The 288358-nt window shown below is 35.9% G+C and overlaps 6 protein-coding genes and 1 long non-coding RNA gene across 8 annotated transcripts; 2 read left to right on the top strand and 5 right to left on the bottom strand.

The window, feature by feature from the left end:
* The first annotated feature begins 10334 nt into the window (after positions 1-10334).
* On the top strand, positions 10335-11072 carry LOC144352356 (uncharacterized). The gene is made up of 2 exons (XR_013420585.1): positions 10335-10424; positions 10911-11072. It is a non-coding gene; the product is annotated as an uncharacterized LOC144352356 (long non-coding RNA).
* A 49573-nt stretch (positions 11073-60645) lies between these two features.
* Positions 60646-79194, bottom strand: LOC102801443 (sushi domain-containing protein 2-like). Its single transcript, XM_085499519.1, has 21 exons — positions 79017-79194; positions 78008-78132; positions 76686-76776; positions 76544-76548; positions 76019-76225; positions 75671-75787; positions 75096-75252; positions 74353-74616; positions 73450-73753; positions 71708-71850; positions 70716-70860; positions 69547-69812; positions 68565-68708; positions 67809-67970; positions 66362-66507; positions 65836-65962; positions 65139-65399; positions 64808-64999; positions 62641-62811; positions 61846-61975; positions 60646-60836 (listed from the first exon to the last, which is right to left on the bottom strand). The coding sequence occupies exons 1-21, from the start codon at positions 79102-79104 to the stop codon at positions 60695-60697; spliced, it is 3387 nt and encodes a 1128-aa protein (XP_085355645.1). The 5' UTR covers positions 79105-79194; the 3' UTR covers positions 60646-60694.
* A 2599-nt stretch (positions 79195-81793) lies between these two features.
* LOC100369768 (uncharacterized) lies at positions 81794-90416 on the bottom strand. Of its 2 annotated transcripts, none has more exons than XM_002734941.4 (9): positions 89919-90416; positions 87727-87882; positions 87348-87470; positions 85335-85468; positions 84980-85148; positions 84312-84461; positions 83986-84115; positions 83518-83688; positions 81794-82332 (listed from the first exon to the last, which is right to left on the bottom strand). In XM_002734941.4, exons 1-9 carry the CDS (start codon positions 90379-90381, stop codon positions 82155-82157), a joined length of 1674 nt encoding a protein of 557 aa, XP_002734987.3. In that variant the 5' UTR covers positions 90382-90416; the 3' UTR covers positions 81794-82154. The 2 variants fall into 2 exon arrangements, with proteins under 2 accessions (XP_002734987.3, XP_085355646.1); XM_085499520.1 differs by having other exon boundaries at positions 83986-84118.
* Positions 90417-94781: 4365 nt separating this feature from the next.
* Positions 94782-144456, bottom strand: LOC100369469 (dynein beta chain, ciliary-like). The gene is made up of 47 exons (XM_085499116.1): positions 144316-144456; positions 143897-144008; positions 143178-143297; positions 142068-142361; positions 141218-141388; positions 139370-139498; positions 138566-138726; positions 138202-138328; positions 137580-137788; positions 137061-137151; positions 135762-135925; positions 134809-134980; positions 133766-133993; positions 133145-133387; positions 132753-132958; positions 132294-132460; positions 131502-131652; positions 130695-130851; positions 129731-129835; positions 128991-129165; positions 128360-128426; positions 128043-128210; positions 127348-127462; positions 126719-127064; positions 125909-126060; positions 125263-125356; positions 124913-125107; positions 124231-124384; positions 121606-121751; positions 118237-118332; positions 113574-113830; positions 112054-112380; positions 111560-111713; positions 110085-110265; positions 109490-109599; positions 109143-109388; positions 108563-108894; positions 107878-108058; positions 106920-107132; positions 106224-106483; positions 103454-103707; positions 102645-102933; positions 100837-101038; positions 100077-100270; positions 98864-99003; positions 97768-97982; positions 94782-97247 (listed from the first exon to the last, which is right to left on the bottom strand). Exons 1-47 carry the CDS (start codon positions 144399-144401, stop codon positions 95872-95874), a joined length of 9732 nt encoding a protein of 3243 aa, XP_085355242.1. The 5' UTR covers positions 144402-144456; the 3' UTR covers positions 94782-95871.
* A 302-nt stretch (positions 144457-144758) lies between these two features.
* Positions 144759-189459, bottom strand: LOC102805713 (uncharacterized). The gene is made up of 47 exons (XM_085498704.1): positions 189340-189459; positions 188655-188758; positions 187266-187506; positions 186669-186791; positions 185871-185996; positions 185122-185343; positions 184530-184678; positions 184206-184317; positions 182664-182785; positions 181912-182118; positions 181414-181648; positions 180282-180569; positions 179374-179556; positions 178513-178719; positions 177429-177664; positions 176225-176303; positions 175822-175965; positions 175349-175531; positions 174659-174754; positions 174188-174372; positions 171060-171204; positions 170491-170631; positions 169738-169860; positions 168752-168964; positions 168024-168173; positions 166692-166753; positions 165846-166065; positions 165255-165408; positions 164364-164524; positions 162804-162977; positions 159404-159613; positions 157864-157999; positions 157308-157451; positions 156319-156470; positions 155468-155667; positions 154531-154750; positions 153742-153856; positions 152713-152934; positions 151669-151970; positions 150072-150215; positions 149464-149593; positions 148344-148673; positions 147883-147984; positions 147114-147242; positions 146205-146360; positions 145565-145765; positions 144759-145048 (listed from the first exon to the last, which is right to left on the bottom strand). Exons 2-47 carry the CDS (start codon positions 188756-188758, stop codon positions 144759-144761), a joined length of 7968 nt encoding a protein of 2655 aa, XP_085354830.1. The 5' UTR covers positions 189340-189459.
* Positions 189195-202441, top strand: LOC144347792 (uncharacterized). The gene is made up of 4 exons (XM_085498705.1): positions 189195-189248; positions 193132-193192; positions 193298-194875; positions 201798-202441. Exons 1-4 carry the CDS (start codon positions 189195-189197, stop codon positions 202247-202249), a joined length of 2145 nt encoding a protein of 714 aa, XP_085354831.1. The 3' UTR covers positions 202250-202441.
* A 12880-nt stretch (positions 202442-215321) lies between these two features.
* On the bottom strand, positions 215322-231221 carry LOC102805832 (death-associated protein kinase 1-like). Its single transcript, XM_085498706.1, has 10 exons — positions 231063-231221; positions 228657-228791; positions 226408-226515; positions 225954-226100; positions 224991-225084; positions 224822-224868; positions 219205-219331; positions 218945-219108; positions 217594-217782; positions 215322-216602 (listed from the first exon to the last, which is right to left on the bottom strand). The coding sequence occupies exons 1-10, from the start codon at positions 231219-231221 to the stop codon at positions 215322-215324; spliced, it is 2451 nt and encodes an 816-aa protein (XP_085354832.1).
* Positions 231222-288358: the final 57137 nt, after the last annotated feature.

The raw sequence follows: 288358 nt of genomic DNA on the forward strand, positions 1-288358 counted from the left end.
TAATTTTTTCCCCATATACATTGATTTCAAATCGACATATTGCATAACTTGACGGCTGAACACGTGTATTTTAAATGAATCCAATACCATATCTTACTATGTAAACTATTTATTCATGTTTTCATTTAAAGTCAAAACCAAACTGGTGGCGATATATACTATTTCAACTTCACGAATGGTGAGAGTATGTGGGACCATCCGTGTGACGAATATTACAGAAAGATGGTTGTGGAAGAGAGAATGAAACATACACCGAGTAGCCAGACAACCCCAAAACAAGACAAGACGAAAAAGAAACTGCAAATAAAAGTTAAAGGTCCCCAAAAAAATGAAATTGATAAAAAAGCAATAATTAAAGTGAGTGTTCGTGCGTACTTCACTACCAGATGGAAGAAATGACCACCTGCTATTTTAATGTTGTCTCGGTACATTGATAAAATAACAACGCCTACCTTGAATCTCTATAACATTTATTGTATATATCTGATCTTCATTCAAACCACGCCGATTTACGTTCTATAACACACAAACTAGCTAGTGATACCTAGTCACATCTTTCAGTTACAGTGGAGATTGAAGTGTCTGTGCTTAGATTCTGTGGCCCTTCTTAAGCATCCCTTCATGCCAGTATGTAACGAATGAATACGTTGTACCATATCATTTCTGTGTGACTTTGGGTATGACTAATATTTTGTTTTGCCTTTGAAAATTATACAATGGACATAAATCAAATGAATCAAATTGTCTAACTGGTGGCGATTTTTTTTCTTCAGTTTTTAGGAATGTACTTCCGTACGCAATATGTCAGAAAAGACACTTCAAATACGAGTATATCATGATATCATGACACACATATGCACGTACATGCAGTTTGTCATCCAATTAACAATCTAAGCTGGTATCATTATGGTTTTTAAGTTGGGTTGAAATAACCTTTTTAAAATATATCAAATGTGACGTAAATCCTTGTGTAAAAATATGGAAGCGAATAAAAGTAAAATGCCTTTATTCAAAATTTTATAATAGTTTGTTTCTTTTTTCTGTAGGATTTTGTCGTAGGACCACCTAAAGGTGGCAGGTCTCGTGGTAAATTATTTAGAAAAGCAATGAGATTGAAACCATTGGTAACAACTGGTGGCCAACGGGTACAAAGCGTGGTACGTGGTTGTTAACATGAATTGCGCAATATCTATAACAGTCTGATGCTAAAGCATATATTATTTAAATCAGTCCTCCCTTTCTTCCATCCAGTCATACAGTCGTATCATTGTAAACAGCATAACTTTATTACCCTTACAGAATGAAGGTGGTAGGTAATACAAGTTGTGCTACTGGATTTGAGTTCACTGTCACAGGTAGAAGCTTTCTAAAAACTAGTGGCAACAACAAACAAACAAAAATGTCGCAGTTAGAAGGTAAAGAGGTCAGTGTTATCAATTTTTATGGTAGGGCCACGGGGATACTTTAACAAATGGTCTAAATACATACTATAAAAACATATATACAATAAGTTATGCATACATTGCAATTCATATATTTGTCATTACTAATTACACACATTTTAGTTTCATGGTCTCTAAAAATATATTTGTTTTGCAAAAATGAGTTTGAATATGAATAATTAGCTCAATATCATGGCTATCATGGCTATGGATTGTTGACATTTCAGCAATGCTGGATGGATGTTCGACCTGAAACATCGAATCCTTTCGAAAAAAAAAATGGCTGTAACTGTTATAATTTAACACAACGAACTACGTATTATGATATTTTATTCTTTGCCGTCCAAACATGCATACGCTTCATTATTAAACATTTTAAAATATCCGATTATGAAATAATTATAACATATTTAATGATGCAAAAAACTCATTGCAGCTTTAGCGTTCGAATCAAACACGTAACGTCATAGACGCTTCCATTCATATAACTCGCCGGGCAATTCCCTTTCCTAGCGGTAAAAACACCAACAATATCTGACCACACACATCAACATTTGTTGGTGAAACGCCACAAACTGCTAACACCTGAGCGAAGTGATGTGATTACTCGACGTAGCCATTACACTGAACGCAAACCAGATGTCGCGGGCGTTCATGTTGTATCTTGCAAAATAATTTATCGGCCGTGCACCCCTCCAGAAATAAAACCATTAGACTTGCATCTCCGTTTCCGCTGAGCTTACAATTGTAAAAACTTATCAATAGATTTGCAATGGGTCTCTAACCTACGTTTCATAATGGAAAGGGGTTCGTTTTGACATTGTCAGGACTAAAAGATGTCGTATTTTGCTATTTTGATATATTGTGTGATATGTGTCAATGATAGGTATATTTTACCGTGATTTGGAACTAGTGTATATGTGTGGGTGTTATGTTCAGTTGACCATGATACGTAGCAATACGCGTATTCTTGACGAGTTTGTGTTATTAGAGCGCTCTAGTTTAGATTGTTTATGTTATCAATATGTTATTGATAGCTGACAATGATCCTTATGTAAATGCAAAACAAGGTAAAATAGTTATAATTTATAAGAAAGTAATTTTATCACGGAATAACGTGGTTACTATGGTGTTACTCGGTTCTTCAAGTTGATCGTCCTACTGACTGCCAGGCGAAGAATTATAAACAAGCAAAAGCAGTTGTGGTATTGACAAATAACTCGTCCTACTGTCATTATCTCTGTGCCATGGAAAGGTAAAAAATAGCTTCTCGCTTTAAAACAGTCCGAATCTACAAACATCGCGAACGCATTCAACAAGTTCGAAAATCGAACATCAGCAATGTTTTGTAGGCCATTTTAAAATTATAGTACCACCGTGATACACCGACCAACCAATGAACTAAGAGCATAAGATCTCGTAGTGCCAGAGATATATATGTGTATGTTCTATGGAGTGCGATTTAGTCCTGCAATTTGAATACGAAATCTAGAACGCGCACTGCACGGAATGCTCCATTGCACACATAAAACCAATTATCCACATGCAAATTATTATATAACACACCAACAGTGAAAAACAAACAAACAAACACGGTTTTACTTTACCCCTAATAATAGACGTATAATCCGACAAAGACGTTGGGAGAATTGGAAATTTACACATAGCAACATGAAAAAACATCTATAGTGTATTTCTTGTGCGAGCATGTCACAATGAACGGTACGTTCGGGTATTCAGTAGAGAATACAAAGAGTCGCTCACGCTCGATTATTATTTTCACCCAGAGACGTCCATTATCCGCTAATGAACACCCGAACATATCGTTTATAACCTCAAATTTATTACCTACTCCTTGAGTAGTGCGTCACAAATTATATGTCACTTTTACCTTTACGCATCGTAATGTAATTTAATAAAAATCACACAGGTACTCGCATCGAGTAGTGAGCATGGTGATCATACTACAGAGAATCCTGGTGAGTATATATCTCTTATTTACAAATGTATGAAAACCAACATGTACGTGGCTGCATCCTATTAAGCACCCAAGAATACAATTGACACATTATATATTCTGTTCTGTTAATATGAATTTGAGTGTCAAATATGTGTAAGATTAAACATCGGTGATTGGGAGTCAAAAGCTTATAATAACATTATATAGTATTATAGTAATATAGTGTATCACTCAAATAACATAAATGTTCGTTACTATTTATATTCAATCTTATATTTTAAAGAGTTGGCGCATGCTATGCAAAGTGACCAAGTCAAACGTGTATTGGAGATGGGCTATGATGAAAAACTTATTCGGCGAGCGGTTAATAATATATTGGAAAAACATACCTCTCCATTCACCTATACGGACGACTTAGTGTGTGCAGTATCGGATATTGAACGTGGAAAAGCTACTGTGTCAGATGAGATATCTCCAACCGGAGACCAGTCAGGTGAATACCTTCTATGGCATGCATACATAGATATATTTAACATATTGTTCAACTAGATTCATAGTGATAGGCTCTTGGAGATGTTCATTTCATTTAATTACCACCTGTCTACAATAAACCTAAAACCCGTGCATTTTGGTAGCTTTTTACAGCATGGACGTGTTATCCACACGTTCCTTACTTCAATCTTTGTTTTACAGATAAGAAGTGCATGGACGATTTACTGGCAGAATTGGAAGGTCTAAAAGATCAACGAAAATGCAAGATCTGCAACGAACGGGATGTATGTATGTTATTTCAACCATGTGGACATTTAGTAACATGTGAAGAGTGTTCACCTAAGCTGAAGAAATGTCCAATGTGTAGAAAACGTATTGAGACAACTATCAAAGCATATCTGATGTAAGAAATATACGACCACATGTGAAGATGTAACTGAGAATATGAAAAGTACTACACTCGTTAACAGTCCGTTGTATACGTCAACAATTCACTACCGTCCCATTGACAATAATAAGTTTATTGTCATTAAGCCTGGATTGCAATGATATAGACCAGTTATTTCATTGAGATTACTATAAAGATTTGTATTTTCTGGGGTGTTTATTTAATGGATTATTTTATTCAAGGTTGTTGGTTATATCTACATGGATATCATATTATGAAAGTAGACGTGAATCGTAGCCAATATTGTTCAGTAGTAGATATCCCATGTCACATATACGTGGTTTCGCCCTAACAGTTGCCTGCGTCTTGAATTGTTGTAACTGTTGTTACAGTTGTGGCACCATTGACACTGTTGGTATAGGTGCTTGTGTAGACTTCACAACACGTTCGTTCGGCTCCGACATCATAATCATTGAGCAGTGCATCGCCGTATGTATCCGTTTCCCCTAATAATATAACACAAATCGGCAAATATAAATGTATATATATTGCCATATTGTGACCATTCTCATTATTATTGATATATATTTCATTTCAATGCCATTGAATTTACGTCAATGACTACCGTGATGTAAATGTCACATGATTATAAACATTTCAGATAGAATTAGAATTATATTTGCATACTGTCAATTCATTACATTTCGCCGTCTTGTACTCACCACTGCTTTGAATAATCAGCGCAGAAACAAACATAAAGCAAATAACAGTTCGAAACATCATCGTCATTATTCAGCCACGCTTATCGATAGAACTTTCTTAACAGCCAAGACCAAAGTAGTAGATGGACGTTATTTTCACCTATATAACTGACTTAGTATCAGTAGTAATCTAATTTCGTTAATCGCTATCATATGAATCTAGTGAGTATTGTCACATCAGCTGTTCTACAGCAAAAACAGTCAAAGCGTGATAAGCATCGGACTAGCTAAGATAAATGTATTTAATACATATTGGTGATTCTACCAACGGTGAATTAGCGTCCACAGATAAAAACATATATGTCAACCTGTACAGTGCGTGAATTCACATAAGACATAATTTTGCGATGAGAATCTAGAAAGTACGTGAGAGGATTAACTTATTATAACCTCCGTTTATACAACCAGCAATGGTTTAAAAGAATATTATATATTATGCGCCACCATCGTGGAATGAGCTACGAAGTGATATAAAACCATTTAAATAAAAAATAACTTTTATAAATGTGTTTTTGGAATTCTTTAGTTTTTTTGTTATTAGCATTTGTTATTTTTCAGTTGTAGTATAAATTATAAAGATGTTTGAGTGCACATGTGTTCTATTTAACCAGATGTCCGATTTCACATTTTTTTATATTGAAATCTAATCTCTACCGTCAAATAACCTCCGACCCAGAATGCACTTTATTGACGTTGCAGGGGGTTAATAACCTATACTCGTTATCAATATTTAGAGATTAATATACAAACATTTTGTAGCATATTATTTACGAGTGATCTTAATATTTCGATGAGGCGCAAGTGAAAATTAATAGAGAACATTTTCAGTATTGAACATATACAATCTATATCAGTGTTTCCGAGACTTTATTGTGCACAACTTGAAACGTTCCTCACGATTTACAACATGCACATGGGACCTACTCTCAACACATATTCAATCGCAGCAGTTTATCAACAAATATTCAATATTTTTCAGATGTGTATTACTATGTCATGTTTGTTCACGATTTACATGTCGATGAAACATTTATTAAAGTTCAGAAGTGTGACAAATAATTTCTGACGTGTTTCGTTTTCACTTACAGTTGTGTCATAGTTATTGTACGTAAGCTGTAAGATAAAGGTGCCCTACAATTTTGTTCATGTGTTTTGTTGTGGCCCGCCCAAACAGCCGCCTTGCTGCGATCTATTGAACGTAAGCCTCAAAGACCCGTTGGATTCATAGTTTGGTATTATGATTGTAATAAAGGACTGTACGTCATCAATTATTGCGTGGTAAAAGAGCTCTTATGGGAATGTTCGTTTACATAATGGCTTCGAATGCGTCTCGTCTGTTATTGCGTACATCCCTGTACTTGCCGTGTCATCACGTAATAATGTACTGTGCGTCGGCTTTCATTACCTAAATGAAACTAGGATAACTTGATCATCACTGTATATGTTAAAATGAAAGAATGTTCGAATATGTCAGTAAAAATGTGAGGTGAAATGACATTTTAAGATTCGGTTTATTTGAATTATACTGCCACAGATATATAAATAATACCAGAAAAAATCCCCACACGTACGAATAGTTGTTTACTGTACACATATTGACCTTGAACTGTTGACATGTTTTCTCTAAAGATGAAATGTTAATAGCCGTGTTGTCATATCAGCATTTTCACAAATGTGAATTACATTACAACAGCCTAGATTCAGTAAGCTAAACGAGTTCAAGGAACGTTTCAAGTTATACATTATAAAGTCTCGGAAACACTGATGTACATTGCATTTCTTCAATACGGAAACTGTTCTCTATTTATTTTCATTTGCACCTCATCGAAATATTAAGATCACTCGTAAATAATATGCTACAAAATGTTTGTATATTAATCTCTAAATATTGATAACGAGTATAGGTTATTAACCCCCTGCAACGTCAATAAAGTGCATTCTGGGTCGGAGGCTATTTGACAGTCAAGATTAGATTTCAATATCAACAATCTTGAAATCGGACATCTGGTTAAATAGAACACATGTGCACTCAAACATCTTTATAATTTATACTACAACTGAAAAATAACAAATGCTAATAACAAAAAAAAACTAAAGAATTACAAAAACACATTTTTAAAAGTTATTTTTTATTTAAATGGTTTTATATCACTTCGTAGCTCATTCCATGATAGTGGCGCATAATATATAATATTCTTTTAAACCATTGCTGGTTGTATAAACGGAGGTTATAATAAGTTAATCCTCTCACGTACTTTCTAGGTTCTCATCGCAAAATTATGTCTTATGTGAATTCACGCACTGTACAGGTTGGCATATATGTTTTTATCTGTGGACGCTAATTCACCGTTGGTAGAATCACCAATATGTATTAAATACATTTATCTTAGCTAGTCCCATGCTTATCACGCTTTGACTGTTTTTGCTGTAGAACAGCTGATGTGACAATACTCACTAGATTCATAGGATAGCGATTAACGAAATTAGATTACTACTGATACTAAGTCAGTTATATAGGTGAAAATAACGTCCATCTACTACTTTGGTCTTGGCTGTTAAGAAAGTTCTATCGATAAGCGTGGCTGAATAATGACGATGATGTTTCGAACTGTTATTTGTCTTATGTTCGTTTCTGCGCTGATTATTCAAAGCAGTGGTGAGTACCAGAAGTGCAATGTATTGATAGTATGCTAATATAATTATAATTACCTAACATGTTTGTACTAATGTGACATATTCATCAATGTCAAATAATCTTTTTAAACATATTATAACATTTAATTTCTTGCATACTTTGATGAATTTGCACAACTATATGTTTATGCGCGGTGGTGAGATTGTGTTAACAAAACCAAGAATATTCTTTTAATTGAAGTGTTTTGCATACTGAACTCTGTATGGCGACGATAATATTTGACGTAAATGCAATTGTGTTGAAATAAAATATATAGTAATAATGAAAATTGATACAGGTTAAATGCATTATTCTATATTATCAGGAGAAGCGGATACATACGGCGATGCACTGCTCAATGATTATGATGTCGGAGCCGAACGAACGTGTTGTGAAGTCTACACAAGCACAAATACCAATAGCGTCAATGGTTACACAACTGTAACAACAGTTACAACAATTCAAGACGCAGGCAACTGCTAGGCCGAAAGCACATATTTGTGACATTGGATGTCTACTTCAGTGCGATATTGGCTACGATTCACGTCTACTTTCATAATATGATATCCATGTAGATATGACTAGCAACATTGAATAAAATAATCTATTAAATAAACACCCCAGTTAATACAAAAATTTGTAACGAATTTTTATAGTAATATCAATGAAGTAACTGGTATATATCTATGCAGTCCAGGTTTAATGACATCAACATTATCATTATCAAGGGGACGGTAGTGAATTGTTGACGTATACAACGGGCTGTTAACGAGTGTAGTGCTTTACATATTCTCAGTTACATCTTCACAAGTGGTCGTATATTTCTTACATCAGACATGCTTTGATAGTTGTCTCAATACGTTTTCTACACATTGGACATTTCTTCAGCTTAGGTGAACACTCTTCACATGTTACTAAATGTCCACATGGTTGAAATAACATACATACATACATCCCGTTCGATGCAGATCTTACAGTTTCGTTGATCTTTTAGACCTTCCAATTCTGCCAGTAAATCGTCCACGCACTTCTTATCTGTAAAACAAAGATTGCTGTAAAAAGCTACCAAAATGCACGGGTTTTAGGTTTATTGTAGACAACACATCAAGTCAGGTGGTAATTAAAAGAAATGAACATCTCCAAGAGCCTATCACTATGAATCTAGTTAAACAATATGTTAAATATATCTATGTATGCATGCCATAGAAGGTATTCGCCTGACTGGTCTCCGGTTGGAGATATCTCATCTGACACAGTAGCTTTTCCACGTTCAATATCCAATACTACATACACAGTCATCCATATAGGTGAATGGAGAGTTATGTTTTTTCAATATATTATTAACCGCTCGCCGAATAAGTTTTTCGTCATATCCCATCTCCAATACACGTTTGACTTGGTTACTTTGCATAGCAGGCGCCATGAATATTAAATTGAATATACATGGTAACGAACATTTATGTTATTTGAGTGATTCACTATATTACTATGTGTTTAATCTTACATATATCTAAGATTTGACATGACAGTGATGTTAGTTTTCTTCCCTCAGTTAATATTAATTTAACCACAGACGCTGTGATCTTCAAAATAACATATAAGAGGCTACTCACCAGCAGGATTCATTGTAGTATGATCACCATGTTGATTGTCCGATGCATCTACTAGTAGTATCTGAGTGAGTGTTATTACATCACATTACGATGCGTAAAAGTAAAAGTGACATATAGTTTATGATGCACTACTCGAGGAGAAAGTAATGAATTATTGGTTATAAATGACAAGCGAGGGTATTCGTTAACGGATATAAGACGTCTCTGGGTGAAAATTCGACAGGAGATAATATTCGAGCGTGGTGAGACCTTACTTCCTCTACCAAATATTGAACCTTCCGTTCATTATGACATGCGCGTACAAGAAATACACTTAGTCTACCAAATTGATATTTATCACACGGTGCTACGTGTAAATTCCCAATTCTCCCAGCGTCTTATTTTGATTATACTTCTATTATTAGGGGTGAGGACAAAAAGAATATGAATCCAACGGGTTTTGGAGGCTTACTTTCAATAAATCGCAGCGAGGCGGCTGCTCTGCGCGGGCCACAAAAAAAACTATATCTTACAATATCTAGAACACAACTGTAATTGAAAATGTAACACATCAGAAAATATTTGTCATATTTCTATGACATTATTAATATTTTTTTTCATCGATATGTAAATCGCGAACAAACATGACTTAGTAATATACATCTGAAAAATATTGAATATTTGTTGATTGTTCACAAAAAAATGCATAAACTGCTGAGATTAAATATGTGTTGGGGGTAGGTCCCATGTGCGTGTTGTAAATAGTATCGTTACAATCATGGAAAAGCCCAATCTGATTAAGATATGATGTAGTGCAGGGCTTGAATTGTTTTGGCTATACACTTATTTTAATTTTATTTTTTATTCCTTTTGTTAATAATGCCTTTTTATTTTATTACTTTACTTTGATTTTGATTTTGTCATTTTGTCATCTGACCCGATGTCTATGTAACGAGATTTCAACGAGACCCACTATCTTCGATTTTAGCCAACGAATCACAGACCTCCTTCTATAGCGCACATGATGACGTCACCGGGCAGAGTTAGTGGCAAACACACTCAAATAAAATGCGGATTATACCGACGTTAGCGACCGAGATAAACATGGTTTTTCGGTAAGTTTATCATTGTCAAATGCAACAAAAGTATTTTTTTATGTTTATATTGTGGCTCGAATGGTCGTTATTTTGCGTAGTTATACTGGAAGTGACGATTTTGTTTCCACCGGTTCGACCGAACACCGTTGTCTTTTTCAGTCGCTTGCTCTGGAGACGGGTGATGTTTTGTTGACGATCGGGCCAAAATCGTCTACGGTATTGGAGCCGTAGCTGTAAATATTCATCAAAATGTTTTGTACATTATACAATAATTCTTTATTAAAGTAATTAAGCTGATATGGACTGGAATAAACTATTTTTTTATTTGGAACATATCGCAATTGATCAGGAAATATTTTTTGCTCCAATTTTCTGCGTCGATGCCGTGGGGGGGGGGGGGGGGGGGTGACCGTTATACAATTTAAAATCAGTTTGCTTTGTTTACTATAGCTGTTCACAGTGTTCTAATCATTACGATTTACTTATTTTTTGCTTCCATTCTAGATAATTATGCTCACAATTATAAACGAACCTTGGCTGGCGAAGATGTATCAGGAGTGTACACATTTGTTGGAAGTGACAAAAATATTCAATGTAATGACAACAATTGTGAAATACTGAGGAATTTCTTTTTTTAATAAAAATAAACTAGCAATTTTCTATTAATGGGTTATTCTAGTGGACAAAATATAATGTACAGAAAGATTGCCCGTAAAGTATCGCTACACTGAAAAGTAAACAACCGACAGCCTGTATAGAAGGGGGCTGTGATTGGCTGTTACTTACGCGAGATTTGAACGGGACATAAAATCAAAAAATCAAAATCAAAGTGAAATAATAAAATAAAAAGGCATTAATAACAAAAGTAATAAAATTAAAATAAGTTTATAGTACACTACATCAGATTTTAATCAGATTGGGAAAAGCCCTGGTACTACGTTAGTTAGTGTTTACAAAGACGGTAAAGATGTTGTTGCTTAAACAAAATTGTCGATCACGCAGTATACAACTCTGTCATTTGTGGGTGGGGGGGACTTATTATTGAATTCATACTCTGACAATTATTCGAACAGGTCGATCTCCCCGTTTCTTTAAGCCCATCTGAAATAACCAAACACGACACAATGTTATATCGTCCGGTGCCTTTTTCGGATTCCTACAAATCATGACAAAATATTAATCTTTCACATCTTTTTGTGCGGAAAAATCCCTTGCATACGAACATCTCAATGCACGGAGAAAATAAAACTCTTGCTCGGGGTATTTGAAACCTAAATTATCGTCTTACTATAAAGCCGTCACTGATTCGCTTCTGAGTGAACGTGCACGCCAGCTGGTTGTGAACAAATCAATAACTATGACGATAATTGAAAACGATAATATAGCAGCTGTTGCCCTCTCCTGTACTCAGATGCCCCTGCGAGACCTGGGTAGAACATGTTATCACTCGACCAATGAGAGAGCAACATTTCAATAACAGGCAGTGCACGGTATTAGAATAGTAAATAGTGTCCAAGATAGTCTACGCAGATTTTAATTGCGAATTTCCAATGATGTTTAACTACAGTACTTTCCAAAATGCATAACGTTGATTCCAAAGTGATTCTACATTGACCACGTGGAACGTTGTACCGCATTGATTTCAGACACGTAAACTGTTATAAATGCACTGATAGAATTGGAATGATATAATGAAGGTGACGAGGTTACTAACTGACGCAAAGCAGAGAATGATGCGACCGTATAATCTGTATTGTATTTGTTTGACACGCATGGAGTGCCACAGCTTGCATGTTAATGAATACACAGTTAAGCTTTTCGATGGTCGGAAACATTCACTCGATACATGTCTTTACATTGTAAAGTACGTATTACACTTCAGACAGCATCGATGGGGTAAGTTATAATTTAAGACTAATATCGATAGGGATTGGGAAACAGCTACCGATGTCTAGTTATATCTTCAACGTGATGATAAAAACGTAATCCTCTATAATTTCAAAACCTCCGTTCTTGCACGTTGAACCAATGCACCATTTTTTTACGATCGCGTGTAGATATATGTTGCATATAGGGTGTTTGAAATGTTGATTCTAGGGGCAAGCCCGAGTTGCTCACCGTACATATCCATAGAAACCCGCACATTCATATATCATTCCTCGGGAAATGCTCACTGATTTGGTTTATGACACGTACTGCCAAGTTTACCGTGAATAATATTGCATTATAATTATAATGTATATTCTTTTCATAAACGCATGGCTTTATAGAAAGGTAAGACAAGGAAGGATTGGGCTACCAATAATTCTGATTGTTTATTTTGCAGGTTGGATTTTTTCAAATGTCAAGTATAAGCCATGATTAATTAAAGCAATGGGTACTTCATTACATCGTATATTACTTACCATTGCGATTATCTGCAGCGCTGCATTTTACAAATGTTATGATCATACTAGTATCACCGAAAATCGTGACCAAGCTCTTCAACAAGTAACAAAGTTTTTGGAACCTGGGAATAGAACACAAATGAATCAAAGAACAATGCAACAATTACGGAATGATGTGCTTATTGAGCACAGGGAACTTAAGGCCAAACTGGGACAGTTGGGAATCACAGATGACATGGTGAATAAGGCTCTAGCTCACAACACGTCAACGGAAAGGCTTGCCCGAATAATAGAAGACGTTCTCATCACAGATAGAACATTAACACTCGGCGTGGTTGGAGGATCTGTGTCAGCTGGGGGTGGGTTGTTGAACCACAGAGATGTGTACATATATGAAGTTGCATCTTACTTACAGAGAATACTCAAGACAAATGTAGTAGTTAAAAACGGAGCGGTGGGTGGACTAAATGGAAGACAGTGTGTTCTGTGTTTTGATGCATTCATTGATGGCAGTGATATTGATATCTTGTTCTGGGAGTTTGCTCTTAATGATCATAAATTTCTTCCAATTGGACAAGAAGAATTGACAAGAATAGGATTAGTGCTTCCCCATAAACCACAAATTATTTATATTAACTTTGTTTCTGGAGCAATGGTGAGGGAGAATGACTGTCGTGAAGCTGAGCAGGAAGAACGCCTTCGATTGGTTACATATTATAACATTCCAAATATAAATCAACAGGACGCAGTATGTACTTTAATCAGAACTAATAAAGCCACAGATCTGTTTGCTGCAGGTGAAGGCCATCCAAGTGCAAAAGCGCATTCAATGATGTCACTGTTTATTATTATACTGATGGAGAAAACCATACTTGAAATAACAAATAATCGAGTGAATTCCACACGACCCAGTAAAAACACTCCAGGAAACGACGTTCTTTTACCACCATTGTTGGAAGACTCAGAGTTTGAACATTCACAGTGTTGGTCTTCATTAGAGTCCCGATACAGTCATTACCATGGCGACAACTATAGTCTTCGTGTGATGGACGATACTACTTGTTTCTACAACAAGGTTAGTTTACGTGGTTATGATCGCCACGACGTGAAAGGCGAATGGAATTGCACAGGGAAGAACGCTTCAATAACATTCATTTTTAATATCCAACCGTTCCACAATAAGACGTTTTCAGTAGCAGTATTTTTGCGAAAACCGTCACAACATTACACTAAGATCATATCACAGTTAGACAAACGTCAACCAATGGTTATTGATAACGCTACTAACCGGGCACCAGATGGCGGAATGTTGACTATCGCAAAGAATGTAAAGCATGGTACCCACTACCTCACTCTTACAAACTCCGTTTATAATCAGTCATTCAAAATTAATGCCGTTGTCGCGTATATAACGAGGAGTAACAAAAACTATGAAACAGTGAGAGTAGTATAATGATGTATTTGGCGGCAATCATATAATTAGGTTGCTGGGAAATTTTATCACAGAGTATGTAGAGATAAAGCAAATCATTACACTACTTTATCTTTCTCAACATGTCTTATGGATAAATTTGGTTATGCGCACAGTCAGCCGATTGTGTCACAACAACCACAACGATGCGAGCGACCAATAATGCAATAATGGTGCGTTAATTGGGGTGCGTGGTCGTACCATCTTTCCAATCATTGGCTTATTTATTTGAGCATTCCTTTGTATGCATGGATTTAAATATTACCATCGCGTGTATTTTTCTTTAACCTTACCATTATGTACATGTATGTTAAAGCGTGGATGAGAAATTTGTGAATATATACGACAACACCAGGAGTCATACAAAGACACAATTTACTTTTCAAATTCAAGGTAATCTTGTAATTGTGTTTGCTATATATATATATATATATATATATATATATATATATATATATATATATATATATATATATATATATATATATGACATATCGATCTTAGCAATGCAATCTCATAAAAAATGGCCTGTAGAAGATCAGTCGATAAAGACAACATCAACTAACGCGTTTCATCATTTACTCTAAATTTGTTTTCTAAAAGATGCGTTCGGCTAATAACATGTCAAATTATTTGACAGTAGCCGGTGTCCGTAAAATGCATGTAACCGCCGATTGGCACCGTATTTTATTAAATAATACTGTGATAAATTATTTAAGTCTGTGTGTGAAGGTTCATTGCTAATGACACCAAGAATACTATCCGCAACTTAGGAGTAGATGAAGAGTTGTCTTCCTGATGTGGAAATTATTCGCGAAAGCCCAGCCGAGGTGAATATTTGTCGCATCAGGGATAGAAATTTGCATATATCCCTTACAGCTTACAGTTAATAAACATTTTTTTTATATCGAATACAGGAGTTTACTTGTCAAAATCGTGCGGTTATTTGAATGTCAGCTGTCTCGGTGGCGCGGTGTCCAACAACCCCAGGCACAACAGTTGCGGGAAACAGTAATGTATTTTTATCCTATTTTCAACGTGTTTATTGACAACAATATTTTCGATGTCATATAGTCATCTGCTGACCCGGCTGCGTGTTTAAAATTGTCCTTTATTCGTGTTGTTTTACCAGTGATTAGAGCAGACGCGATCTTGTCAGCTGCTCGCGCCGCATAAGTATGCGAGACATGTTCGTACTTAGACTTTCGTATTAGACTTTATCTAAATTCGCTACAAATTTGGCAGCCACCACGGTGTTTGCAGGGAACTGGAGGTATAGTGTGATTTATTCTATTCCACGTTGCCACCTTTCCTTCAATCAGCTCGGCGTACTGGATCGTGAGAGATGAAAGGTATGATTGTTTGTGAAATTTCTCGTTTCTCTCAGTGAATATTTTGTAGTAGTGATATTGAACAGAACTTTAAGATGGTTGATGGGAAAACAATTAGCTCCATTGCTATTAAGAACATCGTCGTATAATGATGACCACAGCTCGTATGCTAATCACTATATTAGTAAGTGATTATAGGATCATTTTGCCTCTAAATTGCTAGTTTAAAGCGGTTGGCAGTGACGTGGTTTAATTTATATATTTTGCAAGCATGTTTGGCTTCAACCTTAATTATCGGGGTCTGATCGTAACTAAGATATAGTAAGAACACTAAAAGCGAAATAAATTTTATTGAATATTTCCACATTCATTTTAGCACGTTAACCCAAAACGAAATATACCAATTACTAAGGATTGTAACTAGTAGTAATACTATAACTAAAGCGTCTTCCGCAAACCTTTCTATTTCAACGCTACTTGGCAAATAAAATAACGTTGATTTGAAGACAGCGAAGTCTTGAAAATTAGTAGTCCAATTCGAATGAACATTGTGAACCAACTTCGTACCACGCCCTCTACGATTCTGTACACGTTCACTGTTCTAACTTGGTTATATTTTGGAGTCCCGTATATGTGGTGTCGAGTGTTCAAATAAATGACGTGCAATTTAAGTGAAGTCTTACTTCTATATTGTGTTCATTATTAGAAGTATTATATTTACGAATATGCGTGCCCTTCGAAAACACTAAGAGTGTTAATTATTCGGGTTTTACTACATTTGAACAGTCCGTCCTCGTTCAAGTGCTCGTGAACAGATACAGCAATGGATACGCCTTTACATCGTGAAGCATTCATTTCACGGATTCTCTGCAGCACTTTAATTTATAATTGTTGCATGCAAATGATCAGTAGAAGTATGGCCAAGCCAATTAACAAGATTCACTAATTGAACCTTTGAAATAGAAAACAATCCATTCAGAACAAGATGCTTCAATGGCATAAATGAGGACTATTGACAATTTGCAACCAAGCGGGGGCAGTTGGAAATCACAGATCACATGATGACTAAGGCTTAATAGCGCACAACACGCCAACAGAAAGGCTTGCACGCATCGTAAAGGACGTTTTCATCACAGAAATAACATTAACACTCGGCGAGTTTGGAGGATTTGTGTCAGCTGCGGTGGATTGCTGAATCATAGAGAGAATGCTCAAGACAAATGTAGTTATGTGTACTACATGATCCGTTTATTGGTGGGGTAATATTCATTTTTTCCGGGAGCTCTCAATGCCGTAAATATATTCCAATTTGACAAGAATAATTATTTATTATTCATATTATATTATTTGGAAATAGGAATGGGCGAAGTTTGTCTCGGAGCTAAACTGGGAAAGCGTCTTCACTTAGTCAAATAATAGAATGTTCCTAATTTAAATCAAAACAAGACGCAGTATTCGATTCAGTTAAAAAGTAACAAAAATAACAAAGCCACAAACTTGCTGGATGAAGGTGTGGTCAGTCGATCATACAATGATTAATTATTTATTAGTATTCTAGTGGAGAAAACAATAAATACCAATACGAGACAAATACTCGAGTGAATTCAAAAAGGTCCAATAAAACACTACAGAAAACGATGTTGTTTTACCTACACTGTTTGAACACACCCATTGTAGATCTATATTTGAGTTCAGATACAGTCATTACCATAGTAACTAAAGTCTTAGCGTGATGCAGGGTACAGTTCAATAAGGTCACGATCGCCACGACTGGAAAGGTAAATTGAGATGAACGCGTCAATAATATTCACCTCTAATATCAAAATATTCAACATGTTTAGTAAAAAAAAAATCACAACCACATAATATTCAGTTTAAATCACAGTTAGACAAACGAAACCCAGTTGTTGATGAATCCCAACAAAAAGGTTCCCAATAGCGGAATGTTCATTGCCGCAAAAATGGGGCATATGGAAAACGTTACTATACATTCACCAACTCCAATTAAAACTAAACGTTCACTACTAATGATGTTGTTGCGTATATCACATGGAATATAAGTCTATCATATTTAACATATTATTAGTTTGGTTAGTGTTCAATTTTGTTTCATTTGGTAGTAGTATGTTTGTATAAACTGAGAATACGTCATTCCTGTGGATAGCGCCCTCTAGCGACGACGCGACGAAATGAAGTATACAGGTAAAAGCAAAAACGTTCAAGTATGTGAGTGTTTGTGTAAATATTTGTAATCAGCGTTGAATGGCGACTTCAAATCAAAACGATAGCAACGCTTTAAATGGTACGTGTGTCTTCCAGGTGCATCACAGCAGCACTTCCTCGCTGGAATTTATAAGAAAGATGTATTTGATAATTGTAAAATGTAAATGTGTTGTTTCCTTATTATTCTTGGGGTTTATATAATAATAATGAACTATGGCGGCTAGAAAGACACTAATAGCAATGTTTCTTGAGACTGTATTTGTACATAAAGTTTATTTACATTATTAACCGTTTCTTGTAATATTCCATAGGTCGAGGGATTCTATGTAAAAAAAAACAAGAAGCAACAATCATTTTAACATTTAGTTTGTTAGATTCGTCGAAATGATTGGATTTATGATCTTCTTTTGCAGATAAATATAGTGATCACTTCACAAAAAATATGTAAAATAATTTAATAAATAATAAATTTAAAAAATGACAAAACATACATGTGATGTTATGCCCTGTACGTCAATAAACAAAGCAACATACACTTTTACTTTTATATTCAGACATATTCATGCGTGTTGGGCAATTCCATCAACGGTAGTTTCCCACAATTGAAATGTGCATTTCTCATGTAATTCGGGCCAATAATGCCTTTATTTATTTTTTCATTTTGGTAGTTTACTATAATTTTTACAATATATTAAAATTAGACAATTGAAATATTAATATTGCAGCATGAGTAAATATAGGCAGCTAGCAAATCGTATTACGAGAGTGTACGATCAGCCACCTTGAATACCGGATTGAAAGGGGTCAGGGCAGAGAGGGCAGCAACAGCGGGAAGTTATTAATTTAGAGTAGAACTCATTGAAATGAGTGACAATACTCAATGATGCTAACGTGCGCAATGACCGCTGTCGGGGTGAACATTTGTATAATGTATTATAGCTTGATCTTGCGGTTATCTAAACAATGATAACGTCTCTTAACACGCTGGGTATATCACACTATTTAGCTGTTACCGTGACGATCCGCTAGCATCGACAGTCTGATCGGAACCTTCTTTTTTATTTTTCCGTCATAGGTTTATTATTGTGGCGTTCTGCTTAGCAACTGTTAATTTTATTTAGAAATCATTTAACCAGATAGTGATGTATTCCCACGACGATGTCATTATTCGTTTAATCTGTTTTTTTCAGTCTCGGAAAATAGAACACAAGATCTGCGAGACCGTTATTAATCTTTTACATAGAAGGCCTTATAGGCTTTCCATCACTTTAATATTGTTACCCCTGTGACAAAATGCAGAAAACTACACATACTGTTTGTCTGCTTATCATATACAGGGGATATCCAATGACTGAACCATGATATCAAATTTATCAAACGCGTGTAGAAATTGTGACACATGTTATTAAATTCTATATCATGGATCACAAATGTTATTTATCTCAAATATTCCAGCTGTTTGCGGCGAAGACAAACATCATATTTCTCATTTGTGTACGCGCGTCTTGGTGCGTCCCATTCATTTGCACACAGAAACGTCATTCATTTATTTCTTGAACTGCATTAACAGTTTACCGACAAGTTCAGATACAAGTTCAGAAATATGGCAACCATTTTCAATATATGGCGTTAGAAACACAGGTGAACAATTAAAAAAAAATCTGAGATATTGACAACAGGTGAATTTACAGAAGTACAATTTTATTCATTTAAAACACCATATCTTTAACAGAGAAACTGGTACGAGTGACAAAGTTTGTAATTATCATCCCCTAATTGTTCCATATTTACATATTGCATGGAGGCACTGTGACATATTCATGTTTAGGTTTGTCCAGTTTACCTGTACACTACTTACACATGATGGATATATTTTGTATATAAAACCAACACTAAACTTAGTAAAAACAGGTAATATAAAATAAATGGTTGCGTATTAATTACTATTTTTACTATTAAGGTTAATCCCGGATTCATTTATCATATCCCAATCTTTTTATGCACCGCATACAAAAGGATTTGTACTTGCCACACATGTGTATACATAATCTAGTAATGCAAATCAATGGTATTTTGGATGAACTCTAGAAACTCAATTATATGACTACACGCCGTGAAGTTAAAAAGGGATTTGTGGTGGCTCACGATGGTAAGTAGATAAATATATGCGCTCGATACCACTACTCTGTATTAAACAATTAATAACTATACTGCCGACACAAAAACCAGCTGCTGATACATGACACACTCGACAAATGTACTTTTTATAATTATGTCATTCGGGTCAAATATGTATTTTTAACAGAATAACAAATCATGAAATGCAACCATTATGTAAGAATTGTCATTTCTTGTTTCCTTTGTCCTTAAAATTTTTGGTAGTTTATTATCAAATAAGACACGGTTTGTCAGTTACAATATGTGGTGAAATATAAAGTAAATATAGACAGTTAGCAGAACGTGTTACGACCGGGTTAAAGGGAGTCAGAGCAGTGAGAGAAATACGTTTTATTACGCTGGGTACGTTATTGATAGAGGATACAAATCATCTAATTTTTATACTTAATTAACAGTGACAATAATTTACAATAGCGGTGTAAACAGCATAATTTGTAGCGAATTATTAATCTTGTTATTATACATTATTTCCTCCCACAGAAACATCATAGAATTATAGACTCCTTTGTGTGGAGTCCGGTCATACCCTAGGGGCTGCCATGTTTGCTTTTATATTATTGGAGGCTATCACATCACGCCCGTAATCGCTCCATAGTTGGAATTCGCATATTCTAAAATGGTAGAATGAAAATACCCAATGCAATACCGCAAAAATTAAGGCACGCTGTAAGTTTTGACCTTACGGTGACAGATGTATAATAACAGATGTAATATAGATACGGTTCTTCCCCGCTCTGACATTGTTTCCCTGGAAACCAAAAGTGTACATATTGTCGACAGTGGTGCACGTGTGAAATGATTCGTAATTATTTGTTTGATTTAAAAATACGCATTCAGTATGTTTTGATTATTGTAAGTAACAACGCCGCAAAAATAGGAAATAGTGAGTTGACAGTCGAGTCACAGCTCAATAAAGCGGCCGTACGCGTTGTATTAACATCATAGTCTGTTGCAGTAGCACCATTAGAACTGGCTGATCCTCCCTATTTGAAGGTACATTACGAGATTTCCATAGATGATATACTGATAAGTGAAACATGATATCAGATTTTTTAAACGATAGTAGTACTTTTTAGAGCCTTTTGGCGAGGAACATATGGCAATTAAGACAAGGGTCACAAGTGTTGATACCTTATTGTTGCATGAATGCATGTCCAGCTGATTCGTCAGCAGAAACTAACACAAGAACCGTCATTTGTGTGCACGTGTTGTAAACTAGCGCGTCATAACACTTGCGTACAGGAACGCCATTCATTTTTGAAACCATCAATGTAATTACGGTTATAGAGACATATTGAAAATAAATTTACTACTTGTTGTGCTAGTTCTATGAGTGATCTTCACGCTTCTATAATTCAAATCGCCAACGACAAGCAGTTCTGGCAATTCAGTGTAAAAACGAAGCGCCGACAACCCACAACGAGAAAGCATTCATTTTTGATCTATCATAACGACTGCGCGAATGCAGAAGCTGAAGATACATATAGAAAAGTTAATATTCGAAAATGTTGATTGCCTGGTCTGGCTATGATGTATAATATTTTAAAATATCAACCTTTTGTCTGTTGAATGGTGTTACGTAATAATTTAGTAGTGAGATTACATTGGCATGGTATACTAAACTGTATTATATTCATGGTGCGCTGTCTTTAATATACATTTACCACGTTACCTAGTATATGCGAACATTGGTGTATCATAAATATGTAATATTGCAGAGGTAGCCCACTGCACTTGATGGTGGTACACCACGTAAGCAACACCTGCGTTGTACAGTGTCATCAACTAATAATTTGCAACGTTGCGGGAGGTATAGACATCTCAAGCCCATGTTACCACTTTCTAACACAATATCAACTTTTACAGTGGTCTCAGATGGTGATAGCGTATATTGGTCGGAGCGGTATACCTGACCTAAATCTGAGTAGGCGATAACACCGAGCCTTTGAAAATTACACCTGTGTATTTAAAAAAATCATATACCATATCCATGTTTTTTTTAGAACAGAGAATGAGTTTCAACGAAATCTCGTCTTCAACTTCCCTTGAACAACATTCACTATAGTAAAGCAACACTAACACTTACTTTGTAAATCGCCTTCATTACTTAATCTATATGTTACCAGACGTTTTGTCGTTATTCACTGTCACATCGCCTTCATTAGAATGTCGCAGATGCCTCTTTCCATTTCCCGGCAATGCAACAATAAAATAACCCACTTTGTTGTTTTGCATATCACAAAGAGTACTAACAAGAACTACGAATCTATCAAAGTGTTATAATCCTTATTATTTGCGAGAACACAATGCTAAGCAAATTTAATGTTGTTGCGCTCACAGAAACTTAGCAGATTCCTACACCTCAATATTCCAAATTCCGCTATAATTGATCATATTTATTCAAATTCTTGTGATTTTTTGTCTACTGTGAAACAATCTTAACAGATATTACTGACCAATTTCCAGTTTTTGCTTTTATTGAAAACATGAATAACATTTTTCTCAAAAAAACACCCCCTTACTGCAGAGACTTCTCTAGGTATAACATTGATATGACTCAGTCTCTCAGCACTCTGGAAAGCTATGGAAGACACTCAATGAGATGGCTGGAGGAGTCTATTGTTTCTATAATTTTCCCGAATCAGCTAAAAATGGCCAAAATTACTCATATTTACACCCCAGATTGAACTGATTGCCAAAGTACGTTAACTTCTCCCCATATTTTCCCTAATTCTCATATATAATTCCCTAATTTTACCGCACATATCTTATGTACTTGAAGTCTGGGGTAGTACGTATCAAACAACATTGGACCAAATCTACAAGCTACAAGCTACACGTATCATGCTTTTCAAAGATAATTTCACACATAGTAAACCATTATTTAACTCACTAGGAATGTTAATTATATATGAACTATATTCAAATACAAACTATGCATATTTATCCATGATATGCATAACCACAGACTCCCTCGGATAACAGAAAACACTGCACCCGGTTTTCATCGCAATCCAGCATTAAACTTCCCCCTAAGAATACTAACCTTGGCCAATTTTCAATAGACTTCCAGGGCGCCAAAATTCTGGAACAATTTCCTTATTAGAACAATATGCCCCTTTTTGTCGCCCTTATATTTCATTTATTTAAGATTACTTACAAGTCAAACCCTGAGAAGCAGGCTCGACTAGCTTCTATTAGCTATTTCTGCTTTCACAGTCCCTCTATCCCCGATCTGGAAACGGCTATTGTCTAAGGTGTGAATTACCCGCTGTGCTCGGACTGCGGTAGGTATGGCTTTCCGCAAAGCATAGTCCCTTGATATCAGAGCATTCGATTGAAACGAACAATTCATTGTTCCCTTCATGTTCTAATTTTTACAACCGAAAAAACATGTATTTTGATACTTTATATAGATTTAGAAGCTCAACACAAGTCTTTCGCCGGCAAGTCTTTCTATAGTGGCATATTGACAATATTATTCGTGAATATCGCACTTAAATTTGAGGGACTCAGTCAGGGATCGCAACTTGGAATACTTCTAACAACCTTGACCGGTTGGGCCCATCATGTCTCTAATAATAACATCCTGTAGTATCAATTCTTTAGCACTGCCAGAAATTGAGTAGGCAGACTTTTTTTTCGCCCCGATGAGAATTTATTTACGAGCGCCATTTTGTTTTTGATTTACTAACTTACTCGTCGCGAGTTGGCCCATTTTATAGTATGAAAACTACGTTCAACCATAATATTTTTTTTCAATGTGAATAGATTTGTACATTAACCTTTTGGTGATGTTGTTAGTTTTTTCTCAGAAGTTCGTATTTTGACAAATCACGGTAATAAGTTCTGTTCTGTTTGAAGTTTGTGATCACAGTGCTAAAGTTAGTGTACGCTCAGCTTCGTGGCTCATTGTCCAAGGTGTGAATGGTTTATTTACCCGCAACCAGCCCTGGGACAATAGACTGCGAAGCGGTTCCAGACCGGGGATAGAGGGACTGTGCTGCTTCCCAGCCATATTATATGTATATATTTACTTAGACTTTTATTTATTTATTTATTTATTTATTTATTTATTTATTTATTTATTTATTTATTTATTTATTTATTTATTTATTTATTTATTTATTTATTTATTTATTTATTTATTTATTTATTTATTTATTTATTTATTTATTTATTTATTTATTTGTTTACTTATTTACACATGCACATTTATTAATTAATTTATTTATTTACTGAAACTATTTCATTTTGTATAATCTGGGAAATAAATAAAACAAAACAAATCATTTGGTAGCGATGACTTTCAAACCTTCGCTAGTTTCGTATTCTACAATGCGATATGATTCTTGTTTTTGTAGACAAGGACTCCCAAAATGCAAGAAACATAATACACGGTAATAATACAATTATGAATTATGTCCACAATTCTGCGTATTATGTTTGGTCCAATAATAAAACATGATACAAAGTACACTTTCAGAGTTTTTTTTTTTTATTTTCGATTTGGTTCGGTGCAAATGTCCTTTATGTCAGATTTACTCGTGATGCAACGCACAACGCATGATCAAAATGTTTCTAAGTGACACGCGTTTCTATATACTAAGAATATATCATTCATATAATTCGTACCCTCAAGGTGACTGAGCGTTTTTGTGACATCAAAATGACGCACACGGGTGAAAGAGCGCGCAATTTATAGGAAAGTTGCATTGCGAGATCATAATATGTTAATGTATTGATTCCCTATTATTTCTGGAGTTAGAAAACAATAATGGACTATGGTGGATAGATAACAACTAATAACAATGTTGTATGAGACTATTGAAAAAACATGAAAATAAAAACGATATTCTAGTCGAGCACTACGTACCGATTGTGATTTATGCACACTATTTATCCGTTATTCATTGAGTTACAGTTGATTAATATAAGCATCAACCACATCGCATTCATTCATTCATGTGTGTTTGCTGGATGACCCGCCCTGATGCTACCGTCTCTCGGCGTCCACAGGAAATGATCGCTCGCCAGCTCGTATTTAACATGCACCCACATTATGATAAAAAAGCATTGTAATGCCAGCAACCGTTTCTTCCGATTTTCGATAAGTCTAGGAAATCTTTTTTTAAAAAAAACTTTTAATTTGTAGTCAGTTTCGTCAAACAGATTGTATTTATGATCTTCTTGCTCAGATAAGAATTATCATCACTTTCATAAAACATCACTTACCAATTTTAAAACAAAAATGATGTAAAATAATTTAATAATTAATGTAGATAAAAGTTACATGTAATGTCATGCTTTATGAATCAATAAACAAAGCAACATACACTTTAAATTTTATATTCAGACATATTCATGCATGTTGGGTAATTCCATCAACGGTTGTTTTCCACACCCGAAATGTGCATTTCTCATATAATTCGTGTCAATAATGCCTTTTCAACCTAAAATAAATATTATATATGCAGTGTGAAAATTGTGTTTACTTATTTTAGTGGTTTACTGTTATTTTTACAGTATATAAATATGAGACAATTGCAATATGTAGTACAACATGAGTAAATATTGACAGCTAGCAAATCGTATTACGAGAGATTACGGTCATCCACCCTGAATACCGGATTGAAAAGGGTCAGGGCAGACAGGGCAGCAGCAGTGGGAATTTATTAATGTAGAGTACGAATCATACAGTGCCAAAAATCTATAATATAAACACACACAATATCTGACACTAATACAGCAGTCTCTACACTATACGCATGTCTTATAAACACAAACTGATATGTTCCGATATACAGTTGGTTATCACCTATGTAATATAGTCTGCTCTCGCTGTTATCTATATAATGATGGATTATGTAATAGCACTGAGTGGAGCACGTTATTTGTCTGGTGCTACCGATATAATACGCATAGCAACGACTGTCTGAACGGTGACTTCTTTTATTTTTCAGTCAAAGGTTTATTCATTCAAAGAAATTATTCGACCAGTTACCGCTGTGATAACAGGGTGTTATAGCAGATTCGTGTTTGACCATAGTGTCATGAATTTGTTTTCGCGTATCTGTTAACCGACTTAATTAGTTGATTATTAGCGAATTGCTGTGTTATGTCTGTCATCGTGTAGGCCTATTTGAAGTTTTGGACGGAACTTGGCTCAGTGATTTGGAACTAATTACCAGATAGCCGCCGCTTTTTAGACTACTCATTTTGACAGTTTATATCCGTAGTTATTAATGTAGTGAACGATTAATCAAAAGATATGACGTATTCAGTGCTTAGTGTGATTGGCTTTATGATTGAAGGTTACGCCCTAGAGTCTTTTTACTGCTTTGTAATTGGTTAGAGTTTTGAAAATGAATAAAGAGAGTTTGAGTTGGTCTTGGCGAATACTCCACGACAGACGCAGCCTTGGGCAGTCGAGTCAGTCCGAGAGAGTCTTGGGGCGAGCCTTGACGCAGTCCAGTCTTGGGCTAGTCTTGGTTCAGCCTTGCGAGAGTCTTGGGGACTTTTCCCCAGGGCGCTGTGTCTTATAGAGTGCTCCGAAAGATCGACTAAGACGAGAGCTGAAACGTATTTCATTGTGTGTGTCTTATTTGACTGTAAAGTTAAAGTGACTTTCCCGATCCCGTACCTCAAGGGGACGAGATATAGAGACGAGACGAGTCCCCCCCCCCTGACACGTATAGAGACCCCGGAGAGAAAGAGAGATTTACCCCTGATACGTGGTGTGAGAACCCTGGGCATTGCGTCTTACGCATATTGACGTCCTGTGAAGAGAAGTGAAATGACGAAGATGTGTCTTTCTTGTGAACCGAACTAACTGGCTCGATGGCAGAGACGAAACCGCGCTTGACGACTAACACCGTTACCAGTATGGCACCGATGTACAACGAAGAAGATGAAGACCTCTGAACCCCTTATGAAGGATGAGTACCGGATAGGACAGTATAATTAAGAATTGAGCGACATTAAAGACAAGAAGATGATGATAAAGAACGACCCCGGACTAACGCGACAAGAGAAGAGACGCTTATAGACTTTGATTAGAACTTTAGCTATCTGTGTATTGCTTAGAGAACTGCTCGCTGGACACTGTAACTGACACTGTGTAACTCAAGGACGTTGAACTCTTTTCACAACCCTAACCCTATTGCTCAGTAATGTAATGTATTGCTTGCTTTTCCTATCGTTTTTACCGTTTCTTTTAGTGATGTTGAATTGTATGTATGTAAGCGCCCAGATCTTTGTTTTGAACTGATATTTAGTGACGTTCGAGGTCCTTTATAACGATTTAAGCGCGCCTCAGTGGACAAGTATTTGCAACACAGTGTTGTGAGTTTTAATGAGTTTATGAGTACGGATTATGATGGGGAAAGTAATGCCCCAATGAGTTTTTAAGAGTTTTGAGATTTGTCGAGTACAGAAATACCGACGTTTTAAGAGTTGTTTTTGTTTACGTGTTGTTTCCGGAATACTTCTGACGCTTTTTGAGTTGATAGCACCTTTGTAACGTTTTTTAATATCTTTTTGAGGTGAGAGTTTGGTGCGCTTATATACGTATTGTTTGATATCGCAGCTTTTGTTCATGATTGACAGGTTTATATGTGACTTAGTAGTTTCTATCGTTTTAGCCTTTCCCGTCTTTAGTGCCAGAGCAGTAATGTGTTATGAAAGCGACATTGTCTTTGCATTCTGTTTCCACGCCGTATGACTTTGTTTAGATTAACGACTTTTGAGTTCAGTTGAAGTTTATAAGCGTATATGAAAGGAGTTTGATTAATAGCTTTTTTTTCATTGTTTATTAGTTACCGCTTTGCAATGCTTTAATCGAGAGACGCATCCCTGGTAATCACGTGATCACGCTGTCGACTGCAGCGATTGGCTGATCGCATGGTTACACCGCCACGCCTTAGTTTTTTGACCTTTTGATATAGAGTTTGTAACCTTAGTAACGGAGACAGTGCAACGAAGGGTTACGACAGCGAACCGTTTGAGAAAAGTGAGTCGATTGGTAGCTTTTCCCTTGTTTTTGATTTATAACCGTTGATATTTGTGACTTTATAACCATTGTATTTAGACTTTATAATCATTGTACTTAATTATTGTGTTTTACTCTTTTTGATTTATACCTTTTCTTAGTATTGTATTTAACCCTATGACGATGAGTGGCTGACGGTATCTTTGATTTATGAACGTGTTATGCCGAGAGGCATATCTCAGTTTGGGTGAAGGGATGTGTCATGAATTTGTTTTCCCGTATCTGTTAACCGACTTAATTAGTTGATTATTAGCGAATTGCTGTGTTATGTCTGTCATCGTGTAGGCCTATTTGAAGTTTTGGACGGAACTTGGCTCAGTGATTTGGAACTAATTACCAGATAGCCGCCGCTTTTTAGACTACTCATTTTGACAGTTTATATCCGTAGTTATTAATGTAGTGAACGATTAATCAAAAGATATGACGTATTCAGTGCTTAGTGTGATTGGCTTTATGATTGAAGGTTACGCCCTAGAGTCTTTTTACTGCTTTGTAATTGGTTAGAGTTTTGAAAATGAATAAAGAGAGTTTGAGTTGGTCTTGGCGAATACTCCACGACAGACGCAGCCTTGGGCAGTCGAGTCAGTCCGAGAGAGTCTTGGGGCGAGCCTTGACGCAGTCCAGTCTTGGGCTAGTCTTGGTTCAGCCTTGCGAGAGTCTTGGGGACTTTTCCCCAGGGCGCTGTGTCTTATAGAGTGCTCCGAAAGATCGACTAAGACGAGAGCTGAAACGTATTTCATTGTGTGTGTCTTATTTGACTGTAAAGTTAAAGTGACTTTCCCGATCCCGTACCTCAAGGGGACGAGATATAGAGACGAGACGAGTTCCCCCCTGACAAGTGTGGAGAACCCCAGAGAGAGAAGAGATTTCCCCCCTGATAATAGCACAGACTCATGCAATTGGCTTAGATTAATTTGTCTACTATTGGCGCAGCACTAATATATGTACAATCGGCAATCGAGTCACAGGTCGATGAAGCGGCGGTATGCGTTGCATTGGCATCATATGATCTGTAGTACCCTTAAAACTGGTTGGTTTCTCTATGTTTGAAGGTATATTAAAGGATTTTCAAAATACTTATCATATATACGGGATACCCAATGTGTGAACCATGATATCAGATTTATCAAACGAATGTAGGAATTATTGCACATGTTTATTAACTCTTATATCATACAGATGTCGACATGTTATTTATCTCATATATTCTAGCTGTTTGCCGGCAAAAAAACATAGATCAGAATTGTTGACATATTGGCACAATTTTTACAACATTTTTCACTAGTTTTACAAGTGTTCTGCATGCCTCTTAACAGCAAATCGGAAACCGGTTTTTGCAATTCAATGAAAACCGGATCTCATGCGTTGCCAGGGTAGAGTTAGGAGAATTTAAAACGAACGTTTTTGAATGCATGAAACTATCGGTATATAGCGAAAGCATTAAAGGGGAGCAGAGGTGTGTTTTTTTTCACTCTGTACATGAAATTTGAGATTTATGGATGAATTCTGTCAATAAAAACAATGTGTATGTGCTGCGAAATACCCCCAAATATCTGGTATAAAACGGGCTGTGAAGCAGACGACAAACTTCCGCTTTGCCTGGCGTCATTTCGCTTCTAGAGGGCCAGTCAATGATGTCATCAGTGAACACTGATAATTGAACCCATTCATTCTAGTACGTCAATCCCCTAGAAATGCTACTATGAAAGGCCTTGTTAACTGGCAACTCAAAAGTTGTAACATGGCGAGGTGTTGTGTTATGAATGCCATAACGATTCATAGTAAGTTTCTCGAAATCCCAAATTAAAAATCATGTTGTTAGTTGCGAGAAATCGGCAGAACTAACCTGAAAGAGAAGACACGTACGGCGTTCTGGCTATAGTAAACAGTGAGTGAATTAATATAAATATGCTTACATCACTTGAACTACAGTACCGCACTGTATTTTACCGACTGGAAAACGACCGCATTGTTATTGTTTTTTGTCACTGGCACAGGAGTGGTCAAAATGTTTGGGGTCACAACGAGTGTTTACTATTATAAATTCTGAACGGCTCTTCAAATCTATACCACTCTGTATCGTTCTTGAACGCAACTTTATATGTGTCCAATATTAGAGCCAGTACAATATTGTAACAAATTCCATATCTCAGCGATATAGCTATTGTATACACATACCTTTTTTATTATGGTTTGCACAAACGTTGAATAGCCGTCAAAAATTCAAATATATTTAGTTTTTATCTAACTATAATTATATGCACGCAATTTGACCCTTTGGCCTAGATTTGATTGCCATGGAATATTTAATTTTAAACAATATTCTGACTTTACTTACTGCCCCCAAAATGTTTCAACACAATTGCGGTATGACTGTCCGATTTACAAAGTACATCGGGTAATATATTAATAACCATTCTCACCAACCGCTAGCTTAAGGGAGAGTAGGAAATCAAACGGCCGCAGGTTGCCCGCCTTTTATGCATAGATTTCATGACGACGTCTAACCGCGGTCGGGAACGAAATTCTCGCACAGCAATTCACACTTGTTGTCAAGACTATGAATGAACAGAAAGGACTGGGAAATTAAAAAGATCATATTGCCACAAAGTTAAATAAATTTGGCTGCACAAAAGCTTGTAAACTAGTTTATAATAGTTTGCAAAAGACTGAGTGATCAACGACATCATTTTGGGACGCAATTGCGTAACTTACTGCGCGGCGATGCTGACATCCAGTGTGTGTTGACCGAAGTTTGACCCCCCCCCCCCCCGCAAGTCACGCACTGAACAGGTGCGTTACCTTAGCAGTCGTTTTCTTTCACGCTCCGCGTGTCGATCTTGTAAAATTGTTATTAGTTCTGACGGTGCTGTACGCAAACTTGTATATTTTAAGGTCGTTTACTTAGTGCGCTGCTTTTCTAATTACGCAAATTTCAAGTTGTTTACAATATTGTACTGGTTCTAAAAATTTCAACATTGTAATACCCGGTATATCGCTTTCATAATAATTACGCAAAGTCAGTTATTTAATATTGGACACAGGCGAAGTTTCGTCCGCGAACGATACAATGTGAAGAGTAGTTCATAATTTAAAAATAGTATCCGTTGTATCCCCAAACTGTATCACTCAAAACCACTATTTCGATCACTCCTGTGCCAGTGACCAGTGTTTGGGCGAGAGAAAAATTACGATAACGAGAGAATAATTACGATAAAAATGCAGTCGTTGGGCGAAATGAGTACTGTAGTTCAAGTGATATTAGCGTATTTCTAATTCAGTTTTTAACTCGTACAATATTTATTTACTCACTGTTTACTATAGCCAGAACGCTGTACGTGTCTTCACTTTCAGGTTAGTTCTTCTGCCGATTTCCCGCAACCAACAACGTGATTTTTTTTTTATTTGGGATTTCGAGAAACTTAACATGAATCGTTATGGCATTCATAACAACACCTCGCCATGTTACAACTTTGAAATTGTCAGTTAACAAGGCAAAACTGTCAGTTAACAAGGCAAAACTGTCAGTCAACAAGGCAAAACTGTCAGTTAACAAGGCAAAACTGTCAGTTAACAAGGCAAAACAAGGTTAAACTCAGCAACATAGTAGCATTTCTGTGGGATTGACGTACTATAATGAATTATCAGTGTTCACTGATGACATCATTTGACTGGCCCTCTAGAGGCGAAATAACGCCAGGCAAAGCGAAAGTTTGTCGTCTGCTTCACAGCCCGTTTTATACCCAATATTTAAGGCATTTCGCAGCACATACAAGTTATTTTTATTGACAGAATTCATTCATAGATCTCAAATTTCATGTACAGAGTGTCACAAGCCACACCTCTGCTCCCCTTTAAGATTAATCATATTATCACAAAAGTGTCCAGTCACCAAACGAGCTATGTTTTGGCATTTAGTTGGCCACACAGTGACGTCATAATCTCAAATTGTATGAATATCTGCCGCTCAGGTGCTTAATATGAGAAATAGTACATGGCTATAGATCAATGAGGCTATATGATGCATATGACTGTATACGAAGAGAACTTAGTTGACCATGGCGAAAGTTATTGTTATACTTTTGCTATACATTATACGAGTAGCTGTCTGATATTTTAGGATCCGCGAAACCTACGCGCGCGCAAGCAAACAAACTCAGCAACCTGCTCTCGGACTTAAATTATAACAACACATTTCCGGTTGAATAACAAATTTTCTCTGACCAAAAGGAAGGTGTCATAAAACCTTATAATATCCCAATATACCATCTTTTTATTCCTATCCTTGTCTATGTGCACCGCAAACAAAATTAATTTTACATGGCACTCATGGTTATGTATTGTACAGTAATACGAACCAATAGCACATTAGAAAATCAATTATATGACTACACGCCGTGAAGTTAGAAAGGGATTTGTGGTGGCTCACGATGGTAAGTAGATTTATATATGCGCTCGATACCACTTCACAGTATTCATGCTGTTAATAATTAATAACTATACTGCCGACACACAAAAACAGCTGCTGATACATGGCAGTCATGTACGGAATATATTAAAACAACTTCAGCATTAATATAATTAGAATAATGTTTATTGCTAAGGGTCGTTGCAACCGTTGAATTATAAAATTATTGCTTTCTTTGTCAAATTTATTGTGAAAGAAACAATAGTTAATGACAAATTTGAGGGCAAATCAACAACGACGTTAAGAAAAGCCACTCTGACTCTATTCAACCAATCAGATCTTAGGTATTCATAGTGCAGGTCTATACATTAGATTCTAGATGTAGTCATCACCATAGCAACCACACTCTACATGCTATTTCGAACAGTGTATGTATTTTATTAGCGAGGTTATGATCGTCAAGATATCAAAGCCGAATTGAGCCGTAAGAGGCGAAAACGACAATAAAACTGAAATTCATTATTCAGCCATTCAAACATACGTTTTCGTGCGACTATATATCATTCAACAATTTGTTGTCAATGATAGATAATCGCAAGCCAGTGGTTATTGGACATATTACCAAAATATCCGTAGATGGCGGTTTAATAACATATGCTCTGACAGAAAAGCATAGGTAAATAGTTTAGTTTTTAATAATGCTCTTCCAGAACAAAATCTCTCAATATAAACAAGTGCTTGTTTGATGATTAGATACAAGATGACTGGTCAAGGAATGATCATAATCAAGCACCAGTCTCTGGATTCATATCTCTGACATGTTCATGTTCAAACTATATTACTTTAACCAAACCTATATATCTTAAATTTGATAACTAACAGGGACTGTGCCATGCATGACTTTCATTTCACCACATATTGACATTGACACAACTTATCTTATACTGTGAAAATCAGAGTAAACAACCATAAAATAAAATGACAACGGAATACATAAAATAATTTCAATTGAAAGGACATTATTGACCTAAATGATATATGCGGTGAGTATGCTTTGTATGTGAACAACTACAATTGATGGTTTTATCTATGTAACATGATAATGTTCGAATATTAAATTATTTTATTATCTTACATAATTATTGTTTTAAAATGATGGCAATTTTATCATTTGATGAAACTGTCTACAAATGTTAAGTGAGATTCCATCTTATATATAAATACACATACAGGGTGCAGCAACCCACCCCCAGCTGACACAGATCCTCCAACCACATCGAGTGTTAATGTTCTTTCTGTAATGTTTCCCAACTGCTTCCGCTTGACTGCAAATATACCAGTGGTGGTAATTGTAGTCCATTAAATCTAAGATCCCGCTGAAATTCCCGAATATCATTTTCCTACTTTCTACAAAACCATTACTCACTCAAATAAATTATGTGGTCTATTATTTCAGATTACGCAATTGAAAATATTTCACTTGAGAATTTCTTATTTTTGAAAGGTTGAATAATGAATTTGTAATTACAAACAGCGAGCAATGCGAGATGATACTCGCGATATGTGTAATGTGTGTTACCTCCATTATAAAACACACATACACGATACATACCAAAGATGCATATACAAGACTGTATGTTGTTCTGTTCGTGTTTGGCTCGTCTTAGTCATTTCCGACTTTTCCCCCACAAATTGAAGTTCAGGCAAGGTAACCAAATTGGACGGAGCTGATCAGAAACGTTAACAATTTTGAAAAACAGAATCTACTTAAATTTTGACAAACAATTATTTACACAACAAATTTAATCATGTAAAACCATGTACATTTACTAAAAAAAAACTAGTACGAACTTAGAATACATAGTTGTTGCTCCCCCTCCGAGTTCCTAATTATCAACTCCAAATCGTTCCATATTTGAAGTTGCATTTTCTCATATGACACTATGCAAATAGAATACCACAAAAGTATTCCACGCTATAACTTTTGGTGATACGGTGACATATATATCACTGTTTTTTTTTCTTGGTCCTGTATATATCTGTATATTACAGATGCTGGTTATAATTTTCAGATTTATAGCAAAGAAAAAAAAAGCAATACTAAACTTTGTAAAAACACTGAAAAGCGATAAATGAATGCGGATTATTTGGTATTTGTATATTAAGGTTTATCTCGGATTAAAAAAAATTATCATATCTCAATATACCATCTTATCATTTTTGCACTGCATACAAGATGATTTGTACATGCCAGACATTTGTATGCAAAGTCTAGTAATACAAATCAATAGTATTTTACATGAACTCTAGAAACTCATTTCCAAGACCAGGTACCGTGAAGTTAGAAGGGGATTTTCGTTGATACACGGCAGTAAGTAGATATATATATGCACTCGATAGCACTTCATCGTATTATATATATATTATATATAACTATACTGCCGACAAAACACGGCTGCTGATACATGACAGCCATGTAGAAATGTTATTTAAATAACTTCTGTATTAATGAAATGAATAATGGTTGTCAGGATATATTTGGTTGCTAGGGGTTGTTCTCATTTAACAGGTGCTACCGTTGGAATATGTTCAATCAATTAGACATGACATCAACGCGAGCAGTATACCGAAAAGGTAAGTCCCAGTAACAGAGGAATGTAGAATATTATTATGTGATCACAAGTAGTTATTGAGACTTTATTAACATCTTTCAGTATCATTGTTAAGTCCAGAGTGAGCTAAGCTCTGCTTTTCCCGAGCATGCTGTATCATATTGGATTTTATATGATTGGGAACATCAAATATGTGTATATGTTGTCATGATATGATATGATATTACATCTTATATGGTCGGACTCACTGACCCCCAAACAACGTTTCGTTACATTTCTGTGAACAAAATGTCAACCCGACCAGCAATATTGAAATACAACGGCTATGCTGAGACATAAATATTACCACAAGGCCAAGCAAATATAGGTCAAATTGTTATTACAAATTCGTTTTTAGGAAGGAAAATTGTTCTTTTTTATCTAAAATTATACAAAGTATTTGTTTTTATGTAAAGTTACACATTTGTGTGCCCTACAACCAACTATTACGTTTTCATTCAATTTGTACTCAGCCGGGTATTTCTAAATATTGTCCAATCAGGTCAGATATTTCGAGTCACGGACTAATAAGCCGTGCGATGTTAGTCAGACATATTATTTGCGCATCACTGAATTTAGTACACCTTCTTATGAATTGCGCCCTCTAGTGATGAAGCTCTTCTATGAGATAAATGGACGAAGTAACTGAATTAATGTTAGCTTTTTGAGAAATGTTTGTGTACTAAAAGTGTCGAATATTTACACTAAGTCAGTTCGTAATTTAATATTGTATTAACCTACATTGACGTCACACAGTCTTCCCGTCACTAGATTGCCATTTACGAAATAGTTCGAAGGTAAAAATCAAACATTTACCTGTATTGACGTGATAGACAGATATTTGGTGGTATATTGATGATCCATTATTACACAACTGACCACAAGCTTGATAGCAAACTGTACGGTTCATTCAAATAACTTGTATATTTTGAATACTCCTTCTTCATGTGTTTTTCTTGTTTTCGTTACAGGTTTTACCAAATGAAAACATTCTGTAATCGTTCTAAAATCATGAATATTACATTTCGGCAAATATCGCTAATAATAATCATTATCTGCAGCACTGCACTTTATATATATTACCTACAAATTAGCAACGACAACGATTTTTTTTTTAATTTTAATGTCGACCAAAATTTAAAAACAGCATCAACGGTCGATGGAAGAGGGAATCAAATTCTGTCACAACGATTTACACAGTTACGGGATAAAATTCTTAAATATCACGGAAATCTTGAAGATAAACGGAGGCAGTTGGGAATCACAGATGACATGGTGAATAAAGCTCTTGTGCACAACACGTCAACGGAAAGGCTTGCCCGGATAATAGAAGACGTTCTCATCACAGGAAGAACATTAACACTCGGCGTGGTCGGAGGATCCGTGTCAGCTGGGGGTGGTTTGCTGCACCATAACGACATCTTTATTTATGGAGTCGCATCTTATTTACAGAAAATGCTGGGAACACAAGTCATTGTTAAAAATGGAGCAGTAGGAGGGCTACATGGCAGGCAATGTGTACTGTGTTTTAACACGTTCATTGATGCCAAAGATATAGATTTATTGTTTTGGGAGTTTGCTCTTAACGATCATAAATTTCTTCCAATTGGACAAGAAGAATTAACAAGAATAGGATTATCACTTCCAAACAAACCACAAATAATGTATGTTAATTTTATTTACGGGAAAATGACGCGAAGTAACGACTGCTACGAGAGTGACCAGCAGCAACGTCGTCCCTTGATTAAATACTATAACATTCCAAATATAAATCAACAGGACGCTGTGTGTGAGTTAGTTAAAAACAGCAAAGCTGGAGATTTAATTGTTGAAGCTGATGGACATCCAAGTAAGAAGTCACATGAAATGATTGCTCTGTTTATTAATATCATTGTGGAGCACACAGTGCTTACTGTGGTCAATTCTGAAAGAAACTGGTCGACGTATCGACAAGAAATTCAGACACTGAATAAAGTGGACGATGTTTTACCAGCATTATATGAAGATTCTGAACTTGAGCATTCACAATGCTGGTCTTCATTGGAATCTAAATACAGTCATCACCATAGCAACCATATACTTAATATGACTGCAAATACTGGGTGTTATTTCAATATATTTAGCCTACGAGGTAATGAACGAGAGGATTTAAAGGGGGAATGGAAATGTACTGGGCGTCATGCATCAGTATCTTTTGCATTCAGTATTCAGCGTTTTAAAAATGCAACATTTTCTCTGGCAGTGTTTCTGCGGGGAGTATTCCATCCCCATAATAAAATCATGGCGACGTTAGATAATCGAGAACCAGTGATAATAGGTTATCGAACCAGACGGTCTCCAGATGGCGATGTAGTTACCGTCGCAAAGAATGTCTCACATGGGAAGCATGTTCTTGAATTCACTAATTCTTTCTACAACCAAATGTACACTATCAGCGCAATTGTGGCGTACAAAACTAAGCGAAATACAAACTATGAAGATGTCAACGTTAAAGTTGAATAAAACTCAAGAATCAAATTTATTATGTGTGAGAAGGACCATCTGAACCGCCGACGTTTCAGTATAGTCATGCGTCACTGTGGCTATTTATACCCATAGTAATTAGGAATACTGCATCACTCATTATTTGTGTCACATAATAACATAGTTTTATTCGGTTGTCGTAAATAGAACACTACATATAAGCAGAAATGTGTGACATAAGAAACTATATTCTCTGTTTCTATTGTTTGAAACTATTGTTTCAGAATTTTCCAGAATATATATATCCCAATATTTTAAAATATTGCTCGGCTGCACGGCGTGAAACCATCATTTATAAAGTACCTTATCAGGTACTTGATTTCAATTATTTGGTAGATAGACAGAATTACAAAAAATTGAACGTCAAAACCCCACGAGAAGCATTCTACTACAAAATAAAATAAAATAGACATCTATCAAATGACCCTCAGGGGAAAAATCTGTCTCTCGGGGTTCTCCACACGTGTCAGGGGGTGGGGTATCGTCTAGTCTCTATATCTCGTCTGCTTGAGGTACCGGACCGGGAAAGTCACTTAAGCTTTACAGTAAAATAAGACACAAACAACGAAATACGTTTCAATAGCTAGTCATTAGCCACATCGAGAACGCCTCAAGGCAAACTGCCTCGTCCGAGACACTGCCCAAGACTGACTAAGACTCTCGCCTCGTGGGCTCTCTCCCCAGACTGACCAAGACTCTCTCGCCTCGCGGAGTTCTCTCCCTCTCTCTCTCTGTGACCAAGGACTTAGACTGTTTATTACGTATCAAAAACTTAACCAATTACACATTCAACTTGCACATAGCCAATCAAACTAAGTACTGAACACGTCATATCTTTTGATTAATTCCTCAGCTCCTGAGAGCGAGGTTATTTGTAGATATGTTGGCGATCGCCGCTGTGTCTGCGGAAGTACTATGGGAGATTGCATGATGGGAGTGAAAAGTCTTTTGATCAGTAAGATAATTTTAGAAAAGTGAAAACTAGAGTGACTGTGAAATAAAGGTTGGGTTTAAATATAAAATATCATGGAATCTGGATGAAATAATGAAAGGAAATTGAACGGGTATGAAAGGGCAGTAAATGTGGCAAGAATGCAAGGTCAGAATCCGGGGGTCAAAATACGTCACAATACATCCATCATCCATCGGCTGTCAACAACTATGGATGCGGTCAAAGTCTTGATTTGCAGTTTGCGTGAATGGCCGGGGAAAAAATTCATGCCAATTCTGTGCTTCAGTAACAGTAATTGCTGCTTTTTTGTGCAATGGAAATTAATACAAGAAATGCTGTCAAAGGACATTTCCTTCTGGTAAACAAAACAACCCTGGGATGTTTATCTTGAGAAATTGAGAAGACGAAAATCTCTTGGGACAGTCGTTGTTGTGAAACAATGGACATACTTCTCCAGGGTATCAAGGGTAGTTTTGATTATTAGAAGAGGGAAACTGCTGCTTTATGGAAGAGCAAATTTCAATGTCATTGGCCACAGTAATTCTAAATCGATGTTGGTTTTAATTGGTGTTACCTGGTGTAGAAGTAATAATATTACGATGTTTTCGAGTTTAATAGTAAATTATTAATATTAAGACATTAATAGTAAATGGTAGACTCCCTTTTGAATAACACCAACCAGGGTACTCACTAAAACGAAGGACCGCGAAGGACCGAAGGACTTAAACGGGCGTAATGACTATAAACCGCTGATAAAAATAACGTTGATATACGCTGCATTTTGTCGGAGATTAATATGAGCGATAAATATAATCGTGATTACGTGGCAAATATGAGCGAAAGACCGTGATTACGTGGCGAATATGAGCGAAGGGCCGCGATTATATTATAAATAAGAGCGAAGGACCATGACTACGTGGCAAATATGAGCGAAAGACCTCGATTATATTATGAATATGAGCGAAGGACCACGATTATATTATAAATAAGAGCGAAGGACCATGATTACGTGGCAAATATGAGCGAAGGACCGTGATTACGTGGCGAATATGAGCGAAGGACCATGATTACGTGGCGAATATGAGCGAAGGACCGCGATTATATTATAAATAAGAGCGAAGGACCATGACTACGTGGCAAATATGAGCGAAAGACCTCGATTATATTATAAATATGAGCGAAGGACCACGATTATATTATAAATAAGGGCGAAGGACCATGATTACGTGGCAAATATGAGCGAAGGACCGTGATTACGTGGCGAATATGAGCGAAGGACCGCGATTACGTGATTAATATGAGCGAAGGACCACGATTATATTATAAATAAGAGCGAAGGACCATGATTACGTGGCAAATATGAGCGAAGGACCGTGATTACGTGGCGAATATGAGCGAAGGACCGCGATTACGTGATTAATATGAGCGAAGGACCACGATTATATTATAAATAAGAGCGAAGGACCATGATTACGTGGCAAATATGAGCGAAGGACCGTGATTACGTGGCGAATATGAGCGAAGGACCGTGATTACGTGGCGAATATGAGCGAAGGACCGCGATTATATTATAAATAAGAGCGAAGGACCATGACTACGTGGCAAATATGAGCGAAAGACCTCGATTATATTATAAATATGAGCGAAGGACCACGATTATATTATAAATAAGAGCGAAGGACCATGATTACGTGGCAAATATGAGCGAAGGACCGTGATTACGTGGCGAATATGAGCGAAGGACCACGATTATATTATAAATAAGAGCGAAGGACCATGATTACGTGACAAATATGAGCGAAGGACCGCATTTTGTGATTAATATGAGCGAAGGACCACGATTATATTATAAATAAGAGCGAAGGACCATGATTACGTGGCAAATATGAGCGAAGGACCATAATTACGTGACATATATAAGCGAAGGACCTCGATTATATTATAAATATGAGTGAAGGACCATAATTACGTGGCAAATATGAGCGAAGGACCTCGATTATATTATAAATATGAGTGAAGGACCATAAATACGTGGCAAATATGAGCGAAGGACCTCGATTATATTATAAATATGAGCGAAGGACCATAATTACGTGGCAAATATGAGCGAAGGACCACGATAATTTATATTATAAATAAGAGCGAAGGACCATGATTACGTGGCAAATATGAGCGAAGGACCATAATTACGTGACAAATATGAGCGAAGGACCTCGATTATATTATAAATATGAGCGAAGGACCACGATTATATTATAAATAAGAGCGAAGGACCATGATTACGTGGCAAATATGAGCGAAGGACCGTGATTACGTGGCAAATATGAGCGAAGGACCTCGATTATATTATAAATATGAGCGAAGGACCACGATTATATTATAAATAAGAGCGAAGGACCATGATTACGTGGCAAATATGAGCGAAGGACCACGATTATATTATAAATAAGAGCGAAGGAGCATAAATACGTGGCAAATATGAGCGAAGGACCTCGAGTACTTGATTTCGTGATAAATATAGACGAAGGACCGCGGACTGGGAAGTAATTTATCCATTGGTATGTAATAGACTGGGTATATAATTAAACTATATAGAGTACGCCCATTATTACCGGGTACATAATAGGGAGTACAAGCATGGACGTACAAGTCAATTATTTTAGCAATTATTTCAAGCTATTTTATAACGCAGAAAAAGTACCTGTGCTTTCCATTATAATGTAGCCTGGACTCCAGTCATTCAGATTGCCCTTCTCAGTGCATTAAAAGAATGATCTGCTGAATCGCACCGTTAATACGTAGACCGCACGAAATTCTATCTCATCACTGAATGGCTGACTCCATGATTCTACATGCCCAGAACAATTACTAGTCTATTATATAATCTAGTTTAATTATAATGTCAATGTCATGAGAAAACCAAATAAAATGACCTGAATTCATTTCCTCATGACACATTATGGTATTTCATTAGTAATCCGGAATTAAACTACTCTTTGTATTTGTTCACAATTTGTATTGGAAATAATTAATGTTATTTGTGCAATTATTAAATTATTGATAATTTATATTTGATATTCTTACAAGCAGGGTATAACTCGTCAAAATAATGACACCGACTGTGGCGTGTATCTCTTAAAGGTGTGTATTTAATTTTCACCAAGTTATGATGTCGCTTGTTTTTGTTATTATTTGCAATGACACATGTTTCTAACCATGCAGGATAGTGGGCTCGCATCACATAAGCGAGATAGATGGATTCCATCTGAACCTTTTGTTCACTAAGCAGTTTATAAATTGGATTTCAGTCTGCTATTCCTTCATGCTAAACACACATCGCTTCAATGCGTAATTACACCCGGTCCTCATGAAAGTTCATTAAGCCTGGCATATTCGTCGACTTATCATAGAGTAAACGGATTTTGAATGGATTATTACTAATAATTGTTAGACTATGAATATTCTTAATGAGGACGATAATTTATTACCATATTATGGCACACGGGAAGAGAACACGAAAAGGTCACATACATGAACTAATTAATAATTGTTATTTATGTTTCAGTATCTCAAGAGCTGCATTTCACAGGAAACTTCGCTTTAGGGTAAGTTGTCAACAATGAGTTTAATAATCAATGCAATCATGTTAAATAAATATGCAAATACTTACATAGAGATACCAAGTTAGGCAGCATACAAATGTGATTTTGAATATATATATATATATATATATATATATATATATATATATATATATATATATATATATATATATATATATCAAGTACAATGTACGCACGTGAATTATAGTGGTGGTACATAAGGGCATCCCATTCTAGATTATGATATGAGAGCTACTCGTATAATATCAGTATGTCAAAAATGACGATATTAACACATAAATTACTAGTTTTGACCTATTGCATTCATAGCGCATTACTTATTCATTGTACACAAAATGATATCAAATTCTGTTTGCATTGCTTATTAGAGTGACTCTAAATACCTGCGCTCTGAAATAATGAGTGATATGAAAAAATGGTGAGTTGAATATATTATTAATAATGTGTGTGGGTTTGTCTAATCATCAATTTGGTTAGATCGGTTGTTCAGTGAAATTAGCGTACTCTGAGTAGTTTGATCCTAGATATATTTTGCTTGGTAATGTCTTGATATTTTGGTCCAAATTATTATTTCCCACTCAAATCATAAGCCACAAGATGTCAGTTTCTCTCAGCTTATCCATTTTTTGCATATGTTGTTCTTGGTCTGTGACGTGTAAATTGCCATATAGTTCCTGAAACACGTTCATAATATGATGTTCAATAGCTAATTCATTTATAAGTGTGCGTTTAGTTTTGCTGTTATTTTAATACGTCTTTCCGTTTAGAGTAATTTTGTTATGCCCTTGGCTATATCTTTGCATTCGAATGAATAAATAATGACAACCAAATTCCCCAAATTTATACTTGCTATGTGCACTAATAATGATTCGTTTTTCTAAAATTTCTCGGTCATTATGTCACTGATCTAAGAGCATATGTTATTTTATCTGGAATGCTGCTTGCTTCATAGTATGTTTATAATATGTATATATACAACAAAATGTGCATTTATGTTTTCCCGGAAAAATAATATGAGTATCTTCTTTGCAGGGAAAAGTTACTGGTTGGCGAGAAATGCGAGGTAGAATGCATTTCAGGTATTAAATACTTTCACTGAACTTCGAGCTTTAGAATTTCCAATTTCAATTCGATTGACGAATCCAATTCGTAGTATTTGATAACTCCATTGTTTCTAAATGTTGGCGTAGTAAATTACTTAACTCGAATATTTTACAACCTGTACTTTATAACTAGAAAAAATAACATAAAATGCAGAAATCATAGATCTCGTATAACTATTTGTATCTACGTATTTCTTATTCAGACAGGCAGACTGATGAAATCATAACTAATGTGTCTAAAGAACAGGTAAACATATAACATTTTGCGTTTCTATTGTCAAAACGGCGCTGTGACTGTGGGAAAGAAATTGTGAAATGGAAGTCACTTGTTTATATATACTATTATTCACAACATTTTAAAATCCATCATTATCTATTATAACAGTATGTTCACATATAACTATTAATTCACGTTATTTTCCAGTTTGATGCTTTAATACCCCCATAGACGAATTACTGGAATGTACGGGGGAGGCGAATTGTAATAGACATTTAGCTAGGCATATCAAGTATCTAAAAGAATACAATCAGAATTATAATCGCAGGACAAACAAAATCACAGTAATGTATGGAGTGAAGTATATCTCAAATAAAGTAATTATTTGTTTCTTATTTAATATAAACAGCATTTTGCATGAAGCATGAAGTACAATGGCTAGATAGTAACAAAACTAAATAATATCGCAAAATTGTATTGATTTCATGCGAATTGACACTGTTGTTGTTATTTAATGCGCAGAAATATACCTTAGTGTTGATTTGTGAAATTTTGTTAATTTCAGGCCCATGACCAGCTTCTAAGGGAGAAGTTTACCAAAACCGAGTACGCTGAAGGGTGTGTTTATAATTCAACACTATGTGTCGTTCATTAAAATTTTCATTAGGCACAAAGAGTAGATACGATATCACATTGTTACGCATTGTTTTTTTTTCTTAATACAGTTTATATATGTATGAATTTTCACGATATTAAAACCAGGGAAAGATTAGTGTCGTTACCAGTATCGTTAACACTTGGTATTCATGTTGCTTTTGTCTACCATCCATTTTAACTGCCAAAGGTCAAGGAGGCACTATATATATGTATAAGGCCTAAATTGCAGTTTTGAATGTTGATATGAATATTGATATAATTATTCCTCTTATGTTTGTTTTGCAGAATGTTTGAATGCAGCACACAAGTGTTGTGCACCAGTAAACGAGTACCTGTAATGGAAACCTACAGGCACAGTATTTTGTAAGTATTTTGTATTTTTGTGACAATAACTTTTAGTTTCGCTTTAGTTTTTAGTTTCAGCTTATCAAATAAATATGTCAGTTCTTCTATGTATACAATGACTGGTAATCAGATAATTGTTTTACTTGCCATGTTGCCATGTAATTTTCAATATTGAAAACTCTATTATTTGGCCGATTATGATCCTTAAAATCACAAATTGATCTACCTTGTCATCGCTTTAAATAACGTGATACTGTTGCGTTTTCAGTTTTGCTGGAAGGTTCCTGATGGATGTGCTGTATAAGGAAGCAGTATCTGTACTAATTTCAACTCTTCGAAATGGTACAATACAAGAAGCTGACGAAGAGTGTACTCTAACTGAGCGTGTCTTATAATGATGTGTTATAATCGCCACGAGCAAGTATAGGTTTTGGTCAAATCTTGTAAATGGACTGTATTATTAGAAACACAAACATTCAGTGTCAGTTGGTTTTATATATGTGGTTTTCAAGAAAACCAAGTGCATTTATTATTATTGTTAAGCGTTTAGTTTTATGTACTAGTAAAAAACATGATTAATGTAATAATTGTTGTAATAATTTCACTTTTTTAGCTCAGCTGTCGACTTTGTCGAGCGGAGCTCATATGATTGATTGTCCGTCATCGTCCACCGTCTGTGTCAACATTTTACATTTTACATTTTCAACTTCTTTTTGAAACAGACAATTTTCATTGCTTTGATACTTGGTGTACCTTGGGAAGACTTCTCTTAGATTTGTTCATTTCGTGTTGATAACTTTAATGCTCTAATTTTGAAGAACATTTTTCTCATTTTTATGTAAACGTGATATTTTTTAATCCTTGTTAAAAACAGCAAGTTCCATTGCTTTGATACTATACATATTGCTCATTTTCTAGTGATATCTTCTGTTCTTTAAATGAAATGTGCATTGCTAACAGCAGAGCTATCTCAGCCTACAGGCTGCTTGTGTTTATACGTGATATTGAATGGTATACATTAAAGTGATTATTGTTATTGAGGTGTATCGAGTGAATCTATGTTCTTTTATTCAACAACACATATGACAGAGAGTCGACGATAGCATTAGCACTGGAGCAATAAAAGGACACGTAAAAATGTTGTTATTTGTGCCTCCTCATATTGATATCAGGGCGTGGTAGTACTAGCATGGAGGTATATGTACTTCGCTCATATTTGTAACGTAATTATGGTCCTTCGCTAATATTTGCCACGTAAGCATGGTCCTTCGCTCTTATTTATAATATAATCGTGTTCCTTCGCTCATATTTGCCACGTATTTATGGTCCTTCGCTCATATTTATAATATAATCGAGGTCTTTCGCTCATATTTGTCACGTAATTATGGTCCTTTTCTCATATTTGACACGTAATCATGGTCCTTCGCTCTTATTTATAATATAATCGTGGTCCTTCGCTCATATTAATCACGTAATCGCGGTCCTTCGCTCATATTCGCCACGTAATCACGGTCCTTCGCTCATATTTGCCACGTAATCACGGTCCTTCGCTCATATTTGCCACGTAATCATGGTCTATCGCTCTTATTTATAATATAATCGTGGTCCTTCGCTCATATTTATAATATAATCGAGGTCCTTCGCTCATATTTGTCACGTAATTATGGTCCTTCGCTCTTATTTATAATATAATCGTGGTCCTTCGCTCATATTTGCCACGTAATCATGGTCCTTCGCTCTTATTTATAATATAATCGTGGTCCTTCGCTCATATTTGCCACGTAATCATGGTCCTTCGCTCTTATTTATAATATAATCGTGGTCCTTCGCTCATATTTATAATATAATCGAGGTCTTTCGCTCATATTTGCCACGTAGTCATGGTCCTTCGCTCTTATTTATAATATAATCGCGGTCTTTCGCTCATATTTGCCACGTAATCACGGTTTTTTGCTCATATTTGCCACGTAATCACGATTATATTTATCGCTCATATTAATCTCCGACAAAATGCAACGTATATCAACGTTATTTTTATCAGCGGTTTATAGTCATTACGCCCGTTTAAGTCCTTCGGTCCTTCGCGGTCCTTCGTTTTAGTGAGTACCCACAACGAGTCTAACCTGGTTGACAACAATGAAATTCTAACAGCAAGGCAATTAGGACAAATTAATAAAAATATACAAACATCATTTATATCAACTTGGAAAAGTGAATTACAAAGCGACAATCAATCAAAACAAAATGAAATATAAATAAATTAAGAACATACAGAGAATTAAAAAAAAAAAATTTGCTTTTGAAACCTACCTTGTTACCCTGCAAAATATTGAGATGCGCGAAAATTTAAATAATTCCGCCTCAGTGACCATAACTTGAAAACTGAGACTGGCAGACACAACGGAATACCCTTGCTAATAGATTATGCAACCTTTGTGATCAGAATCAAGTAGAAGATGAGTATCACCTAATGATGTCATGCAAAAGTTATACCCCCGATAGAAATGTCTTATTTGAAATGGCAAAAACCAAAATTTGTCACCAAAGACACAATTCATAGCCTTGCTAAACAACAGTGGTCTAACACTTCCTGTAGCAAGGTACCTAAAGAAGTGTTTTGAAATAAGACAGCAACCCCAGTGACAATTTTCTTTCCCAGTTAAGTTTTGCATTTTTTCTATCTTTTTATTGTATAATAATTTAGTCTTAATATTCTCTTTCTGTTACAGTAATGTATTAGCTTAGTTTTTTGTATGTTTTTATTTTATTTTATTTTTTTTTTTTTATTTTTTTAACCTTTTATTCTTTCTTAAACATTTGTAGCTATTGCCAATCTCTTCGGGGAATGTGTAAGTGTTAATAAAATTAATATTATTTAATTAATGACCCCGCACATTAGTGATTGGCCTTGGATAGTTGAAGATATTTCTAAATGGGCTACTCGATAGAAGTATTCGCCGTGCTCAAGACTTTTTATTCGGGTTTATACAACACTTACATGTTACTGTCAGGAAGGTTTAATGTCTTGTTTCTGTTTTCACAATGTGAAAGAGGGGTTTATTGTCAAAATGTACTAGTATATGGGTGGTTGTATGCATATTGAACTATACAACATTTGAATTATGTCACCAAACTGTACGTTTTGACGACTCGTATGCAATTGTAAGATTATATTTCTGATATACTCGAAGTGAATCTCAGCACTGTGCTTTTTATAAATGTTATGGTTCGGTTAATAATTTCCTGGAAACTGTACAGAAAATCACAGACTTTCATTATTTTTTGTTCATAGTTTTTCTAAATTTCAGTTTTTATTGTTCATAATTATTTACAGCAATAACACTTTTTTTCTGTTGTGAAACCATTTCCAGTTATTATGATTGTGTACATGACAGCTTTCCCCCACACAATAAGACATGTATGGATATGTGCGAGTATGTTTGTTGGGTTAATATGCCACTTCTTTATATCCCACAATGTCCGGTAATTCTAACTAACTACTATTTCGCCAAATTTGCGTAGCCTTGCTTCTACTCTCATATTGTCCTTAATAGTGGAGGTTAATTCAGATATATTGTAAATTGCACAGAGGTAACATTACAATACATTTCCCTTTACATTTCCCTGTATTACATAACAGTCTTTGAGCTGAGGCAGTTATGGTTCTACAACCATCACCAGTTCTCTTGTCGTTCACTATATTACTAACTGCGAATACCCAACTGTCAGAAATAGCGGTCCGGATGGCAACGGTTATATCGTAGTTAGTTCCAAATCACTGAGTCAAGTTCCGTCCATGACCTCGCATGAGCCTAAATGATGACAGATATAACACAGCCATTCACTAGTAATCAGCTCAATAAGTCGGACAACAGATACGCGAAAACTAATTCATGACATGACCTTCAGAGTGACAGTAAGTCGTTATGAATTTCGTAAAATTGCCTATGAATTTGACTTAGAGTTCAGAGATCTGTGGGCTTCTAAGTAAATCATCTCTGTTCACTGCGCTGTGAGTAAAATCGTAGGTAAAAAACATGACAAGCGTCATAGTGGCGTCGAGGCTTCGCGTGGGATTTGACAAACACGAAAGCCTTCGGGCGATGTTTCCACGCTTAGCACATTAGATGATTGTCAATTGTGATGATATAAAAGAATCTGTACGCTATATTCCCCTTTGAAAAACTGGCATTTCGAAACTCAGCTATATAAACAGTTCAAGTTCAAAATAAAATTATACAATTTGTGCGACAGAGCCCTTTTCACGCTATACGCGAGATCTTCCAGTGAACTGAAAATCTACTATTGGATCCGTGAAAAACACCACACGATAATCAGTGGATATATTTACCATGCTGGTGTCAGCTTGTCTTTTTTTTATCACCAAATAGCATATCATTCCCGGAGTGGCAGGTACTGACAACATTGATTACCACGTTTTTCAACACATTGCAAGATTTTAATACAAGGTTGAGAGTGGGATGCAGTGAGGTCTAACGTTAAAACTCCATTGCCTATAGTAAAATACATTTCAAAAATGTGCTACAATTCTACAGATGACCACATCAGATGAGACATTCATATCTCAAAACAGATATTTATGTAACATATGCAGCGAAGGAGAATACATTCTATAAGACAACACGCATTGAAACAAAGCCAGTTCGATGGTCACTCATCCCACCCGATTACTAATATATGACAGGATTATATGTAAATATCTGAAATAGTTAGAAAAGAAAAAAAAATATAATATAACATAATATAGGAATAGATGTATAAAATGTCAAAACTGGAATACATTCCATGTTGGTAATTTGCGATGTAAATAACCCCTATAATACTTCAGAACATTTTTTCGTTTTTATTATCTTTATTAAATGGACACGTAACTCATGGAAGGTGGGTCAAGTGAGACAACAGTGGCATTCGTTCTCAATGAAACCCAAAATGAACAACTTCTTTCGATTATAGCAAGGAGAGAGAGTGAATGAACTTTTATTATAGCATTACTGAATGAATGTTCACATTCAAAAATCCGAATATTTCGATTGTTATGATGTCATCATTAAATAATAAGTATGCATTCACTCCAGACTGAGAACTTCTACGCAATTCCCAACACGTTCGACCGTAGTCACAGTTGTAGTTGTAGTTGACTCTCCGTTAGTAGTGGTGGTAGTGGTAGTCGTGGTTGTTGTAACTGAAGTCTCGCATTCACAGTTTGTAGGGTTGTCAGGTTCTCCTGCAATGAACAATGCTAATTCGTTGGTTTGAGTTGAAAATATTCAAATAGTATTCGAATCCACGATGGAAAAATAAATTCTCACATTCAAGTTTCTACCATTATGTTAGAAAAAGTAAATCCCGATTGGGGAAATAGAGTATTCGTAATTTCGAAACTACAACGTTTTTTTGAATAATCCACATCTCAGTACATCTTCTTTTTCTTTTTATAGAAATTACAACACAATGAATCATTCAGATAACATTGGATACGCAAAAAAGGTACTAGTATTTAAAGCCATACCTTGAAGTGAATCAATCATAACATAGTCAGATTGTAATTGCTGTATTTCCGGTGTTTGATCAGACTGACACTTCATCGCTTTGTCGTGGTCAGCTACACTAAATGTATAGTCCAACTTTGACGTTGTGTCGTAGGTGCCATCACGATTGTCGATATATGTGTTCTTACCGTTGCCCACCACAATATTGTCAAGATACCACACAAGGACCGCCTGTGGGCGCCCTTTGTATGCCTTACAGATCATTGTGGTGACATCCCCTGGTACAACTGTTAAGTTTTCACCAGTAGAGTACCCCATTATGTCTACGCCATCTACCAGTTCTATTCAAAAAACAAATGAAATAATATGAATGTAATAAATAGTCACCAGGCCCATGGAAAAATTGACATTATTAATTAATTAGCGCGGACCATATATTTCCTCTATCTTTATATCAAACTTAATTGACGGAGTCTTTTTTGTGTGTATTCGAGTTTAGATGTTTAGGATTCGAGTTTAAATGTGGCTTTGCACTCTAAAAATCGCTAACTTCCGGAATGAAATGAAAACCACAACATATTGTCGTTCATTTAAGCCAACCCAAAATTCGATACAGCTTGTTCAGCAATTGCCAACTTATAAGCTATGTTTTTTATTTCAACACTTATGTATGTTTGTGTGGAATATTACTTCATTTACATTGTATTTTATCAGATTTCGTTTCACTTTATCTGCCTTATATAATTCAAGGTGAATTATTATGAGCAATATTACCCATTCACTGACTTTCAAGAAACCATCGTCCGCCTGCACGGCGTTGTTCCGTTCGGACATTCCTCCCTCCACAACGTGCGGTAATTCTATTCATAACCGTGTATGTCACGTGGTTGCGCTATAGAAAGTTTACCGACCAATAGAAAGCTTTGTTACAATGACTTCCAAAAAGCGTTTGGGGCTTTGTATTTCTGATGTCTTCATCTTCGGCTTCATTTCTGCCGATATTTGTTGCAGTGATACCATGAGCTTTGAGGTATAGCACTCACTCTTCTATAATGCTCAACAGTGGTGACAACACTATTACCGCGTTCGATGGTCGCAAGGACGGTAAAACATAATAACATAGTGATTTATAATTTCCAGTGCGATAAAAAACGAACACATCAGACTTGGAACTAAGTAGCTTGGATAGCTTCGGTCTGAATATCTGTGAGTTACATGATGTATGGATATCGTCGTTGTATTGCCTCGACATCCCAGCTTCCACTGTGTGAGCGATATTTATTCTCGGGGCGGATTTCACCGCCTGGCAGCCATCATGGTGAAAACAAAGGCAAAAATTCTCAGAAAACGGTACTTTGGGATGGTTATTGACACCCTCTGAACCGTGTAACAAGAATACTTCTGCATATGCAACATAATTTAAATTTGGTTGTTTAGGATTACTTCTAGGTTGCGTTTGTGCTGTTTTCTCGATTTTAGCTATTTTCAACGGCTTTTCGACCAGCGTTTCACATCAGCTCGAGCAGAACCCATAGAAATACATGGTAGAACTTGGCCAAGCGCGTTGATGAAAGAAGCAATACTATTGGCTGTTGGTAAACTGATTCTAACGGTGAGGGCATTGTCACATACACATATTCCTAATGAAATAAGGTGATAGTGGAGTACTTCGCCGGAACATTCACCTTGAAAATTCAAGATGCCAAGAAACATGTAATAGCTAAGTGTATCAAAGGTATCCTCAAATAAGCCAACAGTGATCTTCAGAATGACTAACACAATATGGTTTTACGCCAGGTTTCATCTAGCGTCAAGAGTTAACTCAACTGTGAACTTACTGTATACTTTTAGTTGGGTGGTGGCGCTACCTTCATCTTTTACCACGTAGTAATCAACGTCGCACGTGAATGTACCGGTGTCTTCTACTTCTAGCCTCGTGATACTCAGATCTCCCTGTGAGCCACTGATGCTCGCTCGTCCAGAAAACTGACCGTAGGATGTTTCTGAACCAGTGCCCTCTTTCACCAATATCGTTTCGGTTTCCGATCCCCACTCTGGTGTGAAATCCCACGTGATGACGTACTGAATACCGCCATCAGGTGGTGCTGTGTACTGACATTTCAATATAACTGACCCTCCGTCCAGCCCCTCGTGCAAGGATTTCGTTGTCACGCTTAATCCATATGTAATGGGGGAAACTGTAAGTAAACATAGTTATTGTTTAATTACAACTAAGTCAATAATTATATTCCTATTATGATACTGTGTGGAAATGATATATCATATTTATGTACTAACCGGCAATCCAGGATTTGGTATCTGTTTTGGTTTATTACACATAATGAATATCGTAATTCATATTTCGCGACGGAAATAATTTATTATAATACGCTTTTGAAACTGTCCGAATTTTAGTATAGTACGGCTTGTGTCGCGCTACTTAAAAAAATCAATTTTGTTACTAAGCATGCTACTATAATAACCTATATATCTTCTGATAGCTTTGATATAGGCGAATACGTTAGTACATATGCCTATCCAAAGTTTGAGAAAGGTGTTACCCAACGTCCTGTTTAATTCACAAGACTGAATGTGTTAAAAACGATGTTTCAATTGTTTAAATAGTCGAAAAAACAGAAATTTAAAGAAAGTCTGAATCGCAAATCAATCCTAACTTGTTATATCAATGCTACTGTTATAAACTCCAATTATCGAATATGTCATTGAAAACCTATTCACTACCAGTAGGCAATTCACAATAGTTCGGGTGGACACAATGTGGAATTTGAAATGTGATTATGGTAGTAACACGCGTCAGATATGGGATGCATCATTACACATAACAATACTTTGTATTGTGGGTGCGACCATATACCACCTGCTAACACGAAAATATGTAAACTTACCATAAAGTATCAACACGATGATACACAAGGCATGTCTACCGGACCACCAACAGTTATGGAACACAGTTAACATTATGCCGAGATAAAAAAAGACAAGAAAAAAACATTACAGATATATGTGCGCTGGTAACTAACTTAATTAAATACTCGCATGCTACGATTGATATACGACGAATTGAGATACACATCGATGATATTGCTGTCAGATAAGATAGCATAATATCAACATATGCTACATCACACAAGAACAGTTTAATATTTACACGTTTAGCGATTATAAAAATAATGATCTATGTGTATTCTATCGCATGTAAATGACGTTCCCTGGTCGGGATATGACGTATTGAGTTTACACCAGCATTGCGTATATTTTACGTTGAAACAGGGCATGTGGTTGGAAATATACCGCTTGATAAATATAAATACACTACACACTTTTTCTGGGTACAAGTTCCTGAAATGTAGAAATATCGGTGTGATATTGTTATAGTTGAATCTTAAATTTCATTACCCGTCTCCCAATGTTTATCTAGAAAGTTATGACGCACTTAGTCATGTGACGCATTGTTTTAGCAATGTGTTTATTTTTAGAGCCCCGCATCTATTTGTATTGCCTGAGTGTCGATTTAGTAATCGCCGCATACTGTAATATGAATATTAGTAAAAACTAAATTTTTGGTTCGTGCATGTGTAGATTATTCGCACACTTTCTAGTTTCGGGCATTTCTGAACTTTGAACTTGGCTAAGTGTCAAGATGTTACATTTAGGAAACATCACGGGACAGAGGATTGCTGCGATGACGTGGCGTAGCTGTTTTAGTTTAATTCATACTTATTGATCAATACCTCCCAAGTAAAGGAGTTCATCCCATCCGACTACAGTAATAGTTAAAGGGCGGTGGTCGTCGCTAAGCGCGTATTCGTATTTCGTGAGTCCCATATTGAACATGATGCGGCGCGACGACCACGGCCCTTTAACGACTCCAATTGACATGTAGATCTTTTTCATAACATTAAAAACACTGTTTTGATAAATAATAATAATAACTTAATAACAGCACCCGGTACTGAGTTTATTTAATATTTACGGAGCGGCTTCCAACGAGATTAGGTTGCAGATGTCTTTATCTGCACTGTGTGTGCTTTTAAATGTGTATTTGCTTAACGTGCTAACCAATTTTCGACATCGAATACGTCTATACGGCAATCGTTTTTGGAGGTAATATTAGATTTATCAAAACATTGCACGTTAAATAAATTTTAAAATGTGTGGCCACTAGTGGGATATCCAATATTTTCTCTTGTTTCCAAATGTCTTAGCGCGGTCCATTCATGTTCATGCAAAATTTATCGTTTTTTTTTTTATTTTTTATTTATTTTTTTGTATATACCCCATGGCAACATGGTTCTAAATTCAAAATAAAAAGACGACCGTCACTTGGCTCTGTGAAGAATCGTGGAGCATGTGGAGGACATGGTCGCACCACTACCAATTTGAGGATTTGACAACAGGTCTCTTGATTCAAAAACAATACTGTTATTGTTTGTCGTTGAATGTGAGTTCTAAGCATTATTTTGCTGATGTACATATTAAAACAGACTACCGCATCACATCAGGATAGTTCGTAAGGCCATTACAGTAATCAAGGACAGATCAAACATATTCCAGTGGACTTTGGACAGCTCTATTGCTTATCATATTCGTCACTTTGACTGGGAATTATAGACTCCGAAAAAAATGGTTTAGTACTTGAAAATGAAAAGAAATGGAACCGCAAACACTAGTAAGATACTCATGTGATAGATTAATAACAAAAACAAAATTAAACCGTTACAGGCAAATTTATGTTCATGGATGGAGACAGTTTTGAAAACAATACTAAATAAAATACAATGTAAACCATCTTTATTTTCTCTAATACATTCTATAATCAAAGGCACTGTATGTATGTTCACAAATTATTACACGATTTAATCTGGTGAGCTGAAACCTGACGGGATAAAACACGTGGAATTTGGAGTGGTATAAATTGCTTTGTATTTTGGAATCTTCTCAAATATATTCAATAGGAAGAACTTAAAAAACGTGTTATTTCAATCTACAGCTTCATGTATAGAGGACAGAAATATTTAATGCTGTACTTAACAACCGGTCTTTAGAACGCCTTTAATATAACACTTTCACCTGAGTTCCCCCCCACACCCTCGTATTTATTAGAAAGGTCAGTATTTTTTTCAGTAGGAACGTCACACTCAGTCGTACGTAAAATAATCCGACGCGTATACATGCGTTCAATCAATGTAAGTTGAGAACTTCTACGCAATTCCCAACACGTTCGACCGTAGTCACTGTTGTAGTTGTAGTTGACTCTCCGTTAGTAGTGGTGGTAGTGGTAGTCGTGGTTGTCGTAACTGAAGTCTCGCATTCACAGTTTGCAGGGTTGTCAGGTTCTCCTGTAATGAACAATGTTAATTCGTTGGTTTGGGTTGAAAAATATTGAAAATATTCAGAGTCGATTGGGGACATAGATTACTCGTATTTTCAAAACTATAGCGTCTGGTATTCTATTTAAATAATCAACATTCAGTATATATTCTTTTTTTCTTTTATAGACTATGCAAAGTATTCAAATAACATTGGATACGCAAAATTGTTTTAAAGCCATACCTTGTAGTAGATCAGTCATTACATAGTCAGATTGTAATTGCTGTATTTCCGGTGTTTGATCAGACTGACACTTCATCGCTTTGTCGTGGTCAGCTACACTAAATGTATAGTCTAGCTCTGACGTTGTGTCGTACGTGCCATCACCATTGTCGATATATGTGTTATTACCGTTGCCCACCACAACATTGTCAAGATACCACACAAGAACCGCCTCTGGGTAACCTCTATAAGCATTACAGGTCATTGTGGTGACATCCCCAGGTACAACTGATACATATTCACCAGTGGAGTATCCCATTATATCTACGCCATCTACCAGTTCTATTTAAAAAAACAAATGAAAAAACATGACATATGGTGACCAGGCCCATGAAAAAAATGACATCATTAATTAGATATATGCTTTGAGCGGAGTCCATATATTTTCTCTATCTTTGTCAAACCTCATTGGCTTTGTGTGTATATCACCGTAGGATTTTAGTTTTTGCGTCTAAAAATCGCCAACTTCCCGAAAGAATTGAAAACCACAATAGACTGTCGTTCATGTAAGCCAACCCAAAATTCGATAATGCTCGTTCAGCAGTTGCCAGCTTATAATCGATGTTGTTCTTATTGCAACACTTCTTGATGTACGTTTACGTGTAATATTACTTCGTTCTATGTATGTTTCATCCGATGACGATCATTACCACTTCTCCCATTCAAAATGTATTTACTTTGTGATTACGACAATAAAAATAATGGTACTAACTGAACATAATTTTATTTGTTTTAATCAACTATTATTAATTAATTAATTGTAGATTATCTTTCAGTTAAATTATAGCATGTAAACACATTCGTTTATAGTGTAGTGCACTTACTATAGACATCGAGATGAGTAATAGCAACCCCCTGGTCTCCAGAAACATAGAAATCGACATCGCATTCATAATTGCCAGTGTCTGATATAACCAGGTTGTCAATCTGCAGACTAGCATAATCTCCAGCCGTTGACACCCTACCAGCGTATTCACCAAAGGATTGTTCCTCGCCACCATTGTTTATAAAGATCGTGATTTTATCGGAACCTTCTGTGATGTAACTCCACGTATAGATATACTGGTCTGCAAACTCAGCCGGTTCATCATAGCTACAGTTAAGTACCACGCTCCCGTCGACTAGACCTTCATGTAGAGGATATGTCTCCACTTCTAACGCCTCAGAGTTTGGTATCTGAAGAACTGTAAGCCCAAATATATGATGGGTGTTGTTAACAATTGTGAATAGAAGTCATCAAGCAGTAAATTATTTTTAGGATTTGATTTGATGTCTTATGGAATGGTATTTAGTAACATACATTTTATTAGGAACCACATATTAGTAGGTTTCGACATTAGGAGTAAATAAATCATTTTGTGCGTATCGTTATATGTATGGGAATGTGACGTTTTTGGAACTACTTTATTGCATGCGTCAGAATACATACTTTTGTAATGGTGTTATATGTCACCTGATCACCCAAGTGTATTGATATGTAAAAAGTAGTGCGGTTGGGGTAACTGAAAATGGCGGAATAAACAAGAAGTTAAACTTGAAAGCTCTCTGGTTTCTTTGATGTTTTGTGGGTTTCTGAGTCAACACATCACAGTGAAATTATATTAAAATATTTAATGTTTGTGGTATTTATATAATAATGTCGAGGGAATTGTGACAGCAGACTTATTATCATTTTGTCTGAAATGTACATTGACTTGAAATTAAAGATGTGTGTAGCCATATCGTGTGTTCATAGAAAAAAAAATCAATTTTTGTATCGAATATTAGTTAGTATATACCATTTGCATGTTATGTGTTTCAAACGTCATAGTGGCCAAATTGAAACCCCATTAACATATATTGTATTAAGCTGTAAAATGTGTCGCAAAGGGTTTACTCGTCAGAAGAGTTATTACTCTTAAAATGTATATAAACTTACCGCAAAATGAAATTACCAGCGTCGATAAAAACGTAAAATATCTACCAGACTGCCAACCCCTATACGAAACAGACAACATATTTGGGACAGGACGTTTGCATTCAATCTGCTTCAACCAATGTTACCTTGATATATGTTTGGTTTTTCAACCGATATCAGATGTTTTTCATAATTCAATCTGTCTAGTTTATCATATTTGTTGATAAGATACAGTAACATCTGTTATATTACACAGTGACGCTAATTTCTCCATATTTGGTATCAACAACACGCAGACATGTGATTAGATATCATTAGCTGTGTACTGAAAAGAACATAGTCATTTGTAGTGGGAAAATTATGGAAGCCCATAATTACTGTTGAATGTTATGGTTGGGTATATTTGAACAATAAGATCTCCAAAGGTACATGCTTGGGCAAAAAATGCGAAGAGCCATAAAAAATAATAAGTCACATGTCTATGTAATAATTTTCGATATTTTCACGTTAAATTCTGCCAATGGTCACGAAAAAAAAGACAAAGTCAACACCAGAGCGATGTGCCGCTGCTAAGTTTAATCTGTGTTTGTTTTGATAAATTGACCAGGAATTTAGCATGACGTTTCTATATAGAACAACACATTAAAAACACAAATCATGCAGCTATGAAAGGCATTGAAAACACAGATCGAAAGCGAATAAAAATGTTTGAAAATTGCTGCAGCAATGATACTCTGTAGATGCCTGGTCTTGGTTAGTGGTTTTTGGTGTCACTAACACACACATTTATGATATCGATGTCTTAAACATCCCTACGTTTTATAACAAGCCACGCTGCTGTCCTCCTTGGGGTACGCCACTTCCTACCTAATTGTTTGGTTTGTGTTTTCTTCCTGAGTTTGAGAATCTGTGGAAGGGAATAAAATATTATGTTTGTCCATGGAACAAACAGCAGCAGTTGTAATTAATAAGAAGTAATAATATCTTATTTACAGTGTATTTAGATGATCTTAGTAAGAATTTATCAGCTCTTCCATATGGTTGTTTACTCGGCCGCTACAAGGTCAACCACCTGATATATGCTGATGACATTGTCATTTTTTATACTGGATCATATGTTCAGCAGATGTTAGTGAATGCATGTGGCCAGTTTGGTAACCGGTGTTCAGTTCTCTTTAATGAAAAGAAGACTGTATGTAATAATAATAATAATAATAATAATAATAATAATAATAATAATAATAATGACTGCGTCAGTGAGCAATAATGGTCAAATGAATTTCTAATATTTTTTTGAAATCTAACATTTTGGTTTTTGACGTAATTGATGAATTGGCTGTAAGTAATCACAATTAAAAGTATAACTATGACTCCCGAAGTTATGTCTATGGTGGCGACATTTACTTTTCAAAAATAAGATTTTGTAATGAACAACAAAATCCAAATCTTCACAATCTGTTTAAAATTAAGTTGAGAGAGAATAATAATCGAGTAAATTGTCAGCAAAAAAAAAAACGTCGGAACACCTTATGTGGGAGCCTAAAACATGTTAACAATTCTTGAGGAACAACTATATTACTTTTAGAAAAATAATTTTTGAGATTTTTAATAAAAAAAAATTGAATCATTTAAACTTTCTTACTTTTTCTGTAATCGTGCCGTTACGTTTCTTTTTGTGATTTAAGTTAAAAGACATGATTTCATTTGAAATGGCCGTGTTTCCTGATGCATTTTTTCACCTAAAATGGAATGCTTGCTTATACTTAAGTAAATAATAATATAAATAATATTAAGTAAATACATATCAAAAAAATAAAGCCCAAATAAATATCTTGCTTCCTGTATGTTCATACAACAGGAATTCAGTTTGTCTTGTTTTTGTAAATTTTGGTTTAATTTTTCTACGTTTTGCTCATTTTTTTCTCGCTCAGTTTTCGGTTGCTTCTTGATGTTATATTTTACGTATTCAACCGTGTCTGTTCCCTCCGTGACATTCCGAAAATGTCAAGTGTTGTGTTGTGTTGTGGGACGCCATTTATATGTATATATATATATTCATCGATCAATCTATTCTAATATAATCATACATATGTATATAACATATCTAATTAATTAATGTATAAGAAATATTTCATTCTTTAGTTTAGAAATATTGTTAACTCCCATGTGACCCGAATGCGTTGTAAGCTGGACGTGAACAGGAACGGCTCTTTTTAAAGAACGAATTTGTAAATCGAACCCGTGCAGACGCACCTCTTCTCGGCCAATGGTTGTAATTCATTGTACATTATTGTTAAAAATTAGGGATGCTATAGTAATGCGCATGTAGTTTTCTTTTGTATCCAAGGGTGCATACCATTCATTCCCCAAACACAAGCTTTAGAAAAATTGTGAGATTTTAACAACTTATATTTTGGACATTCTGACTTAAAGAACGACGGTCGTCGCGCCGCGTATGTGCGACATTTGTGTTGATAAATATTGATTTTCCCACGTTTGAACCAATCACCTAAAAAAATATCTAATTAAAGCTTGGTAACGTCTCAGTTTGTACTCTTCAGAAAGTAGTCATTTTTGTTCATATTAGTCCCATATCTCGCGCATATGTGGCGCGACAACCACCGCCCTTTAATTATGTCGGTCAATTTTACAAATACCCGACACTTTTCCACAGGTTAGATTTTATACCCGATTTTCAATCTTCTCTTTACTTCAATAGTGTCCCATGATTTCCAAACTATCACGAAATGAACTGGAACGATTTTATAACTATACAAACAAATCTTTCTGATTATTGTGTCTTGAAATAACGTGGTCTTTTGGATTGATCTTATTTGTTTTTAATCTTTCCAAAATTCCCTCAAAACTCGGATCAAATTATTCGCCATCAGCTTCTTGTACGTGTCGTTGTAAAACGGTTCTAATCACGTAGCTGTCTCGAGACTCGAATACCAAACCAGTCAGCACAAAAAATGTTGCTGTGTTGGTGTTCGAAACAATATGGCGGTAGCAGAAATGACTAAATAGTTACGTGCATTGAATTTTGGGTAATATGGATAATAACATGTAGGCCAACCACAAAGAAGACAAAGGCTTATAATTCGATCCTTCACATTTAATTTGAAATTTTGTTACATTTACATAATTATTCATATTATGATTTCTGGTGATGGCTCGGGTTCAGTCACATCTGGTTGGTCGGATTTCCGATCCCTGTTTGTAGGCTGGTCTTCGATGGTCACAGTACTGTTTTCATACGTTACGTTAGATGTCATCGTTACAGACTGCGATCTGAAAGTTAGATAGAAAGATCAGTAGATTATTTACGGGTAGCCTATCATCAAATGCGCCATGTTCCCAGTCTCTTTCGTAGCAATTCGTGTAATAATATAAATTATTACACATCTGTCATAGTAACGCCATAAGTTACAGCGTGGCGTAATTTTGCGGTATTTTACGACGTATTTTCATCCTACCATATTCCAAATACGGAATGATTACGCGCGTAAGCGTCCTCTAATAATAAAAACAAACATGACTGCCACCAAGGTTTGACTGTACTGTGTTCTAAACATTTTAGATTTCGGCATTCCCATGATGTATCCTTGGAAGAAAAAGATGTATAATATAAAGGTTATTACGAGGATACTTCAAAGCATGCACGAAGACAGTACAGCGGCAGTATCGACCGACGCGCACCTGAGGCGGATGCGACGGCTTACTGTCTGAGTGCATACTTCGAGGTATCCTCGTCATAACCTTATTATTATACATCTTTATAATCTAAAGAATACATTATTGTGATTAGGCAAAACCCTGGTTTCATTTATGCTAGCCACGATTAAATAGAATACAATGCACCGTCAGGCAATGTCATCATTGGTTATAGATAGGCCAAGAACATAAATTGAAAATGTTGATACTAGTGGTGATGTTCATATTTGATGAAGTAAGTGTATTTCAATGCCATATTCTCAACCGAAATATCGGTATTTCGATATTGAACTATAACACAAGAAAAGGGCTATACTATATCAGTTGAGATCATCATCACACAACATTCGGGTTGATAAATTGGATCGGAAATCTTAACCACCGAAGAACATGAGAATATGTAAACTTTGTTATTGAATAGTCGAGGATAAATTTCATATTTGCCTCGTATTTCAACAATATCCCGATTTCAGAGAGAAATACCTACCTGTTTATTTCCACGATGAATAAACTTTGTTAATTGTTGTACCATATACCTAAGGCTATTGCACTGAATGAAATATACTTTTATATACAAACTACTCACTTTGTATCCAAGTCTGTGTTCGTATTTATCTTTCTGTAAACCAGAAAGGATATTACGATAATAATCAACACACCAACAGCACAGGAAACACCAATGATGAGAGAGATTTCTGCATCTGGATCGATGCCCACTGCAAAAAATACAAATATAAGTTCAGTCAGATAATTTAGAAATCATTTGATTTTGTTTGTTGTTGTATATGCTACGATCACAATACATTATAATGCAGAATCTCGAGTGGATTTATTTATTTATTTATTTATTTATTTATTTATTTATTTATTTATTTATTTATTTATTTATTTATTTATTTATTTATTTATTTATTTATTTATTTATTTATTTGCCCATCAAAAAAACTTTGTCCTTCAAAATGTTACGTCATATTTTGAATAATCGGGTCAACGTTTCAAGGACAATGTTAGCAAGTCAAACATTGCAACAAATTCTTTTCCTTATAAATTTGCGAAAGAAGCATTGTGGATAACTTTGACATTTTTAGCGTTTTTTACTCATTTTGTTACATTTTGTCGTTATTTTGGTAACAATCACAACAGTATTCACTCAATGCAAAACGATCTTACGGATGCGTTCCAGATTTACATATACGTACTTGAAGAGTAAACGTGTTGTCACTAATCGAATTAATAATACTGCTCTATTACTAGTATATCTGTTGCCGAATTACATATTAAAACATTACTTCTTGAATACATGTAACTGTATATATTATTCATCATGAATTTGACAGATAATAGCAAGTGGAGTGGGGGAGGTAAAGACTGTATTGCTTACCGTAGCACTCCGTGTCAAGACCCGACCATACTTCAAAAAGACATTGACGCTTTGTCGCACCACTTATAGAATAACCTTCCTCGCAAGAAAAATAGGCCACATGGAGTTCATTCTCCACCTTCACTTCGATTGATGCGTGTTCTGGTGCCACAATTGTGCCGCATTCAGTTTCTATTAACAAAAAAGACACAATACACATAACAAATCGCTGCGTTCATCTAAATATATAAAAAGAAGGTCGTTCGCATCTTCGCTGCTGTTTTAACTTTAGGAGATTTGTTATATTCTAAGTAAGAAAAAATTTTACAAGCAAACACAGTTGAAGGCATTGCTTTTGAACATCTACGTCATGGCGTTACTTGTGGTGCAGACACATTGAATCATATTAAAATCTAGTCAGCAGCAACAGTTTTTACTATAATCTCAGACTAGTAATACAACAGACTCGCAACGCGGCGTTTTCTTTTGAAGTAATGCGTGCCACGTTTGTTTAGGTTATCAGTTCTTATCCTACCGAGTAAACGTTGCTGAGCAACAACATTTTCATTATATTTCACAAAATAACGCGAGATCTATTTATATTACAATCAACTATCGCGATGCATCGCGAGAAATAAAGACAGGAAGTGACATAGACGACAGGAGTTGTCAGTGAACTTCGAAAATGGCATTTACGGAAAAATTTGGCGAATCTGTAGACGATAATTACGAGTGGGAAGCTATTTTAGGAGAACATTTTGACGAAGATAATGAAAATTTCTCTGTAGAACTTTGCGACCCCTGATCGATCTCGTGTTTTTCATTTCCTGAAATTAAGAATAAAAAGAAATATACTGGGCTATTTTTATACAAAACTATGACGGAAGTCAAACAAAATCAGTGAAACTCGAAATAGCAACAATACTGACACACAATAGAAAATTGAAACAGTCACTGAACAACGCGTAGATCGCGCACTATGTCGAACGCAACAAAAATAACGCACCTCCAGTTTTTACCGTTATTGGATCACGCTGATTCGCTGAGAGAGATATGTACATGACACTAGCTATCTCATGTTTCGGCATCCCGGAACACAAAAACAAAACGGGTAACACACAAAGAAGTATGATCGTTCAAAACGCAGCGATAAGCTCTCTCCAAATAAATATTGGAAACCTTCCGCAAAATCCGCAACAGCGAGAAATATCGTTTCAAAGTTGCTCATTATATATTCAAAAACTATTTGAGGTAAACACTAAGACATTCAGTTACTTGTAACTCCCCTGATTCTTGGTCGATTCTTAAAATTCTTACACAGCTGCAAAGGTCAAAATGTCCAGAACGCATCTCCCGTTTTTTTAAATATATCCGGATCCGTTTTACGAAGAAATACGCAATTTCCGAAGGAGCACGAAGTGTGAAGAATATCCAGTGCTCGGTAAACTTCGACGGTGTCTATGCCAATGCTGCAGAGCGTGGCACGCATGGCATATACAATTAAGCCGATTAACACCTTAAACAATAGGCGTTGCGAGTCTGTTGTATTACTAGTCTGAGCTATAATCCACTTGACGAACGACTACTCAGCCAAATACGTTTAAGAAACGCTTCCATATCACTTCTTATTCTATTAGCTTATTGTACGGATATCCCATCTGAACAACAACAAAGGAAGCGAGCCTCGTTCTGATAAGAATCTAATAAAATATATCACAGTAAAGCAAAGAACACAACATTAATGCACATAAACCCGTTGAAATAATATCCGCCAGATGCGAGGTTTATAAAAAAAAACATCACTATCCAACAAATTGTTTAAAAACACGCTTTGAAACACTAAAGCTTTTTTTCTAAGCTTAACGTGAACGTCGTCCACAGAAGATATTTTACACAACTTTCTAAATTTAATATTATAAGACACGAATGCGATGCATATCTGTTCCTGTATAATCAGAAGAATAATTACGAAAAGGAGCGAAGAAACTACGCAAAAGCATTTTCAGCGGGAGGGCCGTCACCTGCGCACGCGCGGGAATTGAATCCCAAGCGACGATAACAACACACACTAAAAAAGTAAAGGTAGACGCTTGTTTGTAAAAAAATGACACACTAAGGCCATTGACGCATGCGCGGGTGACGACTCGCCCGCTTTAATATAGATATTGTCTTTACTAATGACACTCACTTATACAGTCATTTAGAACATCGTCACCCGTCCATTTACTGTTGTATTGACACTCCCTGGTCGGTGTTCCCGTCTGAACAAATCCATCGTGACAAGAAAACGTGATGACACTGCCTTCCAAATGATGCCTCGTATCACCATCGAAAGTTTTGTATCCATGCCTTGGTGTTGGGATGTGCGGACATGCAACAACTAATAAGTAATCACATAACAACTAGTGTACGTTGATGGGATCATGCAACTCATATTATGTTATTTTGTTGTATATTGATGCACACATAAGATTATGAACTATGCTTACGTGTTGCTGTACTTTGTTTTAAAATCGTACCTTTTTGTGCACTTCTGCTAATGTTTTCGTACCGATCGACCCCGTCTTTGGTTACTCCCCCAATATCAAGTCTCTCTGTCGTCCTTACGTCGAATTCGCATTGCATGTTGCCCTTGCAGAGTTCTTCCATATCATCCAACAATTCCCGCGGTAACTCCTCGTCGCTTGGTGGTTCAAATACCGGCACGAAGTCTGCGTCGTGGTAATCTGTATGGCTTTTACCGGCATCGTATGCGAACATATCGGTGTTAGTAATCTCCCCTGACAAGATATGTGGACTATGGTGACATTGATCAATAGAAAGTGGAACTACACGTCTGTTTTAAACAACAACTGAAAAGATGTGCCATGACAAACTCAGCTTAAAAAGCTTTCGGGACTCTAATTTGCGACTATACATACAATAAACTTTTAAACAAAAATGGCCGCCGAAATCCCGTTCAGAGCGAGAAAACCTCGGGACTTGTTTGACCCTAAACAGTGTTGCATTCTTTCTCGACATCGCTACCATTATTCCATATTCATGTACAACTATTACATAAATCAGTGGGACAGTGTATATGATTATGGGGGAGAATGGGATAATATTTGAGGGGCATATCATATCTCTTCGATTTTAATGAGATCTCTAGGGTTATGTGCATCTAAGTTATCTAAGAAAAAGAATATATCGAGGTTAACATTGACATTTCCTTACATGATCGTCCGAAGTCTTCGAATATCACCTCGGGTGGAGAATTATAATTGATGATGGTGCCAGTTGGTGTAGTAAGGTCATCAGTGGGGTCCTCGTTCCAGTTACCAAAAAGACCATTTACAGTGTTCTGGGATGAGAAAAAAAAATACGTTAGAAATCGTAATTGTCAGCACGAGCATGGTCGCACAAATCCAAGTTTCGCAATCACGTGATATCAGATTTCAGAGTTATGATTCTGAGCAAATCCAAGTTAAGGCTCAAACAACCGCCATATAGTGAATTGTGACGTAAATAGTTGAAAGAATTGTCTGTCGAGCCGATATTATTCCGATATTTATACTTTCGTCCATGACAAATACTATTTTGATAGCTTTACAATATTCTATTTGACTCAACATCCATTGGTCGCTTTCAACGATATTACTGGCATCCTATATAAAACGTTCACATCACACATGGCTTTGCTGCTAGAGGGCGCGATTTATATAAAAGGGGTTTTACTACATATACACCAACGTTATCTTACTTTCAGTGTTATTGGTAGGAGAAAGTGTAAGGTCAGCAGGTCATGATTGGCTATGACGTCAACACCAATGCCACGTTCTAATATTACGGTAACTTGAGCAATATTACTGTCGTCAAGGTAACGCTCGTGATTTTTCAGAGCAACTCCTGTGTAGATAAATTAGAAATATGGTTTTAATCTAAAAAGGCTGAAAACATTAAATTGTTACTACCGACAATTAAAGTGTGTGACACCTTGTTTTTGAAAGAGTATTATCTCAGGATGAAATTTAGCCCTGGTGAGATCATGACGAATTATAAAAAATGGCGAATCTAAGCAATGCAAATGAAATGTGTCAAGCTAAGTATCAAATTAATTGAAATAAAACAATTAAATTACATGCTCTTTAAAATTACGTACATTATGCTTATTTCTTATGTTTTATTTGCATATTGATTGAAATTGCATCAAAATTCATTTAGACGTTTCTCCGTGCTAGTGGTTTTCTCTTGAGGAGATCTCGGCGACCATTTTCATCTAAGGTCTATTGAACTTCATAGGCATAAGTGATTTATTTTCAAATTTAGAGCTGCGTTGTCAGGGCTGCGATGTTCTTCTCACAATTTGTGTATTGGAAAGGGAAAACATGAAATTGTCCCCCTTGATAATAAATTTTGTGAATACAGTGTTGAGCGCAATCAATTTTATATTGAGGACGAATATATTTGTATGGCTATTTGCCATCATTATCACCGTATTATAGCTGATTTTTTGTCTGTGTGGTTTTGCACTAACCCTACTTTCAATAAATTTATCTCGTTTATGAGTTCAAGAAATGATACTAATTTAAGCCAGTTAGCTAGTTTTGTTTATTTTGCCATAAAAAGCACAACTTGAATGTATTTCGTTGTACATAATGCTGTTAAATAAAAGTGTATTTGATCTTTGGGCCAATCATGATGGCCTTTTGCTTTGCAATAAACACAGACACAAAGAAAATCAAGTGATTCATTTCGAATAGATGCAAGGAAAACGGTCAAAATGAACAATGAAAAACATGAAAGTACATGTACTCAAAATGACCACTAAATTATAGTACAATCTGAGATTGGAATTTAGAACTCAAAACGTAACTTTCAAAGGATGCAATTAGATATGTGTGACGTAACCACTCTGACTCGTATGATTCCATTATGTGACGCCATGTTCTTCATACTTACAAAATGTGAGAAAAAAATTAATGAATTAATTGGATCATTAAACATTTTTTTTCGAAAATCTAATATATTTGTTTTAATTGGTTTCCAAACAGAATGTATTTGTATTCCCAAATGTTGCTATTTGCTCTACACTATTGGAATGTCTTTCCCATAATGCACTGCATATATGTTTAACTACAAACACTGAATTCTGAGTAACATCCAATCACTTAAGAGTTCTACAGAAAACACAGAAACTGCATACCTACCATTGAAGTCTAACCAGGTTTGACCACCGAGACTTATTATTTGTTCGTTAACTAGTATTTCCATTAATGTTTGTTCGTGCAGTCTTATCTCAACTTTGGCTCCACTGTAAAGCGTATCTTGCATGACGACGGCAGTCAACACGGTGGCATTAACTTCTTTTCCTGTATAAGGTTTGCACATAATATAAATATCACTAAATTGTACGCAAATTAATAGAATGCCCAAATAAAAAAAGAAGGGAGAAACTCAGGAACGTTGGACTGGGCGTATGGGCATTGTAGGCCTTGTTGGTTTTGCGAAATGGTACATGTGTGACTATTTCGTGTGCATGTTTATTGTTAACATTTTCTAAGAACATCACGCATACAGATGCGTTTGGATTGTTGAAGAATGCGATCTGTTAATGTTCTTTGATTTATTCTATTTTGGTTTGATTGCGTGGTTTGTTGCAAATTGGGTGTCGGATAAAGATTTCTAAAGCATATCAGTGCGATATGGGGTTCGCGTATGTACACAAACACCGAACAAACAAACAACAACCGGAGGTATACCCACCAATACGCCCTCAGTGTCAAATGCTTCAAACGTATTTATACAGCGATGACGTAGTTGCAATCATCAACGTGTACTATGCCTAAACTGCATTCCACAAGTCAGTCTGCTAATCAAAATGCACAACGAATACTCGCCCTCTTTAGTGTACTTCGATTATACTTTTGTTTGTTTGGTTATTGTTAAACAAGGTCTATTCCTACCTTCGCTGTCTTTAACTTTTTCAAATCTTCCTTGAAGTTCAATCTTGTCGTCGTTTGTCTTCAGCAAAATAAATTCACCCATATCATTAAACGCATATTCTAGTCCATCCAATGTGACGAAGTGTGGATCCCCTACGACAACCGCTATTGAGAAAACGATCGGGAAGTTACTAAATAGCCTGGTTCTATGAATGAGGCGCCCTCAAGCGACAAAACACTGTGACGTCATGGGCGCAAAAAATGGTGTTCAAATGATAACTGTGTGTAAATATCTCAAAACATTTGATTTACGGACAACTGATCATCAAAACAATATCGCCTTCCTGTTAACTAGTTTCGACACAGACGTGTTTCGTCGCTAGAGGGCGTGACGATGTAATACAAATACATATACATACATAATATATAAATAATCTGTTCTAGCTAGTCAAATAGAGAGTTGAACTTTTTTAAGTGCGTCCCTAATGGTATAGTAGTATAGTTTAATAGTTTAAAATGTGGTGGTTGGCAGACCGTGCTTTTGAATTTCATACAAACAATACCCGATATGCACAGTCACCTGAGAGATGACAATTGCAATAATTACATCAGTACAATTATATCATTTGTTTGGTTATCGCTCCAAACACAGCTTGTAAAAGACAGCCACCGTGGAATCGACGCACCGTCCATTACAAAGATAAAATTCTTACAATCGTATTATTCTTATAAGCCTTATAATCTAAAAATAAAAACTTCTAGAGCGTCTAGTGACACATTAATAACATTTTATTCTAATCGCTAAGTTTATTTTATTCAAAAAGTGAGTTCCGTCAGTTTGGGCCGATTTCAAGTTTACTACCGAAATCGCGGAAAATAAAATAACGAGTAGTTCTTGCGCGTTGTTACAGCATCAGTGATTGGCTGAAAGCCAAACATATTAGGTCATTACCCATAATTCCCCGTACAAGGACGCCTAATTATTACGTAAATATATTCATACCTGGTCTCGAAGGTTCGTAATCAATACAGTCCGTGGTTGCTCGTAGCTCCATGTATTTCCAACACCAGTCTGACCACAGACAACAGTAGTAGAAAGTAACTACGTCATCAAGCCAATGTGACATACTTGGCACTCTGCCAAGTTCATTATATGGATGATATCCCCATGTGTGATATCTGTCAGGCGTGCTCCCTTGGTCGGTGTCCGATGAGAACATCAGATTGCCATCCGCGTCATAGCAACACTGGTTACCACCACCCAGGTTTCTGCGCATGTACAGATAATATATATGACGTCATTTTTCTTAAACAAGTTACAAAACTAGACTCTACAACCACGAAACTGTAGAGTCTTTGCTACAACCAAAAGACAAATAGCCCTGTAATCGTTTCAAGACCGTTTTTCCAGTTGCGAAGAACAAACGCACATGTTCACAATAACAACGGATTTTTCCTTTCTTTATTCAAGTTAAAGTTTCAGTTTTGTTTTTTGTCAAGAATTGTATTGATTTTTAATGCCAGCTGATAAAATGTCATCCATTTTTGAAGTGTATTTTGTTCCTTACGTCCAGTATTTCCGAAGTTCGTGGTCGGTTTAGTAGCCCAGACCTAATGGTAATAGGGATGTCTCAGTTCGACTCAGATGATCGAGTTGCAGTTATTAAAGCGGGAGAGTCGTCACCTGCGCATGCGTCAGATGGCCATCGCGTGTCATTGTTTGCAAACAAGCGTTTACCCATGAGCCTTTGCGTTTTTAGCGTGTGTTGTTATCGTCGCTTGGGACTCAATTCCCCCGCGTGCGCAGGCGACGACCCTCCTGCTTTAAAGACATTCCTACAGAAAATTACATGTGTTGGTTTTACATGCCATACACAGAAAGATTTTTACATTATAACACAAGTAAGACCGTTCTCAAATGACCCTATTTTCGTTTTGTCTGCTGTACATTGGGCGTAGAGTAAAAACAAATACACATAAGCATGGTGATCAACAAACATACACAAGTATGGAATCTCCATGTCGGTCTCTTCTGTGTAGTCCGTGCTTCCATTTCCTTGCTAGAGTAGAGTTGACAGTTTAAGACCAAAATCTATTTTCAAATCATTCATGATTTGGCTTTTCTATGTTTCTATACGTTACCAAGAAAAAAATTCAAATCGATACACTTACGTTGGCATGGCTGATCTAGCACAGTGAAGCGCCCCCTGGTGATAGGTACACTTGCTTCCGTGAAACATACTACATCCTGTATCAACCTGCCATCTACCGGTGTCCACCAGTACCTGTTGCAATGTACACGGACACGGTAACAAACCTTTACCGGAGAAAAAAATAAATAAACAAGAAAAAAAAAACATCAGTGTTCGCCGTCACATCGCGTGTGTTTTGTTTGAGTTAGTTGCTTTAAAAAAATAGGAAGTTGTCCGAATAAAACACATTTTTTCAGGTGGCGCCCTCTTGCGACAACGCGTTCCTGTGCGGTAAATTGGTATAAAGGACGCCGTTCACGGTTAAGAACGTCGATATTGTTTCGATCTGTCGACGCCCATCAATTCGCTGGTTCCCGGCGTCCTTTGCGAATGGCAGGTAGGACGCAGGTAACGAGTAATCGCCATATTGTTCCATTTGGGCCGGTTTTCCGGCCGGAAGGAACGCGACTGGGTGACGTAATTTGAAAACATTCCAAGTTCCGTTTTGCGTAAACGTGTCTGTAATGCTACAATAAAGCCATGCTCATACATACTGCCTGCTTAGATTTACAGATTTGATATGTTCTGTGCAAATTTATAACAAAAGAAACAATTCTTTTTATTCGCCCAACTTTCGAAAGCAAAAGGAAACCCCTGAACGGCCACGAGCGTAAGCGCTGACGTCAGGTAACTAAGGGAGATGGAACAAGCAACGAGAAAGTGGTGTACCAATCAGAATGCCGGAACCGTTACTAGTTACCGGCCTCTTGTGGCTTGGTACGCCATGACACTTGAGGCGGGAACCAGCCAACGCCCATCAAGTGAAGCGCCCCCTGGTGATAGGTATTTCAGATATGTTTCTTATTCTAAGTGACAACCAACTGCACGCCAGTATTTGTACAACGTTGCGTAAGCTCGTCTACGTAATTTGACGTCAAAAAAGTGAAAGCTATATATATAAATTGTATTCACCTTGAATGAAATCTAGCAGTAACTGATCACGTTTATAAAAATCATCACATGCCCGGACAGACCATCCATAAGGATCGTCTTGATACGACTGCTCCAACAAATAGGCCAATGAGTGAGGCGTCTCCCATAATGCTCGGCCATAGCTGAAATACGACATTTTGGATTAATCGGACTTGTGTGCGCAATCGCATAATACATCACGATGATTGGTTCATGTAGTGAGTGCTGGGGATAGCAATGTGTGACAGTGATTGGTATACCTGACGCCCAAGGGTCTTATACATAATCAAATACTAGTATTGAAATCGCCAGTCAGTTTGTTTGTAAGATGCTATAGTGTTTACAAATTTGTGTAACCATGGTATTGAAAAAAGTGAATGAGATGACGGGAAGAAATGTAGTAAGTCGCTCTGAGAAAGATCTAGAGGGCGCTTTGCGTCAAAGTTATATTGGCGTCTGGCATAATTAAGGTAGCGAGACTATTATTTGTGTTGAAAATTACGATTTTCACATTTATTTATTAATTGATGAAATGCACTATAAACTTTCATATGATAAAGTCAACATAACATAGAATGTCATGTAAGTTGGTTAAAATGTAGATTTTCTGAAGGAAAGCAAGGCAGCCTCAGTAGTGTTTTCCAAAATCAACAACACAGGTTTAATCTGTGTGCCTATAAGTTTCAAAGATAAACTCAAGACAAAGCAATGTTAGGATGTGTTATCAGTAGCTATCTGACACACAATGAGTGTTTCCAAACATTTGAGTGGTTTGTCTCCGCCCCTGTTTGTTTCACAGATTAGTCATTTGCATTTGAATGTGTCAGACACAAGGTCACACAACCACTGAAAAAATCATTGATTTTGGTGTTTTCATATGCCGAATTTATCCAATTATCGCTATCCCATTCCTTTATTTTTTTGGTTTCCAATAGCCTTACACATTTGGATGTCCCTACACATGTTAAAACAGACCTTGATGGGAAAACAAATTGATTGTGCCGATAAACAAGCTTGAAAATCTTTGCTGTGACTTCATGGACGTTTTCCAGGAGTTTATGTTTTTCAAAATACAAGGTCTTTAACAAAAAATAACGTATACTTATTTTCGTCGGATTAACACCAAATTTTCACAGCTTTAAGGTGACAGTGAGAGGAACTTGAATGTGTCCAGACAAACTATTTCATCAATTATTTACCAACGAGTTGTGGTTTGAGTTGGGGGCAATGCGACTAAAACAGTAATTGAAATTCAGCACACTATTTTTTAAAACGCCAGCATAAATGCGTAATTATTTTTTTTTACAGAAAAAGTATTTTTTCACCTTTGATTGAGTAACGCGTCGTAGAATGCAGATACGGGCATGCAAAATACACTTGTGAAAAGCTTGAAGTCTGGCGATTCTAAAAATATATACTTTCCCGGGTCTATTTGTAGTCATTTAGTCACAATTAGAAGATGAAAACAAGTATGCAAATAATAGTCCCGCTACCTTAAAACAAAAAGTGATCAATTAAAATCACGCCCAACGTACATGAATATTTCAAGTCGTCTGCCTGATGTGACAAGTAATCGTCTCGGCGCAATAATCAGGGATAAACATCACGAAGACAAATCGTCACATACGCTGTAGCTGCAGTTATTAATCGTTTTAAATTAATATTTTTTTTCAAAAATGCTAAAAATTAACATCATATGGAAACTTATCTAACTAATAATGACGTAATGTGCAATTACTCACGGGTTATTTTCTCCGATGATACGTATCGAGCCATAGTCAGTCCCGTCAGACACCGCGGCCACGGGCGTCGGTATGAACGTGAGTCTGCCGTCGTTTGGAGTACTCGGGTCGATGGTATATACCCACTCCCACCGGGGTCCCTCTGCGCCGTGCTCCTGGTACACGAATACCTCCACTGCAACCTTGTCGTCCGGGATCTCCTCGTAGTCCCATTCCAGTGTGAGCTGTCTGCCGGCAAACCTCCAGTCGTCCGAACCGCTATCTACACGTGTCACGTGATCGTCTTCTACACGATCGTAATTTTCTGCAAGGCGTGTGAAATTATAAGTGTTATAATTAATATAATTCCTATATATGATTTTTCACGTGATTGGTCAATTTGCACATAATTCAGTAGCAGGCGTTATGTGTATATGAATTATTGTCTAACACAGACTTTTTCACAGCAGCAAGTTGTATTCGTACGTGTTTGTATTATGTGTATCTGTCACTGACGATGGACATTGCAAAAGATAAAAGTGCGGGATTTTGTACCGAACGCACATGGGTATAGTAACCCCCGCATATCGCATGTTATGTGTATGTCATTTATTTTCAAATATTTGAAGTTGAGATTCATCCAATACACTAATCCAAAATACCGCGCCCTCTATCGACAAAGCAATACTATGACGTTGAGATGACGTAAGCAATTCCGCCGAAAGAGAAAATTTGCTTGGTGCTGTAGTCGATCGTCATATGTGATCAAGCTAAATTTTAAAACACAGTGTTTTTTATCTTTCGGTCGACAACCGATCAAAATATCGACGTTGTAAGCAGTGTTCCTTATACCATTCACATCACAGACGTGTTTCATCGCAAGAGGGCACGAGATAATTGTAGAAAATCCGAATTGAAACTTACGGACGTAAAACCTTCCTTGGTTTTCTGCTTCAGTGGGTTCATAAGTCAAACCACCGTCTCGCGATACAGATACGAGCATCACACCAACTCCGAAAAACGAAGGAGTAGTACACCGTATTTCGTCGCTGCTGATAAAGGTACCGTTCATTGGTCGATAGTCTCCAAATGTGCATATGATGACGTCACTGCTATCAAAGGCAAGCCCGCTGATTGAAACTACATTACCACCAAGCATGGTTCCAAGAGATGGGTATATACATAAACCTACATAGGATACAACAGTCGTATTCAATTTGACATATATATTACAATGACATACTAGTATATAGTTGATAATACGGATACAGCGCCACAGTCGTATCACCGCGTCAATGTGGGGCGCATGTGACGTATACTACGCGTGTAAAACTTGTATTAAATGTTTACGCGAAGTGCAAGTGCACGCCACCGTCACAACACGGTGCAATAAGCAAATAAGTGAATATACAAGCCGGTAGGCAGATTAACAATCCACAGTACAGATGTGATCAGCCTATCAAGTTTGAACAGACACACAGACAAGAGACTTCTATAGCGGTTTTTTTATTTATTTTAATCAACGAATGTAAATAACGATTAAGGTTACTGGTAGCACTGAATGTGCGTTTCAATACAGTAAAATTAAAATTAAAAATCCTAGCGGAACGGATCGCCAAAAAATATACTTTTCGCGTAATGAATCTTTGGACGGATGAACACCTTACCTGTTGCACACGGCACATTGTCAATAGTTGTATCAACCCTGTACATCCACACACCATCACTGTCCACGTTACTACTCGCAGCTAAATTCACTATGGTATAGTGTTGATTATTTGGCAATAAATAAAAGTTCACATAATCCCCAGCATTAAAGCCAGCCTGAAAATAGTGTATAAACGTCTGTCAGACTGAAATGTGACGTCATAAACAGCAATATTCACCAACAGTGTTATACTGCGTAGTTAAGATCGTGGATACATGAAATGAACATGTTTTTAGTATGATACATAGAGTCGGTATTTTTTATCTTCAAATTATTGACCCAAATGACTCAATTTACTTATTATAACATAATGAGTAACCGAGTTAATATATTCCGTGTATATCTAGTGATATTATTGCCGGGTCCAGGAAAGATCCAGGAAATATTGACTGTAATAGACATAAAATTCGGCGGAGAGAAATACATGCACATGGGCGATGACGCTGTGCTATAACAACGTCCCAATGATAACCTACGTGCGGTGGCACTCTTCATGTTTGAAGTTAGATCGCCATCACGCGTTCAAGGTATTACCTGCGCAGCAAGAAGCGATTCTGTTGCATCATTACCAGCCCATTCCAGTCGCTCATAAATAAAACTTATGAAAGAGAATCGACCATCGGTTGTCATGACAACTTGAAAAGTATTTTCCTGTATAAAAATGACACACATGCGCATGCGTTAATATGAGGCACCACACATTATAAAACGCCGTGAGTAGACAATAACTTGAATGAATCAAGTAATCATCACAAAGCTCATAATCTAAGACAATACGGCAGATAACAATATTTACAATGGAGTAACTTAAAGTGTCACCAGACTCCGAACAATTTAAACTAACGGGAATTGACAGATGCGCGTATTACCATGGTTACTTACTTCACTAGAAGTCGAACCGTGATACTTGACTCGGTCCCATGTAGCGATCAGAGCCCATTTCGCCATGAAATCTCTTTCCGCAATGAAATGTCTTCTTACGTCATCAGTGATTTCTTCTAACATGACCGTGTCACTAACTTGTCTGTAGTGAACATAGCCACCGACGTTAAGGTCCACATCGGCCCAGAAGGGTGCGATGAGTGTATACTTAATACCATCCTCCTGAAATGCATGTGACATGTAAAATCAGCCTGAGTAATTAGAACGCCATAGACTGTAGACGCAAATAGAAGCCGAGATCTCGTTGTGAGCGAGACAGCCACGAGACTTGCAATATCCACGACTGTTCCAAGTACACTGAAACAGTGGATGGAATGACGGGGGAGAATGAAACACTACTTGAGAGAGAAAAAAACAAATCTCGCGGGTCTCTCAATCTCAACGAGATTTTGACGGCCATTTGCGTTAAGTCTATTATTATAATAGAAATTGTAAAAAGGTACAGTGAACGTAATCATTCTTTACTTTTGCTGTTTTAAATGAAAACGTGTTCTATTAAATATAAATTTCTATGATTCAAAAATAAAATACGAATAAGATACTGAACCAGATTATGGGAAATACGTAGTGTTGTTAATATTGTTATTCATATTCACAAGGCATTTACTTACGTCATCGTTACGGATTGGTATTTTCGGTCTTGTCTCATCATATTCTCTCAGTGAATTGTCAAATGAAATTACACCATTTGTGTTTATCTAAAGATAGTCATAACATTGAAAAGAAAATGAATACAATATTAAATAACTTTCGAGTTTCAAGTTTTAGCGTCATCAGTCGGAATTCGTGCGATAATGGCGGTTTGATTTCTTGCTCGCGCAATTTATTCGCTGGTGTCCCTGGTTCCCGGCGTTCTGATAAGCTATCAAACGTTTACACGATGAAATCACCCCCCCCCCCCTACACCGCGTCCAACGAGATCTCGCATGAACCAGTTTCGTAGGCTGGATATCACGTGACAAAATTCGTTTTCGTGCCGCTATTCTGTTGTTTACCATTCAGTTACTATTTATTTGTTTGTACAATTTTGAATTCTCCTCTATGGATTGTGCTAGGTTACAGAGTTGAGAAACATTTTAAGTTAAACAATAATATGGCTACGCGAACAGAAGCTGATGTCTCAGATATCTGTACCTTTTTTTTAGAAGGGAATACAGAATATGACGCTTACATTTGCTATATATCACGCGAGATCTCGCAATATGCTTAAAATGGTCTATTGATATTGCTCTTTACTCATTGCACCTGGGACACTACCCGTAGTGAGATTCTGAATTGTTCGAGTTACGGACATCGAGTTACACATCTGATCATGCTGATATTGATGTTCTTAGCAGAACTTCGTAGTACGGGCAACATACATTTTATATTTTATTGATCGTCCACAATTATTAACTCGAATTTTAATTAACGGTTTATTACGTAACGAATGGAATATATTATCGCGAATATTCTGCAGCAATTACGTCATAAAATTCGCCGGTATTGAAATGCTATAATATGTGGTTAACTATTCCGAGGATACCTCAAAGTATGCATGAACTTGAAGACAGTGCAGCGGGAGTATCGATACGACGGCGTACTGTCCGAGTGCAGTCTTTGAGGTATTCTCGTAATAACCTTATTATTATACATCGTTTCCTTCCTTCCAATGAAACATCATGGGACTACCGAAATCCAAAAAAATTAAAACAAAATCAGCGAACTTCGTTGTGTGGACTCGGAATCCGGTCAAACCCTGGTGGCAGCCATGTTTGTTTTTATTATTAGAGGACCCTTACGCGCGTAATCGTTCCATATTTAAAATATGGTAGGATGTAAATACTCCGTAAAATACTGCAAAATTACGACACGCTGTAACTTATGGCGTTACGGTTACAGATGTATAATAATATATATTTAGTGCAGTGGAATGAATATTTTACTCACATACAAAGACTTGTAAAAAGTTCCATAATACGGAAAACTATTAGTTAGTACCACTTCCGGTGACGTGCCGTCATTTTCTACAGGTAACTGGGCATCACCATGGCTCACTCCATACGGGTATAATTCTGTGAACATGTAGAATGGTGTGATAACTAGTCGGTTTTCGTTTTTTTGTTTTTTTGGGGGGGTGTTATGTCTGGTTTTGGGTGTACGAGGTTGAGAAATGTGGACACATTGTGCGTCACTAACTGGGGGGGGGGATTTGTGTTTTTCAAATCAATGTCACATTCCCCACGAAGACTGTAATGCAGTGCTGCATCTGAAGAATATGAAATTACCATTACCCCCTCACCGTCCACACTGAGTGTGTTGAACCTATTAAAATCCCCGGTGTTGTCCGTTATCATATTGTTCTGTACTTTCCCCTGGCGGAAAGACCGATACACAAATATGGCCGCCGAGATATCGTTGAGGAGAGCTACAAGACTTGTTTTACTCCTCGAGTACTAGTAGTTATTCAGCGACAATTTGTACCAATTATATTATTTTCCTTTTCACGGTTTCTTCTCAGAAGTGTATATGCGCTAATTTTATATCTTGTGTGATATTTTTTAGTCAAATTTTGTACGTTTTGTGAGAAAAATTTACCCAGTCATTATAATGACCCGACCCTTCAATCTCGACTTGTTGCATCTATATCACCGCACACAATCATCTTATCGTGTTTTTGTACGATGTCGTGATTACGAGATCGATTTATATATGATAGATTTGTATCAGGGCAAAAGTCCAAAGGCATGTGCGTAATTTAGCGCCGACTGGTACACATTCATGTCTTATGTATTACACACCGAGGGGGTGAGTTGAAGCAGCCGGGCCATTTAGTTTGATCGGCAAAGCCTTCACACTACGACAACACGCCTGAGAGTCTCAAACTGAGCTGCAATAAACTAGTATATCTCAAGTGGTCAATAATATCGAACAACGTGAAAATATTTCAGTCGCCTACCTTGCGAAGCTGTTAACAGCGCTGAACATAAAACAGTACAACTAAACCAGAGGAGGCGGAATAATTTCCCATCCATAGTAGTTCTCATCACTTGGGCATGGTTTCAGACGCTATAATTCTTGGTGGGTTCGAGTTGCTACCTTGTGCGTTGCGAGGCCGAGGGCATAATTACGATTGTGGCATTTGGGTCATACCATATATTTGCGAGTGGAGGTTTTTAGTATTATAAGTTGGGTGGGGTGAAATTGCTTGTGAGTCGACTGTATTTGCGAAATATTTCTCATATCCACCAAATTTTGTGTTTGGATTCACATGTGTCCACCTAAATTAGAAGTGATCAACACGTTAAAAATAGAAATAAATAAAATAGAAAACACCTCTGTCATATAATGGAATCGCCCACAAGTCCGAGATGGGTGATGGCCGCCTTGGTCTGTTTTATGACTTGTTTAATAAATGACTCACGATTAAACATGTCGTGTTGTTTTGAATTTATCGGACTGGGTTGTAATATTTCATACTTCGCTGAGAAATTCCACTATTTGTCGTATATGTTTTTTTAAAAACAAACTTTATGCTTTGTACCGTATATATATGCAAAATTCAAATGTTCGTTTCTGTTCAAATACCGTGTTCTCAGTAGAAAAAGTTACGTCTTCGTAAGATGTGCCTGGTAATTACGACGTCGAAGGTTGTGTCCGGTAATTATATAATACAGATATAATACGCTTCTGGGGCTTCTTACAAGGGCCATAAATATGGCGGCCATTGTATAACGTGCACAATGGCGCCGACTCACATAAAGATGTTTCCGTTGGCGACTTGTGTGTACTTTTTCAATCCAGCAATACTAGTTCACAATTCTAGTCACAATAGTGAAATATCACAATAAAATACATGCATATTAATTAGTTGGAGCATGCAGCCATTTTGTTAGCTCTATATTATAACCAATTGGCACACTAGTTCGAGTTTAACAACGTATACGGGTCAATATAACAATGTAAACTGCCTTAAATTTTGACACAAATTGTCAGGCCGCCAACTTTTAAATAAGACAAATTTGAATACAGTTGACCTTGACAATGAAATTAAGTTTAGGACGTTAATGCATCCTCGGTGTTTGGTCGCTGGCATTACCTCCGCCATAATGATTATAAGCCCATTCCATTAAAAACATTTCAGTCATTAGGTGGAAAAAAACATTAGGCAAGAGCAATATTGACAGCCTAGATATTTTAGTCCATGAGCGGGTGGAGCGGAAATCCCCTTTTCATCAGCGATTCAAAAATGAGATGTTTGCTGTACTTCACGGCAGAGACACAGTCCCTTTACTGTGTATGATATACGGAATATTCATAGCTGGGTCACTGTGCTTATTATGTTAACTATACTTTCAGGGCACGTGATCGTTTAAGTCCTTACGAGTGGGCACTGTGACATCGACGTTGGGACGCAATTATTGAACAATTTTAGTCGCTGATTACGTATTTTCGAAAAGATCAATATCTTCCAAGTTTAATTCAAATGACCCAGAAAGATATAATGATGCGATGTCATTGAAGAACTATACCACACCATATTATATACATTAATATCTATGCAGTATGGACAATTCAGAGTGCGGTCACGTCCAACTAAAAAAACATTAGCTAGTTTACTTCGCTACAACAGAGCGTCCCAATCATGAAATCTCGCCATACTGAGATACACGTACCACTAATGGTATAGCACATATTTTCGTACTCCGTCAATATCGAATTCACGAGATTCTACTCATGAACATTCTATTTCAGACTAGCAAGTGCGCGCAAAACAAGTTTTTTTATCGGCGCATTACTATATATGGTATTTGTAACACATGTAGTACGTGTGAGGAGTCACGATGATTTGATATCTATGTGTGGTATTTTTGCAAATATTTAATATATGTGATTTATAATAATAATATAATAACAATTATTATTTATTAGTCTTTGAAGTGGCCTAAAAGGAAACTCGTTAACACGGCATACAAGTTCACATACACCTCACACATTGACATGTGCCGGGATTACTCAGGTACGCCACCAACGGCAGGCTTTGGGCACACGGCATATGGACCACTTTCCCAGAAGTCGAAAATACGGCCTTCCGTATGCGCACGCATGCCGTTTTGGGGTGTAACGTAAACTTGCACGCGTTATATTGTTCGTCCGGGTGTACCAATCGGCGTCACAAAAATTAGATTCTCTTCTATCGACTATCAGAAAACTGAGACGTTTGTATTTCCGCCATGACAAAGTAGGTGTATTTCTGCACCCATGTCCCGTTAAATGGTCTATATGTGTATACTGTAAAATACATTACTTCCGCTTAGAATTTATTTTCGGTGAAGGAATGAATCAGTAACATTAAAATCCAGCGAATATACATTTTCCTCTAATGTTCACTAAAAATACAAAAATCTTTTCAGCGAGAATTCCAGCTAAAATAAAGTATTTTACGGTTCATCAATGTGCAAGTGAATACGGAAAGCCTGCTTATAAACAAGAGTTTATTCACGAGGGAATTTTAATTCTTCTCTGCTCTTGAATATAAGTAGGATTTCAAGGAAATCTTGACCAGTGTTAAAGTAATCATTATAAATTTGGCATACAATCAGTACCATGATATTCAGTTTGTAAATTGTTAAACAAATAGATGGATTCCACATCATTATTCTATTCGAAGGTAAATAAAATTATCTTTTGTTATAGCTTTATCTCATAACAAAATAACGTGACTAGTGAAAAAGATTAACAAGGTTATGAACAAATAATGATAAAATTATTTATTGCAACAGCAACACTTTAACGTTTACAGCCGTTAAAAAAATTGCCCGAGATTAATTAAAAAAGGTGGTGGTCATTGTGACGTATAAGACTTGAATAAAATACATTATTTAAATGAAGGGTCAACATGTGCTACATGGCAACTATCGGCTTCTAAATTAAAAACAGAATTAGAAATAATAAGAAGAGAGTACATTTTTAAGTTTAATATTAAAATATGTAATAGTCATTGAATTAAAAATATATCATAGTTTAATAAGGCTGTCACAATAACAATAACGCCATAATCTAGTTCTAATTATTTTTTTTTCTTCTGACAAATGTATTATGGAGTTGCTGATTCGTCAGGATGTATAACGTAACCAATGCAGGGGTTGACCAGAGTATCGTGGCATGGCGACGGTGAATAGGATGGTCGGAATTCTTTGTCGACATTAGTAACGAATCCGTCTGTCGACGCTTCTACGCACGAGACGTACGTGTTCGGTTTGTCGCCGACACATCTGTTAAATTTGAAAATATAAAAAATGATTACTAAATATTTCTAGTCATTCATTTGGCATTATAAACAGTTTGTTTTCATCTTTAATTCAGCATCCGCAAGTTGGGTTTCACTGCAAAGCTCGCCTAAAGAGGGCGTTTAGCGGCACAACCGTGACAACTACTTTTCCCTGGGATAGTGCCGATCTAGATTTCATCTATAGGGTTCACAAACAAATACATCATAACTCCAGGGGGGTATGTGCTTTAACCATCAAGTGATAATGATTTAACTGGTTTGTACCAAAATTGTCGCGATTCCCGACCCATTCAAACTATTGTTGTGAATACGTGTAGTTTAAATTGCCGTTAAATTCGGGAGTTGTCGGTACTTCAATACATATGGGAATTGTTAAGAAGAGTAGGTTTAGGTTCAGGAATGTAAGAATAAACCGCGTATGGACTGTAACAGATTACTTTATTGAAAGAACTGAAGAAGAGAAGTTTCGTCTCCTACTTGTATACTTAAAATAAATATTGGTCATGTACATGACTGGTTGCAATAGATATGGCTTTGTACATGATTGGCGAAAAGATAAACGAGCTGATTTGTTGAAATTAAAACAATCTCATTGGCTGGCTAATTTTCAGTCAAAATTCTAAATTTTTATCAAGATCAATTTTCTGAAAATACATGACATTGAACATTTTAGAACGCCCACTGGTAAATTCAATGCAGTCGTAGTATAGTTATAACGGCTGCACGACAGTGCTTATAGTTTATTCTCAGAAAACATAGATGTTAGTTACTGCCTTATGCTAAAATATGTTTAGATGTTTAGAGTAGTAACAAATTCTCAGACTTAAAAAATACCACTAATATTCACTTTTAAGATATCATTTTTGATATGTGTTGGTTCTTGGATATTTCAGCTTCGTCGTCCTGTACTTCGTTCAGTAATTCGGACTTCCCAGATTGCGTAAACATAGACAGTTTCGCAATTTTGACGCGGAAAATGCCTGGGCTAAATTATTTGCTGAGGGACGGCCGCTTACGTATGTGCACTCCTCAGACAACTTATACAGTTTATTTTAAATACAATTTAAAATGTATTAGTTGTCTGAGTGCACTCTAACTTGTATTGTAAGAGCAAATAAAACAACTTTATGGAAACAACAATATACTAGTCAGTTATTTTAAATATTACCTGCAGTAATCGTCTCTACCGTCACCATTCTCGTCCTTCATATACCATGTTTGATAGTGACCTGGGTCAAATCGAACGTCGTCTTTAGTTGAGTAGTTATACTCATTGTCACCCTCAGTCCCAGCAAGTGCGCATGTCAGGTACAATCGGCCATGTTTGCCCTGCACAAATCTGTAGGAACAATGGAACTCATGTCTGTGTGTTCTTAACATTATTCATAATTCTAGAGAAAGTTGGTTATAATTACGCGGCAATATTTAATGTTTAAATTAGTAGAAGTTCATTTAGTTTAATTGGTACTATTTGACACATAGGTAACGTTTATAAAAAAAACCGTGACGAAGAATTTCAAAAATGTCATTAGAACGAAATTGAGTTGAATGTCATGGAACAGCAAGCCACATCCTTCTTGAAGCTCACATAGGAAAGCCGGAAACCAGTGAATACGCCCCGAATTATTTCACTTACCTGCAGTAGTCGTTGGTGGCGCCCTGCCCCTGAACGTCGGCCCATCCATGAAACATAGCTCGATGACCAGTGTCGGAGATATCGTATCTTCGAGGGAGAATTTCTTTTTTACAAGAACCTTCCTGTTCTCCTGCTTGCAAATACAATACCGACAGTGAGATTATTATTAACACTATTTTTTCCATATTATGTTTTAACAAATACCTGAGCAAATACGGTCCAAAATAACGAAGAAATTGAGAAACAAATCATAAAGATGCCAACGTACTGTTATGAACTTAGCAACATGACATGGTTCATGCTTTTGCTCAAGATTAGATCGTTACCTGTTTCGGGAACTTTGAATTTTAAAGAGTTGCTTTCATCTTCTGCGTAGCATGTATATTCCCCCGACACAAAATACGGTAGTTTGAACACTACTTTCACTTCAGACGATGTGCTATTCAAGTTCTTGCCCTTTGAGACGTCGTTTTCCGCTACAATAGAACAACTATATATTGTCAAGGCTCAGTGGCGGATCCAGAGAGGGGGACAGGAGGGCACCCCCCCAATGCATGACGATTTATATCATCTGGATTACGCATAGCTTCTCTGCGATTTTCGCTCCGTAATTTTAAGCGAAGCTTGCCCCCCCCCCCCCCAATAAATTTTGCTGGATCCGGCAATGTCAAGGCTATAAGGTCGAACATAGAAGCCCACCTAGACGACAGTAATAAACGTTGTTCGCGGGCAATGGGTATCGCTAACCTGGAAAACAGTACTTAGATAGGGGATATATAACGTCGAGCATATAAGGCCACTTAGGCAATGGTAATAAAGGTCATCAGTCAATAGAATTCTTTGTTTTTTATAACTTAGGAGACATATAACGTCGAGAATATATGCCCACTTAGGCGTATGAGAATAGAGGAAACATTCTTTCACACCTGTTAGGACTCAAGTCAACGTTAGTTTCATTTCTTATTTTTTGTTTATTATCGACAAAGTTACCAACCGTTCTCATTTGCTTTAGTTGTGAAAGAAATAGTTGAGGATCGACCATCTTGAAATTCATCAGAAGACCATATTTCTATGTCATACTCCGTGTCTTCCTCCAGTCCTTTGTACTCGTATGTACGTGTATTGGGTGACACGACGACCACTTCAGACCAATCACCGCCTACCTGTGACGTCAAAGATTTAACATGGCCAATTTGCAATGATGTTTTGTTAGAAAATGAAGATATGCTTATATTCACACAAAAAATGGGTAAAATTAAAAACAAATGATAGTACAGCCCTCGGAGAATATAGTCATGTGACACTGATGTACGTGATTTGAGAATAACACTGCTCGCGAGAGTACATACCTTTCTGATGCGTAGAGAGTACTTCAATATAGGCTGCTGCGTCGTTTTCGGCGGTGTCCACGATACGATGAAAGTTGAGCTCATGTCAGTGTTCTCGTGATCAGAACTGGTTATAGTTGGTGCCCCCGACCTTTCTGGGTTTCAAAGATAGGATAAAAACATGAAGAAAGAGAATAAACCATAAGCACATTTTACACCATAAATACTTTTATAGCATCGCAATTCATTGGAACATGATTTTAAGTCAAGTTTGTTCAAGTTAGACTTACATCTCAAACTACTACACGGCGAATGAAAACTATGAACCAAAAATGTAATAGCTTATTTACAGGTTTCAGTGTCACGTGGCATTTATTTGTACAAGTACGTCATCGAATCCACAATTGGATACAGCCTCGTTCGCAGACACTCGTGTAATTCTTACTGAAGAAAGATTCCTTGACATCTGTCAATTCCTAATTTCCGAGTTACTATTTTTCTCACGAAATTCGATAGAGGGCGTTCTCAAACTCCCCGGATGACAGTCCGTTCAACGTTCGTGGTGGGGTTGAAATTTGAGTGGCGTCTGCTGTAAGCAATATACTCAACGCCAGTGGATTCGAATGCGTCGTCGGGAACCTGAGTGGACGCCAAACTATATTCCTGGGTTTGTTCACGGCATTTTCCATCCTGCGCCAGTATTTTTTTAGTTCAATAACTGGAGACAGCCGTCTTTCAACCGCAGTTATACATCGATTGAAAAATGAAGACTCTGTCAGCTTCCCGAGACGAGCGCAAACAAAAACATTGAGCCGGATTTGATGGAAATTTCGCTCGTTGCCGATTCCCACATCGATCTTCTTGTTCAGAATCCTTATGATGGCATTTGTTTCGAAGTTGAAGTTAAAATAAATACGGAAGGAAAAAACGTGTGTCCATTTATGATAACTGCATCTGCTGATCGCCTGGTGGATCAAATTAAATCAAACTCACACTACACAGTTACAAACACCAGAAACTAGTAAGGATTTTCCTTCATGGATCATTGCCGAATACACTCTGCCATAGTGAAAATAAATTATGTATTCTGCACATGATGAAGCTTTACGGAAAGTAAATAACCATTATCAAGTCGATATTCTTTCAGTCTGGCTGTTGTCCAGTCACTTCGATGCAACAAATATGCGAACATATCAGCTATTTCAAACAAAGGCAAAGTATGAAGGTTTTTTGCCAAGTTTTTACGTTACACGGATCTACCAGAGCTATCGTCGACTTACTGTATTACAGTACGACGACGAATTGTTTGACTCTTGGCGAACATTTAACTCCTTTGCTAACTCAACAAGTTCAAAAAGTTTAGCTTTACGAACATTGCTACAAGTTATACCACGACCCTGAAGCAAATTTGCGGAGTTCTGGAACTTTTATGTTTTTCCAATCTATTGATTTACGCATGTAAGAATACAGAACATCAATAAAAACAACCCCACTCAGGCTCGTCATCCGGGTATTTTGGATGCGCCCTCTAGCGGAATTCCGTAGAAAACTAACAACTCGAAAATTAGGAATTACATCACTATTTGCTTAGTTAATGTTTGTCTGCATTTTTGCTAACCACCATGTCAACCTCTGATAAAAGATGTGTTTCACTGATGAACACTGGATGCGATAACATCCATATTTACTAACAACATACAGCAAATAACGCCATTACTTTATGTTCAGATGCGAACGACTGGTTCTTGCCAACCAATCACTGTGCACACGAGCAAAACCTAAACGAGTAAGATTTTTCGTAAACACGATCACCAGTCCGTTTATCATGACTGAGAGACTGCGCAAGCGCAGATGACTGAGCGCGTCATAATATAACATTGAATGCGTCTAAAATTTACTGATCATGTAACCGGACAAAATATCACCCGCACTCAGAACCTCGCAAATGGTCAGCGGATAACGCGAATAAAGTTGCTGTCAACTGACAGACAAACTGAACTTTGACCGCACCGTGCCGTATTTCGCAGTACATACCTGGCAATGGAGTTGTGAAATGATAGCGTTCTGAAAACCATCCAAGTCCATAGGAATTCTTGCCGGCAATCTGCACTGAGTACTTTTCATTGGGAAAGAGCCCCGACATGTGAAATGTGTTTCCTATAAAGAGAAAATAATAATAATAACAAATATACATTCACTGAAATATTGGGCATACGTTATGTCCATCTGCCTCATGCTTTATTTTCACTGTTGTATAATCGTAATTTTGAATTCGCTTCCGAGCACGCTTTCGTGGTGGAATTTTGTTTTGTAGGAGCACGACCAAGAAATGCACTGTTGTTCCCATTGTCGTTTTTCTCGGAAACATTTCCAGACATGAATTTAACAATACATGTAAGTATACTTTACTTACCCATTTCAAATTCCAACTCTCGGTTTTTCCCAAATATTCGGATGACGTATCCGGTGATTTCTTGTATTGTTTCATAACTCATAGATTCTTTGACCTCGACGGTTGCACCCCATGGCTCAAGGGCCGACAATGTGATATGTGATGGTGCATCTGGACCTGTAGCAAAAACAATATAGCATTTGAATAAACGAGTTTTTTTATATAGTTGAGTCCCCTATAAGCCACACCCTCTAGCGACCGAGTGCTTCTGTGACGTCAAAATGACGTATAGGGTTGAAAGCAATGCCGTTCAAATTGACCATTGTGTATAGCTGAGTAGTTGTTCGTCGTCTAGAATATAGTAATATCCAAAAAAAGCATAATCTTCATTGATGAACGATTACCGATAACAAAAATACCGCCGTTTTGAATGGTCCGTTTACGTCAAAAAGCACTTCGTCACTAGAGGGCGCGATTTGTTAAAGCGCCCAGTCGTCACACTGCGCGGGTTCGCATTTAGTTATTACCGTATAGTAAAATATGTTTGGATATTTGGAGTAGTAAGAAATTCTCACTTCCGGTACGGTTAGACTTAAAATATAAAACGAATATTTACATTTGAGATACAATTCCGGGGCATAATCAACATGGGACTCTGAATAACAGGTAGGATCTGAAGGTAGCGTCATCATACAACATTAATGAACGAAATTTACATTCACAATCTTATGTTTCCGAATAATCCGATATTTATTCTGGAGAACACAGAATAAATACTGAAAACTGGCAAGTACAAAGTGAGTCAAGTCAGTAAGCAAAAGATACTATGAAGATATACATGAAAATGTAACTACGAAATAAATGTCAGTGATTTTTGTTTAAATGATAAAAAACCTCAAATGCAACCATAGTACATATTCAAAGTAAACAAAATTATCGAGAGTGATTTTGGATTAGTTAAAAATTGCCAAGCCGGTTTATAAAATTGTGAACAAATCACTATCGTATACACATACATAGAGATTTATTTATTTCAATGCTGAGAAGTAATTATACATATGTTTCAAACTATAATTTCTAATCTATATTGGAAAATTGTTTTAGGGATTATTAATTTCAATAAACAGTATTCAACTATTCTTCTGCAACACAAATAAGATCACTGCTTATGCATGTATTATGTCACTAAGCAATTTGACAAGAATGCATGATGCAAAGTCCATTCTATTAATGGTCAAATATTTCTCGATCATGTGAGAAACTAGGGGACAATATCAAAGCATGGGTCTTATTTAGGAACACCTGACAAAGCAACTGCACAAATTATAAGGACAAATTAACTGCCCATAAGGATGGTATTGGCAGATTAACACCACTTGTTAAACATTAATTTTCAACCCGGATGAAAGGAACAATTCTTGCAACAAAGCCATATTCACTGCGAAAGCAACTCGAGCGAAGCTACTAGTGTCGACATAAAATGTTTTTACATGTGTTGTTGTATACAACATAGGAAAAAGATATCGCTAGAGATATTCGTCCCTCAGAAAGTTGACGCAAGTACCCTATCAGAAACAGTGGTACATCCTGACATAACAGAGCTGATAACATACATAAGTTGATTGTATATCGTGTTCATCAGGGCATTATCAGGGTGAGCTCATGATATACTTTTATGTGTAAATACCGTACAGTGCCGCTGAATTTGCGTTACAGAGGTTTGTTGTACATGTACAAGTGACCTTCGAACTGAAGGTGTAGATAATCGGAGCATTTCCGGTGGACAGGGGCATTAGTACGGATGAGTCTCCGGTAAGCATATCCTTAGCAAGGGCTAACAAAGTGTGCGTGGACGCTTAGCTCGGGCCAGAGTCCCTCTCGATCGGGCATTCAGACCCTTATTACTTTTCAGAAAGCCAAAATACAAAATGGACGTTACCAATTCATTATAAATACAGATAAATGTAATTGATACCCAGGACCAAGAATTTGTTTATGAAGTGGTTTGTGAGCGAGCCATTTACCTTTTTGGGTATTTCAACAACACTTTTTAGTGATGTTTTCAGCAATGTATTATGGTGTGCTCCCTTTGAAGTGCTGGATTATGAGATTTTTCATGGACATTACGAGGAATCAAAAACTGTGATCCGTATATGACAAGAGCAGCATAGATATTCTCAATCCCGTCATCATACAATAATTGGTGTACTTACTGTCATCGTAGCAATTTGCCACACTCGAGTTGTTATCCAGGCGACGTGGAAACTTATCACAATTCAAATAGTCCGGCCACTGGAACCCAAATCGGTTCATCAGTATCTCGCAACCATCCTTGGCCTTCTCACAAAAATCGTAACACGGTGGTAACGTTGACTGGTTCTCTACACACCTGGGCACGAATACAGCACAAAGGAATGTCTTCAAATACGGCGAGCATACTACTTTAACAAGGGGATAGAATTGGTGGACCTGTAGACCTGCTGCTTCCTGGCTCTGTTGGTCGAGAATATTTGGAAATCTAGTCGAGTTGTACTTCAAATCCACACACAAGGGCACATTGATACCGCTGCAGGTGCCGACGGCGAGGTCTCCGGACTCTGCTGGTACATCGCCTCGAACCGTGCCTCCAATAACTACAAGCAGTATCGTAGCGTAAAGGGAATTGCGTGAAACCATACTTAAGCAACTGGTTAACACTGGGTCGCTGCGACAGTGTTTGTTTGTTGTTTACGAAGTGTTATTGAACAGAGTCTGCGTACAATACTGAGTGACCTCACGACCATAACCGTTCTTATCTGATTGATGCCCGTGTTTTCAAGGATGTAATCTATACCACGATTGTATTATTATTATTAACTTTCAAGAAAAACGGCACGTCAGCGTCCATTTCATCGCCGAGGCAATGTTTTTTTATGTGTTTTTTGTGTGTTTTTTGTATTGGTTTCATACGAACGAGGTTGTTGATAAAATTACAAATAGGTAAATTACAGGATCTATTTTCTACCCAACATAAACATGTCATCTTGTCTAGATCAAAAAGCACGCTTTTATTTGCTAAAATATTGAATTGTTAGAACAATACAGTAATTTGTGTGGAAATCAATTTTCTTATCAACTTAAATCTTGGCACGATAATCACCACGGAATGCCTACGTAGCTCAGGTCTGTGTTCTATGGAAGCAAGGCTGACTGATCCGTTATACCCTTTGATGCCTATGAATGTAAATAAATTAAGAGTTTCTGTAAACATAGGCCATGTCAAGTGATTAACAACACTCATTAGAATAGCCACACTTCCAATAAACACTTGCCCCGGGCCTAACTACAGTATGAACAAACGTCAATTTACGTAGTCGTATTAAATACGCAAATCTGGTTTGTGAGCTTTGTTGCACAGTCTAAAAAGTCTTTTCACAACGATGAGTGTGAGATGAGTCAATTTGACTACCGAGAAAATAAAATCATCGCTTACGACAGTGGCGGTTCCAGCAAAATGTATGGGGGGGGGGGGACAAGCTTCGCTTAAGGTATACTAGTACCATGGAGGTAATATTACCTCCATGGATATACGGAGCGTAAGTCGCAGAGAAGCTATGCGTAATCCAGATGATATGAATCGTCATGCGGTTTTTTTTTTTTTTTGGGGGGGGCATGCCCCTCCCTCTGGATCCGCCACTGGCTTACGAGTTACTGAAATACAACACAAGGAAAATGGAAGTTGGGAAAAAGTTTCCTAAGTCCCCTCATGTAGTTGTATATGTCACTCCAAATAAATATACACACCCTGAAGAGGAGTATATACAATAGCAGCGTTCAAGCACAGCTCTTTAGCACGGGCTAAGAGGTGAAATACCATAGGCCGTGCTAAAAAACGAGTGAACGTTCAGCGGTACTTGGTCCAGATCCCTAGCACGGGCTAAAGAAGTGTGTGTGAACGCTTAGCGAAGTGCCTCAAACGCCATTGTATTCAATGTTCGATTGGAAGATTTATCATTATATTCATATCTATTAATTTCGGTATGCTATTTCCAATATGACAATACACACGAGCACATCTATAGAGCTGTTTTTCTCAAGAAAAAAATAACTGACGATGTGACTGCACAGATCTAAAATGGGAAGCGTGTGGGTGGGCATTGCACAGGCACTTTAAGGTTATTCTATAATCTGCGCATACTGCATTAGCTTTGGTATTGTCTTACTACTGTAGAACTAACAACTAACCTTCCTAGTTACTGTACTGAGTAATTCTAGTTAAAATAACTTAAGAGTTTTGTATATTCTTAACAAGTTTGCGCATTCCTTAGCCCGAGCTAACCACTGTTTCGCCCGTGCGTGAACGCATTTGGGTCTATCCGATATGCAAACGTATGGAATTCGTACTTCAGTAGCGTGAACGCTACTAATTAAAATGAGGGAGGAGCACTGGAGGGGCAGGTTGGACTCGAACAACGTGTATATTTGTAAAAATACGAAGTTAAACATCTTAACTTGCCACCAGCCACCATGATGATTGGTATTTATCCATATAAAGTACAATCATATTGTTTTAATTAAACCAGGTTTGTATTTGTGACTTTGAAAACAGATGTATAATAGCATTATTGAGTGTTTTGATGAATTGTTTGGTATACAAGTACCTTGGGCGGTTCTCTCTCCGATTTTGTGTCAAAATTGTATTTTTGTGAGTATTTTAGGCCATTTTTTGTCAAAACTGCCATTTTGACGACTCAATTGATATGATACTTTGTATATATCTTGGTACCGGTATCTTGGGTTAACCTCTGTCAGATATATGTTCGTTTTGGGATATTATCAACTATTCTCATATTTTTAGCAAATATAATTCATGTTTAGTTAAAAATAATATTAAAAACTGTCACCGATTGCTTTGATACTTATGTAGGTACCATGGGTGAACTTCTGTCACTTTTGTGTCCTCCTCAATTCTTTATTATTAGCGAATATATTTGTCATATTTTGTAAAAAAATATATTACTGTCTTTTCGAAAACTACTTATATATATATATAAAATTACGCTGTACTTGCAGCGGGCTATCTATAAAACGTGTGTGTGTGACCGAAACTACATTCGAAATATACGTACCAACTTTATTTAAAGGGCGGCAGTCGTCGTGCCGCGTCCTGTTCAATATGGGACTCATAACGACGTATACAACATCTGTAAAATACATTGTTTATTTACATGAAATTCGAACACGCGCTGCGCGACGACTACCGCGCTTTAACACGTGCAATGACCTCACCCGGAATGTTTAGCGTACGAAAGATTTTTTGCACGACACCGGTTTTAATAGTTTAGTACAACGAAAACCCCCCAAATGCACAGAGGCTATAAGTATTTCGAAGCTCACCACAGGTAGTGACATCAGAGTCTCCGGGCTGTACTGTCACATCTTATGCGTAGAACTATCAGCAGTAACGTGGTAGCGTAAAATACTGCATGCAATAATACTCAAACAACTGTTCTACGTCGTGTCGTTGTGACCGTACCTGTTTGTTATTTATTAGTGAATTGTTGTGGAATTTTATTCTGTGTACTAAGAGCTAAAACTAAGTGATGTCAAAGCATGGCATTTCGGCGCTAGTTGTAAATTCGAAATTTATAGTTATTGTATAAATACCAGTTCAGCATTCCTGAAAACATTTCCCAGGACATTTTGCGACATTTAGTCATTGGCGTAACATTCTGTTTAACACGGCCCTGAATATGAATAACACACTATTCATTGGAGGACATACCAACGAAGTTTTATTACTGTACATCCATTCGGCTCACATCCGTTTTTACCACGTACAATCAAAACAATGTGAATAGCAACCTTTATAAATCTTTCCAAATAGTGGTGCCTTTGTCGCTTCTGTGACGTTATAAAAAGCCAACTCAGTTTGGTTGTGTGGTCGTTAGAACATTTTTTTAAAAAAAGCATTTTTTTTATTATTGACTGGCGACTACATTTTATAGCTAAATTTTGAATGACGACCCAAACATCAAGTTACGTCACGGATACGCTTCATGTATTATACACATCTTAGTATTATTATCAATAACGATTGCTTTGGAAATTGTGATTGAGTGGCCTTGTTCTGGCCTAACGAAAATATGATGCAAGTGCAAGTTGATACCCATAGATTTAGTTATTCCCGAAAAAAGACACTGCCGTAAAAACGTTAATGTTGACAACCATTGTTTGCTAACATTCCACATTCGATGGAATTACGCAAATTCCCCCAAAGAAGGAATCAACATTTTATTTCCGCCAAAATCAGATCAGGCAGACCAACCACTACATATCTTAATTAGTAGTATATAGCATACATGGAATTTGCCTAATCATTTGACCACGTATATTTTGAGGTAGCTCTGTGAATGTGGAGGCGCTCCTATTCATCGGGACCTTATCTGCTACCCAATACACAATGTGTTGGGGTGGCGTAAGAAGCCCAATGTAAATATCACCCCTACACAGCCATGTGCGCAGGGCTAATTTTGAGGTAGTGTACATCGGCAATCAGGATTAAGAACGACCAGATCCTACATCCGATGTTTACTACAAACTAAGGGGGGGGGGGTGGTTCACTTCCCTTTCAGTTTGGTAGGGGTATGCGGTCGGGAAGTAAAACCCCAAACCCCATCACAGACCATTTTCACCTCAAAAACATACCCCATTATAGACCAAATAGTGATTTGTATATCCCACCAGAGACCACATTTGTCACTAAATTCATTCAGTTATAGGTTGACTCACTCGGACTCATCAACAAAAGTACTAAAACAGATGCAAATTAAAAAACACACAAAAAAACAGACCCCATCCCCATCAGGCAAACCTGATATTGGACCTAAAGGCAAGCAAATCTATACCCCATTCAAGACCAAACAGCAAAAATTACGAACCCAAAGGGCGACACGTTCCCATAATGTGATTTGCATTTAGTTCCCTGGACCTGTAGTGTGGTCATTGTACCCCATAAAGTTTTAGGTGTATAATACTTAATGCAGTATTGGCTTAGCACCATATGGATACATTGAGTACGAATTGAAAACATAACATTTATACGGAAAACAATATTTTTAATAAAATATCATTAAACACACATTATGTTTTACAAAACATCAATTTACAAATCTTGAAATAAAATTACACAATTTTTTCATTACTTGCTACAAAAATGTATATTTTTTGCTTTTTTGTATGCATCAAATAGCAAAAATATTTCTTGAAAATGTATTATATACATATGGGTTATTAAGTTCAACTGTACATTATATAAGGAAATTAACTTGTGGAATGAAATTATGTTGATATGGACGTAATGTGTTTTATTCTTTAATATTAAGTTAACTATCAGTTAACCAAATGACTGGACGGAAAAATCTATTATACAATTTTACATTTCATATTTATTTTCAAAACTTTCCTTTCTAATTTGGAGATTTTCAAATATTATATGGAGCTCTATTTGTTAGATTTGGCATGGCATGATTCAAAACGTGTTTTAAAGTTACCTGGACAATCTGGGCATAATGGATCAGTGGATTGCTTAAATTCTGCTTCCTGTATCTCCAATATTCGAGAAGTATTCTCTATCACGCTTGTATAATAAATAGCGTGCTATCAGAAGGAAATGCATCTGAATAAATTAGTCTTGGGAGGTTCTGTGATTATCACACGTATCCTCATTTCAGTTCTAGTCGTCTAAGAACCATCGCCACATTTGGATATTTTGTATGAAGCATCCCTGTTTACAATACAATAATTACTGATTCTCTATTTTGTTGACTGCTATTGCGAATTTGCAAGTTAATCATTGGTTGTATACAGGCATGCTTTCATTGAACCACAGAGAAGATCACAAAAAATGATTCATGAAATCATAACTACGTAAGTGAAAAAATCCACCAGGTTATTTGGGTACATTAGAAGAGAGAAGGACTTTGAAGTCAAGTTATATTGGCACAATTCAAAATCAAACGGAAATCTATTGTTCAATTCATTCTGTACTGTTCTACAAATGGAAGGATGTTACAAATGCAGTTCATTAAAGTTTTTCTGTAAATTATATCACAACATTTGTATGTTTTTCCAACATGGAATTAAATCTCCTATTGAACCATAATAAGGAAGGATACAAAACTGCTATTAATATGCTGGGTCTTCTTTACTTTTTGGCTGATCATCAAAATCAAATTCATCATCGTCAGTAGATGTAACCTTCTTGTTATGGACTTCAGATGCTGTACTAAAATCCTCATCGTCTGTTCTGTTCAAATCGCCATTGGCTGATTTGTTATCATCAGAAGAATCCATTGTTTTTTTGTCTTCTTTGATACTATCAGGAGAATGGGATCTATCAGACTCTGTATCATCAGAATCTTTTGAAAAACTTCTGTTAGAGGCTGAAGACTTTCTACTTATTGATGACTGTTTACTTGAGGCTGAAGACTTTCTACTAGCTACTGATTTTCTACTTCCTGCAGATGACTTTCTTCCACCTCCAACTGACTCAGAATCAACACCTTTGTCCTTGAAAGATTTCTGCGATATTTTATCTTCACGATCCTCAATTTTGACCGATTTCTGTGATTTTTTATCTTCATCCTTCATGGAAATGACGGATTTCCAGTCTTCATCCTTACTTTTCAAAGATCTCTGTGACTTTTTATCTTCATCATCCTTTGATTTCACTGACTTTGTATCTTGGTTCTTCAAATATGGAGATCTTGGTGACCTTTTATGCCCATGCTTAAGGGACTTTACAGATTTCTTATCTGAATTATCAGTGAAGAACGATTCTCGAGATTTATCACTTCGTTTAGATATTCTACTGTGTGCAGATAATCGATCCTCCCTGTGTGACTTGAAACTTTGATGTCCACTGCTGGTTCGAGAATAGTCAGACCGGTCAGACCTTGCACTAAGCAGTGATTTACTATCTTCTTCAGCTTTCTTCTGAGAACCCTTTGATTTGTCAGATCGGTAACTGTGTAATGAGTGTTCATCTTCTTTACCACTTTCTGACATAGTTCCATAGTCACCTTCTTCATTTATAGTCTCTTTGCTTCGCATCTTACTATTATTATCATTATAACTTAATGATGATCTGTCAGAAATATCATCCATTTGTCTCCCTTCTCCTGCATCATCTTGATGCTCAAGCATGTCTTGCCTGCGTTTTTGCCTATCTTCAAGTCGCTTCTCACGTAGAGTAGGAGCTCGGTAATCAAACATAGAGTAACTATATCTCTCTTTCTCCAGATTCTCTGACCTCACGGACCAAGTTGAGTCGTACTTTGCCTTTTCTGATGCCTTCTGGTGTGCCTGGTCGGATAAATGCGATCTCAGTGAGCGTGCTGATCTTCTAGATGCCCTGGATTGTTCTGAGGCATTGTCAGTTCCTGATTTCTTAGATCCAAGAGACGATGCAACTCGTTCACTCACATCATCTTCCACCATGGCCATTTCCCGTTTTATCGCTGTGAAGCCTTTGGATTTCTTGATGCTTTCTTCAGGTGCACCTATAAAAACCAAGAATCGAACATTACATTCTGAATTGTTTCCAATTCTACTGAAATTGCTAGTACACGTTACAATAGTATGGTTGATCTTTAAAAATGGATCACAGTCGCCAAGATTTGTATGTAACATCAGCAGAAAATCTGAGTGAATAATACAAATGAATGGGCATTTCCAATTTATGGTTTTGACTAAGCATTTGATAACCAGCGAATTAATATACACACATTGGTTGTAAATGACACACTTATGGTATGCTTTCATTTGTGCATACTTTCAGACATTTTCACAATGGCTTCTAATAATTGCTAGACATAGAAAATACAAGCACATTACAAAAATACTGATATGCAACACACAATTTGAACTCACAAACATCACAAAGTGAATTACCACTGCAAAACAGACACAGAAAGCGGCCTCACCAAACCACAGTAACCGATCAGAAATACGATAGGCATTTAAATAGATAAATGCATTACTAGGAACATTTCTCTGATAGACTTAACTACTGATACTTACCGGGATCTAGGAGTATAGCTGTGCCAGCCAGCGTCCACTGCTCAACAGGATATGGACATTTCAGATGTAATGTAAATGCTGTAACTTGTCTAGCTTTATTTATGTACACTGGGCATTCATAGAGAGATGCACCCTCCTCAGACTGCTGTGACTCTGCCATGCTGCTTTTCAGAACTGGTCGTACGTACACACTTGGCATCAAGTTCATCTCAATTCTGGAAAACAAGTAACACTGAAAATTAGTAACTGTAATGTGCTTCTCAACACCCAGAAGTAAATCTGCACCTGGTAGGGAAGTGATTGTTGTGTCTGTCTGTGTGTGTTCAGTCCTGATGCTTCTTCAGCTGCTACCCACTTCCCACAAGATGAGATGGTTTCAAAGATTAATAAATATATATAGCCCTAAAAAGCCTCAAAAGTTGACTTTGGCATTCAAAAAGTTGATATGCAAATTACATAATATGCACAGATGTTACATAAAACTATTGTGAAAAATATCAAAAGTTAACTTTGGCATTTAAAGAGTTGATATGCAAATTACATAATATGCACAGATGTTACATAAAACTATTGTGAAAGGTATCAAAAGTTAACTTTGGCATTCAAAAAGTTGATATGCAAATTACATAATATGCACAGATGTTACATAAAACTATTGTGAAAGGTATCAAAAGTTGACTTTGGCATTCGAAGAGTTGATATGCAAATTACATAATTAATATACACAGATGTTACATAAAACTATTCTGTGAAATGTGATAAAAGTTGACTTTGTCATTCACAAAGTTGATATGCAAATTACATAATTAATATGCACAGATGTTACATAAAACTATTGTGAAAGGTATCAAAAGTTGATTGGCATTTAAAGAGTTGATATGCAAATTGCATAATTAATATGCACAGATGTTACATAAAACTATTGTGAAAGGTATCAAAAGTTGACTTTGGCATTCAAAGAGTTGATATGCAAATTACATAATTAATATGCACAGATGTTACATAAAACTATTCAGTGAGATGTGAAAAAAGTTGATGGTCATTCAAAGAGCTAATAAACGCCTTATAATAGATAAAATAAAGTAATGTGACTTACTCTGGAGGTGCAAGGCACTTGTTCTCCATATCCCATAATGCACCTTGTAGATAGAGTTCTTGGAGGTACATACCACCTTCATGTTTGATTTCAAAAGTGTTTTTATCCATGGACATGGATACATCACATTCCAAGATAACCTACGCAAAAGAATAACAAATTTAACATTAATATTTAATTTTAAAGATGATGAACAAAACACAATCAAGGTTTGCAGCATGTCAGGTAAAATAACATTTCTTGACAATTTTTCAATTTATAATAATGTCTATTAATATACATCTGTCACCATAACACAATAGGTTACAGCAGACCGTAATTTTGCGGTATTTTACAGGGTATTTACATCTTACCATATGAGGAAATGTGAATTCCAAATATGGAATGATTACGCGCGTAAGCATCCTCTAATAATAACAAGCAGCCTGTCGGCTGAGATAGTTCTGCTGTTAGCATTGCACATTTCAATTAAAGAACAGAAGATATCATTAGAAAATGAACAATATGCATAGTATCAATGCAATGGGACTTGCTGTTTTCAACAAGAATTCAAAAATATCATTTTTCACCATAAATGATTGTGGTTTTTAACAAGAAGAAAATATCACTTTTTACCAAAAATGACAAAAATATTCACCAAAATTAGAGAATTGAAGATATGATCATGAAATGAACAAAGTACCAAGTATCAAAACATTCAGGCTTGTAGTTTTCAAGAAGAAGTCGAAAAAGTAAAACATTGACACAGACGACGGACGTTGGACACTGACGAACAATCACTCATATGATAAGCTCCGATAAGTCGACAGCAGAGCTAAAAACAAATGTGGCTGCCACCAGGGTTTGACCTGACTCCATACAAAGAAGTTTGCTGATTCTGTTCTAAACGTTTTGGATTTTGGCATTTCCATGATGTATCCTTGAAAGGAAAAGATGTATAATAATAAGGTTATTACGAGTATACTAGTATCTCAAAGTATGCACTCAGACAGTATGCCATCGCATCAACCTCTACTGTGCACCGCTGTATTGTCTTTGTGCATACTTTGAGGTATCTTCGTAATAACCTCATATTATTGTACTGTAGAGCACATGAGGACTATAGTAATTTATCAACTTTTTCCATGACTGTGGACATTCCAGGCTATGAAGTCTAAGCACATATGCCAGCTCTAAAAACCACACTTGATAGCTGAGCCACCAATCTTCTTACCTCAGACAGTAAACACTCGGAGAGCACAGCCATTTCTTGTCTTAGAGCTGTAACTAGAGCTGATGGATTGCATAAACCACCCAACCATACTGAGGTCAATTCACCATGAGCACCCTGAGATTCTGTACGTTTCTGAGATGGTACTTTTCCTTCTTTTATCCACTGTTTCAACTGACTGTAACGTTTGTTGAGATCTGGAACAGAAATGTATAAACGTACTGTTAAGAAAACTCCACTAACATCAGATTTATAGTTGATCCAGTGCATCACATCATAATGGCAAGCACAAGCCAATCATGAAATCACTAATCCATAAAAGAGCTAAAAACATTCAAATATTTGCATACATCGTAATTTGTTTATATATACATATTACGTGAGAATGTGTCATCAATTATTAAAGATGTAATATGAGCAAGAACAAATACATTGGACTATGATTTTTTATGACATGAAAACACTGTTCTTGCAGCACACACAAGTTTTTGTTTGATGAAACAATGAAAGTTCACAATATGCATTTGCAATAGTTGTTTTAGTGCGTTTTCATTTATCTATTGAATACTGTTGTGTGCCCTGCAAAGGCAACAATATTTTTAGTTTATAATACAGTTCTACATATGAAATATTGAACAACATTAACGACAAAACTGTTTTTGAGCATCTTTACAACATTACATTACAATGCAAATAGAACCATATCTATACATACTCTACTCTATCTATACGTACTATGCACTGTATCACTTGACATGCTTACCGTTAAGCCAAGTGAGCAGCGTATGGGTAGATGGCTGACAATTGGGATGTGTCCACGATATAGGAACGAACTCCTCTTGAAGTGACTTTGTTGTCTCTAGTAATTCTTCTGGTATGGCATGTTCACCACCAAGCAAATGCTTATCTAACTCGTACAAAGACTGTCGGATGTGACACAGCAGGGCATTCAACCAGTAACATTCCTGTACGAAGAAAGTAATATGTTAGTCACTATGTGATCAGTATATGGGAATATGTCGTGTATTGTATATCAGCAATGGCTTTAACTATCAATGTGTCATTGATGCCAATTTGTAAAAGGCCTTCGTCAAACACTGAAAGCATAGCATATATGCAATATACCTTGCTCGTGAAAAAAAGATGGCTGCAGGGTTGCGTCTAGGTCTCCAGAGGGCGCTGTCTGTTTTGTCGAGTGAGCCTCAGGGATTACGTTACAAGATGACAACTTACGGGTGACTGACCCTGGGCAAAATATCAAATATGTCACCATCTTGAAAAGCTAAGCTCTCTCTAACAGCCTCTCACTGATAAATTTATGTTTAATTTCCTATAATAGTGTGTGTCATGTGTCTACAATCATCTACAATCACATGACTGATTTTAATGAAATGGTGAAACGGTCAACCCTTAGTTTTCAGCTCACATTCTAAGTAACAGTAGCTTTGTGTTGTGTCATTTTGTCTATCAAATTTTGGTTTTGTCACTCTCATTTAGTTATATTTAATCAAAGAAAATCAAAGCTATTGTCACTAAAGTACTATCATACACTTTCAATATATACAATATACAGACACAGACAGACACACTAACTGCAAGGACTTCAATTTTGTGCTTCACACACGAGAGTCAAAAACCAGTCAACCTCACATCTAACAAATGATCACCTGGGCATTTTCCAATGTATCTAAATTTCTGTATGCTTTAGTCCGTTAGCCCTAGACTTCATAAACCAATAGACCTTAGATTGAAATGGTCACCAAAATCTGGCTGAGACCAAAAAAAACACACGAATCGTTTCAAATAGTGTCTCATGTCATCACATCTACTGTTCTCCTGACTTACGTAACCATGATATTTGGAGCAGTGGACTGAAAGGAATTATTTGAGAGAAAAAACAAGTTCTGTGACTATCTTGATCTCAGCGGGTAATTGCACTGCATCAAGGGTTTATTGATTGAATAGGGAAGATGTATAATAATAACTCAAGAGATTATGTGGTTGCATCAACCTCCACTATAAGTTGTACTGTTTTACATGCATTATTCTCACAATCACCTTATACTATGCACACAATGCCATAAAGGTTAAAGAGCGGATCTCATATATAAGTACAAACTGAGAGGTTACCAAACTTTAATTAGGCACTTTTTTTTGTGTTTGGAAGGTATCAAAGGAGTTGCTGGCAGTAATTAGTGTAAGTGGCACCCAGGGCAATACTCGAAGACGTGATTTCATTAGAATCAAGGTTTATCAACACAAATGTTGCACATGCGTGGTGCGACAACAGCCCCCCTTTAACAGTACTGCACTCTGCAAAGGGTATATAGGCATCCTACCACAGAGGGTGCTATTTTGAATGCTTTGTGAGCAAATGTTTACTGAGAACTGACCAGAAATTTCAATAGAAGTGGCTTTGCTTCCCCAGAATGATAAAAAAATGTGTATAACATATTTTATAACAAGGTACTTTGAGAATACTCTCAATGTACGAACTATGCACATGCTTTGTGACACTTTTGCAATAACTGAGAACCATATATGCCATTGTTTGTGTGTTGCATACATTACCTGTAACAGGACATATCCCAACATCTCTGGCATCTCATCTGGTACAGCTGAAGCCAGACTCACAATGGATGGTACATGGTACGGAAAAGAGTAGCTTTCATTTATAATGTGTTCTGGTATCTCTCCCAACTCTAACATTGACGGTAGCTGCTCTACAACCATGTCCATTGCATGCTGTAGTCTGTATGTATCCACTTCTTTCTTGATATGTAGACGTACACGACTGTCGTGCGGACCAGAGTGTTGTAGTTCGTACAGTTTGTCCATGTACTTCAGGAAATCAGTTCCACTAGAAAGGTAGCAAATAACATGATACATTGTTAAATACATCTAAAAAACATATATGTATGACATTCGAATATAGTGTTGCAGTCATCATCCTATCAACTTAAGGTAGAGACGCAGTTTATTTTGCAAATTTTGACAAATTTCACTTTTTTTTATTTTTTTTTGGCATTGTATGAACATCTGTATTCTGTGAAAATTCAAAATTAAAATCCTTAGTGGAACTCTGTTAAATCCAATGGCGATGTAAATCAGCATATATTTTTACTTAACTATAAAATATGCAAATTAGCAATTATCTCAGCTTCTTTTTAGTGCACATCTCAGAACTTTAAAAAAAAAATTTTTAAAATGCATACAATAAGCTTTCCGAAAATATATAGTTTTGTGGACAAGGGAGGTCATCTTGGTTGCCTAATTAACTAATTAAAATACCTGTCAAATAAATTGCATCTCTACCTTAAATACATTGTATAAGTCATATGCGAGCCATATCAAACATTAAAAGACAATTTTTCACTCACGCAACATGGTTGTACTGTTTCTGCACGCTGCTATCAAGTCTCAATGCGTCCAACGAGTTCTCCTCATCTATCCATTTCTCAGAAAGCCAATGTGCGTAGTCGCCTGCATCGACATTTGCTGGAGGAGTTGCTATGGAAACATTACCAAGCATCAGATTTCCTGATTGGCTGGTGGTTGCCATTATGACATGGTGGACAATGGTTTCTAGGTAGAGTTGATCCCAGTCATTCTGTAGAACATTTCCATACACCAACTATCAAAGGAAATAATTTGTTGTATTATTTTCCAATTAGAGGTATCGATAGTTGATTTTTTTAATATGCTTTTACAGGGATATGTGAGTATCCATGACATGTTATCATACATAAGGCCAAAATAGTATACACATGTAGTATAAATCACTATTATCATGCGATCTCTATTGCTGACTAATTTGCATTTTAACTAAACCTCGCTTTTGAATCCCCTGCAATGATACGATACATACAATTCACTGTCGATAGGTTTCACCAAATGTGAAAGCAAATAGTCAGCAATGTCTGCCACGTGATAAACAAATTATATAGTTTAACTGTTTGTAAAACTATGTATAAAAGTGTTTGAAAACTTTGTGTATACATTTGATATGTGTATTATTGACATCCTTTTTATTTGTTGGTAAAAATTGACAAAACTTTTGATCAAAAAAACTCAAAAGCAATATCTCAACTTGTCTGTATGATCCACAATGATGATGAAATTTAGTGAAAATTTCACAAAATGTGAAAATATTTGCACTAAATTTTGGGATTGAAAAATATCTGGCACACATAGGGTTAAGGTGTTGCATCTTTGTGCATACATTTCAAACCAAATGTTTGCTAGCATTTCTAGACATTATGCTTTTATTTGATTTTTTTCTAATACTTTGGTGGTACAGTCTTAACCTTTTTACCACCAGAATTTCTCATCCAAATATTTCTGCATGTTTTTTATATATTTTTCAATATTTCCGAAAATTAACGCTAATTTCAGTTCAGTCTCATATTGTCAAAAATATTAAAATTACAGTATACATCAACTCTTCATAATTTTGATAAACAAGCAGCCTATCGGCTGAGATAGCTCCGCTGTTAGCAATGCACATTTCAATTAAAGAACTGAAGACATCATTAGAAAATGAACAATATGAATAGTATCAAAGCAATCGGACTTACAGTTTTTAACAAGAAGTCGAAAATATCACTTTTTACCAAAAATTACAAAAATATTCACCAAAATAAATTAATTAGAGAATTGAAGATATCATCACAAAACGAACAAATCTGAGAGAGGTCCACATGTAGTACCTATATATGTAATATCAAAGCAATCGGACTTGCGGTTTTCAACAAGAAGTCGAAAATATCACTTTTTACCAAAAATGACAAAAATATTCACCAAAATTAGAGAATTGAAGATATCATCACAAAATGAACAAATCTGAGAGAGGTCTACATGTAGTACCTATATATGTAATATCAAAGCAATCGGACTTGCGGTTTTTAACAAGAAGTCAAAAATATCACTTTTTACCAAAAATGACAAAAATATTCACCAAAATTAGAGAATTGAAGATATCATCACGAAATAAACAAATCTGAGAGAGGTCCACATGTAGTACCTATATATGTAGTATCAAAGCAATTGGACTTGCGGTTTTTAACAAGAAGTCGAAAATATCACTTTTCACCAAAAAATGACAAAAATATTCACCAAAATTAGAGAATTAAAGATATCATTACAAAATGAACAAATCTGAGAGAGGTCCACATGTAGTACCTATATATGTAATATCAAAGCATTTGCACTTGCGGTTTTTAACAAGAAGTCGAAAATATCAGTTTTTACCAAAAATGACAAAAATATTCACCAAAATTAGAGAATTAAAGATATCATTACAAAATGAACAAATCTGAGAGAGGTCCACATGTAGTACCTATATATGTAATATCAAAGCAATTGCACTTGCGGTTTTTAACAAGAAGTCGAAAATATCAGTTTTTACCAAAAATGACAAAAATATTCACCAAAATTAGAGAATTAAAGATATCATTACAAAATGAACAAAACTGAGAGAGGTCCACATGTAGTACCTATATATGTAATATCAAAGCAATTGCACTTGCGGTTTTTAACAAGAAGTCGAAAATATCAGTTTTTACCAAAAATGACAAAAATATTCACCAAAATTAGAGAATTGAAGATATCATCACGAAATGAACAAATCTGAGAGAGGTCCACATGTAGTACCTATATATGTAGTATCAAAGCAATTGGACTTGCGGTTTTTAACAAGAAGTCGAAAATATCAGTTTTTACCAAAAATGACAAAAATATTCACCAAAATTAAAGAATTAAAGATATCATTACAAAATTAACAAATCTGAGAGAGGTCCACATGTAGTACCTATAAATGTAATATCAAAGCAATTGCACTTGCGGTTTTTAACAAGAAGTCGAAAATATCAGTTTTTACCAAAAATGACAAAAATATTCACCAAAATTAGAGAATTAAAGATATCAACATGAAATGAACAAACCTAAGAGAGGTCTACCCAAGGTACATATACACCAAGTATCAAAGCATTTAGGCTTGTAGTTTTCAAGAAGAAGTCGAAAAAGTAAAACATTGACACGGACGACGGACGATGACGACGACGGACAATCACTCATATGATAAGCTCCGCTCGACAAAGTCGACAGCGGAGCTAAAAAAAAGAGATTTCCACTCCAATAACTTGTACTCACCTCAGCCAAGCTGTATATTATGTCTGGTATTGTCGGTTCTGGTTTGCCCTCCCCTCCAATGACATTCTCAATAGCTTGTTGAATCTGCACTTTAGAAAACATATACCACTGGCTGAGACCACGTGTCCCAAATGACTGTCTGGCTACCAGTATACCATGTATGACACATATACCAAATACAATGCCCTTGATAGTTGTGGATTGGTCACGAACTTGGTTCCAAGTTGATTCCGAAACAGACTCCAATGCTGATATGATCGCTATGGAAATACATTTAACATACATATTAATTTTTTGTCTGTCAGTATCTATCAGTATCTCATAAAGTCTTTCAAAAGTATTTCTCATGAACAGGAGATCTTATGACAAATAGATTGGTGTAGTCAGTCACTGTTCTGCACATCTAATGAGAACAAAGAAATGTGAAGATTCACAGATGATAAAGTTTGAATCGAAAAAGCATTGCTTCATTATTGTGTTTCACTGATTTGTTGTGAATCCAGAGAAAATTTACTGTCTGAAAAAAACCCTCACAAACTGATCTTAATGCCATAACAGTTAGAAATACACCTTTCACTAATTTCCTGTTTTATTTGTTTATTTATTTGTTTGTTTTATGAATAATTATAATGACATTCACGTAATGCTAAGTGATGTCTCTTGTAAATAAACCATGCTATTGACCCCCTAACTCACCAGTTTTCAGCACACCCTGGAGAGAGCCTGGTTTAAAAACGTTATCTTCTTCCGTTCCATCAGATGCTTGTAGCAAGTCCGGTGTAATGCAATCCCAGCAAATAAAACGCAGTGTTTGTAATAGCTGTGAGGGGATGCTGTCACTTGGTTCTGATGTTAACCAGACACAGAAATTAGACTTGTCTTTCTGCACTGGGTTCAATCCCATTGGACCTGTGGTAACAAAAAATAATCAATGCAAGAGATAAGAATAAGTTGAGTTACCATTTAAGTATCATACCTGTCCTTGTTTTAAGATTTTATACAATTGCATATATACCCCAGCAAATTGTTTTTCCATGGAAAGAGGAATTTCTGAACATATATGGAACTGTGCAAAGTACACAAAAGTGTTGTATTCTAAGGGCTGGACATCCAGGCATTTTCAGCACCTGGCAAAAATCATGGTGAAAACAAAGGAAAATCTCAGAAAACTGTACTTTGGGATAGTTGTGAACAGTGTAACAAGATTACCCCTACATGTGCAACATAAATAAATTTGGTTGTTCAGGATTACTTTAAAGTTGAGTTGAACTGTTTTCATTGGTTCTTTGACCGGTGTTCCAAAACAGCTCATGGAAAGACATGGTACAGTGGTGCTTTACCAACATAGAACGTTCTGTGACTTAGCTTTGCCCCCAAAAATAAATGAATTTGCATTATTCAAGGTGGTTTTGCAGCTTTGAACCGCAACACTCAGTTTACATTCTACCTGGCCTACCAACCAGCATGTTATTAGACAGGAATCACTAAATTAACAATTCTTGTATCCTGTGATGTTTTTGATCATGTAATGAACAGCACCATTCCTGACATAGTAGATTTCATTTCATTTGTCATCGCCTGAATGCTTATTTAATGCTTCATTAGCAATACGCTGAATAAAACAATATTCTGAGTAATGAGTACAAGAGCTTACCTCCAGTATTTCCAACTCTGATAAGGTGATGTCTGAGTTCTGTGAAGAATCTGGTGGAGGATAGATGTAGATCCTGTATGACGACCCACCCTTCTGACTTGACAGCATTATCAATAGCGATATCTATCTCAGCTTCACAGCCTTCGCCAATATTCACAACTTCAATTGAGATATTCTTAGACTGTAAATATAGCCAGCAAGTAGACAAATTAACTCCATCAAAGAAATATTATTTATAAAGTTACAGCAAGTTGGATCAAGTACATTAGACTAGAATGCTCAACTCCCACATAGACCATGTTTTGATGAGTCAGAAAAAATAATTCAAACGATCCAAAAGATCACTGAACAACTATCTTATCAAAAATGAGCAAACTCTTAGAGATTCACTTGCAACTATGTAATACCAGATTCTTTTAATGCAACATATTGGACATGAAAGCAATGAAAAGGGAAATTATAGATAGAACCTGACCACCTTCAGTCAGTTAGTTGGCTTGGGAGATATCGTCAAAATGCCATTTGCCAAATTGGTCTCCATTAATTTTGTCTCCATTAAACAACAAATTTAATGTTTTGTTATTTCAGTCTATGAAACAGCTAATATTGGTAGTTTTGCATCTTGTGTTTAGTCTCTCATGAAAACAAAGCGTTTTCAGTATTAGTATTTGCCATCAACACTAACCTGTGCAATCTGTTTGAGAACATCCACTGGGTGCGTATTCAAGGTCAATGAACTCATCAACTGTGTATTCCCGTTGGAAGGAGTCGGTGGCAATGTTATCATAATTCCCAAAGATGTATCAGCACTTGCAATGATACCACTCAGAGAGGGCGCACTGTATTTCACATTAGTCATGTGTTTATTTACGTATTTGGCCATGGCCACTGGTAATCGGTCGGGACGCAACATTCGCAGTATCAGAAGTTGGTGGAAGTCTGTTAATGAACCTAAATCAGGGCTGCCATTGGCGATGTCTCCTTCCTCGTCATTAACTGGACGGTTGTCATTCCCACCTAAAACAAGAATAGAATGATTCTGAATAATACATGGACGTCTCATACTGCTATAAGTGAAGGTACTTGTTGAAAACAGAGTATATAACTGATGGTCTAGTATGCCATTAAAAAGATGTTATTATTTTTCTCAAGAAAGTGAGCAGTGGTATGGTATTTGCTCTATTAAGAGCTCATATTCTTGCGTAAATTACAAAGGTGTTCAATTAGTGATACTTTAAAGGGTGGTGGTTATGTATGAATCATACCTTGTGTTTGTTCGCTACCTTCTGGACTGATCGGCAACGGTTCAGTTTCGGGTTTGCATGATTTATACCATGCCTTCCATACATCTGAATTCTCAGCTATGTTAACACATAGACTGTCCAGCGGGCCGGGTAAGACGGACATCGCTATCACGTCCTCCCATTTATCCGCTGCTATCCAATCAGGTGCTGGCTCATCACAGTCGAAATCTTGTAAGGTCAACACCATATTGCCGAATCCAGGATTGCCTAAGTAAATGAATAAATAACAAATAATGAATAGGAAGTGAAAAAGAATATAATTTAGTTATCAGAAATTCAAACTAAGTTATTTGGTATTAAATACACACCTTGCAGCAACAGAGCCATTTCTTCTTCAGCAAAATGATCTGAGGATTCGTTCTCAATATTAAGACAGAGCATGGTGGCAAATAACAAACGATGTTCATCATATAGACTCCTGCAATAAAGGACATTTACTGGTATGACTTCCCATACAATGTATTTTTAAGACAAGCTTGGTTTAAGTTGTTTTGGTGGAATAACTGAAAACTTCTTTTGTCACCATGTGGTCCAAAATTATAGAAAAATATAAATATAAAAATGTTTCTTCAAAAGTTTAGCAGAAAAATGATGCTATTGAATCTTTCCAACATTTTTTATAAACAGCAAAACACACACATTATTATCATACAAAACACATGCTGAAAAAAAATTGTTTAATATCAAATTGTTTCAAACACTCACAGACATTTTACTCATCGAACTTGCCCCTGATTGAAGATGTTATAGTGAAATCAATGATATCATTACAATAAGAAGATGATCAAGATAGAACTCAGCCACATGCTGTTTTTGAATTTAAATACACTTTCCTGTACAAAAGTTAATGATAATACAACTTCCAACAAATCTCAAAATAAATTAAAAATGAAAAGTACATACTGTCTGACATTGTGGAATATAATTTGTGTCAAAGCATCCAGAATCTGTTTGACCTGATTCACAGACATGTTGTTGTATTCAACACCATCTGTTGGCAGTACAGGTGCCTCCGGCACAACAAACTCAGCAACTTTCGGTGCAGTGTCCTCCTCAGCAGCTGTTGCCTCTTTATTCTGATCATCTGAAAACAGAAAATACATCAAAGTTTAAAATGGTGAATTAATGATTCTAAGAGAAATTTGTTGAATGTCTTTTATGTATAAATCTTAATTATAAAAGACATGGAGTAAAACTAATGTTATTGTGTTGAATGCGCCACTGACATCTGGTTCCAGCAGTCTGGTCATAATCTACTGTAGAATATTTTATTTTCACTTGGAATTTATTTTCACTGAAGGGATGATTCCGTGAAAATAAAATCCGGCGAATATACTTTTTTTCCTATATTTCACATTAAACTCATCAAAAAACAGTGAAAATAAATTCCATACAAAACAGCCAAAAAGCCTTTTCCGCGAAAATGAATTCCAACAAAAATAAAGTATTCCACAGTAACTTCCAAGGTGGCTTGCAGTCATAAAGAAATTATATGTTTTAAAGTAAGTGTTTTGCTAATACTGGAGATATTGAGACAGATTACTTTTCACTCTTTGAAAGCAAGCTACCCGGTACATGTAATCTAGTTTAAAATTATGCTTAATAACTTTTAATTCTCTAACATAATATTTAGCTTACTGTGTATTCAGTGTTATTTCTGTTATCATCTTATACATTCTAAACATGGTACAATATGGTGCAAACATTACATTAGACTAGAATGCTCAGCTCCGACACAGACCATGTTTTGATGAGTCAGAAGGGATAATCCAAATGATCCAAATAATCCCTGAACAACTATCTAGGTAATTGTAAAATGAGATTTACATGTAACTACGTGATACCAGGTTCCTTCAATGCCACATGTTAGACATGAAAGCAATGAAAAGGGAAATTATAGATAGAACCTGATCATTCTCAGTTGACTTGGGAGAGTAGTCAAAGGGCCATTTGTCAAATTTGTCTCATTTTTAGCCAGCATTAACCTTTTCACCACCAGTTCCCTCTTTTCATTACAAATTCACAAAATATTCCTGTTTATAGTCTGCACTTTTCTTCAGAAGATTGAGACAAAAATAGCCAAATTTTCTAAGTAAAAACTGAAAATTGACTCAAATTTTGTCTGTTGGCTCCAAAAATGGGATTCATTTCCGGAATTATTGAAGAATATAAGAAAAAAGTGCTGAATAATTTGGGCAAGAGAAATCTGGTGGTGAAAAGGTTAAATCTTAGAAGGGCTTTCTAAATTTGATTTCAGGTTACATTAACTGTACAAAATCTGAACTCTTATGATGCTTACAGAGGTTAGTCAGAGGTTTTCTGCAGATTATAAAGTGGCAACAAAACTTTAAGATACAACTACTCATTATGAAACTCACCTTCTTCGGTTGACGTCTTGGGTTTTCCACTGTCTTCGTCTTCAAATGCATCATCCTCATAATCATCAGGTTTTTCTTCCGTCTTTGTTGTTGACGCACTGTACGGCCGGGAGGCTTTCAAGGCGAGTTCATCATCTGTGCTCTCACCATCATCCTAATTACAGACATCAAGCAAATTATGATAACTTTTGAACAGAGAACATGTCATCAAACAAAAGTGAAATTCATCAGCAAGAATAATCTCTAATTTTTTCTGATTTCATTGGTTGTTAAACAACAGTTATTGTTCAAATAACATTAATGAAAACAATGGACAGATTAAAAGATCTTATAACAGAAAAATCTCTTTAATAAATCTTCAAAAAAAAGATAAAATAAAAAATTGTTTTATAATCACCACATTGACCAATACAGCTTACTTACAGATCAACAGGATCAGCTTGTGAAAATAAATATATGCGCATATATTTGCATAAATTTACATGACAAATTACCTCTTCATCTTCAGGTTCCTCTTCCTCCATGGGAGGATCTTCACCAACGGCTTTGTCGAACAGCGACATAAAGAACGGCAACGGGAAGATGTACTCTCGTTGAAGACCTTCTAAACTGCGCAGCACAGAGAACAACAATGCTGCTCTCTTAGCTACGGGGAACAACTCATCTTGTAATTGATCTAACATAGATAGTATCTGTAGTGCCTGGTCTAGTTGTGCTGCAACCTCGTCTTTAGCGTCCACTATTGACGACACCAGCTCAGTTTGTTGCCAGATATCTACTTTATCGCCGCTTAATTTCTCTATCAGCAGTTTTTCAAGTTCCTGTAGATTAGACAAATGAGAAATAGAGGAAGTCTGAAAAATTGAATTCTAACTACAATCATTTGAATCATATAATGGTTGTCTGTGGAATTGGCTATTGAGTGTTCATTAATCTTGTCAGTGTTCTACCCAGAATTCAAACATGTGGTAGTACTGTCACAGTTCTGTTTTTAACTGCCACACTGATCTAACACCGCCATGCTCATTTGCCTGGCTACCACAGTGGTTTATTTTCATTTACTGTGTGCATGTTTTGATTTGTATTGTAATCATTACAATCTTTGTCACTGCTACAGTGGTTTAAATATCTGAGGAAAACACTTTCCGTTACACAATGCTGTACTGCGATCAAAGTATCGACATCTTGGAATATCTGATAAATTGACAACATTGATTGGTCAAAAACTTTGTGACAACTGTGGAGGAAATTTGAGAAATCAAAGTGCATGAAAAATAAAGCATTCAAATGTCACGCTCTAGATTTATATATACCATCACTTGACCACTATTAAACCACTGTAAAATGCTTTATTTTTGCTTGGAAATAATTTTCGATATTTTTTGTGCTGAAGGAATGATTTAGTGAAAATAAAATCCAGTGAGTATACCGGTACCTTTAATGAAATCACAAATAAAAGTTTTGCTCTGGGTGACACTTGAACTAATTACCCCTGGCGCCTCATTTGACCCTTCTAAATACCCCCCAAAAATTGTAGCTTGGTAACCTCTTAGTTTATACTAATTGGTGTGCGCTACAGCCAAAATTGTCATCTTTGTTTATATGAAACCCACATCTTGTGCATGTGTGTGGCGTAATGACTACCGCCCTTTAAGTTTCTCAAGAACTGAGAAAACTGTGTATTTCTTGTGCCAGGTGGCATTTCTGGAAAATGAAATCACTGCTGTCATCTTCTGGCGTTTTTTTTGAGCTTATTGCAAGTGCATGCAATGAACAAGACTCAAACCAAATACTTTTATTTATACAGCTGAGTAAACAGTCAGCTCAAGGAAAATGAATGCACAATCTCCCTGAAATGATGCAAACACACAAACCACTGCACACATGGTCTAAAAAAAAATTTAGGTTTCATGAAATTTGTTCAAATTAGTAAAAGTCTGAAAAGAAACGAGACAGGATGTTAGGTTTTGACTTGGACATGTTTCACTGTTTAGTTAAATTACAAACAACTTACTGTTAGTGTGCTTCTATGCTGCTGTATTGCTTTCAGCACTTTCTTCCTCTCCATGTACAACTCGGGACGAACTCTGGCAAATGCTCTGGTTAGTAACTCATCTTGTATGGTCTCAGACGACGTGGTGTAACCAACCAGCGTGGAGGTGGACGAGACCTCAGGATTGAACACAGCATTGCCATTCTGGGTGCTCATGAACAGACGGAACCCGTCGTGGCAGAGCAAACGACGACTGGAATAGCGGATCATTCTAGGCTCTGCAGAAGAAGTGTGACAATTGGAGAAATTGTTGAGATTTTAATTTGTTTGGTAAATGCAGACTCAAACTATAAATGTTTCATAAACAAATAAAAGCGAGCTTGCATAATATTTGTAATTATTTGGTGAATGACTCAGAGCTACAACAATTCAACTTTTCATGACTTAATTGACTTTGTGAACTATGCTACCATGCACGGCTGTCTGTGAGGTGAAGGCAGAACTATGCTACCATGAAAGACTGTCTGTGAAGTGATATCAGAACTATGCTACCATGAAAGACTGTCTGTGAGGTGATATCAGAACTATGCTACTACACATAGCTGTCGTTGAGGTGATATCAAAACTACGCTACGATGCGTGGCTATCTGTGAGGTGATATCAAAACTACGCTACGATGCGTGGCTATCTGTGAGGTGATATCAAAACTACGCTACTACACATGGCTGTCTGTGAGCTGATAGCGAAACTATGCTACTACACATGGCTGTCGTTGAGGTGATATCAAAACTACGCTACGATGCGTGGCTGTCTGTGAGGTGATATCAGAACTATGCTACGATGCGTGGCTGTCTGTGAGGTGATAGCGGAACTATACTACCGTACATGGCTGTCTGTGAGGTGATATCAGAACTATGCTACGATGCGTGGCTGTCTGTGAGGTGATAGCAAAACTATGCTACTACACATGGCTATTTGTGAGGTGATATCAGAACTACGCTACCATGCGTGGCTGTCTGTGAGGTGATATCAAAACTACGCTACTACACATGGCTGACTGTGAGGTAATATCAGAACTACACTACCATGCGTGGCTGTCTGTGAGGTGATGGCAAAAATACTCTACCATGCGTGGCTGTCTGTGAAGTGATGGCAGAACTACACTACACACTGTATCATGCGTAGCTGTCTGTGAGGTGATATCAAACTACGCTACGATGCGTGGCTGTCTGTGAGGTGATTGCAGAACTACACTACCATGCGTGGCTGTCTGTGAGGTGATATCAGACTACGCTACGATGCGTGGCTGTCTGTGAAGTGATGGCAGAACTACACTACCATGCGTGGCTGTCTGTGAGGTGATATCAGACTATGCTACGATGCGTGGCTGTCTGTGAAGTGATGGCAGAAATACGCTATGATGCGTGGCTGTCTGTGAATTGATGACAGAAATACGCTACGATGCATGGCTGTCTGTGAGGTGATGGCAGAGCTACGATACCATGTGTGGCTATGTGCTGTATTTGTACAAGAGTTAATAACAGGAGGAATTGTACATCTCTCATGTTGAAATCTGATATCATTAAAACACAGTCACACAAAAAACATTTTTATGTTTACTAATATACATCTGAATATACCAACAGTGAAAGATGGGCAATGACATTATCTGCCTTTAAATATACATCAATGTGTTACCAGCATTCCTTGCAATTTTTCTAAATCAAAATCATCATTCATGCAGCATTGCAAGAATTTTTAGACATTTGATTTTCAGTAACATAGTGGTTACTGAGAGGGTTTCCACAAAGCATTCACAGCATAGTGGAAGTTGTATCGATCAATGTGAAGTGGAATGAAGTGGAATTGAGTGGGGTGGAGCAGAATGATGGCGTATTGTCTGGATGCATACTCCGCAGTATAGTAACCTCATATTTTTTTTTAGTTCAGTCAGTGTCTGAAGCCAAACAGGGAAAACTGGGCGTATCGTCAAAAACAACAATTCCTAATACTGGAAGTAAGGTAGGATGAAGATACCCCCAGATGATATAGACAAATTTGGGTGAGCTTTAGCTTACAGAGATATAGTGACAGATTCAAAATATTTAATTTGATTGACTTAATTATTCAGCATAATTTTCCTTTAATAGGGGGTTATTATAAAGCCATGGATGCAGGGGTATTGTATGAGTATTTGGTTGCTATGGTAAAACTCTGAACACCGCCATGGATCATCATATGGAAGTCATGAGTGAATTGACAAATCCAGCAAATAAAATAATGATAATATTAAAACAGACTAACTAAAGGACAAATATGAAGTTACTGTGAGTGAGTGCATATATCATGCATTCTATCTTATAACATTCACATTTGCAACCATAGTAAAAAAGATCAGTCCTTTAAGTACACTCACAACCAATTGATAAAAGTATACTTAAAGCCTCCTCTATCTGTTTCTCTATTTCGCTCTATTTTCTGTAGCAAAACGGAGGAGGCAGCTGGGTTAAGTTAATGTTTACTTTAAATTTATTTCCAGTCTATTTTGGTAATTAGAGCATCCATAGCGATGTTAAAAGTGGGTAGTGTAACCCCCAAATACATCATACAATCCAGGGATATCATAGATTGTTTAACACATATCACTGTCACCGATATATTACCCCTTGTACACCCCTGTTATTAACTCGTATTCATTATAAGTGTTTGCAATACACAGACTTTACACTAAAGCTTGTATTACCTTCTGAAATGCAAATTACAATTAATTAGTAATGATACAACTACATGTATATAGTAAGCAGCGAGTAATATTACAAATTAAGACATTACATAAGAGTGTAAGAATGTAAACAAATGTATCATATTAACATGACCATTTATACATTCAATTTACTACATAACATTAAATATATACAAGTACAATATAAGATATCGATACAGTATTATTGCTGTTACCAAATAGACTTGTTTCTCAAACTCGTTGCAGTGATAATACTTTTGTTCGTACTTTTCTCACAATTGATTTTAGTGATCCCTAACGAAAAACAATTGCATGGGAATATTAGATCAGAAAGAATAAAATACAGGTATGCCATATTTGCTCTATTACAAGCATGTGTGCTTAAGTAAAAATCCTGTTTAGAATTTTAGTAAATTATGGTGTAATTCAATATGTCACCACAGTATGATTGACTCAAATGAAAAACAACTTCTAAGAGAGCAAATATTGTTTTGTTTTCATGCTTTCATTTGGTCTAACAGAAGAATAAACACATCAGTTAGATGATATTGAGAAACAAGTCTATTTTTCTGCTTAGATTGTCTCTATCAGAGAGTACAAGTCAAAATGTTCTACCACCTAGGAAAAGTTATGAATGAAAGAATAAATGTACTAGATACATTGTTAGTAATTTTACTTAGTTCAATTATATGGCCATGAGATATGTTTTGTTTTTTAAATTGTTTTAATTGATGTACGAGTAAACCCAAGTTGATATTAGCAGTACCAATTAAATATATATATATGGTCAACATTTCAGAAAGACCATACATAATAAGTAAACAATTTGAATGTTAATTTCTGTTTGAGAAACAATTTAATTATGTTCTCATTCCGTACTAGTAAAAATTTACATTGTGTTCAAAAAACACAGCTCATGGGTCTTGGAACATTTTCTGATTGGCAGAAAAATGTATAAATATTTAAATTTATTTTCTAACCTAATTTCAAAGAAATGAACAAGTTTTATGCTACAATGATAATGAACAATTGAATAACGTGATAATGATAATGATGATTATAATAGAAGTGATATTGATAACAATAACAATGACAATGGTGTGGGATTGCTTTATATTAAAGAACAAAACACAACAAAAATAATAGTAGTCCCATCACCGGATCACCATTATACTGTTAAAGCCAACATGCAAGATATGATAAAAAGGAGTAGTAATACAGTTTATAGTTAGTTACTTATTGGTCCGCACTGATAAAAGAGTTTACCAATAAAGTATAGTAGAAGGTGTTTCCTTAGTATTCTTTCATTATGCAACAGTTTGAGTTTCACTAAAAAGGGTAGGTAGGTATCAGAAATATTTACACAATCATTTTTGTTCTCTGCCTAAATTTAAAATTAAATTCAGTTTCACCCTTTTCAATTCTTCAAACTAGATTTTCAAATCCATTTTTACTCACATACATGAGTAATCATTATAACTTTGGAAACATTTAGTGTGGATGTTCATAACTGCCAAAATTAAATCAGGTTTGTGATTCACAAACAGCCTAAATGCTGATTTGTGGATTTCTTATCATGTACTCGTGTAGGTGATCACATCACTTTATAATTAGAATCTGTGCTAAATTACAATAAAATAAAACTTTTTATTTCACATCCAAGTCAAAGTAACAATTTTATTTATTTGAATGCAATCTTTAAAAACATTTAAAAATAGATTTATTAGATGTTATTGCTGTTTGTAACATATTCACAGAAAGTGAAGATAAATCTGAAAGTATTGTCTAGACGGTCAAAGAAATTGCAATTGGAAAGTTCGTAGCAAGCACTGCACAGGTTTGGATCTAAGATCTTGCGTTAATTATTAATAAAGAAATAAATAATATGCAATGTGAGAAGTAGACGAGTTGGGATAACTAATCAGAGTACATCAGGAATACCTTCATCTTTTCTTTTCTGTTCTTTAGTCTCAGAACGGAACTGCATAATAGAGTTGATTAAGCCGTCCACATAGTTGTCAAAACCAGATACGATAGCTATATGCATGCAGTAACACAAACACACACCACCAACCACATGCAGTTTGTTACAACAAAAAGAAATATTTAAAAAAGAAAAGAAAAAAAAAACACTCTTTAAGCATGCAAAAACAGTTGTTAGTGTCACTATTGGATGTGGTTAGGCACACTTAATATGTAATATTGAGTTTATGTGTGTATAGAATAGAATAGAATAGAATAGAATAGAATAGAATAGAATAGAATAGAATAGAATAGAATAGAATAGAATAAAATAGAATAAAATAGAATAAAATAAAATAAATATAAAATAAAATAAAATAAAATAAAATAAAATAAAATAAAATAAAATAAAATAAAATAAAATAAAATAAAATAAAATAAAATAAAATAAAATAAAATAAAATAAAATAGAATAGAATAGAATAGTATTTAAGAGAATAGAATTTAAGAAAATAGAAAGTAGAATAGGTTAGAACAACATAAATGAATAGATATAAACAAATTGAATCTAATTGAACAGAATAAAATAGCAAGTTTAGAAAAGAAAAGTGGCAATGTAGAAAACATACTGGCCACAAGAGGCTAGAGCAGAGTTGAATAAGGTGTGATGGGTGTATGGTAGGGTAGTGTATAGTGTATGGTAGGCTAGTGTATAGTGTATGGTGTATGGTAGGGTAGTGTATAGTGTATGGTAGGGTAGTGTACAGTGTATGGTAAGGTAGTGTACAGTGTATGGTAGGGTAGTGTATAGTGTATGGTAGGGTAGTGTATAGTGTATGGTAGGGTAGTGAACAGTGTATGGTAAGGTAGTGTACAGTGTATGGTAGGGTAGTGTATAGTGTATGGTAGGGTAGTGTATAGTGTATGGTAGGGTAGTGTATAGTGTATGGTAGGGTAGTGTACAGTGTGTGGTAGGGTAGTGTATAGTGTATGGTAGGGTAGTGTATATTGTATGGTAGGGTAGTGTACAGTGTATGGTAGGGTAGTGTATAGTGAATGGTAGGATAGTGTATAGTGTACGGTAGGGTAGTGTACAGTGTATGGTAGGGTAGTGTATAGTGTATGGTAGGGTAGTGTATAGTGTATGGTAGGGTAGTGTATAGTGTATGGTAGGGTAGTGTATAGTGTATGGTAGGGTAGTGTATAGTGTATGGTAGGGTAGTGTATAGTGTATGGTAGGGTAGTGTATAGTGTATGGTAGGGTAGTGTATATTGTATGGTAGGGTAGTGTACAGTGTATGGTAGGGTAGTGTACAGTATATGGTAGGGTAGTGTATAGTGTATGGTAGGGTAGTGTATAGTGTATGGTAGGGTAGTGTATAGTGTATGGTAGGGTAGTGTATAGTGTATGGTAGGGTAGTGTATAGTGTATGGTAGGGTGGTGTACAGTGTATGGTAGGGTAGTGTATAGTGTATGGTAGGGTAGTGTATAGTGTATGGTAGGGTAGTGTATAGTGTATGGTAGGGTAGTGTATAGTGTATGGTAGGGTAGTGTATAGTGTATGGTAGAGTAGTGTATAGTGTATGGTAGGGTAGTGTATAGTGTATGGTAGAGTAGTGTATGGTAGGGTTGTGTATAGTGTATGGTAGGGTAGTGTATAGTGTATGATAGAGTAGTGTATGGTAGGGTAGTGTATAGTGTATGGTAGGGTAGTGTATAGTGTATGGTAGGGTAGTGTATAGTGTATGGTAGAGTAGTGTATAGTGTATGGTGTATGGTAGGGTAGTGTATAGTGTATGGTAGGGTAGTGTATGGTAGGGTAGTGTATAGTGTATGGTAGGGTAGTGTATAGTGTATGGTAGGGCAGTGTATAGTGTATGGTAGGGTAGTGTATGGTAGGGTGTAGAGTAGGATATGGTTAGCTCGGGCAGGGTAGAATAAAGTGTGATAGGGTGTATGGTAGGGCAGTGTATAGTGTATGGTAGGGTAGTGTATAGTGTATGGTAGGGTAGTGTATAGTGTATGGTAGGGTGTGTATATTGTATGGTAGGGTAGTGTACAGTGTATGGTAGGGTAGTGTATGGTAGGGCAGTGTATAGTGTATGGTAGGGTGTAGAGTAGGATATAATAAGATAAAATAGGAGGTACAACATGGTAGGGAAGGGTAGAGCTGGAACATAATAGGGAGCAGATCAGGGTAAATCAGGAACAGAATACTGAAAGAAGAAAATTGTTACAGGTGAAGTTGTAATAACACAGTGACAACAATTATTGAAACACATAATAGAAGTGCAGTGTTTGTATTTGCATCTGTGTTATATGAATGGCACATTATTCAGACACATATACATACATTGCACTTCCAAACATTTCTAAATATGAATTATACACAAAACAATAACACTGGCATTATTAGGAATATTCTGAGTCAAAGTGTCTGTCAAATTATTGCCAAATAACTTATAAACAAGTTGATATGCAGTCATTTCACAGGCACTTTAAATCACATTACAAGAAATAATATTTCAATGCAAGAGAAAATCATGTGCAAGTTTTCAATACTTTGAAATAAAGTTAAAGTATGTAGACCACTGGGAATTTACCATGACGGTATTCTATTGTATGATAATAATGATACAAACCACTCAGTTGCAGAAGAGATAAGTTTACACAACTTCCACAACAATTGAGAATTAGATTCGTCTTCCGAAGAAAACAAGTTTGAATTAAACTGATACTTGGGACATGCATATGCTGGAAGGTGAGTGAATGCACAGTATAGAACATAAGGTCACATGGCTCCCTGATTTTCAGACATTGTTTGAATGGAGATTAAAAATCAGGCAGATGATTTTCTCTTCCATGAGTTAAGTGGCAGTTTTATTTCTGATGCTGATTTATTTTTGGTGCGATTAGAATGACACCCGAAGTGTTACTCTGTGATAAACTGTATTAAAAAGTCAATGGTATTTGGTTCAAAGGTTAAATTGGAATAATGTGCAAGATGTACACCCAAATAGAAATCCCTTATATCTATTAGTGTAGGGTATGTTGCAGGTTGCTTTAAGCTGTGATAAATCTGCATGGGAAAGGGGGTAACCCAGAAACCATGTGGTTGGTGATATTGGCATGGATGTGTAGAAATCACCTTTTATGACCAAGCATGAGGACACCGATTTTAAACTGATAGTGAGTTGAGATCTGTGAAATGGGGCAAATATAATTGCTTGATGTGTTTGATTGTGATTACACCTTCTGTGCATACTGTGACCTGCTAGAAAGTAAAATACGAGTGATTAATCGTGAGCGGTGCGATTTCACCGTGTTAACATTTAGGATCACAGTACCTTCTTTTTCTTTCTCGTTTGCAGTGTTCCTGTGATGTATCAGCGGCGAGACCATACTATCAATGTGTGGCTCACAGTTCATCAGTAACACAGGGTGTCCACTAAGAATGGATTTCTCTATCTGCAGTATAATCGACGGATCAAACCTGAAAATCACAGGAGATTGGTTAAACAATTGTATACTTGATGTGTAACAGAGTACAGGGCTTGTAATTCTCAAAGACCACCAGAAAAATTATCTGATATTTCCTTAATAATTTTAAATATTCAAAGCTAATTTTTGCCTGAAAATCAAGTGCTTTTATAGTAGCAAGCGCTGTTCAAGTAGCCTGTCAAGTGAGGTCATTAGATAACATGTATATAATATGGGAGAGTATGGAAGAAGTCTAAATGTCAATGAGAGTTCTGATGGCAGGTGGTGCTATTTTGTTTGTTTAACTGTTGTTTCACAAATTATGCAAAGTGTGACAGCTCATTTATTTCAAAATATCTTCATAAATACCTTTCTTAATAAAGTAATCATTTTCTGACTCTAAATATTTGTTTCAAGTCATTTTGCACAATAGGGACACAAGAGTCATGCATGGTCCCCCATCTTAAATCCCACTCCACCCAACTTAAGCATGAACTAATAACTCTTGACGACGTCCACAGTTCATGTGCTCTGATGTACTCTGGTTATGTCAGTTCTATAGTAATTTATTAAACTGGTCAGACACCCTTGCACACCAGGCATTGCCTGCTACATATGCCCTCTTCAATTATGTATGTGTGCTGTCATTTACCATATGAATGGAGGGATATTAATTAATAGTTCATAATCGATAAATATCAATTTTTCTAATGTGCCAAATTCTGGGTCCTAGGTAATAATACATTACTGCTAACATGCATAATAGTGTGCCATGGAAATTGCTGATGATGCCAATATAAGACATTCAATGGGTTATTTTTCTCAATAGTCACAGCATGGCTGCCCGCCCATGTTTAAAATGCTGAATGTGCAATGAATCCATCACTGACATGCATGGTGCAGAAATACACTGGAGTGTTAGTGGCAATGAAAATGAATGCTGTGTTGAAATGAAATATAAACACAAATTAACTTCAAACAATGCAAAAACAGCAATTAAAAGCAGAAATTTCACAATAACAAAAATTAGCTCAACAACAACCAAACATATTTTATCACCATGTAACCAAATGAAGAAATTTATTCAAAAAGTCAGTAATAATAAAAACAGTTTAAAAAAAAAATATTTTTAGTGATTTTGATGATTCTAACCAATGAAAAACCAACATTTTTGTCGCCAACATTGTGCACATTTGTGATAACCTAATTTCACATTGACTGCAAATTTAGAACAAAACTGCTGAAGTAGTATGGGAAAAAATATGCAAGTTTCAGGGCTTGAATATTGTAGAAGTATCAATCACCTTGATGCTCCTAAAAAAATACAGATTTTTCCCCAAACTATCTCTGTATGCCAAAAGCAATTTTATCAAATTTTGCTTTGAAAATAGACGGCCTCTCAACTCCGAAGTTTAAGCCCTGACTGTTTATTTTGTGAAAAGTGACGAAATTGGTGTTTTAAGGGTTTACAAATGCACACATGAATGGCAACACCTTGGTACACAAAACAATAAACAAAACTGCATGCAATGAATACACAGTAAAACACACACTTATAGTACATACCATCTAGGGGATGCATTGAAAAAAAAAATGGAGAAAAACATTTATAATTTATAAATAATATAGATATGAACAGTCATTATTGTACAGAAAAACAAAACTGTGTGGTTCCAATAACAGAGCAGAGTTATGTTGGTCATTTTATTTATTTTTTCTCCTGGGATTTGTGCGCATACAATTTACTTTGCGCAGAAGTGACTGCTTTATATTCACCATTTAGATTTTGAATGAATCATGAATGTAGTCTGTAACTCATTATTTTCATAAAATATTGGGGTGACACTACAGCACTTATCCCACAATGGTTTGTGGTCATGTGTTAAAAGTCATTTCGGGTTTTGTTATTGGAACCACTCAATCATGGGTGTATATGTGCATGTCTTGGACAAACTGACGAAGAACTCTGAATAAAGTGCATTGTGAATAATAATTCCTTACAGCAATTTCCCAAAACTCAAGAAAAGAATGGTAAGAACATGCAGAGCAAATTGTGATATATGTGATGTTCACTCTTCAAAATGCATAATTTGAACAATTAAAAAAATCAGCCAATCACCGCATACAGGCTTCAATGGACAACAAAATGGCCTCGAAGTTTTTAAATCCATCTTTTTCCCGTCTGCACAAATATCAGTTCAAAATGAACCGTGCAAATGCTATTTTTAGGGTTATATGGAAGAAAAAAAATGCAAGCAAATATAAAAGGCATCAGCATATAATTTTTTTCAAAAAACCTTGGACCAGAAACAGATCGTTTTTTTTATTCTTTTCAATAAATCACTGAGTAAGTAAAACAAACAATAGCTTCATCTACGTTACACCTTATATGCATGCATGTCATGTAAGTGGTGGTCCGAGAATATCCAGCAATTTGTGGGTAAGTATTCTTACAATAAATCATGTAATGAGAGGTGTTAGCATTGACTTACCTGGTTTGCATATCAACACTGACAAGTTTTGTTTTCTTGGGTACTGATCTTCTCAGCCATTTAACACCTTGCATGTATGGATCTATAATCAGTGGTGGTCTCTGCCATGAAGTGTGCAAAATAGCTGCATTCTCAATATCACGTGGACTTACACCTATAGAGAGAACAATGTCAATCTCTCTGATGCTGACGACACTAACCAATATACCACACACCAGGTGTATGATTTACAGAATGGCTTTTGCCTAACATGATTCACAGATTTCTGAATTTATTGGATTTCCATCACCAAACTATCCCATTCGTGTCACACACTTAATGTCTAACATTGCTCTCTTTCAAAAAGCCCAAAATGATTTCTCTGCGATAAAATACTTTACAATCCATATTTTTTTGCTTTCACTGATATGACATGCTTTGTATAGGCCCTCACACTTGCATATGTTTTGCAAGCATGCACAGTACAGAGTTGGTCATTCACATACAAAAATAAAATAACAACCTTGTTTGCTGCTGTTGTTTTAAATATACATTTATCTGCCCATGTTAATAATACTGGTGACATTGTCAAAGCAAATCGTGAGATGATCAGTGAGTGATATTTGTTGTCAGAAATTCTGATGCGAGTTTACATAAATGTACATGACATCACACAGTGTGAATGCTTATAGTAGATACCTACCTTTTGTAATCCATTCTTGTAGTAATTTATCCCCAATAATTATCTTGACCAGTGCCTTGGTGTACTGCATATACTCCTGTGGTGTTATGTTAGGAAGGGTATCCGCTGTATACGCATATCGACTCTCACTTAATTCACTGCCAGCCACCTCCATCGGACCAAACTCTCCATGTTCCTCACCAAGACCAGCATTACCTATTATCACAAGTGATATTTGCCAGTGTTTATTTTAGATTGTTGAATATCTTACAGATCTCAGTATGAGTTTTATCAGCCCATATATACATTTAATATCTCGATAATATGTCACATATTTTTTATTCAATAAGTTAATTAGATTAAACATGCACCTTGGTCATTCAATCCAGCATCTTCTTCTTTTTCTACAGGTGGTTTTTCCTTGTTCTCGGCTCCGGTCTCTTCAGCTGCATTGGCCACATCCTTCTGAAAAACACATCGTAAGACAAATAAATAAGAATGTAATGTTTGATACTTTCTCAGAACTCAGAATGAAAGAGGAACTACATATTTTCATTATAGGTTTCAGATTTAAATACAAAAAGAAATTTGATCAACATAGCATAGTCTGTACATGCCCATTGAGAATCTAGATAAAATGGATGGATACAAACTAATGATGCACAATCTTAGTCTTCTATGGCAATAGTGAGTATAAAAGTCTTTAAACAAAGAAATAATATATCTAAACTTTTTGAGTGAAAAATACAGGCTAAAATTTAGGAGTGAACAAAACATCGACAAGGACAATAAAGTCATTATAACAACAACAAAGACAGAGATTTTCCCCTTGTATACCTTGACTATATCTACGATCTATGGTTAAACATCCAGTAGCAGAGTGTCAGGCTGTTAATTCTAGTCATCAATGTACATCTCTTCAAACAATGATACCTCTATAAAAGTCACTATCAGGCAACTCGTCTCTCTATTCCACCACATGATGTTGTGCACTTTGTAATGCTGAAAACAATTTACCTTTTCTGTTTCAAGTTCTGGTTCCTCCTCCATCTCATCTTCAATACCACTTTCTGGTCCTTCATCTTCTTCTTCAATCACCATAAAGCTTGGTTCTAGAGTACTAGTACCGTAGGATCCGCCCCCATCTATGGCCCAGTCAACAATACGACCTGAAAATACAACACATAAATGGATCTAATACTTGATTTTCTGCCTGCAAACACAATCATTCATGGTTGAAGTATTTTACAAAACACAAAACGATAGGTCATCAACATGCACTATTGAAAGGCATTCCCTGATTGGCTTAAACACTTAAGTGTTATAGTTGAGTGGCCAATTAGAGATAAGCTTAAGTCACTTTCTCTACTCGACAAAATTATTAGTGCTTTAAATTTCTCCCTACAACAGAGGGTACAAAACAAGAATTCTGCATTTCACTATAGGTAAAAAGTCCAAGACACTAATGTCTGCAATTTTTTATATTCATATCATTCATTCATTTGCTTCAATGACAAAAATAAAAATTTCATTTGTAGAGGAGACTTGAAAATTACACCAATTTGTTTCACAAATTCTCATCAACAAATTGATATGTATGACTTTGGATTCTCCCCAATGAAATGGTAAGATCTCACCAACAAATTAGAAAATTTGAATTTTTTACTTTTGATTGTCTGTATAAATAGTATCTAGTCAGTTTCTCACTCTGGTCATGTATTCTTTACCAACAGTGTTCTAAAAATCATAATGAGTAGGGTATAGCAAGTCACCAAGAATACACTGTAATAATATAAGGCAGTTTAACATCTTGAATTCATTTCCTACCTCTCATTGGATCAATGGAATCGATAATAAGCGGCACACCACGTTCTCGCAAACACATGGGCCAATGAACCGTTAGCATAGCACGTCGGAAGTTGTGATCATATGGGCCAAGATATGTAGCAAAAGCAGCAGCCATAGCAGCACTGCCAGGAATAGCCATTTTACGACGTGGCAATGATTCAGATATCTGTAAACAATGTTCGTGTTCCATCGCAAGAATCTGTCGGAACCGGGCAGCAGTCTCTAACTGTTGGTCCATTTTTCGCGTCTTTTCATCTTGGTCGTTTTTATCCACGGTGGCCTCTTCAAAACCTTTAGCTAAGTCAGAAAGACGATCTTCTAATGCCTACAAGATGACATATTCCACATGTTGTAAAATTTACTGTTTCATAGAATCATGCACTGTTTGTTTCTTAGAACTACACATCCAACCAAAAATATAGATTTATTTTCACTTTTTAGACATTACACTCAAAAATACATAGCAGAGTATTAGTATCCAACCATAGCTATAATGTGAACTGTACAGTCACAGAGATGAATCAACAACTATTTCAGTACTGTCAATGATCAGTTATTACAATCTGATTTTAGAAACTTCCATATTTCGACAGACGATTGCTACATACCTTTCTTTTACTGACCAGTGTTGATAATTTATGCTCCGCTTCCTCCACTGCAGCTGCGGTCTCTTCAACTTTAGCATGTAAAGGTTTGACTTTAGATAACATAAGACGGTGATATCTGTGAAAATATAAGTGCAATCACAGAATTGTAAAATATTCTGCAAGCGTGTCTAAGCAAGTGTGTTTTTTTCTGTTTGGGGTTTTTGTATTCCAAACAGATGTTCATTTTCTGATCCCTGGGTTGAATTTGGGGATTCCTTTTTGACTCAAGATCCCTACAAAAACAGTCCTGTTAAAAGGCACCTTAAAACTGCAGCAACCACTCAATTATAACTCTACCCCAAGATTTTATTTTTTTTGTATTTAGCATGATTGTAAATGTGCATTACCATTTCAGGAGCCCTCTAAAATGGATTGCCATGGCAACATTCTCATTGCGTGGGACTCACTGTCTACACATGACATTTCTGTCTTTTCATTATAAAATCAAGCCTAAATAAACTGATTTTCACTGATTTTTGATGAGTTGAATGTGAAATATAGGAAAAAACTTATATTCGCTGGATTTTATTTTCACGGAATCATCCCTTCAGAGAAAATAGCGAAAATAAATTCCAAGTGAAAATAAAATATTCTACAGTATTGAGATGATGCTATTAAACACTACATTGCATGAATGCCCATTATTAAACATGTACCTGACTACACCTCTGACCCAGCTACACAGAGAGGCAGCAGCATCATTGCCAGTCTTTCTCTTCATATTATCTGCTGCAAAAGACGTCTTCTTAAGGTAAGGCTCTACAAGATTCAATGTGGGCTCTGGTAACAGACTCTCATCAAAACCCATCAGCTCCTCCACAAACCTGATTAGAAAATAAATCAAAAATAAATAAATAGATCATTTCTCATATGTGTAGGTGCTCTAATAGAAGCAGCATCCCTTCTGTTGCATTGTACCATTTTAATGGAAGCCGTGATTTCTAATTCAGATTTTACAGTAATTGTTGCTTACCTATCAAGATTAGCCATCTGACGCTTGGCTCCTTTACTCCAAGTTAAATCAGCAGCAGGACTTTTCACTGTAAGATGACAACATAATTAATATGTACATATTCAGTAACATACAGAGATCAGCGAATCAGAGATTAGAAGCATGTATAAAATTGGGATAATCATCCAATGTTTTGCTGTTCTATGAAACTGCCTGACACCCTGTGAGTTTAAGTGAACAGTATCTGTTTAGGGAATAATATGTGCAGTGCTTTTTTTCAATTATAACACTTTGTAGTGTTGAAAAATCAAATATATGCATTTGAAAAATGAGAATGTCAGAGATGTGTTACACAAAGAATGCACACGATCAAACAAGATAAAAATGACCTGAATTCCTTCTCGCAAAGGATGCAATGTGAGTTTGTTGTTCAGATGATTGAATCTGGTTAATTATTAGATATAATTATGATTTATAAAAATATTGTTTTTTTTTATCTGAGGCCATGTATTCCACTGCAGCTGTGTTTATCTTTATACACATGCTGCATACAACCTACGGGATTCATATCAAATGGTTCCAACAACTGCTTTACTTTTAACAGATGTTCCTTCACTTCTATACTTGTTGAATAAGATGAATAATAACTTACAAATCATAATAATAGCTGCCATCAAATCCTCAATATCCACGTCAGGTTTCTGCATAGATCTCAAGTCAGATAACCCGTTCATGTCTATAGTCTCCACTATGTTCTTAGTGTCTTTGATGATACGAGATGCCTTGTATATCGCCCTCTGGTGGGCTTCCTCGTATTGCGGAAGAGCCTGTGTGAAGTCAACCCACACAAATTATAACCTTCTGACATGAAGCAAGTCATAACGCATGTTCCTACCCACATTTCATCCACATTTTATTAAGAGTCACAGTGACAATTTTAGTTGTATTGCAAACACTATCAAGTTATCAAGAGAATTATTAGGTATTTGGAAATGTGGTTTCTCTATAACAAATGATTTACACATTCAGGTAAACTTGACTTGACTTGACAAATTCTATCCATGCATTGTGAGTTTTACCACATTCTTGTCAGTTTTAATTTATTTGGATTTAATTTGTTTGTACTTGATGATCACGTTAAGTATGAGTAATCAGTACCCCCCCCCCCCCCCACAATTAAGTTGTAATATCTGGACTATCTTTGGAGTTATTTAAAATTTGGAATAGACAAATGAAAGAAACATTTTTCATATACATGCCAATGTAAATTTTAATAAATTAATTTTCACATTTTCAGTAAAATTTACTGCAGACAGAAAGAGCATTTATAATATATTGAAATCAATTAAATTGATATTATAAATAAGAAAACCAATAACCTCTATACTGTACCTTTTTCAGACTTTTAATTTTCTCTTCTTGGTTCTTGACAATTTTGACTTGTTGTTCAGCAATTGCAGTGTCCTGACCGATCTGTGATAATAACTTGATAGTGCCCTGTAGAGAAGAAACAACATAGTTTTACTGACAAGTAGATTTATACAGGAACACAGGTATTAGTAGAATGTGAGTTGAACCCATCTATATATCATTGAACCCATCTATATATCATTCAGAGCTCTGTATATTTCTTCACTCAACAGTGAAAATAGAATATATTTATTGTTAATACTAAATAATGCTACATTTTAATATCTTCCATATACTTAATTTATCAGGAAACTACAAAGCCACTACAATACAATCTGTTTATATCATAAGAGGATGTAGGTCACAAAAAACCATGGCTCGGGAAAACCTTCTTTTTTTTTTTACCAGAGAGAGACTGTAAACTACTTCAAATTTGCAAAAGACAAATTACCATGACTTTAGCGAGTCAGTGGATATCGTGAAATGTAATGAAGATTGACTTTAGTCCTACGACACACACAGTGTTAGATACTTTCGCAAATACATTTCACATTGAACATTTCTCACAAAAATTAAACAGTTTACAGTGTGTTATTGGCTTCATAGCCAGTAACTAAGTGTTTTATAATACACTATTTCCATATTCTGATACATTCAGCAGAGTACAGTTCAGTGGAGGGTAATTTGCATTTAATGCAGCACTGAAGTTTATCAACCAACTGCATAACATCCATGAGTATGTCTATGGATTGTCATGAATACTTGCAGAATGTGGTAATTCATCGTTGTTGATGTTGTCTAGGCATAGAATGGTTATGAATGGTTCGTGCACTGTTTCCCTAAACTGTCCAAAAAGAGACATCATTTGTGCAACAGATCAAACAATTTTACAATAACCCTAAGAGATGCACTGCCAATAAAAATCACAAATTCCTTGTTAACTTACATCCTTTCTCTCTTCCAGAACCACTTTCTCATGTTCCAGTTGTTTTTTGAGTCTGTCAGCCAAATCATTCTCTCTATTGATGTGATCCAGTGCGTGTGTGACAGTGTCATGTTCTTTTGTGATCATGTCATCTCGATCTTTACACACAGAGATAAACCTATTAAATAAATACACAAGAAATGGCATCAGTGATGTAATAATAAAAATCAGACTAGATCAATCACTGAATTGACCAGACAGAAACCATGCACAATAATTTTGTATGATGTGATCAGAATGAGAAACTAGAATGCTACATATGACAATGCATGGAACCAATTTTCATCTGGAATGGTTTTAAAAACAGACGCCTAACAAGTGTGGTTCTTATGTTTAAAATATACTGCAAATTGAAACTCCTATTATGGAGTAATTTCAACAGAAACTTGAAACCATCAACCATGAGTTTCAAAGCAACTAACATATTTATGCTGATTCTTCAACTTTAACTTTGTGTGATTCTTAGAAGTGATCAGAATATTTGATAAATAAAACAAAAAACATGTTGCCACAAATCAACTGCACATATTTTTCTGTTAATTGCATGTAACACATTAGTGTACAGTGTAAAGATGAAATACATCAATTGAAATCAATTCAAACTAACACCTCTGTAGAGTAATAAATTAGGTTTTTTTTAAGCATCTACAACAATATAAGACTGTTTCTTAAAACCGATGATTGATGCACCAAGTACAGTAGGCTTGCAGAAATTTGGATATGTCCATGTAACTAATGATCCCCATGTTTAGAAAATGTTCTTCCTACCTTTCTATAAATTTCTCGTAAGTAGTATTAGTAAGGTGGTTATAACTGCCAGCATCTCTCTCCCGGCCATCCAGATGGCGGATTGCTATGTGCATGGTTGCTAGTAGATGTGCTAAGTTCTCCTTTTGCACATAGTTCAACTGTGCAATTTCTGAGGAAAAAACAAAGTAATATGAATTCAACTAATTGGACACCAGAGAGCAGTATACATTTAAAAAAAACTGGAAATCTAATCTTTTTATTCCAAATCTCTGAACCAGTCTGCATAGATTTGCTGGAATAAAAGACCCTGGAACATTTCTGTAAACTCAACATTGGTCTCAGTCCCCGTGGTGTTCAGTTTGGACAGGTTTCACTGTAAGACCTCTATAAGCTGAACACCTTTATTAATTGAACAATGCTCTTAGCTCCCTTGGTGTTCAGTTTAGACAGGTTTCACTGTAAGACCTCTATAAACTGAACACCTTTGTTAACTGAGCAATGCTCTCAGCTCCCTTGGTGTTCAGTTTAGACAGGTTTCACTGTAAGACCTCTATAAACTGAACACCATTGTTAACTGAGCAATGCTCTCAGCTCCCTTGGTGTTCAGTTTAGACAGATTTCACTATAAGACCTCTATAAACTGAACACCCTTGTTAACTGAGCAATGCTCTCAGCTCCCTTGGTGTTCAGTTTAGAAAAGTTTTAACATATTTATGCCTAAATACACACACAAGTACTGTATGATGTATGTTGCCATTAATTGAAAAGGCATGGTGCTTCGTACAATGATAGTAAAAATTATCAACTCACCTTTGAGATGATAGAAGGCATGAGTGACAAGTTTTTCTTTTGACCAGTGAGGAAACCAGAGACATCGTAGATGACTGGTAACAGTCGGGTACTCTCGACACCGTCTCTGGAAAAAGGTGCCCCCGGTGGAAGAAGTCAACACCACACGGAAACTATTCTGAACAGTCCTGGAATGTAAGAAGACATTGATTAAGGTAAAAAACTAAACTTTCTTTTGCACTTTATATCAGTTTTTAATTTTGTTCATTCTTAATACTCAGAAAAACTGTAAAAGCAATGGTTTCTTCAGAAGCTTAATGTTTCAAATTTAAAAGTACCCGGTGCATGTGATAAATGTATAAATATACAATTTGATTTTAAATGGGTATCAATCCTCTCATATGACCAATAGCTTTTCAACTATCAAATCAGGTGACTTTAATTAACCAATCAGATAACCCCAAGTCACATGATACTCACTTGAGGAAATAATCCCATGCCACCTCCCTTGTGTAAGTCAATCCAGCCGCAGTGACCTCAGTGCGGATAGAATTTATGATTGTTGTTTGTTCCTCTGACGTAAACAGATGAGTTATTGCACCGTTCTCGATGAACTCGCCGATATGTACCAAGAAGTCCTCGTCCACCAGTTCATCTTCATTGAGTAACAGCATCACTTTATCCATCTATGTAAAACAATGTAACGATAAAGTTGAGAAAAAGTATTGCACAGTACATTCACATACATTACTGTGTATTCTTTTTTACTTGCATGAGAGAGAAGGGGCTAGAAAGCAGAATTTGGAGTTAAGATTGGGTTAAAATTAGTTTTTTTGAAATTTATAAAGTAAAACAAACAAACAAGGATTTACCTTCACAGCTGTTTTAGTATAAGCAGACACCAAGTCAGCTTTGAACTGGTCCATTTTGTATTCAAAACTAGAAGTAACAGGAGATGGGTTGATATTGAACACGCTGTATCCGCAGAGACTAGCTGCCAGTCTGGCCATGACGGAAGCCAGACCTGGACATCCTTCTGCTACCAATAATTCATGGCCGACTTTATGAGGTGAGCTGATGGTACGTGCTATACGACATACTCTTTGTAAAGTCTCCTGTAAATGGAAAACATATTTCACTTTATCACTATATACAGTATGGAACTGAATTCAATTAATCACTCAGATTCATACATAACGCATTCACCCAGTCTAACATTAGAGTTTGCAGCATACTCTCATTGCATATACTAATGCAACAAACTAGAAATCAAACATAGAAGCTCAGCCATGGAAATTTGATTGTTGTATTATTTATTTTTTCAAAGAAAGAGTTTACTTTAGATCTTAAATTCAGAGGTTGAAAAGCACAATACAAAATAAGAAGGCTACGAACACACAGTGCTGCTCAGATATGATAAATACAAGGATGCAAATCACATGTTGTGCAGTAGCTGGATTGCCTAATTAAGAATCAAATATTTGACAACTCACCCTGTACAATGCTAGTTTGATTCTAGGATGTGTTTTATTATACTCTTCGAGGGCATGCTCCACTAAGTATCTGAGTTTACTCTCCACCCAAACTGGTCTGTACTGGTCTGTCTTGTCATCTTCGGCGACTGAGTTACCAGTAGAAGGTCTGCCCGCCATCACAATACCACTGTCCTGCTCTACCAAGTTACTGAACAGAGGTTGGCTTGGGTTCACAACCACTTGCAGCTGGCAATAGATAAGACATTATTATCAGAAAATGAATTGTGCTCCCAAAACAGATAATCTTCATAACTTATTTTGAGATATTCTATTTTGAGATATTCTATTTTCACTGCCTGGCAACTACAACCAGCAAAAACAATGATCAAAAACTCCCAAAAAAATGCACTTTAATAGTGCTAGTCCTGAACAGTATATAACCCCTACAACATATGCAACATGTATAAATTGGGTTGTTCAGGATTGTCTCAAAGTTGAGTTTTCTTGACTTTAGCCCATACAAATACACGGTATACAGTGGTGTGTTGCTTAGCAACGTGGAACATCCTGTGATGTAGCTCCACCCTCAAAAATACTGTTGATTTCTTCAAGGTAGAAATTAGATTTTACTGTCTTGTCATAAAATATGTATAAACCAAAGAAATTCCGAGTGAAAATTAAGAATCTTTTATAGTATGACAAACGTCTGAATTACATTCTAAAATACAAATAAGAATCATGTTAGCTCATAATGCTGACTGTTTTTAAGAAGAAGCCGAAAATGTAAAGTTGACACCGCAGGCCAACAATTAGTAATTATATGAGTAGTTACGTCAACAGTCGAACTAGAAACATGTACCAACTTTAATGGTTTTAACTAAAGCCTATGAAACAATAATTTGTTCTAATATATTTTCCTGAATTTTCTTCATTAGTGGAATAAGCAATATTTAAATGCAGAATAATTAATGATTTTGTAGAATTTATATTTATTTGGGGATTGCTAAATAAGATGCATTAGGTATTCTACAAATTTTGATGAGAAAATATTTTAAACTTACCATTTCCTCACTAGTGAATAGTTTTCTTGCTGCAGTGACAAATGCTAACTGGTACCGATCATAGTCTACCGAGTTCTGACATCTCTCACCGTAGACAAATTGACATTCATGTCGCCATAGCAACATCAGATCTTCTTTGTCACATCTTGGTATCAAAGATGAACACAAGTTTCTGAAGAAAAAAGAAATTTCAAGAACATCTAATACTGAGGTGACATTTTAAGGATCAATTGTAAGGGGTATCAAGTATCCATTATCAAATGTTGATAATATTTAAAGATGCAATATTGACAAAAAGAGTTTTTTTTTTAACATTTGTGTTCCATACTCTATACTGTACACCAAATACTGTAGACTATGACTTATAATAAACTAAAAATATTTCATTTGCAGGACAGACACATAACAGTATTTGTGAGATGAAAAATCAAAACCACACATGTGAAGTGATTGTTACTGTACATGCCAAAACAAGCAGTGTACATGCATATTAGAGAAGGTCATTGCTTGGTCAAATGAATATTCAGATGTGAACTACAAGAACAATGTTTTCATGTCATTATCAACAGGTATAGTATCAAACATCAATATTAAAAAATTATATTTTCTTTTTTTTTTATTCAAAATACTAAATTCCAAGGTAATAATACTGTATCATATGCCAGTTATGATACACTAATGGTTTGGTGCCAATTGGTATATCATTGGATATACTGAATGAACAGTTAATTCTATGGCCTCAAGCATATTTCAACAGTTGAATGTTGAATTGAAACATATATACAAGGCATAATTTGATACATCAAAAAAATCTGTCAATAAAGAAGCTGCTCTCTGATTGGTCTGACTTAAGAATTAATTAACCAATCGGGCACAATCTTGTAGTCAAGTTGCTGTACAATCATTCCAATTGCAAGAGTAAAAGTGTTTTTAAATTATTATATGAATCTTACTTGAACACAGTCATCATGTCTCTCAATGTGAATATATAGTGACATCTCTCGGCTGTCGGTAGAAACATGCATCTCATCTTGTCTTGTATTTCAATCGTCACTTTGACAATAACTGATAACAAGTCACGTAACTGTTCCTCTTCTTTGTACTGTGAATGGTGCATCTGTCAATAAAAGTTGTACATCAAGTCAATCATATAAACCATGAGGTAATATATTACCTATGTTAGAAAAAGTGTCGCAAGTCATGGGGATTCATAAATTGAGTGGCAATGAATATTTCATTGGGCCCAGCTGATTGGGCCTAGTCAGAAGTATTTGGCAGCAAGTTGGCAAACTATTGATGACTAGGCTGGCATCTTTTGATAAACAATTTGCTTATTTTGAACTTTTTTTTATTTTTTAATAAATGTTTTTGGGCCAGGCGACAGTTCCGGATATTGTTGTCACTCCTGACTTTTTTTTTTAAGTGCAAATTGCAAGTGCTAGTGCTGACACTGTGCATTTTGCCACAGAAGTCATTTCCTATTTGGGACTACATGACAGGGCTGTGTGGCCATCTCCCTATCAAATGGCAATTTTAATGCGCTATCCTGGCGTCAACCAGGCTCGGTCGAACACAAGCACCTGCGGACCTTAACCAAGGTTCCCCCAAAGTCGCATTCGTAAGTGAATGAATCTCGGCCAGCGGAATTGGCCTTCCAATTGAGTCTGTGGTACACTCACCCAGGGTAGGGGTCAACCCTTTGATGTTCAGCCTAAGGTTGGATTTGAACTTGGGTCTACCGATCATGAGTCTGATGCGACAACCACTATGCTACCAGTGATCGGCTTATTTTGAACTTGGCAGTGTCAGTTGATTGCCATGATTCTTGCCTTATGAGGAGTGGTTTAAATGGGTTGAAACAATGCACTAACATCACAATTAAGATGGATGACCATAGTAGCTTTCAACCTCACTATCATTGTTAAATTTGAAAAAACTATTATACCATATTTGTATACATAAGCCAAAAACATTTAATATGCTGAATCATTAAAATCTGATTGATTTCGAACACATCTGTCATTTACGTAAGAATATATAATACTGTAAAGACAATGTTGTATTCAGATAAAACAATTTGTTTAAATTCACAAATGTGAAAGCAAACTGCTCCCTGCTGTAATATAGATTACTTTGGAATGGACACAACCACTAGTCAGTGATAACAAGTTTGAAAAACCAATTTCTTAGTCAAAACACAAGCCACCTGCCAATTCACTTCTGAGTCATACGATAAATGATGTGTTACTCACCCTTTCTCTAATAGCTGTAGCTGACGATGTATGTGGAGTCAGGAAGTGAGTATTCAATAATGTACTGAATATACTATGAGTCTCATTGGCACTGAAATCAAACACATATAAAAAATGAACATCAAAAAAGCAATAAATGTCTTCAGTAACGTATTTGATTTACATTTGCTCCAAGTTTTAATACGTTGCTTGCTGAAAATGAATGGGGGAAAAAGTTGGTGATGTATTGAATTGGTTTCAATGAATTATTATTAGAATGATTTTATCCTGCATGCAACAATTACTACAAGGATAAAAGGTACTAACTTGTAAAAAATGTGGAAATTTTAAAAGAACTACAAATTCATGATGTTTTGCTGAGGCAAGGGTACCGGACTCATTGCCATGGAAACAGTAACTTTGTGATTTCTATGTATGTAGTATAAAACCTTACTATGGTGGCCATTTTGAATTGAAAATGGTAAAATTCATGTGTCATTGTTAACATAAAATACTAAGCATAATAAAATGACATGATACCTTGGGAAGGGGCAGCCAATCACAGCAAAGTGGCGTAACAGTCGTTGACTTGGTTTGGGTACACTAGCCGTGACATTGGGGTTTAATGTAGTTACATAGGTGACATTGTTGACAGTTCTCCAGGCTTGTTTCTGTGGATCGTAAACTCCTCCGCAGTCAATGTGCTGCCTCACCATCTCACATGCAGACTGACTGCCTGGTACATCAACCTACACAACAAAAACAGACAAGAGTCTAACTTATTTTACATGGTAGAGTAGCAATACAATTATCATTAGTTTCTGTATGCATTATGGGCTGGGGATTCAGACATTTGGAGGAGTGAGTGATTCTATGCATGTTTCCACAGAGGTAGGGATTTTGTTCATACAAACTGCCAGATTCTCAGGTTGCACTTGAGAATAGCAAACTATTGTGTTTACATTTAACATCAATAAAATCTCATCAAAACCACTACTGACATGGCTTGAAATTAAGATGGCACTCATTCTTGATGCAAAACATTATGAAAATGCCTTGGTTAGATTGAAACTATGTTGTGAACATTTACCAGTACCAAGGTAGTCAGGTAGGGCATTGAGGTGATTGCCTACATGGTCTATGTGAAACCCTGCATACATACCTTAGCTAAGTTTAGATCATCTACAAAACACATTAGTTTCTTATTTCCTTTTGGTACGTAAGTCCTACCATGTTTCCATTCCAATCTCTCTTCCAGTCTCTGCCACAGTAGATGAGCTGTAGTAAACCTGTAGGAAAGATATAAAACATATTTTTAATCATATTTGCTAGATTAGAGAAACACAAGTACTTATCAGGGAAATCCCTGCTATTTTTTTTCCTAACACAATTTTTGTATAACACTTTGCATATATTTATGTATTTTTCCATAATATCTTAAAATTAAAGGTAGATGACAAAAATATTACATGAAAATATAAACTAGGTATAAACATTTGTACTATGTATAAAGTAATGTATATTACCTGTTGGCATGTACATTGAGTGCCAATACTTCGGCTACTTCCCCAGAACATACTGTACGAATTCTGTCATTGACAATTCCAGTTTTACCGCATCCATTCTCACCAACCAACATTACCGGTTTGCCAGCGTCACTCAGTAAACCAAGCAGGTATGATATTTGCTATGAGAAGAGAAAATAATTAACATGAACAGCACCCTCTATGGTTGGAAGATTGATGATTCATAACTAGGCCCTCTATAGTTCAATACTACATTTATATAGCTTTTGTTTTATGGTTGAAGATTCAGTGAAAACTTGAATCAGACTACAGCTTAAGACATTTTAAATTACAGGCAGTAAAATCTTAAGTCAATGATTGCAACAGCAGCTTATATAGTCAACAGGCTTAAAAAAAATAACTGACAGCACAGGTTTTAATAATCAATTTGTCAACAGGGCACTGTGTAGTGGCAAAATTGATAGTGCATTACACTGACCGGAAACAATATTTTTTTTTAAGATTTTAATATTTGTCTTTCTGTTTACATGATCCAGAGAGAATCAGCAAAGTTGGTCAGTATTACTATTTTGAATTTGAGAGAAATAAATAAATTTTAATGCCTACCCTCCAAGTGTTTTGCTTCACATTATCAGTTTGAAACCTGTGCCTCTCACATTTTTATTTGACAATTTTGCATACTAGTAAATAGTTCCGATCAAGTGAGAGAAACATTAAATTTGTAGTAACATATTCCCATTTATACAGGTACTTACAAGATTGTTGCTATCAACTAAACACACCACCCTGGAAAACACAACTCACCTCCACAGAGACTGTATGTACAAACGCATCATTGGGAATACCTTCATGGGGAGGCATACTGTAAGCTGGAACAGCATCTTGCCAGTGAATGAAATCGTTGGTTTCAGAGTCTACAAAGTAGTCCCATACCTGAAAACATAAAACATACATCACTGAGTTAGATTCTGACAAGATATACTGTATATAGTAAACCTCAGAAACCTTATTTACATTCGTTGTACACCGAATTATTAAAATAATTCCATATTTTGACTAAAAACAAGCAGCCTATCGGCTGAGATAGCTCCGCTGTTAGCAATGCACATTTCAATTAAAGAACTGAAGACATCATTAGAAAATGAACAATATGAATAGTATCAAAGCAATCGGACTTACAGTTTTTAACAAGAAGTCGAAAATATCACTTTTTACCAAAAATGACAAAAATATTCACCAAAATTAGAGAACTGAATATATCATCACAAAATGAACAAATCTGAGAAAGGTCTACATGTAGTATCTATATATGTAATATCAAAGCAATTGAACTATTGGTTTTTAACAAGAAGTCGAAAATATCACTTTTTACCAAAAATTACAAAAATATTCACCAAAATTAGAGAATTGAAGATATCATCACGAAATGAACAAATCTGAGAGAGGTCCACATGTAGTACCTATATATGTAATATCCAAGCATTTGCACTTGCGGTTTTTAACAAGAAGTCGAAAATATCACTTTTGACCCAAAATGACAAAAATATTCACCAAAATTAGAGAATTAAAGATATCATTACAAAATGAACAAATCTGAGAGAGGTCCACATGTAGTACCTATATATGTAATATCAAAGCATTTGCACTTGCGGTTTTTAACAAGAAGTCGAAAATATCACTTTTTACCAAAAATGACAAAAATATTCACCAAAATTAGAGAATTGAAGATATCAACATGAAATGAACAAACCTAAGAGAGGTCTACCCAAGGTACATATACACCAAGTATCAAAGCATTCAGGCTTGTAGTTTTCAAGAAGAAGTTGAAAAAGTAAAACATTGACACGGACGACGGACGACGACGACGGACAATCACTCATGTGATAAGCTTCGCTCGACAAAGTCGACAGCGGAGCTAAAAACACTAGTGATAAAGCAAATATGGTATATGAAACTATAGAGCACAGAATATCAAATGCATAATTTAGGGCATGATTTTCTGAGCAGAAAGAACAAAAGGTTTGAAGGGCAAATTTAATACAATTTCCTTAAAGTATAGAAATGATAATTGCAAAGGACACCAAGGCAAACTTGTTTGGCATCTTGACTTTTGAAGCCTCTGTCAAGTCCAAGTCCTGAGAAATGTACTACAAACTGACTACATGGTTGTTTCCAGGGCTAAAAATTATTCTTGTGAGCCTGGCTGGGCAACCAATGTGAAATAAGTTAATAGTAATTTGAAATGATATATGCCAGATCACAACATGTACACTTTTAGCAACTTTGATTAAATCATAGACCATATAGAAAAATGGAAATTAAATTGAATGGCATACAACCATAGTACTATGTAAATACAGTGCACTGTCATTTTTGATGATAAGAATTATCACAATTTATGACAATGTGATGTGGTTTGAGAAAGACAAAATTTCATGAAAGTTGCTGTGACTTTAGGTTATTAGGAGATCCCAGAGATTTTGTGATTTTCCAGACTCAGAAAAATACATTTGATAATATAATCTGATACAATGTTGTTTGTGCACTGGCAAGTTTGTGGACAGAATTGCTTTTCAAGGCATTACATGTATACTAAACAACCTCCCCTGATAAGATCATACATAACACAAGCTCTGGTGTCTAAATTCTTACCTCTCCCTGTTCAGGATAATCCACTCTTGTCTGCCACTGATTTCTCCACCAATGACTAAATGTAGATCTGTATTGTTCCTCCAGTGTGCCACCAAACGCCCATATCGCGGCAAAATTGAAATATCTCTCGTATTGTAAGTCATCCAAGTCATTCTGCTGCGATATCAGTGCCTAATATCAAGCGACATAGAGTGGAATGTGTTAGTGACATTTTCAGTGTTGCTTTGTCAATCAGAATCTGATCAATAAACTTGTAAAAGCTCATTTCAGATTCTGTTACTAGTTATTAGGGTTGTACAAACCTGTTTGTTTGCCTAATCATAACTACCAGAAAATCCATTGAAATTTATTTATTATTCATTTATTACTCGTTAGGCTTAATTACAGATTACAGCCCCAAACGGAAACTACTAGAGAATATACCTGGGATCAGAGAGAACACCCTGAATAACATTCTCTATGAAAAAGGCCTCGCCTAAAGGGTGACCCCCCAGGGTGATCACGCACCCGAGCCCTGTTACACTAGATTTCTAGGAAGTTAACAAACTGTAATCTGCCTCTTTTGTCCAGTAAATGCGTGTAGAGGAAAACTATTCCAAACCTTGTGCACCAGAAACAAAAAGAGAATGAAACTAACAGGCCTTGGGTATGTGATCGTCCTGCGGGCAACCCCTTAGGTGAGGCCTTTTTCTTAGAGAATGTTACCCTAGGGTGAGTGATATGTCATACTCCAAAATAAAAGTACAGGTTTTAAAATAAAGCGTTTTTCATTTTGTTTTGTCAATGTGAATATCAACATCAGAACTGAGTTTGTAATCTTTATGAAGCCAGAAAGTAACTTTTTGCCAACCTCCATCAGTGTACACAGCGTAGACACCATATTCATATCCGAGGTATTGATGTAGCGTTTCATCCTTGGCTGACCAGTTCTTCCCATTATAGCCGGCTGTGTACAAGCACCCAAGTACAGTAAGGTACCTTCCACATATACATCCATCAACTCTTTGAGTACGTCTTGCTCATGTTCCGGTCTGGAATCCAACCATCTAGCAACGATAAGTCTCCAGCCTACATCTGACATATCCATGGATAAGATTCCCACCTTGGAGAGGACTGCTGGACTGACATTGGCCAAGGATTCCATCTATCATAGGAGAATTCATATAGTTATAGGAAGAAATCAAAAGTAACTTTATACTGTAAAGGGCCTAACCTTTTCACTACCAGACTTTCTTGCCCTAATTTTTCTCCACTTTTTTCTTATAATTCTTCAATATTTCTAGAAATGAATCCTAATTTTGGAGCCAACAGACAGAATTTGAGTCAATTTTCAGTTTTTACTCAACACATTTTTTCCCCCCAATCTTCTGAAGGAAAATGCAGAATATAAACAGGAATCTTTTATGAATTTGTGATAAAAAGAAGGAACTGGTGGTGAAAAGGTTCATGGTTAGCAGGCTATTATTTTTACTTATTTCACTGATTGCTAAATACACTAAATTAAAGCGAAGTAGACTTATCTATGGAAGATATTTCTTCACAAAACAGTGACATTAAAACCAAGGAATCTCCCTGCAGAATCAAATTCGCTAAAAATAAACCGAGTGAGTATTTCTTCTTCAGAATATTAATTTCAAATGTTTTTTTAACTTTTCATATTACATGTACAAGCAATTGTCCAAGTATGGCAAGAAGTTAGCCTTACGTACTGTGATATTTATCTAAACTACACATTAATGGGACTTTGAAAATCTATTACAGAGGTGTCATGTTTTAATAGAGTTGTTCTATACACGTAAGTATATGGTGTCCAGTTTTTCGTATTTTACTGACAGTATTTTTGACAGCATTTTACACAAACTGTAAGAGTACATCAGTTATGATTACTGATACACAGAATGTTTTGTACTGAGAATAGGATATAATCTGGTCTTGTCGCCATGGAGATAAAAGTACCAACCTCCCATAGAACTCTGACAGAGTCCGATAATCTGATTCGTTCATTATTACCCATCACCAAGACATCATTATTATTACGATTAAACACACAACCAAGAACTTCCATCTGATGTTCATCAACCTGAGAAATAAAGTTACAAGAAAGTTGAATTGTTTCCTATATTATGTTGAAATCTTCAACATATGATGAAAATATGTGATTTTCCGTTCGCTGCTACATCTTGCATACTGTGTGAAAGGCATGGACTGAATGACTGCGGCAAAAATTGAATGCTTTGATTTTGAACTTAATTTTTTTTTTTTTATAGCTCAATGTCAAAATGCCAATCTCTCAGTGGAGGAAAAAAATGTTATCAAAGTTGATCATCACCAAAGGTGTGCAGTACATTATTAATCATAGAAATTCTCAAAAGTCTAAAGCAATGTGTTTTGATGCCACAAAGACGCTATGACTTTAGTTTGTCTCATTTTTACATAGATTTCATGCATAATACATGATCTCCCTTTGATTGGCAAATGGTATTTTTGGTCATGAACTATAAGTTCAGTACAGTTACAGTGTGGAGCAACTTGCCCAAGGATGAAGTAGCCTCAAATATTTCTAGGGATCATCGCATTGATAGTATATCAACAATGGTGTTGCAACAATACGACTTTCTGTGATGTAAGAAGCAACCTCATTCAGGAGAAAGATCTACACACCACAGGTTGGTTGCTTACCTCTCCATCCATATGTACCACTTTAACCAACGGTTTACTGTTCAGGAACTCTGTATTGGCATGTAGACAGTGTTTACGAATCAATGTCTGAAATAAGCCATCTCTCCATTCTCTGCAAAGTAAACAGTACATATTGTAACCAGGACAGCAGATGACAAATATTTCAAGAAACAAATATCAGTAAAAAAAAATTGTGTTGCACGTCTAGCAGCAATACACATTCCCACTACTGTGGTTAATACTGCTTTAATTTGGTGAGAGAATTTTTTATGGATTTCAAAAATCAGTGAAAATCATAAAATTTTGGAGCAGTGTCCGCGACTTATGTAAAATTTTGTCCTCACAGATACATAAAATCGTAAAAATTTCTAGAAGCAAAAATTAATTGGTTTACAGTATTTCTATAAATTTCAACTCACTTGGTGGATGGGTCGATATATCCGAGTAATTCTTGTGATTCCACTGCTCTTGTGAAAACTCTTTGCACATTGACTGTTTTACCCATCTCTCTTTGAGCCCCAACATATGTATTAATGCATTCGCTTTTACCACAGCCAGCAGGACCAACTACAAGAACCTATATAAACAGACAGCACAGAAAGCAATTATTGGTAGTCAGGTTTACATAGGGAAATATGTATTGATGCATTTGCTTTACCACAGCCAGCAGGACTATTATAAGGACTATGTCCTATTCGTGTAAGTTTATCATATTCCCATCTTAATCTGCCCTGCCTTGTTTCACCAATTCTAAATTTACAGACACATCTGAGCTCCTACACTTTGGTAGGCACAAGCACACTTAGCTCAGAAATTTCACTCGCTTTAATCTTGCTGTAAATGGGTCATTGTAGCTGCACAATTATGATAAGAGTATCCTCACAAACAGATTGAATTCCACCTGAATGTGATAACACAGCAACAAGGGGAGTAAATAACTTACACATTGATGGGTATTAGTAAGGAGTGCAAACTGTGCAACTCTAGCCTGGAACACGGCACCAGGCATTAATCCTAACTCTGCAGTAGAGACAGCGATGGCTTCATTCATGTCTTCTAAAGGTTGCTTATCATGTGTTGTGCTCGGTGTAAATGCTTGGGTACCCATGGTAGAACTCATATTTACAACTGGGGTATTCATTTGAATTTCACCTGTGGAGTAAGAAAAAAAGTTAGTTGTTCATTACTACCCCGGTACTTGTTTTTAGGGACCAGACACTCACAGAGACTACTATTGTCCTAAGATGCCCCACATAACTACATGTTATGTACCTGGGTCAGATTCAAAATACTGTGGACTTGTATATATTATTAAACAGGAATTTATTATTCCTTGGAAACAGCAAAATGGGTAATTTATTTTCTGTTTTTAATCTGACAACATGCAGTGGTCTTCAAGCAGTTTTCTGTTTTATATTAATTACCGCACAATGTTTTGACTTGCTATATAATATTTAATGAAAGACGCACATATTAAATATTGAAAGTACATTCTCTAACTTTATATTGACTTGCAGCTGGCAACAACAGCTTGCTGTATGTCAAGATGAGCTGCTGCCATTGGTCAAAATGATGTATGAATGACATGTACAGAACTATGTGCAAAGGTGAATGGGGTTATTACTTAATATATTATATCATCTGGTTTAAACTAAAAAACATACTGACCTAAGTTGGAGGGAGCCTTGTCAGCTTCATTGCCACCGAAATCTAAAGGCACATCCACATCGGGGAACAGATCTTGTAGCATTCTAATAAACACTTCAGAGTCACGGCCGTGCAGTTTAGGCATTGTACTGTCACGTATCGCTAATACAATAGCATCATTCTCATATCGCTTCTCATCAGTGGGAATGATAGTTTCTTGTCCTGAAATAGATAATAATTGTGAAATTCTTTATGAACAAGTCATTGTCAATGACACGTCCCCGTTCCGTTCATATTTGAGTGACATATACATTCAAAGCAGATCATGACCGAAATGCGCCTGCATATGTACAATACATTGTACTAAATCTGAACAAAATCTATCCATGCATGACTGAGATCCGGTTCCGGAATTGTGAAAATACGTGATTTTGATGCATTTTCGGCCTTAAAATGGCCATCATTCAGCTATTGTTAAGTGTCATGAAACAAATGCACATATCTATTTGTGCATATTTGAATAGTAGCCGCAGCTTCAAATACAGATTTTACAGTACTTATATTACAGGGAAGAAATACTACACACTCAACTGTATATAATATACATTGTACGTACATAAATATAATACTGATACAAATAATAGATAATTATATACAGTACCATTCTCTGTAGTCTCAGTGGGGGGCTGTTGCTGACTGCCAAGTGTATCTGGTTCTACAGAAGACGACGTTTTGTGTTCAGTTGGTGGGAGCTGTTCTGGCTCTGTACCAACCTCTGATGATAGCTTTGTACTTGCAACATCATCAGGTAAAACAACTACAGAAAAGTCACCAGTAAAATAAATCTTAGTACACTGAAGTTATTCATGAAAACGACTTGAATATTAGATTTAATAGTTTTTTCCGGGGTGGGGGTTGGGTGAAATCAAATGATTAGAAAGGATTCTATTACTATACAATTTAATTAATTAATTAATTAATTAATTAATTTATTTATTTATGAGGTTTATTTTTCAGTATACTCAAGTAATCACATGTTGTCTGTAACATTGATATCTGATTATATTTGTACACATACACTGTAGTTATAATAATTGAAAATATAAGCTTGTCATGATTTTTCCAAAATGTATGCCACTACATTCAATTCAGATGATTCCCTGTATTACAGAGAGTTAACAAACTCCCTAGAAACTCACTATGAAAATTGCAATATAGTGATCACGTGAACTAATTTTCATCCCTCGCGCCAACTAATTTTGGATTTCCAAGCGTAGTATTTAATTTGTTTATGGTTAAGTAGCAACATTGGGTATACAAAAGAGGTTGTAAATTTGTCATATGTATCTCAGTTGCGACCGCTCCAATCATCAGGAGAAAACTGGTAAGGACTTTCCTATGGAAGTTACCCATACAAATCGTATTTGCGAAAACTTTAACTATCTCGGAGAAGTTGATGGGGTTATTGGAACATTAATAAGAACTTGCAAATTATCCGTTCAAATCTAGTTTACGCTTACTGTAGCATAGATATTTATTCTGTTTATGTTGATAGACAGTAATTTCTTACCCGTTTCTTCAATGATGATCTCCTCATTGATAACTGCATTCAGTGATTCATCTAAAATAGACCCTGCCTCCTGTATTATAGATTCCATCGTCTGTAAGCTCCACCCTTGGGATAACTTAGGACTGAAAGCTGTAAAGTATAATATAGTGTATAATATTACAAATATAGCACAGCAAGGTTTATATATGTGTGCATTAATTGTGTTACACTGTCTCCTGTATTATAGATTCCATCGTCTATAAGCTCCACCCTTGGGATAACTTAGGACTGAAAGCTGTAAAGTATAATATAGTGTATAATATTACAAATATAGCACAGCAAGATTTATATGTGTGTGCATTAATTGTGTTACACTGTCTCCTGTATAATGGATTCCATTGTCTGTATGTAATAGGATGACTTAGGACTGAAAGCTGTAACATATACATGTAGTGGTGTATAATATTACAAATGTTTCACAGTGTGCACTGGGCGAAATTACAAACATTGTCAAGAAATTTTGTTATTAAATACAAAGTCTGACCATGCATTAATTAGAAAGAATCAAGAGATTACACACACATTTCTGTGTTGTGAGTGGTCAATAAGAAATTGATTCCTTCCCTGTAGTTTTACATGACACACTATTTTCACAACTAAGACTGTCACAAGACAGGCAAGAGGGCAGTATATACTCCTTTTGTCACTGTTGAATGAATAGGAGTCAATGACATTGGGCAGACACCATGATGTCACACACCGTAGAGAGAATACAGTATGTTAAACTTACTGTGGTGTCTTACAGCTATAGGTGGTACGGTTGATAACAGATTAGATGCCAACTCTTGTAAAGTTAGTAACTTGTATGACAACTCACTGGCACTCAGAAAACCTAGCGGAGACAAGTAATAAATACAGTGTTAGTTTTGAAGTACACTAGACACAAATAAGTTTGAGCATTTTTACATTAAATTTTCATTTAACATGATAGAAAAATAGTATCTCTTCAAAAGAATTAATTTTTGAATCCAGATTCATATTAATAATGAGATACTATACTCTTACAGCCATGTAACAAAAACAAAAGTAAATTCATCATTAAAAATAATGCAAAAAATATTTTTTTTATACATGTATGTCATGGACCTGTATTGAAAATACAAGACATTTTCTTTTTCTCCTCTGAAAAAACTTGAAATTCTTCAATTCTAAAGCAAATTGTGAATGATAAAACAAACTCTTAATAATTACCTTGGCTGAGTAACATCACTTCCAATGAAATACGGAAATCTGGTTTAGACACGGAGACAATGCGGAAAGATTTGACAAGGTTTGGAGGAAGACTCGTGACACTGGAGTTAAACAAGAGGTGTTTCTCTGGATTGTTATGTACAATGTTGATCTCATCACTGATGGTACCAAAACAGGCACCGAGTGGATTCAGTATGATCTCGTCAGATTGGATGGTTACGTTGGTTTTACCAGCTTTGAAACTTTCCAGTATTGTTTGTAATAACTGAGCACATATGCTGAGCACATCAGGTTTGATGTTGGCAATGTTATTGAGACAGATCCAAGCCCCTGTAAAAAAAAATAAATAATGAAGTAACAAAGGTTATTGAAAAGATTCTGTCACTAGTTCAGTAAGAATTATATTAAAGAGAACTCAACAGAATAAAAATGAATAAAGTAATTTTTCTTCAACAGAATAAAAATTAATAAAGTAATGTTTCTTCAACATCAAATGTATAAATAACTGTAAAACCATTTCAAGAGAGAAAAATTTTTATATTTAAATTTATTGGTTCACTTTGTATTTGGAAAGCACTATCCAAAGATAATATTAATCATTTCGCACCGTAATATCCCATTGTGTGATTGGGCCGAATTTCATGAGACGGTGAAAATTGTGAAATTGTATAGAAGTGAAAATGTTATACAACACAACGACTTTCACAAAATTTTGTCTTCATGAATGCAATAAAATCATCAAATCGCAACAAATTCGAACAGCAAAAATTAAACGGTTTACGTTAACTTTTGGCAAAGACTGGAACATGGTTCTAATATGTCAAGCCATCTAGTGTTAAATTTCTCACTAAAGCAGGGGAATACATTTTGTATTTTTTGATAATAATAAGCTTATAACTAATAAAACAACACAACGACAAAATTTTCCTAGCGATGTAAAATGCAATAAAATATGGACATCAATGAGTCACCATGTAAATCATATGTATCTCAGATAGTGTATACATACCTGTACATGATATGTATCTCAGATAGTGTATACATACCTGTACATGATATGTATCTCAGATAGTGTATACATACCTGTACATGATATGTATCTCAGATAGTGTATACATACCTGTACATGATAGTCCTTTAAAGATATCAGCTAACATAAAGGAATCCAATGTTTTACTGCAGTTAAACATATATAGGGGTCTTCCTAAGGACATACTCAATTCATGTATAATTTCCCTTCTACCACTCCACTGTAGAAAACAATCAATTTCATTTCAAGTAAAAGCAGAATTCATAGAGGCACGGAAGATACCCATTTGTTGATGAGAATTAAGTATTGCAAATTCGAAGTCTTCGCCATAAATTTGTTGCCAATGAAAGAGTGGGAATTTGGATTTTCGCCAATGAAACTGGGAATTTGGATTTTCACCAATGAAAAAGTGGGAATTTGGATTTTCACCAATAAAACTGGGAATTTGGATTTTCGCAAATGAAACAGTGAGAATTTGGATTTTCGCCAATGAAAATGAGAATTTGGATTTTTGACAATCAACCAGTCAAAATTTGGATTTTTGACAATCAACCAGTCAAAATTTGGATTTTCATCAATGAAACTGGGAATTTGGATTTTCACCAATGAAAATTATTCAGCGAGAGTAAATGGAAAGTTGAGGTGAAAGTTGACAAGTTCATCTTTCAGTAAATCAATGCATACTAAAGAAAACTTACATTAGGTCCAACACACAGTCCACCCATGTTAGATTTGACAGCCTGTGTAAGACTAACAAAGACTCTTTCTGTCATTGGTGTCATTACAATCCTATTGGCTGATCCAATGTATTCATAGCCATATGCAAAGTCATTGTCCATTATCTGCAGAATAGAAAAACAAACAAAAAATTGTTGAGTCAAACATGACAAAAGTAAACTTTTCGTTTGGAGAGGAGGATGAAATTTATTTGCACTGAGCTCGCATGAAATGCCAGGAGTGATTTCATACGATATACATACTGTATCTTTAAATGTGTTGGCAAGTTTACAAGCTGGCGATCGGTATTTTGAAAATTATATTTTGAAACATCACAATTGGAAGCCAGTTTGTGAGAAACCAGACTCATAATAGCCACATGCATCATTGTTCTTTTTCAAACATCGAGTCATGTGCTCCTATCAAATGTTATTGTAAAATCATTTATTTCCACTGACATTTAATTTCACTATTTTGATGTTTTGAGCATATTCGATGTGTTTTAATTTCATGAACTTGCCAAAGAAACAATGAGTTTTATTGTTATTTTACATGAATTTATTTTATTTTTATTTTATTTATCAGTGAAAATAGAGAAATTAAAACCAAGTGAATAATTAATGTACCGGTACAGTACAGTATTGAGTTTTAAACAGAATTCAAATATTTTCCTGTACTTGCTAACTTACTGTCGCGCGCAGTTATCTAACATGAACAAATTTTATTTTCTGTATGATGTTCTCCAAGCTAGTTTGTAATTTCAGACATTGTTTTGATAACCACGAGTTGAGTCCTGAGAGACTAGATCGGTTTCTGTAGCAACCGTGACGCTATATCCAAACGTTCGCTACATTGTTTCCCATTGCGTTCTCATGGTACTTGTCTGTTTACCGCCCAAAATTCCCACCAAAGTTCTGCCTCGTGTTAGTCGCGTGTCACTCCTAATATGGAATGACAGCGTTATGTTTCGTTTGTATGCGCCAATCATTAGCGTTGTTTTATTTTCGGAACGTTTTTGGCATGATATATTCTAGAGTACAAACACGTGTTTGGCACTTCTCCGATTAGCTGTCACCGAGACAAATGCCGCTCTAACGTTGACAATTACATTAACCAGGCAAAGCGCTGTCGTGAGAAGTCCGATTCAGGCCGTCGCTGTAATTCCTTCTATGGTAGCTTCGCAACTTGATGCTCGTTATGCACACCCTCCTTTCTATGCTCTCTACGATGCCAACTCCTCATGAAGCTATTATTTAGCGATCTATATTTTATACCAAGAAGTATTTGCTGTACAACGTATTGATGTTCATGTTGAGTACAAATAAACCAGTTTGAATTATACCTCACGTCTGTTCAACTCAAGAAAACACAACGCAATCGATGTCCGTTTCAATAACAATTCCGCATGATTAGTCAGTTCGTTTTATGTGATGAAAAGAACACCCCAACGCCTAGTTTTGCGATATAAACTTATCCACCACACTTACGGGAGAATGGATGAGGGTTTGAAGGTTCAATGAAGAGATTACATTTGACAGCCCTCATACATTTTACATGGTGTTACTGTTTTTCACATACCTTGACATTGATACCCATACTGGATTCATCCCACTGGTACTGCAACTGTGACTTCCATTCAAAGGAATCAGTGAGAGAACTTTTACCGCTTCCCGACTCAACCTTCTCAGTAAACCTTCTCATTACGTCTCTCTGATGCGCCAGCAGTGATATCATGTTACTAATTTTTTGAATCTGACTGGGGAACAGCATTAATTTCAGTTCTGTTTTGTCGACTTCTTCCACTACAACTTTTTTTTTACGTTGTGCAGGTGGTAGTGATATTTTCATAGTGTCAACAGGAACTTCAGGTTCGGCCACACCTAGAGATTGGGTAAAGAAAACAATGGTTATTTGCTCAGAGCAAGGTTATGATAGAAATAATAATAATGGTTTTCATCAAAATAGGAAAAAGGTCAGCGCTATGTTTTTATAGCTAAAATTCATCACAATAAAATGATTTTTTTTTGAAATACATGTGTGGCCTTTGACTTTTCAAACTGCAATTTTATTTTTATCAGGTGTTTGTCATGAACTATGTATTTTGTTGTGAAATACTTCACTAACAAGGCAATTTTTATGAGTTGTGAAAAATCACAACATATTGTAATCTTTATTTACCATTCCAACAATAAATTAAGTAGAAAAACTAGGATATTAAAAAAAAAAAAAAAAATGCTGATTACCTTGAAATTGAAAATTGTTACATAGTGATCAAACTTTAAATTAATTACAATTCAGAATGCTGTAATTATTCCTGCCACAATTTTGGTGCTAAATTTGTATGTATTTTTCTAAAATTGTTTTGTTAATTTTAGACCAAACATATATAATTTATGTTGCTTGCAGTTCTTGAGCAATTTTTTTGGGAATTTTTTTTGTAAATGGTGACAAATATTGACTTTGCTACTCAATTCAATGGTGAAAATAATTAGCAGCATTTTTTAATTGATTAATATTTTATCCTATTTTTCTATTGGCTAATACAATTTTATTGACGAAAATATTGGCGATTATATTATACAATATGAATATTAATTGATATATTGACCAAGACATATTTACCATCACTTGGTGGCTCTGTTCGTTCAGTAATAACACTACCATGACCTTCTTCAGCAATAGCAGCTGGTTGTTCTACTAAACTGATATGAGATCCCTTATATGACTGTTGTGAGCTCTGCCTTCCAGTCTGTGAGATAGTCTCACTTAGGCTATGACTATCCTCTTTTTGATGTATACTGCCCTCTCTGAAGGATTCAGCCACTGGGAATGGAGAGAGATGACCTAAAAAGTCAAATCAGAAAAGTACATATTAATTCCTGATGTTTTTTTATAATATAATATAAGCACTGTTATGTGACCACACAGAAACCAAGTAGTTCAGCAATATAACTTTTTGAGTGTCATCATTTTTGTTACTGTACCAATATTTTGCTTATTTTTTGCATTTTTCTATAATAATTTTAATAATTTTGGACTAAGTGAACATAATTTTCTATTGACTACAGATCTTAAGCAAAAAAATTGGGAAAGTATGAAAGAATTCTTTTTTTTTGATTGCAAATGGTGATTGCAAAAGTTGACTTTGATATCGAAAAAATACTAAATACTAAAAAATACTAAGCCGGGGTATTTGAAACAGAAATTGTCATCTAAGCATTAGGCCGTCGCTGATTGGCTGCTGAGCTGGAATGCCAATTTTTAGTTTCAAATACCCTGGCTTAGTGTTCTAGGTTCTTCGCGTAATTAGGTGTTCGTATGCAAGGGATTTTACCACACAAAAACGATGAATTAGGCCGAATTTTGTTATCGGTTGGCTTAATATAACCCCAACGGACCGTATTTTTGTGAAAGATTGGTATTCTTGTCCTGATTTGTAGGAATCTGAAAAATGCGTTTCACAACTTGTCTCTTATTTAGTTTTATGTGTCATTCAAGATGGCGGCCCACATATAGTAAATATCGTATTCATTTTATTATCACGTGTGCGCCAGCTGACTGTCTTGCAACATTTCCCAAAAGATTATGCTCAAGATAAACACTTAAATACTTTATCAATGGATTTAATTTAATTAACAGTTTTCCACTCACCATCATGTTGTTTACTGGCCTTTTCTTTCCTAGCTCGTCTTTCCTTCTCATCTTCAAGTCCTTTCAACATCACAACAGCAGCTTCTATACTCTTATTCAGCTTAGCTGAGCACTCCTACAAACATTGAGGAACACAGATTAGCATACATATGACTTTCAAGTCATGTGATCACTACATACAATGATGCATGTGTGTGTTGTGTAATGCTATAAAGCAAGGGTACAATCCAGAAGTCAGATTTACAGCGGTAAATCTCCCACACATCAGAGCGATCCCTTTATAGGGCTTGAAGTTAACTTTTTAACTCACTTATCTGAAATGTTTGTTCTCTATATATTTCTGTTGTTGTGCCGCATCCTGTTCGATATGGACTCATAGCGACGTATACAACGCATGTAAAATACATTGTTTATTTACATGAAATTCGAACATGAGCTGCGCGACGACAACCACGCTTTAAGCAAGTTACTACTCAGTCGTCCGAAGTTCACAAGTCTGATGCAATAATTCTTCATAATTTCTAGAAATTAACCCTAATTTTGGAGCCAACAGGCAAAAATTTAGTAAACTTTCAGTTTTTACTCTAACAATTTGTCTATTTTTGTCACAATCTTCTGAAGGAAAGTGTAGACTATAAGCGGAACTATTTTGTGAATTCGTGATGAAAAGTGAGAACTGGTGGTGAAAAGGTTAATGACACTAATGAATGAGTAGTAAACTATATATCATATGTAAAACTTGTGGTTTGTCATACATAATCATCCTGACTCAACACTGACAATACTTACCTGTAAAGCATCTTTGTTACCGTCATCAACCGCTCTGATGCTCTTTTCTACCTGTGACGTTAAATCAATCTGCATACTCAGATACACAGCCTCTGCTACGTGATCCAACATCCAAGACTTTGGACCACGTATCTCTGGCTTCTCATTAGCATCATCGATCGATGTCTTGGAGACACCACGTTTTGACTTACGGCTACCATGGCGACTGCCTGATCTACTGCTACCTGTAGTGAAATAGTGAACAATCACTTAGAAGATTTTCCATTCACTGCAAAATCTCTCGTAATTCCTGAATGGCACAAACCAAACTTATAATGCAAAATTCAAGTGATTTGATTTTGAACTTGAATTTCGTTGTTTTTAGTTCAATGTCCAAATGCAAAGCTTCCAGACAGGAATATCGTAATGAGATTACTTACTTCAGCAAAATGTGTACAGCACATTATCAAGAGTGAAAATGCCCAAATAACATTTTTACATTTGTTGAATCCCATGTGAAGTTTTGACGTTACTACAACACTATGACTTTTGTTTGTCCTGTTTTTTATGATTTCATGCATAATGTGGGACCCTGTACTAAACAGAGAATGGTCTATAGAACTACCACTATGGGAATGCAGATATTTACATGATATAGTCATAAGAAAATTGCACAATACAGTCTTGAAGTTCAAAGAAACATCAAAGGCCCAGATGCTCAAATTTTTCTGCACTTTTTTCTTATAGTCCTCAATATTTCTGGAAATGAATCCAAATTTTGGAGCCAACAGACATAATTTGAGTCAATTGTCAGTTTTTACTATAAAAATTAGGCTATTTTTGTTCAAATCCTCACCTTGTGAATTTGTGATGAAAAGTGGGAACTGGTGGTGAAAAAGTTAAACTATATTGGGGACTCTGCCAATTTTGGCCCTATAGATCAATGTAATAAATTGACCTACCTTTCCTTTCTTCTTTCTCCCTGGACACATTGACTTTCCTAGCACCAGCACTGTGTATCTCCCTGTCATTACGCTTCACTGTCTCCAGTGTAATCTCCTGTCCCATCGCTGATGCTAATTGTTGCTGTAAAGATGCTTTCACCATCGGCAGTAGATTAGACAGCCAGTTTTCAATATGACCATCACATAACACAACCTAAAAGATACATACACATATTTATCAGTACCGGTAGATGTTCTGTACAATCACCTCCAAGATGATCAGAGAGTAACTACAAAAACAAGACAAATTTAAGTGAGATTATACCAATATCTTTAAAAATATACATAGAATACATGCAAGTATCATAATCAAACTTGGCCAAGACTCCAAACTGATTAATATCATATCCAGGTTTGAAAGAAATTGGATAAAAACCACAAGAACAAGCCATGCATGGCACAGTCCCTGTTAGTTATCAAATTTAAGATTATATAGTTTTGTTTATAGTAATATAGTTGGAATATAAACATATCAGTAGTATGAATATGATTTTTTAACATTAAAATGATTGACATCTTGCATCTGATTGTCAAACGAGTATTTATTGACAGATATTGCTCTGGAACAGCATTAATTAAAACAATATCGGCTATTTTGAATACATCTATATATCTATAACATAATGTATAATGAATATATAAAACATAATCAGTTCGAACGGGAACTAAAAAGTTTTACGATGGAGAACAACAACTACTACCGGTACATATATACTTTGAAATTCATTTAGGTAAAAATTTCCTGAATTTTACTCAGATGCTTTCAGTCTAAGAAAAAACAGATCCAGTAACTTAGTATTCTTACCTGCTTCAAGGGTAACTTTTCACCAATGTTACTGATGACACTAGTAATTTGGAAATTCACATCAACATCTGCTGGGGTTTCTTCAAACTCTAGTCTGCCCATGTTTTCAAATAGCTTTGGTAAGTACAAGTTTACCGCACTTACATCGTATCCTGGATGGAGAAATGGAAATGAAAACATACTAGATAATTTGGAGTGTACAACAAGCCTACATCTTGATGCAAATCTCATATCAAATAAAGTTGGTAGATTATCAGTGTAATTTCTCTACCAGAATGATCCACATGTCATACATACATGTAATACCTGATTTTAAAAATATTTTAGGATAATTTGTTTGTCTGGTTCAAAATGTGATAACATCAAAAACAATTTCCAAGCAGTTTTTATTAAATGTAACTTTGCAATATTACGTACATACATTTTTATCAGCTGTGTAACATGATAAAAATAAACATAATTAGTAAGTATAAATTATTTCAGGAGCTGATCCAGGTATACACTGTACATCCACTTATGCTTATGCAGTAGTCACATTCATATATTAAGTATGTCGCCAGAAAGCACCTAAAATGGTAAGAATTCTCCAGAATTTGATGGAATGGGACATATTTCAAGTCTCATGTGCACTCTAAACCTGGATCCATTCATGTATTTAGAAGTTATTTCTTGATTCAACTTTACTGTGTTAAATGTATCACAGTGGTTAAAATGGAATTATATACAGATTTGATCATTTAAGTGACAGTTTGTTTTCTGCTCAAAATAGAGTAAATATTTTCACATTTTCTAATCTTCTCACTGAATTCAAGTCTAAATTTGATCCAAACAAGACCAAATCTGACATTGCTTCTAGTCTTTGATGAACAAAAATGATTTTTTTTTTTTGTAAACACTTTGAGTATTTTGTGGATGATGCCTGAGTTTGACTTTGGCACTCAGTGAGTTAAAGATAAGTATGAATGTGAAAATCAAACTGATATACTTACCATTGCAAATAATATGAAGTACATCTTCCAAAGACAGGAAATAAAATCTTGGGAATTTCTGACGTCTTCGCTCTAAATGATGTAGTAAACTTTTCCAGCATACTTCAAGGTTAGCACTCATTTTCTCCAATGCACTCAGAATTCCTAGAATAAACAAATTAATAATGATCAGCTAGGGAAATAACTCTTGGGAAATGAATGTAATGCTATACTGTAAAATACTTTATTTTTACTTGAAATCACTGAATAAATTATTCTGTGAAAATAAAATCCAGCGAATATAGATTTTGGATAAATTTGTTCACATTTTCTTAATTTTGGACCAAACTGACAAACTGTGACATTGCTTCTAAATTTTGATAAAAAATCATGTGCAGAGAACATACAAGAAATGGAATTATTTTGTGGGTGGTGCCAAAAGTTAACTATGGCAATCAAAAGGTTAAAGTAAACTTTGATTTTAACTGACTATGAATCAATGAAGAAATTTAGGTAACATTAGAGAATAGTACTGGATGCTCCAAGTAAGTTGAGTTGATAGTCAAGGTCAATTTACCTTTACGTTGACAGCACTGCAAGACATTGGGGTTCTTCTCAGTTGCTCTCATTAGTAATCTGAAATCTCTGTTAGCTGAGTTAAACAGCTTGGCTTCTTGGGAGAGTGTGGTCCTCACATCAGGTCCAGAAAACACCTAACACAGACACATTTTGTTTTTATTTATTGAATAGAACAACACATATATTACAGATCATATGAAGAGAAATCAACTGATCACCAGCCATGTATCAATAATGGTTGTTCCGACCAATGTGGTCTAGGGTTTAAACTGATCACCAGCCATGTATCAATAATGGTTGTTCTGACCAATGTGGTCTAGGGTTTAAACTGATCACCAGCCATGTATCAATAATGGTTGTTCTGACCAATGTGGTCTAGGGTTTAAACTGATCACCAGCCATGTATCAATAATGGTTGTTCCGACCAATGTGGTCTAGGGTTTAAACTGATCACCAGCCATGTATCAATAATGGTTGTTCTGACCAATGTGGTCTAGGGTTTAAACTGATCACCAGCCATGTATCAATAATGGTTGTTCTGACCAATGTGGTCTAGGGTTTAAACTGATCACCAGCCATGTATCAATAATGGTTGTTCTGACCAATGTGGTCTAGGGTTTAAACTGATCACCAGCCATGTATCAATAATGGTTGTTCTGACCAATGTGGTCTAGGGTTTAAACTGATCACCAGCCATGTATCAATAATGGTTGTTCTGACCAATGTGGTCTAGGGTTTAAACTGATCACCAGCCATGTATCAATAATGGTTGTTCTGACCAATGTGGTCTAGGGTTTAAACTGATCACCAGCCATGTATCAATAATGGTTGTTCTGACCAATGTGGTCTAGGGTTTAAACTGATCACCAGCCATGTATCAATAATGGTTGTTCTGACCAATGTCGTCTAGGGTTTAAACTGATCACCAGCCATGTATCAATAATGGTTGTTCTGACCAATGTGGTCTAGGGTTTAAACTGATCACCAGCCATGTATCAATAATGGTTGTTCTGACCAATGTCGTCTAGGGTTTAAACTGATCACCAGCCATGTATCAATAATGGTTGTTCTGACCAATGTGGTCTAGGGTTTAAACTGATCACCAGCCATGTATCAATAATGGTTGTTCTGACCAATGTGGTCTAGGGTTTAAACTGATCACCAGCCATGTATCAATAATGGTTGTTCTGACCAATGTGGTCTAGGGCTTAAATCCCTGCTGAACATCAAAATGAGATTTCACTCTGAGTAAGTCTACCACAAGAATTAGAGAATTAATTTCATTCATCAGATGCACATGGGGAAACCTTGGTTAAAAATTTGTATGTATTTGTGTTTGACCAGGGGCCTGAGATGTTGCAGTAAATTGCCATAATATCATCAAATATCATCATAAAGTCTCATGTAGTTTCTGTGACAAAATGCACTATACGGTATATGTACCATTGCATACAAATACACATAAATGTCTGGAGTGACCGGAACTGTCACCTGGCACGCAAATATTAAAAACCAAAAATAAAACAGGGAAAATTTACCTCTTCAAGTTCCACCCATTTCTCCTGTACATCCAACCACACAATTAACACAGCTTCTATGGTCTGCAGTCTTTTCTGCCACTTAATGACCTCATCCAGGAAGGAACCCGCAACACTACTATGCTGCATGGCTTGCAGTGATACCTGGTGAGTCTCTAGCTCATCAAACACTGGTTCTGTGTCATTTAGTAAGTATAACATACCACCATCCTGTGTATTAAAGTAACACATCCAGTTAATTTATATTTATGTCTTTTTTTCACAAAAAAATGTCCTCATTTGTACAAAAAAACAATATTGACAGTATTTTTGTTCTAGTTTTGCTGACAACACAACTTTAACAAATTACAGTAAGCTTTTATAGAACACACAGCCAATAACCAATATAAGTAATTCTGTACATGTTCATATCACAAAATGAGTTACATCGACAGTAACTCTGTTTAGAGCAAGATCTTCATTCATATTTATGTCATGCGTTAGTTTAAACATTACACACTCGTGAAAGCTGGGGAATGGTTATCTTGCTTTTTATTAATATTATTATTTACTGCGCACACATCACACAAAACAAAGCTGAAGAGTAAAACATTTGTATTCGCCACAGTAATCAATGAATACGTTACTGCTGGATGCCAGTCATGTTTGGTCAAATCATGAAACAAATTGACGTGCATGTGTATGACATTATGTATTAAGTAAGTTTGAACAACAACATTCTATGCATGACTGAGATATGAATCATATTAAACACATATTAAAGAGGGTTGTTGTCGCGCCACGCATGTGTGAGATTCATGGGGGGGTCATATAATAAATAAAAGATGGGGACTTTGACTGTTGTGCAGATCAACGAGTACAACTAGGGCGTTGCTAAACTTTAATTGATATTTTTTTAGGTGATTGGAAGGTATCAAAGGAATCACCGGTAATTAGTGCAAGTCCCCCAGGGCAAACTTCATATTTATGATTTCTATTACAAGAGTGCATTGGATTGTGGGTAAATCAATGTTTATCAACACAAATATCGCACATGCGCAGCGAGGCGACTACCGCTCATTAATACGATACCAGATGTCATCTAATCAGAGAATAAAAACAAAGGATTTTCATATTGCTTAGGTTGGGGGTGCTATTTAATACATTCACCTTGCCAGCATTATCAGACTGATAACAGATGAAAAAATTGTAATAATTCACATTTTATTAAAATTTGTGAATATTTTAAAACTGGATCAACTATTTGGAGTAGCATACATATACTTTTACTTACACTCAGTGCAGCAAGCTGTTAACATCATTCACAGGGTAAATAAAGAAAGAAATTTAAAAAAACAACTAAATTAGAGTTTATGGAAAACAACCAACGTGCTTTACATTACAAAAAGGATGGTAAGGCCAAAACAAAAACAGTTTTGCTTCTTGTCATCGCGTCAGTATCAGTTTGAAAGATGTGCCTCACACATTTTATTTTTGCAGGCCTGTGTACAGGTGTACACAGTGTGTCACCATGTACACTGAAATAGAAAATGTTTTCAGTTTCAGAGAATGTTTTATAAATCCAAATCAACCATTACTGTATATATTCTAAAGCACTAATTCGTAAATGTTAAATTTTATATCCTGTTGTTGTGGTATTGAACAATTTTAATACAAAAGCAGCATTATTTGTTTTCATTTTATCCAAGACAAGAAGCAAATTCATTTTTTTTTAGCCTAACTATATAATCCTGGGATGACAAAGGTGGTAAATATAAATTTGTGACACAAACACACATTAGAAATTATAATAGTTAAAGTGCATATGGGTGTTATACTATATTACTTTGTTATAGTGTACATATAGACCACAGGTAAACATGAAATCATCTACCAATAGATCATGAATGATTGATGTTTTTTTACATGATATGGGCCTCCTACATGTAAATAGTGAGTGGTTGTTCCAATGTTCAGCTCAGTATCTGATACTGACATGTGCCAGACATTTTTAGAATGAACCTTATATACAGTCAAACCTATGTATAGCGACGACCCTTATGATTTGATTAAAATGGTCTTTATATGGAGGTTTGATTATTTTTCCCAAAAAAATCATATTTAACATAATAATTGTCAACAAAAATAAAATGGTACTGTCGCAACAAAAACATGTTTATTTGAGTTTATATATTGCTAAAAAGGTTGGTCACATAAAACAGGTGGTCTTTGTACACAGGTTCCCCATACATTATGCTTTTGGACTGCCTAAAATTGGTCACTATACATAGGCAAGTAGTCTTTATACAGAGGTACTCATTAGCACAGGTTTTACTGTAGCTATACTGGGAAACATGTTGTGTGTGCCATGCATAAGATGCAACATATAAAATGTGTTGAACAAAATTTTTACTAGTACCAGTACATGAAATTTGATCACTGTAAAATTTAACATAATCTACAGTACCGTATTTTCTAAACTGGCTAAATTGTCAATTTAGAAATAAAACTATGCACTACTACTATCTACAAGTTACAAAACTCAACTAGAACAAAGTACACATGTAGGAGAAAAGTTAAATTTTGACAGACTAGAATTGTTTAGTAACTGTTAACTATACCGTACCAACTCAGAAGTACCGTAACATTGTATCATGGTGGGTTTGTGATGTATTACTTATATTGTACATTTCAAATCAAATCAGATATCTCCAATTTCAAATATTTCAAATTTCAAACATAGTCCTATTCAAATATATAATCTATTTCAAATATTGCCCAATTTAAATTTTGTCTATTTCAAATATCACCTATTTTAAATATTGTCCAATTTAAATTTTGCCTATTTCAAATATTACCTATTTTAAATATTGTCCAATTTAAATTTTGCCTATTTCAAATATTACCTATTTCAAATATGATACTTTTCAAATGTTTTCTATTTCAAATATTGTTCATTACAAATATAGTCCAATTCAAATATATAATCTATTTCAAATATTGCCCAATTTAAATTTTGTCTATTTCAAATATCACCTATTTTAAATATTGTCCAATTTAAATTTTGCCTATTTCAAATATTACCTATTTTAAATATTGTCCAATTTAAATTTTGCCTATTTCAAATATTACCTATTTCAAATATGATACTTTTCAAATGTTTTCTATTTCAAATATTGTTCATTACAAATATAGTCCAATTCAAATATATAATCTATTTTAAATATTATTACGCAGCACATGTCACTAATGTTTACAGTTGAGTGGTAGGACACAGTGTTTCTATGGTCAATATTAGTAATTTTTTAACACAATGCCCACTGATGCCGTTCTTTCCCTATTTAGCATACAAGAAAAGCAATTTTTGATCTATATGCGTTTCTAATAGAACAAATACAATATATTTATATAAGGTACTTACATCGCCAAGATTTAGTAGGGATGCTGGGAGTGAAGATACACTAGTGCGTCTATTTCTACTCTGCCCACCAGTAATACTAGACATACGACTCTGTGTACGACGACTAACATTGGCTCGACTCTTATCTTTCTCTCCACCTTCGGCGTCACTTATCTCACTTTTAGTGGCTGTGTCCTGAAAATAAATAACATAGCAGTTAGCAGGGTGACCCCCTAAGCAACTCACTTATCTCACTTTTAGTGGCTGTGTCCTGAAAATAAATAACATAGCAGTTAGCAGGGTGACCCCCTAAGCAACTCACTTATCTCACTTTTAGTGGCTGTGTCCTGAAAATAAATAACATAGCAGTTAGCAGGGTGACCCCCCTAAGCAACTCACTTATCTCACTTTTAGTGGCTGTGTCCTGAAAATAAATAACATAGCAGTTAGCAGGGTGACCCCCTAAGCAACTCACTTATCTCACTTTTAGTGGCTGTGTCCTGAAAATAAATAACATAGCAGTTAGCAGGGTGACCCCCCTAAGCAACTCACTTATCTCACTTTTAGTGGCTGTGTCCTGAAAATAAATAACATAGCAGTTAGCAGGGTGACCCCTTAAGCAACTCACTTATCTCACTTTTAGTGGCTGTGTCCTGAAAATAAATAACATAGCAGTTAGCAGGGTGACCCCCCTAAGCAACTCACTTATCTCACTTTTAGTGGCTGTGTCCTGAAAATAAATAACATAGCAGTTAGCAGGGTGACCCCCTAAGCAACTCACTTATCTCACTTTTAGTGGTTGTGTTCTGAAAATAAATAACATAGCAGTTAGCAGGGTGACCCCCTAAACAACTCACTTATCTCAATTTTAGTGGCTGTGTCCTGAAAATAAATAACATAGCAGTTAGCAGGGTGACCCCCTAAGCAGCTCACTTATCTCACTTTTAGTGGCTGTGTCCTGAAAATAAATAACATAGCAGTTAGCAGGGTGACCCCCTAAGCAACTCACTTATCTCACTTTTAGTGGTTGTGTTCTGAAAATAAATAACATAGCAGTTAGCAGGGTGACCCCCTAAGCAGCTCACTTATCTCACTTTTAGTGGCAGTGTTCTGAAAATAAATAACATTGAAGCTAGCAGGGTAACCACCTAAGCAATTCACTTTTAGTGGTTGTATCCACAGTCGGTTGGTGTACAAGCGATAATAACATAAATGCAATTAATGTACAAATATTTATTACAGCTATTTTCAATATGGCTTGAAACAAATTGAGATAAAAGTTGAGAAACAGGTTTTTCTGATTCCTACAAATGAGGAAAGAAGTAACAAATGTTCACAGCTAAACAATTCGTTTGGGTAATATTAAGCCAACAGCTAATACAATTCAACTATATTCATCATTTTTGCATGAAAAATCCTTTGTATATAAAACTCTTCATTGCACACGGAATCTAGAACTGGGTATTTGGAACCAAAATTATCGTTCAACTGTAAAACTTTCACTGATTGGATCCTTATTTAGCAGTGACTGAAGCACAAAAAGCAGACATCTATTTTAGTTAAACAAACAAATCAAATTACCTCTCCAGGTGCTCCACTATCCACAATGACAGTACTTCTCACGTGCATTTTTAGTTCAAATAATTTACTCAGCCATATCTCTTCATATGTCTTCAGTGCACTCTCTATGGCTACATCTTTGACTGCTCGGTATACAATGGAACGAACCTCATCAACATGGTCTGACAAGAAATAGCAACATGCGTAAATGGGTTATGATAGCAGTGAACATAAATTGTTAATAGTATATGTAAGTAAAGGTGCTTTTCAAAGATCTGTGAAAATATACAATGCATAATCACTGTCATGCTGTAGGATATTTACTATATCAGCGCACCTATATCAAAATTGAATGTGTTTTAATATTGAATATTAACATATAACCCTAAACACATTTCTAGCATTTACATATAAGCATATGCGCTTCGAAAAAACAAAAATTCATATCTGGTAGTGAAAACAATAGAACTGTGTGGATGCGTTCAACAGTGTCATGGACACGTTTTAATGTCTTCTTTTATTTAGAAAATATGTGTGGTATAAACAACAGACTCCACTTTCCCATGTTTACATTGGACAATGAAACAATGTAGTATATGCCTGAAATACAATCACATCATTAAACACAAACAAACACGCAGCCATGAACACTTTCACTAAAATTTAAGGCTGTTATATCTCAGAACATTATTACTACAAGCAGAGAAAAGATGTATAATAATAAAGATTATCACAAGAATACCGCAAAGTATGCATTCAGGCAGTATGGGATCACATCATATCAGTTAATACGATTGCCTTTACTGCCTTCAAGCATACTTTACAGTATTCTAATATGAATTCTTGCAAATATGAAGTACATGTATTTACAATATTTTGTGCTTCAATAAAACTATTAATGTAACAACTTACTTTGAAGTCCTAGTTCTAATAATTGTCCTAATGTCATTCTGTTCAGACTGTCGTTATCAATCTGAAACATACCACCAGTGACTCTGACGAGCTGCTTCCAATGACGGGGTCTCATGGCAGAGTTACTCAAGTCATCTATCAAGGGTAAACAAGCCTAGATCAAAGAATTCAAATAAGCATTACTAACAGAATACTGTAGACTTATAAGTCTTATTGTTTTTGTTTTCAAAAATAAAATAAAAAAAAATAAAAATGGTTAACCCATGCTTGCTGAGGCCACACCAAAGAAATACAAGTTGTTTGATTTTTCACAATCATTCCATTATTTTTGGAATATTACAACGTTGTGTCCTTTGTAGTCATCCAGTGACCAAAAAGAGATTTTAAAATAACAAGACATGAAGGTTATTTGGTATTCTTTGAGCCATAATATTAATGTAAATTCACAGAAGCTGTTTACATAGAAAAACAAATCAAGTAAGTGAGAATAAACAGCAAAGTAAATATTATATTAAAGCAGGCTTCTTAGAAGATAAAGCCAGGAGTTATCGAAGCATCAGATTGCCATTATTGATATCATTATCACATTACCTGTATAACCAGTATAGAATCCTGCATACCAAGATACACATCCCATAATTGTACCTCTTCTGACAGGCTATGTACCATCTCTAACTGATCACTTGTGGCTTCCCTCAGATACTTAGTGTTCATCTTCTGCCATCTTTCTCTCTTCCATTCATTTTGTTGATCTTCAACCAGTCTCACAGTCTCCCACACTTCCTTCAGATTTTTCAGGTCGTGTCTACACCTAGAGAGAACAAAATGGTATACCTAAGCAGGGATACTAGACTGATGTGAGTTTGGTATTCCTGGGGCCTCTAACAAAACCAACTTGCAGCATCCCTACTAAATCTTGGCGATATTGTATTTGTTCTATTAGAAACGCATATAGATCAAAAATTGCATTTCTTGTATGGTAAATAGGGAAAAAACTGTCAGTGGGCGTTGTGTTAAAAAATTACTAATTTTGTCCATAGAAACACTTGTTGATTGCTGGGAAGAAAAAAATCTGTATGCGACTGTGTAGGTGTCTTTTTGAATAATTAAGAACCAAAAATTCTTCATTTCTCATATGTGCTGATGCTCTAATAGAAGCTACATCCCCTCTGTTGCATTGTACCATTTTAATAGAAGCTGCGGTTTCTAATTCAGATTTTACAGTATCAGTCAGCACTTCCTTAAAACTTACAGTCTTTCCTCAGTATGTTCTTAGAGACCCAACACAGAAAACGTTAATGACAAAGGCAGTGAGAATGAAAACTACCGGGTATGACAGATATTGTGTTCATTTTATTTCAGAAAAACTTTAGATTGGAAATTCAGACAGAGTTTCTAAAATAAATGGTTTACAAACAATGTAAGCAGGAGACTTACTCAGGTATCACACTGAAATTCACAACAGCAGTCTCTAAAAGTTCTTGTAATTCAATCAAATCCTACAAACAATAAAAAAGAAACATGTGTAATATATTATAAAACTAAAACTGTACACTTGCATAAATCAATGCAAAATTGTGTAACACATAAAACATAAAATATTATATAACATAAGAATATGAATTCAATATAAAAATAAAAAAAAAATATTAATAATTCATGGATTAAAAACATCATTCAGGATTTTAATAATAGGGATATTTTTTGAAAACAGGCGAAAAAATTAATTTTACTTTTATGTGCCTAAGACATTTGAAGGTGCAAATTCCGGACTACCTAAATGAATACAGAAAAGGCTGAAAACCAAATAAAAAAAAAGTTCATCAACACACCAAATATACTTATTTAAGCATCAAAAAAGGTAAGAAACCGTAATTTAAAATCAAAATTGATACAAAATAAATGCAATCATACACCCAAATAAAAAACACAGCAGAAGTTTAGCTAGGCGACATGCAGAAAGTAATCTACAAAACATGACTAAGACAAGTCCCCTCACCGAAGCACTGAGTAAATCTACAAAGTCCTTAATATAAAGCAAGAAGCAGATACAGAGAATTAGTAAAGACATCAAGTGACATTTACAAGATATTACATTGTAAAGGTTAGTACTGGTCACTTACTGATAAAAGAAATCGAGCAGTCTGAGTTAGATTTCAAAAGAAAGGTTACGTTTTTGTAAGATTTGTCAGGAATTGGGCTATTACATACTGTAACATAATTGTTTAAATTTTTGACAATCATTATTTGTATGATAATAAATGTCATTTCCTGATCAACACAGACTCGTATTCTACTGTGATAACATTGTCCATAAGTTGTTTTATTAACAGAACACATGCATGTCTATTTAATAACAGCAGCACACAATGTCGTTATTTTATCTTTGATTGCAAATGACTAGTTCTTGCCAACGAGTCAATGGATATGTCTATGCACACAGAACGTAAATATGTACAATGGCCAATTGGTCAGAGATGTGCATGAAACTAGAAACATGACTGAGAGATCAGTATGTAATACTGGTAGAAGAAATACTATAGAATTGAAGAAGCAGGAATATTGTTTTCAATATAAGTACATACAAGTTATTCAAATAAGATCAGCAACCACTGAATCTACCCTAATATATACAATCTTTATCTCACTAAAATAACAAGACTCATAGATGTTTGATTTTAGTTCTGCAACAGATCTCAACTTGAAGCATAGAAACATAATATTCTTAGGTGTACATGATTATTGTAAGCATGTTGACAATTTGTTTACCTGTGCCTCGCCATCCAGTTCATCCAATCTATCAGTGAAGTCGTTGATCAAGTCATACGCCCTGTCTATTGTACAGTCTCTTGTGTAGATTTCAGATGATGATAACTCGCTATTGAAAGCTTCAACACGTTCACCAAATGCTGTTAAGTCCTTGAAAAACAAAAACAAAAAAGGAAATATCAATAGAATGTTAATTTTTTGAAAAATAATCAACACAGAAATATTGCCTTAAAAAAACTGTATATGAACACACCCATTGTACATGGGTTCCACTAATTTTTCTAGTATACCAAATTTAGAAAGTAGCAGGAGTGCATTCCCGACACTGCCTCGGATGTGACGACTAATGTGGCTGTAGAGACCAGGGGCAATGAAAGGAGTCATGTACACAACGTAATCAGGGGAAGTAGTGTCAAGTGATTGTATTAGCCTGTTGCTATGCAAGAAAATTCAATGTAAAATTTATTTTAATCTTCCCAGCATTGTGAGCAGCAGTAATAAAAACTGCCCAAAACACTCCAGTTGTGATATTTCATAGCAGTCAAATGAAAACTGGGCAGGTTCAAGGCATCCCACGGCACCCTAAGGTGCCGATACTCTAGGCCAAAACATTTTATTCCCCCATAGGTTGTGTGTTATATGCAACCTAAATTGCCTGTCTGTTAATATTAACCTGCCATGATGTAAGAATAAACTAGTCTCTGTAAAGTAATTATTTGTCAACTCACTTTGGTAATACTATCAGCTTCTTCCTGTATGCGTGGTCCCAATCTCTGCTTTGCTAAAGAAACCTTAGTTTTGAGGTTATTCCATCTACCAGGCGCTGCATCAAACAGTCTCTGTGTGCTCTCTGGAAGTTGCTGTCCATATTTCTTGATCAGCAGAACAGTACGGTTCATTGCAGTGAACTTGCCATCCATTTCTTGTTGTTTGGCTGACACCTAAAATAGTGATATAGAAATGATGATGTAATGGTTATGTGATTGTATACTGTTTTTTAATCGGCCAATAATATTCAAATTTTCATAATCTAGGACAGACTGTGATATAGTAACAATGATAAATAATATACTGCCCATTTTGAGAGAGTTCAAAACAAATTTAAAATTGTTGACACAACTGTGTTCCTTACTGAGCAAAACAACAAAATATTATCACACTGTAAAATTACTACCAAGCTGGATTAATGATAATTCCTTGCAATACTGGCATTTGTATTTATTTTTACAATTTTTGTTTTTTTATAATTTATTTTCTTTCATTATTATTTTAATAATAATAAAAGTATGAAAAATATGATATAATTGTTAGGTCAGCTTTTGAGAGGGTCACAGCTGGCACACTCCTGCAATTTTGCAAAATTATTTCCTACAGTTGGCTATTTAAAAGTCTCACAAGAAAACGTGGGTAGTTTTTATTACAATGACTTTAGATTAGGGTCTAATGCTATTTGGAAATTACAAAGGGCATTGTTTCCATGGCAACAAGTTTGTGTACTCTTATAATATTTGCTCTTTGTCATTTATTAGGACCTTTTTCTCAGTGAAATTTTGAGAATTTGTTGCTCTTTTAAATGTTCGCATGTTAATTAGATAGCTGTATTCACGCATAATAAATAGGCTATTGTGGTTACAATCAGACCATTCTGCAGGATTTAAAAGACTTCCCATAAAGTCCATTTACAATTCCTCATCAAAAATACAATTGTACTTACTTCATTGAAAAGCCTCATCATTTTCATAAAGGAGGCGGTGTCTCTTTCTTCACCAGTTATTCCCTCAATCTGAGGCTCTATGTGCATCAAGAATAGATCCAATTCAGTCAACAAGTCAGTCACCTGTGTAAGTAGGACATAGCACGTTTACATTAACTATAAAGCATTTCTAAACATCAACCAGATACTGGACTAGATCCTGGAAAATAACTACTGGTATTTCACATAATTAAAACAAAGTCATCAAGATAACATATACAGTTGAAAGTTGTTGTTACATGGCGCCCTCTAGTGGTGTGCTATCTGAATTATTTTGTTTTTAATGTGAACATACATTATCAGAAAGACCTTCACTGAGAGAACAGTAGCATTATAGTAGTAGCAATAAATTAATCTCACACAAAAATAACAAGTCACTGGTATCAAATTACTGCAAAGTTTTATTTACAAGTTTATTACTGGAAAAAATCATCTTCATGACATGCCTATGTTACATTCATGGCTGGCAAGAATATATACGCTGGGGTTTCATTAAAAGGTGGCTGCCAACTAAACAGCTGTCTACTTGGCTTGTTCAGTTAGCTACTTTGTATATTTAAGACTTGCAATCAATAGAAAAGTGCCACAATTACGCCTCCTAGTTTCTAAATCTAGTCACCAACTCAACTTAGCAACACCCATGTATACAAAAAAACACAAAGTGATTTGACATGTGGTGAGCACAATGGTCATTATATATTTAGATGTTCTTACCTGGTCAGAAAGATACTTGGTAAACGTCCACATCCACCTACTGGCATATGTGGTTAGTACTTGTTTGATTGGTGTCAAATCAACACGTAGCCAACCGACATCCTGGTGGTCTTGTAGTCTGAATATCTCATCTCTAGCAGTCTGCAAGAAGTCATGAGGCAAACAAATTTAAGTTTTAGTTTTTTATTTTTGTGTCAGGAAACAATACATTGCAATATGTCATGCACAGTCTGTGAGGCAGTTCCACTCATCACTATGAAAAAGCCAAATGCATTTTTTTGATTACGGATACTTTTTTTTTAGCAAAAAAAATTGAAACCTAAAATATTTTATATAAAATATAGTTAACACAGGAAGAGACGTACATCATGGCAGTCATGTGCATTACGTGTATTTCTATTTCTGTTGAATCTTATCACAACTCTAAAAAGACAGGTTCAGAATATACTTTTATATGACAAATCGTCAATTAACACGATGATCATGAATCACCACATCTTCATCGAAAGAATGTAGGAATTTTGCAAATCTGAAATGATCTAGAGACTGTACACATCATTACCACTCACCTGATATACATCTATCTCTGAATCAAACATGTCCAGTGTTGGTACATTCATGTTTGCATCTCGGGATTTCTTTGGTGTCAAAAAAGACCTTTCAGCTGTACCCATCAGACCAGATGCCCCAATGCTATTGGATGCTGTACTAGCACTGAAACAAACAAAACTGAGTTATGTCTTCAGTCTATAACAAGATGAATTGAGTTGGAAATTATGATAAGAATTTTGCAATTAAAAGAAACAACAGTTTCTAAATAATGTGTGTATTATTACAAAATAATTTTCTAACAAATTAAAATCTAAAAATTCCCTTTACATTTAAAAGTTTACATAGAATATAGATCATGATCGTAAAATTAAATTAAAAATGATTGTAAGTAAATTACTGTCATTTTTTTATTTTTACAATTTTAAATAAAACAATTCTTGCAATCAATCAAATAGCTTACAGCCAAGATGTATAAACTTTTTGAAAGTATAACAAAATAAATCATAATAATTTTTTCCATATTTTTTCATAAATGTTCATTAATGGAAAAATAGGCTTACCAGGGGTGTTTGGTATAAAAAAATATAAAACAAATCAATTATAGAAAAATATATAAAAGAAATGTGAATAATGGAATTTTGAAGGAAAAAATGAGTTTACAGCTGATCTAAAAGAAGATTTTACAGATAATTACAATTTCTGTTTGGAATATTTATGAATAAGTAAGTCAATTTTAACGTCACAGTGGTTTGAATTTCTGGCGAGAACACAGGTGACCGATCCACAACATGACTTCCATGGTTATTATATTATACTTACTGTACAGCACAAATTATATCAATTATTTACCAAAACCTTTCATTTGGTGGCCACAGACATAAATTTATTTATCTCCCATATTTATTTTACATTACATGTTATTCATGTGAGTGCACTTCTTGAATGAGACCACCACCACTATATAACAAACCTTAAATCATTCTATACTTTACAAGTTTGTTACTATTATTATTATAATATTAATAATATTATATAATATTATTACCCAACAATATTGCCACATTTATTGCAATGCACTAAGCAGCACTGATTGAGAGCAACCAGTAAGCTAAGGGGGCCTTTCTGGTGTTAGTTTGATGAAGCTCCATAATATTTATGTTGCAAATATGACAATTTCTGTATTTTCACTGAATTTGTATTTTTCAGCTATCAGCTTGGTAACCAGGAATAAACACTCATTTTGCGTTGCATAAGATGCTATAAATCCCATATTGAACATGATGCAGCATGACGACCACTGTTTTTTGATATCAAAAACAGACTGTGTTACAGATTGTCTTGAAAAAAGTCTATGACCTACTACTTACAACACCACAGTCAGTGTATCGCGTCTCACATTCAATATGGGTTACATGTGGCATATACACCACATATAAAATTCTCTTTTCTGTTTAAACGATTATTTGGACTAGCAATAATAGACTATGGTACTTTCACGGTTTAAACTTCATCATTGCTAACACAGAGAGACCCAGATTATACTGATGATTTGTAAGCAAGCTTGTTACAATACACACCAATGATGAATGAATGAATAAAGAGACATAGAAAAAGAATTATCAGGTTAGATTTTCCACTCACCCATATGTCTGAATATGAGATATCTGTCTCTGAAGCCTTTTGGAGTTGATAGACAGAAAAATGAGAATGGAACACATATAAAGCATTAAGAGAAATATAGCAATGGGATACAAGGAAGAAGAACATAGAAAACAAGAAAATTTCAATATAGAAAAAGAAAAACATAGATACACGTAGCAAACATGCATAAACATAAAACATGAGAACATAGGAAAAATGATGTGAACACATGAATATGCAGATAAATGAATGAAACAATGGAAACAGTCAGAGAACATGAAAATATATAGTGAACATAGAAACATGAAAATATAAAGTGAACATAGAAACATGAAAATAGAAATTGAACATAGAAACATGAAAATAAAAATTGAACATAGAAACATGAAAATATAAAGTGAACATAGAAACATGAAAATAGAAAGTGAACATAGAAACATGAAAATAGAAATTGAACATAGAAACATGAAAATAGAAATTGAACATAGAAACATGCAATTAGAAGTTTTAAATATAAAAAAAAACATGCATTTGCAAACGTGAGTAAAATATAACTACAGTCAAACCAGTGTTAGTGACCACTTATATAAGAAACACTTGCCTACAGTGACCACTTATAGACAGTCCCAATGCATAGTGTTTGAGAAACCTTGTGCATTAAGACAATCTGTCTTATGTGACCATCCTTTCAGCAATATTTTTGCTGATTCGAGTTTGTTTAGAGACCAAAATAATATTTATCATTCTGTTAAAAACAATTTTCAATTTTACTTAATTTTGATGAACTCAAACAAAAATGTTTCAGTTGCAACAGCATAGTCTCAGTATTTTATGGACAAATATTACGTCAAATGTATGAGTTGGCAATCAATGACAAAATATTATGTCAAATGTATGAGTTGGCAATCAATGACAAAATATTCCATAAAGACCACCTGTCCATGAAGTCCCTTTAGTGGTCGCTATACACAGGTTTGACTGCACATGTACAACAATTTAAAGCAATCATAACATGCAAGAACACTGTGCTGCTGCATTCACAAAACTGACTAGAAATATTACACCATTTGAAGGGTTAATGTAAATGCTGGAGAAATATAGCAGTTAAAGACTTGCATTATGTGTACCAATAATACAAGGCGATGTGGATGCAGCAGTTCAGTAGAATAAAACATGCCGCAATAATAACATGTTAGTACACTTATAAGGCCATGCAATAGCAATACTATAATTTATATGAAATCTGCATGCACTCTAAACTGGTAGCAATATCTACATCCCTTGGTAGATGTGAAATAGTAACCAGTATTTATCCCTTAATGGTAATATGTTGATACACAACTCCATCTCAACCTCCTATTCCAGTTACCAGTATATTGTGGTTATATGAGTCCCCCCAACAATATCCCACCCTAGTTTCAACCAGAATACACCCCCTATCCTTCTCTTTCCTAGCAAGTATTTAATTTATATTCAATTAATAAAGTAATATAGATCCTCATACCGATCACTGTTAGATGATTTGATGGATCTAGCTGAGGCTATTTCCCTCATTCCAGCAGCTGGGCTGATTCTAGATGGATCACGCAGTGGATTGGGAGATATATGTCCATTCAAAAACTCTTCAAACGTGGCATTGATGTCTTGCAACCACAGAAAAGTATACTTTGTAAATAGTTTCAGCAATTCCTGTGTTAGAAAAAAATATTTTAATAATTACAGTTTAATATATACATGTACCAATGTTATTTCAATCTTTCAGCCTTGAAATGGGTCATCCGCAGAATACTGAACTGCAAGTCTTGACATCGTTTTTTTCATAAAATGCAAGAAATTGTGAAACAGTTTGAATCTGATTAAAGCAATCCCCCCCCCTATTGAGAACATACATACACAACTTGGTGTGAGGTATATACAGGTCTATTGGTATTTGATAATTGTTGCACCCTGTAGATGTATGAAGCAATATTATTACCTTGCATTCTTCACCGTTCTCCTTCACCATCATCATTATCTGCTGTGTAAACTGATGTACCTCTTCATCCATTGTGATGTACTCCTCATAGCCATGCTAATACAGAAAAACAAACAAATTGTAAAATTCAATACAGATCTACTATATCAGCGATAAAGCCCAATATCTGCATTGTAAAATCCACTTAAGGATGCTGTACACGTTTTTTTTTGCTTTGAAACCCAACATTCAACTTTTTTGTCTTTTTCAATGCTGGAACTACAAGGAGCAAACACTCAGTAGGGAAAAAAGTGAATTGGATGTTTTTATTAGGCTCTTGATTTGATGACGGGCTACAATTATCACTGAATTGACTCCAGATATTATTTTATTTGCTTGATTTCAGAAATTCAAACCCCAGAGTAAACACTATACTGAATTTGCCCTATAAGAAGTGCGTCTCCAATAAAAGGACAGGTAAACCAACAGTTGCATGTCTTGTATACTAGATCATTTAACAGATCATAAAAACTTATTTTGACCATAGACATACCACACATTTATGTAAGTGCATGTTCTGCTAATCAAGGTATAAGGTATAACGCTTTTTAGCTTTGAAATACCATAAGAAAAAATCGATATACAAATATTTGTTCGCATCAGGAATCTGACATTATCTTTGCAAATATCATGACCAGATAAGTTTTGTACCTCCTCTTCTTCTCCAAGCATTTTGACCAAAGATCCTCTGTTTCGGAATCCAATCAGCCATTGGTTGACTCTTTCTTGTACGCTGACAACAGCCGTGTTTTGATCCAATGGTGGGGTGAAACTGACAACACTCTCTATAAGCTCCATACGTATTGTTAATATTGGTGTAATGGTACCTTGTTTCTGTAAAAATCAAGCGACAAAATATATGTGGAACCAGTAACAATTGGAATAGTAAGCACTTTTTTCCAATTGTTGATTTAATGGTATTATGAAGAGAAAGTTTCAAGCAGCTCTATGTGACAATTTTTGATGAATTAACACAAATGGAAAACATACTTCTGATTCCCAACTGAAATACATTACAATTATGTCTGACAAAGATATTGCATTTATCCCAGCAAAAAACTGGTAAAAACTTACAGCTCCCAGGCATGACCTGATCTGACTAGTACCGGTAGTCGTATACCTACCTCTGCCATATTGGAATGTACAATAGTATTTAACATAGATTTAAGACTTTTGACTGTGGCTTGTTTCAATCCATTCAGGACTAATGCATCCATGTGTGCAACATATTCTTCCCATGCTGGTGATGCTCTGCTGATTTCAACAGCCTACAAAACATACAAGACATCAAAAATACTTAGTTCATCTGATAACAGTATTTCATTTTCAATTGAGATATTACATGCAAATTGCTTACACATTTCTTATAATACACTGGAGTGCATAATCCAAAACAATTCAATCTGTAGTGCACACAATGAAAAATAAACCGAGTGAGAAGAAGATTTTTCAATACTGGTAAATATGTACATTGCCTTCTACCAGGCTAATATGAATTCCTTTTGTTTTTATTAGTCACAAACTCACCTCAAATGATGACATTAGAAGCTGGTGTATTTTATTTCCTGATGGCACAACGTAATTGTGGTGCTCCTCGTCAAGGGCACTGTAAACAAAAAAAAATAATATATTAATTTACTGATGATTGGAAATAGAAACCTGTCATTGAATGCAAATTTCGCACAGCACGAAACTTTCTTTATTGCTATTTTGGATTGTTACCTCTCATTAAATTATTACTACTACATGTATAATAATAAGGTCAACACAAGAATACAGCAAAGTATGCACTTAGGCAGTACAGAAACGCACTATGCTTCAGTCAATACAATCACTGTACTGCATACTTTGCGATATTCTTGTACGGTGATAACCTAATAATACACGACAAAGATGAAAGCTATGTTAATCAAAGTAAACACAGGATTGAATTTCTCAGAGACATTCAAAGACAATGATGCCCTCAGAGTTTGCTATGATGTTTTTCAAAAATTACAATTTTTCCACAGACTATTCCTATACACCAAGCAGTGTTTATCACTAACAACAATGAGTTGTTGGTCTACAGAGCCTGCAACTTGACAAAGTAATTGCCTGAGCTTGAATGTTATTGACTAAAAAAAAATATATAATAAACTGAACTCAAAATAAAAATGGACAGACACTCCCTTAGCTATAGCAAAGTTAAAGAGAATATTTGACATTATAAATGTTTGTAATTTTGTCTTGAATAGTATTTATCATGTTTACAGTCAGCAACAGACTTATAAGAGACAGGCCTGGTGGCCCAGCATGTTCTAAAACTCCTGTCAAGTTCTCAGCTGTGCCAAGACAGCTTTATAAAATTTTGCTTTGAAAATGGGTGACCTTTCAACTCCTAAGCTCTGTAAACATGAACTGTGTGTTACTCAAAGCAATGCACATGTATGAACAGAAGCAAAATGTTTAACTACACAACACATGATATAGAAGACATACCAAATCATGTAACTAGCTAGAGATGTACAGTGGTAATACCTGTGCATTTGTCCAACTCACAATGCATGCTACTTTGCATAATGTAGTGTCTACCATGCCATGTATTACTGTAAATTACTTTATTTTAACTGAAATACATTTTTACTGAAAAGGCTTTTTCGGTGTTTTGTATTGTTTTTGTATTATTGCTCACAATTACATACATGTATAGTAATAATTATGGGGTGGGGTGGGGGATGTGATTATCACTCACCTCTGCCACTGTATCAAGTGATCCATCGAGTAGCTCTTATCAGCCTCACGTACTTCAAACACATCCAATGGCATCTTAGACCAGGATTCGGATATGTCAATCATTCCATGACAATTAGTTTGTACAATTGATAGGTTATGATGTAAATCTGAACACACCAAAGAATGTGCTAGCTCAATAAAATCAGCACTTTCAGTCATCTTCCAGGTGTAGTGGGTTAAACCTTGATCAAATAGCTAGAAATTAAATAACAAAGTGTAACTGTAAATCATTTCGTCATTTCGCAGTTGTCTATTTCTTATTACTATTTACTTTAGCTGGAATTAATTTTCGATGAAAAAAAAACATTCTTGGTGCTTTGTATGGAATTTATTTTCTCTGATTTTCGACAAGTTGAATGTAAAATATAGGAAAAAAGTTATGTTCGCTGGATTTTATTTTCACTGAATCATTCCTTCAGCGAAAATTAATTCCAAGCGATAATAAAGTATTCTACAGTATTCACTTGCAAATGCCCATTAGGTTTTTTTTTTTTAGTTAATCTGTAAATATTCTGGTGAAGTTAATGTTGAAGGACAAAACAGCTTGACTAATTTTTGTACATGCAAACTGTTGTAGAGTTTTGTCATCCAGACACAAAGGGTGCTGCATTGTTTGTTGTCAGGTTTTGTCATCCAGACACAAAGGGTGCTGCATTGTTTGTTGTCAGGCTTTCAGCCAGCCACTTGTCTACCTGTCATTTTAGAGAGGTACAAAATTTCATGTGACAGGCAAAATTTCTATAAATCTGCACAATTTTGATTGAAAATCACCTGTAAATTACAAAATAACCATAAATAATCAGATTCAGAGTGTGCGAATGATTAAGTGTTATTTTTAGTAATTTGCATGACTACAAGGACAAAGTATGGGCGAGGACCAAACATGGATAACCGTTTCAGAATTTGTTGACGCATCCAACAGAAGCCGATAACAGGCAGTAAACCAAACAAGTACTTACATGGTCAATCTTGCCTAACTTTCTCTCAAAGAGAGGTCTTTCAAAGTCTGTAATACCCTTCATGACTGTGTTGTATTTAGACACAATAGTCTCCAATCTGGCAGCAGTGGTTCTCAAAGTGATGGCATCCGTATTCCGTAACAACACCCTAACGTTATCCGGTATTTTCACGCTGTACGGTGGCTGGGCAAGATAGTGGACTTCACGTAGTAACAGATACAGATCAGGATCTAAGTTGACGTTCACCACTTGAGGGCGCAAATCCTGTTCCTCGTCATATTCCTCCGCAACCTATCCGATTAATTTAAAACAAATATGACACATACTCCACTGTCGTAACAGCACTGTAGTCTACATGGTGTATGCTAAAGCATTATAGCAATAGCAGGTTCTGTAATGCATTTTGCAGTCTAGAATTTTGCATAATTTTAATTTAAGTGTAGATTTATGTATACACCTTCATATTTATATATGTTTGAGATGAATTGGCAATAGACAAGTTTTGAGTTACAGCACCATCACTTGGTTTCCATGCTAGAATGGGGGGGGGGGGGTTTCTAGCATAAAATTTATTCGCTGGTTTCCCTTGATCCTTAAATTCTGATGAGCTATTGAACTTTTCAGCGGCAAAATCAACTACCTTAATGCAGATAAATTAGAACATTTTTACACTAGAGCGTGCACACTTCAGCGAAAAAAAAAGAGCAAATTATACTGGAGAAATCAACTACTTTACTGAGAACAGGAACAGCATACAAGGCCAACACTGTTTTTTTCTATTTAAAGGAATATCGTTGTCCCAAACGAATGTTTGGTGGTCTGGACAGATTCTACTCTAATTTACACTGCTGAATTAACCAAACAGACTTCATCTATGACATGATGATGGAAGAACACACCAACCACCGTACCTATGCCATTATAATTAAATACAATGAGACTTACCAATAGTGGCTGTTTTAGTCTATCCCTCAATTCAGTCACTATGTTGTTTTGCCAATCACGGACAATCTTCATTTCAAATTTCTCAAAATCATCCATACAGTCAGAAAAGATGTCTCTCACATGCCAACCTGTGTCCCCCTCCAATGAATGTGGACTGATTCGTTTCAGTTTTTCCATGGGATCCTATTGAGAGGGAAAACAAAAAAGTGATTACTGTCAAGTTTATACCTAAACAATCATGACACTGATAGCATACATGTATTTCGACATTCTATGCTGTAACTGGATTCAGCAATTTTCAAGGGAGAATTAGGTGAACAGATCACAGTCATTTTGAAAAAATTTACAGAATCACAACTCTAACAGAAGCTTGTGCAAACCAAAAATTGCAATTATTTTCTGCTGGTCATTCAAATATATGTCACACACCTTTGTAAATTATGTAAGAGTACTGTATTCGAGACCATAATCAGGGGTTAAACTTGAGTTGAGAAGCAACCCATGTTCAAGGCAAAATTTAATACGATTTACATATTGGAATAATAATGGAAAAATCTGCGTTTTTTTAAAGAGCATCAAGGCAAACTCCTTGGGCAACGAGGCAATTTGGAAATGAATTCCATTCATCCCTGGCTTTACAAGAAAACAAAAATTTATTTTGATAATGAACAAAATGACATAAATATCAAAAAAGCAAAAATTTATTAAAACACTTTTTCTACAACGCAGTAACATCAATCCAGTTTACAGAGAAAAAGTGTGTTACATTTTTTTTTTTTATTTTATTATATGTCACCATTATTTTCATTTTTGTTATGTTGCTTGAGTGACTTCACTTCTGATCTCCTCGGGGACAGTGTTGTATTCAATTAATAATAACAAGCTAAAAATAATGTATAGATACATACCTTAACTCTGGCCTTCAGTGCTCTGATCCATATTAAATTACTGACAACCTGTGGCATGTTGGAATGCAGTGGTGGTTTCCTCATAGTAGCATGGAACAGAGATTTCACGGATATCAACTCGTTAGTTAACGAGTTAATCAGGTGTCTGTCTTTGTCTTTTAGATTCTCCTGGACCATTTCCCTTCCGCTGACGCCTTCAAAGACTTCGAGTAGTCTCAGCTGGGCACCAATGGTCGGGCATTGCAAGAAGCTTTGACGTAACACGATAGCTAGTCGTGTTTCTAAATCCTGTTGAAGGAAATATAAGTTTATTTAAAACTATACTGATGTCCCAGTGTTTTTCAGGTGCTGATATTATAGACTAATTAATTTCATAAACTATGAAATCTAAACAATACTGTAAACCACTTTTATCACTGGTTATCATGATTTGAAGATTTATAGCTTTGTGAAAAAACAAATTTGCAAAAGTCATATGACTCAAAAGGAATGATTACTGCTTTAAATTTCATAATTTTTACTGGCTTGTGAAATTTGTGAAAAACAGCTTACAGTATTTACTGTGTGCAATTTAAAATCTTTCTGTATTTTTACTCATACACTATCATAGATCATGTGTGACACATTTACAATACGTTGCAAACACAATATATATTGATTTTGTCAATGCATTAATTTCATGGAAAGTTTCCCTTTACCAGTTTTTACTGAAGGCCATTTAGATTTTGTATTATGTATGAGGTATTTAGGATCTAAAAATACACTTTATTTGTTTATGAAAAGTGAAATTAGATCATTTTGAATGGGCTTAAAAACATTTAAATTTGAATTTGAAATAAATCTGAGAAAAATCTAACAATGTACGTAAGAATACCAATAATTTATGAATTATATTTTCATCCTGCTTCACTGTATATGAATTAACGAAAAAAAACATTTAACATACATAAAAGTAATCTGGATGTTTACAATACAAGGACCAACATGTTTGGAACAAAACTTAAGCTGGAGAAGGAATATCTGTCTTAAAACATGAAGTAAATCAATGTTGATCTATCACCTTTTGCATGTAACTAAGCAAACAGGGAGGGAAGCCAAAATGTTGCTCTTGTATTTATCCAAAAGTACTCACCTTGACAACAGATCTAAAAGCAAAGAAGGCTTTCTCAAACTCTTGTGCATCCGTGATATCTAAAACATCATATCCCACTTTATCAGAGAAGCTGTCCATGGCTTTGTTGAATTCTTCATGTATTTCCTTGACAAGTGAGTCCAAGCTTTTTGTTCCTGCGCCACCAACCTCAGCTGTGGTTCTTAGCAAATGAAAGTGACGTACAGTCTGCACCAGTTCCAGTACGTCATTACACCTGGTAGAAAGATGATTTTGTTTTAGTGCCAAGCAGGTCAATGCATGCCCCACCTGAATACATGACACCCTTCAATATTTTATTCATCATTTCAATGAGTCTACTCAAAGGCATTTTTAGAATTGTTGACCGTAACATTGGGTGCCCTCAGAATACTGAAGTTCCAGGCCTGAAGCTGACAAGTCCAAGATGTTGAAGAAAAACAGTGACTAAGCAAAAAAAAAAACATATGATTGTGAAAACACAACTTGAAATCTCTTTACCTTTCCATGAAACTATTGATGACGTTAAAACATACAGCATTCCTGGGCGGCCATGGAGAGTCCGTCCATTCATCGTCCTTCAATAACGTAGCCATGTCAGATGACGTAGATTCTTTGTAAGTACCAGCCAACATCTCACTCTTCTTCTTAGCGGTCAAACCGTACATCTTTGTACTGTACAGCACACCCTTTGGAGGGTTCAGTGTCCTGTCAATAACAAAAAATGCATAGATTTACTATTTAAAAGTAGGCTTTGTTTGATCCAAGAATGAATTGTGTCTTAATATGAGGTTAATGTGAGGGTATCGCAAAGTATGCATGTCGACAGTACAGCAAAAGTATCAACTGATACGTAGCAAAGGTTGATGCAACAGTTTACTGTCCGAATGTAGGAAAGAGCTAAAAAATGTACATGTACTTTAAAGCGATACAGTCATCATAACGCATCATGTTCGATATGGTGACGTAAGCAATGCATATAAAATATGGTGTTTGTTTACATGAAATTCAAACACACATTGCATGACGACTGTAGTGCTTTAACATGACATATACATAAGCATATGCAATCCCAAAAGAACAAATACATTTATAATCTAGAACAAACAAAAAGTAAGTTTTAAATGTACAAATTCCTTCCCATTAAAGATGTGAAAATACCACCACAATATTGAGCTAACATTCCCCCTCCCGTGAACACAGATGAATTTCAAAATTCACCAAACTCAAAAGAGTAAAGTAATTGGACTTACAAGGCTTCCTCTGTGTCTGAGTTCCTCTGTGCATTAATGGTATCAGCTTTATCTTTGTAATCTAGATAAGTACCACGGAACGCAGCGCAGATTCTCAGTGCATCGCGTATACGGTTATAAGACTGCAAGAAACAAGCAATAATTACATGTACTATAGTATTACACACTTACTGTGTTTATGCACAGTTCCTCAAGGTGTTGAGGGACTGTGGTTTATGTGACTATGTTGTATTTTGTGACAAACCTAACATCTATAAATTATTTTTAAAGACAGTCATTGTCCTCACAGAGACGATGAGATGATAGTGAATGAGGTACTGTAAAATATGTAGTAGAAGCCGCATTCCTAATAAAAGTCGCACCACACCCAATTGAGAACCAAATGTGTAGAAGCTATAATAGAAGCTGCATCCCTTCAGTTGCATTGTACCATTTTAAAAGAAATCACAGCTTAAATCGTGGTAGTCGTCGAGCATGTGCGAGATATATGGGTCTCATATAAACAAAGATGGTGACTTTGATAGTTGCGCAGATCAACGAGTACGAACTGAGACGTTTCCAAGCTCTAATTAGGTAATTTTCATGTTATTCAAGGGTATCAAGGAGTCACCGGCGGTAATCATTGCAAGTCGCGCCCAGGTCAAACCTCATACTTGTGATTTCCATTTGAAGAGTGCATTGGATTGTGGGAAAATTAATCTTTATCAACACAAATGTCGCACATGCGCAGCGCGACGACTACCGTGCTTTAATACTGAATTTACAGTAATACTTTTGAGTAAATGAAAAGACCACTGAAGGGTTTTAAATCAGGAAACTAGAATTTGAATTGATAAACAATGTCACTTTGTTCAGGTAATTCTTGTGACTGCATGACCGTGAAAACTATGTTACATTCACTGACATTGTTCATTGCACATGCTTGTATTTAGGAGTAGCATTCACGGAAAACTTGATTTTATAATGCAGGGGTTGAAAGTAAAGCACTACAGTTGTTGCACCGCATCCTGTTTTATATGGAACCCATAGCAATGTATACAACACATGTAAAACACAATGTTTGTTTACATGAAATTCAAAGACGCACTGGAGACAACAGCAGCATAAATGTCCAGCAGAATAATTGTTTTAAAAACCTGGTTGTTCACATGATAATATAGTTGACAAATAAAGTATTTCGTGGTTTGTCTCAGTCAACTATTTTACCTTTCACAATGACACCAGAATAATTTCTTATCAATCAGTCAAATTCATCTCATACTGCTTTTTACACAATTGCTCAAAAAATTAGTGAAAATGTTTCTGTACTATGAAAACACTAAAATTGTGGTTGTTCCAAAGGACAACCAGTTTTCATAATTGGTTGCCCATGACAAAAGTATAAGTGCAAAATTTCGACCTCTGCCTCTGATTTTTTTTCCTGACTATGCAAGCCAAAAAAAATATTTGAAGTATAATGTTAACACATGACTATTCACAAAATCAGCTAAATATTGGTTCTGTGGACAGCAAAGTGTTAAACTCATCGATAGGATTGCTTACCTGTAGTGGATTCTGTACAACATCTGGTCCAACCATTGACTCTGCTCTCACCACCACTTCATTTGATACCAGTCTTAACAAATTATTTAACTTGTCCTCTTGGTGATAGTATCTGAACAGTCATAAAAACAAAATAATTTTAATAGGCTGTCACAAGATGGTGCTTTATATTCATAATATAAAATCAACTTGCAGCAGTGCTACAAGGACTTGTTAAATGCTTCAAGTACACACTTTCTTATTGCTTAAAAGTCAGTAAAATTGAGATATATAACATATTTGATCCAATCACAGTTAATTTTAGAGGTGAGTTTGAAATTATACCTTGAATGTGTCCAGACAAGCATCATTGTGTGCATAAGAGGAGCAAATAATCTCAGCATCTCTGGCGGTGAACGAGCTGAATGTAACTCTTCAAACCAAGGTAACAGCGTACCCAGGAATTTGAGATTCTCTTCTGTTTCAACTAACGCCTGTAACACAATAACATTTAAATAAAAAAGATTATTTATTGACCTTGAAAGGAATAATATTGTTGACAGCAATTAGATAGTTCAGAAAGAGGAATCTATCTGCTACATTTTAGATAGCATAAGACAAAGCAAACAAAAACAAAAAAAGTGAACAAAAAACCAAGACAGAAAGTTTTACTAACTAACCAAAAGGGGTAGCCCAAAGTTGCTAATATGTAGAAAATTGCTTTCAGATTTTTTAAGACTCATGAAATGATGGTGGGCTAATAATTAAAATTGTATTTTAAAGAATAGGTCTTACATTATTTTAGTAAGTACATCATCAAATGTGACAGATACTTTTATTCACCAACCTGTCCAATGAACAGATAATTATATTGAATTTCAACACATGCCTCCAGTATTGTCACTGTTAGCAACATAAAATGAATACACCCCCCTACCTTGTCTATATCTTTCCTAACATTATGGAATGAATGCGAATAAGTACTGTTGGCTTCATCTAAATTCATCAAAATATCACTGGCTATGGGTGAATCCAGCTGACTGTTGATAGAAATCAACTGAGTTCTTCTTTTCTGCCACATCTCAACTTCATCCATTGGTCCCGGCTTAGGTCCATATTTGCTGTGCAGATCAGAGACTGGATTATGCCGCAGTACAATCTGCAAAATATAAATATAAATAATGTTTAGTTTTTTTTGCATTTAAAACAATTTTTATTGGTGCAAGTTTATATAGCATATACAGATTATCTAGTAATTACTCCTAATAAAAGCACAATAATACAGTGGTTTTTGTGAATGGATTTTTAAATAATACATATCAAGAATTTACCCCATTTCTTGATGAGAGAGTTCATTTTGTTTCTTAAGAAGGCAATATTATATTTTATTTCGTGGAAGTATTGAATATACCATTTATAGGTAATTTAAATTAAATTTAAAATTTCTATACCTACACTGATATATACATATTGCTTTGCCACCAAAATAAGAAAGTTTAAGAGGCATAGTCTGCCAAAATTTGTTTTTAATACAACAAAACATGCTATTTACACTCCATCGATTTTCTCAGAACCGAGTATGATGAATCCATATTTTTATACCTTTTTCATCATTCTCATCAACATCAAATACGTGAAAATAAAGAAAATGGAAATATTTTTTCCTCAGTGTGGCATATTACTTACCCTAATTTGTTTGATCCAACCAATGACTGACGACTCTAATACATGTATTACAGCAGCTCTTCTATTTGGCAGTGCTGCTGCTTCAGCTAACACTTCTATGGACGGTAGAGGAAGCGTTATTCTACCCTGAAATGTCAAACAAATTACAATGAAAATAATTGAGCTACTGATCACTTGGGGCTGATTTTCACAGGTAAAAGTTTCAGTCACCCTTGCATTCCAGTTCCACACAAACCTAACAATTATTACAGCATCTGTCCTAGTACCATAAAATCTATATTAGAAGCCACAGCCATAATAGTCAGCCCCATTTTTTTTCAACAATTGAGACCAAAAATTCACCATTTCTCATATGTGTAGATGCTCTAATAGAAGCTGCATCCTCTCTGTTGCAATATACCATTTTAATAGAAATTGCAGCTTCTAATACAGATTTTACAGTAACAGTTTTAGTCATCTTTGGATTCCCGTTCTGCACAAACCAAACAATTGCTACAGCAAGCATTTAAAATCCTGCCAATGTATAAGCTCACAATTTTCACACAGTTTGAACAACAGTGACATTTTCGCAGTACAAAATTTGCGTATTACATAGAATATTTTCAACAGGATCTGCATGGTTTTAAAGTCATGTCTAAATAATTTTGTGAAATTTTAACAATGATTACTTTACAAATTTGCGAAAATATAAGCAGTTTATAGAATTTAAATTTAGTTTTCAATATAAAATACATTCACATATTTGAGAGTAACAAACAGAGATTGGATTCAAAAGTTCTTGTCTGTAAATAATCTTACCTCTACATGACCCTGGGTAACTTCTAATGTTCCCATCAATCTGTGTAGTACATCCATAAGTTTATCAGCACTGACACCACCATATGTCTGGGCACCATCAGTACATAGTAACGGCAAGTACACCTATGAATACACAAACAGATTAAGTATTATGCAATAGACCATTTGCTGTTCACTGTGAGATCCAATAATATGTGTGAAGTTGAATGTAAAAACAGGACACACAAAAGTCATAACAACATTGAAACATTGCATTGGATTCCACAAACATAAACGTATTTTGGGATTATTTTTCCTGCTAATTAATGTGCTATACACATTTGATGATGGTCAATTTGGATGATGTAAAATATCTTAACACAATATTCCCCTATGTTGATCACACCCTGGCAAGCTGACTCAGTCTTGTAGATAGAGATCATGAGCTGTTTATCAACTGCACTGACCAATGGCCAGGTGATTTTTTAATGTTTTAAAAAGTCAGTTGGGAGAGTTTTTTCTTGGCTCTTGCAGGAAAACTCCCCATCGAAACCACCATATTTTTTATGCTTATACAAAAGCAATCAACATAAATTTAGGAGGTGCATGGAACCTCACCTCTTTGGCAAGTAAATCCATCTGTTGCAGTGACTGTGTTGAGCAATCAGTGAAGAGGACATCTTCTCTTATGTTATCTTTCGTAAGTTTTGATGCCTGGTTTGTTTTAAGAAAGAAGAGCGCCTTGCTTCTCACTTCCACTGGAGGGTATAACGATGCACCTAGTGCGCTTTTAGGGGGCTTCGTGAAGACAAATAAGCGACGTACGTCTTCATTATTGCAGAACTCGAGAAAAGCATGCCTGTTAAATAAATGAAATATCTGTGAATAAACATTGGTGAGGTAGTAAACAGTAATTGTGACAGCGTTACCGTGATAGACTTAAGACGGTTTTAAGAAGCCTAGGACAAGAAAAGGTCATGGAGGTGATGGTATAGCTGTTCCACATGAATTACTTGATGGCCTTCTAGAAAGTCAATTATTTCCTTCATAACTTCAATCAGACTTATACTAGAGCCTTTTTAGAAATTAAGGCCTTAAAATGGTGTGTCTTATGAGTAATGTAGTGCAAGCCCAATGGCTAATTGCTAAGAGATATAAATATAATACATAGAAACTGACAGTGGGTAATCATAGTCATTGTTGATTACAAACCATTAATATTATTTTTAACATGGTTTGGGTTATTTTTAGTTTATATTGCTTTTTTGGTATTGTATGTGTGTATAATTTAAAGGAAACATAAAATTCTTTCTCGTTTCATGGAAATTTTAAAATGAGGTGGCGAGGCGATTTTTTTTGAATACTGAGCTAAAAACGGGGGAATTTGAGACAAGTGCTGGTACAAGCGCATTTTGGAATGCTTTAGAAGGAAAAAAGTTTGAGGCGCCTAGTTCAAAATGAAGCGTGCGGAAACGAGATAAAATATACAATAAATAATGTTTCAGAGTAAAACTGGCAGACATGATATGCACTACCAAATTCACATACTGTAAAGGGGGTAATTATTCACTGTGTTTTAATTTAGCTTATTTCGCTGACTCGAAAAATGCGCTAAACTAAAACACAGTGAATATGTAAAATTTAGCATAGAACACATTATCTAAATGACGAAACCGTGAATTTAAAACCCACTGAATATGCCTGAAATGGTAAATTAGTGAAATTTAAACCCAGTGAAAATTAGTCATTTTACAGTATATCTAAGCTTTCAGGTGAAATATAGGTTGGTAACATGCTTAGAAACTTTTTGAGAATTTCTGAATCAATTTTTAACAATTTTCTCGCCTGTTGCTACGTTAGGCAATTTTATTGAGTAAATGGGTGACCTTCTAAACTTGAACTTCAAGCCCAGGGTAATGATAAATTTTCTGTCAGGAACAGGTACAAACTTCTGACGTGTGACACACAGAGGGACGAGCTGCCTCACAATGCAGCAGTTTAACCTACCTATATTCATCATTGGCAAATAGAGCTTTGAGATCATCATTCCGGGGTCTGAGACTTGATGTTATACGGGTCTCCAGCCAACGTAGACGTTCGTCGGCTTCCATCTATAAATAAGAAATACAACTGTTCAACTCCTACTGTATGAAATTGTAAATGCAGGATGTTATATGAACTGGAAGTGAAGAGCATCTGTGTTGTGATAGTTTTACAATAAAACGATTGTTACAATTTGTAATACTCCTTGGTGAGGTGTTTGAAAACCGATTAGAACTTTTAGTTTCAGCTCAGCAGCTCCGGTTGACTGTCCAATCAAGGCCAGAGAACTGCAGACCTGGTAGCGACTGTCTGGAGCATGCATGTTGCAACTTCACCTCGGGATCAAGTTCAAATTACTAGTACTCTACATTATATAGCTAGACAAATTACACTGCAAAAACAAACGACGAACACGCTGGCCGTAGAATTAGCTCACACATTCATTCATTATGCTACGAATAAATCAATCAATTAAAACAGAACTTTAGAAGAAAGCTGAGAGGGATGGGATTTCTAGTTCGAAACTTCGATCGAGCTGAGCCGACAATCGTTGGCGAGGTAACGATTAGTTTACACGACAACCGAGAATACTGTATCAAAAGAGAACGTTGCACGTATATCATAAGGAATATAAGATGTTCCACTATACCTTCGCTGAGTTTGCTGAAAATTATTGCTTATATTTACACATTCAGCATATTTAACGGCACTGATCTGGTTTTGTTGTGGAATTCCAACCCATGGCCGCCATATTGTTTTGCTGTTGCTAGCTTGCAATCAATTTAAATAAATTTGCATGCTCTCGACACGGTGAGTGAGATCGAGATTTGGCCCTTTTAGCCATAGAGGGCATACATCAACCAGGAAATAAAGCGCAGTTACCCGATTACGGTAAATATTTTTAGTTATCCAGTCTATATATAGTTAATAATTAATATGGATTTATTTAGCCACAAATTATGTATCACACTAGATAAATAGGCAACTCTATACAAAACATTTAAGAACATAAATGAGAAATGAGGATAGTAATATCGGAAGTTATTGGTTGTATTATATTGCTGTCTCAGTTGCGAAACACAGCTACACATGGTGGATATATGTCACACTACTTGTTACACTGTTGAAATTCGATGATTTTTTTTTTACCGCGTAGAACAACTTTTCATTTTTTTGTCAGTTTATTATCGTAATTAATTCAAATGAGTTTGTGCCAACATTACACAAACTAAGAAAAAATTAAAAACATTCATACATACATTGCCTTGTTAATATGTTTCAGAGATTACCATAATCAAACAATAACCTAATGATTAATTATATTATTTATTTGTACTGTGTTAAGCCTTTTGAACAAAATATATATTAATACATTGACCTTACACTTACCGTGACGATGACATAATAGAAACAGATTTTTTTTAATTTGTGACATCATTGTAATGTTATTCCTCAAAATTCGTAATTATACTGTCAAAACACGACTAGCTTATTTAATAAGCTTTCTTCTGATATAAAATATAGTATACTTCCCATAATTATGAGTGCATCTAGTAAGCATATTCCTACCAATCTTCGCAGACATATCCACTTGTTATGTACGGCCTTGGTGGTTGTATCTACCTCCACAGATTCATGTTAAAAGTTATAATCCGACCACTTTTTAGTGAACAATCGGCATTCTGTGCGTGTTCAAGCAAGTATAAATGTTCTATTCGTGACTAGGTTTCCAAATAGAAAAGCATGTTTAATTAGTCTGATGTTAACACGTCGGAAATTTGCACTTTATAGACCCTTTTCACCCGTCTTATAACGTTATCGTGATGACACACCCCAAAGTCAGTAGTTGAAATTTACATAAACGAATATCTTGTTTGATAACTATTCCAATGAAAAAAAATCTATAATATAGTTGCAACAATTTTGAGTGAATCTAGACCAATCTAAGACCAATCTAAGACCAATCTAAGACCAATTTACCCCTAGTGTGTCCACTTTTACATTTTTATCTAAACACGTCTCAATGCCCAGATGGCAAACAAACCTCATTTTACTCGATACATGATATACTTTTAACAAAACATTGTCTGCAAAATTAAGTTTTTTAAGGCATATTACAAATTGATTGTTAAAGGGGCGGCAGTCGTCGTGCCGCGTCCTGTTCGATATGGGACTCATAGTGACGTATACAACGCGTGTAAAATACATTGTTTATTTACATGAAATTCGTGGGTGAGTCCTCGTTTTCGTTTTTCTGGCTTTACATAAAACATACATGACATAAACATCGATATCCACACATTGCATACAAAACACGTTATTTTTTCAAAATGGAATCATTTTTTCACAACGGAATTATTTTGGCCATGTTTATTTCATTTATGCACGAAATGTGTGATAATGTAGTAATGTGATGATAATATATATATAAGTTTTCCTGCTATATTGTCATCACAATACTACATTATCTCACATTTCGTGCATAAATGAAATAAATATGGACAAAATAATTCCATTGTGAAAAAAATGATTCCATTTTGAAAAAAAATACGTGTTACAAATGATATAGGTTCAATATATGGTGTAAACATGCATGCTATGACAATGGAAATTCATATATACGACATATTGTGGCAATTTGGGATAAGATGTGTGCATAAATGTATGATCTATTCATACATACAAGTGTACTGAAGTCTAGTATATGCCTTAAAGGCGAATAAAGAAATTCATTAAAGTAAATACCAATTTACTTACTATGGTAACTATTGATTTCCAGTTTTAAAAGAAAAAAGTATATTTTAACCCTCATCATGTCTTTATAATACCTATGTTGCCTTACAGTGTTAAATTTCAACAACACGAGTACACATGTGCATATATATATATACATCTATCCTTTACATGGTTTAAAACAGTATTGAAGACAATTGGGGTTGTGCTGAGGGAATTATAATATTCAACTTTGGTTCCGTTCATTCCTCAGACATGATTTGACTGCATGATCACATTCGAACTTACCACACAGACCATATATGATGACTTACATAAACACGTCTATTTTCTTTTTCATCAAATATGGCTGTGCAGCAGCCAGTTTGGCCCTCAACTTGAATTTGCTGAATTCCGATGCTTAAATGCCAGGAACCGTTTCTCGGAGATGATCAGAGTTATTTCATTCAAACTTTGTATCAGAATAATGCATATTGGGGTACAGGTGCATATCATATTATAGTTCTAACAAAAATGACTGACTAGTGGCCATTTTGTTTTTATTCATGTCAATGCCGATTCCTCACTAATATATCGCAGGATTCAGTTGTTATTATGCTTAGTTTGTGTTATGTCAATGATCAAATTTGTAGAATTGACGATCATTTTGTCTGAAATCCTGAAGGCATTGTGTACCAGGATCACACATACTAGGTTACAGGTGCACGTATTAATTTTCTGAATTTCGAATAAAATAATATCTAACTGGCGATCATTTTTGTTTCATATTCATAATGCTAGTTTCCTTGTCTGTATGTGTGATAATAATCATCACATTTTGTCAGTCTGTGCACTTCCAGTCACACCGCATATCAATTGACATACGGATGTACAGATTCCCTTTGTACTGAACATAGAGATTGACTACCGGTAAAAAACACACACAGACTCTACATTGTCAATGTTATTTACTAATATACGGTAGTATAAACTGGGGTTGAAACCTAATAATTGTACATATAATATTGTATTGTATTGTGACAATTGACGAACATATGTAGAATATCAATCTGAATTTAAATTTGAAGCCAAGAACATAGTTTTTTTTTTAAAAAATATGTTCCACATAATTATGCACAATGGGCTCAAATAGAATTGACGTATACATGAAAGCTACATCTATGACAACTTTTCGTGGATGTTCAACATGGGCATATAACCTATATATATCTGTCTTTAAGGAATTTGGACAATAACTTATGTAAATGACATTAACAATGTATATTTCATGTATTATCTGGGGCGGACATCCAGGTCACGAATTTGTCACCGTCTGGCAACTATCACGGTAAAAACAAGGCTGAAAACTACTTTAGGATAGTTGTGAGACTTTCCTGAACAGCGTAACAATACTACCCCTATATTCCAACATATATAATTATGCATATCCCACTGGTACTTTGGTGTAATGTATTATTTGTGTATACTTCAAATCTACGTAAATGTTTTACATAGCTTTGATGTACATTTGCTTCAACTGTTTGACAAAACTGAAATACTCAAGTAGATTCGATGTATAAATAAAACAGGGCGGTCAAAGACTCTTAAAAATCGTTGCTTCGGGCTAGTTATTGAGACTTTCTTGAGCAGTGATACAATTTATCCTTACTTATCTAACATAAAGAAATTCAATTGAGTTTGTGCTGTTTTTTTTGTTTTTTTACTTCAGTTAGTTTCACTGGCGTTTCACATCACCTCGCACAAATCCCAGATAAATATACATTACAGTGGTACGTTTTGTGACGTAGTCCAGTCCCCCCAAATTCATAATACATTTGGTGAGAGAATTCTATATGTACTAATATTGGTACCTGTTTCTAATAATTCACTTACAGATAATAATCAATACTGGTGTATGATGGATACACTAAGACAATATCCGTGCAGTGTGATGCAAAGCAAAGCGGTATGGTTTCCTCCGGTAACCGAGGAACTAAGACATCGCCTTTACAGTTACGTTGGTTCCACTCCAGAAACACGCAAGATACAGCAGTTGTTCGACCATCTAATGAGCATCAAAGATTCATGGCATGCGCACCATTTTCCTTTTGTTATTTCCGATTATTTTGACCTTACAAAGATGAAAATCGAACCGGTTGGAAGTACTGCCGAGGGACTCTCAATTCCCGAGGATACAGAAGATAATTCTGGTGAAGAATACGACTTCAATTTGATGTACACAGGCGTGGTAGTGATAGAGTCCAATAATCACCTTGATGGATCCCTGACATTTTGGCAACACGACGTCGTAGAGATGGAGCTGAGTGAACAATTTGTAGGGTATACACTGCTACATGTGAGGGAGAAAACCGTAGCAGATAAATTGGTAACTGCCTGTACGATATTCGCTGATGCGAAGGACCCAGAGACGAGAATATATCTGTCGCCAATACAGGTAGTCTACGAATTTCAGTTGATGATGGAGTACAAGTCCATGGCCCATAACATGATTGCACATGTACAAGAATCAGACATTGCTGAGTTCGAAAGAGAAATGGGTATCGAAAAGATTAACGGCATTGAAGGGACAAGTAATAAACCGATGCAAACTCAGATCGGTGTAGAAGGGCCGGCAGTGCATTTGGTCGTGATGAATGAAAAGGGTAATCATTTGATGTTTGACATGGCAATCGCATTTCCATGCCAGACATGGCCATCTATTGCAAAAAAGTGGCTCACTCGTCATCGGCCATGTGGTTGGCCAGCTGAGAATCTGATTGCAAAAATCATTGAACGAGGAAGTGCGGTAGTTCCCAAATCGCCAGAAGACAGCTTGACATCACTTGAATGGAGAGTGTCATTTAGTCTAGCTGAACGTACATTGGCAGAAGATTTAACGACCACACAGAAAGTGTGTTATCTTGTCTTCAAATTAATACATCGACAATTTCTGAAACCCCCGCACAAGAAGGGAGTGCAGACATACCACTTGAAAAACATTTTCTTTTGGACTTTAGAGTCAGTACCAAGAAATGAGTGGACTGACCATCTCATGTGTAACCGCGTCATGGACTTGCTACATCGCTTGAACTGGTGCCTGTCTCAACATTGTTGTCCACATTATTTTGTCCCGCAAAACAATTTATTTGCAGATATCGACAGTAGCCTCATTTTATCTACTCGGCAACGCCTTCATGTGGCTATATTGAAACCTGCTTTGGTCTGGTATGAAAACTCGGGCCTTGATTTATTAACGCACGCCAAAACTCGCCTCCACCTCAGCAACAAGCTGCGCCGCATGATCTGGAATGGTAGGCATGTCTTGTTCACAGCTGCAGTCGGACAACAATATACAAATGTTATCAGTACAAGAGAACACGTCATAAAAGTGTTTGAAGAGCAGGTTGGTGAAATATTTAAGTACATATATGGAAGGCAAGAAGAATTGTTGGAACGGGTCGGTATTGAGCTGGGTAAGTAAGACCTTTGTCACCTCCATTCCAGTGGAACATCTTGTAGTAGATATGTCAATTTCCCTATCAGCCTCTCCACTGATACTACCGTATACTAGTGCTCATACACGTCAGTTATGTATATTTATAATAGTGACTCTGGCAGCTTCACATCAATGACCCAAAGAATATTGTCTTTAACGAAGCTGGAGTATAAGTCTAAACTATGACAGTTCAATGACGATTTTACAACCATTTGCATTACTACCAATCGATTTACCGCCCTCAACGAATGATTGTGACCCATTGACTGTAACTCAATTTAGACGACATAGCTAGTATCAACACCAACAATCTCACTTTGCAAATGTTGATCCTTCATCAAAATATTGCAACACGAGCCAGTATTACTACAATAACAATACTGCTTATTCCCGTTCACCACGACTGCATGCAATCTGATTAAAATCCGATCTAGGTTCTTCATACTTCATCCACACACATAAACATAGACTGCCACATCAGCAGATTATCTTAAAGTATCCATACTTCATCAACACACACAAACATAAACTGCCACATCAGTGGACTATCTTAAAGTACCCATACTTCATCCACACACATAAACTGCCACATCTGTGGATTATTTCAAAGTACCCATACTTCATCCACACATAAACATGGACTGCCATATCTGCGGATTATCCTAAAGTACCCATACTTCATCTACACACATAAAAATGGACTGCCACATCTGTGGATTATCTTAAATTACCCGTACTTCCACACAGTAAACATGGACTGCCACATCTGTGGATTATCTTAAAGTATCCATACTTCATCCACACACATAAACATGGACTGCCACATCTGTGGATTATCTTAAAGCACCCATACTTCTTCCACATACATAAACATGGACTGCCACATCTGCGAATTATCCTAAAGAACGCATACTTCATCCACACACATAAACATAGACTGCCACATCAGCAGACTATCTTAAAGTATCCATACTTCATTAACACACATAAACATGGACTGCCACATCTGTGGATTATCTTAAAGCACCCATACTTCTTCCAAATACATAAACATGGACTGCCACATCAATGGATTATCTTAAAGCACCCATACTTCATCCACACACATAAACATGAACTTCCACATCTGTGGATTATCTTAAAGTACCCATACTTCATCTACACACATAAAAATGGACTGCCACATCTGTGGATTATCTTAAATTACCCGTACTTCCACACAGTAAACATGGACTGCCACATCTGTGGATTATCTTAAAGTACCCATACTTCATCTACACACATAAGCATGGACTGCTACATCTGTGGATTATCTTAAAGTACCCGTACTTCCACACAGTAAACATGGACTGCCACATCTGTGGATTATCTTAAAGTACCCATACTTCATCCACACACATGAACATGGACTGTCACATCTGTAAATTATCTTAAAGTACCCATACTTCATCCACACATATAAACGTGGACTGCCACATCTGTGGATTATCTTAAAGTACCCATACTTCATCTATACACATAAGCATGGACTGCCACATCTGCGGATTATCTTAAAGTACCCATACTTTATCCACATGCATAAACATGGACTGCCACATATGTGGATTATCTTAAAGTACCCATATTAATTCCACACATATAAACATGGACTTCCACATCTGTGGATTAACTTAAAGTACCCGTACTTCTTCCACATATATAAACGTGGACTGCCACATCTGTGGATTATCTTAAAGTACCCATACTTCATCTATACACATAAGCATGGACTGCCACATCTGCGGATTATCTTAAAGTACCCATACTTTATCCACACACATAAACATGGACTTCCACATCTACAGATTATGTTAAAGTACCCATACTTCATCTACACACATAACCATGGACTGCCACATCTGTGGATTATCTTAAAGTACCCATACTTCATCCACACACATAAACATGGACTGCCACATCTGCGGATTATCCTAAAGAACCCATACTTCATCTATACACATAAGCATGGACTGCCACATCTGCGGATTATCTTAAAGTACCCATACTTTATCCACACGCATAAACATGGACTGCCACATATGTGGATTATCTTAAAGTACCCATATTAATTCCACACATATAAACATGGACTTCCACATCTGTGGATTAACTTAAAGTACCCGTACTTCTTCCACATATATAAACGTGGACTGCCACATCTGTGGATTATCTTAAAGTACCCATACTTCATCTATACACATAAGCATGGACTGCCACATCTGCGGATTATCTTAAAGTACCCATACTTTATCCACACACATAAACATGGACTTCCACATCTACAGATTATGTTAAAGTACCCATACTTCATCTACACACATAACCATGGACTGCCACATCTGTGGATTATCTTAAAGTACCCATACTTCATCCACACACATAAACATGGACTGCCACATCTGCGGATTATCCTAAAGAACCCATACTTCATCCACACACATAAACATAGACTGCAACATCAGCAGACTATCTTAAAGTATGCATACTTCATTAACACACATAAACATGGACTGCCACATCTGTGAATTATCTTAAAGCACCCATACTTCATCCACACACATAAACATGAACTTCCACATCTGTGGATTATCTTAAAGTACCCATACTTCATCTACACACATAAACATGGACTGCCACATCTGTGGATTATTTTAAATTACCCGTACTTCCACACAGTAAACATGGACTGCCACATCTGTGGATTATCTTAAAGTACCCATACTTCATCTACACACATAAGCATGGACTGCCACTTCTGTGGATTATCTTAAAGTACCCGTACTTCCACACAGTAAACATGGACTGCCACATCTGTGGATTATCTTAAAGTACCCATACTTCATCCACACACATAAACATAGACTGCAACATCAGCAGACTATCTTAAAGTATGCATACTTCATTAACACACATAAACATGGACTGCCACATCTGTGGATTATCTTAAAGTACCATACTTCATCCACACACATGAACATGGACTGCCACATCTGTAAATTATCTTAAAGTACCCAAACTTCATCCACACATATAAACATGGACTGCCACATCTGTGGATTATCTTAAAGTACCCATACTTTATCCACACACATAAACATGGACTGCCACATATGTGGACTATCTTAAAGTACCCATATTCATTCCACACATATAAACATGGACTTCCACATCTGTGGATTAACTTAAAGTACCCGTACTTCTTCCACACAATAAACATGGACTGCCACATCTGTGGATTATCTTAAAGTACCCATATTCATTCCACACATATAAACATGGACTTCCACATCTGTGGATTAACGTAAAGTACCCGTACGTCTTCCACACATATAAACGTGGACTGCCACATCTGTGGATTATCTTAAAGTACCCATACTTCATCTATACACATAAGCATGGACTGCCACATCTGTGGATTATCTTAAAGTACCCATACTTCATCTACACACATAAACATGGACTGCCACATCTGTGGATTATCTTAAAGTACCCATACTTCATCTATACACATAAGCATGGACTGCCACATCTGTAAATTATCTTAAAGTACCCATACTTCATCCACACATATAAACATGGACTGCCACATCTGTGGATTATCTTAAAGTACCCATACTTCATCTATACACATAAGCATGGACTGCCACATCTGCGGATTATCTTAAAGTACCATATTCATTAACACACATAAACATGGACTGCCACATCTGTGGATTATCTTAAAGTACCCATACTTTATCCACACACATAAACATGGACTGCCACATCTGTGGATTATCTTAAAGTACCCATACTTCATCCACACACATAAACGTGGACTGCCACATCTGTGGATTATCTTAAAGTACCCATACTTCATTCATACACATAAACATGGACTGCCACATCTGTGGATTATCTTAAAGTACCCATACTTCATCCACACACATAAACGTGGACTGCCACATCTGTGAATTATCTTAAAGTACCCATACTTCATTCATACACATAAGCATGGACTGCCACATCTGTGGATTATCTTAAAGTACCCATATTCATTAACACACATACACATGGACTGCCACATCTGTGGATTATCTTAAAGTACCCATATTTCATCTACACACATAAACATGGGCTGCCACATCTGTGGATTATCTTAAATTACACATTCTTCATCTACACACACAAACATGGACTGCCACATCTGTGGATTATCTTAAAGTACCCATAATTCATCTACACACATAGACACTGACTGCCAAATGTGTGGATTATCTTAAAGTACCCATACTTCACCCACACACATAAACATAGACTGCCACATCAGCAGATTATCTTAAAGTACCAATACGTCATCCACACACATAAACATGGACTGCCTCACCTGTGGATTATCTTAAAGTATCCATACTTCATCCACACACATAAACATGAACTGCCACATCTGTGGATTATCTTAAATTACCCGTACTTCCACACAGTAAACATGGACTGCCACATCTGTGGATTATCTTAAAGTACCCATACTTCATCCACACACATAAACATAGACTGCAACATCAGCAGACTATCTTAAAGTATGCATACTTCATTAACACACATAAACATGGACGGCCACATCTGTGGATTATCTTAAAGTACCCATACTTCATCCACACACATGAACATGGACTGCCACATCTGTAAATTATCTTAAAGTACCCATACTTCATCCACACATATAAACGTGGACTGCCACATCTGTGGATTATCTTAAAGTACCCATACTTTATCCACACACATAAACATGGACTGCCACATATGTGGACTAACTTAAAGTACCCATGTTCATTCCACACATATAAACATGGACTTCCACATCTGTGGATTATCTTAAAGTACCCATACTTCATCTATACACATAAGCATGGACTGCCACATCTGTAAATTATCTTAAAGTACCCATACTTCATCCACACATATAAACGTGGACTGCCACATCTGTGGATTATCTTAAAGTACCCATACTTCATCTATACACATAAGCATGGACTGCCACATCTGCGGATTATCGTAAAGTGCCATATTCATTAACACACATAAACATAGACTGCCACATCTGTGGATTATCTTAAAGTACCCATACTTTATCCACACACATAAACATGGACTGCCACATCTGTGGATTATCTTAAAGTACCCATACTTCATCTATACACATAAGCATGGACTGCCACATCTGTAAATTATCTTAAAGTACCCATACTTCATCCACACATATAAACGTGGACTGCCACATCTGTGGATTATCTTAAAGTACCCATACTTCATCTATACACATAAGCATGGACTGCCACATCTGCGGATTATCTTAAAGTACCCATACTTTATCCACACACATAAACATGGACTGCCACATATGTGGACTAACTTAAAGTACCCATATTCATTCCACACATATAAACATGGACTTCCACATCTGTGGATTATCTTAAAGTACCCATAATTCATCTACACACATAGACACTGACTGCCAAATGTGTGGATTATCTTAAAGTACCCATACTTCACCCACACACATAAACATAGACTGCCACATCAGCAGATTATCTTAAAGTACAATACGTCATCCACACACATAAACATGGACTTCCACATCTACAGATTATGTTAAAGTACCCATACTTTATCTACACACATAAACATGGACTGCCACATCTGTGGATTATCTTAAAGTACAATACGTCATCCACACACATAAACATGGACTTCCACATCTACAGATTATCTTAAAGTACCCATACTTCATCCACACACATAAACATGGACTGCCACATCTGCGGATTATCCTAAAGAACCCATACTTCATCCACACACATAAACATAGACTGCAACATCAGCAGACTATCTTAAAGTATGCATACTTCATTAACACACATAAACATGAACTGCCACATCTGTGGATTATCTTAAAGCACCCATACTTCATCTACACACATAAACATGGACTGCTACACCTGTGGATTATCTTAAAGTATCCATACTTCATCCACACACATAAACAAGGACTGCCACATGTGTGGATTATCTTAAAGTACCCATACTTTATCTACACACATAAACATGGACAGCCACATCTGTGGATTATCTTAAAGTACCAATACTTCATCTACACACATAAACATGGACTGCCACATCTGTGGATTATCTTAAAGTACCCATACTTCATCTATACACATAAGCATGGACTGCCACATCTGTAAATTATCTTAAAGTACCCATACTTCATCCACACATATAAACGTGGACTGCCACATCTGTGGATTATCTTAAAGTACCCATACTTCATCTATACACATAAGCATGGACTGCCACATCTGCGGATTATCTTAAAGTACCATATTCATTAACACACATAAACATGGACTGCCACATCTGTGGATTATCTTAAAGTACCCATACTTTATCTACACACATAAACAAGGACTGCCACATGTGTGGATTATCTTAAAGTACCCATACTTTATCTACACACATAGAAATGGACTGCCACATGTGTGGATTATCTTAAAGTACCCATACTTTATCTACACACATAGAAATGGACTGCCACATGTGTGGATTATCTTAAAGTACCCATACTTCATCCACACATATAAACGTGGACTGCCACATCTGTGGATTATCTTAAAGTACCCATACTTCATCTACACACATAAACATGGACAGCCACATCTGTGGATTATCTTAAATTACCCATAATTCACAGACGCATATACACAGTGTATCATATATGGTTACTAAAATATACCAAATATATTGAACAATTATTATAAACAGATTTTGTGCAAATTTAACCAGCGTCATAATTAAGAATACTTGTTTTGTTTCGTTTTTAGAGAAAAAAAGAATCTTGACTACAACGTTTCCGTCCGAGGTTAGCAACTTCAAGACCTTTCTAGCAACACGCATGCGTGCAAAAGAAGTGTTAAAGGCACATTCCTGTGGTTACCTAAAGTACATAGCAGTTGTCTTAGCAGCGAGCCACTGCTTGGAAAAAGTGTATACTGTTTTAAACTCGATTGAAAATATTTTCGCTAATGACTATGGCATTACGCATGATGTTAGCAGTGATGGAGACGTCACTTCAGGTGAAGAAGTAAACATGGAAGTTGGGAGTCAAGATTTTGGGGCGCAGAGCGACCACGAAGAACTGGTACCAGGACTTGACCTGCCTATTTCACTCGTTGACGGCCTCTTTCTTTTAGCAAATGAGTTTGAAGAGTTCATTGCTAATGAGAACGATGAAATCCTCGACACTGAAGATGAAAACAACGAAGAAAGTGACTAACAGTAACCATGTCAAGTTTACTGGTGTGATTTAATTAATCAAAAAACCCTGAAAAATGCTATTGATTTAGCCTTTTGCGAAAGTGAAATATGTTAGGACATGATCAAGTTGTTTGTACACGTATTATAAACATCAGTGTGTCAATTTTATTTCTAGATACAGTAAACGGCATAAACCTGTGGTCGTTATAAACGTTTTCTAAATATACATTATTTTTTAGAATTGTTAGACTTCAAATTGAACAAATTTACAGAAATGGTATTTTGACATTGTTACTTCTAATTGATATTAATGAGATAGTTCAACATTATCCAATCAACAAACGCATAATTTTGGTTATTATTATAATACTTGTATATTATAATAAATTAATAAATCCCATATCAAACAACATAGCAAAAACTAAAAGTATAAAATAAATTAAATGTATACATCACTTTTGTAGAATCTATGAAACAGATGTTCTTCTGACCCCAACAGAATTTTCAAAATCGTATTGTCACTATTCTGAAGTCTCGCATAAAATCTGCACATTAGTACATCTGAAAGTTGATACATTATTATTTACAGTGTCGCGGGCACTATACTCTCTCGTGAACGCCATTGTTATTGACAACTCATAAACTGTTCAGGCACTGTAATACCACCATGCTGCTGCAGTATGTGCAATATAAAGATATTTTCACATCGAAAGAACAGTTTGAGAATTTGCGAACAAGTAGATTAACATGCGTGTACATAAAGAACGTATTAGACGAACAATTCCGGAGTCATCGGTGAAACTATCATTCAATACATAACCAAGACAGGTAAATTTTGATAAAACCCAGTGGGTAATTATCGACAGTGAGGTGATTTACGCGAAATGAAGTACATGCAACCGGATTGCTTCTTGTCATCATCTATACTGATACCATGCTACGTAGATCAGCAATATACGGGCTCATAAGTGGCGAGTCATCGGCGTACATTAGGGGGTTAAAAGGCGATGATCGTCATAAAGGGCGTATTTGAATTTCCTGTAAAAAAACAATGCATTTTTGACACGCATTGTGCACATCGCTATGGGTATCGAACAGGACGTGACGCGATGCGACGACCATCACCATTTAACCATGGAACCTGCAGTAACACTCTTCTGGAGACATTTGCTCAATTCATTTATATAAATATTGAATGGCAGTAAGGATAACATTCTTTTTTTTTTGTATTTAAAACATTTTTTATTGAGTCAATTTACATAAGCACTTTACGTAGTTACATGTATGTGTACCAAAAAAAATTACATTGCACAACAAGTACAAAGTCTTCACAAAAATATTACAATTTTTTCAGGAATTCATGCTGATATGCTGGGTCGTTGCTACAATTTTCATAAATTTTCCCCATTTTTTTAAATGTTTTCCCAATTTACCTTTTCTGTTTGCAATCAAGTACTCAGTTTTCTGTACCCTCTGCACGAAGTCTTTAAATTCCTCAAATTTTGGTTTGTTACCCCGACATCTGCAAATATAAATAAACCTCCTGGCTACCAAAAGCAAAAAGTTTAACAGGAGGGGGAGAAGACTATCACCAAACAAGAAGCATTCTGGGTCGTTCACCCGAGGGAAACTCAGTTTTGTCCCCCATATCTCAAAGAATGTATCCCAAAATAATTTTACTACTGGACATTCATAGAAAAGATGAAGCAGATTTTCATCAGGCCCCTTACAGAACGTACAGGCTCCTGATTCAATCTTTGGTGGGGTCATCTTACAAAGAACAGAGTTGGTTACCAGGATATTGTGGCTGATTTTCCATTGAAATTCCCTGAGCTTTGACTCTATTGTAAGTCTAAATGGTGCTAAGTAAATACTTTCCCATTCAGTAATATTGGAGTTTAATGTTTTAACATGATAAATTTCAGATCTTGGCGAAATAAAATATTGCTTTATCACTTCAGGGGTCACCAACTTAGTTTTACATTGTTTCAAATGAATTTGAACGCCCACAAATCTGATACCCAACATATCATCCTCAGGTTTAGCAAATTTGTTTATATCTACTTCCCTTTTCCATTCTCGTGGTAGTGCGGCCACAATTCCAAACCAATCCAAAAATCTCTTGCGAGGTATTCCCCTTTTTTCCACTTCACCCCACTGAAGAAGTTGGCCCTTATTATCAAAAAGATTTCCAACATAGTGGAAACCAGCCTCACTGAAATCTCCCAAAAATATACTTCTGCCTCCTTGTAAAATATGTTTGTTGTTCCAAATACTTTGATTTAGGGGATGCTTTTCACCATCTGGCGGAGCCGTGACTGCTAGCCACGACTCTAACATACTACGAAAGAAACCCCTCACAGTTATGGGAAGAACATTAATATTAAAATTACTCTTTAAAAGAGTTTCTATTCCCCCAACTCGAGACAGTTTCTTCTGCAAAATCCATTTCCAAGGGTGGACTATATCATTGTCAAACAGACGACGTAGCCAATCTATTCGTTGAGCCTTCACTATTGCAAAAATATCTGGTACTTTTAGGCCACCTACACAAATGTCCCCTATCATTGTTTTCCTGGCCACCTTATCTTTCCCTTTCCAAAGAAATGCAAATAGCATTTTGATTATTTCTTTCAGGTATCTATTAGGGCAATCTGAGAGACTAAGAACATACTGAACTCTTGAAATACCCATAGCTTTAATAATTTGGATTCTGCCAAGCAGTGTTAGGTCTCTCATTTTCCAGAAGTGTAAAGATACTTTTAGTTTCTCTATGGGGATTGTGACATTTCTATCCGTTGCCATTTTTCTGTCATTTGAAAAGTAAACACCAACAATTTGAATCATATTTGGCCATTTTACCGCAAGGGGTTTCTCTTTACATTTGCTTTTGTTTCCAATCCACATTGCTTCACACTTATCCTGGTTAATTGCTAACCCAGATATTTTTTTGAAATTGCCCAATATTTCAAACAGTTTTCTACATGAGGGGAGGTCACTAAGGAAGCATGTCAGATCGTCTGCAAACGCTGCACTTTTAAAAGAACCAAAACCCGGAACCACAACCCCTTCAATATCCTGATTGGACCGCAGTGAGCACAGAAATATCTCCAACCCCAAAATGAACAAAAGGGGAGAAATTGGATCCCCCTGCCTAACTCCTCGCCCCAGAGAGAAATATCCTGTACTGGTGCCTTTGTTCATAACACAACTGGAGATGTCAGAGTAAAATACTTTTATCCATTTTATAAAACTTTGGGCCAAAATTAGGATAACATTCTTACTTGTATAATGTCATTATTTATACAAATGAACGAGGAAACACATTAACCCCCCACACACACACACATGTATTTTGTGTAAATACTAGACCATAATATGTGAAATATACCACATAAATATTGTAAACATGGTTTTGAATGTTTGAATGCTTTGCTTGGCTTTATATATTACACGACTATAGTTAATAACTTTTTTCGTCAAATAAATTCATTGTTCCTACTACGACCCTGTTTAAACCAGAATTGGACACTCCCAGTACTAAGTGTATCCTTCCATCGTTCTCGCATTATATTCTCAAGAATTGTAGACATGACAGTAGACATTGATATTGGTCTATAATTATCAATGCTCGTAAGATCGCTTGTTTTGTAAAACTTTGCCAAAAAATAACAGTGATCGGGACTTTAAAGAGGTGGCGAGCCCACCAGCCTTGGTGATTTTCTTGGCGTTTATATGTTCTGTACCTTAAAAGCATACAAGTTATTACATTTCCACAAGAAATACTGGATTGTCTCCAGAAGTTTAATTTCTTGATGACAAAATGAAGTAATAATAAAAATAATTGGCAACAATATTCATAATGCATTTCAATCAAGAAATGAAAATGCCATCATGATCTGATATGTAAAACTTGCTTTATCCCATTACCAACTTTCTTTTATGTTATAGTAGTAGTTATCATGACTGTAGAAACATTGTATTTCTATGGATGCAATAAACTTATTATTGACAAGAAAGTCTGATAAATTAAAACGACAGCAACCCTCATTTATAAATAATTAGGTAATTAATATGTACTGGTTTAAATCCAAAGCTATTCAGGTATGTCTACTGTTCTAGAGCATGTACCAAGTTTCATTGAACTGCAATGATTACTACTTGAAATATCAAAATCCGAAATTTAATTAATTATGTAAATTAGGTAATTCATACGTACTGATATTATCAGGTCTGTGCAGTGTCACATGACATATGTACCAAGTTTCATTGAAATGTGATGATTAGTACTTGAGATATCAATAGAAAAACCGAAAATCATTATGCTAATTAGGTTATTAAATATGCACGCATTTTTATCCAAAACTAATCAAACCTGCACATTAGTTTAGAGCATCTATGTACCAAGTTTCATAAAAATCCAATGAGTGGTTCTTTAGATACCAGTGGAACAGCTAACAATTAGCTAATTATCATGCAAATTAACATGCATGGATTTTTACCAAAACCTTATCAAATTTTCACATTGGTCCAGTTTTATAAATAATGGTGTGGTTCTTGAGATATTAGTGAAACAGACAGACACACACACACACACACACACACACACACACACACACACACACACACACACACACACACACACACACACACATACATACACACACACACAGACAAGCTAACTGCAAAGACTCCCATTGCGTGCTTCACACATGGGAGTCAAAAATTCAGGTAATATATAATTACGTATATTTCACCACCGCCATAATTGTGATTACTTGTTTAGTTTCAGTGAAAAGAACCTTTCTAGCAACATGCACGTGTGCAAAAGATGTGTTAAATTCCTGTGTTAGACTGTGCAACAACTCTCTCCATGAGTTGGTTTGAAAGCCAGTCTAGTATTCCCATGGAATTTGGGAGATACATTACGAATGATATTATTACAAGATGAATGAAACAATGCATATTTCCACAGAGCTCAATGACTTTTGATGTGTATCACCAGTGATCAGTCAAGTAGAAACAGTCAAAATATTTCATCGGATTTTCTAAATTTTTGCATTATATTTTCATACAGGACATCTGTTGTTCATACTAAGGGAAGACTTGATACTGATGAATAAGGTGATCAAGTTTGATAAAGTTTGGAATAGAATTATTAAAGTTATTGTGCACACAATAACAATTATTAATGACGACGACAAGACTGGATAAAGATTCTTCCCTCAATATACCTTTTCTTTCCATCTTTGATGATACGGGCAAGGTAAAAATGCAGATAATTTATTATTCTCAAATGAGAACGTCCAATAAAATCACGTATTACACTGGTCTAATACATTGTTATTCCAAAGAGCAAATTTCTGTTCAGCGCCATTAGTGTCATTAATTATTCCTGTTTAAATGAGATTCAAGCACATGCAATGTCAATTGTGATAGCCATCATTGCCCCAAATTGTGGTGAAACCATCGTCCTGTTGAATGACATGTTGGCAAATCAAAAGTATATTTCAGGGGGAGGGGCACACAGATAACTATAAGTTGTATTTTCTTTATTGTGAAGTTTTAAACACAGAAAAGTAAATCATTTACAATTCCTTTATTTTACAATGAGATGTTAACATAATCAAGCAAATCATGTAAAGCATTCTTACAATACCAGATACATTTAACTTTATCTCATCATAGTGTGTAACAAGAAATGAACACAATTCGAAATTCAATTTATCTAGATCAAAACTTTACACAAAATTTAATTTCTTTCAATGATGTTCATGAGCACTTGACAGCAAAACAATTGCCTTATTGTTTGGTTACAAAAATGTTACATACTGTAAACTTCTTTATTTTTGCTGAGAAGACATTTTGGCGGTTTTGTATGGCATATATTGCCACTGAATTAATGAATTGAATGTAAAACACTAACAGGAAAAAGATGTATTTTTCACTGCTTTATGTCTGTATAAAAATAGCAGAAATAAATAAAGTGAAAATAAAGTACTTTAGAGTAGTTGTTAATAAGCCATGTTTCCGCAAGCTGCGAGATCATGCGTAACCACGGTTTACGCACCTTAGCAACCAATTGAGTCATGTGATACAGGTCAAGCTTTCAGTTCAATATGGTAGCAACGACATTGTCCTACCTGTTGTAAACCTCATCACGAAACAATATCTGTTCCAATGGGAGTCAAACGGTGCGCTTACGGCTAATGTAAGAATAACAATTATATGAATGGTGTTTTTTTGCGATTCCCTAAACCAAAAACGCAGTCTGAAAAGTTTTTTTGTTTTCTTTGTTATTTAAAACTCCCAAGTGTACGGTACACATCTTAAATTGTCTTATCATTAGTATCCCGATGATTTAAATGCGAATAGCTATGCATTTAATGATAACAATATTGCCACAAAGTTAGGGAATACCCCTCCTGACAAAGAGCTAAGCCTGAATGTTGGCAAGTTCTATTACTAAGTGCAGAATTAAATTGTAATATTTAATACTTTTTACAATTTAATAAAGTTTTAAAAATAATTTTATTTAACTTCCCTTCTATGTCGAAAAATTATGAATTTTCAAGCTATTTATTTTTAAAGCATGCTTGTTGTGTACAATCAGCAATATTGACAGTTTCCTGTTATTTGTATGGATGCGTGTGCGTATCATGCAGTGTCAACAGTTTCCTGTTATTTATTTGTATGGATGCAGGTGCGTATCATGCAGTGTCAACAGATTCCTGTTATTTGTATGGATACGTGTGCGTATCATGCAGTGTCGACAGATTCCTGTTATCCATACATGTATGAACTAATGTGTGAATCATGCAATGTTGCCCGTTTCCCATTATTTGTTAGGAACCTTAAAAGCTGGTCACGCTAGTAATGGTGAAAGTATCAGTAATGTAAAATATGTGCCTTAGACATGCAATGTAGGCCCTGAGCTTCTTACGGTCATAGTCGGACCGATAACACATTAAAACATCGGACAACCTGAATTCTGGAACATTCCTGAAATCACTAGAGTAGCCCGGTAATTTCAAAGGATCAGTGAAATTGCAACCAAGTTTGCCAAGTCTTGCAGCGAGGTAAAAAATCAGGGTCTTCCTCGAGCTCCAAATCGTGCACAGCTTTAGCGATTGCAAGAAAAATATTCTCTTTACAGCTGGACGATAAAACGCCGAATTTACGCAGGAAGTCTTTGAGCTGTGGCACGATCATTCTGTCAAAGTCAACCATGGTCGAAAACGTGAAACAGATGCAAGAAATTACTCGGAAATTTAACACACGACATTAGGCACACGCACGATTTAGCGCTATTTTGATTCAAAGCTTCACTTGTATCACATGACTAGCAACCAGTTGCTTAGCAAATTTAACGGTCTCGCGAGATCTCGACCGAAGCGAAAAATAGCCTTGTTTCTGAATTAAAACTACATATACTGTACTAATTTCATTGTTCCTTATTGAATAATATAACATGAATTGTATAAAAGTTTCTAATAGTACAAAAACAAATCTAAGCAAAATTCAGCAAGAAAATACAAACCAACATGTTTCTGAATTAATACTACATATACCTAATTAATCTCATTGTTCCTTGTTGAATAATATACTGTAAAATGACTAATTTTCACTGGATTTAAATTTCGCTGATTTACCATTCAGGCATATTCAGTTGGCTTTAAATTCACGGTTTTAACATTTAGATAATGTGTTCCATGCTTAATATACATATTCACTGGGTTTTAATTTAGCGCATTTTCCAGTCAGCGAAATAAGCAAAATTAAAACCCAGTGAATAATTAATCCGTTTACAGTAACATGAATTGTATGAAAGTTTCTACAAACTAATAGTACAAAAACAAATCTAAGCAAAATTCGGCCAGAAAATACAAACCAACATGTTTCTGAATTAATACTACATATACCGAATTAATCTCATTGATCCTTATTGAATAATATAACATGAATTATATAAAAGTTTCTACAAACTAATAGTACAAAAACAAATCTAAGCAAAATTCGGCCAGAAAATACAAACCAACATGTTTCTGAATTAATACTACATATACCTAATTAATCTCATTGTTCCTTGTTGAATAATATACTGTAAAATGACTAATTTTCACTGGATTTAAATTTCGCTGATTTACCATTCAGGCATATTCAGTTGGTTTTAAATTCACGGTTTTAACATTTAGATAATGTGTTCCATGCTTAATATACATATTCACTGGGTTTTAATTTAGCGCATTTTCCAGTCAGCGAAATAAGCAAAATTAAAACCCAGTGAATAATTAATCCTTTTACAGTTACATGAATTGTATGAAAGTTTCTACAAACTAATAGTACAACAAGTCATTGTCAATGACACGTCCCCGTTCCGTTCATATTTGAGTGACATATACATTCAAAGCAGATCATGATCGAAATGCACCTGCATATGTACAACACATTGTGCTAAATCTGAACAAAATCCATCCATGCATGACTGAGATCCGGTTCTGGAATTGTGAAAATACGTGATTTTGATGCATTTTCGGCCTTAAAATGGCCATCATTCCGCTATTGTTAAGCAGATCATGAAACAAATGCACATATCTATTTGTGACATGATGTACCATGTGTGTGTGAAGTTTGAACTTGATCAATCCAGACATGTCTTGGATACGGATCCAGAACTGAATTCTTTAACAAAATGGCCGCCAGTCGGCCATTTCGAACTTGATCCGAAAAAAAAGACGTGCATCAAGGTCCTATTATGTTTAATGTATGTACCAAATTTGAACAAAATCCATCCATGCATAACTGAGATACGGGTCCGGAATGGTGAAAATGTGCGATTTCAATGCATTTTCGGCCTTAAAGCGGGCCCCATTTGGCTATCGTTAATGAGATCATGAAACAAATGCACATACATATTTGTGACATGATGTACCTTGTGTGTGTGAAGTTTGAACTTGATCAATCCAGACATGTCTCGGATACGGATCCAGAACTGAATTCTTTAAAACAAAATGGCCGCCAGTCGGCTATTTCGAACTTGATCCGAAAAAAAAATGACGTGCATCAAGGTCCTATTATGTTTAATGTATGTACCAAATTTGAATGAAATCCGTCCATGCATAACTGAGATCTGGGTCCGGAATGGTGAAAATGTGCGATTTCAATGCATTTTCGGCCTTAAAGCGGCCGCCATTTGGCTATCGTTAATGAGATCATGAAACAAATGCACATACATATTTGTGACATGATGTACCTTGTGTGTGTGAAGTTTGAACTTGATCAATCCAGACATGTCTCAGATACGGATCCTGAACTGAATTCTTTAAAACAAAATGGCCGCCAGTCGGCTATTTCGAACTTGATCCGAAAAAAAAATGACGTGCATCAAGGTCCTATTATGTTTAATGTATGTACCAAATTTGAATGAAATCCGTCCATGCATAACTGAGATCCGGGTCCGGAATGGTGAAAATGTGCGATTTCAATGCATTTTCGGCCTTAAAGTGGCCGCCATTTGGCTATCGTTAATGAGATCATGAAACAAATGCACATACATATTTGTGACATGATGTACCTTGTGTGTGTGAAGTTTGAACTCGATCAATCCAAGCATGTCTCAGATACGGATCCAGAACTGAATTCTTTAAAACAAAATGGCCGCCAGTCGGCTATTTCGAACTTGATCCGAAAAAAAAATGACGTGCATCAAGGTCCTATTATGTTTAATGTATGTACCAAATTTGAATGAAATCCGTCCATGCATAACTGAGATCCGGGTCCGGAATGGTGAAAATGTGCGATTTCAATGCATTTTCGGCCTTAAAGTGGCCGCCATTTGGCTATCGTTAATGAGATCATGAAACAAATGCACATACATATTTGTGACATGATGTACCTTGTGTGTGTGAAGTTTGAACTCGATCAATCCAAGCATGTCTCAGATACGGATCCAGAACTGAATTCTTTAAAACAAAATGGCCGCCAGTCGGCCATTTCGAACCCGATCCAAAAAAAAAAAAATGACGTGCATCAAGGTCCTATTATGTTTAATGTATGTACCAAATTTGAACAAAATCCGTCCATGCATAACTGAGATCCGGGTCCGGAATGGTGAAAATGTGCGATTTTGATGCATTTTCGGCCTTAAAATGGCCGCTATTCGGCTATCGTTAATCGGATCATGAAAAAAATGCATGTGCATATGTCCCATATAATGTGTGATGTATGAGTGAAGTTTGAACTTAATCGGTCCATGCATGTTCGAGATACAGGTGATCACGGACGGACGGACGGACGCACACAGGGCAAAACATAAGTCCCCGTTTTCGGACTGCGTCCGAACGGGGACTAAAAACAAATCTAAGCAAAATTCGGCCAGAAAATACAAACCAACATGTTTCTGAATTAATACTACATATACCGAATTAATCTCATTGATCCTTATTGAATAATATAACATGAATTGTATAAAAGTTTCTACAAACGGTACGAGGTTTTACCCAGAATTCAACACGTTCTGTACCAACGCATATTGCTATGCGCAGAACTGAAATTCTGGCATCGTTCTGCGCAAAAATCGTTTTTAGCGCTTGAGTTGTTTCCGGGTTAGCCTTCCATGTACAATAAATCGTGCGATTTATTGTACCAATATCACATTTTCTGGACGTATTCCTACACAATCATGCTAAGAGTATCCAAAAGAGTCAAGCAGGCAAGTTTAGCCGCCAAATTACGTGGGAAATTGGCTTCAACTGCTCACTCGATCGCCGATGTTGTCCGTCGGCACAGAAGGTCGTTCGCTTTCTGATCTTTCTTCCGAGATTTTGACTCGAATATTCGGGTTTTGTTGCTTTTTTAATGACAGTGATGACTATAGTTCACAGTTCGAGAAAGTTAAAACGATGTGCTCACTTCGAATGGTTTGTAGGCGATTTTATGCTATCGCGTCGAATGATTTGTTAGTTATGGGAATGACGGCAAGCTCTATTGCCAGCCGTGCTTTTCACAGATTTAAGCTGATGAAGGCGAGATTGCTCGTTGCTAATGAAATAGGGCAACTTTCCGATTTGATCATTCAAAAAGGGCCATCTCAAGTAAGACAAGTGGGTTTTTTACAATTTACAAGGAAAAAAAGACGTTTTTACAGTTTACAGTGAAATTGAATTTTGCAGTGAATTGTGTCATCTAGTCGTTTTACAGTTTCGAAAATTTCCCTGGATTATTCTTTACTACTTATTCTTTACTACTAATTTGGATGTAAATTCTTGTACGTACCAAGAACAATTACACATTTTTACACTGTACGAAAACAATATTTGATTGATTACGTTGTACGTCTAGCCTGTGATTACAGAATTACGGAATTCATTTTTTTTCAATTTACGTTGTACGAACAAAAAAATATTGCAATTACGTTGAACGAAATAAATATTTTTTATTACCCATAAAAAAAATTACAGGACTTTAATAAATACAGTAAATACAGTAATAAACAAAACAAAAAAGTAAAAAAAAAGAAAAAAACACACAAAAACAACAAATAATGAAGACAGATTACCAAGTAACTCCAATTGTATTAAAAAATTGTTGATTGTAAATTGTAAGATGCACAAACCAACATTAGGTAAAGTTTCCCCACTTCACCTGAAACAATTCGATAGTGCTATTTTTACTACATATACAATATTCCATTTCTTTTGTTTCCTTAACTTTTTTTTCTACCAGACGAAATGAAGGCGAAGTGCCATATAATTTACAGGAATAAATAATTTGTTTAGTTATAATAATGATATGGTTCAATAAACTTGAGAACTGATCATCGCCCAGCAAAATTTGAATATCTGTGAAAGTGTCTGGGGTATTTAAAAATTCACCCCATCTATTACATATTGATGTCATAATTATGTGCATTACATACTTTACGTGACAATACATGTGTGAGTGTATTTAATATGTATTAATTTCTATCCCTCCTTACTTATTTGTAGTGGATAATTTGTGCACTTCTGTCGCGGGGGAGTCGTCACCTGCGCATGGGTCAGATGACCATAGCGTGTCATTGTTTACAGACATGCGTCTACCCAAGAGCCTTTGCGTTTTAGCGTGTGTTGTTATCGTCGCCTGGGACTCAATTCCCGCGTGTGCGCAGGTGACGACCCTCTGGATACATCGTGTCAGTTTCTTTTTGTTGCTCCAATCGATTAACCATTATATTCTAATTTGTGTGTATACAGACATACACATTCTCAACAATAAGATGGATTGTGGAATTGTCATAACTGTTGTACTGTTTTAATTGTGTTTTTTTGCATTATTTTAGCTTATTTCTTGGTTGGAATGTTTCCATGGGTGTTTGGTGATATTGAACACCAGGTTACACTACACACTTGTACCTTTGCTGTGCATCGCAAATTTGCCTACGTATGATTTCCCTGTACCATCCATACGTATATTGGGATTTAATGCAATAAAACAAACTGTAAATCTTCCAACAAGTTAATGTACATGTCAATCGACTATCAATATTGACGTACAATAAGGAATAATATTAATTTTGGTATATTGAGTCTGAATTGTGTGCGATCATCATAGACAAAGATTAAATTACCACTGTGACATTGAGAACATTGTCTGGTGTAAGTCCCGGGGTCTTTCAATTGTCACATACGCCAAGCCGTTGGAGAACACTGAATAAGCTTCAGAAATAATATAAAATACGTTTTTCAGAGCTCGGAAATCTCTGAAATGAGAGACTGATATTTTGAGGGTACACCCCTCTACGATTCCTGGGGTGATACCTGACTTTCTCTTTAATGAGCCAATAATTAGTTTCAAAAAATAGACTCTAGTTATAAGACATATGAGCTAAGCTGGAGGACCCTTTCAGCACTCAACCTTTGACATCGTTAAGCTAATTTTAACCATACTGAAGACACAGCTCCTGAGTATCAGACCTTGATATACTCAAGTCACGTGAGTTTATACATATATAAAATTGTCAGTAATGTGATGCTACTATCATATCTGGATGACTAGTAGTCATGGCAAATATGCTTATCAAATCAATACATATATCAATATATGTCCAATTGTTATTTGTGTACGGAGTATTGTTCTCGTGAGAGTCTTTTCCCTCTTCCAAGTTCTTCAAACATTTTCTGAATGGCACAGCCAACTCCATCATGCAATAAATACGTACTGCATATTATCACTAGATTTTCTATACTACTCTCGTGGTAAATGACATCGTCGCCACTACTTTCTAACTTCAATGCTGAAGCACCTTCTTGCCTCACCGTTGCTTCCCAATTGTTTGACCATTTCCGAAGGATTTGGTCAGTAACGGTCATCTTCAGTACCGGAGCCTGTGCTTCCATGAATTGGCGCTCATCATTACCAATGCCCATGTAGTCAACCATTAGTCTGTGGTCCCGCCCTAGAACGTTTTTAACTTCAAGTAATTGTATTATTTCTTGTCGAGTACTCTGAATCAACCATTTCACATCGCATTTGTTGCCTTTTTCTTTCAAGATGGTTTGGTCAAATCCAGGGACAAGTAGATCAGTAACGTTCTCTTCTCTTCCGTGAACGGCATCATAAACTACGGATTTGTTATTATCGGCGTCACAAATTGCTTGCATCGAATAGTAGCCCACCTCTTTAAGGTCATGGTGGTTTCTTAATGCCTCTGCGCTGAGAATGTATCGGTCCACCTCCACGCCAGGGCAGGCAGAATGAAGGACTTGTCGTGTATCATATGACACCAATTCCATAAGTTCATAACAATCACCAATTTGAGATTCGTTTTCACATCTCGTGACAATGTTCACGGCTCTTCCGTCAGCAGTTATCAGCACTAATCCTTCAACAACTTTACAAACCTTGATGCCATTTCTCCATATTCCACTCGGTGGACGACCTATTGCAGTGAAATGGCCGTGGAGTCGTGTCTGCAGTTGAGGAAAGAAGTTACGCGAAAACATATCAACGAAACTGTGGCATTCGTACCTCCGTCCGTAGTAAATCTGTATACGGGTATTCCTTCTCCACTGTTCACTCGGCATCACATCTGGCAACATACTAGATATTATGTATTGGTTGGCACGCCCGAATCCATAATCGCCTTCTTTCAACGGGAAAACGATTTCAAAAGCCACTAGTAACTCTATCAAGGGCATAGAGTTAGTTGCGCCACCAAGAACAATATCAATATCTTCCTTCGTGTAAATTTGCTTTTTCTCTAACTTGAAACGATACTGGTGAAATTGACCTGATGCTAGCATAGGTCCTAGAATTTTCCCACAAAACCATTGAGGTGACATAATGACGACTTCTTGGCAGGTATTATGTACATTCCCTATCATATATAGTATCTAATGAAAGAGAAATTGCAAAATGTTAATATTCAAATTTAAAAAAATTGCGATTGTGTTTTATGTAAGTTTATGCCACTCATGGTCACCTGTACCATTATTCTCAATGTCCATTTACTGTTACACCTTTTGTTCGTAAGCAAATTAGTAAACCTTCACGGATACGTTGATATTCAAATTAATAAACCTCAGTTTTATGAAGAGACCTAATTCGCATATTTACTAAAACCAGGATTACTTATTTGTATATCAATGTAATCGTGAAGGTTTACTAATTTGCATACGAATATAGATGAACACATCATTCATATGCAAAACATGCACAAGTACATACATGTACAATTGCAATATGCAAATCTCATCACATTACAAAGAATGAAAATTGTTTGCACGGTTGTCGTGTTAAGCATTTGATCGCTATCATTCGAAAACACTTAATATAGTATTATGAAAGTTTTCTTAAATATTGTGTTTGAGTACTTTATATATTTGATACATGTTTTTTTGCTTTAAACCACGTCTATAAATAGATATGTTGTTGCGAACGTGATAGAAAGCGCCACTTTGTTACGTATTTCTATAATGTTAACTTTCGACCAATTAGGGACATTCCCGCCTAGGGTTGAGTATCCTAACGAGCCTATAAATAGGACGCGCAACTATTTTAGCGCTAGTCTTTGCCGCGTTGTTGTGTTTAACGTTTGCCTACATATTACTTTATGGTAAGGTCTCCGGTATATCAGTGAATGTACTGTATTGACGTAATAAACTACTCTACGCGTTTATTACTTACGTATTCGTTTCTTGTGATTGATTTGTTTGCATAGCCTGGCATTTCTTACTTATTTTGGATATAACCCAGTCACGAATCATAACACCACATAAATGTTAAAAAACTCACGAGGCGTCGTAAGTTTCACAACATTCTAGCCACAACTGCAAGGTTTAAAATAATTGTAAACTTATCTATGTGAGTAAGCTTTTGACTTACCATTCCAAGATTGTGAAGATATTCTGTTGCCTTCATTAAGAATTCCTCTTTCAATATTGTACGTGTCTTCTCCCTTATATATTTCACATAGTCCTTCCAGTACATCACAGGAAATAAGGTGTTTTCCAAAGTCCATTTCCTTTTAATCACTAGAATGTGGCCACATATATTTGGCATGTGTTCGAGTTTCTGATTGAGAATACATTTTAATTTGTGATCAGTGGACAAATGAATAGAATAATTGATGTTAAAGCGGACACAGCGTGTTATTGTTTGCAAAGAAACGTCTACCCATGAGCCTCTACGTTTTTACCATGCGTCGTCGCTTAGGACTCAATTTCCGCGCGTGTGCAGCTGACGGCTTCTCCGCTTTAAGATAAACACGTGTTAAACAGCAATTTTGTACGTAGTTAATGAGATGAGAAATCATGGAAGGGTAATGAGTTGGTGATGTGATGGTTATTTGGGCCGGTAGTGGGTTGGATAATGTTATGAATAGCGGGGAACTGGCTGAGTAGATGCAATGTTAGCGGGTAACTAGAGGAATAGGTAATGTTGCTGGTAGAGGAATGTTTAGTGGGATGAGTAGTGGGGTACGTAGTGGAGTTGACAGAGGAATGGTTAGTGGGACAGGTTGCGACTGGGTCGAGGGTTTGGTAGTGGGATGAGTGGTGTTTTCGGTTGAGGGAGGTGGAGTGGGATGGGTAGTGGAGTTAGTGCATATCGTTATTTGTGTATATGAATGTCTAGTAAACAATCTCAATATTCCACCATCCCAAAGATATTAAGACAAGTATGCCGCTCGAGTGTTATAAGTAGTCGGCATATACTGTGAAATACTTATTTTAGCTGGAATTAATGTTCGCTGAAAAGACTTTTTCGGTGTTTTGTATGTAATTTATTTTCACTGCTTTTTGACGAGCTGAATGTAAAATATGGAAAAAAAGGTATATTCGCTGGATTTTATTTTCACTGAATCATTCCTTCGGCGAAAATCAATTCCAGGCGAAAATAAAGTATTTTACAGTTCATGCGAACAGTGACGTCATGGGCGATTATTTCTTGTATATTATATCGCCAACACTGTCTCCGTTTCAATAATAATAAGACAACTACTTGAAAGAACGACCAAATTGTATATTACATCTTCTTATTGTAAATACGCTATTTGTTTGGGAAATATATCCTCCACATGTTTCCATCTTCATATTTGCTTTCACTCTCCGAATATAAAGGAATAATTGCCGAATTTTCTGTGATATTTAACGTAGTGTCTCCCAACCATTGTTGCTACAGTGAATTTAGTAAAATAAATTCCAATAATATTTTAACATGAAACAGCTCTTCTTACCTGTATCGTCTCCTTCCTTCTATCTTTTAAGATTTTCCGTAGTATTTTCATTCCATTGCTATCTGGATCATGACAGTCGAGTACCAGCACAACGTTGATAACATTCAGGAGCCCCTGGAATAGTTCCACTGACCTCGATTTTACCAGTTCCGCTACCCGTTGAGCTACAGAAAACAAGTGTCGCATGTTTGTTATATTAAAGTATCTGAATCAAATCTACTAAGCGATGTGTGAAGACGATACCTATAACAAAATCTCACCTTCATGTTCATAGTTTCCTATCTTAACCCAATCTCCCCTGCTGGCCACTAAAATAATTGACAGATTAATCAATTCTCTATCTGAGGGAGGATTATTTGCCTTAAACATTTTGAACCAGTCGGTAACCTGGAAAATTAATATATTGTTATACATCATCACAAACCATTTATTTGTCACATTATTATGATTCATATAGCTTATGTCAATCACCATAATTGTGAATAATTGCGTTAATTTGTGACTGTGCTGCAGACTAAACACATCTGTTAATTTGTGACTGTGTGCTGCAGACTGCTACGACTGAACACATCTGTTAATTTGTGACTGTGTGTTGCAGACTGCTACGACTGAACACATCTGTTAATTTGTGACTGTGTGCTGCAGACTGCTACGACTGAACACATCTGTTAATTTGTGACTGTGTGTTGCAGACTGCTACGACTGAACACATCTGTTAATTTGTGACTGTGTGCTGCAGACTGCTACGACTGAACACATCTGTTAATTTGTGAATGTGTGTTGCAGACTGCTACGACTGAACACATCTGTTAATTTGTGACTGTGTGCTGCAAACTGCTACGACTGAACACATCTGTTAACTTGTGACTGTGTGCTGCAGACTGCTACGACTGAACACATCTGTTAATTTGTGACTGTGTGCTGCAAACAGCTACGACTGAACACATCTGTTAATTTGTGACTGTGTGCTGCAGACTGCTACGACTGAACACATCTGCTAATTTGTGACTGTGTGCTGCAGACTGCAACGACTGAACACATCTGTTAATTTGTAACTGTGTGCTGTAGACTGCTACGACTGAAAACATCTGTTAATTTGTGACTGTGTGCTGCAGACTGCTACGACTGAACACATCTGTCAATTTGTGACTGAGTGCTGCAGACTGCTACGACTGAACACATCTGTTAATTTGTGACTGTGTGCTGCAGACTGCTACGACTGAACATATCTGTTAATTTGTGACTGTGTGCTGCAGACTGCTACGATTGAACACATCTGTTAATTTGTGACTGTGTGCTGCAGTCTGCTACGACTGAACACATCTGTTAATTTGTGACTGTGTGTTGCAGACTGCTACGACTGAACACATCTGTTAATTTGTGACTGTGTGTTGCAGACTGCTACGACTGAACACATCTGTTAATTTGTGACTGTGTGCTGCAGACTGCTACGACTGAACACATCTGTTAATTTGTGATTGTGTGTTGCAGACTGCTACGACTGAACACATCTGTTAATTTGTGACTGTGTGCTGCAGACTGCTACGACTGAACACATCTGTTAATTTGTGACTGTGTGTTGCAGACTGCTACGACTGAACACATCTGTTAATTTGTGACTGTGTGTTTCAGACTGCTACGACTGAACACATCTGTTAATTTGTGAATGTGTGCTGCAGACTGCTACGACTGAACACATCTGTTAATTTGTGACTGTGTGCTACAAACAGCTACGACTGAAAACATCTGTTAATTTGTGACTGTGTGCTGCAGACTGCTACGACTGAACACATCTGTGAATTTGTGTCTGTGTATTGCAGACTGCTACGACTGAACACATCTGTTAATTTATGACTGTGTGCTGCAGACGACTGTTACGACTGAACACATCTGTTAACTTGTGACTGTGTGTTGTAGATTGCTACGACTGAACACATCTGTTAATTTGTGACTGAATGCAGTAAACTGCTACGACTGAACACATCTGTTAATTTGTGACTGTGTGCTGCAGACTGCTACGACTGAACACATTTGTTAATTTGTGACTGTGTGTTGCAGACTGCTACGACTGAAAACATCTGTTAATTTGTGACTGTGTGTTGCAGACTGCTACGACTGAACACATCTGTTAATTTGTGACTGTGTGCTGCAGACTGCTACGACTGAACACATCTGTTAACTTGTGACTGTGTGTTGTAGATTGCTACGACTGAACACATCTGTTAATTTGTGACTGTGTGTTGCAGACTGCAACGACTGAACACATCTGTTAATTTGTGACTGTATGCTGCAGACTGCTACGACTGAACACATCTGTTAATTTGTGACTGTGTGCTGCAGACTGCTACGACTGAACACAACTGTTAACTTGTGACTGTGTGTTGCAGATTGCTACGACTGAACACACTGTTAATTATGACTGTGTGTTGCAGACTGCTACGACTGAACACATCTGTTAATTTGTGACTGTGTGCTGCAGACTGCTACGACTGAACACATCTGTTAATTTGTGTCTGTGTGTTGCAGACTGCTACGACTGAACACATCTGTTAATTTGTGACTGTGTGCTGCAGACGACTGCTACGACTGAACACATCTGTTAATTTGTGACTGTATGTTGCAGACTGCTACGACTGAACACATCTGTTAATTTGTGACTGTGTTCTGCAGACAGCTACGACTGAACACATCTGTTAATTTGTGACTGCGCTGCAGACTGCTACGACTGAACACATCTGTTAATTTGTGACTGTGTGTTGCAGACTGCTACGACTGAACACATCTGTTGTTTTGTGACTGGGTGTTGCAGACTGCAACGACTGAACACATCTGTCAATTTGTGACTGTTTGCTGCAGACTGCTACGACTGAACACATCTGTTAATTTGTGACTGTGTGCTGCAGACTGCTATGACTGAACACATTTTTTAATTTGTGACTGTGTGCTGCAGACTGCTACGACTGAACACATCTGTTGTTTTGTGACTGTGTGCTGCAGACTGCTACGACTGAACACATCTGTTAATTTGTGACTGTGTGTTGCAGACTGCTACGACTGAAAACACCTGTTAATTTGTGACTGTGTGCTGCAAACAGCTACGACTGAAAACATCTGTTAATTTGTGACTGTGTGCTGCAGCCTGCTACGACTGAACACATCTGTTAATTTGTGTTTGTGTGTTGCAGACTGCTACGACTGAACACATCTGTTAATTTGTGACTGTGTGCTGCAGACGACTGCTACGACTGAACACATCTGTTAATTTGTGACTGTATGCTGTAAACTGCTACGACTGAACACATCTGTTAATTTGTGTCTGTGTGCTGCAGACTGCTACGACTGAACACATCTGTTAATTTGTGTCTGTGTGTTGCAGACTGCTACAACTGAACACATCTGTTAATTTGTGACTGTGTGTTGCAGACGACTGCTACGACTGAACACATCTGTTAATTTCTGACTGTATGCTGTAAACTGCTACGACTGAACACATCTGTTAATTTGTGACTGTGTGTTGCAGACTGCTACGACTGAACACATCTGTTAATTTGTGACTGTGTGTTTCAGACTGCTACGACTGAACACATCTGTTAATTTGTGACTGTGTGCTGCAGACTGCTACGACTGAACACATCTGTTAATTTGTGACTGTGTGCTGCAAACAGCTACGACTGAAAACATCTGTTAATTTGTGACTGTGTGCTGCAGACTGCTACGACTGAACACATCTGTTAATTTGTGACTGTGTGCTGCAGACTGCTACGACTGAACACATCTGTTAATTTGTGACTGTGTGCTGCAAACAGCTACGACTGAAAACATCTGTTAATTTGTGACTGTGTGCTGCAGACTGCTACGACTGAACACATCTGTTAATTTGTGTCTGTGTGTTGCAGACTGCTACGACTGAACACATCTGTTAATTTATGACTGTGTGCTGCAGACGACTGCTACGACTGAACACATCTGTTAATTTGTGACTGAATGCAGTAAACTGCTACGACTGAACACATCTGTTAATTTGTGACTGTGTGCTGCAGACTGCTACGACTGAACACAACTGTTAACTTGTGACTGTGTGTTGCAGATTGCTACGACTGAACACATCTGTTAATTTTTGACTGTGTGCTGCAGACTGCTACGACTGAACACACTGTTAATTATGACTGTGTGTTGCAGACTGCTACGACTGAACACATCTGTTAATTTGTGACTGTGTGTTGCAGACTGCTACGACTGAACACATCTGTTAACTTGTGACTGTGTGCTGCAGACTGCTGTGACTGAACACATCTGTTAATTTGTGACTGTGCTGTAGACTGCTGTAGACTTTCTATTTAGAAAAAAGCAAAATGGCAGCCTAACCACGTGACCAATCACAAAGAGCTTTGCACACTTTATTGAGCATTATACGTAGAAAAAGTAGTTTCAGATAACGTTCTCAAGGGGTGCTGAAAAAGTAGATTCTTGTTGTTCCTCATTTTTCGGGAAAAACATTGCAAAAAAAGTCACATAACCGCCAACGTTTTTATTCATGAAATATATAGCTCATATATAAACAATGCTGAAAGTTAGGTGCACCAGGGCGACAAAAAAATGACAGAGGAAGAAAAATAAAACATAAAAAATACAATAGGACCCAAACGGACGTTTGCATGTTTTTTTTAGTAGATCTACAAATTGTAATGGCAAGACTGTCTGGCTGTAATACTAAGAGGAGCAACGAACACGTATATATTACTTAGTCGAAATAGTACGCACAAACTTTATGTATTGCAAAATGCGTCGATGGCGTAAATCACAAGGTGTATTAAAAATAATTTACAAAACGTGTTAATTATTACAAAATCGTGCAGTACAGGCTGAGACAAAGGCTGGAACGATGACCGGAAAGAGCTACTTTAACAACCTACTACTAACAGTGATTACAAAGCGAAGATGAATTTAAATTGGTTTTGCTTAGTATCTGTTTGAGCATGCTTAGCCTTCAGTTGTCTAAACAAGAACAGCTATAACAAGAACATTTTTTTTGGAATTATTGATTAACAAGACAGAGGAGACGCAAACCTAGGAGGCATTCAGAGGAGACGCATACCTGCTCCAGATTACTTAAATAATGATATTATGGCTGTGTAGTTATGCTTAGAAACATTGTTGTTGAGAACACATAGATAACACGTGTGTAAGTTTGAAAGCATTAACCAGTATATGCCGACCATGCATAAACACATATTGTGACCGCAGACTTTACCTTGAAAATGCAATCTTTAGGGACACAGGCATGTCAAGTTTGAAGATGCCAAGTTTAGTTTCCCCTGTAGTTTGACCATGTCATGTAGTTTACACAAGTAACGTGTGTCAAATTTGAAGGTGCTAGCTATTTCTTCCTAGTAATTATATATGTGAACACACATAAGCACATCTATCATACCTGAAATACAACCAGGTTTTTGAGTCACGTGTGCCAAACCTTAAGATATTTGCTATTTTTGCCTTCGAGTTACATCGTGAACATAAATACATACACATGCTGATTCGCGCACTGGCACAGGTAATTTGTAATGGGCCTAAACCTTGCTACCGCATTGGTGACAGTCAGTAACTACCACAAACATGGAAGAATCAACACATCTCATTACATCCACAACTCCAGAAGTTTAAATATGTTAAATTTTTAAATATAAAAATATAATCAAGTCTGACTCGATATCAACTAAGTGCGGACACTGTCATGTACACTGACTCGACTCGCCATGACTGGACGTGTTGGGATGGGTTGCTCATGTCAACTTTGCCATGTGTGCCGTGGATAAATTACTGTCAATGTATCTTGTGGATATAGTTAATGGTGGCTGTTTGGAAATCATATTTACTAACCTGTTCTATTGCTGTTTCAACCATGTCATTTGGTCTGACTACACATTCTGTATGATTCGAATCAGCAATTTTATATAACACAATAAATGTTGCAGTCTCTGCATGAAGAAAGAAACTATGACCAAAAAAAATTCAGACTGTCCGGCAAATTCCCAAATGCTAAGTTTACCAATTCCGGGGACATCTACGTCTTGAATGTCAATGCCGGATGTTGCAATGTGCTCATCTTGTCCAGGATGTGGGCCGCGATTAGGTTTTAAAGTCTACAATAAAACATTACAATGATGAAAAATGTGGTCATTGTATTTGACACAACACAGTACAACACAACACAACACAACACAACAGACAACAACACACCACACACACACACACACACACACACACACACACACACACACACACACACCAATTCACGTCGTACCATCATTGACGACACACATTGGATTAACTTTTAATGTAGTTGAATTTACTTTTAATATAGTTGCGATATGAACTCTATTAAAACGCGTTCCAATACAGGGTTGCGTTTTAATTAGAGTTTAATTAAACTGAATTACAATGCAATACAACGTAGAATTGCGCTTTAATTAAGTTTAATTAAATAAAAGTTGAATATCCCTTGACTGAACATAGAAATGTTTGCAAAGCTTATGTTTAGTAAAGGGGGTAGGTATGGTACAATTATATTAATATTATTATAAATTGAACCATGCCTACCCCCTTTACTAACAAACCTGACTTAAATTCGATTAAATGTTAATATAAATTATGACAATAGTAGGTGGGTCGTAACAATGTAGGTCCTGTCGTCACAAGTCGGTGAAAAGTTAAAACGAAGTCGTCACAACGTTGGTACCACACACGCACCACACACACACCACACCTAGCCGCACTGCATCGCACTGCACTACACCACACTACACCACACCACACCACACTACACCACACCACACCACACCACACTACACCACACAACACTACACAACACTACACTACACTACACTACACTACACTACACTACACTACACTACACTACACTACACTACACTACACTACACTACACTACACTACACTACACTACACTACACTACACCATGATTAAAGCGTACGAGAATACGCAAATACTTACTCTCAATAACGAATGAATCCAATTCGTATTTTCTAATAACGACTTGATGAGAGTAGTTTTCCCCGTTCCACCATAACCACACACATACAGCTTCATCCGATCTATCGGTATTCCTGGTTCCATCATTAATGCAGTATGGCGCCTTTCCTGCAACAACAATATTATATGAACAACTGTTTCTATTGTTTAGCCACAACACGTAATATATTTTGACCTCGTGCAATTTGTTTGGGTATAGAGTAATATAATATGTTTTGAAACCATATCAATGTTGGACACCATATCAATGTTGTGTATCACGTGATCATTATGGATATTCAAAAACAAACATCATTTTATAACATGCCATATTCCAAATAGTGAATGGTAGAATTAAAGTCAAGTAAGATTACATTTATACAAAAAATTACTTTCTACACACAATCAAATACAAATAAATACTAAATAGTAATACCTGTTGAACTTTCAAAAATGTATGTTCAGCTTCGCTGTAGAATTGATCAAAATAACCACTTCTAGTACCAATTCTGGATGTGGCAAATTCAGTAGGCGTTTCACCTTCCTGTGTAAAGATGGCATAATAGTTTTTCACCGGAATGTCAAAAGGTTATTGACCGCGTTTTTTGCCAATGCGAACCATTTCACGCGAGGGACTTTAGTCCCGAGAGACTGTCCCCGTCTGCAGGTTTTTAGTTGATATGAATAATTCATAGTTGATGCTGACGTCACGAAATAAATTATATTAATATAATGTATGCACATTTATGCTAAATAACTCCCTGAATACGTTGATTATTCACGTTATGAACACAATGAATACAGTCACTCCAACCAAAATAGCAAAGAAAACTATTAAATCGCCTAGAACCAAGGAAACAACGTGCATTGTTTGTGGCAGTTAAATACAAAATATAGAAAACCGGAGGAGAATGTTTCGCGGGATCAACAAAACTACGACATGCGAATTTGTTGTGGCAGAGACGATCGGTCTACATCTTTTCAGTTCGTATATGCGTGCAGACAATGTGGATGAGAACGTCGACTCTGCATAAAAACATGGATGAGTTCGGGAGGGAATTTCAACAAACTAAGTGAGAGTTATTGGAAAGGTCGCAGGCATTTTCCTCTAAGAGAATGGCAACTGGAAGTGGGGGATCCCTGCTTTTGACAAAAAGAATGACAACACGGCACGCAGACGAGAACATCTCTCCCCTCCGTGTAGTTTGCGATAGTGTCTCGCTGGTATTCTTTGCAAGAAATATTATGGCAGTCTAAACGTTCCAGCACTTTTACAATGCAATCGTCAAGATTTGTGTTTATCATGATATCAAAAACTGCTGTGGAAAGTGTCGCGATCGCGTATAGGAGTAAAAACAAACTTCGCGTAAGTCGTGGTCTATCCTAGTAGCCAGCGACCATTGACCCTTTTCACGATTGGCCACGATAAAATGATAAGACATCTGCGCGACTATTCATTGGCATATGAAAGTACCCGGATCTGGTAAGAAATCTTACCAGTGAATTGCAGCACCGGACAGTCGGTCGTGCCTAACGGCACTCCATACTTCCTGTCCCGGCGTTCGCAATTTATTATTCACGCATATTACGTTTATACGCAATATTTATTAATAATAACAGATTAATATTAGGTACGACTGACTGTCGACAGTCTAATGCAACAGTAAAAGTAAGAATATTCAGAAATGTAATCATTGGTTGATCAAGTGAGTATATTTTCACTCACAACAATCTGGAGAAAAGAACTAGTGATGTTCAGCCTCTCCATGTTCTGTTAAGTCTTCCCTCCGTACGACGTAGTTGGTAAAGAAGGAGTAGATCAAGCTAGCTGTCATTCGATTTTCATTTACTGTTATATGTTAATTCAAGCTCACAATTTCGTCTTCAAACTGTAAATTCACTTTGGGTTATGATGAAACGACCTTTACATCCAGATATTTGAGCCATTTAGCCCTTAATTTAGACGTCCTGTTATGACATCACCACTCGTCGGTAGTACGTAAAATCACGAATTAAACTGAAATTTGTTAAAGCAAGATGGTCGAGACTTTTAAACAAGAAGGTGAAGGTGAAGGTATTTTTGAATAGACATGGAGCACGCACATACTACGGCCAACGTGCACACCCGGGAATCACTAGTAGAAACTTACTAAGAAGGAGTTTATATATTATGTGTTAAAATGGGCAAGGGGTTCTTCTTTGACATTTTTTAATGGTCAAGGGGTTTCTTTTTATATATTTTTTTAATGGTAAAGGGGTAGTTTTTTGACATTTTTAGGAATCAAAAGGGTCGCATTGTTGGTGTATACATAATACAAGTAATCCCGGGCATGCTCACTGACAGCTTTGACAAATTATTGGCAACGTACACTTCTTTGCAGCATCTGATATATACCGCAAAAAAGCTGTGGTGAAAATAGCTTGCAAATGCATCAATCGGTCTGTCTCCATTTTATTTGGAATCAACCTCAATCGAATTGTCGAAGCTGACAAACCGAGCCTTAACCACTAAAACATGCGGTGATTGGTCATTTGTTTTGGAATCAACCTCAATCGAATTGTAGAAGCTGACAATCTGAGCCTTCAACACGGTGATTAGTAATTTTCTTTCATGAGACATTCATGAGAATGTTCAAAATAGTAGTTTCCCCAACCAACGCTAAATCGCACACATTTGATACTAACCTCATTGGGTGACGTCACATCAATGCCACTGTCTAATAATATATTTATAATTTCTAATGCTCTATCTTTATCTTGGGTGTACTGAATATCTGACGTGCCAATGCGTAGAATATTGAATAGTGCATTCTCATTATTCTGTGGTATAATAGTTAAAAAAACAACAGTCTGTATTCTTGAACTTATTCGATTATTCCTAAAAGTTTATATTCCAAAAGGCAAACATAGATAATATATGTCAAATTATTCAATATTTTTGAAGAATGCGTGGTAATTCTCCACTTCAATATTTGCTGATACAAGGGTAATGTTTAAATAAGGGGATTGGTTATCTACGATTTTTATCTATAATTGTATTCGCAATATGGCCACTTGTACTTGATATTTGAAAATTTCATCATTTCTTTTTGCGACGTTAGTAGTTTAGCATACACTATAGGTACGACCATGAGGGCGCTGTTCACATTGGGATGCGATGACGTCATATGGGGATGGATGACGTCACAATGGGAGGCCGTGCATAGCTGAGCATAAATAGTGACGTCACAATGGGAATTCGTGCATAAATTAGCATAAATGAGGACCATGGCCGTAAAGGGGATCATTTGAATGAGGATGACGTCACAATGGGATATTGTGAATGCATTCGCATACATAAAATTGATGTGAATACGAGGTCGTGTCGAGGTCATCGTGAATACATTTGCATAAATTACCATCATTTTTTTTTTAATTATTTTTTAATTGGACAGGCGTGGACGAAAGATTTTCCAGATGTGTAGTAGAGGGCGCTCACACACATACGCTAATAAATCCAAGGCATTTTGATAACTACCGGAGTTTATTGCACACAAGAGGTAAACGAGAATGAAATATTGACATGGAGTATACATTCATGGCGTGGTTAAGTTTTTTTTTAACGCCACGAAAAAAACATACGATGTGAGTAAGGAAAATAGTTGCATAGCGCGTAAATGTATAGTGTGATTAAATATTTCTTAACACCTCGAAAAATACGTACATACATGTAAATGTGCGGCGTGGTTAAATTCATTTTTCACGTCACGAGAAATACGAGTACATAAACGATTCGATTAAATACACGGAAGAGTGAAAAGTCAATAATTATACAGTAAACAGTGAACAATAAAAATAATTCATTCTATATATACATATGTTGTTCATTGTTTATATTTTCTTACCTCATATTTGCTTTGTTTTGTTTGAGTAAATTATTTTTAACGACACGAAAAAATACGAGTACATAAACGATTCGATTAAAAACAGAGAAAAGAGAAACGTCAATAATAGTAAACAGTGAACAATAAATAATAATAATTCATTCTATATATACATGTTCATTTTTACATTTCATACATCCTTTCAATGAGTCAAACAGCCTGTACACTTTTTTTTCTTATTCCATCCCTCTAATCAGAATCGCTCATCTGTCATAAAAGAAAAAAAGAGAGAGAGAGAATAACATTAAAAACCAATAGTGACCACGTAAAACTGCGGTCATAAAGCCGCTAAAATGCAAAGTATGCAAAATCAGTACAGTTTGGTTTTCAAAAAATGGCAGACTATGCTACTATGAGTTAAAATATATATTTACCTGATCGTTTTACAGAATAACTTTGACATACATAATCATCACACGGAATGAGTTTACGGTGTAACGTAGCGATTTTCGTTTCCCCACGGCAAAGAAGATCCACGCAACGAGTCATACAGAACGTATTGACCACACATGGCTTGAAAGTATTCGATGATTGTAGATCCACGTACGAGAAATCTTTTAAATTCCGTGACATGACTACCGTACGAGTAAAAATAGTCATCGGTGTTTGATACGAGCGATGTGTATTACTCCAAAGCACACTCGTGAATGCCAGTTTGAACTAAATCACACGATTAAGTTTAAGGCATAGGGGTTATTTATAACTTGATCGTCATAAGTGTTCCCAACGTGAAATAGACCTCCCACGTAGATGATAAACAACAGATGTTGGTGTATTTGTATATTTATGTTATCTAAAACATGAACACTCGCAAGCAGGGATATTGAATAGGGGTTCAAGTTTAAAGCGTTACCCATATGCATGAATTTCGACCTGCGTGTATTGAATCGCGCCTGGAACAAACATCGAGCAAACAAACCTAATCTCGTTTATGGCGATTAGTTGTATACTGTACCATTCGTGGCAGTGTGAATTACTACAGAGTTGAAATTCACCATGAATGAAAGTCAAAGTACTCACATATTTCTAACATACGTCAGACCTCATGCCAAAATAATCTCGTAAATAAAATGACGCGTTCCCCATGCCAATGTTACGATTATACTCCAAATTGACCCTTTGGGGGATAAACACTGAGTCAACTTGATTCAGTCAACATGAATCTGACCCAGGCAGTATGATGATTCCAGTCCGTCACCAATTCACTTGTCTGAAAAGGCACACCCCAAGAGTGTATGACGCCTTGTCTCAATTCAGGTCTCAATTCACGCCGTCGATCTATATCTGTGATCGGTGTAGACGAGAAACATTTCACCACTCTGATCATTTCTATATCATCGATAATTCAGTGTACCGCTCGAATGTAATGCATCAATCAATAGTTTATTTTTGAAGGTTTATTTTACAATGACTGGAAAACATGCCGAAATCGCGAAATTTTAGGATTCAATCTTTACTCAGTCAACCATCAAAACTATTCAGTTCATTCTCTCTTCACTAATGAAATGGCAGTACTCAGCAAACTATCATTCATCGTTTTTTAAACATCATTTCGAGTATCCATGATTTCGAAATACTAGAAGAGGCAAGAACGAACGTTACATTTAAATGTTGCAACAGAATGACATTGACCCATTTGAAGGACAGGGTCAAATTCGAAACATTGAGAGCCATAGCCGATGCTTCAAAAAACAAGTTTCTCTTCCAATGGTTCAAAACCAAATTAAATGAAGCACTATGATTCTTCACAAATTACGCTGACATTCTTAGCAGCCTGGCAAAAGAAATCACTCAAATAACCTCACCACCTGATTCAAATTTCCACGATCAACGACAAAAAAGAAACATTATAGGTGATCTCCTGTTCGAGGTAACGGGCTTGGCTTGGCTACAAAGAGACAATTGAATTTACTAGCACGCCACATTGACCACTTTGAAACGAGACATCTAGCCGATCATCATCATCAAGACATCGGCTCAGATACTGTACTCGTCAGCAAAACAGCCGATTGACGAATTCGTAGACTCAAATTCCAACAAGAACAATCCTGACATAATACTTAAACTACGTTCCTTGCAAGAACGTGTGGACGTCAACACAACATTTCTGGAGACCCACGAGATGAAGGACACAATTTTAGTATATCTGTTAATTACTGTTGATAGAACACATTTTATAAATGAATTGGTTTTTCCGATTTGAAAAATCATTGAGTACGTATTCATGCGTTAATTAATAATGTTCACCCATTGAATTTGTGTCTCACCCAAAACAAATCAGAACAGCATTACTAGACATCTCCAAATTTCTAAGACAAAATTTACCAAATTTCGAAATTATACATATTTTAATACCAAACTTGCTATTTTTACCATCAAACTACTGAATCACTGTACATATAATTACGTATACCATTGACAAATTCAGACTCCGCTTATAAATTTTACTCGATTATGTCTTTACCAATCATTACTCTGCTCACCAATAAGTAAACGGGAAGCGGGTCAAGAAATCGTAAATGTTTCATATTATAGAGATGGTGCGTAGTTCGTTCTTTGACGGTAAACACGTACGCATTGCATACAGAGTCTTTTCAATGGCGTACATCGACCAGTAATAATGGCATACACTTTATATGCTAATTCATGTTTAATAAAATGCGTTAAGTTTTGATTATTGCCAAGATGTACAGGGAGCACTCGCTTATCCATTAGGCAGATTCCACTATACAATTATAATATCCTTACCGTATTGTTTACACTCTCGTAAATCGACTGTTTGACGTGACTGGGGCATCGGTGGACGAGGAATGCGTGCATGCGCATTACATTTCGTCAACACTTTCATTCATAATAGTATCACTTGCAATATGGCGTAATATCAATCGACGATCCTCAAAATACTGTATGTATGTATGCACGTTGTAGTTCGAATGATTAGATATTTCTTTTATTTTGCCATTGTTGTCGATTATTTCATTATGAACAGTGTTGACTTGCTCTCGAAATAAATACTTTTACACCGATGTTACCGTTTGTAATGTTTATAGTGTATACGTGAAAGATATTCGCCTTTGAAATAATAATTGAAGACACAACTATATAGTCTTCAAATCAGCTGGGTGTTATTATTGAAGTAATGCACGAGGTGTGATATTGTTGTAATGGGGGTCTGATCGCGTTTCATAACTCCTGTATTGAATAATGCCATGAATCAAATTGTCCTAACAACATGGTAAACACAGGTCAGCAATAAGTAGCTATTTTATCGGTGAGGAAAGATCTGCTTCTTGATTGCGATTATGATTATGTCTAATATAATGTATAATAATCTATTACTCTACGTACACAACTTGAAGCGGGCTTTTCAATTCAACTCACTGCGGCCGTACACAACATGGCTAGTCCCCCCTTTCGAAAGAGTGCGTGCGTGTGTTGCGTTAGCATCACTATCTGTGACCACTGAGCTTTTCAAATATTTACAAAGCACGATGTGATAACTGAGGTGGTAAACTGACCATAGTGTCAATATCCAACCATCTAATTTGCACAATAACAATTAAAATTGAAACCGTATTCAAGCGTGGGATCTTGGTTGGAAATACAATGAAGTAACAAAAAACCAGCAAAGTGTAACAATAATAAAGTCACAAACATGTGAATGTAAAGCAAAAAAATATGTGGTGGTTGGTTTAGGCATTTGGAATTTTAGGATTTTTTTTTCTTATCATAACCTGAAACAGATGTGGACGAATTTTCCTAGCTCAATAATTGTTTTGTCATTTTAACTTTTTAGTATACCTGTGAGGTGTTCATCATCTGTCCTAAAGTTGATTTTATTGTATTTAATATTTTAATCATGATTTTTTTTGTTTCTTATTGTATAGATTACAAATGAGAAGATATTGTTTTTTCGTTCTCAATTTTCTAGATGTCACAAACTGACAAATTCAGTCTTCAGCTATAATATTATATACAATAAAGTAACAAAAATAAGCAATGTGTAACAATAATAAAATCACAAACATTTGAATGTAAAGAAAAACAAAATTATTTTGTGGTTGGTTTAGGCAGGGTTTAGTTTAGGGTTAGGGTTAGGGTTGACAAATGTCACATACTCGTGATGGGTCTCACAAATGTAATGAGGTTTCAGACGTACGGCCACCTGTGTTACTACTAACCCTAACTCTAACCCTAACCAATTTCACTGTAACGCATAATTGGTTTTCGATTGAATCGAATATTTTAGGTGTGTTTTGATTGGAATTAGTTTTTCTGAGAACTGAATTTGTTTCATTTTGCTCTAGCTTTAAGGACTTCTTGTTTTACGATGAATATTCCTGATTTGTGTGTTTTATTATGCAGGTATATGTAGGTTTTTTGTATATTCAAGTTCTCCCCCCCCTCAACATAAAATTTCACTTCATAAAAATGAAATTTGTACGAGGGAGAACTAAAATACCAGATGCCTAAACCAACCACAAAATAATTTTGTTTTTCTTTACATTCAAATGTTTGTGATTTTATTATTGTTACACATTGCTTATTTTTGTTACTTTATTGTATATAATATTATAGCTGAAGACTGAATTTGCTCAGTTTGTGACATCTAGAAAATTGAGAACGAAAAAACAATATCTTCTCATTTGTAATCTATACAATAAGAAACAAAAAAAATCATGATTAAAATATTAAATACAATAAAATCAACTTTAGGACAGATGATGAACACCTCACAGGTATACTAAAAAGTTAAAATGACAAAACAATTATTGAGCTAGGAAAATTCGTCCACATCTGTTTCAGGTTATGATAAGAAAAAAAAATCCTAAAATTCCAAATGCCTAAACCAACCACCACATATTTTTTTTGCTTTACATTCACATGTTTGTGACTTTATTATTGTTACACTTTGCTGTTTTTTTGTTACTTCATTGTATTTCCAACCAAGATCCCACGCTTGAATACGGTTTCAATTTTAATTATTATTGTGCAAATTAGATGGTTGGATATTGACACTATGGTCAGTTTACCACCTCAATTATCACATCGTGCTTTGTAAATATTTGAAAAGCTCAGTGGTCACAGATAGTGATGCTAACGCAACACACGCACGCACTCTTTCGAAAGGGGGGACTAGCCATGTTGTGTACGGCCGCAGTGAGTTGAATTGAAAAGCCCGCTTCAAGTTGTGTACGTAGAGTAATAGATTATTATACATTATATTAGACATAATCATAATCGCAATCAAGAAGCAGATCTTTCCTCACCGATAAAATAGCTACTTATTGCTGACCCGTGTTTACCATGTTGTTAGGACAATTTGATTCATGGCATTATTCAATACAGGAGTTATGAAACGCGATCAGACCCCCATTACAACAACATCACACCTCGTGCATTACTTCAATAACAACATCCAGCTGATTTGAAGACTATATAGTTGTGTCTTCAATTATTATTTCAAAGGCGAATATCTTTCACGTATACACTATAAACATTACAAACGGTAACATCGGTGTAAAAGTATTTATTTCGAGAGCAAGTCAACACTGTTCATAATGAAAGAATAGACAACAATGGCAAAATAAAAGAAATATCTAATCATTCGAACTACAACGTGCATACATACATACAGTATTTTGAGGATCGTCGATTGATATTACGCCATATTGCAAGTGATACTATTATGAATGAAAGTGTTGACGAAATGTAATGCGCACGCACGCATTCCTCGTCCACCGATGCCCCAGTCACGTCAAACAGTCGATTTACGAGAGTGTAAACAATACGGTCAGGATATTATAATTGTATAGTGGAATCTGCCTAATGGATAAGCGAGTGCTCCCTGTACATCTTGGCAATAATCAAAACTTAACGCATTTTATTAAACATGAATTAGCATACAAAGTGTATGCCATTATTACTGGTCGATGTACGCCATTGAAAAGACTCTGTATGCAATGCGTACGTGTTTACCGTCGGAGTAATTATTGGTAAAGACATAATCGAGTATAATTTATAAGCGGAGTCTGAATTTGTCAATGGTATACGTAATTATATGTACAGTGATTCAGTAGTTTGATGGTAAAAATAGCAAGTTTGGTATTAAATATGTATAATTTCGAAATTTGGTTAATTTTGTCTTAGAAATTTGGAGATGTCTAGTAATGCTGTTCTGATTTGTTTTGGGTGAGACACAAATTCAATGGGTGAACATTTTAATTAACGCATGAATACGTACTCAATGATTTTTCAAATCGGAAAAACCAATTCATTTATAAAATGTGTTCTATCAACAGTAATTAACAGATATACTAAAATTGTGTCCTTCATCTCGTGGGTCTCCAGAAATGTTGTGTTGACGTCCACACGTTCTTGCAAGGAACGTAGTTTAAGTATTATGTCAGGATTGTTCTTGTTGGAATTTGAGTCTACGAATTCGTCAATCGGCTGTTTTGCAGACGAGTACAGTATCTGAGCTGATGTCTTGATGATGATGATCGGCTAGATGTCTCGTTTCAAAGTGGTCAATTTGGCGAGCTAGTAAATTCAATTGTCTCTTTGTAGCCAAGCCAAGCCCGTTACCTCGAACAGGAGATCGCCTATAATGTTTCTTTTTTGTCGTTGATCGTGGAAATTTGAATCAGGTGGTGAGGTTAGTTGAGTGATTTCTTTTGCCAGGCTGCTAAAGATGTCAGCGTAATTTGTGAAGAATCATAGTGCTTCATTTAATTTGGTTTTGAACCATTGGAAGAGAAACTTGTTTTTTGAAGCATCGGCTATGGCTCTCAATGTTTCGTATTTGACCCTGTCCTTCAAATGGGTCAATGTCATTCTGTTGCAACATTTAAATGTAACGTTCGATCTTGCCTCTTCTAGTATTTCGAAATCATGGATACTCGAAATGATGTTTAAAAAAACGATGAATGATAGTTTGCTGAGTACTGCCATTTCATTAGTGAAGAGAGAATGAACTGAATAGTTTTGATGGTTGACTGAGTAAAGATTGAATCCTAAAATTTCGCGATTTCGGCATGTTTTCCAGTCATTGTAAAATAAACCTTCAAAAATAAACTATTGATTGATGCATTACATTCGAGCGGTACACTGAATTACCGATGATATAGAAACGATCAGAGTGGTGAAATGTTTCTCGTCTACACCGATCACAGATATAGATCGACGGCGTGAATTGAGACCTGAATTGAGACAAGGCGTCATACACTCTTGGGGTGTGCCTTTTCAGACAAGTGAATTGGTGACGGACTGGAATCATCATACTGCCTGGGTCAGATTCATGTTGACTGAATCAAGTTGACCAGGTGTTTATCCCCCAAAGAGTCAATTTGGAGTATAATCGTAACATTGGCATGGGTAACGCGTCATTTTATTTACAAGATTATTTTGGCATGAGGTCTGACGTATGTTAGAAATATGTGAGTACTTTGACTTTCATTCATGGTGAATTTCAACTCTGTAGTAATTCACACTGCCACGAACGGAACAGTATACAACTAATCGCCATAAACGAGATTAGGTTTGTTTGCTCGATGTTTGTTATGTCAAGGCGCGATTCAATACACGCAGGTCGAAATTCATGCATATGGGTAACGCTTTAAACTTGAACCCCTATTCAATATCCCTGCTTGCGAGTGTTCATGTTTTAGATAACATAAATATACAAATACACCAACATCTGTTGTTTATCATCTACGTGGGAGGTCTATTTCACGCTGGGAACACTTATGACGATCGAGTTATAAATAACCCCTATGCCTTAAACTTAATCGTGTGATTTAGTTCAAACTGGCATTCACGAGTGTGCTTTGGAGTAATACACATCGCTCGTACCAAACACCGATGACTATTTTTACTCGTACGGTAGTCATGTCACGGAATTTAAAAGATTTCTCGTACGTGGATCTACAATCATCGAATACTTTCAAGCCATGTGTGGTCAATACGTTCTGTATGACTCGTTGCGTGGATCTTCTTTGCCGTGGGGAAACGAAAATCGCTACCTTACACCGTAAACTCATTCCGTGTGATGATTATGTATGTCAAAGTTATTCTGTAAAACGATCAGGTAAATATATATTTTAACTCATAGTAGCATAGTCCGCCATTTTTTGAAAACCAAACTGTACTGATTTTGCATACTTTGCATTTTAGCGGCTTTATGACCGCAGTTTTACAGGGCGACTATTGGTTTTTAATGTTATTCTCTCTCTCTTTTTTTCTTTTATGACAGATGAGCGATTCTGATTAGAGGGATGGAATAAGAAAAAAAAAGTGTACAGGCTGTTTGACTCATTGAAAGGATGTATGAAATGTAAAAATGAACATGTATTATTGTTCACTGTTTACTATTGTTGACGTTTCTCTTTTCTCTGTTTTTAATCGAATCGTTTATGTACTCGTATTTTTTCGTGTCGTTAAAAATAATTTACTCAAACAAAACAAAGCAAATATGAGGTAAGAAAATATAAACAATGAACAACATATGTATATATAGAATGAATTATTTTTATTGTTCACTGTTTACTGTATAATTATTGACTTTTCACTCTTCCGTGTATTTAATCGAATCGTTTATGTACTCGTATTTCTCGTGACGTGAAAAATGTATTTAACCACGCCGCACATTTACATGTATGTACGTATTTTTCGAGGTGTTAAGAAATATTTAATCACACTATACATTTACGCGCTATGCAACTATTTTCCTTACTCACATCGTATGTTTTTTTCGTGGAGTAAAAAAAAAACTCAACCACGCCATGAATGTATACTCCATGTCAATTTTTCATTCTCGTTTACCTCTTGTGTGCAATAAACTCCGGTAGTTTTCAAAATGCCTTGGATTTATTAGCGTATGTGTGTGAGCGCCCTCTACTACACATCTGGAAAATCTTTCGTCCACACCTGTCCAATTAAAAAATAATTAAAAAAAAAAAGATGGTAATTTATGCAAATGTATTCACGATGACCTCGACACGACCTCGTATTCACATCAATTTTATGTATGCAAATGTATTCACAATATCCCATTGTGACGTCATCCTCATTCAAATGATCCCCTTTACGGCCATGGTCCTCATTTATGCTAATTTATGCACGAATTCCCATTGTGACGTCATTATTTATGCTCATCTATGCACGGTCTCCCATTGTGACGTCATCCATCTCCATATGACGTCATCGCATCCCAATGTGAACAGCGCCCTCATGGTCGTACCTATAGTGTATGCTAAACTACTGACGTTATAACGATACAACTAGACGCGTAATGAAAATTACAGTCAAAGAACAATTTATGCGTGATGATTGGTACACACAATGGCCGTAATAAGTGTGGTTTCACCTTGTCTTGAATATGTACGTTTGCTCCTTTAGATACTAAAAGTCGAACCATTTCAACTCTATTGTGAAGACATGCAATCATCAGTGAACTCCGTCCATACTGTAACACAATTGAGAGGACTGTTAGTCATTACAATAACCCCCATGTATCGCAATCATTCGCAAAAGGCAGTGTTGAATATTTACTCGCCGCCCGTATAATATAAATATGAAATTAAAGAATGAAATTATGTATACGTGCAAATATTAGTTGCATTACGTATAGTATGTCCAATTGTTTTCCAATGAAACTCACTGTATGTGCCTATTAGGGTTGAGCAGATATTCGATTTTTTCATATGATGACAAATTTCAGAATTGTTAATTTGCAAAACATGATACTAATGTGTAATGCGAAACAACAGACAACTAACCCCATCTACCGCATCTATAAATGCTCCTGAATTTAGTAAAAGAGTCGCCGCATCACATTCGTTGTTCCTCGCCGCAACAATGAGAGCTGTCCGCTTGTACTGTTGAAAAATACAGTGGTATAGTGGCACTTAGATCATTAGCCGAATGAACTGCACTATTTCCAAAATCAGGAACAAACAAGTATGTTTATCATGTATCCACCATCTAAAACTTTGAACAAATTGAGTATAAGTATACTAGATATGCATTTTAACCAACCATATACTAAAACATATGAAAGAGTGTACACCATATAAAGCCCGGTCATAGGGCTAGCCCAGACCGCACAGTCTGTATATTCTACGGTGTATGTGATCTTACATTAAACCACTTGTCCAAGTCTTTTTGGAAACAGACGTCGGTGTGATATCACGACAGTCACCAGATGTATCCTTCGCACATATCGAGATACGAGGAAATATCTTCACTTTTTAAATATTAGGAAACTGACCACCATTGCTAATCTTACAGTACAGTAACTAATATGTTTTATGATTCCTTCCTTAATGTTGGCTTCTATCTCCTGAACATGTTAAAGATAACAAATTCAATCAATGTTGTTGTTGTGTTGAACAGCAAGTGACATTTGACAAACAATCGCATGATTGTCAAAATAGGAAACAGATGAAGGTACATTGTGACGACTATTGGTATAACCATGTGTTAACCCAACAAGTTGACATACATAATGACGGAATTTACAGCTAAAGGTTATTTAAATTTTGAATGAGAATGATAATGAAGGGACAAAATAATTAACATTGTACGCCATTGGCGTCCTAACCAATGGTTAGGTAAACCTGGATGAACGCACCAATCTTCCATAATGAGTGTTTACATCATGCCCTGCGTCTAACCATCTCTGTAATGTATAAACATCTCCCCTCTCGGCAGCTCGATAAAATCTCTGTCGACAAAATTAAACAAAGGTTACTGACCCAATAACGACGGATGTACATAGATGCATCGAGGGTTTAACTAACCAAACTATTATTGTTCATTTAGGGTTCAAGTTGCACAAGACATGTTTGGTGTTTCGAATTAACATATCATATAACTAGTATTTAAAAAGGCGGTGGTCGACGCGCCACGCATGAGTAAAATACGAGTCCCATATGAACAAAGATGACGACTTTGACTGTTGCGCAGACCAACGACTACAAACTGAGACGTTACCAAGCTTTAACTAGGTAATTTTGTTGATTAGAAATTGTCGAATGATTCATCGGCGGTAATCAGTGCACACGACGACCACCTTTCACAGTAATCACGGAACATGAATATTACTGGGCCCATACTTAATTTTTGATGTAGATGATATTTTGAAAACATGACCACGATATAATAATAGATGGTCACCAAAAATGTGTTTCTCGTTTTGTGAATGTGATACATCGAACGCTTGTCACTCTGGAGGTTTTGGAAACCATAAAACATTGTTCAAATATGTGATGCCTTGATAGGAGGTAGAACTGTCACTGATGTCAAGCTACTTCAACCCCAATAACGGCTTACTTTCTAAATAAAAGCAAAATTTAGCATATATATAAGCCAAGGAATACATTCATGAGTATTTTCAGGTACAAATTGAGGTAAATTTGATTATCTGCCGTGAAATGCAAAGTGTAAGTCGCAACGCCTGTTGGGTAAAATTTAGGCAAGACTGAGCCCCGGTTAACTACACGCTCCACGCTGTTAGTTTAAGACATAAACAAACTCAAGGAAACCGAAAGAGATTTTTGGATTTTCCCATTAATATATAAAATTCACAAATTGATCCGTATATTTGCATTTTTTATACATAATTTCAATCTAAGGGGAGAAAATTTTGACGTGTAATCGATTTGTTACCTTAGATTGACAGAAAAGAAAATATATATTCATTTTGCTGAGATGTTTGTGCATTTAGAAGTTGGATCGGAGAAAATTTTGTTTTTTGAAAACAAAAAATATACCGAAAATGAGTGACAGCAAAGACCTGAGCAATTTACTGTTTTTTGTGGTTAAACAAGCCCCTCCACAAATTATTTTCTCTACTAAACGCTCATGATTATATCCCAGGTGATACATATACTTTTGTATGAGTGTGTAGGTTATACAAATAAGATATTTCAAGAGATGTTTCCTGACTGATGTCATGAAGGAGCCTAAGAGAAAAGTAAACAATGGCTACATTGCTTAGCAGTATTGTCAATCTTTAACAATCTCGGGTGGCTCGGTTTCTGACATTGAGATAAAATACAATTACTCTATAATTCAGTTTATAACGCCAATATCTATTGGTTTTGGGCCTGCTCAGAAATTTACCTGCTTGTATTTATTTCAGCATTTGAATGTCACTTTGTTCACATTCACATAACACACTCTGGTTAGGAAATTATGTTTACAATGTTCACACGTCTTATATTTTATTGCGTAGTCATATTTTGACACGTATGAGGGCACAATCTTCCCTTTCGTTTTAACAGGAATGAGAGCGTATCACAATTTAAAAAAACATATTCAGGATTCATATTATCTACAGTGTTCAGTCAATTGGAGCTAACTTATATTCTGCAAAAAAAAATATACCGGGCCTGTCTCACAAATATACAGCAAGCCGCATATATATCGACAAACAACATTAATAATCAGAACCTAATTGTGCCTTTTAATAAACAAACGCCTCTTGCATTGACCCGATAATTTTCATTCGCTTAGCTTGAGTTTTGAATCCCAATTTCATTGGGACAACATCTGTTATAAAAATCTGTAGTTAAGCCACTATTTACTATTTTATTTTATAGAACATTTATGTAACTTCTGGTACCTCTGTATACACCATGCATGTTTAATGTCTACTAATGAGTGTGGAGTGAAGTCAGTGGTAACATCGCTCAGCAGAGAATTCTGTTTTATGCCACTACAGTAGAGATAACAGCTCAGTACAACTTGTATTTGGTCAATTATAGCCACTCTCAACGATTTGTGAATTTACGACATCATTATGCCATTGGAACTTCGTTCAAAATCGAAAATTCATTCACCTGCAGCCGGTGACCAGCAGACCTCGAAATATTTTTAAGATGGCGACGCCACTGGTGACGATGCTTCGGAACTCGGTAATGTGAGTCAATGTCTGTCTGTGAGTTCAATGAAAATGCTGATAAAGGAATGTCTAAAAGATTTGGTGAGTACAGTAGATGGTGTTTCCGAAACAGTAAACAGCATTCTAGCGGAACAGAAAGCTATCACGGCACGTGTTGTGTCAGTAGAAAAAAAGGGTAGACGAGTTAGAAAATGGAACGACTTTTATTGACAAAGAAGTAACTAATGTAAAGTCCAGGCTTGCCGAGCTAGAAAAACATGTAGGTCAACTGCATAGAGAATTATCAGTGGCAAACGAGAAAATTACATCAAATGGTAATGCCCAACTCAACCTGGAGCGTTACTCTCGTAATTATAACTTGCGGTTTGGTGGTATACCGGAACAAAGCGGCGAAGATTGTGAGAATGTTATTAGATCACTTATTAAAGACAAATTTAGTATTCCTGACATTGCGATAGACAATGCCCATCGCACACCTGTTGTGTCAAAGAGCAGAGATTCTTCTCGTACTTCACCTAGACATATCATCGTCAAGTTTCCACTACGATTGCAGCGCCGGAAAATTTTATCTATGCGCCGAGAAGTGTTAAAAAACACCAGTATACTTGTGCAAGTGGATCTTTGTCCAGCAGACTATAACATTAAACGAAGTTACCGCGACGTAATGAATATAGCTTATAAGGATGGTAAACGTGTCCGTTTTCATAACGGCAGGTTGTACATAAATGACAAAGAATATGTCAAACCAGGCACATAATATACACTGTTTTTTAGATGCTGATTCTAAAACAATTTGCTTCTTTATGCAACATTTATTTATTTACTTAACTTGACCGGTTGGTTATGTTTTGGTTAAAATTTTTACCACTCAATTAATACCTCCGTTTACCGAATACCAACCATATTCAACAACTAAGAGCGGTGCTCACCTGCATGTTGGTTATGTGCTAAATTAAATTCTAACCAAGCCAAAATGTTATTTCATTCGGTTTACAACGTATTTTCAGTTAGATTTTACGGTAAAATTCATCTTATTCTGCTTTCCTTTCAAACAATTAAGAAACAAAACAAAACAAAACAAAAGCAATTTGTAATTCGAATTCAGAACTGAATGTAACGAATTAAATGATGGATATAATGAATTAATCATTGCAACTATTATAAATGGGTTTAGATTCTTGTTACTACCTTCTAACTACCTTATCCAACATGATTTGAATTTGAATGTCACATGTTACATTATGTAACAATAGCAAACAGCCAACGTGATTAGAATTCCGTATACGATTGTATACGTATACGGTTGATTGTCAATTGCGTGATTGATCGATCGATTGATTGACTGACTGATTGTCCATTAATTGATTGACAGTGTGGTTTAATTATTCAGTTATTAATTTATTTAGCCATTTCAAACTGAATATTTAATAAGTAAGTGGCATATGTTTAATTAAATGTAATATTGTATAGTTTGCTGGGTAGATAGTTACCTCAAAAACAGCACCTTGATGGCTTTATTTATCTTTAGTGTTTGTTTGTTTGTATTTATTGTTTATTGTACTCTGTGTGTGTCCAATGGCGTTGTAGCAACTTGGCACAATTTATACTTGTACTTTAATTATTTGTTTGTTGGTTTTACAGAGCTATCTTTCCTCCAGTCTTACAATGCAGCATACCGTTACCCATATATAGTTTTCTACATAAAGGATAAATATCTACCAACATAAATATAATTTCCCTAAATGTCCGGGGACTTGCTGACGCCAACAAGAGAGAGAAGGTTTTCCAATGGCTAAACGATGGTAAATATAATGTCATTATGCTTCAAGAGTGTCATTCTACCCCAAAAGATGAACTTAGCTTGCAAAACCTCTTACCAGGCCACTATATATTTTCTCATGGATGCTCTGCCAGCAAGGGGACATTAACTATCATTAGTGTCTCGGACTATCAAATTAACCATGTAAAAATTGACAAGGACGGAAGATTAGTCATAGTCTCAATCAATATAGCAAACACATCTTATCTTTTTATCAATACGTATGCCCCAACCTCTAAAGCCGAACACCACATATTTCTCCATGAACTTTCTACTTTTCTAGGAGATTTTCAATCAAACCTGGAACTGGAAATTATTTGGGGAGGGGACCATAACCTAACTCTATATAATAAACTTGATAGGTCAGGGGGTAATCCAGTGGTCTGGGAAAGTTCTAAAAAAGCCATGGAAAATATCATGACACAATTTGATTTAACAGACATCTGTAGAATTAGAAACCCAACTAGGAGACGTTATACGTGGAGACGATTACGTCCGACATTAATTCAGAGTCGTCTTGACTATTTTCTTGTCAGTAATGCGTTGCAAACGTCGGTATCAAAATGTGATATTGTGCCCAATGCATTATCCGATCACTCTGCTGTTACTATTTATATCGGAGACCAAGGGGGGAGATTGGGGAATTCATATTGGAAATTGAACAACAGCTATCAAATAAATAATGAATATTTTGAATTTTGAATTGATTAAAAATAATTTACAAAACTGGGAGAAGGGATATAATAACCCAAACAATCCCCAAGGCCTATGGGAGTTTATGAAATTTAAAATAAAAATTAATTCTATTTTATTTGGGAAACGCATGGCAAGAAAACGACGAGAGTCGAGGAATTTACTTGAAGGCAAGCTGGAATCTCTTGATATAGAACTTAATCTGAATGACTGTGAGAAGTTAAAAGTTGAAATTGCAAACGTTTTGGATTTGGAGTACGAATATTTGGCTAGGGGGCCCTCATACGCGCACGTGTAGATTGGTATGAACTAGGGGAAAAGAACATAAAATATTTTTTAAGTTTGGAAAAGCACAACGCAAAAAAGTCCCAGATTACCCAACTATTTGATACGTCAGGAAATTTAACAACAGACCACCATGCTATTCAAACCCAGATTCTTAATTTCTTTTCCAGTCTTTACACTACACAAAGCCACCCCATAGACTACGAAATTACTCATCTTCTTTCCCAGCTCAATGACATTCCCAGACTCAGGAACAATGACAAGGAATTTTGTGAGGAGCCTCTTATGTTGCAGGAGGCGTTCAATGCCCTTAAAAGTATGAATAAAAATAAAACCCCTGGAAATGATGGCCTAACGGTCGAGTTCTATTTGACATTTTGGCAGTGGGTTGGTTCTTATGTAATTAACTCTCTAACTTGGTTACATGTCCAGTAGTCAACGAAAAAGGACAAAGATAAGAGGTATCTGTCTAACTGGAGACCAATTACCCTGCTTAACACTGACTACAAAATTGCTGCTAGAATCCTTGCCAAAAGATTAGAAAAAGTATTAGACAAGTTAATTGGGGAATCACAAACCGCATTTATTAAAAATAGATCAATTGGGGAATGTGTTCGTGTAATTGAGGGTGTGATGAACTACATGAAAGATAATAACGACACTGGCATACTTCTTGCTGTCGATTTTCAAAAGGCCTTTGACAGCCTAGAGTGGAATTATATGTTCCAATGTCTAGAAATATTTAATTTTGGTCCTTCCGTCCTACGTTGGGTGCAATGCTTTTATACTGACCCGGTGAGCTGTGTAATGAACAGGGGTGAATCAACTGGATTTTTCGGCCTTTCTAGGGGGGGTTAGACAAGGAGACCCCCTATCCCCAATACTGTTTATTTTGTCTCTGGAGGTTTTGTTACTTAATCAGAAACACAGTGACGGGATTAAAGGGATATCTATTGGTGGGCAACAAATTAAAAGCTCAGCCTATGCCGACGATCTTACCTGCTTTGTCGCAGATGTAAAATCGGGCGAAAATCTTCTCTCTCTTTTTAACAAATTTGCACTGGTTTCAGGGTTAAAGGTCAATTATGACAAAACTGAAGCAATTTGGTTGGGCAGATGGCGCTTCCGTCAAGACAGACCATTCGGGGTGAAATGGCCTATGTCTCCTATCAAAATTGTGGGTGTCTTCTTTTCCTATGATGCTAGAGCAGCATATGAAATGAACATAAATATACCAATAAAGTGCTTAAACAGTGTGTTGCAATGCTGGTCTAGACGTAGTTTGACAATTATTGGCAAAATTCAGATTATTAAAACTTTTGTTATTCCAAAATTACTATTTATTTTCAACCATATTCCAATTCTACAACGGGATATTAAACTCATAAATACTAAAATATATACATTCATATGGCAAGGACACGATAGAGTAGCACGCAGCACACTGATAGGAGACATAGGCCACGGAGGTTTGGGTATGATTGATATACATGCAATGCAAAAAGCCATTAATGTTGGGTGGGTAAAACGATACCTATCTCCTAAATTTCACCCTTGGAAATTATTTTTTACCAATTACCTGGAATATGTGGGAGGAGATTTCATTTTTAAATGTAATTTTTCTGTTGACTTACTCAATGTTAAACTCCCATTATTCTATTACACTTTACTAAAACAGTGGAGTGAAGTTGGGCCTAGTAAAAACATCTCGCATGAATATGAAATCATATGGAATAACAAAAATATCCTCATTCAAAATAAAAGTATCTTTTACAGAGCGTTTTTTAATGCAGGAATAATTTATATTGAAGATATATTTGACACAAATGGTAAAATTAAAAATTGGGCTAATCTCCATACACTAGGGCTCAATTATGTTCAGCTACTTCAGTGGTATGGCATTATCTCTGCACTGCCATTAGACTGGAAGAACAGCCGTGCAATTTGTGTACGTCCAGAGCCTCCTATTAGTCTAGTCACCGGTGAACAAATAATTATACTTGAAAATACCACCCAAAAGCAATTACGTAAGCTGTTCACCTCCCATGTTTTTACAACACCCAAAAGTCAACTCTTTCTTAATACTTTGTGTAATCTGGATAACAAGGATTGGGAATTTCATTATTCCATGCCTTTTTTGGTAACTCTATGCAGCAAACTACGGGAGTTTCAGTGGAAATTAAACCACAATATCCTGTACACAAATGAAATGTTATTCCATATGAATTCACCATTAGTATCGTCAGATTTATGCTCATTTTGTCATGGTACCACCGAGAACCTAGTGCATCTTTTTGTTGAATGCGAGTCTATTAAAGTCCTCTGGACATCAATTTTTAATCTATGGGGAACAAAACTAGGATGCCCAAGAACATTGTCAGCAAAACAGATTATATTAGGAGACAAGGACTTCTCCCCTCTACTAAACCATATAATTATAATTGTTAAAAGAAATATCTATACGTGTAAATTAAAAAAGGAACTACCATGCTTTAATCTCATAAAATCTGACATACGTTACACGCAGAAGATAGAGTTAGAAATTTCAAATAGAAGACATACAATGTCCATTTTCCTGGACAAGTGGGGAGACTTCAATTGTTAATGGGTATTCAGTGTCTATTTTGTATGGGTTATACTAGCTGTGACATTTGTTGTATGTTGACATTGTGCTGTAAAGAATTTCTATTGTATGGAATAAAAGATAGTTAAACCAAAAAAAAAAATAATAAAGTGACACTGAAACATTACAATGAAAAAAAAAATGCACAGTATATTAATTTGCCTACGCACAGAAAATCATGATTAAAAAAAAATAATAATAACACATAATAAGGAAGCATTCTTCACCGATATGAAGTTTATTATATGAATATATTTTGGGTGCATACAGGCAAGCAAGTCTGCCGGATAGTACTTCTTAGTGTCCAACCAAGCCGAAAAAAAAGTAAACTGGGGGGGGGGGGTAACTAAAAAAACGGTCAACCATCACCAATGTACTGTCATTACTTAACTAATCATAAATATAGCGAATGTGTTATCAAGCCACATGAAATAATGATGGAAAAAGAACATGAGGCTATAGGAAAAAAATAGACGACAGTGCATACACGTGTTTCATACACGTGTTGCTAAGATAAAATTAATGCATACGATAACATTTATTACACAAGGCAACTAAAGGCGCGACTCATCGTTTTTATTATCCGTTTTGCGCATGGGTATAATACTATCGTATTGTCCATCCCTTGCTTGTTGTTCAAACCTCCGGATGCAAATTATAGGCGACTGTTGATTATTTCTACTATATTACCAGTACTTTTGTTAGGTTAATCTGACGAGCATTTCATCTATTTGTAAATGTATACTAAATTACAGACCTTAAGTGCTACAAAATTCGAGTTTGAATTTCAGTGGTATTGCTATAATAAGGAATGCCGGATTAATAAATCTATGAAACCTTCAAGAGGTCATTTTACTTTACAGTGGTGGGTTCGAACTTTTAGGAATATTTAACAACCCTGTACATAAATAATAGCAACGTAACCCGGTGAAAAAAGTAATGACAGAATTTCTATATTATGCACTGTATTTAACTTTTTACAAAACGGCCAGAGGTTTAAATTTAGAACTGTTACATCCATTTTAACTATGAGCATTAGCAAACTTCCCTTTGAGTGAATGGTTATGCAAGTTATCTCCACTTGTGTTTTTCAAGTTTGCCAAGGACGTTAAAATCTAAATAGCTCTCATGATTGTTGTTCATTTGACATGCAATTTTCACACTATATTTGTCAGTTGTTTATTAACAAATTGGCGTACAGGCGTATAGATAGCATGAGCATGTTTTGTTTTCATATTACAAAGTTGTCAAGCACGATGTGTGACGTATAATCAATCCCGGTCAGTATTTCACACTTCGAATGTCATTGTCCGAGAATACAAAGCTTTACAAATAAGCCCTGACGATCTTTTGTTCGTAAAGATGTCGTCGGATTCTTGCAAAAATTTCATGTCAAACTGACAAAAACTATGAGAGCTAATCAAGTTTCAATCTCCCTGACCAACCGGAAGACACGAACGGAGATAATGCCCGTTTTATAAAAGTGACGTTTATCGTCCACAAAAATGGCTATTGCATCACGACTAAATGCCAAAATCCCCAATACACCGACGCTTGCTGATGTTCAACCGTCACGTAAACAAATAAAATAAAAATATTTACAATTTGAGTGAAACGGACGAAAAACCGCCCGCGAGGTCACAACCTTGCGAGACGAACCCTGACCTCTGGAAATACCCAATTCATAGAGTGCCTTAGAACCAAAGGTCGCCGATCACGACCTTACAACGTACTTTGTTACTTCGCGACAAAGGTGACGAGGGCTTGGGGTTTCCCATCAAAGCACAGGTAACCAAAATGGCATTGCAGAATGCTGGATTTTTCCGCGGTACTTAAAAACAGCATCTCGTTACCGATTTTGCTGTAATTTCCAGGTTATGTTTTTATTTTTAATAAACCGAGGACTTTGCGTTTGTGTATTTTGTCACTGAAAAGTTGGATATCGATAACAGCAACAGCAGTGGTGTTTATCCATTGCATCGCAATAGTATCAGCACGGTGATTGTTGCAGCGAAACGAAAAATGTTTACTTCAGTGTTAAAATGTTTTGCGCGAAAAATAAATGGTGCTATCGGGTCTTCCTCTTACATGAAAATAAATAAAAAATCAAATTATTTCACAGTATTCCACTGAAAGCTGCCAGGCTAGAAGTTGCCGCCATGTTTGCGAGATAAGGGTGAACAAGTTTAATTAGCATTTACAACTGCATGTTGTTTTGTTTTTTGTTTCTGTTTTTTTCATCTTAGAAGCGTCTTAAGACTTATTTGTTTTTTGTATTTTGCGAGCGTAGTTGATCGCGCTTGAGGTAAGTAAAGAGAGAGCCAGGACAGGAAGTCACACACCGCCGCACCGTACTGAGACCAGCAACTCATTTGCATATATCATCAACGGTCAATCAACGTAAACAAAGTTTCGGGAATTTTAATCACGTATTTCTATATTTCCTACATTTTGAAATCGTTTTTTTTTAGTATGTTCCACCATTGACAAAGCTCCGAAATTTTAGCATTATCTAGCCATGACTGTCTGGGTAAGACAAAGCAAAACAAAATCTCAACTACCACTTACGTTATCAACTAACCCTCGCTGCAGTAAATTATCGTTGTTCAGTTTTTCACAATTTTTTCCTGTGCAGATCCTTCAGTCCCAAAGATTCTAACGGCTAACCCCTTGTGAATATAACTTCCCCCAAAATGGCGATGTTGCTTATGAGTACCATTGAGTTATAAACATTTAAAACCGCAGTCTATGCATGTGCACTGATGTGTAACACTACAGTATATTATGCTTCCGTTTACACTAACTTGGCCGACTTGTTTAGCTGTTGCCATTCTTCTATTATTACAGGGCCCAAAGAAAAAAAAACTCTTCCACGTTCCTCATGGTAAAAAGTGTTTCCCATTAAACCACGTAACTCAATACGAATGCAAGGGGTCGTGAATGCGCAGAGTTAGTTTCTTAACAAACGCAATGCCACATCCACGTTTCAATCTTCTGCTCAATATTCATTCAAAAATCATTATACCCACTCATATAATATATAATTATACATATTACTTACGTCCCAGGAAGTCATTTCGAAATTCTGACCACGAGAAACATCGCGTGACTTCTACAAGGAAGTGAAATGACCTCAATACTCCATAACAAGTTTATTAGGTGCGGCCTTGACGAAATTCAATATAAAATGGGCATACTAAAAGGAAGTAGTATTCGTTTTCAATTTGATTTGCATCACAGACTTTACAAAGCCGCTGGTCTCTCTCAAGTGCTCCCCTGTCAGTTCCGATGCGCAGGTTATGCGAAGAGCAACGAAAACGTGCTAAAGTTTTTCTGTGGGAGTTTATAGTGACCGAAGGAATATATTTTTCCCGCTGTAACGCTGTTTTAAATTCGCGATATGTCACAAGTTTCTCAATCGTATATATGTCACTTAGCCAGTTATGCTGCAAGTATTATTTAAATCTAACAGTAATGGTTTCCATAAACGTGCTTGTATTGTTAACTTCCTGACTGTACCAATATTATGCATATTACAAATAAACAACAAATTCTTTATATCAGTGATCCATGTATGCTTATTTCTAACTCCAGACTCTTCTATACTGTGAAGCATATCATAACATTTACGGGGATATCTATTATGGGGCTTGTTAAATAATTTTTTCCACTATTTTGCACAGTGATTCGAGGTATACAGAAAAATGGGATACCTCCGACACTCGCCTAATAAACAACTGTTTGGGGATTTTTGTGAGATACCAAGATAATACCTACAAGCAGGAAACTGAACTCGTTCGAGGCAATCATACTGTCGAAACCCCAACATTTCCGCACCATATGTTAAAATTGGCAAAATCTTGGAGTCAAAAATACATCATAATTTAGGGGACCTGTTTTGTCACTTATTTTCATAATGGCAAACATAGCCTTTTTGGCTTGTTGTGCTAAAAGCATTGTTGTTGCCAACCATAAAAGTCCACAGGAAAATACAACCCCAAGATATTTTTAGTAGGAAGCTGCCTCGATTTCTTTACCTTTATAAAACCATTTTTCATTCTTAGACAAGTGTTCACCACAACTCTTGTTTTTTCCCTATTCACTTTTATTTTTCACATGTCACAGTTACTACTTAATATTTTAAGAGATATTTGCAACCCGATCACCGTATCTGAAAATATTGCTACATCATCTGCAAATAGTAAGTAGAACAGTTCGACAGGTTCGGGGGAGAGATGTATGTCATGATCATTGCGTTGCTCCAATTCAAAGGACATGACAATGACTTAGGTTAAATATACAAACAACTCCGCCAACATTTCCTTCGCTTTTTCCAACATTGCACGCTGTTTTCTAACATTTTACAGTCAGTTTTAAAATCGTTATCGCTGGCACAAAGTACATTCTAGAATTGACCTATGACCTCTACATACTTGGAGTAACACTACGGTAATTTAACAGCAATTCACGAAATATTTATTCACATTTTCGAACTTTTAACTATGGTACTTGTTATTATGATATCTCAGGTAACAATCCCGATTGAAACAACCAACTTTGCAATCGCTTTTCACAATTTTGTAAGCAGTTCGTTGTCGATACTTCCGTTGGCTGTTGTGATAATCTGCTTATATTAAATTTGTCGACTTTACAGCTGCGCGTATCTATATGCCAACAACTTAGGTCATATATACTGATATATCTACCAAAGTTTACATAACTTTGCACAACTTTGCCATCACTTTGAACAACTTTGCCCGGTGTGTTAACGGCTTAAACCCCACTACGTGCCGATATCATCTACAACTTGTTCTTGAAAATTAAAAAGAATTTTAAAACTTTTCCTTAATTATAATAGTTAAAAAAAATCCACGATTTTCCACTATAAATGATTGCCATCACAGTAAAAAAGAATGCAGGAACGTTGCCTTATATCTTTACTATGTGTGTGATGAAACAAACAAAATAAATTCAACTGATCGTTTACTCAGGGAGTCTCCCATGCAAGTACTAACCACGCCCGATCGGGCTTTACTTTAAACATTTGTCGGTCACATAACCGCATAGCTGCAGGGATTATTTGAAGTTAAGCCGAATTGGCGGGTATTTCATGTTTTTGGATGTTTTAAAATCGTTATCGCTGGCACAAAGTACATTCTAGTATTGACCTATGACCTCTACCTACTTGGAGCAACACTACGGTTATTTGACAGCAATTCTCGAAATGTTTATTCACATTTTCGAACTTTTAACTATGATGCTTGTTATTATGATATCTAAGGTAACAATCCCGCTTGGAACAACCAACTTTGCAATCAATTTCCACAACATTGTAAGCAGTTTGTTGTCGATACTTCGGTTGGCTGTTGTGATAATTTGTTTATATATGAGGCATTCCTGTTGCATTTACTTAATGTTTTCTAAATTTAACTGCGGGGGTGTCGTTACAATGACTTAGGTTAAATAAACAAACAACTCCGCCAACATTTCCTTCGCTATTTCCAACATTGCACGCTGTTTTCTAACATTTTACAGTCAATTTATGTGAACATCTATAGGTTGCTTTCAATTGGCATTTATTAAATTTGTTGACTTTACAGCTGCACGTTTCTATATGCCAACAACTTAGGTCATATATACTGATATATATACCAAAGTTTACATAACTTTGCACAACTTTGCCATCACTTTGAACAACTTTGCCCGGTGTGTTAACGGCTTAAACCCCACTACGTGCCGATAGCATCTACAACTTGTTCTTGAAAATTAGAAGCAATTTGAAAACTTTTCCTTAATTATAATATTTACAAAAAATCTACGAGTTTCCACTATAAATGATTGCCATCACAGTAAAAAAGAATGCAGGAACGTTGCCTTATATCTTTACTATGTGTGTGATGAAACAAACAAAATAAATTCAACAGCTCGTTTACTCAGGGAGTGTCCCATGCAAGTACTAATCACGCCCGATCGTGCTTTACTTTAAACATTTGCCGGTCACATAACCGCATAGCTGCATGGATTATTTGAAGTTAAGCCGAATAGGCGGGTATTTCATGTTTTTGGATGTTTTAAAATCGTTATCGCTGGCACAAAGTACATTCTAGTATTGACCTATGACCTCTACCTACTTGGAGCAACACTACGATTATTTGACAGCAATTCTCGAAATATTTATTCACATTTTCGAACTTTTAACTATGGTACTTGTTATTATGATATCTCAGGTAACAATCCCGATTGAAACAACCAACTTTGCAATCGCTTTTCACAATTTTGTAAGCAGTTCGTTGTCGATACTTCCGTTGGCTGTTGTGATAATCTGCTTATATTAAATTTGTCGACTTTACAGCTGCGCGTATCTATATGCCAACAACTTAGGTCATATATACTGATATATCTACCAAAGTTTACATAACTTTGCACAACTTTGCCATCACTTTGAACAACTTTGCCCGGTGTGTTAACGGCTTAAACCCCACTACGTGCCGATATCATCTACAACTTGTTCTTGAAAACTAAAAGGAATTTTAAAACTTTTCCTTAATTATAATAGTTAAAAAAAATCCACGATTTTCCACTATAAATGATTGCCATCACAGTAAAAAAGAATGCAGGAACGTTGCCTTATATCTTTACTATGTGTGTGATGAAACAAACAAAATAAATTCAACTGATCGTTTACTCAGGGAGTCTCCCATGCAAGTACTAACCACGCCCGATCGGGCTTTACTTTAAACATTTGTCGGTCACATAACCGCATAGCTGCAGGGATTATTTGAAGTTAAGCCGAATTGGCGGGTATTTCATGTTTTTGGATGTTTTAAAATCGTTATCGCTGGCACAAAGTACATTCTAGTATTGACCTATGACCTCTACCTACTTGGAGCAACACTACGGTTATTTGACAGCAACTCTCGAAATATTTATTCACATTTTCGAACTTTTAACTATGATACTTGTTATTATGATATCTAAGGTAACAATCCCGCTTGGAACAACCAACTTTGCAATCAATTTCCACAACATTGTAAGCAGTTTGTTGTCGATACTTCGGTTGGCTGTTGTGATAATTTGTTTATATATGAGGCATTCCTGTTGCATTTACTTAATGTTTTCTAAGTTTAACTGCGGGGTGTCGTTACAATGACTTAGGTTAAATTAACAAACAACTCCGCCAACATTTCCTTCGCTATTTCCAACATTGCACGCTGTTTTCTAACATTTTACAGTCAGTTTATGTGAACATCTATAGGTTGCTTTCAATTGGCATTTATTAAATTTGTTGACTTTACAGCTGCACGTTTCTATATGCCAACAACTTAGGTCATATATACTGATATATCTACCAAAGTTTACATAACTTTGCACACCTTTGCCATCACTTTGAACAACTTTGCCCGGTGTGTTAACGGCTTAAACCCCTCTACGTGCCGATAGCATCTACAACTTGTTCTTGAAAATTAGAAGCAATTTGAAAACTTTTCCTTAATTATAATATTTACAACAAATCTACGATTTTCCACTATAAATGATTGCCATCACAGTAAAAAAGAATGCAGGAACGTTGCCTTATATCTTTACTATGTGTGTGATGAAACAAACAAAATAAATTCAACAGCTCGTTTACTCAGGGAGTGTCCCATGCAAGTACTAACCACGCCCGATCGTGCTTTACTTTAAACATTTGCCGGTCACATAACCGCATAGCTGCATGGATTATTTGAAGTTAAGCCGAATAGGCGGGTATTTCATGTTTTTGGATGTTTTAAAATCGTTATCGCTGGCACAAAGTACATTCTAGTATTGACCTATGACCTCTACCTACTTGGAGCAACACTACGATTATTTGACAGCAATTCTCGAAATATTTATTCACATTTTCGAACTTTTAACTATGGTACTTGTTATTATGATATCTCAGGTAACAATCCCGATTGAAACAACCAACTTTGCAATCGCTTTTCACAATTTTGTAAGCAGTTCGTTGTCGATACTTCCGTTGGCTGTTGTGATAATCTGCTTATATTAAATTTGTCGACTTTACAGCTGCGCGTATCTATATGCCAACAACTTAGGTCATATATACTGATATATCTACCAAAGTTTACATAACTTTGCACAACTTTGCCATCACTTTGAACAACTTTGCCCGGTGTGTTAACGGCTTAAACCCCACTACGTGCCGATATCATCTACAACTTGTTCTTGAAAACTAAAAGGAATTTTAAAACTTTTCCTTAATTATAATAGTTAAAAAAAATCCACGATTTTCCACTATAAATGATTGCCATCACAGTAAAAAAGAATGCAGGAACGTTGCCTTATATCTTTACTATGTGTGTGATGAAACAAACAAAATAAATTCAACTGATCGTTTACTCAGTGAGTCTCCCATGCAAGTACTAACCACGCCCGATCGGGCTTTACTTTAAACATTTGTCGGTCACATAACCGCATAGCTGCAGGGATTATTTGAAGTTAAGCCGAATTGGCGGGTATTTCATGTTTTTGGATGTTTTAAAATCGTTATCGCTGGCACAAAGTATATTCTAGTATTGACCTATGACCTCTACCTACTTGGAGCAACACTACGGTTATTTGACAGCAACTCTCGAAATATTTATTCACATTTTCGAACTTTTAACTATGATACTTGTTATTATGATATCTAAGGTAACAATCCCGCTTGGAACAACCAACTTTGCAATCAATTTCCACAACATTGTAAGCAGTTTGTTGTCGATACTTCGGTTGGCTGTTGTGATAATTTGTTTATATATGAGGCATTCCTGTTGCATTTACTTAATGTTTTCTAAGTTTAACTGCGGGGGTGTCGTTACAATGACTTAGGTTAAATTAACAAACAACTCCGCCAACATTTCCTTCGCTATTTCCAACATTGCACGCTGTTTTCTAACATTTTACAGTCAGTTTATGTGAACATCTATAGGTTGCTTTCAATTGGCATTTATTAAATTTGTTGACTTTACAGCTGCACGTTTCTATATGCCAACAACTTAGGTCATATATACTGATATATCTACCAAAGTTTACATAACTTTGCACACCTTTGCCATCACTTTGAACAACTTTGCCCGGTGTGTTAACGGCTTAAACCCCTCTACGTGCCGATAGCATCTACAACTTGTTCTTGAAAATTAGAAGCAATTTGAAAACTTTTCCTTAATTATAATAGTTACAAAAAATCTACGATTTTCCACTATAAATGATTGCCATCACAGTAAAAAAGAATGCAGGAACGTTGCCTTATATCTTTACTATGTGTGTGATGAAACAAACAAAATAAATTCAACAGCTCGTTTACTCAGGGAGTGTCCCATGCAAGTACTAACCACGCCCGATCGTGCTTTACTTTAAACATTTGCCGGTCACATAACCGCATAGCTGCATGGATTATTTGAAGTTAAGCCGAATAGGCGGGTATTTCATGTTTTTGGATGTTTTAAAATCGTTATCGCTGGCACAAAGTACATTCTAGTATTGACCTATGACCTCTACCTACTTGGAGCAACACTACGATTATTTGACAGCAATTCTCGAAATATTTATTCACATTTTCGAACTTTTAACTATGGTACTTGTTATTATGATATCTCAGGTAACAATCCCGATTGAAACAACCAACTTTGCAATCGCTTTTCACAATTTTGTAAGCAGTTCGTTGTCGATACTTCCGTTGGCTGTTGTGATAATATGCTTATATTAAATTTGTCGACTTTACAGCTGCGCGTATCTATATGCCACCAACTTAGGTCATATATACTGATATATCTACCAAAGTTTACATAACTTTGCACAACTTTGCCATCACTTTGAACAACTTTGCCCGGTGTGTTAACGGCTTAAACCCCACTACGTGCCGATATCATCTACAACTTGTTCTTGAAAACTAAAAGGAATTTTAAAACTTTTCCTTAATTATAATAGTTAAAAAAAATCCACGATTTTCCACTATAAATGATTGCCATCACAGTAAAAAAGAATGCAGGAACGTTGCCTTATATCTTTACTATGTGTGTGATGAAACAAACAAAATAAATTCAACTGATCGTTTACTCAGGGAGTCTCCAATGCAAGTACTAACCACGCCCGATCGGGCTTTACTTTAAACATTTGTCGGTCACATAACCGCATAGCTGCAGGGATTATTTGAAGTTAAGCCGAATTGGCGGATATTTCATGTTTTTGGATGTTTTAAAATCGTTATCGCTGGCACAAAGTACATTCTAGTATTGACCTATGACCTCTACCTACTTGGAGCAACACTACGGTTATTTGACAGCAACTCTCGAAATATTTATTCACATTTTCGAACTTTTAACTATGATACTTGTTATTATGATATCTAACTTGAAGGTAACAATCCCGCTTGGAACAACCAACTTTGCAATCAATTTCCACAACATTGAAAGTTTGTTGTCGATACTTCGTTTGGCTGTTGTGATAATTTGTTTATATATGAGGCATTCCTGTTGCATTTACTTAATGTTTTCTAAATTTAACTGCGGGGGTGTCGTTACAATGACTTAGGTTAAATAAACAAACAACTCCGCCAACATTTCCTTCGCTATTTCCAACATTGCACGCTGTTTTCTAACATTTTACAGTCAATTTATGTGAACATCTATAGGTTGCTTTCAATTGGCATTTATTAAATTTTTTGACTTTACAGCTGCACGTTTCTATATGCCAACAACTTAGGTCATATATACTGATATATATACCAAAGTTTACATAACTTTGCACAACTTTGCCATCACTTTGAACAACTTTGCCCGGTGTGTTAACGGCTTAAACCCCACTACGTGCCGATAGCATCTACAACTTCTTCTTGAAAATTAGAAGCAATTTGAAAACTTTTCCTTAATTATAATATTTACAAAAAATCTACGAGTTTCCACAATAAATGATTGCCATCACAGTAAAAAAGAATGCAGGAACGTTGCCTTATATCTTTACTATGTGTGTGATGAAACAAACAAAATAAATTCAACAGCTCGTTTACTCAGCGAGTCTCCCATGCAAGTACTAACCACGCCCGATCGTGCTTTACTTTAAACATTTGCCGGTCACATAACCGCATAGCTGCATGGATTATTTGAAGTTAAGCCGAATTGGCGGGTATTTCATGTTTTTGGATGTTTTAAAATCGTTATCGCTGGCAGAAAGTACATTCTAGTATTGACCTATGACCTCTACCTACTTGGAGCAACACTACGATTATTTGACAGCAATTCTCGAAATATTTATTCACATTTTCGAACTTTTAACTATGGTACTTGTTATTATGATATCTCAGGTAACAGTCCCGATTGAAACAACCAACTTTGCAATCGCTTTTCACAATTTTGTAAGCAGTTCGTTGTCGATACTTCCGTTGGCTGTTGTGATAATCTGCTTATATTAAATTTGTCGACTTTACAGCTGCGCGTATCTATATGCCAACAACTTAGGTCATATATACTGATATATCTACCAAAGTTTACATAACTTTGCACAACTTTGCCATCACTTTGAACAACTTTGCCCGGTGTGTTAACGGCTTAAACCCCACTACGTGCCGATATCATCTACAACTTGTTCTTGAAAATTAAAAGGAATTTTAAAACTTTTCCTTAATTATAATAGTTAAAAAAAATCCACGATTTTCCACTATAAATGATTGCCATCACAGTAAAAAAGAATGCAGGAACGTTGCCTTATATCTTTACTATGTGTGTGATGAAACAAACAAAATAAATTCAACTGATCATTTACTCAGGGAGTCTCCCATGCAAGTACTAACCACGCCCGATCGGGCTTTACTTTAAACATTTGTCGGTCACATAACCGCATAGCTGCAGGGATTATTTGAAGTTAAGCCGAATTGGCGGGTATTTCATGTTTTTGGATGTTTTAAAATCGTTATCGCTGGCAGAAAGTACATTCTAGTATTGACCTATGACCTCTACCTACTTGGAGCAACACTACGATTATTTGACAGCAATTCTCGAAATATTTATTCACATTTTCGAACTTTTAACTATGGTACTTGTTATTATGATATCTCAGGTAACAATCCCGCTTGGAACAACCAACTTTGCAATCAATTTCCACAACATTGTAATCAGTTTGTTGTCGATACTTCGGTTGGCTGTTGTGATAATTTGTTTATATATGAGGCATTCCTGTTGCATTTACTTAATGTTTTTTAAATTTAACTGCGGGGGTGTCGTTACAATGACTTAGGTTAAATAAACAAACAACTCCGCCAACATTTCCTTCGCTATTTCCAACATTGCACGCTGTTTTCTAACATTTTACAGACAATTTATGTGAACATCTATAGGTTGCTTTCAATTGGCATTTATTAAATTTGTTGACTTTACAGCTGCACGTTTCTATATGCCAACAACTTAGGTCATATATACTGATATATATACCAAAGTTTACATAACTTTGCACAACTTTGCCATCACTTTGAACAACTTTGCCCGGTGTGTTAACGGCTTAAACCCCACTACGTGCCAATAGCATCTACGAATTGTTCTTGAAAATTAGAAGCAATCTGAAAACTTTTCCTTAATTATAATAGTTACAAAAAATCTACGATTTTCCACTATAAATGATTGCCATCACAGTAAAAAAGAATGCAGGAACGTTGCCTTATATCTTTACTATGTGTGTGATGAAACAAACAAACAAACAAAATAAACTCAACTGCTCTTTTACTCAGGGAGTCTCCCATGCAAGTACTAACCACGCCCGATCGTGCTTTACTTTATACATTTGTCGGTCACATAACCACATAGCTGCATGGATTATTTTAAGTTAAGCCGAATTGGAGGGTATTTCATGTTTTTGGATGTTTTAAAATCGTTATCGCGGGCACAAAGTACATTCTAGTATTGACCTATGACCTCTACCTACTTGGAGCACCACTACGGTAATTTGACAGCAATTCTCCAAATATTTATTCACATTTTCGAACTTTTAACTATGGTACTTGTTATTTTGATATCTAAGGTAACAACCCCGCTTGAAACAACCAACTTTGCAATCAATTTTCACAACTTTGTAAGCAGTTTGTTGTCGATACTTCGGTTGGCTGTTGTGATAATTTGTTTACATATGAGGCATTCCTGTTGCATTTACTTAATGTTTTCTAAGTTTAACTGCGTTGGTGTCGTTACAATGACTTAGGTTAAATAAACAAACAACTCCGCCAACATTTCCTTCGCTATTTCCAACATTGCACGCTGTTTTCTAACATTTTACAGTCAGTTTATGTGAACATCTATAGGTTGCTTTCAATTGGCATTTATTAAATTTGTTGACTTTACAGCTGCACGTTTCTATATGCCAACAACTTAGGTCATATATACTGATATATCTACCAAAGTTTACATAACTTTGCACACCTTTGCCATCACTTTGAACAACTTTGCCCGGTGTGTTAACGGCTTAAACCCCACTACGTGCCGATAGCATCTACAACTTGTTCTTGAAAATTAGAAGCAATTTGAAAACTTTTCCTTAATTATAATAGTTACAAAAAATGTACGATTTTCCACTTTAAATGATTGCCATCACAGTAAAAAAGAATGCAGGAACGTTGCCTTATATCTTTACTATGTGTGTGATGAAACAAACAAAATAAATTCAACAGCTCGTTTACTCAGGGAGTGTCCCATGCAAGTACTAACCACGCCCGATCGTGCTTTACTTTAAACATTTGCCGGTCACATAACCGCATAGCTGCATGGATTATTTGAAGTTAAGCCGAATTGGCGGGTATTTCATGTTTTTGGATGTTTTAAAATCGTTATCGCTGGCACAAAGTACATCCTAGTATTGACCTATGACCTCTACCTACTTGGAGCAACACTACGGTAATTTGACAGCAATTCTCCAAATATTTATTCACATTTTCGAACTTTTAACTATGGTACTTGTTATTTTGATATCTAAGGTAACAACCCCGCTTGAAACAACCAACTTTACAATCAATTTTCACAACTTTGTAAGCAGTTTGTTGTCGATACTTCGGTTGGCTGCTGTGATAATTTGTTTACATATGAGGCATTCCTGTTGCATTTACTTAATGTTTTCTAAGTTTAACTGCGTTGGTGTCGTTACAATGACTTAGGTTAAATAAACAAACAACTCCGCCAACATTTCCTTCGCTATTTCCAACATTGCACGCTGTTTTCTAACATTTTACAGTCAGTTTATGTGAACATCTATAGGTTGCTTTCAATTGGCATTTATTAAATTTGTTGACTTTACAGCTGCACGTTTCTATATGCCAACAACTTAGGTCATATATACTGATATATCTACCAAAGTTTACATAACTTTGCACACCTTTGCCATCACTTTGAACAACTTTGCCCGGTGTGTTAACGGCTTAAACCCCACTACGTGCCGATAGCATCTACAACTTGTTCTTGAAAATTAGAAGCAATTTGAAAACTTTTCCTTAATTATAATAGTTACAAAAAATCTACGATTTTCCACTATAAATGATTGCCATCACAGTAAAAAAGAATGCAGGAACGTTGCCTTATATCTTTACTATGTGTGTGATGAAACAAACAAAATAAATTCAACAGCTCGTTTACTCAGGGAGTGTCCCATGCAAGTACTAACCACGCCCGATCGTGCTTTACTTTAAACATTTGCCGGTCACATAACCGCATAGCTGCATGGATTATTTGAAGTTAAGCCGAATTGGCGGGTATTTCATGTTTTTGGATGTTTTAAAATCGTTATCGCTGGCACAAAGTACATTCTAGTATTGACCTATGACCTCTACCTACTTGGAGCAACACTACGGTAATTTGACAGCAATTCTCCAAATATTTATTCACATTTTCGAACTTTTAACTATGGTACTTGTTATTTTGATATCTAAGGTAACAACCCCGCTTGAAACAACCAACTTTACAATCAATTTTCACAACTTTGTAAGCAGTTTCTTGTCGATACTTCGGTTGGCTGTTGTGATAATTTGTTTATATATGAGGCATTCCTGTTGCATTTACTTAATGTTTTCTAAGTTTAACTGCGGGGGTGTCGTTACAATGACTTAGGTTAAATAAACAAACAACTCCGCCAACATTTCCTTCGCTATTTCCAACATTGCACGCTGTTTTCTAACATTTTAAAGTCAGTTTATGTGAACATCTATAGGTTGCTTTCAATTGGCATTTATTAAATTTGTTGACTTTACAGCTGCACGTTTCTATATGCCAACAACTTAGGTCATATATACTGATATATCTACCAAAGTTTACATAACTTTGCACAACTTTGCCATCACTTTGAACAACTTTGCCCGGTGTGTTAACGGCTTAAACCCCTCTACGTGCCAATAGCATCTACAACTTGTTCTTGAAAATTAGAAGCAATCTGAAAACTTTTCCTTAATTATAATAGTTACAAAAAATCTACGATTTTCCACTATAAATGATTGCCATCACAGTAAAAAAGAATGCAGGAACGTTGCCTTATATCTTTACTATGTGTGTGATGAAACAAACAAACAAACAAAATAAACTCAACTGCTCTTTTACTCAGGGAGTCTCCCATGCAAGTACTAACCACGCCCAATCGTGCTTTACTTTAAACATTTGTCGGTCACATAACCACATAGCTGCATGGATTATTTTAAGTTAAGCCGAATTGGCGGGTATTTCATGTTTTTGGATGTTTTAAAATCGTTATCGCGGGCACAAAGTACATTCTAGTATTGACCTATGACCTCTACCTACTTGGAGCAACACTACGGTAATTTGACAGCAATTCTCCAAATATTTATTCACATTTTCGAACTTTTAACTATGGTACTTGTTATTTTGATATCTAAGGTAACAACCCCGCTTGAAACAACCAACTTTACAATCAATTTTCACAACTTTGTAAGCAGTTTGTTGTCGATACTTCGGTTGGCTGTTGTGATAATTTGTTTACATATGAGGCATTCCTGTTGCATTTACTTAATGTTTTCTAAGTTTAAATGCGGGGGTGTCGTTACAATGACTTAGGTTAAATAAACAAACAACTCCGCCAACATTTCCTTCGCTATTTCCAACATTGCACGCTGTTTTCTAACATTTTACAGTCAGTTTATGTGAACATCTATAGGTTGCTTTCAATTGGCATTTATTAAATTTGTTGACTTTACAGCTGCACGTTTCTATATGCCAACAACTTAGGTCATATATACTGATATATCTACCAAAGTTTACATAACTTTGCACTCCTTTGCCATCACTTTGAACAACTTTGCCCGGTGTGTTAACGGCTTAAACCCCACTACGTGCCGATAGCATCTACAACTTGTTCTTGAAAATTAGAAGCAATTTGAAAACTTTTCCTTAATTATAATAGTTACAAAAAATCTACGATTTTCCACAATAAATGATTGCCATCACAGTAAAAAAGAATGCAGGAACGTTGCCTTATATCTTTACTATATGTGTGATGAAACAAACAAAATAAATTCAACAGCTCGTTTACTCAGGGAGTGTCCCATGCAAGTACTAACCACGCCCGATCGTGCTTTACTTTAAACATTTGCCGGTCACATAACCGCATAGCTGCATGGATTACTTGAAGTTAAGCCGAATTGGCGGGTATTTCATGTTTTTGGATGTTTTAAAATCGTTATCGCTGGCACAAAGTACATTCTAGTATTGACCTATGACCTCTACCTACTTGGAGCAACACTACGATTATTTGACAGCAATTCTCGAAATATTTATTCACATTTTCGAACTTTTAACTATGGTACTTGTTATTATGATATCTAAGGTAACAATCCCGCTTGGAACAACAAACTTTGCAATCAATTTTCACAACTTTGAAAGCAGTTTGTTGCCGATACTTCGGTTGGCTGTTGTGATAATTTGTTTATATATGAGGCATTCCTGTTACATTTACTTAATGTTTTCTAAATTTAACTGCGGGGGTGTCGTTACAATGACTTAGGTTAAATAAACAAACAACTCCGCCAACATTTCCTGCGCTATTTCGAACATAGCACGCTGTTTTCTAACATTTTACAGTCAGTTTATGTGAACATCTATAGGTTGCTTTCAATTGGCATTTATTAAATCTGTTGACTTTACAGCTGCACGTTTCTATATGCCAACAACTTAGGTCATATATACTGATATATCTACCAAAGTTTACATAACTTTGCACAACTTTGCCATCACTTTGAACAACTTTGCCCGGTGTGTTAACGGCTTAAACCCCACTACGTGCCGATAGCATCTACAACTTGTTCTTGAAAATTAGAAGCAATTTGAAAACTTTTCCTTAATTATAATAGTTACAAAAAATCTACGATTTTCGACTATAAATGATTGCCATCACAGTAAAAAAGAATGCAGGAACGTTGCCTTATATCTTTACTATGTGTGTGATGAAACAAACAAACAAACAAAATAAACTCAACTGCTCTTTTACTCAGGGAGTCTCCCATGTAAGTACTAACCACGCCCGATCGCGCTTTACTTTAAACATTTGTCGGTCACATAACCACATAGCTGCATGGATTATTTTAAGTTAAGCCGAATTGGCGGGTATTTCATGTTTTTGGATGTTTTAAAATCGTTATCGCGGGCACAAAGTACATTCTAGTATTGACCTACGACCTCTACCTACTTGGAGCAACACTACGGTAATTTGACAGCAATTCTCCAAATATTTATTCACATTTTCGAACTTTTAACTATGGTACTTGTTATTTTGATATCTAAGGTAACAACCCCGCTTGAAACAACCAACTTTACAATCAATTTTCACAACTTTGTAAGCAGTTTGTTGTCGATATTTCGGTTGGCTGTTGTGATAATTTGTTTACATATGAGGCATTCCTGTTGCATTTACTTAATGTTTTCTAAGTTTAACTGCGGGGGTGTCGTTACAATGACTTAGGTTAAATAAACAAACAACTCCGCCAACATTTCCTTCGCTATTTCCAACATAGCACGCTGTTTTCTAACATTTTACAGTCAGTTTATGTGAACATCTATAGGTTGCTTTCAATTGGCATTTATTAAATTTGTTGACTTTACAGCTGCACGTTTCTATATGCCAACAACTTAGGTCATATATACTGATATATCTACCAAAGTTTACATAACTTTGCACAACTTTGCCATCACTTTGAACAACTTTGCCCGGTGTGTTAACGGCTTAAACCCCACTACGTGCCGATAGCATCTACAACTTGTTCTTGAAAATTAGAAGCAATTTGAAAACTTTTCCTTAATTATAATAGTTACAAAAAATCTACGATTTTCCACTATAAATGATTGCCATTACAGTAAAAAAGAATGCAGGAATGTTGCCTTATATCTTTACTATGTGTGTGATGAAACAAACAAAATAAATTCAACAGCTCGTTTACTCAGGGAGTCTCCCATGCAAGTACTAACCACGCCCGATCGTGCTTTACTTTAAACATTTGCCGGTCACATAACCACATAGCTGCATGGATTATTTGAAGTTAAGCCGAATTGGCGGGTATTTCATGTTTTTCGATGTTTTAAAATCGTTATCGCTGGCACAAAGTACATTCTAGTATTGACCTATGACCTCTACCTACTTGGAGCAACACTACGGTAATTTGACAGCAATTCTCCAAATATTTATTCACATTTTCGAACTTTTAACTATGGTACTTGTTATTTTGATATCTAAGGTAACAACCCCGCTTGAAACAACCAACTTTACAATCAATTTTCACAACTTTGTAAGCAGTTTGTTGTCGATACTTCGGTTGGCTGTTGTGATAATTTGTTTACATATGAGGCATTCCTGTTGCATTTACTTAATGTTTTCTAAGTTTAACTGCGGGGGTGTCGTTACAATGACTTAGGTTAAATAAACAAACAACTCCGCCAACATTTCCTTCGCTATTTCCAACATTGCACGCTGTTTTCTAACATTTTACAGTCAGTTTATGTGAACATCTATAGGTTGCTTTCAATTGGCATTTATTAAATTTGTTGACTTTACAGCTGCACGTTTCTATATGCCAACAACTTAGGTCATATATACTGATATATCTACCAAAGTTTACATAACTTTGCACTCCTTTGCCATCACTTTGAACAACTTTGCCCGGTGTGTTAACGGCTTAAACCCCACTACGTGCCGATAGCATCTACAACTTGTTCTTGAAAATTAGAAGCAATTTGAAAACTTTTCCTTAATTATAATAGTTACAAAAAATCTACGATTTTCCACAATAAATGATTGCCATCACAGTAAAAAAGAATGCAGGAACGTTGCCTTATATCTTTACTATATGTGTGATGAAACAAACAAAATAAATTCAACAGCTCGTTTACTCAGGGAGTGTCCCATGCAAGTACTAACCACGCCCGATCGTGCTTTACTTTAAACATTTGCCGGTCACATAACCGCATAGCTGCATGGATTACTTGAAGTTAAGCCGAATTGGCGGGTATTTCATGTTTTTGGATGTTTTAAAATCGTTATCGCTGGCACAAAGTACATTCTAGTATTGACCTATGACCTCTACCTACTTGGAGCAACACTACGATTATTTGACAGCAATTCTCGAAATATTTATTCACATTTTCGAACTTTTAACTATGGTACTTGTTATTATGATATCTAAGGTAACAATCCCGCTTGGAACAACAAACTTTGCAATCAATTTTCACAACTTTGAAAGCAGTTTGTTGCCGATACTTCGGTTGGCTGTTGTGATAATTTGTTTATATATGAGGCATTCCTGTTACATTTACTTAATGTTTTCTAAATTTAACTGCGGGGGTGTCGTTACAATGACTTAGGTTAAATAAACAAACAACTCCGCCAACATTTCCTGCGCTATTTCGAACATAGCACGCTGTTTTCTAACATTTTACAGTCAGTTTATGTGAACATCTATAGGTTGCTTTCAATTGGCATTTATTAAATCTGTTGACTTTACAGCTGCACGTTTCTATATGCCAACAACTTAGGTCATATATACTGATATATCTACCAAAGTTTACATAACTTTGCACAACTTTGCCATCACTTTGAACAACTTTGCCCGGTGTGTTAACGGCTTAAACCCCACTACGTGCCGATAGCATCTACAACTTGTTCTTGAAAATTAGAAGCAATTTGAAAACTTTTCCTTAATTATAATAGTTACAAAAAATCTACGATTTTCGACTATAAATGATTGCCATCACAGTAAAAAAGAATGCAGGAACGTTGCCTTATATCTTTACTATGTGTGTGATGAAACAAACAAACAAACAAAATAAACTCAACTGCTCTTTTACTCAGGGAGTCTCCCATGTAAGTACTAACCACGCCCGATCGCGCTTTACTTTAAACATTTGTCGGTCACATAACCACATAGCTGCATGGATTATTTTAAGTTAAGCCGAATTGGCGGGTATTTCATGTTTTTGGATGTTTTAAAATCGTTATCGCGGGCACAAAGTACATTCTAGTATTGACCTACGACCTCTACCTACTTGGAGCAACACTACGGTAATTTGACAGCAATTCTCCAAATATTTATTCACATTTTCGAACTTTTAACTATGGTACTTGTTATTTTGATATCTAAGGTAACAACCCCGCTTGAAACAACCAACTTTACAATCAATTTTCACAACTTTGTAAGCAGTTTGTTGTCGATATTTCGGTTGGCTGTTGTGATAATTTGTTTACATATGAGGCATTCCTGTTGCATTTACTTAATGTTTTCTAAGTTTAACTGCGGGGGTGTCGTTACAATGACTTAGGTTAAATAAACAAACAACTCCGCCAACATTTCCTTCGCTATTTCCAACATAGCACGCTGTTTTCTAACATTTTACAGTCAGTTTATGTGAACATCTATAGGTTGCTTTCAATTGGCATTTATTAAATTTGTTGACTTTACAGCTGCACGTTTCTATATGCCAACAACTTAGGTCATATATACTGATATATCTACCAAAGTTTACATAACTTTGCACAACTTTGCCATCACTTTGAACAACTTTGCCCGGTGTGTTAACGGCTTAAACCCCACTACGTGCCGATAGCATCTACAACTTGTTCTTGAAAATTAGAAGCAATTTGAAAACTTTTCCTTAATTATAATAGTTACAAAAAATCTACGATTTTCCACTATAAATGATTGCCATTACAGTAAAAAAGAATGCAGGAATGTTGCCTTATATCTTTACTATGTGTGTGATGAAACAAACAAAATAAATTCAACAGCTCGTTTACTCAGGGAGTCTCCCATGCAAGTACTAACCACGCCCGATCGTGCTTTACTTTAAACATTTGCCGGTCACATAACCGCATAGCTGCATGGATTATTTGAAGTTAAGCCGAATTGGCGGGTATTTCATGTTTTTCGATGTTTTAAAATCGTTATCGCTGGCACAAAGTACATTCTAGTATTTACCTATGACCTCTACCTACTTGGAGCAACACTACGGTTATTTGACAGCAATTCTCGAAATATTTATTCACATTTTCGAACTTTTAACTATGGTACTTGTTATTATGATATCTAAGGTAACAATCCCGCTTGGAACAACCAACTTTGCAATCAATTTCCACAACTTTGTAAGCAGTTTGTTGTCGATACTTCGGTTGGCTGTTGTGATAATTTGTTTATATATGAGGCATTCCTGTTGCATTTACTTAATGATTTCTAAATTTAACTGCGGGGGTGTCGTTACAATGACTTAGGTTAAATAAACAAACAACTCCGCCAACATTTCCTTCGCTATTTCCAACATTGCACGCTGTTTTCTAACATTTTACAGTCAGTTTATGTGAACATCTATAGGTTGCTTTCAATTGGCATTTATTAAATTTGTTGACTTTACAGCTGCACGTTTCTATATGCCAACAACTTAGGTCATATATACTGATATATCTACCAAAGTTTACATAACTTTGCACAACTTTGCCATCACTTTGAACAACTTTGCCCGGTGTGTTAACGGCTTAAACCCCACTACGTGCCAATAGCATCTACAACTTGTTCTTGAAAATTAGAAGCAATCTGAAAACTTTTCCTTAATTATAATAGTTACAAAAAATCTACGATTTTCCACTATAAATGATTGCCATCACAGTAAAAAAGAATGCAGGAACGTTGCCTTATATCTTTACTATGTGTGTGATGAAACAAACAAACAAACAAAATAAACTCAACTGCTCTTTTACTCAGGGAGTCTCCCATGCAAGTACTAACCACGCCCGATCGTGCTTTACTTTATACATTTGTCGGTCACATAACCACATAGCTGCATGGATTATTTTAAGTTAAGCCGAATTGGCGGGTATTTCATGTTTTTGGATGTTTTAAAATCGTTATCGCGGGCACAAAGTACATTCTAGTATTGACCTATGACCTCTACCTACTTGGAGCAACACTACGGTAATTTGACAGCAATTCTCCAAATATTTATTCACATTTTCGAACTTTTAACTATGGTACTTGTTATTTTGATATCTAAGGTAACAACCCCGCTTGAAACAACCAACATTACAATCAATTTTCACAACTTTGTAAGCAGTTTGTTGTCGATACTTCGGTTGGCTGTTGTGATAATTTGTTTACATATGAGGCATTCCTGTTGCATTTACTTAATGTTTTCTAAGTTTAACTGCGTTGGTGTCGTTACAATGACTTAGGTTAAATAAACAAACTACTCCGCCAACATTTCCTTCGCTATTTCCAACATTGCACGCTGTTTTCTAACATTTTACAGTCAGTTTATGTGAACATCTATAGGTTGCTTTCAATTGGCATTTATTAAATTTGTTGACTTTACAGCTGCACGTTTCTATATGCCAACAACTTAGGTCATATATACTGATATATCTACCAAAGTTTACATAACTTTGCACAACTTTGCCATCACTTTGAACAACTTTGCCCGGTGTGTTAACGGATTAAAACCCACTACGTGCCGATAGCATGTACAACTTGTTCTTGAAAATTAGAAGCAATTTGAAAACTTTTCCTTAATTATAATAATTACAAAAAAGCCACGATTTTCCACTATAAATGATTGCCATCACTGTAAAAAAGAATGCAGGAACGTTGCCTTATATCTTTACTATGTGTGTGATGAAACAAAAAAAAATCAACTGCTCGTTTACACAGGGAGTCTCCCATGCAAGTACTAACCACGCCCGATCGTGCTTTACTTTAAACATTTGTCGGTCACCTAACCACATAGCTGCATGGATTATTTTAAGTTAAGCCGATTTGGCGGGTATTTCATGTTTTTGGATGTTTTAAAATCGTTATCGCTGGCACAAAGTACATTATAGTATTGACCTATGACCTCTACATACTTGGAGCAACACTACGGTAATTTAACAGCAATTCTCGAAATATTTATTCACATTTTCGAACTTTTAACTATGCTACTTGTTATTATGATATCTCAGGTAACAATCCCGCTTGAAACAACCAACTTTGCGATCAATTTTCACAACTTTGAAAGCAGTTTGTTGCCGATACTTCGGTTGGCTGTTGTGATAAATTGTTTATATATGAGGCATTCCTGTTGCATTTACTTAATGTTTTCTAAATTTAACTGCGGGGGTGTCGTTACAATGACTTAGGTTAAATAAACAAACAACTCCGCCAACATTTCCTTCGCTTTTTCCAACATTGCACGCTGTTTTCTAACATTTTACAGTCAGTTTATGTGAACGTCTATAGGTTGCTTTCAATTCGCATTTAGTAAATGTGTTGACTTTACAGCTGCACGTTTCTATATGCCAACAACTTAGGTCATATATACTGATATATCTACCGAAGTTTACATAACTTTGCACAACTTTGCCATCACTTTGAACTACTTTGCCCGGTGTGTTAACGGCTTAAAACCCACTACGTGCCGATAGCATCTACAACTTGTTCTTGAAAATTAGAAGCAATTTGAAAACTTTTCCTTAATTATAATAGTTACAAACAATCCACGATTTTCCACTATATATGATTGCCATCACTGTAAAAAAGAATGCAGGAACGTTGCCTTACATCTTTACTATGTGTGTGATGAAACAAAACAAAAATCAACTGCTCGTTTACTCAGGGAGTCTCCCATGCAAGTACTATCCACGCCCGATCGTGCTTTACTTTAAACATTTGTCGGTCACATAACCACATAGTTTCATGGATTATTTGAAGTTAAGCCGATTTGGCGGGTATTTCATGTTTTTGGATGTTTTAAAATCGTTATCGCTGGCACAAAGTACATTCTAGTATTGACCTATGACCTCTACATACTTGGAGCAACACTACGGTAATTTAACAGCAATTCTCGAAATATTTATTCACATTTTCGAACTTTTAACTATGGTACTTGTTATTATGATATCTCAGGTAACAATCCCGCTTGAAACAACCAACTTTGCGATCAATTTTCACAACTTTGAAAGCAGTTTGTTGCCGATACTTCGGTTGGCTGTTGTGATAATTTGTTTATATATGAGGCATTCCTGTTGCATTTACTTAATGTTTTCTAAATTTAACTGCGAGGTGTCGTTACAATGACTTAGGTTAAATAAACAAACAACTCCGCCAACATTTCCTTCGCTTTTTCCAACATTGCCGCTGTTTTCTAACATTTTACAGTCAGTTTATGTGAACGTCTATAGGTTGCTTACAATTGGCATTTATTAAATTTGTTGACTTTACAGCTGCACGTTTCTATATGCCAACAACTTAGGTCATATATACTGATATATCTACCAAAGTTTACATAACTTTGCACAACTTTTCCATCACTTTGAACAACTTTGCCCGGTGTGTTAACGGCTTAAAACCCACTACGTGCCGATAGCATCTACAACTTGTTCTTGAAAATTAGAAGCAATTTGAAAACTTTTCCTTAATTATAATAGTTACAAACAATCCTCGATTTTCCACTATAAATGATTGCCATCACTGTAAAAAAGAATGCAGGAACGTTGCCTTACATCTTTACTATGTGTGTGATGAAACAAAAAAAAATTCAACTGCTCGTTTACTCAGGGAGTCTCCCATGCAAGTACTAACCACGCCCGATCGTGCTTTACTTTAAACATTTGTCGGTCACATAACCACATAGTTTCATGGATTATTTGAAGTTAAGCCGATTTGGCGGGTATTTCATGTTTTTGGATGTTTTAAAATCGTTATCGCTGGCACAAAGTACATTCTAGTATTGACCTATGACCTCTACATACTTGGAGCAACACTACGGTAATTTAACAGCAATTCTCGAAATATTTATTCACATTTTCGAACTTTTAACTATGGTACTTGTTATTATGATATCTCAGGTAACAATCCCGCTTGAAACAACCAACTTTGCGATAAATTTTCACAACTTTGAAAGCAGTTTGTTGCCGATACTTCGGTTGGCTGTTGTGATAATTTGTTTATATATGAGGCATTCCTGTTGCATTTACTTAATGTTTTCTAAATTTAACTGCGGGGTGTCGTTACAATGACTTAGGTTAAATAAACAAACAACTCCGCCAACATTTCCTTCGCTTTTTCCAACATTGCCGCTGTTTTCTAACATTTTACAGTCAGTTTCTGTGAACGTCTATAGGTTGCTTACAATTGGCATTTATTAAATTTGTTGACTTTACAGCTGCACGTTTCTATATGCCAACAACTTAGGTCATATATACTGATATATCTACCAAAGTTTACATAACTTTGCACAACTTTTCCATCACTTTGAACAACTTTGCCAGGTGTGTTAACGGCTTAAAACCCACTACGTGCCGATAGCATCTACAACTTGTTCTTGAAAATTAGAAGCAATTTGAAAACTTTTCCTTAATTATAATAGTTACAAACAATCCTCGATTTTCCACTATAAATGATTGCCATCACTGTAAAAAAGAATGCAGGAACGTTGCCTTACATCTTTACTATGTGTGTGATGAAACAAAAAAAAATTCAACTGCTCGTTTACTCAGGGAGTCTCCCATGCAAATACTAACCACGCCCTATCGTGCTTTACTTTAAACATTTGTCGGTCACATAACCACATAGTTTCATGGATTATTTGAAGTTAAGCCGATTTGGCGGGTATTTCATGTTTTTGGATGTTTTAAAATCGTTATCGCTGGCACAAAGTACATTCTAGTATTGACCTATGACCTCTACATACTTGGAGCAACACTACGGTAATTTAACAGCAATTCTCGAAATATTTATTCACATTTTCGAACTTTTAACTATGGTACTTGTTATTATGATATTTCAGGTAACAATCCCGCTTGAAACAACCAACTTTGCGATCAATTTTCACAACTTTGAAAGCAGTTTGTTGCCAATACTTCGGTTGGCTGTTGTGATAATTTGTTTATATATGAGGCATTCCTGTTGCATTTACTTAATGTTTTCTATATTTAACTGCGGGGGTGTCGTTACAATGACTTAGGTTAAATAAACAAACAACTCCGCCAACATTTCCTTCGCTTTTTCCAACATTGCCGCTGTTTTCTAACATTTTACAGTCAGTTTATGTGAACGTCTATAGGTTGCTTTCAATTGGCATTTAGTAAATTTGTTGACTTTACAGCTGCACGTTTCTATATGCCAACAACTTAGGTCATATATACTGATATATCTACCGAAGTTTACATAACTTTGCACAACTTTGCCATCACTTTGAACAACTTTGCCCGGTGTGTTAACGGCTTAAAACACACTACGTGCCGATAGCATCTACAACTTGTTCTTGAAAATTAGAAGCAATTTGAAAACTTTTCCTTAATTGTAATAATTACAAAAAATCCACGATTTTCCACTATAAATGATTGCCATCACTGTAAAAAGGAATGCAGGAACGTTGCCTTACATCTTTACTATGTGTGTGATGAAACAAAAGAAATTCAACTGCTCGTTTACTCAGGGAGTCTCCCATGCAAGTACTAACCACGCCCAATCGTGCTTTACTTTAACATTTGTCGGTCACATAACCACATAGCTGCATGGATTATTTGAAGTTAAGCCGATTTGGCGGGTATTTCATGTTTTTGGATGTTTTAAAATCGTTATCGCTGGCACAAAGTACATTCTAGTATTGACCTATGACCTCTACATACTTGGAGCAACACTACGGTAATTTAACAGCAATTCTCGAAATATTTATTCACATTTTCGAACTTTTAGCTATGGTACTTGTTATTATGATATTTCAGGTAACAATCCCGCTTGAAACAACCAACTTTGCGATCAATTTTCACAACTTTGAAAGCAGTTTGTTGCCGATACTTCGGTTGGCTGTTGTGATAATTTGTTTATATATGAGGCATTCCTGTTGCATTTACTTAATGTTTTCTATATTTAACTGCGGGGGTGTCGTTACAATGACTTAGGTTAAATAAACAAACAACTCCGCCAACATTTCCTTCGCTTTTTCCAACATTGCACGCTGTTTTCTAACATTTTACAGTCAGTTTATGTGAACGTCTATAGGTTGCTTTCAATTGGCATTTAGTAAATTTGTTGACTTTACAGCTGCACGTTTCTATATGCCAACAACTTAGGTCATATATACTGATATATCTACCGAAGTTTACATAACTTTGCACAACTTTGCCATCACTTTGAACAACTTTGCCCGGTGTGTTAACGGCTTAAAACACACTACGTGCCGATAGCATCTACAACTTGTTCTTGAAAATTAGAAGCAATTTGAAAACTTTTCCTTAATTATAATAGTTACAAACAATCCACGATTTTCCACTATAAATGATTGCCATCACTGTAAAAAAGAATGCAGGAACGTTGCCTTACATCTTTACTATGTGTGTGATGAAACAAACAAAAATTCAACTGCTCATTTACTCAGGGAGTCTCCCATGCAAGTACTAACCACGCCCAATCGTGCTTTACTTTAACATTTGTCGGTCACATAACCACATAGCTGCATGGATTATTTGAAGTTAAGCCGATTTGGCGGGTATTTCATGTTTTTGGATGTTTTAAAATCGTTATCGCTGGCACAGAGTACATTCTAGTATTGACCTATGACCTCTACATACTTGGAGCAACACTACGGTAATTTAACAGCAATTCTCGAAATATTTATTCACATTTTCGAACTTTTAACTATGGCACTTGTTATTATGATATCTCAGGTAACAATCCCGCTTGAAACAACCAAGTTTGCGATCAATTTTCACAACTTTGAAAGCAGTTTGTTGCCGATACTTCGGTTGGCTGTTGTGATAATTTGTTTATATATGAGGCATTCCTGTTGCATTTACTTAATGTTTTCTAAATTTAACTGCGGGGGTGTCGTTACAATGACTTAGGTTAAATAAACAAACAACTCCGCCAACATTTCCTTCGCTTTTTCCAACATTGCACGCTGTTTTCTAACATTTTACAGTCAGTTTATGTGAACGTCTATAGGTTGCTTTCAATTGGCATTTAGTAAATTTGTTGACTTTACAGCTGCACGTTTCTATATGCCAACAACTTAGGTCATATATACTGATATATCTACCGAAGTTTACATAACTTTGCACAACTTTGCCATCACTTTGAACAACTTTGCCCGGTGTGTTAACGGCTTAAAACACACTACGTGCCGATAGCATCTACAACTTGTTCTTGAAAATTAGAAGCAATTTGAAAACTTTTCCTTAATTGTAATAATTACAAAAAATCCACGATTTTCCACTATAAATGATTGCCATCACTGTAAAAAGGAATGCAGGAACGTTGCCTTACATCTTTACTATGTGTGTGATGAAACAAAAGAAATTCAACTGCTCGTTTACTCAGGGAGTCTCCCATGCAAGTACTAACCACGCCCAATCGTGCTTTACTTTAACATTTGTCGGTCACATAACCACATAGCTGCATGGATTATTTGAAGTTAAGCCGATTTGGCGGGTATTTCATGTTTTTGGATGTTTTAAAATCGTTATCGCTGGCACAAAGTACATTCTAGTATTGACCTATGACCTCTACATACTTGGAGCAACACTACGGTAATTTAACAGCAATTCTCGAAATATTTATTCACATTTTCGAACTTTTAGCTATGGTACTTGTTATTATGATATTTCAGGTAACAATCCCGCTTGAAACAACCAACTTTGCGATCAATTTTCACAACTTTGAAAGCAGTTTGTTGCCGATACTTCGGTTGGCTGTTGTGATAATTTGTTTATATATGAGGCATTCCTGTTGCATTTACTTAATGTTTTCTATATTTAACTGCGGGGGTGTCGTTACAATGACTTAGGTTAAATAAACAAACAACTCCGCCAACATTTCCTTCGCTTTTTCCAACATTGCACGCTGTTTTCTAACATTTTACAGTCAGTTTATGTGAACGTCTATAGGTTGCTTTCAATTGGCATTTAGTAAATTTGTTGACTTTACAGCTGCACGTTTCTATATGCCAACAACTTAGGTCATATATACTGATATATCTACCGAAGTTTACATAACTTTGCACAACTTTGCCATCACTTTGAACAACTTTGCCCGGTGTGTTAACGGCTTAAAACACACTACGTGCCGATAGCATCTACAACTTGTTCTTGAAAATTAGAAGCAATTTGAAAACTTTTCCTTAATTATAATAGTTACAAACAATCCACGATTTTCCACTATAAATGATTGCCATCACTGTAAAAAAGAATGCAGGAACGTTGCCTTACATCTTTACTATGTGTGTGATGAAACAAACAAAAATTCAACTGCTCATTTACTCAGGGAGTCTCCCATGCAAGTACTAACCACGCCCAATCGTGCTTTACTTTAACATTTGTCGGTCACATAACCACATAGCTGCATGGATTATTTGAAGTTAAGCCGATTTGGCGGGTATTTCATGTTTTTGGATGTTTTAAAATCGTTATCGCTGGCACAGAGTACATTCTAGTATTGACCTATGACCTCTACATACTTGGAGCAACACTACGGTAATTTAACAGCAATTCTCGAAATATTTATTCACATTTTCGAACTTTTAACTATGGCACTTGTTATTATGATATCTCAGGTAACAATCCCGCTTGAAACAACCAAGTTTGCGATCAATTTTCACAACTTTGAAAGCAGTTTGTTGCCGATACTTCGGTTGGCTGTTGTGATAATTTGTTTATATATGAGGCATTCCTGTTGCATTTACTTAATGTTTTCTAAATTTAACTGCGGGGGTGTCGTTACAATGACTTAGGTTAAATAAACAAACAACTCCGCCAACATTTCCTTCGCTTTTTCCAACATTGCACGCTGTTTTCTAACATTTTACAGTCAGTTTATGTGAACGTCTATAGGTTGCTTTCAATTGGCATTTAGTAAATTTGTTGACTTTACAGCTGCACGTTTCTATATGCCAACAACTTAGGTCATATATACTGATATATCTACCGAAGTTTACATAACTTTGCACAACTTTGCCATCACTTTGAACAACTTTGCCCAGTGTGTTAACGGCTTAAAACCCACTACGTGCCGATAGCATCTACAACTTGTTCTTGAAAATTAGAAGCAATTTGAAAACTTTTCCTTAATTATAATAGTTACAAACAATTCACGATTTTCCACTATAAATGATTGCCATCACTGTAAAAAAGAATGCAGGAACGTTGCCTTACATCTTTACTATGTGTGTGATGAAACAAAAAAAAATTCAACTGCTCGTTTACTCAGGGAGTCTCCCATGCAAGTACTAACCACGCCCGATCGTGCTTTACTTTAAACATTTGTCGGTCACATAACCACATAGCTGCATGTATTATTTGAAGTTAAGCCGATTTGGCGGGTATTTCATGTTTTTGGATGTTTTAAAATCGTTATCGCTGGCACAAAGTACATTCTAGTATTGACCTATGACCTCTACATACTTGGAGCAACACTACGGTAATTTAACAGCAATTCTCGAAATATTTATTCACATTTTCGAACTTTTAACTATGGTACTTGTTATTATGATATCTCAGGTAACAATCCCGCTTGAAACAACCAACTTTGCGATCAATTTTCACAACTTTGAAAGCAGTTTGTTGCCGATACTTCGGTTGGCTGTTGTGATAATTTGTTTATATATGAGGCATTCCTGTTGCATTTACTTAATGTTTTCTAAATTTAACTGCAAGGTGTCGTTACAATGACTTAGGTTAAATAAACAAACAACTCCGCCAACATTTCCTTCGCTTTTTCCAACATTGCCGCTGTTTTCTAACATTTTACAGTCAGTTTATGTGAACGTCTATAGGTTGCTTACAATTGGCATTTATTAAATTTGTTGACTTTACAGCTGCACGTTTCTATATGCCAACAACTTAGGTCATATATACTGATATATCTACCAAAGTTTACATAACTTTGCACAACTTTTCCATCACTTTGAACAACTTTGCCCGGTGTGTTAACGGCTTAAAACCCACTACGTGCCGATAGCATCTACAACTTGTTCTTGAAAATTAGAAGCAATTTGAAAACTTTTCCTTAATTATAATAGTTACAAACAATCCTCGATTTTCCACTATAAATGATTGCCATCACTGTAAAAAAGAATGCAGGAACGTTGCCTTACATCTTTACTATGTGTGTGATGAAACAAAAAAAAATTCAACTGCTCGTTTACTCAGGGAGTCTCCCATGCAAGTACTAACCACGCCCGATCGTGCTTTACTTTAAACATTTGTCGGTCACATAACCACATAGTTTCATGGATTATTTGAAGTTAAGCCGATTTGGCGGGTATTTCATGTTTTTGGATGTTTTAAAATCGTTATCGCTGGCACAAAGTACATTCTAGTATTGACCTATGACCTCTACATACTTGGAGCAACACTACGGTAATTTAACAGCAATTCTCGAAATATTTATTCACATTTTCGAACTTTTAACTATGGTACTTGTTATTATGATATTTCAGGTAACAATCCCGCTTGAAACAACCAACTTTGCGATCAATTTTCACAACTTTGAAAGCAGTTTGTTGCCGATACTTCGGTTGGCTGTTGTGATAATTTGTTTATATATGAGGCATTCCTGTTGCATTTACTTAATGTTTTCTAAATTTAACTGCGGGGTGTCGTTACAATGACTTAGGTTAAATAAACAAACAACTCCGCCAACATTTCCTTCGCTTTTTCCAACATTGCCGCTGTTTTCTAACATTTTACAGTCAGTTTATGTGAACGTCTATAGGTTGCTTACAATTGGCATTTATTAAATTTGTTGACTTTACAGCTGCACGTTTCTATATGCCAACAACTTAGGTCATATATACTGATATATCTACCAAAGTTTACATAACTTTGCACAACTTTTCCATCACTTTGAACAACTTTGCCAGGTGTGTTAACGGCTTAAAACCCACTACGTGCCGATAGCATCTACAACTTGTTCTTGAAAATTAGAAGCAATTTGAAAACTTTTCCTTAATTATAATAGTTACAAACAATCCTCGATTTTCCACTATAAATGATTGCCATCACTGTAAAAAAGAATGCAGGAACGTTGCCTTACATCTTTACTATGTGTGTGATGAAACAAAAAAAAATTCAACTGCTCGTTTACTCAGGGAGTCTCCCATGCAAATACTAACCACGCCCTATCGTGCTTTACTTTAAACATTTGTCGGTCACATAACCACATAGTTTCATGGATTATTTGAAGTTAAGCCGATTTGGCGGGTATTTCATGTTTTTGGATGTTTTAAAATCGTTATCGCTGGCACAAAGTACATTCTAGTATTGACCTATGACCTCTACATACTTGGAGCAACACTACGGTAATTTAACAGCAATTCTCGAAATATTTATTCACATTTTCGAACTTTTAACTATGGTACTTGTTATTATGATATCTCAGGTAACAATTCCGCTTGAAACAACCAACTTTGCGATCAATTTTCACAACTTTGAAAGCAGTTTGTTGCCGATACTTCGGTTGGCTGTTGTGATAATTTGTTTATATATGAGGCATTCCTGTTGCATTTACTTAATGTTTTCTAAATTTAACTGCGGGGGTGTCGTTACAATGACTTAGGTTAAATAAACAAACAACTCCGCCAACATTTCCTTCGCTTTTTCCAACATTGCACGCTGTTTTCTAACATTTTACAGTCAGTTTATGTGAACGTCTATAGGTTGCTTTCAATTGGCATTTAGTAAATTTGTTGACTTTACAGCTGCACGTTTCTATATGCCAACAACTTAGGTCATATATACTGATATATCTACCGAAGTTTACATAACTTTGCACAACTTTGCCATCACTTTGAACAACTTTGCCCAGTGTGTTAACGGCTTAAAACCCACTACGTGCCGATAGCATCTACAACTTGTTCTTGAAAATTAGAAGCAATTTGAAAACTTTTCCTTAATTATAATAGTTACAAACAATTCACGATTTTCCACTATAAATGATTGCCATCACTGTAAAAAAGAATGCAGGAACGTTGCCTTACATCTTTACTATGTGTGTGATGAAACAAATAAAAATTCAACTGCTCGTTTACTCAGGGAGTCTCCCATGCAAGTACTAACCACGCCCGATCGTGCTTTACTTTAAACATTTGTCGGTCACATAACCACATAGCTGCATGTATTATTTGAAGTTAAGCCGATTTGGCGGGTATTTCATGTTTTTGGATGTTTTAAAATCGTTATCGCTGGCACAAAGTACATTCTAGTATTGACCTATGACCTCTACATACTTGGAGCAACACTACGGTAATTTAACAGCAATTCTCGAAATATTTATTCACATTTTCGAACTTTTAACTATGGTACTTGTTATTATGATATCTCAGGTAACAATCCCGCTTGAAACAACCAACTTTGCGATCAATTTTCACAACTTTGAAAGCAGTTTGTTGCCGATACTTCGGTTGGCTGTTGTGATAATTTGTTTATATATGAGGCATTCCTGTTGCATTTACTTAATGTTTTCTAAATTTAACTGCGAGGTGTCGTTACAATGACTTAGGTTAAATAAACAAACAACTCCGCCAACATTTCCTTCGCTTTTTCCAACATTGCCGCTGTTTTCTAACATTTTACAGTCAGTTTATGTGAACGTCTATAGGTTGCTTACAATTGGCATTTATTAAATTTGTTGACTTTACAGCTGCACGTTTCTATATGCCAACAACTTAGGTCATATATACTGATATATCTACCAAAGTTTACATAACTTTGCACAACTTTTCCATCACTTTGAACAACTTTGCCCGGTGTGTTAACGGCTTAAAACCCACTACGTGCCGATAGCATCTACAACTTGTTCTTGAAAATTAGAAGCAATTTGAAAACTTTTCCTTAATTATAATAGTTACAAACAATCCTCGATTTTCCACTATAAATGATTGCCATCACTGTAAAAAAGAATGCAGGAACGTTGCCTTACATCTTTACTATGTGTGTGATGAAACAAAAAAAAATTCAACTGCTCGTTTACTCAGGGAGTCTCCCATGCAAGTACTAACCACGCCCGATCGTGCTTTACTTTAAACATTTGTCGGTCACATAACCACATAGTTTCATGGATTATTTGAAGTTAAGCCGATTTGGCGGGTATTTCATGTTTTTGGATGTTTTAAAATCGTTATCGCTGGCACAAAGTACATTCTAGTATTGACCTATGACCTCTACATACTTGGAGCAACACTACGGTAATTTAACAGCAATTCTCGAAATATTTATTCACATTTTCGAACTTTTAACTATGGTACTTGTTATTATGATATCTCAGGTAACAATCCCGCTTGAAACAACCAAATTTGCGATCAATTTTCACAACTTTGAAAGCAGTTTGTTGCCGATACTTCGGTTGGCTGTTGTGATAATTTGTTTATATATGAGGCATTCCTGTTGCATTTACTTAATGTTTTCTAAATTTAACTGCGGGGTGTCGTTACAATGACTTAGGTTAAATAAACAAACAACTCCGCCAACATTTCCTTCGCTTTTTCCAACATTGCCGCTGTTTTCTAACATTTTACAGTCAGTTTATGTGAACGTCTATAGGTTGCTTACAATTGGCATTTATTAAATTTGTTGACTTTACAGCTGCACGTTTCTATATGCCAACAACTTAGGTCATATATACTGATATATCTACCAAAGTTTACATAACTTTGCACAACTTTTCCATCACTTTGAACAACTTTGCCAGGTGTGTTAACGGCTTAAAACCCACTACGTGCCGATAGCATCTACAACTTGTTCTTGAAAATTAGAAGCAATTTGAAAACTTTTCCTTAATTATAATAGTTACAAACAATCCTCGATTTTCCACTATAAATGATTGCCATCACTGTAAAAAAGAATGCAGGAACGTTGCCTTACATCTTTACTATGTGTGTGATGAAACAAAAAAAAATTCAACTGCTCGTTTACTCAGGGAGTCTCCTATGCAAATACTAACCACGCCCTATCGTGCTTTACTTTAAACATTTGTCGGTCACATAACCACATAGTTTCATGGATTATTTGAAGTTAAGCCGATTTGGCGGGTATTTCATGTTTTTGGATGTTTTAAAATCGTTATCGCTGGCACAAAGTACATTCTAGTATTGACCTATGACCTCTACATACTTGGAGCAACACTACGGTAATTTAACAGCAATTCTCGAAATATTTATTCACATTTTCGAACTTTTAACTATGGTACTTGTTATTATGATATCTCAGGTAACAATTCCGCTTGAAACAACCAACTTTGCGATCAATTTTCACAACTTTGAAAGCAGTTTGTTGCCGATACTTCGGTTGGCTGTTGTGATAATTTGTTTATATATGAGGCATTCCTGTTGCATTTACTTAATGTTTTCTAAATTTAACTGCGGGGTTGTCGTTACAATGACTTAGGTTAAATAAACAAACAACTCCGCCAACATTTCCTTCGCTTTTTCCAACATTGCCGCTGTTTTCTAACATTTTACAGTCAGTTTATGTGAACGTCTATAGGTTGCTTTCAATTGGCATTTATCAAATTTGTTGACTTTACAGCTGCACGTTTCTATATGCCAACAACTTAGGTCATATATACTGATATATCTACCAAAGTTTACATAACTTTGCATAACTTTGCCATCACTTTGAACAACTTTGCCCGGTGTGTTAACGGCTTAAAACCCACTACGTGCCGATAGCATCTACAACTTGTTCTTGAAAATTAGAAGCAATTTGAAAACTTTTCCTTAATTATAATAGTTACAAACAATCCTCGATTTTCCACTATAAATGATTGCCATCACTGTAAAAAAGAATGCAGGAACGTTGCCTTACATCTTTACTATGTGTGTGATGAAACAAAAAAAAATTCAACTGCTCGTTTACTCAGGGAGTCTCCCATGCAAGTACTAACCACGCCCGATCGTGCTTTACTTTAAACATTTGTCGGTCACATAACCACATAGTTTCATGGATTATTTGAAGTTAAGCCGATTTGGCGGGTATTTCATGTTTTTGGATGTTTTAAAATCGTTATCGCTGGCACAAAGTACATTCTAGTATTGACCTATGACCTCTACATACTTGGAGCAACACTACGGTAATTTAACAGCAATTCTCGAAATATTTATTCACATTTTCGAACTTTTAACTATGGTACTTGTTATTATGATATTTCAGGTAACAATCCCACTTGAAACAACCAACTTTGCGATCAATTTTCACAACTTTGAAAGCAGTTTGTTGCCGATACTTCGGTTGGCTGTTGTGATAATTTGTTTATATATGAGGCATTCCTGTTGCATTTACTTAATGTTTTCTATATTTAACTGCGGGGGTGTCGTTACAATGACTTAGGTTAAATAAACAAACAACTCCGCCAACATTTCCTTCGCTTTTTCCAACATTGCCGCTGTTTTCTAACATTTTACAGTCAGTTTATGTGAACGTCTATAGGTTGCTTTCAATTGGCATTTAGTAAATTTGTTGACTTTACAGCTGCACGTTTCTATATGCCAACAACTTAGGTCATATATACTGATATATCTACCGAAGTTTACATAACTTTGCACAACTTTGCCATCACTTTGAACAACTTTGCCCGGTGTGTTAACGGCTTAAAACACACTACGTGCCGATAGCATCTACAACTTGTTCTTGAAAATTAGAAGCAATTTGAAAACTTTTCCTTAATTATAATAGTTACAAACAATCCACGATTTTCCACTATAAATGATTGCCATCACTGTAAAAAAGAATGCAGGAACGTTGCCTTACATCTTTACTATGTGTGTGATGAAACAAACAAAAATTCAACTGCTCATTTACTCAGGGAGTCTCCCATGCAAGTACTAACCACGCCCAATCGTGCTTTACTTTAACATTTGTCGGTCACATAACCACATAGCTGCATGGATTATTTGAAGTTAAGCCGATTTGGCGGGTATTTCATGTTTTTGGATGTTTTAAAATCGTTATCGCTGGCACAGAGTACATTCTAGTATTGACCTATGACCTCTACATACTTGGAGCAACACTACGGTAATTTAACAGCAATTCTCGAAATATTTATTCACATTTTCGAACTTTTAACTATGGCACTTGTTATTATGATATCTCAGGTAACAATCCCGCTTGAAACAACCAAGTTTGCGATCAATTTTCACAACTTTGAAAGCAGTTTGTTGCCGATACTTCGGTTGGCTGTTGTGATAATTTGTTTATATATGAGGCATTCCTGTTGCATTTACTTAATGTTTTCTAAATTTAACTGCGGGGGTGTCGTTACAATGACTTAGGTTAAATAAACAAACAACTCCGCCAACATTTTCTTCGCTTTTACCAACATTGCACGCTGTTTTCTAACATTTTACAGTCAGTTTATGTGAACGTCTATAGGTTGCTTTCAATTGGCATTTATTTAATTCGTTGACTTTACAGCTGCACGTTTCTATATGCCAACAACTTAGGTCATATATACTGATATATCTACCAAAGTTTACATAACTTTGCACAACTTTGCCATCACTTTGAACAACTTTGCCCGGTGTGTTAACGGCTTAAATCCCACTACGTGCCGATAGCATCTACAACTTGTTCTTGAAAATTAGAAGCAATTTGAAAACTTTTCCTTAATTATAATAGTTACAAACAATCCACGATTTTCCACTATAAATGATTGCCATCACTGTAAAAAAGAATGCAGGAACGTTGCCTTACATCTTTACTATGTGTGTGATGAAACAAACAAAAATTCAACTACTAGTTTACTCAGGGAGTCTCCCATGCAAGTACTAACCACGCCCGATCGTGCTTTACTTTAAACATTTGTCGGTCACATAACCACATAGCTGCATGGATTATTTGAAGTTAAGCCGATTTGGCGGGTATTTCATGTTTTTGGATGTTTTAAAATCGTTATCGCTGGCACAGAGTACATTCTAGTATTGACCTATGACCTCTACATACTTGGAGCAACACTACGGTAATTTAACAGCAATTCTCGAAATATTTATTCACATTTTCGAACTTTTAACTATGGCACTTGTTATTATGATATCTCAGGTAACAATCCCGCTCGAAACAACCAAGTTTGCGATCAATTTTCATAACTTTGAAAGCAGTTTGTTGCCGATACTTCGGTTGGCTGTTGTGATAATTTGTTTATATATGAGGCATTCCTGTTGCATTTACTTAATGTTTTCTAAATTTAACTGCGGGGTTGTCGTTACAATGACTTAGGTTAAATAAACAAACAACTCCGCCAACATTTCCTTCGCTTTTACCAACATTGCACGCTGTTTTCTAACATTTTACAGTCAGTTTATGTGAACGTCTATAGGTTGCTTTCAATTGGCATTTATTCAATTCGTTGACTTTACAGCTGCACGTTTCTATATGCCAACAACTTAGGTCATATATACTGATATATCTACCAAAGTTTACATAACTTTGCACAACTTTGCCATCACTTTGAACAACTTTGCCCGGTGTGTTAACGGCTTAAATCCCACTACGTGCCGATAGCATCTACAACTTGTTCTTGAAAATTAGAAGCAATTTGAAAACTTTTCCTTAATTATAATAGTTACAAACAATCCACGATTTTCCACTATAAATGATTGCCATCACTGTAAAAAAGAATGCAGGAACGTTGCCTTACATCTTTACTATGTGTGTGATGAAACAAACAAAAATTCAACTGCTAGTTTACTCAGGGAGTCTCCCATGCAAGTACTAACCACGCCCGATCGTGCTTTACTTTAAACATTTGTCGGTCACATAACCACATAGCTGCATGGATTATTTGAAGTTAAGCCGATTTGGCGGGTATTTCATGTTTTTGGATGTTTTAAAATCGTTATCGCTGGCACAGAGTACATTCTAGTATTGACCTATGACCTCTACATACTTGGAGCAACACTACGGTAATTTAACAGCAATTCTCGAAATATTTATTCACATTTTCGAACTTTTAACTATGGCACTTGTTATTATGATATCTCAGGTAACAATCCCGCTCGAAACAACCAAGTTTGCGATCAATTTTCATAACTTTGAAAGCAGTTTGTTGCCGATACTTCGGTTGGCTGTTGTGATAATTTGTTTATATATGAGGCATTCCTGTTGCATTTACTTAATGTTTTCTAAATTTATCTGCGGGGTTGTCGTTACAATGACTTAGGTTAAATAAACAAACAACTCCGCCAACATTTCCTTCGCTTTTACCAACATTGCACGCTGTTTTCTAACATTTTACAGTCAGTTTATGTGAACGTCTATAGGTTGCTTTCAATTGGCATTTATTCAATTCGTTGACTTTACAGCTGCACGTTTCTATATGCCAACAACTTAGGTCATATATACTGATATATCTACCAAAGTTTACATAACTTTGCACAACTTTGCCATCACTTTGAACAACTTTGCCCGGTGTGTTAACGGCTTAAATCCCACTACGTGCCGATAGCATCTACAACTTGTTCTTGAAAATTAGAAGCAATTTAAAAACTTTTCCTTAATTATAATAGTTACAAACAATCCACGATTTTCCACTATAAATGATTGCCATCACTGTAAAAAAGAATGCAGGAACGTTGCCTTACATCTTTACTATGTGTGTGATGAAACAAACAAAAATTCAACTGCAAGTTTACTCAGGGAGTCTCCCAT

This window comes from Saccoglossus kowalevskii, chromosome 5 (assembly GCF_978046115.1).
Source record: "Saccoglossus kowalevskii chromosome 5, keSacKowa6.1, whole genome shotgun sequence".
NCBI classification, from domain to species: Eukaryota; Metazoa; Hemichordata; class Enteropneusta; family Harrimaniidae; genus Saccoglossus; species Saccoglossus kowalevskii.

Excerpts from the sequence above, each read along its gene's own strand:
- LOC102801443 (XM_085499519.1), bottom strand. The coding sequence starts at position 79,104 with ATGAGAACTACTATGGATGGGAAATTATTCCGCCTCCTCTGGTTTAGT. Across the intron at positions 75,788-76,018 it reads ACGGTTCGACTTCTAGTGAA|GAAAATACTTTTCAAGTTGT; the intron begins GTAAGTAACCAT and ends ATTTTTATACAG. Across the intron at positions 60,837-61,845 it reads AACACAGACTTGGATACAAA|ATCGCAGTCTGTAACGATGA; the intron begins GTGAGTAGTTTG and ends TCTAACTTTCAG.
- LOC100369768 (XM_085499520.1), bottom strand. The coding sequence starts at position 90,381 with ATGGTTTCACGCAATTCCCTTTACGCTACGATACTGCTTGTAGTTATT. Across the intron at positions 87,471-87,726 it reads AGAGTTGGAATTTGAAATGG|GAAACACATTTCACATGTCG; the intron begins GTAAGTAAAGTA and ends TTCTCTTTATAG. Across the intron at positions 84,462-84,979 it reads AACTAAAGCAAATGAGAACG|CGGAAAACGACGTCTCAAAG; the intron begins GTTGGTAACTTT and ends GTTCTATTGTAG.
- LOC100369469 (XM_085499116.1), bottom strand. The coding sequence starts at position 144,401 with ATGGGTAAAACAGTCAATGTGCAAAGAGTTTTCACAAGAGCAGTGGAA. Across the intron at positions 128,211-128,359 it reads CAGATGGCTAATCTTGATAG|GTTTGTGGAGGAGCTGATGG; the intron begins GTAAGCAACAAT and ends TTTTCTAATCAG. Across the intron at positions 111,714-112,053 it reads AGGAACCTGAAGATGAAGAG|GATGATGGTGAGAGCACAGA; the intron begins GTAATTTGTCAT and ends GTCTGTAATTAG.
- LOC102805713 (XM_085498704.1), bottom strand. The coding sequence starts at position 188,758 with ATGGAAGCCGACGAACGTCTACGTTGGCTGGAGACCCGTATAACATCA. Across the intron at positions 181,649-181,911 it reads ATCAATAGTTTCATGGAAAG|GTGTAATGACGTACTGGAAC; the intron begins GTAAAGAGATTT and ends TCTTTCTACCAG. Across the intron at positions 165,409-165,845 it reads ATTCTATACTGGTTATACAG|GCTTGTTTACCCTTGATAGA; the intron begins GTAATGTGATAA and ends TCTTTGATCTAG.
- LOC144347792 (XM_085498705.1), top strand. The coding sequence starts at position 189,195 with ATGGGATTTCTAGTTCGAAACTTCGATCGAGCTGAGCCGACAATCGTT. Across the intron at positions 193,193-193,297 it reads GATAAATATACATTACAGTG|ATAATAATCAATACTGGTGT; the intron begins GTACGTTTTGTG and ends ATTCACTTACAG. Across the intron at positions 194,876-201,797 it reads ACGGGTCGGTATTGAGCTGG|AGAAAAAAAGAATCTTGACT; the intron begins GTAAGTAAGACC and ends TTTCGTTTTTAG.
- LOC102805832 (XM_085498706.1), bottom strand. The coding sequence starts at position 231,221 with ATGATCAGAGTGGTGAAATGTTTCTCGTCTACACCGATCACAGATATA. Across the intron at positions 226,101-226,407 it reads CATTTTTGAAAGTTCAACAG|GAAAGGCGCCATACTGCATT; the intron begins GTATTACTATTT and ends TTGTTGTTGCAG. Across the intron at positions 219,109-219,204 it reads AGGAAACTATGAACATGAAG|CTCAACGGGTAGCGGAACTG; the intron begins GTGAGATTTTGT and ends TGTTTTCTGTAG.